General features: G+C 39.4%; 1 protein-coding gene and 1 long non-coding RNA gene across 2 annotated transcripts; one reads left to right on the forward strand and one right to left on the reverse strand.

The window, feature by feature from the left end:
* Positions 1-10,447: 10,447 nt before the first annotated feature.
* LOC309443250 lies at positions 10,448-32,585 on the forward strand. Its single transcript, XR_014184763.1, has 4 exons — positions 10,448-10,881; positions 18,568-18,660; positions 22,348-22,530; positions 31,577-32,585. It is a non-coding gene; the product is annotated as an uncharacterized lncRNA (long non-coding RNA).
* On the reverse strand, positions 26,435-242,204 carry TAFA1 (TAFA chemokine like family member 1). Its single transcript, XM_082060013.1, has 5 exons — positions 242,170-242,204; positions 239,950-240,070; positions 70,098-70,238; positions 31,286-31,410; positions 26,435-26,524 (listed from the first exon to the last, which is right to left on the reverse strand). Exons 2-5 carry the CDS (start codon positions 240,065-240,067, stop codon positions 26,507-26,509), a joined length of 402 nt encoding a protein of 133 aa, XP_081916139.1. The 5' UTR covers positions 240,068-240,070; positions 242,170-242,204; the 3' UTR covers positions 26,435-26,506.
* Positions 242,205-288,358: the final 46,154 nt, after the last annotated feature.

Consider the following 288,358-nt stretch of genomic DNA (forward strand, 5'->3'; position numbering starts at 1 on the left):
TAACTAAGGATATTTCCTTTTGAGTATCCGTGCAAGTTCCTGTCTGTTTTTCAGAACCACAATTCAGCAGAAGCAAAGGAGGGACCAAACTGGTGACAAACAAGCCAAAGTGTACGGCTCCTCATTTTATGCAGAGCTCAGAGTTTTTGGGTTTATGCCTGCAGAGTCACCATATTTTAAAAATGGTAATTTCTGAGACCAATCTAAAAGGCTAATTGTTGCTGTTACTGATCTGCTTTAAAAGCCATGATTAAAACCAAAGAGAACAGTCAGAATTCCTGCCAGCTGTGGGAAGCTTTGTGGCTGCCTTGTCCCAATTACAGGTTTTTTTGTAGTGAGCACACTGCATTAGCATAGCTGCAGCTCCTTTCTAACAACAAGCAATCACGAGAACCATTTAATGGCAGGCTTTGGAGCATGTCTTTCTTTTTCTGTATAGGCTAGGAATGAGGGTTTCTGGTGTCCCTAAAACATTTTTTTCCCCCAAGTTTAATAACAGGTTTGGAAAATGAGAGTCAAGGTTCAAGCTTATGCATTTGCTATATTTATTCCTTTTTCCAAGATGAAGTAGCTGTCCCAAGGTTTGGGTGTCAGGTTCCATTTGTGCATCACATTCTTCTTTTACAGGGAGGGCAGAAGGAGGAGAGACGAGAAATCACCTAAGAAGTTCTCAGAAAAACCCTCCAGCTCTCCATTATCCTGAGGCCACACCCAGAGACTTTAAGAGGAAGGAAACAACTGTGAGCAAATATGGTTAATAACACCCAGAGCTGACTAGATCACAGCAAAAAGGGAAACTGGACTAGAGCACGTTTTCTGTTCCCTGTCCAGCACTTTTCTTCAACAGCCAGTAACTCAAGAAACTGACTCCAAAAACCAGCCAACCAATTTCCCAGTAGCCCAGGCTTTCCATTAAAAAGCTCTTCAGTAAAAACACTGTTGTCATGGGCAAAGAAGTGTTCTAGGAACAACATGTTGCAGTAACACGGTCTAGTTCAGTAATATTCTTCCTGGGATTTGATCCAAAGCCCACTGAGGTCAATCAGAACCTCCCATTGACTTTATAATGGCTTAAGCTCTGTTTAGTTGGAGCCACTAATCCAATTTCCACAGCCAGTGCTACTGTCTGTGAAGTCCCAGTGCTGATACATAAAATCTAGCTTGCTGCCAGCATTAGCTTCATTACAATTCCTGTTGGTCTCAGCTCTCTCTGAAGCAAATATGTTCATGTGTCTGTAGCCACAGAAACTTGGACAGAAGTCTTGCAAGGTAAGCTAATTTGGGCCTTGTCCACTGTGAATGGAAGACCTCCAAGAACAGCCTGGGACATGGGTAAAATTGACCATAATAATTCAATAAAGTGGCACTCTTCTGCTCAGTGCTGTTCCAATTGCTCAGGGCAGATTCTTCCACATGGAGAGATGTCATCTCTCGGAAGGTGTAAGAAAATAAGTCGGTAGAGATGATTGAATACTTTTTCTGAAACAAGGGCCATTACTAACCCAGTTTGTCATTAATTTCTTCAGTTCTTTGAACAGAGAGAACTGCAAGGTCTTTTAGTAGTTGATAGTATAGTACTTAGCAGCCAAGTAGGGACATTGTACCAACCCATGGGCAGGTATAGTCTTTTCCCCAGAGACCTTACAGAATACGCTTACCTGTGCTGGAGGCCAAGAGTGTATGATGAGTTTCTCAAACTAATTCCTGGTTTAGATGTAGTTTTATCTTCTGGTCTGACAGAATGTATTTGAAATTTTCTCTCCCTTCTTTTGACTATGATTACTCCCAGGAACTACCCTGCCACCCAGCTGAAGGCAGAACTCTATGGCTCAATAGTGAGTGCTTTCTCACTTAAAATTCCCTTCCTGCAAGCATTTAAAGTGTGAGCTTGATTCTTTCAGTGTTCATGAAGAGTGAAAACACCTGGGGATTCAGCAGAACTGCAAATAAATTCATTTAGAGGCCTAGGCTAATACTGGATAACTGCTTGATTCAGCTGTAATGTCCAGCTAGATGTGAGATGGAGTACACCAGTATTTATTTTTTGCTCTCCAGCCCAGCAGTGCAGAACCATAGTAAAGAGTTGCCTGTAGGTAGCACTTAGTGTACTTAAGGGATCCTTGGAAACAAAAAGGTCTTTATGACTGGAAATCAATATCCTTCACAAAACAAGGGTATCACTTCCACAGCAAAATGGCCATTGAGCTTTGTAGTGTCCTTTAAGTTATTATAGAAGTTATCCGTGTTTCAAGATTTCCCAAGTTTCTTTTGTTTTCCAAGAAACTGGAGATGAAACAGCCACTATAAATCCTGTAAATCCAAAAGTGCCAGGTGTATAACAGCAAGTAGTTTATCAACTTCTGTTTATCTGGAATTTCTTAAAACTTGTCAGATACAATGATGATCAGCACTGACTTCCTACCAAACAGGTCAATAGAGGCTTCAGTCTCTGATTCAGATGCCAGATGAGTCGTCCATGAAACATCCATTAGGACACAGACCTCAGGTGCAAAAAAAGCAACAAACAATTTCAGAGACTTTCTAGAGTAAAAGTAATTTGAACCATTATCACCTGCTTGCTCAGAAATAACTGACAAAACCAGTGATATGATTTCTTGTGATGGCCTGCCTGTTTCATGTTAGGAAGATACAGCCTTGCAATGTCTTATTAAATGTTTTTAACCCTATGGCATCATACTAACAGAGAACAGTTTTAGCAAGTGTTGAGGCATCTGTTTTCAGGGTAGGAGCAAAATTCTGACCCCTCAACAGTGCTGGGAAAGATGCCATGCGGGGCATGGAAAGGAAATCTTTCTCTGGAGGAAATCTACATCTGGCGGTCCTGGGTCTTGTAAAAGGTAATGGGTGGTCCTCAAGTGTCAGGAGTTTCAGAGTAGCAGTGAGATAAGCTAATACCATAGTCTGAAACCATGTTTGTCTATAGAGTCATCTGTTATGTTGTTAAAATGTGATAATTAGAATCTATGCGTTACCAAGGAAAAAAAGTCAATAATTGAAGCCCAGACACAAATGGCAGTTAACTCTCCAAAACCATTTTGTGCAGAGGTATTTGAGGGTTTCAGCAAAGTAACTCTTTCTGTTTCCTTTTGAAAACCCCTGCTCTACAATGAATCTTTCAAACTCTTTGGAAAGTAATCTAATTATAGTTAACACTATTATGTTCTTTGGTGCTTTGAATAGAGCTGTGGGTAATATTATGATTACTCCAGAGTAAGTAGCTATGTGGTTCAATCTGACATTTCATATTGATAAAAACACAAACATTTTATTATAAACAATGGGTAAGGGAAATTATTAATTTTCTAGGTAATACAACAAAAGAGGGAGAAAAAACATTGTTTTCTCAACAACAGAAGAAATGGTTTGCTAGACTCTGCTCTATAAATACATTTAATTAAAACATTGTATTTCTCTTCTCATGCACTCTAGGAGAAAGGTGAAACCCAGCTTTCATGAAATCTTCCCATATACCTTCCAAAATAAATTAGTATCTTAAGAGTAAGACATTCTGATCACTTCAAGGCTTATAAACCAATGAAGTTGGAAATGTGTTGGCTTTGTTTCATTTCTGGTATAATTAGTCACATATTGTTGAATACTGATGTTAGATGGCACAATACCCACTATCAATCTTTCTACAGAAATTAAAATGCAATTGAAATTTGCTACTGTCCCTGAAGCTAGTTTTGTTGGCTTTGTTTTATTTTCACAGCAATCCTGTTGGTGTATTTTCTGAAACCCGGGAGGTTAAGTAACCTCATGTAAGTGTAACCCATCAATCCCATAGGCATGGCTGCACAGGCAGTTTGTCTGGTGCTTTGACTCACAAGCCAACATCTTTTGGTAGTTATGTGTCAGGGAACTGGGCTAGGGGTGCCTCAAGGGCTGGCAGCACAGAAGAATTTAGCAATCCCCTTTCCTCCCTGTGGGACAGTGCAGAGATGGTATCAAGGCGGAGGGGAAAACCCACCAGGGGCATCTCCTGCAGCCCTTGCTGGTCTGCAGGTCCACAAGTACCACAGCCACAAGACAGCAGCCTTATGTATGGCTCATGAACTGCTCATTGCAGATGTGCTCTTTCCAGGCCACATTTCTTCCCACAGCCCCTTTTTTAATTGCGATCCTGCCCACCCTCCCCTAGCAGACCAATTCCATTTGCACCAGGAGCAGCTGCAAAGGGACTGCTTGGAGGTGTTTGCACAGAGTCTGGGCTTACGCACTGTGAAACATGTAACTGAGTAAAAACAGACTTAGCTGAAATTGTGCTTGAGTGGAAGCAAGCCTGTCTGCTATCTGAGTAGATGACTGATGCATTATATCTCCCCCTGAGAAAGCAAATATTTTTTCTGTCAAAATGTCTGTAATACAATCCATTCTCACTCCTTCCTTGGTGTAGACGCAGAAGCTTCTATGATTTTAATCAGTGCTGGATTTTGTGCTCCAGCTAGTATTAGAAATCCAAGAACATACAACACTGTACTCTGGAGACAACTGCAGCTATTTTTTTTTAAGGTCACAGCAAATGCAATAATGCCAGCAGCTCATAGTGCTCTTCATTAGGCTGTGTAACTTTCCAACACATCAATCATTCAGTGGAGGGTGTTTACTTACTTTATTTAACAAGGTGACTTTTTTTTTATTGGTAACCTAGTTTAAATTCTCCTTTATGGGATAGATGTGGTGGATCCCATTGCAGTGGTGGGATTTTGCTACCCTGAGGAGGTAAAGCCAGACAGATACCCAGAGCATCGGGCATCCCCGTCCTTCCCATCACAGGGCTCAGCACTGGGATGGATGATAACTGAACAGGTGGAATTTGCACTTGAAAATGTCTTATCCTTCTTTTGTGCAGGTCAGCTCTATACTGAGCTTCAGCTGCACTCCAGGAGTCCCTGAAACTTTGGAAAGAAGGTTTTGTTCTGTTGTGAACCCTGCTATGGTATTGAGGTTAACTGTATACCTGACGCTGTAACACTGGAGTAGATAAAGCAGGCTGTGAGTTAGTGAGCTTAAATTGCTATTCACTTGGTATTTAGAACCAAAAAAATCTTTGGAACTGAAAATGCCAGGCCACATCTGCTGTTGACTCTGAAGGAAGTAGCTTAGGACCCAGGTTTGCCTCCCCACTGCTGTCTCATGCTTGGTGGACAGAAACTCCTGTGGTCTGGGTAAAACTCCTGGGGGGAGTTAGCAGAAAGTCAGTCAAACAGATGAGCAGCATCCCATTAGTTGCAGGTGAGGATGAGTGTTGGGTATTTTTGCTCCAGGCCTTGTCTTCTGAGATGTTCTGTGTTTGCTTGCCTTCTCTGGCATGCATTCCTGTGGGAACTCCTCTCCCCATTTCCTGGGCAAGAGGCAGAAGATGCTGTCACAGCCAGCTCTAGATGGAGCTTCTCAGCACAGAAACTCTGCCCACCTTCTAGGTGCCTTTGCATGCAGCAGTTTACATTAGGCACTTTAATGTTATTTAATCAGAAATTTGGGCTCAGGGGTTTGTTTTGGGTTTCTTTGCCCTTGTTTTCTTAGTATTAGTTGCTATCTTCTGGGAGCTCACTGCAGACAGCTGCACTGACAGCTCTGGGCTTTGGTGTGGTGCTGGTGCTCACCGAGACTCCCTGCTCACTCTTAATTGAAGGTTGGGGTGAGGAGAAGGTTTGGCTCACACCCCTCATGAGATCTCATGTACAGAGAGCTGTGTATGTTAAGCAGGCAAAAAGAGCAACCCCCTGCCTGAGGTTTGACTTTCTATCCCCAACCCTTCCTTGGGAAGCAGGGAAGATGTAAAGGTGTACAAGTAGAGGAAGGGGAGACCTGGCTGCTTCCCAGAGTAGGGATTATATATTAATACATCAGGCTTCAACAGCTTCTGGTTACACAAAAGCCAACATACACAGAGCAACAGAGGGGCTGGGAAAAACATCGGGTTTCAACACCTCTGTGATCCTCTGGCAGCACACACACGTCCCTGACTGCATGTGCAGGGCACTCAGAGAAGCAGCCATGGGACTGGGGGGAAAGAAGAAAGGAAACTGAAACCCTCAGCTGCATGTCGTGGCAGCGACAGCCACCATGTCACTGCAGCCAAGGAGCATCCCTTCCCACTGCAAAGCACAGTGTGATGCATGTGAATGACAGGTAGGAGCAATGCAAGTGGAAACAGCTGGAGGAATGTGCTGAGAGATGGTCTATGGCTGACCTACGCACCAGTTTGGATGGTGAAGCAGTCAAAGCGCTGTGGTTGTGCTGGACAGTCTCCCTGAGAAACAGAAACAGGAAGGTTTCTAACCTGCCCGGTAACCATTTACAAGCTGTTCTCATCTATTATCAAATGTGTGAAGTCTCAGTAGATGTGTTAAACTGGATTAGTGCCCAGTGTGAATGCACTCAGGATAAAGGTTGTCTTAATTTGGTATGGTTTGGTCACATTGGAAATGAGACAATTTATTGCAGGCAAACGGATAGTTGACAATTATATGAATACACTCAAGCAGAGACAAAGAAAATGTCATTTGATTCTATTTAGCCCTCACTGACTAGGTTAAGTTTATTAAAAGGCTAAGAGCACGCACACAAATGCTTACACTATTGGGCCAATTTTAGTGTTCACCAAGTGTGCTCACACAGAGACTTTAATGCAGCTTCACTAGCCCACTTTTCTCCTAACTTTTATTATTTTGGGCGAGTTTCTGGTAGTGGACATGGCATGGGGCTTGCACACAGGGGCCACACCACCCTTGCAGCCCCCCTGAGCACAGCCTGGTGTGTGCCCCTGCTCCAGGGATCCCCCTCCCTGACCTCTCTGCTATCTGAGAGCACCAGAAGGCAGATGGGAAGTGTTTACATACTAGTCAGAGGGAAAGAGGGCACCAGAAAGACTTTAAATGTTAAAAAGAAGTTCAGTGATGTGCTGGGGGAAGTCTCTAGCAAAGGTTGGAAACTCCTGCTCCTGGCTTACAGGATCACCTCTTCTCTTTCAGAGGTGCCTTGTGATGCTCACACATCTGCCCAGACAAGTTGTCATGGGAAAGCTGACCCTGCCTGTCTGTCCACTCTTTCATTGCTTGCGACTCCAGATTAGTGCCAATTCTCAGATATGGCACAAAATTGGTGAAATCTTTGAAGAGCCAAGCATCAGACCTTGGCCACCAATACTCCTAAATTTATGGGTGAGTAAACTACCTGGGAGACATGTTCATCCTATGCTGAAGGTGTAAGAGCTAATGCGTATGAGGGGAGAGCAGGAATTTGTTGCAGTGGATCGCGTGTGAAAGCTCTCGGTAGACCCTGCTGCCCAGAATGCAGGAGTGACTGATTAAAGGTTTGGTGCTGTTGGGTGGTGCTGGTGTTTTTTCAAGTTGTCACTTCCCTCTTCTGTGTTTTGTTTACTCACCCTCGTGCCAGCTGTCCAGTCTTTCAGTTCTACAAATGCTGATAAGGCTGAAGGCTTTCCAGTTTAAGGGATAAAACTGTTTTCCCCTCCCCTTTCAAGTTTACCAGTATGAAAGGCACTAATAAATCCAGAGGGTGGAAGGAGAATTTGGGGCTGGGGCTGCTTGGGGCTGGGAGGCATCAGTTGACCAGAGATGTTGGCACAGGAAGGATCAGCCACAGCACTTCAGTAGGTGCTGGACTCCTGTGGCTGACCATAGTTCTTCAGAAACCAGCACAGGAAAAAAACATATGTGTTTTATTTTAGCAAGATTTGGCTCAGAATATATTGAGTCATCTGAACCTGGGGGAGAACAAAGCGAAGGAGAAGGGTAAAGCAGGTGGACAATGAAATGGTTGCCATGCTTCAAAGTGCATGGGCTTCCACTTCTGAACGGCATGCAGTCGTGCTTGATGCCAGCAGTGCTCAGCACTCATCCGGCTCAAATGAGAGCAGTGTGTGCTTCTTGGGGAACAAAGAGATGGGAAAAGGTTGCTTCAGCACCATGGGCTGGTGCTTTTCCTGAGATGTCAGAAGATGCTCATATGCGCAGGTTGATAACAAAAGGAGATGTGTGTTCAGTAGATCTACTCTGTAGAGCTCTGCTAATACAACAGCACTTGTGGCTATGCGACCAGGAAGGCGACCTGCTCTGGTATCACATCTATTGTCTTACAAGTGTGGCAGGAATCTACACAGCAGCTGGGCAAGCAAAGAGAAGAGCAATTTTCTGAATGCCTTCTGCTGAGTGGATGCAGGGCTACAACACAGCACAAGCACTCCATCTACCTGAAGTGTAGACCCACTGCTGCCAATAGATTAGCCTTAATGCCCTTGGAAGTTTTAATTCAGATAGGAAACCATGTTCCTGGCTGTATATGTGAAGTATCTCTTTGTGGTGGAAATCTTTTCTGGGAGATTATGTCTGTGGATGCCAGAAGGCACTTGGCAATAAGTGCTTTCTGCATTTGGCTCCCTGCACAGTCTTCATAATCCACTCACTGCCTGGAGATGGTCTTTAGCTCCAAAATTCAGATCCTCATCTTAAAACACTTTGCTGTCCTGGAGCTCTAAATTCCAGAAGCTCAGGTTTATCTGCTCAGTGTTTCTCCACCTTGGGAATTTGGTTTGGGACTAGCTGTTAATAAATTAAATAGTTTAGCACACTTTTAAATTTTTTTTTAAATTCTTTTGCAACAAAGGCCTATCAGGGGATATGAAGATAATCAGCTTGAAGAAAATCCTAAGAAACCTGTCTACACATCTCCAAATAGGTCACCTGCCAGGCAGCATCCCTGAAAATTGTATGGGGTGCCTCTGAGATACCCTCCAGATTATTTATGGTGTTATAATTCAATTAAGTGTTGGCAGGGGATCCGTGAGGGTGGCTGTGAGATCCTCATGTGCTAGATATTTTTGGAACCTACAGAGGAAGCAGAGAGAGTATTTAGGATTGAGTAATTACAAGGGTCAGAATTTAATAGGGAATTTATACTGCAGTCTGTGGATATCAGTCTAGCTAAGTAACTTCTTATGGAGGCATAGTAATGAGAGCACTCATCAAACAGGTAGCTAGGTTGCTACCTATAAACAGTAAATGATCTATGGGAAAAGAGAGCAGATATGCTGGGATGATGTTTTATGGCTGTCTCTAAATTATGGAGATAGATGTTCTAAAATATGTGTCTGCCTTATAGGCAGCAGCCTTCTAGGTCTGTAGAGCACACAAAGGTTATGGTTTAAAACCAGTGGATTCCTTCCTGCAACAGACTGAGAGCAGATTTTCCTTGAGTCATTTAAAGAAAATGGGAAAAAAAAAACATTGCAGCTGAGAGAATAATGTGTACTTTAATGTAAATGATTGAATTGCTAGCAAGGCACTTTCCTAGGGAAAGAGCAGTAAGTCTTGGGATCAGACTGTCCTGCTGGAGGAGTAGGTGAAACATGATTGATCTGAAAAAATGAGCAATGCATTGCTTTGCTTCAGCTACAACAGCAAAATAGTGAAACACTTGTAACACTAGTGCTCTTACAAACTGGTCACGTTTACCACACCTCCTGCAGAGGCATTATTAGTTTTTCAAACTTTCAGCTCAGTGCAAGCCACTTTAGAATAAAAATAAACATTCCTCAGTTGCTGAAACCATGAGGTTTCACTAATCGGGACTTTCTGACTGGTTTGTGAGACCTCTGCCTGCATTTTTTGGTATCCCTCATAAGCTACTGAAAAACTATAGCTCATAAAGGTTACTGTCTTATCCTCACCTCTACCAGTTCCAAATGAATAGAAATCACCTCCATCTGTTAATCCAGTTGCTGAGGAGAGTGGGATAGCATGGATGGTGCTTCTGTTTTTGGCTGAGATGGGATTTCTGTATCTGGCTGCAGAGGACGCTATTACTGACCTTGTCAGATGCTCTCAAATGGAATCATGACTTTGCCAAATTCTCAAGTCATTTGGTCAGTCCCACAAAAGCGTGGTTTTAGTCTGAATTATGTGCATACAGCTGAGCAGAGCCCTCTTCCCAATGCAGTTTGGGAGGCCCTGCTATGTGCTCAGCAGCCAAGGGCATGCTGTTGCTCTGACAAGTTGGTGGTGCCTCCTTTTGCCTTCCCTGCAGAAGGTACTGGCAACATCTGTTACCTATTTAAATTCAAGGGTATTACTTTGATAAATGGTTAAATGCAATCCTGAGGGCAGGGGGATGTCTTACTGTCCTACCAGGACTCAGCAGCCATGGTATCTGTTATTATCTGTGTGAGAAATCCACAATTCTAAGCCCTGCCAGCTGTCAGTAGTGAACAGCAAATCTAATTTATCTCTTGGAAAGCCATGATCAGACATGCTTTGGAATGGAAAGTGGTATTTAGTGGTTGAGGTCCTGCACTGAAACGCAGTTAATCTAGGTTGAGTTCCTGCCTCTATCACAGATGTCCTGCAGCCAGGGCAGGGTTCAGAACCAGGTTCCAACCCCCAAGGATGGGACTGCAGAAGTGTTTAGGATACTTCACTTCACTGTGCTGCTCATGTAGGTGCCACGTAGCCATAAAGCCCACTCTTTGCCACCTCAGGTAGCAAAAAAAGGAATGGGACACCACCTGCTCACCCTCCCGCTGGGACACTGGAGACTTAAGACAGAAAATCAATGGAGTCAAGAAACGCAAATAGGCAAGATGGAGACTAACTCTTTAACCTATGGAGAAAGGGACCTCCAGGCTTTTTCTCAGCTTCAGGGAAATGTATATGTTTTTTTTCTGAAAATATACAGGGAAATTTCATCTTTAGCAGGAAGATGGAAGCCAACAGAAGGACCTCAGAAAACTGGCCATATGTTCAACCTGTTGTGGTGGACATGTTTCTTGGGGGAGAACAAACCATGTTGGAGCTACAGCATGATGCAGGTCCATCTCCTGTTCCTCAGACTAGGCAGGTAAGTGCCAGCAGCTCATCCCAGAATCACACACCCTGAGATGTGCTGAGTCTTGGGCACCTCTGAAACATGGTGATGCCAACTGGGCATCCACATTGAACATTGGTTTGTGTTTACATGATCTAGACATGTCTCAGAGGGAGAAGGGCCCCAAATCTATGACTGGGACTCTGAAAATAAGCCTTAATTCTAATGGAAGCAATAATATCCTCCAACAGTCATTTCTGAAAACCACAAACCTGATAGACAATGACAGAACTGAATGGCAATTTATAAAGAGACCTTGTGAGATAGTAAGGATCCATAAATGGAAAGTTGTGCTGTATTAGTGGTATAATAAAGCAGCTTTATTAGAAACTATCCATGAACTAGCTGTTCTCTGAACAATCAAATCATCCCACTGTCTACTCACATTGCTTTTGTCAGGCTGGAATACTTCAGCACACAAGTAAATAAGTATAATGAAAAAATAACCCTGACATGCTCATTTGTCTGTCCTGTCATCACTGATCCATATTTTTGAGGATATACTGAGATGAATGGCTGCAAGAAGACCCTGATCATGTTACAAAAAACAAAAGCTGTCCTTTTAAGCAAAGTGATAGATTTATCTGAAGGCCAAGTGTGCCTCAAATACTAATTCCTACCTGTTTTGGGGAACAATAACAGTTGTTTCTGGTTTCCTTGTGGTGTCTCTATGATAAAGAAAATATAACTAGATGTAAGCTTATCCAGCACTATTATGTATATACAGAGATGTGTGTGTATAAACACCTGAATGTCCCAGTCCCTGGTGCATTGCCACAGCATAGACAGCTATAGGTACCCTGTAAACAGCTGTAGGTTGCTGAAAGACAGCCATATCTAGCCTGTGGACAGACAAAAGTTGTCTGTGGATCAGCACATTATATCTGTTCTGCTTTTTAGAGCTTTATCTACCCACCATGTGTTGCAACAGCTCCAAGCTTGCTCTCAGCTCAGGCAAAACAAACTGCCTCAAGTCCAGGCAGCCAACACCTATTTTTTTACAGTCCTGTATTAAAAAGGCAGTGGGCCTAGAGGAGAACTGTGAAGTTGAAAACCTGAGTTTGTATTATCATGAGCAGGAAATAAAAAACAAATGTATATCTGGACCCAAGTCTCCAAAGATCCGTCATCACATCTGGATTTCTCCAGTGGCGATAATTTCTGTATCAGCAGAAGAAAAACTAGACGAACAGTTCCCCAGTATAAACTGGGAAATTTTGGTTGTTTAATACTTATTGTGGCAGGGGCATATACCTTTGCCATGCTTCCGATATGCACCAAGAAAAGTCACTCCTGTTCCTCATTTCCTCCCTCTTACTATCTCTGGTCACTATTAATCATGAGGCAATTATGTTCTTTAAGATAAATCACCACAAGTTTCTCTTCTGTAAACAGACAAACAGCTTTTCTTTGTAAAGATTGATTTAGTTGCCCTGCAATTTCCTGTTTAATTAAACAGGATCAGTCTGACAAATGCAGGTTTTTAAGCACTTTGTTTCTAGCTTTATTATCTTCTCAGAATATACCAAGGATGGACTTATTTTTCATGGCATTGAGATGGGTAGCTAGGTTAATACCAGTCACTTTGCCCTTGGGCATTGATTAATATCAGCTATGTCAAATAATTTCATATAAGGGAACTGCCAGAGTGACTCTCCACCATCCATTGTAGCCCTCAGCTGGTACAAAATGAGTGTCAGACCTTCCTGATCCAGAAGATGTGTTTTGTCCAGATACAGGACATACTTTCTTTCTGCTCAGCTGTATTGAGCCCTGCTCAAAGGGATGCAAACTTTTTTGATCCATATCACAGATCTGCATGTTGGGTAGGTGAAAAAGAGGCTCCAGGGCTGCATCTTCTCCGGGGAAGTAAAGGGTCTCCTGAGATGGGGCAGGATCTGAGAAATCTTTGGGCACAAAGCTGAGGCTCGTCCTTAGATGAGGTTTGGTCTGTTGGCTTAAAATAATTCTCTGACCCCTGAACAAAGCAGCAAATCAAGGGTCTGGGCTGGGAGACTTCAGTTTGGAGAGAAGACGGAGGGTGACATGGCCATGAGAGTGGGAGATGCAGCCCATGTGGACCTGTTCATCATGTTGTTCAAAACCAGGGGCACCTGGTGAATGAAGCTGATTTTTAAAGGGAGTTTCTTTGTGCAGGGGGCAGTGAGGTACTGGCACATGCTGCTGGGGAAGAGGCTGGGGCAGCTGGATGGACAATGCAGCAGAACCACTGGGTGTTATTAGCTGGGGGAAGTGGATGGAAGAGGAGGAGCAGGAGCACCAGGCAGGCAGCTGGAGGAGAGCATGTGCCATAACAGCAGCGCTGCTCTCCTGGTGCCACTGCTGTGCTAAAAAGGAGGTGTGCCCTTCTACATCGATTGTTGTCTTATCTCAGAACAGTCATCAAGATGAAGTTAAATGGCCTGGGAAAACAGTAGACTGTCACATTTTTATTGGCTTTCAGATAAATGTTCCCTGACACGGGAGCCATCTGCAGATTCAGTCCTGCCACTCCTTTTATTCATGCCTTTGTTTAAATGATTTCTTGAAAGGACAAATCCAAATGATCATTTATCCCCTTTCAACCTCTTCCTTTGTAGCCACCTGGGCATACCACTGATCACCCAATAGACTCATTTTTCCCAAATACTTAGTACTATTATTACACCAACAAGACAAAGGTGTCATGATCCTACTGCTTGTTCTTGAAATGGTAACAAGAGCAGGGATTTTTCTGGAAGACATTTTCTTAACTTTTCCCTTGGGGATTTAAAAATGATACTACTTAGCTGTGTGACCTAAGCTAACCCTACCCTGTGTTGAAAGCTGCTTGTCTTTCGTTATTAGCTCTGTTCCAGAGTAAACAGTTAAAGATGTCCTACTGATTCATATTAATCCCATTTCACATTTGGGCTGTGGTTGTAAGGTTTACCAGAGTAATTCCTGATGTACATGGAATTAAGGGTGTTTTAAGAGTTTAGCAGAAAATGGTGGTAAAACTTCCTGCAGAGATGTAGGCTGTGCTTTCCCAGATGCCTCTTGTCCCTTTGTCATGCAAAGGCAAAAACCAAAATGTGCGTGAATGTTCTGCAAACACATGGCCTCATGTGTGACAGGAGTGACAGCAATTGAATGAGTATCGGTGCTGACTGGCACAGCTGTGGCATTGCTGCCTTCCTGATGCAGCTCTGGTCTGCAGAACATCATAGTCCCACCAGCTTGTAGTGCCCTCTCCTCACTTTCTGCAAGGACCTCAGGTCTACCAACATATGAGTTGTGTCAGACAAGTTGTGCCAGAGAACACCAGCATATCAGGGAGGCAGATCAGCGTTGGCATGGAGGTGGCAATAACCTCCATGCATGGTAACTTCACCTCCTGGCACAGTGCAGTATGGAGGATGTCAGGCCACAGGGAAATGCTGACAAAAGTGACTCTTATCTTCCCAAGAGTTCAATCCCTCTGCAAGAAAGCAAAGGTGAAGAGGTGTAGCAGGAGCTCTTAGGCTGTGCAGGGATTTAGCAGGCTGTGGAGATCTGGCCCTCAACGCTGTGGCCGCTGGAGCTGAAAAGGAGCGTCACACGTCTCTTTGAGGTTTTCCTTGCTGCTTACCCTGCTGAAACATTTTCTCCCTCAGGCTAAGTGGTTCATGGCTCTTGGCTCATTGCTGTTACAAGACATTTATGTTTCACGGCAGATGGTCTACTGCACAACGTGTTCCTTATTTTAACCAAGGTAGATCAGCAGGCAGTGGTCCAGTCTCAGGTAGCTCTGCATTGGGATTTCAGTATTATCCCACATTTCTTTAAAGCAAAAGAAAAAGAAAAAGGGGGGGGGGTGGGGGAGAAAAATTTTCATACAAGATTTGTCAGGTTTTATAGTGTATTTGGCACATATTTTGTGAAGGCCAAATATGATGTCACGAGCACTTTCAGAGAATCATTAAAATACAAAATAATGAGTGAACACCACAATGCTTTGTGACTGAATGCATGAAAATGCACTGACTTTAAGCTAAGCTGCATGGAATTTGACCTTGGCACAAATGATGGCTTTTTGCCACCTGGTTTGTGACCTGTGCCTTTTCAGACGATTTGTAGATTTAATTTACAATGCATTTCTATATACAAAGGAAAAGTGCTACAACTTTATCTGTCCATGGAGTCCCAGCAGTCTCAGCTTGCCAGATGTTCCTTACTCATTTAAACAGTGCATTGAGCTTTGCTTAGTATGATAATTTTGAAATGCAAAGAGTATGGGGAGACATAATGAAGAGTTAGAGTTAGTGGGTATAAGGGTAAAATGTTTCAAGAAAAAGATCTATTTGTCATGTGTCCAGCTGCATTACCGTAACTGTGGGTATTAATTGTCATGCAAACACCTACAGATGACTCTGAGCATGAATTGTGTTTTGATTTCTTAAAGCCAGAAACTTGATCAATAACCTTCATTTAAAAATAGGACCATGCTGCAGACAAAATCTTTATTTTGACTCAAAGCCTTGTGATTACCCAATCGGTTTTGCTGCAGCAGTGATTGTAACTGGCTCCATGGTGAGAAGGTTTGTCACCCGTTGCACCAACCCATACCAGGGCTGGTGGGAGTCACTGCCCTGACCACCGGCATTACCTCTGAGCACAAATCTCCCAGACTTATTGTTGGGGGACAAAATTTTTCTTGCTGCAGATGAGAGAGGGTGTTAATAACAGTTTTCGCAGACATGCCTTCTGTCCTGATTTACTGTCACCTTGCCTTAAACCTTGACACCTTCCTACCTCTAGGAGTAGTAACAACTGACCTGGTTCTCCAGGGACTGACTCCTTTATGCAGCAGTCTGGTTTTTACTCTATTTGTTTTCATCTCTTGCTCCCTGTAGCAGCCCAGCCAGGGCCAGGCATCACCTTTTGAGCAGTGATATGCAATGCTACCTCCAAGAGCTTGGCAAGGGGCTCTGTTGAGTGTCGTACAATAGGGCAGGAATTTAGAGAATTGTATTACCAACAGGTTGAGGAGCAATCACTGATGAGGCTCACTCACTCACTTTCCTCATCAGAGAGGCTGGAGGTGCTCACAGTGATGTTTTCTAAACAAGTCAAAATCTAAGAAGTCACATAGTTTCATGAGTATTTTACCCTTAAAGAATATTGGATATCTTCATTGGGATTCAAATTCCTTAAAGTTTAAAATACATTCACTTCCCCCGCAATAACTTGCTGAAATAGTAAAAAATTCTCAATATTATTCAAGTTTGCAGTAAAATATTTTTCCTACTTATTTACAGGAAGGTCAATGTTTTATCCCTGAATTTTCTTGCATATAATTCTTTTGAATGAAGTGGATTCTATGTCATCTTTAATCTTCTAAATGCATCTTATGTCCAAATTATAAATCCTAGAAAGGAGTGACCTATAATGAATTCTTAGCCGCGACTTTATGGCACAACAAATACATTTCTCTAATATGCAAACTGTTAAATGTTTTCTTATCATACTAAAAGTGTGAATTAAATTATGATATGATGAAAAAGTAGCAGTTTGCAGTAATTCCAAATGTGGCAAGTCTTCAGTAGTGCATAAAATTATTCAGTGAACTGTGGAAAACATCAGAGCAATTCTAGCCTTAAAGCTTTTCCTCCAACAACCAAAAAGTGCCAAAAACAAGCAAGCATAGCTAAGCATTTCATCTTGGAAGCAGCTTATTGAATTAATAAGACAAGTCAATTAATGTAATGCTCTGTTGCTTCAGGATAAAACATGAAAAGGAAAAATATGGAGCTGTTTACTGTAGTGAGATCAAGCAACCATGAAGTCTGTAAAGCTAAAGTTGCTCATTTCTGTAAATCCTAAGGAAATGATCAGCATGGGCATTGTATAGACCCTTTATATGTAAGTAATCTGTGTGATGCAGATCTTCTGCTGTCCAGGCACTGGTTTTAATATCAATTTACTGCTATTATGAGTCTGTTTTGCTTCTATATTGCATAAACTTGGAACTGAATATCCAATATAATTCACACTGGGTTACATTTGATGGGTTCACCTGTGTTGCAGGGCATCTTGGTGCTAACTGGTGAGGAAAGTTACCACTGGAGTGTGCAGGGTATTTTGCATGGATACTGTTTTATACTCAGTTTAGGCTGTGCATTGGAGAGCAGTCAGGAAAATCGAGAGCTGCAGATAGAAACTGTCTGTATTTTGGCAGAGCAGCCTGTGTTTAAATCATGGCAAGGTTCCGATAAATTGAAAGTTAAGGTTGGTAATCTTTGCTTTCAGGTCAGTTCTTCACTTTTCATTTAACTTAATTCTAGGCTTGTATGTGCTCAGAAATCCTGATTGTAGGTGTCTGTGAAAAAGTGCATGAGAAGGCTGGAGTCAATTAGTGATGAACAACTGGTTTTCCTATGTAATAGACCAAATCTTCCCAGAAATCCTCATTATGCAAACTTTGGGTTTGATTTGAAATAATAATAATATCCCTGATCAAGAACTTTACCTGGTTTGATCTCCGATTTTTCAATTCTCGTAGCCAAATCACTGCCTTTGATTGCAAGGGACTAATTAGATCAGTTTAAATAGGGCTGCTGTGGGTTAATGGGGACTACAGCAAGAAATAGACTGTTGGTAGACATGAGTGACTCAATTATTCAGGCACAAGATGACTTTCATCCATCACAGCAATTTGTGGAGAACAACTCTCCCATAGCTGTTCTTGTCAAATTCTGTTGGGACCGTAAGGACAACAGTAGAATGGGAAACTGAAGACGGCAACACACTGACCAGGTCTACACTCCATGTGGTGTGGTTGACTTTTGGGGCTCTGCAAGTGTCAAGGCATTGAATGGTATAGCTACAGGAGGTGCTTCAAGGTGGACTTACTGTAGTGTCCAGGTAGACATACGGAGTATTTAAGGGAGGACTGTATGGACTAGAAATCAATGACAACTATGTGCTAAACCATTTTTAAAGTTTTTGTCCCCAGATCTTGAACAGCGCTGACTGTAAGAAATGCTGTCACCCTTATTTTCCTTCCCAGCTTTAAGCCATGGTGGAGAAAGGGGTGTATTGTGATTCCATTGTAAGTATTTTGTGGTAGGTTGCTGCTAGATGCATAGTAAAGATGTTATTGTTGAGGAAAAACACTGTGGCACATGTGAGAGCTTTTGATGCCTGTCTTTAACTCCAAAGTCTCATAGGTCACAGGTAACAAGCCCCAAAAGCTACAATATGAATAATTACTGGAGGGATAAAAAAAAGACATTTTTAACTCAGCAGTGGGGCTCCAAGGCAACATTGTGAACCAGCAAATACTGTAGGTCAAATCTGCTTATGAGGGAAACTGATGTATTTTGGCAGAAAACATGTGTTGACCCTTACTATTCAGTCCTCTGGGGTGAATTCAGTAATCTCAATCTGGAGAACCTTTCTAGGAGGCAGGTAAATCTATGCCAGTAGGTAACTTTCCCATTTTGCTTGTGCCTGTACTTTTCTCCTAACCCTGCTGAGTACTGGTGAACTATTTCTAGAATCTCTGTTGACATCAGTGAGTAAAAGATGGAGACTAGCATTAAACATTAAGGTATCTAACATATATTTTCATTTGTAAAATACGTGAATGCCTGGACTATCAATTTGGAGTCGTCTGTTTCTGTTTCTGTTGCCCAGGGATGATGTTGACTATAACAAGATGCTGATGGAAAGAGCATTGCAAGGTGGAAGTCGCAGGTTATATGGACTCAACCATCTCTACGGAAAATGGTAGGATTCAGCCAACCATTTTGAAATTTCCCTTCAATTCTGCTCTAATTAGAGAACTAGAAATATATTTCAAGAGCTAGAGCTGTAAAAAAATCCAAATTGTCTGACATTAAAAAGAAAGAGATGAGATATAAAAAGTGTTTTGGTTATAGGGATAGGTTGGAACACTGTTTATAATCCCACGGTGAAGCAAATGATGAGATTAGCTTTGCTGAATAAGATCAAGGAATCTTATCATCTGTCTTGTTTTGTGTGTCATGTAAAAGAATAGGCTTTTATATAAGCAGAATATAATTTTCTCTGCCTAGGACAAAGGCAGGGTGGAGATGGGCTGAAAAGGAGATAGGCTGTACAAATATTTAGAAATCAGGTGCTGAGACGGTACAAAAGCTAGCAGAGAACATTATATTCTTATAATAATCACATCTCAGCAGAGTTGGGTAGAAAAAGCCACTGTAGGCTTGTAACAGTTTTAGGGCTTTGGGTGCCAGAATTCCCTCTTGCCTTTGCCTTTCTGAGTCTTAGCTTTCTCTTATGTCATCTCAGATGAAAGCAGTGCGAGGGCATACCAACTAGGGATACTATGGTTTTTCTATGTTTTTTCCATCTAAGTCACTGTTTGTGCTGTTTTGAGCCCAATCAGTTCTTGGAAGTGAAGGTCAGAAGTAATGAAGTCAAACGAATGAAGCATTCATCTAATCTGCCCCTTTGTTGGACTAGCAGTTGCTACTTAGCTTATATGTCTTTGAGAGTCTGCTGGCCAAACAGAATGGGAGAAAATAGCCACGTTGCTTAAGGAAAAGCATCATAGCCTGATTGTTCCTTTTGGGCAGCTTTGAACATATATGCCACCCAACTCTGCTAAAAGAACAGGTAATTGTAATGAGGTTGTATGCCTTTCTCAACACGGAAGCTTTATTTGTACTGTCTTACTGTGTTGCAAAGTCATAAGTGCCACCATCAGTCAAATTCAAGCTAGACTTAGACCAGTGCAACTGTGTGAACATACAAATCTGCTGATAATGGATCCAGTGCAGCCCCTTTGGTAGTAGATGCTCAGTGCTAAATGCTGAACTTGCCATTGGCAGTGTTAAAGAAAAGTTGGAGAGTGCCTGGAGGCAGAACTGAGAGGTGGTGTTGCCTTTGTGATAGGTCTCCTTCCCTGGTTACTTTCATTACTAAGACTTAACTAGGTTTGAGGATGATCCATCAGTTATTATTCCAGAAGCAAAGCTAGTGGAAGGTTTGACTAAGGGCTTGAATTCAAGAGCCAAGCACATTTTGTCTTTTAGGATTTAGGATTAGCCGATCTTTAATATTAATTCAGTATTGAGGTTCTTTATGTTGCAGAATGCTTTGAAGGTTGAGGTTTTGTTTCACAGATACTTTCAGGGAAGGTGGTGTTTTGTTTTCTGTTTGTTTGTTTGTTTTGTTTTTGTTTTTATTGGTTTTTGTTGTTGGTGTTGTCTTCTTTTTTTTAAGCAGAGGAAAGACACAAAAACCATTTGCCTTCAGCTTGTAACATTTCCTGGCTGTTGCTCTGCTTTACATCAATGTCTGTGAGATACTAGTAGGGCCTTAGGGACTTGGTGCCAGATTCATGAAAACTCTGGACCACTTTACAAGAGATAACATGTAGGCCCTACAAGTCTAGATAGCAGAATCTTTCAGAGAAAAAAAGTGTAACTGAAAGAGCACTAGGAGAAAAACAGAGCCCAGAAAAAAACTGAACATGTCTGTGCTTGGAACTCCTATTGTGCATTTGACAGCAACTTGGCCTGTTCTTCACTCTCTGTTTCAAGTCCAAGAAAAGCCTGATTGAATCAATAGTGATAAATTTTCTTTTTGCAGGGGCATGAACTAATGGCAAGCCCTCAACAGTCAGTGAGTCAAGCTCTTGGTTCTGGTCAAGGTATATGAGACTGCAGGAGAACTAAAAAAAGAACAGGTTTAGTGAAGGTGAGGAGGTGACAATTAGCTCCGCCACTGCAAATCAAATACCAGTAGCATCTGCTCTGTACACTGTGGTACATCTGAGATGAACCCTGTGGCCCTGAGCTGGGAATTGCTGGTGTGGGCAGTGCAAACACAGGGAGCTGCTGGCACAGCACCTCCACTGAGGTCAGGATCTCACCTTCCAAAGTACACAGGAAAAAAAAAAAGAAAGAAAGATCACATAAATCACTGCTGTTGGGGGGAACAGCTCCCTGAACTGAGTCTTGACAGCACAGCTGCTTTTTTTGTAGTCTGCGGGGCAGTAGTATTGGTAAAGGACTAATAGAGATGGATGAAAATAATTAAGTGGTGTGAAAGAGAGGAGATGAGATGAAATGAAAATGAAATGAAATAGGAAATGAAGAGGAATGGCAGGTGTGAGAAAGAAATTGCATATTCCCCTGGGCAATATTTTAGGTTATGGGTAGTTTCTTTCAAATCTAGGTGGGCCTCTAGCCCTCATTTCTAACTGAATCAAGGACAGTCGTCTGATAGAGAAAGCACACGAGAAATAATGGGAAGTGGGTCAGTAACATGATGCACAAATATGTGTATTGTTTCTGGGTGTAAAAATTAGACCATATTGCCACATGGTGGCAAAACAAATCTAATCTGACAATGAATGTTTCATGAAAAAATGTCATACCCAGGCCTGTCAGGTGGGAAACACCTCTGGACATATCTGAGCTGCACTCAGAAATTAGAGGTTCTTGGCCACTTGTCAAGCAACAGCAAAAGTTTTATCAAGGATCTGCCAAGTATGCAGATTTTTTTTTTTCTTCCCCATGACTTAGTTACTCCCCTGGCAGTGGTGCTTGTGTTTTTCAGTTGAGAAGAAGTTATTTGTGCTTCTTGTTGGCTTGTTCAGGCATTTTCCTGTGTCAGGGAATGTCTGCTCTCTTGGCTCAAAGTCAACTTTTACCTGAAAATCGTTCTATCAGATGGGCAACTCCGAGAAACTGTGACCTCCAAAAGAAGGACTGTTGACTACATATATTTCTCGGCCCATCAGGGTTAAGCACAGACACTTCTCTGCCTTTTCTCATCCCTGCTCTGATGAGAAAGGCTCAAAGCAACTTTTACCTAGGAACCATGAAACCAAACTAGGGCAGGACTGTGTCACTGTGTTTCTATGGGAACAGATGCTGGAGTAGGTCTAGTGGTGGTCTTCCATGCATCAGTGGTTTGCAGATCCCAGCTGAAGGGAGTGATTGTCCACACCTGACCGCAGGCACCCTAATTCTGCTCTCTGTGACCTGAGCTAAAAGCCAAGGTCTGCTGTTGGTGAAATTTCACTGATGTGAACTGTAGATGAACCATCTGTGATGATGACCTAAAATCCAGGAGTCCTCAGTTCTATTACTGGCTTTGCTGGTGTTCTTTACCATAACCTTGGACAGGTCTCAAATCTTATTAGTCTTGGTTTCCTATCTGTTAAGAAGAGGATTCAGTTTCTTTTCCTCAGAACAGTATAGTTCTATAACATAAAAATATTTGTGAAGTGTTTTGACTCTGTGAGCATTTCAGAGAAGGAACCATAAATACATGTCAAGCCTATGATCTGAATTCAAACTGGTGAACTAGAAAAAGTGTTGACAGCCTTAAACCAACTGCCCAGTACACACAGCTCCTTCTGTCTACCTGAAAGATTATTTATGGAATGTATTTCTATTTTTCTCTGACAAAAAATAGAATACCAAGCAAAGAAGAATGAGCCGTTTCATTGTCAAGCAAGCTTTAAACGCTGCTTACTGGGATGTGACTGAGCAACTGATGAAAGAGAACCTCGTTTTAGGCCACAATATTAATCCCGCCATCGAAGAAGAAACAAAGTCTGCCACCTTCAGATGAAGTGGATGTGTTTTCCAAGCCAAGGTATGTTTATCTCTACAACTTCTCTATCATCTGTGATTATATTTGTGCCATACAGTGAAATAGAAAAGTGGCAGATGGGGAGAGTTAGGAGTACAAATAATTATTTTTAATAGGAATATATACAAGCAGTACACCACCGAATGTATCTGCAAACTCTGTTAATTGTCAATCAATAGGCCTGATAAGAGCATCACCCATCACTAACTGTATCACCTGCAGTAATTTTTCATGGGACTTTCTCTGTGTAATGCCAGGTTTGGGTGCACGTTATGCTGTTCATAATTGTTGGCCATAGCAATGGACTTTCTCCATGGGGCTTTTCTCTTCAACTGTAATGTGTAGCAATAGTCAAAGCAGTATCAGGTCATACCACACTGAGCTTTTTATTACTGGAGATTTTTGGACAGAAGCACATAATCCAGATTTTCTGAATCAATAGGCAGATGGTAGCTACTTTTTTCTTCTTCTTTTTTTTTTTTTTTCAGTATTTTTTCCAACTTGTACATTTTAGATTTACATAACTTGGTTTCACACATCTGAGGAAGAAACACTGACATAAATCTAAGTTTATCTTTGATGCATTTACAAATATATATTTCCCTGACATGACTCTGTCTAGGCTTCTGCCAGAAAGCAGGAACTGTAACTTTCTTGTCTGTTGATGCAAACAACTTTCAACACTGTGCAGAGAATGGCATGACTTTCACTTTTTCATGAGAATGTGGGACCCATTCACTCCACCACTGAAACGTACTGGGTTTGCATTGGCCAAGGTGAAAAAGCAGCTCTGACATCTTCTCACTACACACTTTACTACTACACACTGAAATACATGATCATCGTGACTCCAGGCTGGTTGAATTTTTTTTATTATTGTTTTCAATTTGGTTCACTGAGACAATGAAGGTTAGCTGCATCCAGCTCTTAATTTGACTTCACGTTTTATTAGTCATTATTTTTGCAAAGGCCTTAATTCCCCTCTAAAACATTTTAATTAAAACAGCAATTTCTCAGTGCCGCACTTCATGAACAGATTTTTGCAGCAACTTCAAAGAGACGCAGATGTTTACTGAATTTGGTGTGGTGATATTTGAGGCTGCCTACTGGCAAAGAAAAATTCATAAACATCCCTAAGAAACTTTGCTGTGGAAATGACAACATTTCCTTCTTATATTTTAGCAAGTCTAATATTTCCCAATCTCAACAGGCATAAGCATTGTTATCTACTCATAGTCTGACCCATGTCAGATACATTGCTATGGGGTATATACCTCACAATGGTGATACCTTGGGCTTTGCAAAGGGTATAAGAGGCCATGGGTTAATTTGCTGTGTGTGGGTCATCTTACAGAATCTCAGTAGACTGGGAATAAGGAAACCAAACTTCAATTTCTGCTCAATTTTCCATAGCTCTCCAATGTGATTTTGAGTGGCCATTTAGCTTTAGGTGCCTCAGTTCTCAATGGTAAATGGATGATAACATATCTTGGCTTTTAATCAACTTAGATCCTGCCCCAGGAGATATGTCTTAGTGCACCAAGGGCTACCTAGCTCTAGAAGGTCCTGGGGTTTTTTTAAGTGCTCTTCTAGAAGAATTGAGAAATGATAAGGATTTATTTTGGAGAAGTCTCTCCTTGTTTGTGGCAAGTGAGTCTGCAGCTGGTCTGATGATCTCATTTTGGGACCACATCTATCTGTGGGTGACCAGGTAGTCAGTGGTGCTCTTCAAATTGAGATGGTGGGATCAGGGACACATGGTCGTGGCAGACCATGTCTAAAACATAGACCAGAGTCCAGGTATCTTCTGTGGTTTAAGCAGGTGGCTGTGGCCAGCAAATACATGGCACATCCAGCTGGGCCACCAGTGAGGCTGGTTGCCATGTGGTAGCACCTACAGCTGGCAGTGAGGCTGGTGCTCCTACTTAGTATTTCTGTGCCCAGAAGAAAAAAAAGTTTCTTTGTTGGACACTTTCACTCTCATATCTTTTTGAAGGGGAAATAACAGAAGTACTTGGAAACAGCATATCCATTTCCACTGTGAGCATCAGGCAGGGACCAGCACAGAAAGCCTGCATGGAGTATGGCGTGACATGTCATGTAGTTGCTTTAATACACAGTGTAATTGCAGTGACAAATTTCTGCCTCGTGAAGCCTCAGGAACTGAAGTGGTTTCCCTGAAGGAGAAAGTTGGTAGGAGAATTTTGACCATCTCCTGGTCAGGAAGTGCAGCACTTCCTCTGTATTAGATTAAATGTTATCAGCATGGCCAAAGTGGTCTGGTGAGAGACAGGTAAGCAGGCTGAAAAGAAATTGCAAATATTAAAGAAATTAAGCAGGACTGGATAGAACAAGTTCTACAATTCCCTATTCCTCTTTGATTTGGTAGCATTAGGTGCACCAAAGGGTAGAGTTATGCGTGACAGCAAGATACTTTTCCACACGAATAAACCCCCCAAAATTAATTGGACTGCTCACAAAAGTGCCTGGGAATATGAACTACGCTTGCACATTTCAGCCCTCAGATTTGATCTTTCTTCAGCAATGCAGGGGCTAGGCTGCATGGTGAACAGCATCAGCTTAGCTAGAAATGTGAATTCAAACTGCTTGCAGTGAGATCTATGTCTCTGTGGACACATCCTTGCTGTAAAGCATCTCATCTCAGCAGAATTAACCTTAACAAGAAACAGATAAAAATTAAACCAAAATAAACTATTCCTGAAACAAAAGCAAGGCTCGGACACACTTTGCTTTCCACAAACTGTTGTGCATTTGTTGTGCCATGGAATTGCCCATATATATGCTTTCAGCTGGTGGCAAATGCTCTTAATGTGAGTTAGTCTGGTCTGCATCAAGGGAAGCTTAACTTCAGATGACTCCCTTGCGTGCGGGTGTGCCTGAGCATCCAAGCTGTCCAGAGAGGCATTCACTTAAGCTGAAATGCTTGTTCACAAATTGCAAACAGTCTCGTTAATAAAACCAAACTGTAACTAAAAGCCCTCTTGCATGTTGGTCTGGAAAGAAATAGCTTTGTTGTTGTTTCAAAGAATTAGTGAGCCAACAATGCAAAGCTTTGGAGTTGGTTACTGGGTTTTTACTATAGTCTCTATGAGCTATACAAAGCCTGAAGACATTGTATGTACAGTACATCTTTAATAAGAAGTCTACCAAACTCTGCCAAATCATCTTTTAATACATACTGTACTTCACTCAGTAGTTGTCCGTCTCTTCTTCACAGAATATCTAACAGCTCTAAAAATATTTTCTTGGAAGAGGATAGAATTACCATTGTTATATATCAATCAAGTATGGTTAATGAAGCAAAGCCGGCATGCTAGTATTGCACAAGGGGAAAAGCCTCCAACACAAAGTGGAACAACAAATGCCCTCAAAATTCTGCTGAAGGGAACAGGAAGCTCTGGATGCCACATTGGTAGGATTCATGTAGCTCTTAGGCATCCTTGTACCGCAGCAGGTTGGCTTTGCCTCTTCACTGCCACATTTCTCTCTGAAACGGGTAAGGATCTTCCAGACCATTACAAAAAAAATAAAGAAAGAGAAAAAAAAAATTACAGCAGCTGCAGCCAAGTGTGGTACTATTCAATTTCTTGAAGACTGAGGCTTTTATTTCAAAATATCATATATTAATATATATATATTTCTATATATATATACTTTAACTGGTATAAAGTAAATTGTAGATCCAAACTTCTATGGTTGTTTTTACTTCATAATCTCGGAAACTTTACCAAAGGAACCATTTTCTTCATTTTTATTTTCAGCTGTCAAAAACCAGGGGCACTATTTCTGCTGAATACTTTCTTTCACACAGTAAAGCCACTGTTGTTAGCTGGTCAACAGTCAAAGTGCAAATAAGAAATCCATTTGGCTTGTAAATGCTGAGATGGTTTTAAACTTTCAATACTTTGTCCTCATAAATCAGCAGGGCTTTCACTGTCTCCATGCAGACGGCGCTCTGTTAGGTCCTCGGATGGATCTGCAATAAGAGTGAGAATGAGTCAGTTTTATAAATGATGAGACAAAAGACAGTCTCAGGCTTTGTGGCACTTTGCCCTGCTCATGACATAGCTGAATTTCAATTGCAATATTCTGGGGGGTTTCTTTTCTCTTAGGACTGCAGGGATTCAAGGATGTGCAAGAGGCAGACCCTGAAGCGAGCTCCTGCCTGTGGCTTGGGAGCTCCTGGATGTGCATCCATCACCTGGGCTGGTGGTGCAGGAGGTGCCAGGACAGCTTTGGGCATGGGGCCATGCTCACCCCAGCCTTCCACCCTCCCCTTCTCAGAGTGATGCTGGTAGCTTCTGTCAGACAAGGACATGCAGATGGATCTGTCTTTCAGGTTCGTTTGGACCCCCACCAACCCACTGAGCTGAAGAGGGGCAGGATAGGAGTGACTAGTTGTATGACAGACTGGCAAGTTTGACCGACTTCATCTACTCACCTTGGGTGAGATAACACGGCCTGTAACAGACTGTAAAACCATCGCTCTTTATGACTAATACCACAATTGATCTGAGTGAACGCACTAATGGCTTGAAGAGGAAACACCACCCCCCAGAGGTTTTTTTAGGATGCTGAAACAAGAACGACTGACCAGAAACAAAACTAGCTCTCTGGAGGAGAGGCATTTGTTTCTTTCCTGCACTGATACACACAGATGAACGGCACAAGGAGTTCAACCCTTTGCTAGATTACTAGGTCAGCAATGAAATTCAAATTGAGCAGGCTTGGGCATTAAATCAGGGCTACAAATTATTAGTTAAGCACTAGGTGATATGATGAAATGCAGCAATAAGTCTTATAGTAAGAGATATTTACTATCTTGTGCTCTGCTGCTTTGAGCTGACCTCTTAATTACAGAGACTGTTATCACAAAAATAGAGGGGTTTTTTCACTGCTCTAAAGAAAAAAACTTAATCTGAAAATCATCTGATATATTAACCTAGTTGGATAGATGAAAAAAAGAAAATAAAACTCTGGGTTCATTTACCATTTCCTTCCTTACCCCCGTTCCCATTTTCTGCTCTCCTGGTTTGCCAGACAAGTGACCCTGCTAGGTTTTCTCTCCCGGGGATGAATACATCCCTTACTTGTTTGTACACTGTCTCAAGAATTTGTGTGTTTGGTGTAGGTGCAGGGAATGACATTAGGAACATGATGCCAAGGGGCCATGGGCACCTCGGGTGCTATTTCCTTCAGCATGAGACGAGCAGTGGCTGCTAAGAAATGTGGTGCTCAGGTCCCTTGGGACAATGCCCTGCATGTCCCTGATGGCAAAATGTGTGCTGGTACTCTGGAAAATGGGGGGGTGGGTGGGCTGTAACAGGGGTTGCAGGCTGTGATACCGGAGACTTGCTCCAAGGTGAGCTGCTCTGACAGTCCCCAAGTGCTCAAAGCTTTGATTTCCGTTGTTCACAGTATCAGCAGAAAAACAGCTTGTCAAAGTATTTAGAGGGCTAATACATGAATGGCAGGTGTCATTAGTGTGGATTACACAAAAAGAGCATTTTGCGATGGAGTGCACACATGAACCAGGGCAGAAAGCCCTGGGGAAGAGCCTGGCACTCCCCACAGGCCCTGCAAACTGGGGCTCAGAAAGGCCTGTGTAAACACCAATCCAAGAGCATGCGATTGACTCCCTCGCTCAGATGGGAAGTGACAAAACATGGAATACATGAGGAGCCATGTTTTCATGTTTTTTAGCAGCTCTGATTCTTGCAGGCTTTTAGGTGCCTTTGCGGGCTCTATCTCCCAGCATCCAGACTGAGACCATGCACTTGCATTTTCCCTGGTGCCAGTAGCTCTGCTGAAGTGTAGTGATGTCATTTCCAGTACAGCTCCAAGAGCCCTGTATTTTTCAGAAAATATCGAAACTTATGTTCTTAAAAAAGAAAAAAATGAGTGAATAGGAATTAAAAAAAAAGCATTGAAACTGCTCCAAAAATTGAATTACAAAATTATTTCTTTCCAGTGCTTGTCACCTGCTCTGACCATCAAGAGAGAACAAATTGATTTACAGAGGCTGTGAGCTTTATGTCTTTGGCTTTAACAACTTAATTGGTGAGCTGTGCTAGAGGACTAAACACAGGAACAAATGCATGCAAAGGAAGGGAGGATGTGCTGGCAAAGCCTTCACCGAGAACCAGCCATGAATTAATACACTACACTGTAAAATTTCATATATTGTGTACATGCATGTGTTCATATATATATATATACATATGTTTACATCTCTATATATATACACACTTGCTTATCTGATTTACTGTGGGCCTTGCAGAATATACTAATAGGTATTTTGATCCTGTGAGTAATAAATGTGAATGTTTTCCTTGACGGGACAGCAGCTGCCTAACATAAAGGTATTTAGTGCAAGGAAAAGCCTTCATTAAAACGGTTTACAGCCTATGGTGACTTGCTCTAGCTTGTTGGCTAATCACCACAGATATATCTAGGATGTTGACTGATTTGTCTTGTTTCTTCTGCTTTCTTAATTTCCTTAACTACACAAATTAGACACACATGGCCCAATCTTGCAGCCTGGACTGGGATCAGTACAGATTATAGTGTAATCTCTTTCTCTGATGCCATCTGAAATGACAAAACAAAGAAAAAAATGCCTGTTTCAGGATCTGATTGCTTCTATTATTTTATATTTATGTTGCTAGACTTGATGCAGCAGTACGGATTCAAGCAAAGTTTCATGGATTATGAAGTAGAATTTTTGCTTAGAAAATGGAAGAGACAGTTGCTAAGCACATCATGTAACGTTGCCTTTGTCAATTGGGTTCTGTAATGATATTTTAAAGCAACAAAGCAGAATTCTACTGGAAGCAGCACCATAAGGTACTCCCCTCATGAGCTAATTAAAATAACTCCTGTGGGTAAATGAAGAAATATTTTTTCAGTTATGAGCACTCACTCTGTAAGTATTTAATTTAAATGAAATACAATAATGCATACTGAATAGATTGGACCATACATCTGCATATTAATGAATCTGCTAAATTTCTAGCAATCACTTCTAGATGCAGGCTATTGCCTAAAACTAGTTTATATGATGAGGGTTGAGGGAGTTAAGAGCAGGACAATTTCACAGAAAAAAGGAAATGCAGTTTCTAAATTATATAATTTGCAGACAGACTGCAGAAGTACTGAATTATTGTAATTTAATCAAAGTATAACATTCTTTTTTCATGTTGCTTATTGCTTCTTTAATATCACTTTCTTCCATTTTAAATCCCTAATTCAGTGAGAAAAATGTTGGTTCACTGAAAAGGACATGTAGTAGCTTCATTTTTTTTGTTTTTAATTGCACTGCAAGGCACATAGAGCAGGGCACAATCTTCCAGTGGTTTTTCAGTTGTGAGCACGGAGTGGTTTGTAGCACCAACCACACTCCAGAAAGAAATCATTCCAAGGCATCACAGTTCCCTCCATGATTTCTCCTTTGGTCTGGGAGATGGCAAAGAGGTAATATTCACCTTTTTTCAGGGGCCACTTACTGCCTTATGCAAGGAAAACCTCCTATGCTAATACGTATCCTAGTAATTTAATGTGGTGGTGAGATTAGCCATGCCAGAAGGCACCATTCAAGAAACTAGAGCTGCAGCACAAATCCTGGGGTAAGTCATATGGAGGGAAAGAAAAGAATTCTGAAGGCATGAGGATCAATTGGGGTAAAATCCCGTCCTTCAACAAAAAGCCTAGAAGACATGAAAAATGACTGGAGTTAGAATTGTAGAAAAAAGAAGTCAGGAAATCATGACATTAAGCTTCATGTTCCTGTGAATTAGTAGCTCAGTATGAGTATGTAGAACTTCTAAATGAACAGGAAAAATTTTCTTGCAAATTTGCCTTTTTTTTCCCCTTTCATTTAGTAGGTTTCCAAAGTTATTTTCCACTTCACTGAAAAACAACTTTGTTCATTTATTAAAACTATTTTGACTTGACAACCACATAATTTGCTTGGAAAAAAAATCAGTTGTGGTATGAAAATAATTTAATTAAAATCGTTGAATACAGGTATAGATGGCAGTTTTAAGAAAATGGTTGTGGAACAATTGCACAGTGCAAAAGAAACCTAGAATCTATTTTTGAAAAACACTGTTTTTTCCCAAAGGTATTCTCATAGTAGAAGTTTAGCCAGCTCATTCATGCTCTTTCTCTTTGCAGCTATATCTCTGCATTTTCCTAGCAATGCATGGTCAAAGTTGTTACCCGAATCTTCAGCGTCTAAGGCCAATGTCACTAACGGGTGCATGGGGCTAGAGCTGCTCTGATGTAAGACCTGAAATGCAGATTTGGGTCCTCAGCACCATCTCATGCTACAAAGCACCTCTATAGCTGATACAGACATGGCCTGGAACAGCACAGGAATGGATATACGATGCAGCATATCCGTTCCACTTAATGTTCTTTCCTTTATCCACTAGAAAGGAATCAAGTGATATTCACTAGCTTTTCTTTTTCTGAGGTGACAATGTCTGTAAGAAAGTGACCTGGTGATTCAGCAGCTCCAAGCTGCTGGTTATCAAGCCTGGTCTCAGCTGACCAGCCTGAATCCATGCAAATTTTCCCTAAATTAAGGCCAGAAGTGTTAGTTGGCTGAGGAGGTATGCAGCGATCTGTAAGACTTTTACAGTGGACACGATGATGGAAAAGATACATGTGAGCAGTTATTGGTGACTCCCTTTCCTATTAAGGCCTCCTAGGTATAGACAGAAACACGACTTACTCTGGTGGTCTTGATTTTATTGCCAGTCGCACACATCCATCCAGAATTATCAGGTAACGTCTTACATTCCTCTCCTTCTAGGCAGGGCTCCATCTCACACCACCATTTCCCAATCACTATTGAAGCTAAAAGAGAAAAGACAATGTTCACACTATGTTATAATGAAAAAATCTAATTAAATAATATCTCCAGGCTCTACTGCTGCATTTAAGAGGCAGTGTCCCTTCTAAACCCTTCAGTTGAAATTTAGTTGCAAGGATTTCACATTTAATTACTTTGTTTGCATCCTAGATTCTCTATGACGGTGCACTGCTTGCCGTAGCCTCCTTATGCACGAGATCCATCTCCCGGTGGCTGCAGGGAATGTTGTGATGGCAGCAATACCGCTTAGACCAAGGGACCATCCACACTAACAGCCCATCTCTGTGAGTGGCCAATCTGATCTTTATGGACATACAGTACAAGGCAAGTCAAAAGAGATTTTGCCCAGTATATTATCCACATCTTCAGGACTTGTGGCTCAGGGTACTTCAGAATAAACAGTGTCTGCTTTGCTTCAATACCTGTAGCTGGCTTTTTCTTCCACAAATCTGTGCAGATTTTTTTGAAAGCACGTAGACTTTTAGGTTTCACTGTACCCCATGGCAGGGAGTGCTACAACTAGACACAGAAGGTAAGGTAACACTGAACAGCAGCAGAAGTTCAGTTTGTTGAAATGCGATTACGAATTTTATAGAAGCCATATTATCTCCAGCAGTAACTTTTTAATTTCCAAACGTTTAACATTGTAAATAGTGACAGTGTTTGGATCTTGTTGTTTGGATTTAATTGGCCCATATGTTTACAACCTTGAGTGTACCTTAATGAAGTTTCTTGTCTGGGAATTGGTATCTGTCTATAACCTTAACTGTATCTTAATGACATTTTTTGTCTGGGGGTTTTGATAAACTTTAGTTCACCTTGTAAACTGTGAGTAGTTGGTGCATGAGTAGCTCTGTCTGTGGTTTGTTTTCCCTGGCAAGAATTAATTTCATGGTTGCACTCATGAAGCCTAACTGTCAAAGCTTCTCACACACTCCAAGAGAGATGCTTAACCTTTTTTTATCTCCCCACATAGCTGCTTCAAGCCCATAACATACCTTTGAAGCAGCAGACTACCTTGTATCACACCACTGAGCTCTGGAAAATGCCCTGTTGTCCATGCATTGATTTAAGGATATTTCAGAGTTTATAATTAAAGTCTTGATTTATTTTTTTATCTAGTTGTAATCTGTTTATGCTTACAAAGTCCTAAGGAAACCCTCCAAAGATATATCTGCAGCTGTTACTAATGTCCATCCCCTTAATTCACAAATACAAAGATGAAGCTACAAATCCCTTTTTCTCTAATCTCTAACATACTGAAAAATAAATGTACCGAACCCACAGGCACTCCTAGGCTAAAAAGTGCATCGCTAGTCCGTTTATTCATGCAAGATGAGGCTATGATTGGCACACAAAGCAGGAGCCTGTACAAGAGAGAGACTAAACAAGTCACAAAATAGGGACCCCGGCATTTTCAATAGTGCTTGAACTGCAGTCTTGTTTTTGGGTTAGGGGAGGTGGGCACTAGGTGACCACGGCTTCCAAGTTATGTATCATCAGCATTATTTACACAGTGTTATCTTATAGCCATCATGTTATCTTTCCAGACCTCCTGTTAAACCCCTGCTAAGCAGTTGACTTTGTTGGTCTAATCCTAATTTACAAGGAACAGTTTCTGTTTTGTGCTTAGTTCTGAAAGGAAAAGTAACTTTTCATAGGACTGTTCCAATTTAGCATTTTGTTTTCCAGTCCATGAAAAATGAACGACTTGCCAACAAGATCAGCCCTCAGCCACTTTGTCTGGCAGCCTCACATAATTCCTTCTCCTTAACGCTCCCCTGACTTTCTGATCCAGCTTCTTTTGCTGCAGACCAACAACCACACACACACACAGATGCAGGTGTGTAGGTTTGTAATACTATGAATGTGTATTTACAAATGGGAGAGTTACGTACAAATTTACACCCAAACTAAGCCAAAAAATGTATTATTTAGCTAAGAATTTAACAGAGAGAAACAATTTAGATTGGTTAAATGAACATGAAAATATGTCATGGGCCCAGAAAAGCAGCTGGTTTTTATGTAAAACTGATAGTAAACTGGGAAAGAAAAAAAAATACAGATAGAGTGGGACACCCTGTAAAGAAAGTCAAGTATACATTTATTAAATTTATTTTTATTTCCTTTAAATTGCAATTAAGATTTCCCTTGGGCAGTTGAAATCTTTGTTCCTCAGATAAGCTGGCCAAACCAGCCTCTGCCTCTTTTTGAGGTACATGGTTGATCTGAACAGCATATGGTCAAGATATCTGGTGGGCTACGCTGAAGTGCATCCAAGTATAGCTCAACCTAGTGAAAAATAAACCTGAATGAGAAGCAATATTTCTGTTGTAGCTAATTAACTCTAATGGGAAGCTACTGCAATTCAGGGGTCCAACTTAGTATCACTGAAATAGGCCTTCACTTGGTATGTGATTATACCAGCAGACTTCCTCAATAACTGTCCCAACAGGGATATAATTTTCACTCTCTGAGTTTACCTGAAACACAGGGAGAAACACCTTGAGTTTGAAAGCTTCTTTGGTCTGGAAGAAGAGTTGAGAAATTTGGAACAAGTAAGATGTGCTAAGCTTAGACTAGAATAGAATAGTTCAGTTGGAAGGGACCCCTGATGATCATCTAGCTCTCTGTATTGTCTTTCCTATTTCTTCTCTCAGCTTATCACAGAATCTATACCTCATTTTTATAATGTAATATAGAATTTCTCCATATGTACAATACAAAAAACCCCTCATGTTTACTGATGCACTTGCAAGGCTGTTTAATGATTCTATTCACACATATTTTTCAGAAGGGTGTCATTAATACTGGTAACAGTGGAGAAAAGAAATATCCCTCTTTGCTATGCATGAAAAGGCATGTGAGGGCTGAATCTCCTCTCTAATAACAGATTGTGCAGTAGGCAAAATGAAAAACCATATCCTGCTAAATACTGGCCTTCATGGCTATTATCAGAATACTACTAGTCGTGCTGTAGCATTAAATAATCACAGAGATGGATCCTATGGTGCTAAGTACTAAACCCCACAAAACTGAATGCCCTGGCCTAGGGAGTTTGCAATGTAAAACAGAGATATGAGATGAAAACAGACTGTGAGTCAGCATGAAGAAGCAATGCTGTTCATAGAAATTAAAATGAACTAAGTACTTACTGATGTTGTTAAATACAGACCAAGTATTTGGGTATTGACCTTGAAAAATAATCAAATGCAAAGTCAGTGCTGAACCCTAATGTCAAATGATTCATCTAATAGTGTCCAGGTTTTAGTGTGTGTATATATTTATATACAAATTTGTGGTGAAAGTGCAGTTACAACCACCAGATACCCCACCCAAGGCTCCACCGGTCCCTACCCAGACAAGGCTACTTTTATAAAGGGGGAGACTAAGGCCATTTACAGATGAAAAACCTCCTATTTGTCTCTAATATGTAAGTGGGCAAAATCCTTTGTAAGTCTGAAGCACTACAAAGCTTGCTGTGGTCTAGTCCTCAGCACCGTGGTATGGCAGGGGCATCCAGAGCCCAGTGCAAATTATTTCCTTTGAGTCTTCTGTTTACAGGTTTTCTCTTCTGTTAAGAGCCTTTTAATCTTTAGGACCGGTTGTCCTTTTTGGGCACTGCTGATCCTTTGAGGTCTACTTGATTTCAAAGTTTTACACCTCCGGCTCTGTTCAAAGAGGCAGGAAAAAGCTTTAAAATTAATCACAGTTTGATGTGTTTGAGATTAGGTACACCTGTATGGGGGGGTGGAGCTTCCCCAGGGAATACAATTCAGCTTCTCCACATTTAGTTTTTGTTGTTCTGAGATGTGCTGAAGCAGTCATGTGAGAGAGAGAATTATTGAAGTTAAGATGCTTTCCCCCCTGGCTGTTTGCATTGAAAATATCCCAGATCTTGAGGAACCGGAGCTTCTCAGTGACCCAAACTGCTAATTCTGGATGAGAATTACAGAATCCTGTTAGTCACTGGGCATCACAGGCTGTGAATGCTAACATCACGCTGAATTAGATGCTTGTAATGTTTTGGAGTGGTTTTCATTGTGCTCTTCTCACAGTCTGGGGAATACACGAAGTATGGAGCTTTTTCATGCAAGGCTGATTTGACTGAGACAGATACCCTCAGCCATGGGGAAAGAGAGAGGATACGATAAAAAAGAAGCTTGACTACTCCTGCTTTGTTTGTGTTTTGGTTGTTGTGTTGTTCTTGTTCCCCAGCTCCTACTAGTGTGAATATGGGATTGCTTATATCTGAATCCTTTTCATGAAAATGCCTGTTTTAAAAGAACATTAAACTCTAAGCATAAAACTAATGGAGCTGAGGAGAAAAGCAACTTTCTTCAGAAAACTCTTGAGGTTTGTTTTTCCAGTCCAATCCACACTGCTTTTGTTTTTTAAATTTTTGTTTGCAAAGCTGTAGAAAATTTTTATCAAAATATTTAACTTTTAATTTATTTATTCTGCATGGATTAACAGACAAAGAAGCATTTGGTTGAAATGGCATTTGCTAATCATGTGTACCAACCAGAGAGTAAAACTACAGAGATCTGGTGATCAGATTGAATATAGGGAAAGAGCAAGAGACTAGCTTATGTTTGCTGGTGTTTACACAATTCAATTGAATTTTAAAATGAATTTGTTCCCAAACATAATGCCCAGAGCCTTAGGTGGCTGCAGGGAACTTCCAACTTAGACTGAATTCAGTGGGCTTCAGCCTCCAAAGTTCATAAGAACCTTTGCAGGTTGCATAAGGGCAGTGACCTCTTTTTCACTTTTCTTGTGCACCACTTGGAGCACAAAGTTTTGATGCATGAAGATACTGGGCTGGGGATGTTTTCCCCTTGTATTTCAGTGACAAATTATTCTATTACAGGATGACAGTAAAAATGCACTGAACACCTTCAGATATCTACGCTTAAACTGAAATCAAATCAACATGAAAATAATAACCTTTCCATCATCTTCCTATTGAATCAAGCCACATTTGGAAAAAAAAAAACATACAATCCATTTGATTAAAACTTCCTTACTTGTTGAAACTCCCAAACTTGTTGAGTTTCGTATTTCTCAGTTTTCAAGTCCTTGCATTAAATGGCAGCTACTCAGTTGTTCAAAGTGGTGACTAACTGTCCTCTTACAGGTGATTAACAGGACATGGGCAGAGGGTGGTGTGAGAGAAAATGTGCACACACAGCCCAGAAACTCGCAGGCACTTGCTTGTGTCATGTTAGCTGCTCCAGTGTGTATTTTAAAGGCAAAGACTTTTTTTTTCAAAAAGAATTTTCCTTTGACTTTTCTGCATATGTATTTAGGAAATTGCTTTAACAACATTACAAACTACATATGACAATAAGTATAAAGGCATTATATTTAACAATGTAACAATATGACAATACTCACAGTGTCATATATAATTTTAATTCATGTTTATGGAAGACTCTGAAATATGAAAACAGAGCAAAGTATCATCATATATTTTTCAACAGTTTAGAGGGAACTTGCTATGTATTAAAATGTTCCAAGATTGCTTCTGTGTTTACCATTATAAAGCCACAGCAGTTATCTCTTTTTTTGCCTGTGATAAACTGTACTCATTTTGTTTATATATAAATAGAATCCAAAGCAATATAGATATTAGATTGTGCTTCCTCCTGATCAGAGGTATCATGTTACTTCAAGGAATAAGAAACAGAGTTCGTTTTCAAAACCAGTATGACACTCATTGCAGGATGGGAACATTTTTACTGTAAGTATAAAGCATTCCATTTTACTCTGGTTTCCACCAGAGGAGATTGATATAAATAAAATTTAAATAGAGAACACATTTCACAGATGCCAGAAGTGAAAAAGACTTTGTCAGCTTAATGAAAAGATATCAATTTTCTCCACTTTATTCAATAAATTGTGAGTCATTTTCTAAATGGATTAGATTAAAGGAAAGTTCAAACTCCCCATGAGCGACTCTTGCTCTGATGGAAGCTTTTGGCAATGGGAATAGCACAGAGGTAGGTAAAATCTTTGAGGTCATTTTGTTTGGTTTGGTTGTTTTTTTAAAAAAACCCTAATATAAACTAGAATAGGAGAATCTGTAACCCTGTGCTCACCTATTCCTTATAAAACAAAATCTCAGAGAATTGAATGAGACATGAAGTTTCTCTTACTTTATTGGGATGTCATGGGGTACGGAATGAATTACGGGGATGGGAACACACTTTCTAGGAGGATGAGAAAACCACAGTGAAAGAACGTGTCCTGTGAAGTTTTATGTATTTCACAAACAGACTGAGATACCATTTGCTCTGGGAGTTGTAAAGTGGTAGTCTGATAAGTTAAAGAATACAAATCTGAAACAAAAGTTTTCAGGTTGAATAACGCTGTCTAGGAGAAATACCTACAGGGAGTCCATCAAACTATCTGCTTTAATTCAATCTTACTCAATTTTAGAAGCATCAATCTAAGGCTCACACAGTGTAATACTTTGCAGACATTGATAACAGACCTCTTGTAACTCTGGGAAAACTGACATTTCTCCAATTTAAAATACAAGCACAGTGCAATCAGTCTGGCAAGTGATGTTTCATATCTCCTAATTGCTTCAGATCCAGTCTTGCTGAGTTAATTTAATATTTTTTAATTGCAGTAAACATTAAAAAGAGATAATCATATTAAGTTGTTCTTTTGTTGTTTGTTTTGTTTGTTTGTTTGTTTTTAGAACTTTCTCATCTTTGCAATATTCTCCGGGTTTGTGAACAATGTTTTATTAATTCACTGGCAGAAACTGTAGAAAGAATTGAAGGTTTTTCTATTTTTTTCCATCCATAATTTTTCATTGCAATATATTCAGCAGCCAGAATAGGATATTTTTAAGAGTGTAATATGTGTCTGAACAACCCTGTGGGCTGCACTAAAATATATCCATGAAATATGAAAGGGCAGATTAGACACAAGGAATCCATGAACAACTTCTATTTAAGATCTGCACAGACTAGCAAAAAAGGTGCTAATTCAACAGCATGAGAAGACTCACTAGTGAAAAAACCACATTGCCATTTAACAACAGTTGGCATACTGTTAGGTAAATTGGAATAAATGACATAAGCACGTTGTATACTTCCTTCATTGCAATATGACTAATGGAGATGGCGTTGGCTAACGGCCCGAGAATCAGAAACTCCTGAGGCTTATTTAATCCCAGCTCTGCTTCTGACTTTATTACTACATGTAAATCATCATCTTGCTGTACCAATTTTCCATCTGTAATTTTATTTACTTAAAAGGATGAGTTATTTTTGCCTTATTTCCTTGCGTGTTCCCCACTATCTGTACTGACTTGTTGAGCTTCAACACTGTATCGCAACAATTTGGCACTGACCTTTTTTCTGCATTTGTACAACTAGAAGAATGGTGTTTTGGACTGAGATTGTGTTTCCTAGGTATTGTGATAACAAATAATAACATCAACATTATATGAAGTCTGTGTGCTGCTGGAGGTTTTTAAGCAAATGCTTGACTTCCAGCTGAATAGAGATGGTCTGTTAAAGAGCAGATTTCATACAAAATAGCTTAGAACTTGCAAAGGAATTTCCAGCCCTCAGTGCTGCTCAGCCTGGGAGGGTCGTATGCTGCAGCTTTTTCAATTTTCCATGTCCCTCTCTTTTCACCTTTGGAAACAAATGTTGCTTAGACACATGGCCGAGGGGCCTCCCTAGATGAAGTAGGATCATGATTTCTCGTGGGTGGCACCTTCATGGTGAGTGAACGTGCATCTTCACTTCCATGAGTGCATTAAAAATGACAGTACTTGAGTCCTCTGAGTACTTACACAGTGTGTATTGCTGTTCAGAGGTAAAAAATCTCTGTTTTGTTAGCTAGGTACACAGATGAAGACATACAGATTTTAAGGAGACCTGTAGGACTTGCATAATTATCTTCTGAATTAAGTAGATCTTAGAGATCTCAGCAAGCATTGAATACATGCCAATAAAAGCAATCAAAATTTTGCTTGGGTCCTATAGTGGAACATGTGAGAAAAATCTTAGATTTTAAGGTAATAAAAAAAATGGAGCCACCAGAAGCTGTTAGGTTTGGAGGCCTATGGATTGTAGCACTCCTTCCCAGAGATGTCAGCAGGTCCCAGGTCAGTCAAACTGTGCTTGGCAGCCAGCTCTCAACCCCTGTATGGTTCTCATTTGCTAATACTGTACTCAAAGACCATTTTGGCTTTTTTAATTACTCCACATTCCACTGAGTTCAGACATGACCAGTGCTTGACATTTTTTTCTCTGACCGTTTTGGATCGCAGTTGATAGTATAACTGAACCTTTGCTGAATTATCTATCTGGAAACCTGATTTCTACAATGAAAGGCATAGCAAGCCTTCACAAAACAGTTTTTTGCAGCTATCTATGGCAGAGAGAAAGGACATGAAATAATAAAATCAACCACAGATGATAAACTTGTCTCCCCAAAAGTGCTTAGTGTGTTCTATGACCTTGCAGAGCTCTAGGCCTGACGTATTTTTCTTGGAAGTTCTTGAATTCATGCCCAGCAACATGCATCTATGGCAAGTGCTGAGCTGTCCACCTTTATTTATAGTTTTATGCATGTGAGTTTATTGCTGTTTGACATAACCTCACTGCAAAGACAGTGGGTCATTTGAGAGCAACCTGCTGACAGTAATGAGTGCTAATGAGACTAATGAAAATATGAAATGTTCATATGTGGGGAGCTGAAACGAATGCAGGTGACTAAGGATCCCCCTCAAACTGTATGGGGAAAAATCGATCTTTTATAGTTTAGGGAGCCCCATTGCTGCTATTTATTACTGATGTTTGGAACTGAATATGTCCCTTGCTGCAGAGTAAAGCTGAGAGCAGGCTGATAAAATATTTGTGCAGCATAGCAGTGTTATTTACACCCTATTTGAACTGCTTCTAGACAGCCTAGTGAAAGCTTAATCTTATTGTTATATATTTAATGAAATGCCAACTGCAGCATAATTACACATTTTTGGAAAGACAATAGGAAGCTGCTTATAAATATTCACATGTTTCAGACTAGGATTGAGGACTGGTATGCCATCAAGGAAGAAAAATGTCTTCCATGCAATGTTAATTTTTCATTAGTAATATTTCATTAATAAAGTAAATGAATGAATTGAGATGTGGAAAGAGAAGATCCAGGCTGTGAGATGAGGATAAGGGAGGTACACAGAGGTTTGTAGGTGGGCTTGCGATGCTATTCCTCCAGCAACTGCAGGGATGCTAAGTTTTGTATTTTTATATATATATACATGATGACCTGCTGTGGTCCTGATGCTGTTGTGGAGACATTTGCTCACACAACCAGTATTGCCAGGAAATGTCTGTGCTGAACCAAAGATATAATTGCTATGACTTTGTCCCTCATGCCGGTGGAAGTGAGCACCCAAGAGGAACAATTGTTGCCTGCTTTTGCATTAGAAACCAATGATCCGTGTTTTGGGTCTGATGCAACAGTTATGAAGAAATAGGAAAAAAAAAATCCTCAGGTTTTGCAGGCTTTGGACCAAAGCTGGTGTTTGTAAAAGCTGCCATTTGCTCAAATATGAATCCCCTGCATCGCAGGAGGTTGGATTTAGTGAGGTGGAAGGGAAAAGCTGCAAGATGGGCTCTGAAGGGTAAAAGTCTATTAGGAAATTTTGACTGAATTAGGTGCCAGAAACACAGCTTAGCAGTAAAACACTCTAAAAAAGCACAGTAAAAAATGAATAAATTATATAATTGTAATGCATTTATAAGGCATAACAAAGCACGATAGTTATCATTTATGAAATTAAGATCTGGTGTGCTGCTTCAGTATAAACTGTGTAGTATTTGTTTCTTCTTGTTTCCAGTCCACAGAGATTCCTGTAAACAAATAAATACGGAAAATTCTTCTGTTGAATATTTAGAAATTAATAACACATAATATAATTATGTGTTATTGGTCAATAAAAAACACCTTTTAAAGTTTTGTATACGTTTTTCCAGGGGAAATTATTACTATTATTTTTTTTTCCCCCCTGTGAAGAATACTAGGTTCTCTGTGCTTTAAAAGCCTAAGTCTGAATCTCTAATTTTAGAAAATGTAGAAATATATAGTAGCGGTTCCGAGTGTTTCCCTGTAATAGTGAGGGCTGCCAGGTAACTACCTGCTGCTGAAGAAAGCATGTGAGGACAGAAGTGGCAAAAGAACTGAAAGCACAATGATCAGAGATCAGTGTGAGCAGTAAAAGGGTGATGTTTCTCCTAACATGTAGATATCAAGGAATTTTTGGAAAAAGAGACTGCTAAGACATGTGAAGTACATGAAGCCATCTGCTATTCTTCCCTTAAAAAGGATGAGAAGAGGATAATTATCAGAGCTGGAAAATTCCTGAATCAAAACACTGCATAAGTTTGAACTCATTATGAGAATCTAATGTCTTGAAAGGGTCTGAACATCACCGCTGGTCTGAGCCTCTTGCTGGGTTGAGTGGTACTGGCAGATTCAGCAATACACTGAGGTGTGGGATTAAACACGGATTTCAGCCATCACTTCAGTGAGTTAGGTTTGCAGTTTTATAGGAGAACCCTTCCTTGAGGTATCATCCTTTTGTACAGGCTGACCCCGTCATGTGAAGATGGGTTTGAGATGTGAGCAGCTGTTTGATGGCATTGTCACAGTGGCCAGACACGACTCTAGAGGGACTTTCTTGTCCTCCTCAGTCCCACCAGCACTGGGGCTGCTGGTGCAGTCATCCTTATGTCCAAAATACCCACTATCACATCTTTGATCTGTCTAGCAGCTGTAAAACTGCTTAACTGCTTCATGGCTGGTGACTAAAACACTTCTCAAGTAGTTACAGCTCTTCTGTGCTTGACCTAATGTCTCATGATACATTCTTGGTATGTCTCTTCCCTCCCACCCCAGAAATGTTCTGCCTGTTGTGTCCTGCAGCCAAATAAAATATGCACAAATCTATTATCCAATGGACACATGGAGAAGAAACGTGGCCTTCATTAGCTGCCTGTTGGCAAGTGACCGTTTGATTTTCAGACTAAACTGATGTGCGACAAAGCCCTGATGAGCACAACCCATGGATGATACGAGGTGCTCTGGGAAAGAGTGGGAGCAGCCCATTGCTCCTGTCTGTGCCCACCAGCTATTTTCAGAACACATCAACTACAGAAACATGTTTATGACAGCCTGGTTTACAGCTGGTGGAGTGTTATTTAACTGCCCCCCCCCAACCAACAAACTCACACTGCAAACTTGGGTCAGGTGCCCAGTGCTTTCGTTGCAGGGTTAATTCAATTTGAAATGACAAACTAAGGGAGGTTTTATTGTCCTAATGATGGTACTATGAACTTGCATGTGGTGTGCCATTTTATGCACAGTGGTACCAAAAGGCAGAGCTTGTGAATTTTTTAGGAGCTAGTTTAGTTAACTTGCAATTATCTCTGCTGTAAAGAGATTATATGGCCCAAATTCACTTCCATGACTTGGGGGCTACTGTGATATGAATAACACCCACAGAGCACTTAAATCTCCACAGTCCAGCTCTTAAAATTTATCTCAGAATGGCACAGTTTAAAATCTGTGTGGAGGAAGCTGTTTTCAAAGGTTAAGTTAAATGAGCCAACCTGCCACTCGACAAGGTAATTATTGATTTATTAAAAGTGTTGTATTCATTTAAATCTCTTTGTTCTGTGATGTAAGACAAGTCTAATTTTGTTTTAAAGATTAAAGGAACATTTGTTTTTTGCAAACAAATCCCTAGCTACTATTACAAATTATATCATGCATAATCTTGACATGATAGATTTGGAGATATTTCAGTGCAACAATGCCAGTGCAATCAGAACAAGAACTGCGAGACTAAACAAAAATTGATGAATTGAGCACACGATACTTTATATCTCATATCAGACTTAATTACTGCTTCAATACGCATGGAATAACAGAAGAAGTAACTCGATTATAAAAGCTTATCAGCAAAACTTAAAAAAACGTGAAATTCATTAATGAATATTAAACTGACCTTAACTGAAAAGCTTTTATTTGAAATGATGTTTTCCTTCACTGCTCATAATACTTATTTACTCTGAAACATTTTACAGAGCTGAGAAGTCCATTAATGGGCACTTGAAACCTCATGGCTGTGTTGGTATTGGCACAGCTTATGTCTTTTTGCCTCCATTCAATTTAACCTGGAGTTTTATTATTTAAAAAATGAAAATTCAAGATCCACTTACAGGTGTTTTGTTTTGTTTTTTACCTTGGAAGAGTCCCTGGATTGCACTTCTAGGTAAGTGTTTGCTACAAATAATTTATATGATGACCTTACTCTGTTGTCCTTAGAGTGAATAATCCTGAATTTATACAAGGATTATTATTTCTTAGGTTTGTAATACACAAGATGTGCTCTTGAAAAAATAATCAGATGGAAGGAGCTGTGAGTCTTTGACTCCAGATACCTGAGGAATCTCATGCATGCTCTGGTCAGATAATTCTTAGCTATCTAGCTGTAAGCTCTGTTCTCATCACTACAAAAAGGATTTTAACATTTTGTTTTTCACAAACATCTGTCCTTGTTCTACTTGATCTCATTAAGGCTCATACAAAATGAATGGAAATGGAACCTGAGCATGCCCAGAGCAAGTTCTTTTACAAATCTGAGCATGAATTGAGTAAAACGCTTTGCAGAATATGTTCACTTCTGCCAGTTGAAAAATGTAAGCAAGCAGAAGCCCTCCAAGATGAATAGCTAAACAAAGATACCGAGAATTGCTACAGTTACTAGCAAACCAAACAGGAATTTGTTTTAGATGGTATTTTATAATACTCTTCTTTCAACTTTTTAAAGCACTTTTAAACAGCACAAGGTTGAAATAGCTGGGTTTTCTTTCTAAATAGTCACCTTCACAATTACTTTAAAGCTAAAAGTAGTTCAAATAGGAAAAATAATTAGCTAGTGAATCCCCTAATTCTGGGCATTATGCTGCAGTCCTCAGACTAGCAGCATTTCTGCGTTTCTGCTTTAGCAGTGATTCCCAGTGGGAAAGAAGCAGGTGAGTGGACAAGTGTGAGGAAAACAGGAAAGGCTGGACACGTGGAGCTAATCTGAACTGTCATTCCTCAAAGAGGTGACTCTGTCTTTACAAGTGCTTTGTTTTTTTCATCCAACACGAATTCACAGTCTGAGTCTTCATGGCAGGAGCATCTCCTGGTCTGTCCTGCATGACCACGAACTGTCTTTACCAAGTTCTCAAGAAATCCACGTGTCCACCTCAAGAGACTCCTTGAACACAGGGTGGATAAGAAAGAAGGACATGGCAAAGGGGATCATCATCAGACATCTCTTTCTTCTTAACCGGTTTAATTATCCATTACCTAAATTCTGCAGAAGTACTTCTGTACTGATTGGTACCTGCAATTTTTAATGTGTAACATCCTTGACAGCCAGACATGTCCATGTGCACAGATACTGAGCCTCAAAAGATGGGAGTGTCTACAAAGTGAGTCTTCATCATATCACCATATCAACAAACATTACAAAACCAAGAACTCTGAAGCTTCAGAGAAGTTTTTGCTATTCTCCTGCTGCCATATTTTTTTTTTTTTTGGCCTGTCCTCTAATGTAAGAAATCCCTTTGCACTGTTCATGATGATCTGCCATAGAGCTGTAGGACTGATATTCTTTCCACTACCACCTACAGTATCTGACTTATTCAATCAATCTGTGCGAGTGATTTCTTGTTTCACTTGCTCCAGGCTTCACTTCAGTACCTCTCTCTCCCCTTCTGCTCATTAATTCAGTCTTCACACTTGTGATCTCAAAGTCAAGGCTGGAAACCGAGGGCTCCTCCCATAAGATACTGAGCATGGGTACATGCTCATGTACATGAGTCACATACTTGATTGTGTGGCACATTTAGTACAAACACCTTAAGACCCAAGTGTTGTTAGTTCACTTTAGACTCTAGGTACTGGGGTTTATTTTTTTGCTGCTACCTAGATAGAATGCTCTTACCCTGGGCCTCGTGATGACAGCCAGCAGAAGGGTCTTTGTTACAAAAGGCAGTTTTCAGACTTTTGTAATTTAACTTTCAACAAAGGTAGAATATGATAATTTATTACAAGTTCCTTCTGCATGGGCTTCCTCAAATATTTATAAACTCATTTAAATAATTAATACAGGAGTTTTAATAAACTGTTTATATTCACAAAAAGAATGTCATTTGCAGGTGCTAGGAAACACAGACCACATGAATTAAAAATAATAGCTTGCATCTAAAGTTTATATGACCTTTTCACAAGTTGTCTAAGATCATTTTATTGGGGTGAAAAAGTGCTTCTATTGAGCTGGTTAAGCTATGCACTGCAGAGGCTATTTTAGGGAGGAAAAAAGAATGACCTTCTATTAGTTTGGGGATTCTAAAGATCAAGGTTTATCCAAAGAAACAAAACATATTGTATTAACTAAGCAGGTTGATGGAAATTTATCTCTTTTTTTTTTTACCAATTGTAGCTGCATACTATTCTCAGGAAAGTGAAACCAATTTTTCATTTATTGGGACAGGTTTGCATTTATCACTACAGCAGGTCATTTTTTAATTAAGCATAAGCTTTTTTTTTTATTTTCTCTTTTCTCTCACCTAATCTATATAAGCACAAAAAAGCCAACCAACCAAACACCACAAACCCTTCACCACATGTAGAAAGGCAATCACAGATATTTCAATTACCAAACAAATACATGCTTTTCTTGTAACTTCTTCTGCTATCTTAAAACTCAGGGGTACTGTGTTCTGCAAACAGTGTCTCTTTGCTGTGCTGGTGTAAACCACTGGCAGTCTCCAGCTCCGCTCCTGGAGAGAGCGTTAGCAACTAAACCAAGGTGGAGAGCAGGGAAGGAAAGGAAAATATGCAAATTTCACTGGGCAAACTATGATTATTAATTCATAGTGGAACAGATCACAGTATTTCACACTTATCCCATGTAATTCAGTCACAGCAGTATTCATTTTATTATTAATTTTAATAGAATAATTACCTTTATAAGGAAGAAAGAAACTATCATTACAGGGTCAGATCCTCAGGTGGGGAAGATATGGTGATTTATGCTAGTTTGATGAATTTTCTAATCTTCCCTTTCCCTTTCTTTGAAAAGAAATTCAGTAATTGACTAGTTGCCAGACTTACAGAGATAATCTATGCTAAATGAAGCAAAATAAGAAGAAATGGTAAAGCAAAGAAACGCAAAAACTTAATGGTAAAATGTACATATCTGTATTTGAATGTTTATGTATGTCTGTGCCTGCCAGACACGCACACACATACACACAAGTGTCTAAACAGCCAGTTCCCAGTTCATTCCCAATAGTGTCTGGCGGGAGAAACAGTTCCCATAGTGACATATATTGCTGAACTTATAATGTTATGTGTCCAGATTCATCTCTGCAGAAGGGCAAGGAGTTTGGGATTCCAATAACATTATTTTTGAGTATTAGCAGAGAGAAGGGTTCAGAATATGAGCTGTATAAATGACCTACAAAGTAAGGAACAGATAGCTATACTATTATCTCAAGAGCCCAGAAAGATATGCAAACCACTTAAAAATTTTGCTCTTGGCTACCAGAAACTTTTGATAGAGACACTTCATAACCTGCAGCAGTCACAGTTCATATATTTTTGAGAATAAGCTTAGACCTTACCCTCTGCCATTTGCTGCCCTCACATCCATTCTGCCTTTTTTTCTTGTTTTCCCTGACATTTCCCCTTCCGTGTCCTTTTCCTTCATTTTCCTGTCCAGGCTCAGAGGAGCAGCTCCAGCAGATCTGCCTTCTGCCCAAGACAGTGTGGCAGAGAGGAGCTATAACAGGAGGAGGTAGAGCTGGGCAGCTTCTGCATCTGCCTCTTGTCTTTAACCAGCTTCAGCTGCTGTAATTTAGATACTTCAAGGTGTTGCATTATATTAAAACGAAATGCTTTGAGAATGACTACTGAGATTAATTGAATTGATGGCCCCATCCAGGAGTATACGCCTTCTTGTTTTGATAAAGATAACCAATTTTGTCGTTCAGCAGTGCCATCATTGAAGTTTTTTTACCTTAAAAAAAAAAAAAAAAAACAACAAAAAAACCAACACGATAATTGTTTCCTTTCTTTCTGCTAAGGTTTCATATTCAACTATTTTATTTCAGGGTTCTGTTTAAATTGAAACTACTACAGCATTACAGGCAAAGCGAAATCAATCTCAGAGGGGGGAAAAAGAAGAACTAAATATAGATTAAAAAGCTACCTCTCCAAAGATTTTGAAACATGAGAAGCCTGGCTCTGCATGTAAGATTAATGACAGCTACGTGTGTGATGAATAGTTCAGCTCAAATCAGGGGAAAGTTTCACCCTAAGTATCTGTTGTTCTGAATGTTGAAACCCCGATATCATCCAGACGTACAGCAGGCGCCCTCAGCTTCCCTGTTCTCCAGGACTGCACAATGACATGAACAACAAAGAGAAATAATATGTATGCTTATAATCAACTCACATCACTTTATGACAAAAAGGTAATTTCTCTCTCTGGTATATATATATTTTTTTTTCATTATTTTTTTATACATGGTAATACATTGGCTTTGTTCACTTCTTATTAAGAAATGTACCGGTGACAGAGACTTGTCTCACATAGCAGCTTATGAATGGAGCTATTGTTGTACTTTAAATTGTAAGTATTTTTTTGAAGAATGGACAAAATGAATATTCAGTCACTGTGCATTCAGGCACTCAGTTTGTGGCCAAGGAGCATTCAAGACTTCAATTCTGCATTGGGAGCTCATGGGGAGACCTTCCAGCTCTGCCTCACAGGGAGCACCAGTCCTGGCCAGGGAAATGCAGAACATCTTCTGCAAAGAAGTGTCTTTAGTGGCTGATGTGCTTCAAGATTTTGTATTTTAATATAAATGCAGCATTTGTTCATTAAAAAGCCAGACAGAAATAGTCAAACTAGGACAGCTTTTGACCTCCAAAGGCTTTTGTAGTAACGAGGAGGCTCATGCTGCAGCAAAGTTGAGGCATCATCCAGCCATAGCAGTTTCCTGTGTCTTTTTAACAGCTCCACTGCAAGGATCTCAACACAGTTTCCAAGCCCTTCCTTGACACAGTAAAGCCCTGCCGAGGTGGAAGGGAAAGAATATTCTTGTCCCTGGATCACTGTGGGTTGTACAAGCTGCTCTGAAGCACGTGGGCAGAAACCGTAAAAATATCCATTATCATTTGGTGGAAACACTGGGTTGTATTTGTATTCTATTAGCCAGAGAGAAAAGTTAGTGGCAGGTTCCCTTCTACTTTCTGTGGCAGTGGAATAAAAAGGCACTCATGAATTCTTTAGGAATGGACATAACATGTTATATAGCTATAAAAATCAGTTTTTTTTAATATAAAAAAGTCTGACCCAAGAGAGCTCTCAATGTACACATGTACATTTATTATTACTTTTTGGAAGGAAATTCTACAAAAGCTAACAAGTTATATAAACTTATTTTTTTTAAAGTCATTGTATTTGCTATTACTTTCAAATGAAATGAGTCTGAGAAAATTAATTATACAGTTGTTAGTTCTTGTTGATTTAAATTGCAATTTTTAATTTAGAAAGCCACTGAGGGCAAGTAATTTAAGTGCCACTAGAAGCCCTCAGTCTTTGAAAGTGAGATCTTAAATACTAGTTTGCGCTAAAGAAAGAGAGGAACAGGATAAGTCTGCAACTGGGTCTTTCTTCAGCAGCCTGAAACACCCCACCAAATCAGCACTGAGCATTATTTCAAAGAGCTTATTTTAATATATACCTGAGGAAACTATACAGGGTGAAAGGAAAAAAGATACACAACCAGACAGCTGTGAAATATATATATATATATATATATATGTTTCTGTGCCATCTTTTCTTTTTTCAGGGGACTGAAAGAGAAGGACAATAGGGACACAGCTTTGCAACATCATCTCCTTATGCAGTGATGCCTGGTTCTATAACAGTGAAGCTAAATCGCCGCAGCATGTCAGTGAGACCTTGCTAAACTCTAGTGAAGTGAAGGGGAGTCAGATCAGCTCCACGAAGACAATATAACTATGTATTTAATATCCCTAAAGGACTGTCTGTGACCAATCTCTCAGCATACCACGCTGCATTACATTTTTGTTCTGCAAGGGTAGAGTAACAAATGGGACTATCAGAAAAGGCCACAGATGCATCTTCTGTCATTTTTAAGAAAACTAGGTTTGGAAGAAGTCAGCCATACTGTATGCAAAATAGGATCTAAATGTACTGGAATAAGATTGAAGACTTGACATTTAAATTGCAAGGCTGAAATTTTAATGCATTTTTACATGCATGCTGCTATGGCTAGGTGGGCAGATGAAAGATAGGAATGAAGAAGTGAAGAAGTGTTCACCTTCTGATGACGGCTTGCAAAGGCAAAAAGAGAAATTTTTATTTAGAGGGATGTTGAGCATATCTTTATAAATGCACTTGCTTATTCAGGACAAAGACCTGGAAATCTCTGGATTTTGCTGAAACTGTTGGAAGATGTGTGCATATAAGTGATGCAGTAAAAAGAACTTTCCACTTGCAGCATGTTATACAGTTTTCTTACAGCCATAATGTTAGTTCTGATGGCCATGAAATTAATGGCAAAGTTTTCCTCAAAAGCTGAAGTTTCCCTTCAGCTTCCCTCCATCTGAAGGAGACCATCTTACACCTGCCAGTACCAACGTTTTGAGAAACTCCACCAAGGTGCCTCTGAAACTCTGTTTAGACTGAATGCTGAAACAGAATTGAAAACAATTTTCTCTACACAGTCGACATATTCCATTTGAACGGTTATGCAAATAATATATTATCTTCATCCAAAACTCACGGAACCATCTTGAAACTGTCTGGGGGCCAGGGAGGGGGATGGTGGTGTTGTTATTGTTGTTGTCATGTGGTGGTTTTTTGGGTCTTAACTAGCGTTACTGCCTTGTATAATTTCTTATATACTAGCATACAGAAAATAAGCCTGCTTTCCAATATGTCTTGTCTGACCATTTTTCAGGAAAGCGAGTTGTAAGCAGTAGATATCTTTCTAGGGATAAAAATGGTGCAAATACACTTCTGGATTTAGGGATCACAAGAAAAACCTCACGGCTCCAAGCCTGATCCTTCCACAAACACAGCAGAGTATAGAAAGAACAGCAACAATTGCAGTCCCCAGCCTAACAACGATGTGAATCATATAATACTATAGATGGACTTCTGCCAAGGCTCTAACCTATAAAACATAAAGTACTCTAAGAAAAACAAAAACTTACTGCCCTGATTCAGCTAGACAGTGATGACTGCAAACACACTTTACAACACGCATGACAAATAAGAGTAGAATTGAACAATAAATCTACCAGCATTTCATAATGCAGGACTTCTTCCTAACTAGAAATGCAATCTGTTATCTCACTAATTTTGATTCTGTCCCTTTCTATCTTCTTCATTTTAGTAGTGACTAGATCTGATTGAGAATTAGTTTGCTCCATTTAATCCTAATTCATGTGTGTCTATGACACTTCCTACCTTGCCCGCCATTCCTGGTGTGTACACCTATAATGCAATAATCTGTAGTTCATAAGGTTTTTATGACAGCAAGCCAGAGAAGGTGCTTTAACTGAGCCAAACTGTACTCGGCATCAACCTTAACATAAAAGGTGTCTTATTATCCACATCTCATTCTGAAACAGCAAATATCTGTCTCATGTAGAAGTTTGGACTGGACTAGGCTGCTGTGTGGTGCAGGCAGCTGCTTCCCTTTCGAGAGGCTCAGAAGCAGCTGGAGAAGTTTCAAGAGAGGATCAGGCACAGCACCAAACCATCATCTCAGCTGCCACTCTCTGCTGCTCCTCTGGGGAACTATGTCAGATGCTTGAAGCATCTCCTCCAGAGGCTTCTTACTAGGCAACTCAAGGGTGAAACTTTACCCCAATGCCCAGCAAATCTTTGCTTAGCAAGCAGTAAATTTGCACCTCTCCTGTATATTTGAACTGCTCCTGCAGAGTTTTGCATGGCAGTGGATGGCAGTGAAAGGCTACCATGTGAGATAGCATTCATTTGTACCACTTGATCGTGAAAGAAGAAACACATATATGTGTTAGTCTAGAAACAATACACAAGGGATATCGTAGACAGATTAATCTGGCGCCTTGGAGACAGAGTAATTCATTTGGATGAAAAGGGGATTCTCCCCAGTGACACAGAGAAAAATCTCCTTTTATCCTTTTCTTGGCAGAAGCATGAAACACAAGGAGAAGCTCTTCTCCATGGGAAAAGGGGAATGTTATTATCATTGCTGACACCACTTTGGTCAGAGATATTCAATTAGCCCCATTTCCAATTTTGTTTTTGGCCATAGGCTTCTGTGGGCACCTGGGCTTTGTGATTCAGTTCCCTAAATGTACTACAGGCACAACACCAACTTTTCTGTCTGCCTGTTCATAATATGAGGACCAGTGATGCCGTGGGCACTGGTAGAATGACCAGGACAGGATAATTTCAGCCTCTCCTGGGAGCTGGGATTGCAAGTCTTGCACAATTCATGCAAGTCGGTAACACAGACCAACAAGTTTTCCCTCTGTAAAGGTTAAGTAAGTTGGTGGTCACGGGATGTCACTGTACATGGTACAGCTTCAGCACTGTCAAACTCTGCCCTCCAAACTTCCTTTGGAAAATATATTATTGTAGGCAGAGTTAATTCCTTGTAACTGTCAAGAGGCTTTATTTTTTCTTCTCCCCTGTGATGAATTCCCTGATCACCAAAATAATCTGACAAGGAATAATTGTCAAAGAGGCAAATTCATACTCAGCTCTTTTGATGATTTGGCAGTTTTTGAATTTGCATAGATGGCAAGCAATGTTTTTTTTTTAATATACTGGACCTGAATATAATCAAATGTGCTTACAGTAAAATACCTCTTATCTGCATTTCAAGATAGAGAGAATTGTGGACAGATGTAGGTCAAGATTTCAGAGCAAGTCTCGCTGGATGTGTTGACTCTATTTTGAGGTGGGTAACTTGCCACTCCCTGAAGATATTTGGTTTTCAGAAAGAGTATAGGTCAGCTCTCTTAGAAAATGAGATTTCTATGAAGGTCTGTCCATTTGGTGCATCATTATGCACCACTTCATAAAATCTCAAGTAGACTCTTCTCTAACCGCTATTTCTGCTGTAAAGATGTGCAAAAGGGGCTATACTCATTTCTCATCAAGAACCCGAATCAACACTCCTGGAAAACTCCCATTAGCTTGAATGTGAATTGCCTTATGCCAGTATAAAGTTATAAATATGGAATAGCACCACTGGCATAGAACTGACACTACTGTAAAATATGAGGTATGATTACCTTGGCCTGTTTTATTCTGTGTGCTGCTTCAGTAATACAGATTCCAAGGCCCACCAAAGTTTGCAATAATCCCCTAATTTGCATCAGATGTCTATCCTCCATTCAATGGCTTTTTAATGTCCCTGTGATGCCGCAGGGCAGCGATACTGGGCATACAACTTTGGCAGGGGGCCACCTGAAGCATGGTGTTTCCTTTGCAGCATTTTATTAGCAAAAAGACTAGGTAATGGAAAGAATGTCCAAAGAGCTGTAAAAATAATAATAGCACTGAGATATTGATTTATAAGGAACTAGCTTTAGATTACAACAAGATAAGCAATACTTAAATTCAACAGCAAGTAAAAAAAGTATCTAAAATATTAATATAGAGGGAAATGTGAGACACAAGGAATAACAGACTGAATAGCAGGCTGGAGAACAGAACAAGGTGTATCATCAGCACAGGGAGTCCTAGAAGTGAGTACAACACATCAGCTTGATACCAGACCTTGGTGAAGGCGATTGATTATGTTAGTGTTTTGCTGGCAAGGAAAATCAGATAAGCAACTTGCCCAAACAAGAAGAACCAAGAAGAAAAGTCAAGACCAAGGCTGCAGTCTTCATTTCCACCAACTGTAATATTGCATTCATTGGAAAAGGAAATCATACTAAAAGATACTGGCTTGAGAATATTCCCCCGTAGAAAGTCTGTGTGTGCATGGCTAGAGACAGGAATACAGGCTGCAGAGATCCTGGAGGGAAGCGACATTGCTGCAACACCAGTGAAAGTGTGAAGACCAAAGGGGCAGCTAAACCAAAACACATTATGTCACTAAATCACATTTCTTTCTTGAAAGGGTGAAGATTAATCAAGACAAAACTAAAAGTGAGTCTTTGATAAAATGCTTAAGTGGCCACATCTGAACTGCAAATTATTTGCATCAACTAGCGGATGAAACAGTAGTTTTCCACTATGCTGCAGGAAATAGTGGCTTGCTAAATAACTCTTTTAACTTTTCTCTGGCACCTATTGATTATATCCAATAGAAATTAAGAGTAGAAGGCAATTAAGTTCAAAATTTAATGGTGTTCTGCTCCTGTTAATTTACTGCCTGACCTAATCAATACATTACACTGGATAACAATCTACTCCAGCAAGGCTTGGTTCCTCCAGAGTCCCTTCCACTAGAATTATAATAATGACAAACAACTAAATTTTAAGCAAAAAATACATAAAATAAAAAAATAACATATAAAATAATCAAAAATTTGATTATTCACTTTAGTGGTGAAAACAAGAGCTTAAAATTAAATTGACTTTTACAACACAGAGCTTGGACTTAGTAAAATATTGGATAAGCTACAACCTCAGCTTCACAGAACCCTCTGGAAATTGAAATCTCAAGCAAGTTTACACAAATCACATACACAGCAGTACAAAAAACCCACCCTTAATCTAGAGGGCAAAATTGAAGTGCGAAATTGAAGATCAATGGTAGTGAAACAATATTGTGCTGCAGTTGTTCTTTTTTGTACATAATAATTAAGGTCTCTAGGTGAATAAATACAGTATAGATTTATGTATAACAAGCTCTATCAAAACCTAGAAGTTCTGAGTTGATTTGCACTAGGATGCAGTTTTTTGGGGGGCTCTCCCCAAAAACTTTGGAAGCACTTTCAAAATAACTGAGACAATTTCCTAAAGAAAAGAGGGATGTGGCAGCATTTGTTACCTCTTTTTATTCTCAGAGGTGGCAGGTGAGGAGGTGCACTGACGTGGGGTGAGGAGCAGGTGAGCCTCCATCTCCCATCAACCTGCCTCACAGTTGCTCCCAGCTCCCACAGTGCCACATGACTTTGAGTGGTCTTGGGGACCACAGGGATGCTCCTTCAGCCCTGTCCTGCTGTTATAATCCCTGAAGAGAACAATCCGGGTGCAAATTGTGATGAGCAGTTTGGCAAGTGTCAAGCAATGCAGCATTTCTCTGGAGAGGTATCTCCTTCCAGGAGCAGAATCATCAAGTGAGTCTTTCTCCATGTGTGCCTATGTGCACATATGCGTGCCTATGTAACTGTCTGAATTCCATCACTTTTTTGCCAAAATTCAACATGTCAGCATAAAGTCAAAACAAAATCTGACGAGGTTTTCTGAAAATATCCTCCCCACTGATGGGCTGTATCCCTACCAGCATTCACTGCATAGCCAGCACACCATTAATCACTGTGAAATATTTTCATTTATTTTGACATTGAAGAGAAATTGGAAGGAAGAGTATGTTGGGATGGGAATGGAAAGCAGGCTGTAGGAATATGCCTTTTTACCTTAGGGTTTCCCCAGACTGAATGTAGAAGAGGACCCTGTGGGTCTTCCCCCTCTCTGCCCCCCATGCTACTTGTTTTTACCTCATCCTTCACAGATTCACTAACAGTGCTCTGAACAGTATACATCTTTAGTCTATCTAGTTACTGCACACTCTTTCAGGTTTCTAAGAAATAACAAAATTCCAAATGTCTGACGTTATTTAGTATCCAGTAATAACTAACACAGAAAGCCTGCTCCCACTCTGCAGTGTAACCTCTCTTCATTCTTGTGTTTCCCATAGCCCAGTTTTTCTTTTATTCACTACACAAAGCCTGTGCTCCTGCCCTTGCTGGATGCCTGCCTTGCTTTGCAGCACAGACTAGTAGACTGCGGTTCCTTGCTAGACTTCGGAGTGCAAGTGCAGCCCCCTTGGTCTCTGCAAAATTCCTGGCAAGAACCTCTCAACATCTGTGGTGCTGTTTTCTTAGTGAAAAAACAAACATGAATAATTATGTAACAAATCCAGGCACCTGTCATTTTTACCTGAAAAATGTGGTAGGAAATAGCAGGCTCTACATTCTTTAATGTATCCTAATGTGCCATGAAATGAGCAAATACAAGGGTAGACATAACCAAAAGATGTTGTGCAAGCAGGACACTACACTAACGTAGCTGATTCGTATTCTACAGAAAGCTACATTTAGGAAGACCTAATATTTCAGGAAAAGCTAGCAGAACAAATGCACGATCCATACGCTAAGCACAGGGATACTGCAGTAAGGCCTGCCCATAATTCTGCTCAAAACCTGTGGACTCAGCAGAGCCAGGTAGGGCTCTGACTGGCCCTTTTGCTTATTCTAAGATCTACCAGCACTGCTAATGTTCCTGGCTACACATTTCCTCCAGGTCCATGACTACTAGATAGTCTTATTTAGGAAGGGAAATAAAAAAGTAAGAACATCAGAATAAAAATGCAGCAAAATTCAGCAAAATGCAATTAGTACTTCCTATAATGGCATAAGTATCCACCAAAAAACCCAGAGCTGGCACTCACAATGATGGTGAAGATGCAGTGTAACAGGTCATTAGGATCCAGGTGGTCCTTACAGGATTTCTACTAATAATGCAGTGTCGAAATTGAAAGAGTGTATTCACCGCTTTGCATTTTTAGTAGCAGTCAGTAATAAAGACCTGTGTGTTATATTTGCGTCTTATTGCACACTACGTAAAGCAGAGCCTAGCAAATACTTTATGGCTAGCAATTTATTTGATTTAGGAATGTATTTTGTGTCCATGAAAAATCTGCTAGCGTAGTGTGCTGATTACATTTTGGTTATTTTAGAACTATTTGGTGAAAAAAATTAAAAAGGAGACAGTTTGTTTTCTGGCTACTGTGCTAACGTGTCAGGCATTCACTACTGAGAACTTATTAGCTAGGTTGAAATCCTTCAGGTTTATTTCTGTAACACTACGTCCTCACAGGTCATCATCTGTACAGATTAGACCTGAGACCTGGAGGTTGTTTAAAAACATTAATTTCTATTGTTATTTCTATTGGTTTGATAGTAATCCAATAATAAATGATTCTAATCCCCTTTTCAAATGCCAGACTATTTTTCTTTACAAATATAGACAGGAAAAAGACCCTAATTAAAGAAAGTTAAATCAGCAGGACAGAAGTTACTTACAGGTTTTAATATATAAAAGCATTCATGGGCAGTTTTTTTTTCCTACACTAAAAATGTTTATTTTAACAGTTAGGTGGTGATATTTTTGGCATTTCTGCCCCAGACTACCATATTGCATCATGTTCAGAGTCAGGGTAGCCTTTTCACGCTGCCTCTACTGACCTTTATACGGGACTGGCTTCTACGCCTCTGAAGACCAGGAAAAAGAAAATAATGTTTGGTTCAGGCTGCTCCTGGTACAAGTGGCAGAACAGCCTCATGATCTTCCTTGTGACTACCCAGAATCTGCTCAGTCAAAACAGGCTGAAGATGCAAATTGCCCACAGCTGCTCCCCACTGGCAGCTGTGGACCAGTCACCTCTAATGACAAGGTCCCAGCAAACCAGAGCTGGAGGTTCTCTCTCCTGTGGGACTCATGCCTAATCAGAACTACTGATTTTGGAAACTAGTTCAGAGCAGTGGGAAGCTGCCAACACTAACTTCCTAAAGGTTAATACTTACAACTACATTTTGGCTGATATTTTCAAACCTGCCTAGGGGGAATGGATGCCCAGTCTCCATTAATTTTAATGGGAACTGGGCAGGCACAGTTCTTATGAGGCTCTGACTATTTCAGCCTATTACTGCTGGTGACATAAGGTTTGATATTGCAGGAGGTTGATTACCTGCTGGGAGCACTGAAACTAGTGCAGCTCCTATATTTTGGCTTGAAAATTGAATATGCAAAATGTATGAAGAGTGTGGCTATGCTTACCATAAATAATTAGTTTTAAATTAAAGTGGTTCACATGGAGAGGGTCTAACCCAAAGCTCTTTACAAATGAGTATTCCAGATTATTTCAGAAATACACCAATTCAATACAATGCTTACTTGCAGGAGTTTTCACTAAAGGTCTTTGCATAAGGGTTGCCATATTTGAAGTGTAAGCTTCTAAGCTGGTTTGTCAATTTATTCCTTTTATTAGAAAATTGCATCAGTTTTTTGAAAGGTTTTCAGTGCCAGTAAACAGTAAAACACATATCTGGGTGGTATACAATTACATTTGAATTTTAGGAATTTCAAAACCTCCCCCATTCATTTTATATATCAAACCTGGCTATACACAATACTTTTAGACCACATCCATTGCAATCACAGATCACCTCTGATCACAGATTCCATCCTGCTGTGTGTTAATCAGCAAACTCAGCTGGGAAATCTTCAAACTCGAACTGATAAGTTTTGCTAGAATCCTCACTTGTGGGACACCAGCGGTCATTTTAACAATGCAAGCCAGGAAGAAACACTATAATTTACTTAATTTATGTTTGCAAATGCTGATTTCATAATGACCACGCAGAACTTAAAAGTACCGTTTCAGAAGAGTAGTAGAAATGTACTCTTCAATACTCCCTCAATTGTTGCTCATCCAGGGAAGTCCAGCACTGCCATCCCCAACAAATAGAATAGATTAAAAAAAATCTAAATCAATACTTACAATGGTGAATTAACTGGTTCCACTTCTAAAACTGATTTATCAGTGTTTTATTGCAAATAAATGGATAAAAAAAATATATCAATATTGGCCAACCGAACAATGAAAATTATTATATCAAATAAAGTCAAACTGTAACTAAAGACTTCAAAATGGATGAAACTTTTCGGTATACCTGCATGGCAATTTTTTCCTTCCTTTTTTAATTAAAAAATTCACAACATTGACAAAATATTTTTGTTTTCAAAAACGGCATTTAAAAAATCATCATACAGCCCCCCAGATTTCACCCTTTAGTTGGTAGGAAATGCAGCTGCCTGAAAACTAATGTGGTTTGTTTGTTATAAGTTTGGTGTGGGGTGGGTTTTTTGTTTGGTTGGTTGTTTTTTGGGGTGAGAAGGGGTGGTCAGATTGAATAAATTCTTGCTATATTAAAGACAAAGCATATATGCAGTTGGTTGTGTCTCTAACACACGAATAAATTCTTATGAGTCTCCTCTGCTGCTCTTTTTCTTGACTTTTTCAGTCTGCGGTACCTCTATTGTTCACCAGTATGCTGCAGTGTTATTTTCTCAAATAATACTAATTTCTTTGCCTTTTGGTATGGCAAAAGACATTGGAAGTCTACAAAACTAGCTGGCATCCCTACTGTGAAACTGTTGCCGACCTCCTCTAACAGTTAGTACTATTCTTCTAATTCCAACCTACATTTAATGATGGGGACTTTATATTGATTAAATCCTCCACTGTTCTCTTAGCCACTTTTTGTATTCCTGGTGCGTGCACACTGATGTGACACCAGATTCATGCTCCTTCAGCCTTCCCTTTGCTGCCCTGCAAGTCTTTCCTCTCAATAGAGGCTGCCTGCTGTCCTCAGCAGCCAAAGCCTTTCTCCACACCTGGGCCCCCAAGTTAATTCACCTCCTTTTTTGAAGCCGAGTGGCCAGAACTGCACATCCATCCCGGGAAAGGACCCATCACTGCGATATAGAGAAGCATTACACTTCTCCAGCTCTGCCGCAAATTCCTTGCCTGATTTCCCACCTGACATTCGAATGAACAAAATTCATCACAGCACACAAACATGAGGAATGAATAGCACCAATGCAACCATGAGGCTGGGCCTTTGCTACTGAGCTGAACCCCAGAGAAAACACAACCTGTCAAAAACTGTACAGATTTTCTCCTTTATTGCTTCATTCCTGTGGTCTGTGTTTCAAAGCAGTGATCACCCTCCTTTCCCCCATCCTGCTCAGAGCAAGAGGTATTTGTGTCCTGGGATAATGATCTCACTAATAGGATACAAGTGTTCATTACACTAATAAGCTTTTTCTATATTTTTCCTTTTTTTTTTTTTCCAGATTTATTTAACAGGTGCTCTCGTTTTAAAATGTGTTCATCTACTTAGCAATTTTCAAGAGGAGGAGATTTCCAAAGGAAATAGAGTTCATTTGATATTTGCATAACTATATTACATACAGCTGCATTTCATGGTATTTCATAGAGGGGTCTGAAGAAAAAGGAGAGGGCTTTTTGTAGTATTAAAACCAATAGAGAGATATGTTTTCTACTCTCATTTGAGTTAATGAGAGATTTGCCATTGTCCTCAGTTAGGACAGTGTCATCTGCTTCTCAATTTCATTTCTGAGTGATGGCTTACGCTGATGTTTCACCTTGCTGTTTGTGAGTTCTGGGCACATTAGGAAGATAAAAAAAATGTACTGACCATGTACACATCTTGAAAACTGTTGTATGCTTGCTGCCTAGGAACGGTAATCAAAAAGAAATGATTACACAAGACCACATATTAAAAACAATCCATCTCCCTGCAGAACAGGTTTTATGTACTAATGACACAGGGCAGAATATTTAAATTGTAAAGCACAGCTCTTTTCCACATTGCTGTCTTTTGCATGATAGCTTCAAAAGAGAAAGGCAGCACTTTTTGAATATTATTGAATTTTGCCATACTACATCAGCATTTGTGCTTGTTTAACCTTGAGCAGTTATTGTGGTAAACCGAATGGTCTATGGAAACACTTAACTCCCAAAGAGGAATAATGCTTTCTTTGAGATACTGGATTAGTAAACTCCTTTCTGACACCTACATATAGAGACCTGTTCCAAAATCTGCAGGCAATGTACAATGCTGAATGGCACACTTCCTCGGCACAAAGTCTAAGATTTGAAATAAATCCCTTGCTTGCAATGTACTTACTTGATTCCTAAATGTAAGGCAATTCTGCAATGTTAATGCGTGAAAATCACCCAGAACGGACTGTGGGCTGACAAACTGCTGAGGGCCTTGGGCCCTACAGTTACCGGGCTGTATTCTGAGAGGAGGAACTGGAAACATGTCTGTGATCAATTTTATGGATAATCAATTCTCTGAAATCAATTGAACACTTGTTGACTTGTCCGCCTCTAGTTGCAGTTGACAGATTAATTCATGTAGTTCAACACAACAGACAATCCTAGTGCTAAATTAATGACTCTTATTTGAACTGACTGCACCAATAAAAGGATTAACGAAGTGTATTCTTACAAAGATTTGGTTGTTGTTTCTTTAAAATTTCAGTGTGTAATAACTTCAGGTTCTCAACACTTAATTTAAAGAGAGCACACTATGTAGCAGCATTTTCCATTTTTACTTAATCATCCACTTCTTTTGTGTTCAAATCCTAATCCTACAAACCACATTCAAGCCTTGTGAACTAGCTCCATGTTTATAGATAGAAGGTAGCTTTGAAAGAAAAGAAAAAAAGACTTACAGCTCTGCAATACTCTGATCACGTATTTTCTATACTATATTAGAGACACCTGTAGACAAGCAGCATTTCACAGCCCTGCTGCACTGAAAATACAGCATCGGATGCAGAAAAGATGTGTGTCATGACTTTAGGTAGAATTAGCTATTTAGTAATCTGGTCCTTCCTGGCAGAGATAGATTATCATCTGAATTACTGCAAAGATTTGTGTAAGGGGATACAACACAGATGCTAACCTGACCTCAACGTTTCGCTAAGCTCCCCCTGGCCACTGATTAGATAAATGCTAGTCCTATATATTCCCTAAAGACTGTCACAAGCAAGGATTAATAGGTAGTTTACACTCTGCTTATTTTCCTAAACTCAACAAACTATATCCTCATTTGGCACAAACTAGCAGGTCTCTCTGGATTTCAAGAGCCAGTTTATGCCAGCTGAAAATCTGTCTCTGGATGTCAAACTGCTTTCTGAATGCGTTTGGAATATTGTACTTAGACTGTGCACTTGTGCTTTGTTGCAGATGACACAGATAAACCCAGTCTTTTGTTTAAAGACATGGTTCAAAGGTTTAAACCCTTTTATTCCTGAGACATCTCACATTCTGTATCACCTGGTGATATCACTCCATGCACATGTAGTAAATGGTAACAAGGCTCTTGCTGCTGCAACGCAGGGCAGCTACAGAACAGACTCCATACATTGCAGTAGCTGTGATGGATACAAATACATCAAAGACCTTACACACAAGATCCTTCTAGATATCCAGATTTTACTCTTCCGAGCTACTTCTATGTTTCCCACCAAGCAACATGACATGGTACTGCTCACCCCAGCTTTGTGATCTCCTCTTGGACACGCTTTTCCCATCTAGTTCCTAACATTTGGAAATCTCTCCCTCAGCACTGTTGGATGCCCACTTGTGAGAGGAGCCTCCCTCAGCATTGCTGAAGTTCCCCCCATTTGCCACCTCTAGATTTGCAGATAGGTCCCAGGAGGCTGCTGCCCCTCTTCTGGGGTAATCTGGGCTCACCGTGGTAGATTTACAAGAGGTCTTTGCGAAGAGCCTTTCTCCTGGCTGTTTTCTGTGCTTGACCAGGCAGCATGCCTTATCCTTATGTTACCTGAACTCACAGGGCTCACCTGTATGGTCCTGCTTGTGGCTTCACCCCTGTGAGGGAATTTACTTTAGGCTCTTTTTTCTCACCCAGTTTGAGTCTCTTTTTCCCTGCAGTGCCTGGCACACCGGTGTGGCCGGCTGCCCTCAGTGCCTGTGCTCCCTGCCTCCAAAACCCCTTACCAGGCTCTTTCCAGTCCTATGATTGACACTTAATGTTACCTATAAGAGGAGAAAATTCCTACTGTTTTTCCATTTAGCCTCTGGCGGGCTTATTGCAAGTATTTTAGAGAAAGGTTACTTTCCTCTGTATGGAGGTGAAGTAATTATATGTTCCTGTGTGTCTTTACACTGCTATGCGGCCGTGCCATTCTGTAATTTCACCATAAGGCTGCTGCTTGTGCACCTCGGTTGGCTGCAAGGGCTCTGCTCCCTCTGTGTCAGCACTGAAACCTGTCAGCTGGAGCTGGGAAAAATGACCACCCCTCACACAGATGGAGATAGTGACATGACTTATGGCTTTTTTCTCCTCTTAAGTAGAAAAAGAAAATGTTTTTTTCTGTGTAAATTGGGATTTAAGTGAGCCCTCTGCACTTCATCAGGGGTGGATTAGTCAGCTGTTTTATGGGCTTGATATTAAAAAGGGTGGGAGCTTTGCTACACAGGAAATCTCAATATCAATTGGAAAAGAAAGAAATATAAGGCATAGGTAGGGAGATAAATTATAGCTGAGATGAAGATGTACTCACATAAACCCACAGTCAGACGATCTCATTAGCTGCACCATCTTCACACCAGAAAGACATCATCATCTGTCTGCTTCTCCCTAATGCCTGGTGGATGTTTGCACGCGGCACAAACGATGCAGCCCTTGCTGAGAGATGGGGAAGCGCCTAACTCGGCAGCCCTTACTGTGGACTTTGGCTCAGGTTGGCTGCAAATTTGACCCTTGAATAACCTCCCCTGTTTCCTTAATCACTGGAAACATGGGTACACATCTGATCATCACCAGCTCCTTTGATGTACCGTCCATAGCAGGATGGCTCTACAGTATGTGCACAGATATTCGTGTATGCATACACACAAATATATACGTTTGTACATATATTTTCGCAGGAAGAAGCGTGGCCTCTCTGCTCTCTGCAGGCTGCTCACTGATGGGTTGGGTTTGGGAACTGTGCTCTGACACAAAAGTTCACCCACCAGCGGCAGGGTCAGGCACATCCCTCCCCTCTGCTCCATTCAGCCTCTGCCCTGCAGATTAGAAGGCAAACTGGTAATGAGAGCTCCTGTGCCCTGGTAAATGAACTAATTATTCTGCGTCATCACTGCCAGTTTTGCTTTTGCTCCTCCTGAAGTCAGCACCTCTCAGGATCTGAGCGCAATTTCAGGGTGGCCACAAGGACGTTTCAAGAAGATGTGTTTCTGGACAAATGCAAAGTCAGAAAATATTTCAGTACACAGTTAGGCTTCTCTCTCTCTCCCCTTTTTTAATAGTGTACATGATATGCTGTGAGTATTTTTTGAGCTTACTAAATGGGTGTTAGTGTGGAATGGATACATTTTTTTCCTCCTTAGAAATGAAGTAATCTGAATTCACCTAATCAAAAAAATACAAGTCTCTTGCTCAGTTCCCATGGTGCTACAGAAGGACAGGGCTATAGATTTTCCCAGGAGTGTGGAATAATTCACCAAGCCTGCTCGTTATTCATATAGACAGTGCATTAATAATATGGGACCCTGAGATCTCTTCTTATCTAGGCCGAAGCACAGCTAGAGGGATGAGAAGCTGACTCCTTGGATTTCAAAAACATTTTTCCCCCCTTTCTTCAAGAAATAAGAATTGATTGAAAGTATTTTCACAGGGTAGAAAAAAAAAAGGCTTTCTGGTGATACCACCTAAAGTACATATTAGATAAATAGAAAACTATTGGCTTTGTCACTGTGAACTGTTTTCTCTTGATGTAAGTGCTGATAGATACAGGATTCTATCTAACAAAGCATTTACTAAGCACCTGACCTCAAGTCAATAGGAGTCTTTCATTTCGTTCTACAGGGCTCCAATCCTGCACTCACTCTGAGGAGAGCCAGGAAGTTTCTGTATTTCCTGTGTATTTTTCGGTGTGTTTCTCTTAGCCAGTGCGAGCTGGGGTAGCACAGGTGCTGTGGGAGGATGCATGGGCTGAGCACCAGCTCAGGGACCCGCGAGGGGATGTGCTGCACCTCTGACTGCAGGAACACAGTGCTCCTGAATTATGAATGCTTACTCTACAGTGGGCGTCTTATCCATAATTTAAAAAAATAAAACAAATTACCTCATGCTAATAGCGTAGCTGCATTTACTGTCTGCCCAAGGAGTGACATAGCAGGTATGAGCTTTTCATTTGCAGGTCCTATGTGAGAGAAAGAAGGGCAAGCGCCAGCAAAGGGAACAAGTGCTAATTAATGCTGCCATCTTTCTGCTCCCACCGTTGCACATGGCAAAATAAGGATGTGCTGTACTAACCACCCAGCAGCATGACTGGAGAGTTGTGAGGTGCAGGGCCAGAGAGGCATTAACAATCACAGTGGTCTCAATGGTCATCAAGACTTGTGTTTAATTTGTTAATGCTGTCCTGATGAAGTCTGATGTAAATTCACAAGGCCACATGGTGGCTAGTGCTGGCTAATCCTCAAACTAATAGAAATCTGATGTATGCACATGCATGTTAATATTTCATATATCACGGAATTAATTGAAACTGGATGTGATCCAAAGCTAATCTGGGAGAAAGGGAAATACTGGATTAATTTAATTTTATTTTTCTCTATCATTGAGTGATTTCCCTTTTCCCTGATGCATGACTGGTATAAACTGGACAACAGCAGCCCATGGAGAGTTAAAACACTAGTCCTGCTGCCTGAGAGCTAATGCTTCAAATACTGTGTTGCAGACAACATGGAATTGGATCATCTCGGATCCCTGCAGAGGCCTTTCTTAAAGGAATAATTTAGAAGAAGAGGTACTGGACAGCATTTTAGTAGCACCTTCCTTTTTCTACATTGGTTCTGACCAGTGTTAAAACCAGCTCTTTTCCTAAAAGCACTGGCAACATGCACAACCTGCATGAAAGTCCCTTTGTGACTGATTTCAAAAGCCAGTGCAGGTGGTTTTCTGTTATTCCATACTCTGTGGTCTAACAAATTTCACAGATAATTGTGCAAGAAATATTGAGGTTGCCTCTGAAAGAATTTTAAAAAGACTGGAAGATTGAAGAGAAGGCAACACAAAAATTCAAGCATTAAAAAATGTGTGTCTGTGAGCATCATTAACCATAACACAGTAAACTTCAGTATAGATGAACAAATTATGTATTATTCAAAGGCCTTGAAAAACACAGAGACATAACCACCTACTGACTGTACAGAATGGTTCAATACCACTGTAAATGATATGGTACAAAGCACATTATTCACAGCATAAAAGTGACAGAATTAAAATTATAAGTATCTTTTATTCCTATTACATTTTTATAGCAATCATATGAAGTATTAGAACTGAGAGAATATTATCAGAGCTTTTCTGTTAATATTTACTCAGTAACCTCATGGGCTCACGTGGCCTCTGTTCCTACCTGCTTCACACAGGCTATTTGTGATGTATTTACTGATATTCTGAAAGGAACATGAGCAGCTGCTGCAAAGTGCAGTAGAAAGCAAAAGTGTGCATCCTTACAGGGAATGGGAAACTTCCAAATAGGAACGCAAGAGGCATTGCTCTAAAGGACATCACTGGGAACATCTCTCTTGGATAACCACAGTACCAGAAGAAGAATTCAGTTTATAAAGACAACGAAATGAAACCTCAACCCTCAGGAGAGATTGTACTGGCCATGTGTCAGCTAGCAAGGGGGCAAATCCCAGCTATTTGTGCTGACAGCTGAGTGCCCTCATAGGCCTACAGAGCCTATTGCAGGAGGAGGAAAATTCACGGGCTTCTGACACAAGGAAGACAAGCTGTTTGTGAGCATAGTGGAGAGGAAGGGTGTGAATCAGAAGCATGGCTAAGAAACCCTTGCAGAAATAGCCAGCACGTCGCACAACACATGCCTGCAGTAACACAAAAACAAGAGAGAGTAGGCCCATCAAAGTGTGAAGCTAGGGGGGTCTGCATGCCTGTCTGAGCTGCAAACTCAAGCCCTGTGCTGACCCTGGCCATCTCTGAAGTGTGTGGGCAGGATGGTAGGTCAGGGGCTTGCTCTGGTACCTTCAGATGGTGGATATACCTGGTGGGCATTGCTGCAGCATAGGGTAGGAACACTCAAAGCTGCACGGATCTCCTGGAGGCAGAGGGCTGGGGACTCCCCGGCCATGCTCGACACTTCTTTGCTCAAAATAAAGGGGCATTCTCAAGCTGCTGTAACACAAATGAAGTAAATCCATTTAGGACTTGCTCTGGAGAGGTATGAGGGGAAATGGAGAAAATAATAACAACCATGACAGAGAGCTGAACAGACTGCTGCCTGTGGTATGTGCTATGGCCAAGTGACATGCAAGATAAATTGTACAGAGTGAAGGGAGCATTGAAACCATCCTTCAAAAAAAGAAAAAAAGACCTTGAATCATGAAAGTAAATGTGCAACAGAAGAGGCAAAGAAACAGAAACTGGCATCTCTGTTTCATGACAAGATTTGGCTTTTGTTTTGCTCTCACTGTTGCTACTACATAATTCATTGGTGATTGAGGCAGGTTTTAGGACAGTGTCTGTTGAATAAGCAGCAAGGAATAACTTATAACTTCAGAAGCTGTCACAGCCTGGCCTCACCATACTTTTTTTAAGATGAGGCCCCAAAGAAAAAGTTTGCTGGAGTCGACAGGAAGCGATGCTTGGGAATACATGGCAACATCCTGCCCTTCACAGCACAAAACCCCCACATTCTCAGTCTGAATTTCAGCTCATTCAGGAGGAGGATTGCATAGGAGCATCCTATGTACAATGATGGTGTGCTGCCTATGATGAGAGCTCAGAGCAAGAGGACAAAAGGACTATTTATCACCCTGGATACTTATTAAAAAGGTTAAGATAACTCCTACGTATAATTGTATTCTCTCTTAAACAGAAAATAAATCTACCTCTCCATGCAGCCCAGTTGTGTCCTGGAGCAATGGCTGGTAGGAGTGGAAGGCAATGCAATCTCTCCTCTGTAACATGAACTCAAATTGTCAAAGCATCAGCCTTGATGAGGTGTTTTCTGATGAAACTGGACTGAGAAACACCAAAAGCTTGATTACAATCCCATTAACGCACAGTTTGGCCAATAGTATAAACAGAGCAGAGCTGAAGTTCAGCTTGTTTTATATGCACTACTAAACAGCCATCAGGTGGAGCTGGCTCGAGGCAATCATCAACCACAGATGGGAGTCAAACTGCTAATGTGGCATCTCCCAGCCCTTGTCACCTTTCAAAGGTGATCAGTCTGTTTGGCTGTGAGTATACTGCTGTACCTGAACATCCATGGACTTTTAAGTAATGGTTCCAAGCAAGCTTTCTTAATGATAGATTATGGCTCGAAATTGTATGCAGTATAAAACCCAGTGTGAGATTAAATGGTCTTAATTGTTTCAGTATGGTAGGTAAAGAAGGCAAAAAGTTGCAGATGACCTATTGAAATGTCCTCATGTACAAAAGAAATAACAAATCCCAAATCTTTGTGTGAACTAAGGTATTGACATTAATGGGACTCCTATGGGAAGTTTGGGAGTTTGCCTTAGCAAGAACAGAACCACTAAATAGGTCAAAGTTTTGACTTAAAACAGGTCAGTGTATCAAAAGTCACAAAGCAAATCTGGTATAAAACAAAGGCCATAAAAAATGCCCCTTCTGTTAATTTTTATGAGGAGTCACAAAGCAAAGTCTGGGATAAAAAAAAGGCCAAAGAAAATGTCCCTTCTGTTAATTTTTACGAGGAGCATATTGGGCTTTTGAACCATTCACCAGCCATCTACAAAAGAAGCTATGGGCTGACTACAACAACTAAACTTGAAAAGGGAAGACATTTCTTTGTAGTTCACATCTGCTGGCTTTGAAGTCACTGTGAGTCTTACCAGTGACTTCAATGGGACTAACTTTGCACTTTTATATTGGCCATTGTTTTATCCTTACTCCTTTCAAAATTCCAGACAATAACATTTCTTTTTATTGTAATCCTGACAGAGCAATTAGGCTCCAGTCCACACCTGCACCCAACTTTTTTTTCTTAGCACATCATTCTTTGAGCTCCTCTTCTCTGAAGAGAATTATAAGATCTGAATTAATGGTGTCTCTCTACACAATGTCTCTGTTTTTCATGACCTACTGAAGAATATTAAATTCTTTAAGGCTTCTACAGCCGATCTTTGGTTAAGACCATCTGTAGGTTTCACCTACAGCTTTATGAGTGTGCTTAACAGAAAATAAAGGCTAATTTTTTTCAGGATAATTAAGCAATAACGGAATGACAGAATGTGGATTAAAGCATAATCACTCACAGGTGCATTCATAGCTTGTTTTTAGTCATCAGTTCAGAAGCTGAATCGCATTCCCACTGTAACAAGCTATGAACTACTGCCTCATAATGTAAAAATTTGAAAGCATAATAATAAAACATTTTTCTTCTATCTTTAATAAATGAACCTGATACATACGCAGCACAAACACTTGCTGAGGAAACATGAGGTTCTCCTCCTCCAAGGCAAACCCAATCTCTCATCTTTTTATTGCAGAATGTGCAAGCCTTTGAGCTTTGTCTACATAATCCACAACACCCACAAGTACTCTGGCTACAACTGGACTGGCCCCTGCTCCTTTGCCAGTGCCTTTGCAGCATGCCATTGAGGAAAGTTGCCCAGAAGAATAAATTTTTCCCAGTGTTTGCTTGTACATCTTCCCCCTCTCACTTGCTCACAGGGAAGCTGAATGCCAAACAACAGACTCAAAGAGGAAACATTGGGTGCTTCCAAGAAATGCCACCACCCCTGGACATCCAGCCACAGTAAGGATGAGGAGAGCCCAGGACAGAACCCACCTCAACTCCAACCAAATAACCTCTGGCTCTTTGAAGGGTGGGGTGGTAGAAAATATGGCACAAGACATTTACCACAAAAAGCAGTGGGGAACTTTTATGAGATATTCTGTTTCACAAGGCTGCTGCACAGAGGAATTTTATAATATGGAGTGGCTTGTTTGGGAAGGGTAACTAACGGGATCAGTGCCACTTCCCATCTTCTTATGAGATTCACATTTTGCTAAGGACTTCCAAGCCATGGCTTCCTTCCCAATTACTGTGTAGTTTCACCCTGAAGTGCTGGCAGGGGAGCCCCAGAGAGAAACACACCCTGTGGAACTAGACCTGATAGGAAACCCAGACACAAATAACATGGTGGTTTTCCTTCATCAAATAAATGCCCATGACAAGAAACAATACCAGTGATTTCAAGAGACAAAGATGCATCTTTTAATCTTTTTATCAGGATTCATTTACTTGTATTTTTTTTTGCCACTGACTTTTGAAATGGCTAATCAAATCAAAATGAATCACCACTGTCCTTTGAAATATTTATGAATTAAAACTAATGTGGCAAATGGGGGACCCTGTGAAGTGACTCAAAGAAAATGTTGTCCTGTTATTTATTAAGAGCTTGATATTACCACAGAATCTGTTATACTTATCCTGTACTGAATGCTGTACTCTCATTTTTGTGAGTAAATCTGAATGTGACCCACGTGCAAAGATTAATGCACTAAAGTACCAGGCAACACGGTGTAAATGCATTCTTCTGGTTATAGACTTTTCTGTTTTGTTAAACAGAGAATACAACAAAGTTCCTACGCATAATCTATAGATTTAAAGCTATTTACTGGATGATACACAATCAGAGACATGTATACAGGAGGAGCTACTTGCCATCAACACAAGAAGGTCTGTTTCTTGTAGTCCCAGCCACTTTCCCAGGTAGACAGGAACATTTTACTGTTTGTGATCTTTCTTCAATTCGATTCTTATTACAGCATCTGTGTGCTGCTATAACTTCACACGTTCCTCCTTCTGGCAAAAAAAAAAAAAAAAAAGAAGAAAGAAAAAAAATGAAAAAGAGAACATTGACACTCTGATTAGGAAGAGCAGCAGTAGCTAGTCAAAGCACCCAGGCATGCTCCTGTCAGTACGTCTGTACAGGTGGGATTACAGCATCATTTCTCCCATTGCGTGTGCTCCTGACTAAGCCAGGTGCTGCTCTACTTCAGTTTTAATAGGAAATGCAAATAAAAGTCCCTGTACAGTAGATATAGTGTGCCCATCTTATATTAGAAGCTTCTCTGATGTCAGCAGAATTTTTAGCCTGAAAAATGACTGTGTCATGATCTGGCCCTGAAGAAATGTAGGTAACACACTGCAGCAAATGCGCAACAACTGTTGGCTGATTTTATTCTTGTAATATTGGAGACCTCTTCCTCCAAATATTCTCTTGCACAAGGGCGAGGACTAAGGGAATCCATCTAGAAATAAGCTTTTTCTCCAAATCTTTGATTCTATGCTAGTATTCAGCCCTTAGGGAGTGACAATCAGCCTCTTCAAATTACAGGGTGGTCCAGCAGCACTTACCTTTGCTAACCCACTCACTAAATTGGCAGTTTTAAGGGCAGGAATCCTTCCCTTTGTGTGCAAGACCACGAGGCTTAATTAGTCTTCTCCCTAATTTTCTTTATGAACACTTGCAATAGGTTGATTAGGTGGAGAACACAAAGGAGTGATCGACAGACAGACAGTGGCTTAGGGTTTATGAATACTTGGTGTTTGTGGCATATGTTATGTACAGAAACGAAGCATCAAGTGTATTATTCACCTTCACCTCAGCAATGCAGTGCAAGGAGATGAGACACCACAGTGGGCTAATGCAGTGCCCAAGTAATTTCTCACTTCCTCAGTTCAGATTCTATTTAGCTCATAATCACCGAGTATTTAACAGCACCAGTCTGTTCCCCACAGATATTTGGCTACTTTATGAAATTGCAGCATAAATTTGGCAGGATTTGCTTAAACTTAGTTCAAAACATTGTGTACAGCCTACTAAAGAGCAGGATGTGTAAGAAGGCTTGCTATTATAGAAAAGCATTATTACTTTATGCCACTATGAAATGCTAACTGTACATTGCTTTTATTATAGCATAAAAAGCACTATTCTTATCTTTGGTTTTCAGGCTTTTTGAAACAACTTTGGGAGCTTTTGAACACTATAGTAACCCTGCAGCCAGGTAGGAGAATAAGCAGTTTGGAGATGTTGATCCATGTCTGTCTGTGAACAGAGGGATTTTGGAAGAGGTTGGTCAGTCCAGTAGCATCTCCCTGCTCAGGAGTAAGTCCTCTTACCTGGTAATTCTACAAATGTGGTGTTTCTGTAGCCAAGCACTGGGGTAGATGGTCAGGGAGGAATCTCCCTTGAACATATATAGTTACGGTCATACGGTGGTGTGCTATCAGGTGTACTCACAGTATTAAGTGGTACCACAACTATCAATGAACAGGGATGCCACAAAGTGTGGTAATGTTTTATAATATTAAATTTTAAAACCATTGACCTTCCAGGGTGAGTCAGTGGATGAAAGCCTGTGAATGTCCATTAGGATAAATGGGCTTAGGTTGCCTGGTCATGGGATTAAGCATTGATGAGTTTGCAAGCATGAAACAAGACTAACACTGCAGTAAATATTTAACTCATCAGGAGAAAAATTCTGCTAGATGTATTAGTTATTAGGTGCATTTGGCCTGCTGACACAAGCTTTTTGAAAGCCAATAGGTGCCATGGAAGAGCAAAAATTCAGAAACCCATCATCTGACAAATGGTCTTTTAAGTGTCTCTTAGAAGTAAGAGGAATTGTGACAATCAACTCAGCCCCAAATACTTGTATTTTTCTATGAAGTAATTCTTCAGGTAAACTCCATGTTGTCCCATCAAAATCATATTGAAAGCAATGAAAAGATTCTCATTGGTTTAATTCATCTTATGGGTATACCCTAAGAGAAGAAAGATTTGTGATTTTATTGATTGCAACCGCAACAGTAAAGATAATGTACACAGTATTAAGCATTTCTAAATTTAGACTACGTAGACTGTGTGGTAAGTATCTGTGAATAAGCTAAATGCTTAATTTTCTCTATTAATTTGCTGTATGAGTACTAATAACCACATGACATAGTCTTGCTTAGTTATCTATTCAAAATAATGGGTTGTGGTGTATGAGCTTTATGACACCTTTAATTGTTATGTGGAAGCTCAAGTTGCTGCAGTAATAACAATTTTAACTCAAAGTGTATAGTTATTTAGGAATGGCAAAACATAAGGAAACACTAACAGCAATGAAAAAACACTTTTTTTTTACCACTAGACAGTTAAGTATATTAATTGGAACTTTTATCTGCATGGACTATAACTGTAATGTGACTAATAAGAATAATAACAATAAAAGACCCTTCCCAGTTCTGACACAGAAGAAAAAATCTATCTCACATGGAGAAAGTTATGCATGTTACACACCCAGTACATATTTTAGCAACCATGCATATACATGTTAGACTTTTTAAAAGCCATATATGAAATGGGAATAGACAGTGGAACTCTGACAAATACAAATAGCCACAGTGATCGTAGGAAAGCACATAAATGAAAAAACACACTCCTCATTACTTTAGTCAGAGAAATACATATACCACAAATATATTGGGCAGGGATACACATTCAACTTAAATCTCTATCTCAGCTGTACAAATGAAGAAGTTAGAGCAGGTAGAGGAACATGAACCAGTCTTCAGTTTCCACTGAAAACATTTTAACATGTTCAGATGTGTGCGTGAAGTATCTCTTCATTCTGCATTTTTTTTCCAACTTTCTCTTTTTTGGGGGAGAGAGGGAGCAGGAGAGGGCACAAAGAAATGCCGTAATACCAAAATCAGAAGACTTCTGCTCCTGAATCAGTGATTTTTTCTCAGTGGTGCTTCTAGATTACAGGAAGACTTGGCGAAATGTTACAGTGCTGGGAGTCCTGAAAAAATGTGAATTATTGACCCAGTAGGCTCTGAGTGTAGCAAAAGTTTAAATCCTTGTCACAAAGAACAGATGTGTCTTTTTTGGGGGAAGTTTATGGTCTATTGAGCTAAGGCAGCTTCTGGCTTTGTTTCCACAATAACAACCTCATCCAATTCTTTCAAGTCAATAGGGGAATTGCCATTGGTCTTAAAAGGAGAGGGAAGAGTCTTAAAATCCTCTAAGTAAGCGTCTTCTGAATCTTTTGTTGACAGTTACATTTCATGAAGTGGCTGTTTTATCCATCTGGTAAGAAAAATACCGCCTTTTTGTTTGTTTGTTTGTTTTAAATTCTCTCCTGCCCCAAGAAAATAGGAAAAAAAAAAAGATTAAAAATGAAATGTGAACTTGTAAATTAGGAATAGCTTTGCTGTTTCTTCAAAAAGCTTCTGAGGTAAACGAAAATGTCCTAACATGACTTATATCCTCTTCACAGCAGACATTAGCAGGACGTGACAGTAAGAACAGCTGATGAACTTTGCATGAAGGAAATGGGATGCCTATCGAAGCAAGGGGGACAGAACTGGCTGCTGGGAAGGACTCTGAGTTGTTGAAGATGGCAACTATCTGTAGCGTTACAATTCTGCTCATATTTCCTAGCCTTTCGGGAGTCTTTGCTCTGGATAGGCTTAAAATACGAAACTGTAGAAATTATCTATCATTCTTACTGTAAAACAGGGACAACTGTTTGTAACTCCTGCAAATGGTTTAATTCTAATTGGAGGACACTGAGCTCCTGAAACTATTTTCATGTTTATTTCTGTTATAAAGCCACCTTAAGTTTACACACCGCAGAGTAAAATATTTTATGATAAGTAAGAACCTACTCTGGGTGGCTGTGATTTAAAATATCTAATAATCTATAGGGTCTGAGTGCATGCCTGGCAGAAGCCAAAAAGCCATCTTCTAGTCATCTCTGTTTTTTATATCTCTAGCTGAGATGTAATAATAAAAGCATATTTTGCACTTCAAAATTATAACTCACCTCTGTATTCTAGCCAAGCCTGAATTTATCAGTAAACAAACATATAAAAGGCAAACAGTAGTGCTGATTTGCGTTATACATTGTGGAAGTCATTAACTAGGACTCAGGTAGCAAAACTTATATGTTCTCTCTTTGACAGTGATGACAATTTAATAGTATTTGACTCTGCTGAGTTACATGGAACATCCTGCAGCAATGAGAGATGTTGTTTATCAAAATGATAAACATGTTTTCATTTCCTCCTTGGCTGCATGTATGTGATCAGAAGTCTAAGGCCATCAAGAATTCACTTATTCTGGCCACCAGGCAGACATTAAGCTATTCAGGACCATCTGTGCTTGAAATGAGTTCCACTTAATGGACTTTCCTAGGGCAGGTCAGTCATAATGAATGCAAGTGTGCATGAATGCATGAGCAAAGCACCGCTTAGGTGAGACTTCTTGGGTTTTTTGGCGGAGGCACAGACGGTTGATAGATAAGATACGCCTTTCTTTTGGGGGTCATACACCCAGTGATTTTAGAATTCAGATCCTCTATTACATTTGATTCTATCTCATCATCAATGCACCAGACAACCTAATCCAGTTGAAGGTTGTTGTAAGTACTTGCTCATGTTACTCACAAAAAATAGTGATAACCAAACAACTTTATAGGCTTTGCTGGTCAAATTCTGTCTTCTGTTGCACCATAAGCAACCCACCTTGGGAATATGAGCAAAGGAAATCATACGGACCAATTCTATCAACATTTCCAGAGAGTTCATTAGAAATACTATTGTTTTTCCTAGCTCTGTTTATTTATACAGTCTCAGCTAGACAGACTCTGTTCCAGTGTTGTCATTCTGTTTGGGGTCATAAACCCAGTGATGTTATTGTGATAAAGGCTTAAGTATATGCTGATGATGCTTAGACCTGGGAGACCACAGAAAACTTTAAACAGAATTGAAATTCTTTAGACTTCAAGAAAGTGTTTAATGACATGACAGTAAAAAAATTCATCAGACACATGAAGACTTTCTGAAAAAGTACCTACATGAACTAATTGGTAAAAAAATGTGCACCCTTGCCACCTCATGCCTTTATTCAAACATCCTAGAGAAAGAAAACACAATCCTGTGATAGCTATTTTTACATTTGCTAAGAAGAATTCAGATTTGGGGGCTGCAGTTTGAATAAGCTTTGGAAACTTCCCAGGTGTAATTAATACATTCATAAGCTTTAATCAAAATGTTTATGCCAGCTAATGTGCCAGAACTACAGACTACACTGTGCTCAGGGGAAAATACTATACTTTACTTTAAGAAATAATAAGCTACTTCTATGTTACTTACAAAATAACATTTTTGCTTCTGACAGAAATATGTAACAGATGGAAAAACAAAGTCCCATGCTACTCCACGAGCCACTTCACAAGTGAACAAATAAAAGACTCCTCATAGCCACAGCACAATTACACTCAAATTTTTGGTTTACATATAATCCACTGACACTCTGTATCTCCTCCAGAAGGAAAAGGATCAAGCCTACAGGATGCATTTGTGCACACAGAGGAGTGTGCATTTCTGTGCAGGGAGAGTGACAATGCTGCAGAGAATTCAGATGGGGCTTAGCGTTTTTACTCATTTTTATAAGGCCAAGACTAACTGCACCTCAGCTGCCAGAGTGCCATCAGTCACAATGAATTTACAAAATAGCTGAATTTGCCCATGAACTTTAAGTGGCACAAAGGTACCATCAAAAAAATGGACCCAAGTATAAAAAGTTAGCATTAAGCCATAGTTAATTCTTTACCATTATGATAACTGATACAAACAGATTCACGGTTTACTCATTATATATGGAGTAACAATAACCACCATGGGAATTTGTAACACACTGCACATGCTCCACAAGCCTCCTGGTTATATACTGGATTTCTTTTGCCCAGTGTACCAGAACAGACTGCAGTGGTCTGTTCCCTAAACTTATATTTATATGTTCATTAATATTCAGTATTTTCATTGCAACTGCAGCAACATAAGCAACTCCTGCAGTGGGTCATTAAGTTTAAGGTTGGGATACTACTTTCTCAAATCTTGTTGCTATGGTAGGGTTCTGGAGACACAGGGAACCTCCTCTAAATAATGTTTACAAAAGACCAGAACAACTAGTTCCATGAGGAGTTTAGCTAGCAAAACTTGGGTTTCCTGTAGATTTACACCTTGTGGTTTATTTTGAACTCCTACTGAGCTTCTTTTGATGTTTGGGTCACTTAAAAGAGAACTTGTGGAGCTCCAGCTCAGCTGAGAGCCCATGGGACTCTTTCCTGGTGGGTGGTGCAATAACCCAGTCCAGTGGACGCTCCTATTCCTGTGTCACCAATACAAAGACCCTGTTTCCAGTAAGACCAGGAATGTTACTGTCTTGGTTTGAGTTGGAGAAGAAAATTTCATTTCCATGAAATCAAACTTTTTTACAGAAATACATAATAAAAGAATTTCTAGAGGAAAATAATATCTTTAAAATATTTTGTTCATCCGAATGTTAATATTTCATTTGAATACCAATTCTTTCATTTTTTTCATTTGTATTTTATTTCCCATTCAGTATAATAGGGGAATCAGGGATATGGAAAGCTCTAATTAGCACATGGATCTGTAGTCTTTTACAATTTTCTACCAATGCTCTCTGCCATCAGCCACAGGAGGTTTTTATCTGAGAGATTTACAGATTCTTATACTTATACCCAGAATAGACTCTGATTCTCAAAAACTGGTTTATTCACAGAAAGTAAAAATAAGTATTTTTTGTAAAGAAGAAATGGCACAGATTCTGGTCTTGAATTCACACAGAAAACCCAGAGCGCACCACTATATGAGATGTGGGTGGATCTAGGGCAGGCTTATATATTTCCATATCAAACCAATATACACACTAGAGAATAGGTCTTTCTACTAAAGAGCCTTGCAAATTGATCTCCTGAGAAATTTGCACAGGACCTTATTCTTATGCATATTTAAAAAAAAAAATTCTTAAAGATGAATCAAAGGAAAAATGGTATCCAGAAAAACAAGGCAGTATTCTAAGCAGCTACTGCCTCTGGCACATTGCATCTCAAATGGCAGTGCAATAACCAGTGTCGGCTGGAGTATTCAAGAGGACAACAGGGCAAAAGGGGCTGGAGAGGAATGCTGATGAGGAATTTGCTTCTAGCGATTAGGGAAGAAGAGCTATGGGTAGTTTTAATTATGATTTTGTATGCACACATACACTATACATATACACAAAAAATGACAGTTTATGAGAAAATCCCACCTATTGTGTGTGTATGCTGTCCCTGATAAACAGCAGAGTGAAAGCAATCAGGCAGAGCTGCCTGCAGAGGACCATACACATACCCCATACGTTTGATTGCTTTTTTGTCACAGGGAGTATTGAAAGTGAATTGTAATAAGTAGTATTAGCATTCTTGTATTGATGAACTACAAAAAGCAGATATGTAACTCACGAGGCAGCCAAGAATCCAATGTTCTCATAGTGGGGATCTTCAGTCTTTTAATGAGATTTTTTTACTTTAAAGAGAGATCAACTTACAGCCACTTTGAGAAATGAAGGTTAGAAATTAGAAGTTTTGGTGGGATTTACAGCTCTAGAATGCCATTAAGAGATCATAGGATCATAGAATAGTTTTGGTTGGAAAAGACCTTTAAGATCATCAAGTCCAACCATTAACAGCACACTGTCAAGTCCACCACTAAACCGTGTCCCAAAGCACCACATCTGCACATCTTTAAAATAAATCCAGGGATGGTGACTCAACAGCTTTCCTGGGCAACCTGTTCCAGTGCTTGACAACCCTTCTCGGGAAGAAAATTTTCCTAATATCCAATCTAAATCTCTCCTGGCGCAACTTGAGGCCATTTCCTCTCATCCTATCACTTGCTGCTTGGGAGAACAGACCAACACCCTCCATGCTACAACCTCCTTTCAGGTAGTTGTAGACCATGAGAAGGTCTCCCCTCAACCTCCTTTTATCCAGACTAAACAACCCCAGCTACCTCAGCCGCTTCTCATAAGATGTGTTCTCCAGACCCTTCACCAGCTTTGCTGCCCTTCTCTGAACTCGCTCCAGCACCTCAAGGTCTTTCCTGTAGCAAAGGGCCCAAAACTGAACACAGAGTTCGAGGTGCAGCCTCAGCAGTGATGAGTACGAGCAGATGATCACTGCCCTGGTCCTGCCAGCCACACTATTGCTGATCAAGCCAGGATGCTGTTGGCTCTCTTGGCCACCTGGGCACACTGCTGGCGTATATTCAGCTGCTTTTGACACCTCCAGGTTCTTTTCCACTGGGCAACTTTCCAGCCACTCTTCCACAAACCTGTAGCATTGCATGGGGTTGTTGTGACACAAGTGCAGGACCTGGCACTTGGCCTTTTTGAACTTTTTACAATTGGCCTCAACCCATCGATCCAGCTGGTCTAGATTCCTCTGTAGAGCCTTCCTACCCTCAAGCAGATCAGCAGTCCCACCCAACTTGGTGTTGTCGGGAAACTTACTGAGGGTGCACTCAATCCCCTTGTTCAGATTGTTGATAAAGGTATTAAACAGAACTGGCCCCAATACTGAGCCCTGGGGAGCACCACTTGTGACTGGCCACCAACTAGATTTGACTCCATTCACCACAACTCTTTTGGCCTGGACATTCAGCCAGTTCTTTACCCAGTGAAGAGTATGCCCATCCAACCCATAAGCAGCCATTTTCTCTAGAAAAACGCTGTGGCAAACGGTGTCAAAGGCTTTACTTAAGTCTAGGTACACAATATCCACAGCCTTTCCTTCATCCACTGAGTGGGTTGCCTTGTCATAGAAGGAGATCAGGTCAGTCAAGCAGGACCTGCCTTTCATAAACCCATGCTGACTGGTCCTGATCACCTGGTTGCCCTGTATGTGAAATGTGATGGCACTCAAGACAATCCGTTACATGACCTTCCCTGGCACCAAGGTCAGACTGACAACCCAGTAGTTCCCCAGATCCTCCTTACGGACCTTCCTAGATGGGCATCACATTTGCCAACCTCCAATCAACAAGGACCTTCCCAGTTAGCCAGGACTGCTGACAAATGATTGAAAGTGCTTTAGTGAGCACACCCACCAGCTCTCTAAGAACCTTTGAGTGGATGCATATGAAGAGAAAAGACTTTGAAAATGCAGAAATAGAAGAATGTTATTTCTGAGAAATAACTTAAGCTCCATATCAAAAAGTAATAGGCATTATGAACCTAAGTTTCATTGATTTTCAGTGAGTTATGACTCTCCTAAAGGTCTATATCACTTGTAAATGGGACTCCTTGCTCTAAATGATGTAGGCCTAGTAAGGCTGAGCATAAAATCTAGAAGAAACTTTTAAAAAATCTTGCCCTTAGTCACTTGGGTGGTTTGGAACATTTAATATTTAATTTGTCAGAGAGGATAAAATAAAACAGTTTGGGCAAAATAGATGTAATATACCTGCCTTGAAGCAGTGCTTCTTCTATAACTTAAACTACAGGCAGTGAGATAAAACCAGAGATTAAAAAGACCTACTGTGGTATTCTGATCATTGCTTTGCAGCTGCACAATTCTTTCCAAGAACAAATTCTCTAGGTAACAAAGCTGTGGAGAAATGAACATTTCTGCTGCTAAACAGAAACAAACATTTTCAATATTGGCATCTCCGGTTTCTAGCCAGACCACAGCAAAAATACCAATTGCAATTAGGCCTGAAAATATCCTAAGTACAAAATTTGGGCGAACCACAGAATATTGTTCTTGGGGCCTCAAAATGTTGTTCTTCTAACTTCTGCCAGCAAAAGGCATCCAAAGAATGGTTAAGTTAGTATGAGTCTTAGAAAAGGCACACAATGGAAGAAAGATAACTCTGTTTTCAGGTGAAATAATCAGACTGATAAGAAATATATGATTTAGCCATAGCTGCTGATGAGAAATGAATATAGAAGTGTGCATGAGAAGTAGTTACTAAGAAAGGATTTAGAAATTATTCTATGTCAACCATGCGAGCGCTGTTTCGTCCTGACAGAGTCTTGCTCTTGCCCAACAGGCTTTGCCTGAGCACCTTGATGTTTCCAGATCTCTAAAACTACCTAATCCTTTTATTAAATGCCTTTATCTTCAATCTGCTCTCCAAATTGGAAAACTATATTACCTTTCCCATCAACCTCTAAAGAGACCCAAAGTTGCTTATTACACTCATAACATATCCTTTATTGTTTCATATGATACATGAAAACCTCACATGTTTAGGATTTCTGTTAAATGTTAATTAAATAAATCCACTGATAACAAAGAAGATCAGCAATAACCAATTTTAAAACCCAGGCTTTCAGTTGAGACAAAATGATGCAGGGATCTTAAACTCTTGTGGAAAAGCAGAACAATGCTGTTCTATACAGTTTATCTTTTGATTTGATTGCTGCAGATAAATTTTCCCCCAGATATCTTTATCCACTAGGGTGATCAGCCTATGGAGAGTCTATGATGTGTTTACTGAATAGAGTAACATAGTTCATGGTAATGCTCTTGTCATGTTTTATAGATGTGTGAGGTGGTTTTTATGAAGTAGTTAGATAAGGGATGGTGAAAGTAATGTGATCCATAAAGAATGTGCAGTGATGAAGAGCTAGGATTGCAGAGATAATATAGACAGACTGATATTGAGAATTATACCCAGTGCAGAAGTTGCATTAATCTTTCAAAGAATGGCAATAAACAAAATAACAAGGAGGAACAGAACTAAAAGAATTTGGCCAATATATAAAACAGATATGTTAGGGTGGGATCAAAGTGAAGATGTTTTGAATGGAAGCTCTTACAGATGGGCTGTCTTGCTATGGTGGCAGTAACATTTTCCTCAATGGGTTTGACCATGTGTTACAAAATCCACAAAAAGGAAAACAAAGGACCGTGAGTTACAGCGTATGTAATGAAAATGTCACTGTACAGGTGCTGTGTGCCATGAGCAGCAGCAGTAAATTCTGTGCTCTGCTACAGCCAAGCAATGTTAAGAAATCATTTCTCAGTCATTTTTCAGTGAACAAGCGTGCACGTTATCCCACCCCATATATTCCTGGAGTCATTCACACTGTGACCATCAGCATCTGGTCCTATATTTGAGCAGAAAATTATACCTTTGCCAGGAACTGACTGCACAATAGTATAGAAGGACAGAGGATGGAATCAAAGGAACAGAAGCAATCAGTTGTTTTTGCATGGGAAGCATTTTACACTGCATACATTATCCATAGCAGAAGAACCTGAGCCTAAGGAATTCATAGAAGACTCATTACTGAACCTTATTTAGCTTCAAGCACTGTCAAACACTTCAGTAAATGTTACAGACTGGATGTAAGAACAGCAATATTTTAATTTTCAGACTGCTATACTGTGGTTACAAATTAACGGATTAAAAAATTATCTCTCAAAATAATCTATTTCATCCAGACCTAGGAATGATTAAGCTGTTTTAGTACTGGTCAGAACCAAACTACATCTGAGGAAGAGAGAGGGAAATAGAGGATGACATGTGATTCAGACATTACTCTTCTCAAAATTTAACTCTTCATTGTGGCCACTTCCATGGGAAGCCTTAGTGGAAGGATGGTTACCAACTGCTCACCAAAATTTTAAGGGAGAGGACAGTGGCAATATTTTATTTCATGAACTTTTGGTTCCTCTTATTTTCTTGTGTTTTACTTCCATGGCATTCATCTCAAAAAAGTCTGACTGATTTTCTCTTTCTCCAAATTACATCAAACATTCCCTAAACCTCCTTTCCCCTACATTTTCCCATAGTCGCTATCCTGAGTTGCATTTTTTTTGCATGAGTCTCCATGTTTTGATGTCTCTCTCCTCCCTGTTTCTGTTGATGAGCAACATTTTATTTCCTGTCACCTTGATTTGCTTGGTCTTTCCGCTCCAGCTCTCAGTGTACAATTCTAACCATGATTTATTCTGGTTCCCCTCTCTCTCTATTTTTACCTTTTTTGTAACTGTATTGAATGTTTCTCTCTTTGACAATTTCTTTCTCGTCTCTCTCAGCTCTTGGTGAACTACACAATGCAGTACTACCTCCTAATAACTGATCATCTGGCTCCTGCTCAGATTTGTGCTGCTTCTCTGAATACACGTGCAATTCAGTTCACTCTGTTCCCTTATAATACAAATAAAAAGGGCTGCATACTTGACTGAAATTACATGAAGTCTAGTGAGCAAATAATTTCCTACTTCAAAAGCAATGCGTGGTACATTACAGCATTAGCTTGAAATTAATATTAATTTATTTTTATTAGTTAAACAGTAGCAGTGTGAGGGAGTTCTGTAGTTAGCAGAACCAAAGAAGCCCAACGGAAAATGCATTTCTTTTTCTCTCTCCTGTTTACCCTTGGTAACGATCAGTATTCATCCAAACACTATCTCTGAGAATTTGGAGTAGGCTTTTTGTAATTAAAATTGCTTTTTAAACAGATTTTTTTCTTTTTAATTAAAATGTCAAACATCAATAAATTTCAATTCAAGAAAAAAATCTTTGTCTCAGGGAGATTATAATTCATGTAACTCAACTACTTTTACCTAATAATTTCTAATTTCTTTCCTATACAGTGCTACAGCCAAGAAATGTTATGATGTACTCATATCCTCATCAAAAATGGGAAAGTATCTTGAAATCTGAAGCTCAGACACAAAAGAAAATTGGAAATTACTTGAACTGTATTTCTTATGATCACGAAGCTGCCATTTTACTTTAAAAAAAAAAGAAAATAAAATCAACTTTTAGCCCAAAATAAGAATATAAGAACATATTTCAAGGCAATCATGAAAAAAAAAAAAAGAAAAAGAAAAAAGAAAATATTTGCATCTGTCATTATGCATGTTCTGCAACTTCCCAAGGAAAAGCAGCTGCAGATGCTGTTCCAATTGCTGCACCATACACAAATGATTGTCCTTCCCTCAATTCTTCTTAGAGTTGTCCTGATGCACGCCCGGCTTTGTCTGCTTGTGAGCTAGTTGGGAAAACATCATGCAATTCAACTCCAAATGTTTTGTTTCAGATAGCTCAGGTTTAACTGCTATCTCATGGGGTTCATGTGCAACCAGAGTGTGCAGCTCCTGGTGAGCCCCAACAGAGAAACTACCCTAAGGCTCTGAACCCTCAGTTCAGCTACCTAAATTTCCTATCTTGGAAGTTTTTATAATTTTGGAGATATATAGATATATACATTTTTTTTTTTTTATTAAATTTAATTTTATTAAGGAAATTCCTGCAAACCAGATATAGGGCATCTCTGCTAACTCTTTCTAATAGTGTGTTGGAAATTAGAAGCAGAAGAGGTCATCTTGCCCAGTCCTTTCCCAGTATCAAAATGTTTCCCTCTGCACACTCATGAGCATCTTGGTCAATTTATTTTCACATTATTTAAGCAATTTGGCTTCTCCTGGTACAACAGGGGATCCTTTGAAGATACTATTTTAGCATTTAATGTGATCTACCATTGGGCTGAACAGCAAAAAAATGTTCTGTGTTTTCTTTTGCTCAGTTTTCCTCATTAATGCTAATTGTAATGCTATGACCAACTGAACACAACTATTCCCTGTTCTATGTCTACAGATGTCAGAAACGTTTCAGATGGTCACCACATCCCCCATCATCATTATCACCACTAAGCCAAGCTGTGCATTTGCTGCTTCTCTTCATCTTTCTTCATAAGCCTGCCTCCATCACCTTAATTATGCCTATAGCTCTTCTCTGCATCACTGACATCACTGGTACAGATGTTTTTAAGATTCCACTATATAACAATAACATTTTCACTAACAGTGATAAACATTCTGCATTCTGAAGTTGATATGTATTATTATTTCCATTTAAGAGGGGAAATCTGCTCTTTTTTCCCAACCCAGCATTTATCTCCAGCCTACTCTTCAGCAGAGTTAACTAAAACCTGGACAACCAACATGAGTTAATAAAATATCAAAAATATTTGTGCATCAGTGTATAAACTACCAGATACACAAGCAGTTATCTACTACTGCTTAGGCACAAAGGCACTATGGAGATAGACAAGGAATTAAAAACAAGGGATAGATAGAAACAGAGACAGATGCTATGTAATAGAAAATCTAGCCAACAGTCTGAGAGTGGAAAAGGAATGCCGTATCTAATTGAAATGGGGCTCTGTGCTTTCCAGCAGTGTTCTCAACAAGGAAAGAGACTATTACCTCCTGCTTTTTGAGAAAATGCCATCACTTTCTTATTTTTTTCATCCCTACTGTAGCAGCTAGCAATTTTCCAGCATTAATACTTGAATACTTCTTTTCCCCAGATATATTAGTTCACAATTTTCTAGTTTCACTCACATTATTTCCTGGGCCTTCAAATGTTTCTGATCCTTTTTATTATGAGTCTTGGACTTCAGTGACATCTGTTATAACACATATTTTAGTATTACTGGTAAATATGTAGAAGCTCTGTTTATTATGAGCCACAACCTGGATAGAGCAGACACCAAATATTTATTTTAAAACAAGAATGTGACGATGAAATTGATTTTTGCTTGGGAAAAAACTAAACTAACACTTTCAATGCCTCTGTGGCCTAAAATGGAATAAGGGGAACAGATTTTTAAGCCCATCCTGCCTATCCAGCACTGCAAAGATGGGGGTTTTCCTCTTTTTCCAAAGGGAATATTCTCCTTACCACTATCAAGCTGCACACTAACAAAGAGGGAATTCAGCCCTGCAGCCAGTGAAACAACTGCCTTTCCACTGAGCAAACAAAAATGTAATATCAGAAATACCTTTAAGGCAGGCTTGGTTGACAAACAGGTGTTCTCTCTGTAAGACAGTTTTCTTATTGATCTGTGCTAACATCTTGCAGAAGTGAACAATCTCATTGCCATGTCAAAGGCTAACCATCTGTGAACAAGTAATGCAGCCAGAAAATCCATGTTGCTACAATAATAGCTTTAGGACGTGGGTCTTATTTCAATCACCAGAAAAAACATCCACAGAAAACAGCTAAAAAATATTTTTTCTGAGAAATTTGCGTATCTAGAAAAATACTTTTGCTTACACAAATTTCATCTAAATAAATTACAATAATTTACACACTCTATCAAGCAAGTAAGCTACTGAAATAATCAGAAAGTTCATTCCATCTCCTTCTTTGATATTGTGATCACCACCTCACTGTCTCATACATAGTAGCCCTTCTTTTATTTAGAAAGCATAATTCTCTCTGTGAGACAAATCACCTCTTCAATATCTGAATATAGATGTTAATACTTTCAGGATCAGATACCTCTTTTTGCATCAATAAGTAATATTCAGCCACACAGGGACTGGAATTTTAAGGGACTGTTCTGCAGGCACAGGATGATACTGAGAAGCAGACCAGTGAACTAATGGTTCTGGAACAGAAATCTAATACCAGGACTTTCTCAGACCAGGAGTTGGTCTTTTGAGAAATTTTCTAGCTTGGTGCAATAGCACCAGGTCCTAAATAACTGTTATGTCAGAAGATGCTGAGGCTGCTGGGCACAGGTTTTGAGTAATCTGACTGCTCTCTTAAAAACATGAACCAGAAGCTTCCTTATATCAAGGTAATGAATTATTATAATCTGCCTTTGAGCAGTTCCTGGACATTGTCCAGTTCATACCTAAGCATTATATGTATAGTTTTATCATTGAAAAAATATAAGGTGTTGGCTAGGTCTGAAAGGCTTAAACTTTGTCCTGCTGCTTGCTGCTTATGCTCAGAGAACAGCCTCACAGAGTACCACCAGTGGGACATCCACGAACAGCTGTGGTTCCCATCCTCCTAATGATGACTTGCAAGGAGGAAAAATGAGCACATGGTCTCTTCCACTCAGACAAGATGGGTGAGAGCACCTGGGTGTAGATGTTTCACTGGCACAGTTGAATACTAAGGTGTCTAGCACAACTACCAAGCAACGCAGTGCAAATCTCTGTACCTAACTGTTTATATCTAAGATAATGGTGTCAGAGTAGAGAACATGGAGCAGAAAGTGCATGGGCTTGTAACATTTGAGCCCCTGAGCTCCTGGTCTTGAGCTGCAGCAGATGCAGAGTCAGGGAGGGAACCCTTAATCTCACAATGTTTCAGCTCAGTGCACAACAGAAGAGAAACCTGGGCTGGGAAAAAGCACAATGGGACACAGCTGCCCCAAATTTTCTATTCTACTTCTCTGCTTTGTTCATTTATGTTTTCATTGCAGCAATCAAAAGCCTATCATCCCCAGCCAATGTAGACAAGCTATTTGTGAGATCTGTTGAGTTTGTGCATAAATATTCCACTGCTTGCTGCTTTCCAAAAAGATCAAATCTCCTGGGCACTTGTGGTCTCCTCCCCATTATCAATACTTTGTTGACTTGTTTCGGCGGAAAATTTGCACGATCCTGAAACATCGATGCAAATTCTTTTTAAAGTAGGTTGAACAAAGAAAGTATTGTAGAGACTGACAATAGAAAAAACTGCTGCAGAGAGCTACAATAGAAAATAGAAAATACAGCACTGTCAGTAATTCAGCAAACTCATGGTTCCCTCCTCTTGGGCTCTTTCAACCCAAAACCTCAAAATCAACCAATTGGCACTTCCTTATATATATTTGCATACTTGTTTACTTTTCAAAGTAATTAGCTTTTAAAGTATTACCAGGGAGCTGAATAAATGTACCATATAGTTCTAGAAACAACACAAGAGAAACTGTTTGCATTTGAATGAATTTACTTTGCTGGTACCATGCATGTATCAGCCCAGTGAACACTTAATGTTGAACATTAATTATACAAACAAAAGAAATGGCACAAAGCTGTTGTCTCTGTTAGTTCCCTTCCAAGATTAATCCTTGTTTATGTTAGAGGTTTTGTGTCCTAAATAAATTACTAACTGTGACTGCTTCAAAAGGGATGATATTTAAGATGATTGAAAATATGCCCTGATCAATGCCCTAAATAAACAAGCTCTCAGCTGTTGATGCTCACTCACTGACCCTCACTTGGTCAGAAATTTTTTTAATCATGCTGTGAATTTCATCAGGTGGTCACCAGCATGACGGACTGATGATAGCTCTGCTCCCTTCTGGCCAGTTATCTAACATACAGGCTTTCCAGTCAACTGCTCTTGGTTTTATGGCTTTATTTCTGATCCGAGAAAGTAAGCACTTGGGCATCAGAACAAAGCAAAAAGGAAAAGTGTAAAACTGCACTGAAATTCCTTGAAGAAATACAGGCTTAGTTAAAGTGAATGTTTAAGCTAAACACTCCAGATACTTTTAGTTGTTGACCAAAAAAAACAAACAAAAAACAAACAAACAAACAAAAAAAAACCAAAACAAATGAACAAAAGAAAACTCACGCAAAAAAAAAAAAAAAAGACAAAAAAAACACCAAAAAACAAGAGAAAAGTCACTTGGCAAAAGCTGACGGCAATCATCTTTTCAAAAGGTAAAAGATTACAAATGTCAATGGCAAGGGACGAAATAAAATCTCCAGCATCAGCCAAATTCCTTTGGGTAGGAATGGAATAGTGTCCTAAGAAAACTCCATTCACTTCACAAAGTAGCAGATGCCATCTCATTAAGATTATTTGCTGAGAAGTATCATCCACTGCTCTTTGTATCAGTCCCATAAGATAGCAAGGTCTACTTACTGGCTGCCACAGCAGATTTTTGGAAGCCCTCTATTAGGCTTCATTAACCTGGTTATCAAGCCATGATGTCCATCATAGCCTCACTTACTGCTTCGTGGTAGAAGGTGGCTTTGGTGTGAGTGCAACCAGAAACACAAGCTTAATAATAAAATAATAAATAAACATTTGTTAACAAAACTCAGTAAATAATAATGCAAAGTGAATAAAAGAGGACAAAAAGTTAACTGCAACTCATTGACACAATCCCCAAAGCTCCATGTGAGAAGATTAGGTTTGACCAACTGTAAAAAGTAAACTAGTGGTGACTAATATTAGTTATGAACAAAATTCAAATGTTTCTAACCAAAATAAGAGTGACTTTCTGGAAAAGACAATTATTAGGGGTTATGAACAAGAGGAGTGGTTTGAAATTATGTGTAATCGGGGTAATGCTAAATGTCAGGGAAATACGAATTTTCTCTGTGCCTTCTAGTACCAAATCCAGGAGTTATGACAGAATATGCAGTTGAAGGTTCAGACAAATAACAGAGACTTTCTCAGACAAGGCACATGAACTGAAAGTTTTCCATGAGTTCATGAAGTGGTTAGACAAGCAAATGGGAGAAAACTCATTTAGGGATTGTGTTTAGTAAACATTGAGTCACAAACTATTGAAAACTGGGAAGGTCGAGGGGGAAACTCTCCATATTTATCACTCCTGTACCGTGCCTTAGTATGTGCTGTGATTTCTACTGGAGACAAGATACTGGATTCCTTGCCTGACCCAGTAAGGTTGTTTTTGTATTCCCAGAGATGGTCTCGATGTCCCAGAGGTCATTCTTCTAGTCTACTGAAAATAGCAACCCACTACAAAGTGTTATCAAGTTTATTTAGGACATGTGTTCCTAACATAAATCACATATTGGGAATTTCATATCCCTTCAGGTCTTGCGTTTCCATCATTTCTGTTCTTATTCAGGGCCAATCTCCTTCACACTTCCATCTCCTGTATTCTCTTTGTACTCAAACTATATCAGTTTTGATGTGCTCTCTCAAAAGAAGACCTGTGCTATGAAATGCCATCAGAATTACACACTCAAAGTTTTATTTATTTCATTCATCATCTGACAGCCTGCAATGTGGAGCCTTGTCCACAGTCACTGCTAGAGGACAGAACAAGGAAGGAAATGTCAAAGTTGTCATGCACGTTCCCCTAAAATCTCCCCCAATTCTTTGATTTCTGTTGCTAGCCACTCCCCTCTCCAAAACTTCTTTGTGCTTGGGCTTCAAGCTAAAGATGAATCTCACATGCACCTGAGAAATCCTCAGTGTCCCAGATTCACTGCTAAATGGGCCTTAAAGGTGTACAAACCTGGAACATAAATACTGCCAAACTAGATCAGAACAGTTGTCCATCACCTGTTCTGTACTCATTATGACAGATCCAACACAAAGGGGCTTCAAAGAAATATTAAAGAAGCCCCAAAATGGGACAACTACAATATAGCTTGCTTACACACTCATATCCTGTGAAATAAGAGCTCCTATTCCTTTGGAAGTTTTCATCCTATGCAAAGTCATGATGTTCAAATGATCCAGTAAAATATCCATATTATTTTATGTCCCTGGTACTACTGGTACACCACAGACCCCACATATTTTACGTATTTAATCCTGATTCCTTGCATCAGTTCCTTAAATTTCTTGAGTGTCTGCACTCATTCATTAAGACAGATGCAAACAGTAACTTATTCTGCAATTCTGTTTCATGCTTCTTCATGAGTTTTTCTCTAGTGTGTGTGGTCACTGACACCTCAACTTTTGCTCATATATAGCTATTTCCTTGTCTTTCAAACCTATTATGTAGTTTCTCTTTTAGTTTTCACTGGTGCTTTGGATTTGATGATAGAAGGGGTGATGTGAATCCACCAGAAGACACATTTTAAATTCTCATAATGACATTCAAGAATTCAATATTCAATTCAGTATTTTCCCTCCCATATTTATCCTAGTGTGCTGGAGCAAGAATTTCAGCAGTCACCAGTTTGGGCACACCTAATTCACTTTGACACAGTTTTTTCAAATAACCAATGTTTTCATAACAAATCATCCTCTGCAGTGAGGATTCCCTCCCTCACCACCACAAGAGCAGTAGGTGGCCCCCAATGACTCACCCCTGGGACTGCTTTAGCTCTGCTTTCTAAGTGTTCTTGGCCTCTTTCTTTATTTTCTTCCTGTCCTCTTGGGTTGAACTCCTGTTAGGCTATTCTCTTCACCACACATTCCCCTGGGTGCTCTTGTCTCTCTGCAGTTCACATCTTGACAACATCACCTTCCCTAGTTCTTCACTTACATGATCCTTCACAGATCAATTACTTATTTCTGGAGCACAATGCTGCTAACCAGGTCACATGCTGGACCATGTTAATTCTAGTGCACAGTGAGCAGATGTTCTGCTCAGGAGATGAAACAAGTCTTTGAATTGAGTAGTCAGGAATTAATTAGAGTCCAATACTGTGAGGGACAGACACAAGGACTAGCTTTAGCCCAGAGATGATTAAGTGGCACTTCAAATGCCCATCTCCCTCCACTGAATATAAAGGCACAATAATGCCCCAAGGCTAAAATTAGCCTTTGTGATTTTCCTCCGGTGTACACATTTTTTGTTTTATTTTTTCCTGCTTTTATCAACACTGAAAATCATCTACCCTTTTAACAGCCATTCATCTAGTTTTCTTAGTCCTTGGGGAGCTCTTTGCCATGTTTACATACTTTTCCAAACTTACCAGATCATTGCCCAAACATTTAGGAAATCTAATTCATGGTAAACACATCTCTTAGTGCTAATTAATTAACATTTAAAATAATATATAACTATAAAAATATTTCTGTGTATCTCTGGATATACTTGAAAGCAGTGTTAGAACATTAAAGGCATTACTGAAGAGAATTTCATTATTTGCACATACACACCCACCCATGTACACACACTGTTATATGAGCATTATTTATCTTTATATTGTCTTGGCTACCCAGACATAAGGAGGTCTTAATTTTAAGACCAATCTGCATGCAGTGTGAAGAAATTTCATATTCCAGCAGGGACCCCAAGCCACACACACTTTTTAGTTGTGGTTGTGCATGTCAGCCTGTAAAAACTCCGGATGTGTATGCACGGGGTGGGCAACTGGGCACATCAGCATCCATCCAGGTCAGTGCTGAGCATGCTTGATTCTGGTCTGTGTGCAGATATAAAGAGTTTTCCATGTTATACCCACTGAGCCTATTACAGAAAATCTGTGTTCATTAGGGATGAGCAGTACATTTTTCTATATTTTTTTTGAGCATTAAAATACGTTTCACAATCTATTTTTAGCTCAGTTCATTAAATACATGCACAAACATGCTCATATATCTGTGATTTCACTAGGTTAATCTTACAGTATTGCTAAGCCATATTAAACACTGTGTACTGCACATTTTGTGTTTTACTATTACTGCCTTGAGCTCCACAAACTTAATTGCCAGAGTGACAATATTTCAGACAGAGTTGTGAATTGAGACCATTGTTGGAAGGCTAAGTATTACATCTGAAGTGGTGGAGGGCAGGTATTTGATGTCACGGAGGTTGTGTGGAAGTGTTAGAATTTTATTAATGGAAAGCAAATTCTGGTGCATACCATACTACAAGGTATTGTATGTCACTAAGTGATATGTCAAGATCTTTCTGCCACTTTGCTTGATTCTTGATGCCAATCATCAAAAAGCAATTGGAGAAAAAGCAAACTGCTATCACCCTTGTAGACGGTTTTTAAAACATACTTTAGACTGTGAATAAGAGATGTTGATTCCCTTTTCCAAATATAGTAACAGGTTAGTGCCCTTATGCTTGGGCCTTTTCTCAAACTAGCTCCTGTTCACTTTGATTTTTCCCTTGGTTGCGGAAGGTCACATACACATCAGCTTAACTGAACAGCAACACCGGCAAATATCTGTAGTGTTCAACTTGGTTTCAACTTCTCAGTTTCAAGCTAGATGTTGCATATGGAGTGAGAAGGTATTTTTTCATTCCTGTACCTACTATAGTCACAGAACCACAGAATGGTTGGGGTTGGAAGGGACCTCTGGATATCATCCAGTCCAACCCACTTGCTAAAGCAGGTTCACCAGAGCAGATCACACAGGAATGTATCCTGTGGGTTTTGAATGTCTCCAGAGAAGGAGACTCCACAGCCACTCCGGGCAGCCTATTCCAGGGCTCTGGCACCCTCAAAGTAAAATGTAGGAAGTAGGAATCAGGAGATAACCAGGCAGCAATCAGGTCAGTTGTCAATGAGGTACATGTTCCCGTAAAAGGTGCTATAGGTGTTCAGTTGACTAATTAATATGCTTTGATGTTTGTTATCTAGTCCTCCAGCTTTACTATATAACAGCTTAATCATTACAGGCAATTACATACAAAACACTGTCTAAGGGTGTTCTAACTGCATCCATACAGCATCCAAACTCTTTCACAGCTTCCTCCAACAGCTCTTACGAAACTACTCAAAAGTATAGGGGAAAATAACAAACACTTTGTATATATCATAACATTTGCTTTTTCCACTCTGCTGAAAATATTGCAGAAAATTTATACACTTCCAAACAGAACAGGGATTTCCTAAGAAAATTCATAGGCATCAGGGATAAAATGTTGAAAGCATTTTGTCCTGCATGACATACTTATGTATTTGGATAAAATTATACAACCATAATTCCCAAAGCTTTTTGAATAACATATCAAGAATAACAAGGAAACTCTCATTAGACCTCTAACTTTCAGTTTTGACACTGTAGTTTCATACTCATCCCTACATGAAGAGCACCATCACATCTCTAATGGCTACAAGTGGTGACCACTGCCAGGGGAGGGCATTTTTAACAGTGCATATCCCACACTAACCCAGCAGTAACTGCTTTATGAACAACTATATCACCTCCTCCCAGTGATCCACTGTGACCATCATAGCACCAAGTAACTCCCTGCTATATGCTTAAATTTATTATATTTTCTTAAAGGAGAGGTTGCCTGGCTGGCTGGAGACAGTTTTTTACCTAGATGAGTTAATAAAGTAACGGTGCACCAATTTATTTGAGAAAGGTTATTGCCATAGCAAGAATGACTGGAAGTTACTTGGCAGCTTGTTTTATTTTGAAAAAAAAAAGAGCCAGACTCTCAAAAGGTCTTGATTCTTGGATTCCTGCACTTAGCTCGTATGGCTGAGATTTTAACGTTTTTACTAAAAGAGTTGGGCAGTAATGCAAATGTTTAAAAAGTGAATGTTTTTTCAGTTGGTTTCACGATTTTCCAGCTCAAGCAAATGACTATTAAAGCTCCTTTAGAATACGTGCAAAATTTATTATAATATTAAAATAAAGTAATAATTAGATCTTGACCTTAATAATGGATTCTATTGGGCTTGCATCATTTATTAAGTTCAGATAAAAAGACCCATCTCATTAATGGTGACTGATGCACTGCATCACCTGGAAGGTTTCCTGCAAACTTGAAACCTCCCTGCAGAATCTCCTCCTGCCTGTGCTGGGACCCTCTTTAGCTCTCAGTGTTTCCCAGCATGGGTGAGCTGATTCCCTAATCCCACAGTTCCTTATGAGTATCTTCTAAAATGGTCCAGGAAGGCAAGAGATGTTGCCTCTTCCCCAAAATATAAAGATGTTTAATGGTAACATGCATGCAACTAATACAATCCCATCCCCAGGATCTTTGTGAGATTATTCTGTAACTTTATTAATTAGATATTCTAGATTCATGAACATAATTTGCACAGTGTCTGTCACTATAGAGCCTATTCACCAATTCAAATGAGGATGCGCCCTCTTGTTTGTGTCTGTTTTCTTTTTTTTTCCAGATGGAGTACAACGTTTAGTCACCATTCTTCCCATCACAGGTGGCAATGCCATTTTCTTAGTGACTTTGCCTCTTATTATTTATCTGCTGCTTTCTTGCTGTTCCTCTAATTCTTTTTTAATCTTTGCACTGTCCTACAGTTGTTCCTGAATACTGATGTCTCCTAGAGTCTTTGTCCCTTGAAAAGCTAGATAATGCAGCAAGCGGCTGCTATAAATGCAAAATAAAATGCTTAACCACATTATTACAATTTTCATGCAATAGTACACCACATTATATTTGTTCAAAAGACTAAGTAATAGAAGATAATAAAAGGATCATCAATTAATGATAAATGATATTATTTATTTTCACCTATAAAATCAGAGATTCAGCGTAACTTCTCTCCTACAATCTTCTTTGAAAAATGCAAATAAAGGAAACTGAGAGAAATGTGTTGACTTTGAAGCAGGGCATATTCTGTCCTTAAGTGGAGATGATAATGCCATTTAAGAATGTATTTGCACACACTCATAGTGAATATCTCTAAAATCTGTGTACATGTATATAAACACATACTCATTTTTAAACATACATATGCATAGAGGTTCAGCTAGCTTGGAATTTAAAATTCAGTTGTATTTTCCTCAGGAGTCCCTGACTATCTTGAAAGATGCGTGCAGTTAGCAGATAGCTTAAGGTACATTTGAACAACTGCTCCACCTTTACCTGCTGTTATTACCAGAAAACAAGAGGAAATTGAGTGATGTCTTCTACTCTCCATCTAAAAACACCACAGGCACTAGTAAGTGTTTTAGAACAGCTTTGCTTGAATAACTGCCTTAATGTCATCTGGCATGTTCTGACACTTACCAGCTATTTGCAAGTTAGGTAAAAAATTGAACATACAGATCATTTTCTACAATAAAATGTCACATTTTGGTGATAACCCTGGTTCACTCAATGAATACTAAACTTCACATACATCCAGATAGTAGAAGTGATGATCTATTTATGTTAATTAACTTTATCAGACTTAATAACACACTGGATTAATTTTCTGTTCTCTAATGTTTGAAAAATACCAAAATCAGAATCCTGAAATGGATCCATTACTAACATGGATCATCATAACTATTATTCCTTGATAAGACTACTTGATACAGTTTCAGTGATTTAAAATTTGGTCCACAAAGCTAACATGAACTAGATGTAGCATCTCCCACAAAATGATTCCCTTTTCTAACACAATTTGGTGTTTCTCATCTTCATTGGTACCCCTTAGGTCATTGGTTTAGCATGTCAATATATATAAAACTTATGCAGCTTATTTGGTTGCCATGTATTATCTACATGACATTATCATTGTCAAGCATCTGCTGCTTGCCAGTAGCATTTTGCACATTAGATCATGCAAAGCTTTTGACTGCAAGGGGATCTTTGAGCTCAGGTGTAAACATTTGCATTGTAACCATTCAAACCAACATGAAATGAATCCCCCTTACTGTCTCATAAACGGGGAAGGGAACACATTTTTTGTGCAACTGATTAGCATCTAGCTTGAACTCTTCTCATTCTCCTGGTTTGGACTACTATGGAAAATTCAGACTAAGCACACATTCAAGCTCTCATTCTTTGGCACAGGTTGTGATTTCTCATTTTTCAGTCTGTTCCACAGTTCTGAGTCATGATTCCTTATACTTGGTCTTCAATTCCCTTGTTTCTTTCCTTGATCAAGGCCCAACTGTGTCATCTACAAATTAGATGTGACAATCATACACAACAAATAACGTTTTTCAAAGATATTTTGGATACAGAAAGCAACACGTTAGCAACGAAAAGACTTTGTCTACTACAATATTTCAGTCTAATCTTTGATCTTGCTGCTCCGTGTATATACCATTATACAATTATCAACCACATGTCCCTGAATTATCATGTATTTATTCTAGTCCTCACTCTTTCACTTATTTGCACAAGTTTCTTCTGTAGATGCAGTAACTGCTTTGTGCAAGTGCAGTGAGCAATCTTCCCTACCATCTCATTTTATGTTTAGAAATGATCGATAGCAGAGAAATTGTATCCATCTCCTGCCTGCATGTCTGTGGCAAATGCACAGACACACACACCTCATAGCTTTACAGACCTCACTACGCATAATTACAAAGCATATTTCCTTGTATTATAATAAATATAGAAAGCAATCCATATTCATGTTGTTATGGTATGAAGCAGGATGGATAAAATCCTGTAGCCCCACTGAGGTGATAAAGTCAATGCGATTTCTACTCTGTAAGAACTGAAAAAAAGGCATCAGGAATTTGTCTAATAGCATTAATCAGTCCTTTCTGTATTACAAGTAAGGTGCATTACATTACCCACTGTTTTCAATTGCAGAATATGTTACAGTTTGTCATATTACACTGCATGCTGTTTAGAAGTTCTTATCTAGCAGTTTTTACCACTTTCAGATGGAAGCAATTGGACTCGGATCACGTGAAAGTCTTTGAGCTGTTATTAAGGAGATAAAGAATTTGAGGGGTTATTAGAAAATAATGAACTTGATGTCTTTGCTTTCCACATAGGCAAATGGTTATTTTTATTCTGTTTCCAGAGGCAGAGCTCAAAAAATGTACGAACTACTTAGGAGTAAGCTATTACTTATCACCGCCTTTGCATATATTAGAACAGAAAAATCAGAGTGGCGCCAAAGAAAGTCATTTCATGTCCATGTGTAGAGGTACGTAGATGCACACACGTAGAGGCATACTACTACTGGAACTCCTCAGTTAGCTGGAAAATTCATCCTTCAGTCCTAAATCACCCCTGAAATTTGGATACATCAGATTTCAGATGAATATTTTATATTACCTCTTAAAGGCTCTACACTACAAGAAGTAAAGTAATTGTTATTAAATTCTTGGCAGATTACAAGGTATCTCTAGAACAGAGTGCAAAGGAGAGATTGGGCCCTTGTGGTGCGCAACTTACTGAGCACTGGGGAAGTGGATTTTGCTTTTTGAAGGATATTTGCCTCCAGCATAATTCCAATAATGGAAATAATATCAGATCATATAAAGCTGAAGCTTTTATTCTCTGCAGAACTAAGAAGTGATGAGAGAAGTACTCTGGGAATTTTACCCTTTAGATTAAATATTTGAGTCGTGAATGTCTGAGACAATCAGTTTCAGTTCTGAAATTACCTTGCTATCTCAAGCACAGAAAGAATAAAAGACACTTTCTGTGTTACAATTAAGACATGGAAAAACTTATTTTCAACAAGATTTTATGCTTAATACAAGAGAAGAATTTTTTTTAAATAGTGCTCAGCCTTGACGTCAGCTTTTCCAGCACTAGCTGAACTTCAGCCTGTTCGTTCAAGGAATAATCTAGTCCTTGCCTTGCCCACTGCAGCCAGTTCAATAGAGAAACACACCATTTCCTTGGGAAGCCATTCAGAAAACCTGCTCGGGATCGCTGCTCGCAGCACATCAGCAGCCTTTGCAGCACGGCTTCACTTCATCAGCAGCAATATTGCTCCTTTATATCAACACCACACCTGCTCACTGTGGCAACTCTCCCTTTTTCCAGGATAAGCCACCACAGTGGACATGTAGCAGGGGGGCAGTTCCAACCTTTGGTGTACGTTGTATAGCACAATATACACATTGTGCTATAGTGTAACATGGTATAACAATATGCTTGAGAAATGCACGGTACCTATTTATTTATGGACAAAACAGCTTATAAGCTTTTCAGTTACCTGAACCTGTAATGAAAATTTCCCAAGTATTAGAGCTACTGAAAATTTGAGTTTTCTCAGTAGTTTCTACAGACATATGTTCAGGGTTTAAATTTCCTCCTTTTTTTTTTTCCTTTTTTCTCCTTTTTTTTTTTTTTTTTTTCCGAAGATTCTCCATGCACAACCAATACATCGAGCAGTGTAGCTGATACAGTGCATTTTTTTGAAATTATCTATCATCCCTTCTGCATCAGAACCTAATAAAGCTCCTTTCCATGCTTTTCTGTAGCAACTTGCATGCACAGTACTGATCACAGGACAGTCATATTTGAGTTTCTGCTTTGTTTGATTACAGAAAAAGCCCTTCACCTAACACCACTCAAACCCCAGACGGGCACCTGACAACCCACAACCATCTCCCTGGCTGGGATGGGCTGGGAAGGACTCCACCTGGGCAGCTCTGGAAGCCAGCAGGCAAGTGGAGGATGGGTGTCCATCCATGGTACCTGGGCAACCACAGTGACACTTTCAGGAGTGTTTAGCAGTTTTCAGGTCACAGGTTTAGCAATAAGCAGAGCACCTTTGAAAAGGGACACTTTTTCTTTCTTTTTTTTTTTTTTTTTTTCCTACTAAACATAACTATAAAGTAAAATCTTTTTCTTCGTATTTTACTGCAGAGTTTCAGGCTACTGGACAGATGAGCTGCAGATGACCTAAACAGTTTACCAAAGGTTCATTCTCACAAAATTAGGCAAATAAGCACAGGTCATACACAATTTTTCCTTTGTTTTAGCAGTGTTACTTCTATAAGTTAGAATTTTGTCCTCCTTGTAAATTTGATCTATAAAGCTTTTATGAAGTTTCTGAAGAGTTTCCACTGTCTAAAACAAATGGATTAGAGATATAGGGATGATCAGGACAGAGAGACTACAAATGTTTGCAAAACTAATACTATTTATTTTCAGGAACACTTAATCAAGTACGGAAACTAGCATGAGATTAGTGTGTGTGCGCACACGTGTATTCAGAAGAGTACATCATATGCATTTCCTTCACTAGAAAGAATGTTAGATGCTAGTTCTAAAGAAATGACATAATCTCTATGTATGTAGATATTTTATTTCTACAAAAGGACTGGCATTTTTAATAAAAATGGAATAGGACAGAAGAGATCTGCCAGGCTGAGAGGAGAAAACTCTGTTCATTTCTCCAGTTCATTGACTTCTGCCTCAGTAAATATGCTTATTCAATGGAGTTTATGAGGCTCAGCACTAAAACAGCTGGATGAAATCCTGTGACCTATATTGCACCAGAGAATGGAATACCTAATTCTAGTGACACCTTCTGACCTTAAAAATCTTCGAGTCAATGGAATAACTCTGTAAAAAAAAAAGTCTCACACATCTTTGAAATGCTGAGTCTGTGAACATTGAAAGGATTAATTACATGTATTTCCTTTGCTTTTTTCCATTATTCAGATGTTAAAGACATTCATATACATAGGAGAAAAAGTCTCAAATTTTATGTAATTACATCTCTGCCTAATTCACTGGGGTCAATAGGTCCATACATAATACAAGAAAAAACTTCAAAATATCATAAATTGCGCTCACTAAAATGATAAAGCAGATTTATTATGAAAAAGGGGAAAGTGTAAGAAATTTTTGGAAACTGGAATAAAACTTATTTTCCATAGTCATGCCTGAGTTACATGCATGAAAAGCTGGTGTGGACACATACTAGTGCTGAAAGGAGACAGTTTCATAGCTCAGTTCCAAGTACAATGGACCTAAAACAGACCAACAAAGATACTCCGGTGGTCTTCAGAGCTACAAGGGGATGAAAGGCTTGTGAGATGGGAGGCACACTACACATGGAGCTACCGAAGCTGCTTTCTGCAGATTCACAAGGGAAAATCCAATAAATTGGACCAACCCTAGTACAGCTAGAGGAAATAAAATAAGCTTTCTGATTTTAAGGTTAGCATTTTTTTTTAATCAGAAAGCAAACTGCAGGTAACAATTTTACTGCTACTAAGTTTCAGTCTATGCTTAAATTATTTTTTCAGAAGTGGAGTAGGGTCTAAGTTGGATTTTGGGTAATTAGTTGTGTATCAAGGGAATAGCTGTAAAACTTGATCCAGATCTGTCGTGTTAGGTGCTGCCAGAAGTTTTAAGAGTTCTCTGATTTGGAGTTCTGCCATTTTGCTAATAACAGCTAATTAGCAATAACCATACTGCTTTCACTGCTGGTGAGAAATGCATACGTAAAGGTTCAAAAATTTTGTACGAGGAATGACATTATTTCTAGAACAGGCAAGTACTGGTGATTACAAGTTAATCAAAATTTAAGTTTTGTAATGTTGTTGAAAGTTATGGATATTGAATTAGTCTCACTGGGGGCAATTCTTGCTTATGCTGGTTTAAACATCAATTAGTTCTATGACAGTGGGAAGTGCTGCATCTCACAGGCAAATAGAGTACAGTGTATATGCATAATATATGAGACAGCAGAAATTCCACATCTCATTTTGCATGTGAACAGTTTAACTCAAATCTTCAATACAAATGGAAAACAAACAAACAGAAAAACAACAAAACCCCATGAGCAATGCCTGTTAGATCTGATCTCCCACCTACCAGATGAAGGGAAACACTGTGGGCAAGCATTATCTAAAATAGCCCCATGACAGGTCCTTGACCAGCCCTAGAACACTGTCAGTTCTCCACTCACAGGAGCAGCACAGCTGTGCTGAAGAGATCCACTTCTCTGTGAAAAGCTATCAAGTTTTGGAAGCAAAGATCAAACAGTCTGGCTTCATAAAATAACGTCAACCACATTAGCAGCCCTTGATTTATCTAAGTGGGGAAAGCTCTGTAAAATTAAGATATACTGTATGTTAACGTGTAATGACATTCGAGTCTGATATATGTTTGATGACTGTTTGAATAGCTATCTTTTTGTCTGGATAGAGATAATTGTAGCTTAATGTTGAGCTGATTATTCCCAAAGACACCAGGGGACTCACTTAACAACTAGTTGGCTTCCAAGTTTTCAAGTGCAAGATGCATTTCAACTGTTTGTCTACAAATATTCTGCAATTATACAGATATGAAGACATCCAATAACACTCAGTAGTCATGGCAACATGCTTTTGCTTTAATTGAGATTGAGATTCAAAGAGCTATATGACTGGAGTAAAGTATGCCATTTTTTATTCTTTATTGATTTAGGAACAAGATTTTAAGCTTTTGTCCTATGTTGTGAACATGCCATTATGAATTTATATCCCCACTGCACTGTTGCCTACTTTTCTATTTTTGATTCTCTTTCTGTTTATATAAGTCATTCACATTTTTACTACTGTAGAAGTTTTCCTTCAGATCTGATGGAAATGTACTAATGAACTGGGCCCATCCACCTGCCAGTCCTTAGTTTTCCCTCCACGTACCCACACTTGTTCTCTCCCTTTTTTCTTCATCCACGTACAATGAATCACATTAAACTTTTAGATGTAAAGAACATAGCAACTGACAGCTCTGTGCTGTTCATTTGAAATTATGTTCTTGTTTCCAGCTATAACAAAATGCAGCTAATTTCAAGCTGCTTTATAGTGCTTTTTATTTCAAAGTCACAGAGACAATGTAGACACAGCATCTTGGTGCAGATAACACCTCCTTGGCAGCCAAGGCAGCTGTAAATAGGTACCACATCAGCCAGACCAGGAAGATGAGGAAGGTACCAGCTACAACAATCTTACATGCTAGCCCACTATATAAACCATTTTAACCATACAGGTTGACACACCAAACTCTGGTAAAAATCAGTGCTAATCCACAATACAGGTGCTTGACTTTAACCTTTCATCTACCCATTTTATACCCTAACATTTCCTCCACATATTTGCAAATTGGAACCCAGCCTTTGGGGACAAACGGATATGCACACATGAATCTGACAGCAACCATTAAAGATATAATATTATAACAAATGGGTGTTGCGAAAAACACAGCCTGCTTTAAGTGTGGTTGGAACAAACATTGGTTTGGAATTACTCTGAACCCTGAGAATCCTTGGTCAATATTGTTTTGGCATTTCCAGGCTTGAAACCACTCATCTCAGATAAACCTGGTCATACTTATTTTGGTTTCTCTCTATAAAGCAAACAACTGCCTAGATAAAATCTGAGAGTTTTCTTCTGTCTTGCTCTGAAGGATCAGTGGAAGGACGCAGCTGCTGAAGTGGGGCTGCTGTGGGCTAATGAAGGAGGTGGCACAGAGAACACACATTTCCAGACTCTGCCTGTCGTGCTTTCCTCACTCACCAGCTTTGAAGTTGGGAATGATTTTTCTTTATTTTCCTCTGTGTCAGGTCTGCAGGGCTTGCAGGATGGTTGTGCCTTTCTTTTTAGGAGAAATGAGGTTTTCTTGCTGGGATCATCCAGGTACCTCCCATTTCAGAAGGTGCCTGGGCTCCCAGCTCTGTCCCGTCCTCTGCCCACCATGCACTGTTAGTGTCCTGAACGCTTTGCAGTCTTGGTGTGGAATATTTAGACAAAACTAAAAGCACAGCGTCTAAGAGCAGTCAAAGCAGAGGAAACAGTCATTTCTTGTACCCTAACATTCCCTGACACTACCCAGCTACAAAGGTGCATATGGGTCAATAGTGACTTTTCTGCACACAAGAAGAATTGAAACTATGAAGTAGTAGTTGCATAAACTTGCAAGGCAATAAGCCAGATAATTTTGCTAAGATCATTTCCAGGCAATGTTCCATTCCCAATGGAGGTTTCTATTGATCAGTAGTTATTTTTGCTTGCAACCAGCCACAGACTCCCACCTCTCTTTAACAGAGCATCATCATAAAGGGCAACAAAGTTAAAGGGGATCTTTTGATTACAGTGTACATCCACTTGGTATTTTCTTCCCTCTATCTGCCTTCTGTTTGATTTTTACTAGTTTTTGGTTGTTGTTGTTTTTGTTTTTTTTTTTTTTTTTCCCATTGCTTAGAATCAATAACAGCTCTGACACAGTCAAACACCTGATTTTTTATATTTATGGCAGCCAGAAGATGCAGGAGTTGCCACAGATTAGAGCGCATCAATCCCACACTATGCTGCAGAGCGGGACCTCCACCAATGGATACTGCTGTGGATGAGTGTTTAGACAACTGGGTTTTCAGCTGACTTTGCACTGAAATAACACTTTGAATAACTGTCTTCTGACATGTTTCGAGCAGCCTGGGAGTCTGTATCCTGTTAGCAAGGCAGAGTTTATTTGGTAGGAAACTCCACACCTAACTAATGTATGCATCCACAGGTCTTTTTTTGCTGTTGCGTTCTGTTACCAGAATATGTGAAAACAAATATGTATTTGACTTCAACCACCGCTAAATGTAGATCTTTATGAATGCAGGTTACTATAGTTACATTGGCATTGTGGGTAATTCCTTCATTATAACTGCTGCATGTTTGTATATAAACAGCTGAGCTGCGTTTTTTTCCACTTTAATCTAAGAAGCCACAGGAAATGCTTTGATTTAAAATTTGCTGATCAAGCCTGCGACATTAAAAATGTGAGATCGGGGTGAAATCAGCATAATTCACTGCATTATTATTTTAAAACTTAAGGAAAACTGTGCTTCAGAAAGCTGAAAAAAATGTTAGAGCGTTATACATAAGTGGGTCTACAATCCATTATGATTAAACATGTGCTTAACCATTTCACAGATTCAGATTTTAATGCCAAATGATAGGCTTCTGTTAAGCAGACCATGAATACAAAGGCTTGCTGTATGCCAGTGCTTCTGTGATCATCCAGATCTATTAAAAAGGAAATTTTACTGCTCAGATCCAAATTTTCAGGGTTCTTTTTTATTTTGCTTTGGATTTGATAAGAAGAAAAGCCCAAGATAACATCCTGCACTTCTTGCAAATGTCTTAGGAGCATCTCTGCTTTATCTGACCTGGAGTCATAACCACAAAGCAGGGGTTGAACAGCTTTGAGCTTCCAGAAAACACTGCACAGAAGAAGAGACAACTTGAAAAAGAAGATAAAGAGCATTGTTGTCTCCAGCTGGCATCTTGTGCAGCAAGGAGGCTGAGAGGAAGCCACAGCCTGGAAAGGGGATGGCTCCAAGATCAGCTAAAGGAAATGGGCGGGTTTACTGAGCTCCTTTGAGTGCACCTCGCTCAAGGACTCCTAACAAATCAGAGAAGCAACAACACAAATACCAGAGCCATTTGATATGGCCACTTTACCCTGTGCATTTTCAGCCAACACAGAGAGAAATGCAATAAACAGTTTCTTATGAAGGCAGACTGAGACCAGTCTATCATCAGCACATCCATCTCCAAATAGCATGACCCCAATTTCATAGTGTTCCCCTTCAAAATTCAGCATGAAGTGCAGTAGAGAGCATGAAAGTTGAAACCAGCTTTCCCTTGGGAACAAGCTGAATGTTTCAGGAACCAGACGGACATGCCTAAGTCCAAGCCAGCCCACTGCACACGTGTTTTACAAAACCCTTGTATTAAAAGCAAGGTAAGATAATGAGGGTTGTAATATTTCTTGTAGTATTAACTGTAAATGAACATATTGACTCCAAACCAAAGTGAAGTTCACTAAATAGGGAGAAATGGCTCATTGTCCTTATGCTCATCCTTTTGGGTAATCAAGAATTAAAGCACTGTGGTTTTGTACCTGAGGTTCCAGCACCTCCGTGATTGATATCAAGAAATGGAGTTAAATGTATAACAAATGCAATCTGAAGCTCCATCCTCAAGCAATCCAGCACAGCTCCTACCTACCTGGTCTATGATTTCAGCAAAAGGAGCAGGTCTGCTAATGTCAAGATCCAGAAAGAGTCTAAGGTACCTTTTGGACTGCAGTGATCAATAGAAGAGGAGAAACCATGCTCTTTATGATCCATGCCTACTTTTGCTGAATACATATTAACTAGTTTACACTCTCAAGTATTTTCTGGGATTTTTGTCTAAATCAACTCGCCAGCCACTCAAGACCCACCCATTCAGAAATCCACGTTGCTTCTGAAGAGCCGCCAAACTCACTGAGAGCAAGTATGCTTAAACTGACATCTCGAAAACAAAGGACCTGGGATAAAAAATAGACAAGAATTTTGGAGGGTTTCACCCCTACCTTCCAGCAATAGCTGCTCCTACTACTTCTGTTCCTTGCATCTTACACATTGTAATTCATATCTCAAAAATCTCCCTTTTCTCTTAATGTGGCTCTTTTACTCTCAGTTCTGTCTTTTGCATTTAATGCCTCTGACTTTATTCATGCCAGGTAAGATTGCTTATTTAAAATAACATTTTAAATATATGCATTAATGCTGTTTTAGGAACAGAATAGTCTCTACTTGGTCAAATTAGTGTATCTCTCATTTAATTACAACTCAAAAGGTTAGGAAGTTTCATCATGCACACATATTCTCTGGGAATTATCTGACTCTAAAATATAATTAATCATTCTCTGTCATGCTTTTATTATACCCACTGCTCTCTGGAGTCATTCCTTTATTTCTTCTTCATTCATATTCCTCTGACCTTCCTCTTCACTCTGTTACCACAGACCTCAGGTGAATTTTAGCCGACTGCTCAGAAATGAGTGGATATTGTTAAACCCATTTGTCAACCACATTATCAACTCACAAACATGAGATCTCTGCATATGTTTAGCATTTTCCATATATAGCAGTCCAAGTATTAACATGGATGGCATCTGTCAATGTTGACTAAAATTAAATTTCAGAACTACTGTAAATAATAAAGCAGTCATATAAAGATTATTTCTCTGGAGCATAAGCTACCAGTAAACATGATTTGCATATTGTGCTTACAGCTGTTTCAACATGAACTGTTTGCTGTGGTTCATTAAAGTGATTTGATTTGTCAGATTCCAGGATAGTCGCAAGTCTACGTATACCAGCTTGGATGAATGTGGTGACAATTCAGGTTTTCAGAACTGTGCATGCGTGTACTGGATTAGTGAGCTAAATTGAATAATAAAGGTTAAAAAGAAATCATTAATCACATGTTTCTGACGAGAGAAATGAAAGAGAGAGTACCTCTGAGAGACATTCCTAAGAAACACAGAACACAAATAGCAAAGCAATGTCCCCTGTGAAAAGAAAACCTCTTTTATAGACCCACATCTCACTTCCATTCAACACATTGCAATCTTTTCTATTGACTTACTGGAAGCTAAACTGGGACTTAGGCATGTAACTTGAATGATACTTCCATATAATATTCTTGATCCAGATAATAATACATCTAGGAAATGTTTTATTCTAAGTTATTGTAAATTGGCACAAATAATTTTTTCTCTCATGAACATCTTCTCTATTTCTTTCTCACATAACATCACAAGAGGCTAGATTTTCTCTTCTCTGTTTTCCCCCCTATACATGTAATCACAGCAGAGCAGCACAGAGCAGGCAGAAATTTGATTTCAGCTGTGGAGCTGTCGCTTCCCAAACAGAAAAACTGTAAGATGGTGCAAAGGCTGAAATAAAAGGAATCCTGTGCTGTGAAGACAGGTGAACACATAGATAAGACTCACCAAAGAACCACAGCACTCGTCTATATGATTAGGGCTGTATTTTAGAGTTCATCTATTCCAGAAAACAGCAACACTGAGAGAACCCTTGACATCACTTCGACATTTGGGGCTCATTTATGTTTATGCGAGACCCTCTGGGTGCGAGCCTGAGCCTGGTGGGGCTGGCTGTGAGCTTCATGCTGGACCCCAGGTGACCCCAGCTTCCCTGCATCACATTCCCCAGTACATAGAGTCCCAGTTCATACAGGAAACTTAAAAAGCAAGTGTGAGTAACTAGGATGACAAGAGCTGCTCTGTGTTTGGTTGTCCAGCCTTCCTTTTCACCACCTTGCTATCCCTTCCTGCTCTCAGCCATCATAAGAGGAAGATCTTAAGAGTGGCCCCAGATTTGCACTGTTTTTTCTCCATTTGCAGAGTGCACATGTTATAGAGAGCAGCACAAAGGACAGGTACTGCCTGGCTTCTTGCTCTATTGCAGACAAAGCAATAGATGTGACACCCACTTGAACAGCTGCGTCCTGAACAAAAACATTCCGTTTTTGTCTTCTCTGCTTCTGCACCTCCTTGCTCTTCACAATCCTGAGGTAATTTTCAACATTATTGAAAGATATAAGATACCAAAGTCAGAAATAAGGATACCATAGTGTGGCACTAAACTTTTATAGCATTCGGACATCACAGCTTTTAGAGTTGTATTTTCCAGCCAGGAGCCACTTCACTGGATTAGAAATGGGTGTGATTTCAGGGCCTCTGCAATAATCCTGGTTAACCAGTGCTAACCTGTGAACTTTTGTGGTTAGCAAACACATGTCATTTGACTCCTAAATCTGCAGTCCAAAGAAAATGGAGATGTTTCACTGCTCACCGAATACTACAGGAATTCAAATCCTACATTTGCCATAGTAATCAAAGCTTTAACAAAAATACATATGGAATAACTGTACATTGAGTGCACGTCCAAGGAAAGCTCTCCACAGAGTATTCTGCAGCAAGAGTCTGTCACAGAAAGAACAAACATGCAAAATACTTCAGCAGAAGAAATTCTCTTGCTAGTCACAGACAGATAGATTTGCTTCCAGGAAAGCTTGTCCACTCTCGAATAGTCTGCTAAAGAAATGTAATGCTTCAAGAATGATGGAATAGGGAGAAGGAGAGAGAAAAAAATAGATTCTTCTGTTTCCCAGCCAATTCTGAGATTGAGAAGGAAATTGGTTTAGGTCAAAACATATATGCTTTTGCAACAACAAGAAAGCCTCCGCATTTAGAATAAGCACAATGTAAAATGCTTCATTTAACCTAAAATAAAGTATTTTATTATGTTTTTGGTTTATTTAACTCCTCAACAAAATATTGTTTCCTTTTTTAGTATGTAGAGGGTTTTTTTTTTTAAACTGAAAAATGCTGATTTGAAGCAAAAAGCTAAGAAGTTGGATCATTAAAGCACTTGAAATGAAATGGTTTGGCATTTCCCATGAAATGGTTTTGAATTCTCTCCTGTTCCTATATTTTTCATCAGGAGCTATTTATAGGATTTGACCCAAATTCCTTTCTCCTCAGCTAGCTCCTATTTTTCAACTAATTTATCAGTTGTCCAGTCAAGCAGTCCCCAGATCCAAAGGTAGCATCAGTTTAGTTGCCTAAAGAAAGCAGTAAGAAAAAGACTCTCAAAAACTCATACAGGGATAAGAATGGGAAGAGAAACCCTTCCTTACTGTACTTCTATTTTTCAAAACATTTCCTAAGAAGGAGCCTTCACAATAGACCAACTGTGTTTGAAATGCAGCTTCTCTTACTTGATGACATGTTCCTTACTCCATGTCAGCCTGCAGGTACAGTTTTTATGCCTCACCCATATGCTGAAGCCCAAGTATTTGTTATGAAATCACACTAGAGCTCATGCTCTGCATCCTCTAGGCCCCAACAGTGGGATCTACACCTGTGCGTCCTCCTTTGAATACATGCAACTAATTCCCATGAATTTCTGTGCATTTAAACAGTGACTGGGTGAAGACTTGGGCAGGAACAATCATATTTCTATGGCAAATGAAACAGGCTTTTGGAGTATGAGAGCCACCAGGTTTTCTCCTAGCAGATATGTCAATTGAACCAGATATTCCAAGTGTAATCTGGATTTTGCCGAGAAGCTGCATTAAGAGCTGTAGAATAGCTACCAAGGTATGCTCGCTCCATTATTTTTTTTTACTGTTTTTTATCCTTACCATTTTTCCATACTTGTGTTCTGTTATGCTTTTCAATTTAAAGCAATTTGTTGGAGCCAAATTCTTGCCCAGATGCTGACAGCAGTCTAGAAGTCACCACAGAAACCACTTGTGGGTAACTGATAAACTGGCAGAAACAGCTTCTTTTATTTTAGCGAGCAGAAAGGTTTTGACATAGTTCAAATGATATAACCACATTTTCTTCTAGACGTAGAAAGACAGACCTGATTGAAGTCAAAATCAAAACACTCATTTACTTAAGAGGACCAGAAAGTTAAAAACCTGAAACCTCTGTAGCTTAAAAAAGAGAATCATAAGAGAGCCAGCTATCCCATTAGTTTACTGGATCTATCTGAAGAGTCTGGTCTGAGTAGCCTTTTTTAACACCCAATTTTTTTAGAAAATTGAAGGAAAGAAATGACCTGCAAAGAGAAAAAGCAAATGGATGATTTTTTTTTTTTTTTTTTAATAATTCTGGGGAGTGGAGGGGAAGGGGAAGTTATATTAGTTTTAGTTGCAAGTTACAAAAAATCATTGTAATTTCTACTAACTCAGTCCTTACCCTTTCATTAGCAAAGGCTGCTGTCTGCAGCAGATAACTAATAATGGCTTTGTGATGGCTGCAGCACACCCAAAGCCACCAAATGTCACACTGAGACCGTTTTTAGAATCACACAATGCACCTATTACCTTGTACTGTAACTGCAGTTCTGATTAAATAATGCAAACTGCCTCCAGAACAGTCTTTTTGAAAGCATTTGTTTATATACTGAAGTCATCAATGCTATATGAAATAACAAAAATTTAAAAGACAGGAAAGTATGAGCATTGGAAAATTCATAGACATTCACATTGTCAGTCAAGTCAATTATGGCAAGTAAGGAGAATAAGGAACTGTATATTACTCTACTGCAGGACAATATGCATAGGACCTTGATAGAGCACTAAATGCTGCAGATGGACAGCAACAAATCTTAGATATCTGAAACTGTCACAAAAGAGCCTGCTAACAGCACATGAGCAGGCTTGCAATGACCTCAGCACCATCACACACACTCTTATCTGCTAAATTGCTTTGTGGTAACCTTACCTCATGTCCTTGACCATCCTTTTAAAAGTATTTGTCTCTTGATTTCCAAAGAACTGACCGTCCTTTGGGGTTTCTGAATATCAGAAGGATATGTGGTTCTTTATTTATCTATTTCTTTATTAATTTTTACATTTATTAACTATTTCTGCTTTTTTCATTGTGGACACAGTCCATTCCTCCTTACTACTTACACAACTGAAGAGCCAAACCAACTTTGGCATACAATGTTCATTTATCTCATTAAAAGTCACAGCTTTAATTAGCCAATTGGTAGTTGGCAAACAAAAGAATTACCTGTGGCAGCACATGAAATGGGACAGTTTCAAAGGATGCTGTAGGAAAGCATCCTTTGAAAAAGAAAAAAAACACCAGTTTTTCAAAAAGCGAGGATTTGAAAAACAGTAGAAAACCTCAACACAAACCAGTCTTTTGTATGTAGGTACTTTACAATAACTACAGGACAGATGTTGATTTTTTAAATACACACTCAATATTCCTGCATGAAATAAATAGGATATCCTGGGTTTGGTGTACACCACTTCATGGTGGATGCTATTCACTGCCCCCCTGAATGCTCTTGTTTCTACTGGAAGGAAAATGGGCAAGTAAGCGTGGCCACACCAGAGGCCAGAGACAGTGAGCCCAGCCTGGAGCAGGGTGGCAAAAACACACCTCACATCTCCTGCCCTTAGGGAGTCCCCTCAAACCAGGCTGGTGCTGGTGGTAAGTCACCCACATTGGAGCCCCAGCTGTGCAGCAAATGGGGAAAAGGGCTCACACCAGGTAACTCAAGCTTGTAAAGTATTACTCAGGGGGGAAAGAGGCCTAAGGAATGTCTTTAAGACATACTTGCAAATCCGTGGAGAATATCCACTGTCCAAATGCACAACATGACTTTGGTCATTCTCACTCCTTCCTCTCCTTTCTATTATAAGTCTCCCTTCTGGTCTCTCTGCAGGTTTCTGTGATGGAAGTAACTGACTGTGATATTTGTCTCCATTTAGGCCTTTCCCCCCCTTTTTTTGCATGTTCTACCACCTCCTGCCTTTTGTATTTATACAGCAAACTTTTGGAAGCAGACACTTTCTCCTTTTTTGTCTGTACTGTCTTAAACCACGGTGACCCATCAGTGTTTGGTCTGTTGGCACAACAGTAATAGACTTGATAATTATTATTGGTCCATGCTATTAAAGTTACATCAGTGACATGAATGTGCAAAAACGTCAAGCTGCTGGAAGAATATCTGCAAATATCTTAGCAGATGTCATGTGTGTGAGAAGCTTAGGTAAGGAGCTAAACAGGTACAAATCTATTTAGAAAATGATGAAAATTCTCAGAATGGATGGAGTCAGTTGGCACAGCACAAAACGGAGGTATCGTGGTGCTAGATACTTACTTCACCTATCCTTGTTTTACATCAGGGGTCATACTCCATTACCTTTTGCTCCAAGCTCCAAGTCAAATTTGATTAGGGACTAATCTGATTCCACATAATGAGAATACTATTTAGGACGCATGCTTTAAATGTGGCTTTTAGTCCACAGTTTGTTAGGTTAATGAATTTAACAATTGAGATGATTTGTACGTTCCATGGATGATTTGGCATGGAAGGCATTTGTAAAATGTGCAAAATGTGTTAAAAATGGCATTTCAAGCAAAACAAGGAAATAATTAAGGCTGATGCCACCACTTGCATTTGTCCTTCACTGATACATGGTAGCTAACATTTTTCAGATGTTTCTAAAAGTACAGTTAGAAAACATGAAACAAGGAAGAATTTCTTGGACAGATAAAATGCAAGAAGAATATTTAAATGTTTAAATTTTTGAGCATATGTATTGAAGGACTTTGGTGCTATAACTTCTACACTTGCACAGTGCCACCAAATGAATATGAAACATCCCATGCTTGGAGTTCAGAGCATCTAAAACCATCACTCCCGCTTAGCTAGCCATCAGCAGATGTGGGTCAGATGCAGGACTTAAGCCCCACTCATTAAATGTCCTACTCCCAGCTCATTTCTGTGGGAAAGTCCCACCCAGGACCCTCTCTGAAAACATCCATCCACAGCCTTTCTTCCAAAACAGGGGCTCTGATCAGTCCTTTAGCTTCTAAAATGAAGTTGATGGTGCTGGAGCTTTTGTTTTCATTGCACAGAAGTTCTGTAGCTAAAGAACTCAACCAGCAAAGCAGAGACACAGATGTGCCCATCAGCCACCTCTGCTGGGCAGCCTGGTCATTGAGTGACAGCCAGAGTAACCCCATGCTGCTGAGAAGTAGAGATAACAAGAAAGCAGATAACTACCTTTGGAAAGGTAGAAGACCTGGATCCTGACCCCTGCTTCCAGAAGCATTGGCACATTTTATTCAGTCACTTGAGGCATGCTGTTAAACCAAAGCATTTAGGTATCGCCAGAAGTGGGTAGCTGGATGAGCTTTCAGAGTTGCAATTTCAGACACAGGAGTCTGAATTTTGCCCAAACCTTACAGTGATGCTCAAATCCTGTATTGGATTTGTCTTGCTCATTCCTGCTCCAGGACCTGAGAGCCAATTGCTTGTCAGAAGCACTGAAGCAGAGTGGTGGGAGGGCAGAGAAACTGTAATAGCACTACAAATCAGTAATGACTTTCCTTATATTACAAGTTTGTTGCAGCACAAAGCTCTGCAATAAGATGCTGCACATATTGTTCTTTTTTTATAATTTGGAGGCATGGGGACTCTCTTAGTGAAAAGAGCACTGGGAGATTTCATGCCAAGCCAAATATTCTAGGGGAAAGGAAGTTGGTATTTCCAAGGGCACCACCAGGGTTTTCTTGAAAGCAGCAGCAACAAGGCTATTTGAACAATGTCCTTACAACAAACAAACAAAAATCCACAAAACCAAAACATCTACCATGGTTACACTGCATGTCAAGGCTCACTCTGCTGTGTTTCTTTAGAGCTCTACTGCAAAGATCATCTCTCTGCTGGCATGACACAAATTCCCATGCTCCCCATGGTAACTTCAGGGAATGTGAAGTTCACTTTCCCTCTCCTTACTGAGTCGAAACCGAAACCAACATCTACAGGCAGAAGCGGTGGTGCTTCCAGAGAGAAAGGGTGACAAGTTCAAAAACACCTGTAAGGGGGAACCTCTTAATGAAGAGATGCCAATCAAAGCCTGGAAGGAGCTGCAAAAGGCAATGAGACTCCTTCTCTCTGGTTTTCACTCACAACGTGGCATATGCCACCCATGGTAACCTGCCTTCATTGAAACCCATTGCTTTTGCAGTAGTTTAAATTTAATTCACAATTACAGAAGATGTCAGATCAGCCCTCTGTGAGTTTTTGTGCTGCTATGAGTGCAAGTCAGCCCTACTCTACAAGGTGAAGAGGAGCAGCCCCCTGGCCATCACTTCTGGGTGCACCACAGGTTTGTTGGGTCCAAGTGGAAACACAGATACATGACTTCAAAGAGCTTTCAGTTCCAACACACAAAACCCAGAAAAGCTCAAAAGTATGCTGTTCTGAACCACTGCTGTGTCATTCTGTTTAAGGCAGAAGTATTACCTCTCACTTTGCTCTCCCGCTCAAGCCATATCTCTGTTAAGTGCGCAGGGTGTATCACAGCATTTGCCTTAGGGCAGAGACAGTAGTGACTACATTTCCCAGCTAATGAGCATCTGAGAAAAGGTTGTACAAGGAAGAGAAAAGGAAATAGCAGTAATGCTTTTAGTTAAATATCACTCATTTGATCAGTCTTATTCCAGCTTGATGTGAACATAAAAACATTAAGGTCCATGCTGTAACTTACTGAAGTTTGAGAAACAGACATGATCTGGGATGGATCATGCCATTCCCACTAGCAAAGCAGGATCTGTGACTTCTGAACAACCAACTCAAGCACCTGACAACTTAACAGACATTTTATAAAAGTACATTTATAATGGGGTACATCTTAACTGACACGACTTTACTCAGCTGATTTTCGCCAGCTGGGAATCTTGCCTTGGAATGATGACAGCAGGGCAGGCTCGAGGAACATAATCAGAAATAAACAGTTGGTGTAAGTTCTGCTCTTCTCTTGAAGTGCCTCACTTGAGTTTAATGGTGATTCTTTACAGCACAAAGTGCAATGCCACTCATAAAGTGGGAAAGCAAGCGAGCAGATGACAGAGGGAGAAAGAGTATGTTACAGAAACTACACTATTAATTCTCCCAACTTCTTTCCTTTGAGATACCTCCTTATGTTGATCTGATGATACCAGGATGCTATATAGTCCAGCATTTATAGAAATAAGCTGGCAGGACTACACTAATATTATCATTTAGGAGAATTTATCTGGTTGAGTTAGCTTTGGACACATGTGCATTCTGTTGAAAAAGTGCACAAGGGGATCTTCAACAAGAAATAATCATCACAACGCCGAAAGCAAGCCCTGTTGATTGCTGTATGCTGATCCCAACAACTATGTGCTTTGTGTGGATATTTAAACATATCTATTCCTCATATCTTCTTCACGGTTTGCTTAACACTGACCTTCTGATTTCAGCTACTCATAATAACCAGAAGTAATTTGCCAAAGGTAGCAACAGTAACAAGTAACAACTGTACTTAGGCTTAGCTCCCATATTGCCACAGTAATATAACCATATTAGCATCTGATGGCAGGGAAGATTTCAAGTCCCAACACAGCGAGATAAATGTTACTAAACGTTAGACTACTGTGAAAGATTCAACAAAACATAATTACTATGATTACAGGCTATAAATGTAACATTACAAAAAAGCTCACTTAATACAAAGGAGAGGAGGAACAAAAAATAGATTTCTGTCTAGAGGTCCCTTTTACCCTATTACAGAACATTTCAGCAGTCGATACAAAAAGCCAGACTGTTGTATCCAGAAAAGCAGAAAGAATTGGATTTTTCATTAAATCAGTGGGATCTCCTCACTTGCCTTCCTCCACCTGGTTCTGCTGGTTTTATTCTGTTAAGAGTTATTTTGACAGGCTGTGACCAACTTGTCACCCCACAAAGGCATTAAGACAACCTATCTTTCACTTGAGGAGTTTCACATGACCCACAGTGGCATACAGAAGGAACAGGACTTTAAAAGGGTCCAAAGCAAACATAGAAGTACTGCAACAACCACATGAATATAAACTTCATGAATATAAAATTTCTGTCACGTACTATATAGAAATATTCCTTTTTTTGGGAGATGCAGAGATGACTTTTATTAGATTTTCTGTAACCAGACCACTGGGCTGGCCCCACACTTACATCGCATACAGTGTGCTGTACATAATAATAGTGTGCATGCCTATATTCAGTGCCACTTTGGGATAGGATTCATCCCAGAATATACATATCTAATTCTGTTACTTGAGTGAGTATCCACTCTTCCTCTCTACAGTATCATCTATGTCAAGTTTATATTGCAGTTTTTAGCTCAATCATGAAAGAATTTTGGGGACATTTTGCCGTTTTGCATGAATCAGTGTTTACCAAAATCTCAAAAATGGCCAGCTATTCTTCTCCTGTTACTTTTTGCTGACATTTTCACTCTCTTTCCAATGGAAAAGGTATAAAAAGGCATAAAAAGGTATTTCTTACCAGCTGAGCAGCTTGTTAAAAATATTTTAATGAGTTGCAGTCAGCTCAGACTCCACTTTGGCCAGAATTAGAGGCATTACCCAGAAATTCCTTTCAAAGAAAAAATGATTGCCAGCATAATTTAAAGTTTTAACTAATGATTCTCTTGAATAACTTGCACACAGGTCACCATATTCTTGTTCTGGGTAACCTGTTATTTTTCTGCTCCAGGGAGGCTTTTCCTAGCTAGATCAATAATGTTCTGCCCTGCCATTTTGAGACACTGAAGCATGAAAAAAAAAGTTTTGAAAAACATTTTGAGTCCTTTTTAGTGCTTCAGAGAACTCGAATCTCTGTGTGTACTGTCAGAACATAGATCTGTTGTGCCATTCACTGACTGAACGCAAGCGGTTTGAATTTAGTCGTGATACATTAAAAGAGTGCATGTAAAGAATGTGGTATTACTGAAGAGAGAAGATTCATATAAACAATTGAGTCTGTTTTCTGTATCATGAAAGACAGAGGAGAATGATGGAATGGTTTTGAAGTCAGAGGCAATCTCAGGTACACTTAGGACAGGATGTGAGTTCATTTGAAACTCTGCTCTTGCTGGAGCCTTGATGGGAGCGAGGCACAGAGTGATGCTCTCAGAAGTGCTCACCTGCATATTTAGCTTTCTAAATAATGTAGGTAGTCTTAATTACCAGCATCAAAACAAAACACTGTATTTACATGCACTGAAGGCAAAATTTCTATTAAATTTCTGCCAGGTATTGAACAAAAGAGAAAAGCAGAAATGAAACCAGCATTTACTGTCTTTGCCTATAGTATGTTCTCCGAGGGTTATTTACACAGCATGAGGAATGTCCCAAAAAACAGCCTCATTAGTGGTCTCCCACCTCCTCTGGCTGCAATTTAAGAAAAGACTTCAATCGTGACATGATCACAAAGTGCTGGAGAACATAAAGCCAGAAGTTGTTCAGAAACTCACAGTATATTCATTAATGGCCCTGGGAGAGATGTGCATTCCTCCAGCAGCTTCTCAGGCAGATGTGTGTATTGATCTCTGCAAGCTGCCTCCTTCAGAGAGGCTGCACAGCAGTCCTGGTCACATCTTCCGGACGTCTCTTCTGGGAATAACTGCACTCCTAAGAGCAGGACATCTTGCTTTTACTCTCTTCCACTTTCAAACCCCTCCAGAATTCACTTTTTATGTCTGTGCTGAAAAACTAGTTACACCAGCTTCCATATCACCTTCCCACTCTTCTTTCCAAACTGGCAAGCCAGCGGAACCTCTATTTTTTCCCTAAATTATAGCCACTAACAGGAAAAGCAGACAGATGGCAATGGGTGTTGGACAGGGGGCCAGTTTTGTTGGGTTTTGGGGTAGCTGAATTCAGCAGTGCCATCACCTACTCCTTGGTTAATGAGGCACAAATATAATCTTGCTGGGCTTGTAGACTAGAAACTACTGCAGACAGGATTGTGTTGCCTCCACTGCTGTTCAGGTGATGGGCCTGTCTGCATCGTGGCTCTGCAGCCTTTGTTTTAGGCTTAATTATTTATCATTTTGCAACTCGGCCACAAGCACTGGGATGTAGCACAGTAGGAATCTTTTATATGTATGGAAGCATTTGAATTTCAGTTTTGCTTAGGATCACTTTACATGATTTGCCAGTCACTTAACATGACTAATGATCAAATGGGAGGTAAAAGTTTTCTGGTGAAAGTGATAAAAATCAAGGAAAGAAGCCTTCATAGTAATTCCAATTATTTTCCAAATTTGGTTCATAGGTGACAAATTAATGCTTAAGCATATTGGGGGAGTATGTGCCCTTTATTTAAACAGCAATAAAGATATCAATTAAAGGACAAATTAGTTATACCTTTTGACTTATGTGCAAAGAAGAAAATTGCTACAGTATTAAAGAGTTTTTAACTATTGGATAGTATGGTAATTAGGGAGCTGTCAGAGCTTGTTATGTTATCTTTCAGCAGTTGGTGTTCAAAATACTTCTTGCCACTCATGATCCGAGTGGGATGTTGTTAATATGCAGCTACAGTCTACAAGAGTTCAAAGGGTAGAATTTAATTACGATACTGTAAATTCTTAATTTTCAATTACTATGACACTAGGGAACTGCCCTTGAGAAAGGGCAGATAAAAGACATTTTGGCATTTACAAATGTATGAATAAATAAGAAGGCAAAGAGAAATAATATTTGCAGGATTGTTACATTTACAAGTTCTGTGGTTGCTTTTTTAATTTATTTTTGCTGTACTAGATTGCAAAACACTTTTCCCCTGTCAAGAGTTACAATGCATCATTTGCAGATGTTATTTCATGCCAAGCAGCAGTTTCAAGGCCATCAAAAATATTACTTTGATCTGCAGTGTATTGTAAGCCCATTCACAGCTGATGGCCACAAGAGTTACATACAGAAAATAGCTACCTACTCAAGGAAAAACCCTTATTTGGAATTAAATACCCAGGCACCTTGCAAGTCTCCTTTATTGTTGAATTCACATGATCACTTAGACCAGTGATACGCAAATATTTGGGAGGAGGCCTTTCTCTGCCTTCCAGTTTTATCACTGATCATCACTAACCTCACCACTAAATGCAGTAGTATAGAAATGATCTGGCTTCACCACCAGGCGAATTCCACCTGGAGGCTGCAAACCAAACTGGAAATGATGAATCAAAGTATCCTCCTTCCTTGCCAAAGCTCCATTACTAACTGCAGTTGACTGAATAAACCTAATCCTGACACACAAGAATACTTTTGTATGAAAGACCATATATTCATTAGATGGCACACAAGGGGGTCTCTGGAAGTCAGTATTAATAAGGAAAGCTGAGAAGTAGAGGAAGAAAGGTTGCCTAGATAAAATAGTATGTTAAACAGATGAGTAACTTTGGCCCCATGGGTACTTGAGTCCTGTTTAGGATGAAGAACACTAAACATTGGCCCCACGTAGCCACTTTCACAGGAGAGCTTTGTTCTCGTGCTACCCTTAGCAGCACAGCCTGTTATGTATCACCTACAAGTACACCAAGTGCATTTTGTCAACCTGGTTTTCTCTCTGCCATTTCCAGAAGTGCCAGAACAACTGTTGACCCCAGGGCAGCACAGCTCGACACAGGAACTCACGTACAGAACACTCCCTTGTGCCTGCGGCGAGGCGAGAAACGATGCTTCTCGCCCTCATCCGCATGCAGAGCTGCGCACAGCAAAGGGCTCGCTCACCACCTTTGCCTGCAGCAGCATGGTTTTCAGCTTCTCTTGTCCTAGGACTTATCAGACACAGTTCTGAAACAATTCTTAGCAGAAGGATAGCAAGCAAATCCTTCACATAAAAGGAAAATAGGAAACACTCCATGACCTCAGGACATGTCTTTTATCATTGAGAAGAACCAGTGACTTGCATTTTAGACTTACAGGCAAGTTACCGCAGCTTAACAAGTTACATCAGGCTAGCAGAGCCACACTGCCCATCTGGGTGCATGGTCTTTGCCTGCGGCGACTGCAAGCTAATGCAGCTTCTCTGACACCTTAGGGAAACGGCTCTTAGGAGAAGCTGCATTACCTTGTGTTCACCACAACAACTTCAGACCATTACAGAGGCTCAGCTGATCAGGCATGTTGTTACTACAACCTACTAATTTACAGGGGAGCATTCAGCAGATGCACCAGCCGCTGAACTTTTGTTTCAGTGGGAAAACTACACATCACCCACAGAACCCAACCTCCCAGATCTGCACTCCTGATATTTGTCAGTTCTGAATACCACAGCTACTAGTTTCACAGCTCCCAGTAAAACTGAGCAAGATCAAACTCACAGAAAACTCCGTGTTCCTCTCTGAAACTGCAGTGATTTTATTTTATGATGGTCTTCACGCCAAGTTTCACAAACAACCACTCTCTGAGGGACTGCAGCAGAAAACATATTTGTAGGTGTTTCCTACCAAACCTAGAAAATAAAAATGAATGCTCCAAGACCAAATATCTAAAGAAACCTTTCATTCGAGCTGAATAAATAGCTATAATTGAATCCCGTGACACAGACTGATGGTGGGGGAAGGGATAAATAGCCATAATCAAAAGTTTACGTAGCGTGAGACTCCACAGTGGGAAACTGTGCTATTAAAGTATATTTTCTGATGTATTTTAAAAACATTTATAATTTATATAAAAACACCAGGTGGTACCTTTAAAGTTATTTAGCATGAAAGTCCAATAAAAAGCTCCTTAGGTTTTAACAGCGTGATACAATAGCTCTCACAGTATGTACAGTTAGCCAACTCACATTCAGTAGTATAGGGAACAAAAGCAGAATACTTAGTGCTATCTGTCAAACCAAGAAAAAGTCACTTCACCACTTACCGTGATTTACATGCACAGCAAGTCAGTCCAAAATGTAGGTGCCTTATCCAAGAAGGGAGAGGAAGCTCAAAAGGTCAGAAACACCATCACAAGCACTACATATAAAACAGTTTCAGCAGGTTTTCCTGGATACAAGATGCTGAAGGAAATCCCAACTGAAGCATGTCCTTCAAGTAACACACATGTAGCACTATCCTAATTTGCTCAGTTATTCAGCAGTGAAGAACGTGTCAGCTTGTCAATAAGGCAATCAGCATGAGACCCCAACAAAAAGGAGGAGGAAAACAACCTGTTTTCAAGTTGTAGGTGCACAGGAATAATTTATTTGGGGTCTTCAGTTTCCGATTCTGAGCTCCAAACCTCTAGCCTCAGGTCCCACTATATAATCTCTCACTACAAGTCTGTGGGAGTCTATACAGCCAAGGGCAGATTTCACCTCTGTGCCTGTGATTAACGATTTGAGGAGGTAAGAGCAGCAAAGAAAATAGAAACAAAAGCTTATTTTTATGTAGGACAGCTGTTTTTTTTTGCTCTGGGCCACTCCGCACCACGGCTCTAATGGTGACATGGACCAGCTTTGAAAAGGCATACAGCAAAAATAGATCATTATTACATTGGTATCCATGGTGCAGGCAAATCTACTTTTCATCAGTTGGTCTATTATCAGTCAAAACTGTTAGCAATAGCATTGACATGATCTAAGCCATTTTTCCACACTACAGCTTCCAAGAGCTGTATGTGGTGGAAGACCTGCATCTCCCAGAACTTGAGGAGGGGACATACTGTAACATTTTGCAATGACAAACCTGCAGGACTGTTGAAAACAGGTGGAAGAATAGCATCATACCAATGGAAAGGGTGTGCAGGATGTATGAACAAAGACCCTGGCGGTGCCACACATGCACAAACTCGTTTCACAGCCAGCCTGTCAGCCAGTGGCATCACAATACTAATTTGGTTTGTTTGATTTGTTCAGTATACAGAAACCAACTATAGTTGATAGGTTGAGAGGGGAGAATTTGTTTTTGCAAACTGAGAGCAATTTTCTTCTAGACTGACCCTCATTAACATAATCTAGAAGTGTTTCAAGGTGGTCTTTCAATAACGAAGTCTTAATAGATTATATTGTAGATCCCGCACTAATTCAGATAGGCATCATGCCTAGGCTGAGCAGAAACCTAACAGTTGCTGATAAACAACTGAGGCATGACCATCAGTTCATTCAGCTCAATTAATGGTGAGAGCTTGAGAGAGAGAGTAAATATAGCTTCATCTTGATAGGAAATTAACTACCACTATATATACTCAAAATGAAAAAAAAAAAATCGAAACAGAATAAACTTTTAAGCTGCAATAACACAACTCTGCTGTGATAATGGGAGAAATAAAGGCTGAACAATCTCATCTGCTCCCAGATCCAGAGCTGGGTTGGCCCACAATACAATCAAGCAACTTCAGTCATCTTCAAAAACCAAACTCCAGCCCTGGTGCCTGTATCACAGACTGAGTGGTGGCAGAAAACCAGCTGTTTGCCAGGCGCTACCACTGGGCAGATCCATTGAGAGCCCTTTGCCCAGCTGCAGATTGAACTTGCTCAAAGCAAAGTTCACTGGTCCTTGGTTTGCCTCAAGATCTCCCTGCTGAAGGACAGCAATCTGGAGAGCAGGCTTCACAGCTCACCCATGTGAATAATCCTCCAAAAGCAAGTGAGCAAAGCACAGAGTATACAAGGGAACTGGTGTCAGGTGAACAGCGTTTTGCCAGGACTGCATTTCTAATGTTTGGGCATTTGTGCTGACTGAGTCACTATGAAAAAGGCAAGTAATAACTTTGTAAGTTAATGTGTTCAAAGAGCAAATAGGTTTTTTTCATTTTCAATCCCAATATTGTACCCCTACTTCACTTCAGAGGTAGTACCAGAGGAGATAAGTGCATGATATTGTAAATGCACCAAAATGGAAATGTTTCTCTGTAATGGAATAGCTCATCACCTAGGCCAGCTTCCCCATTGATTTACATTCCATCCAGCCTCGGGAACACTGTAAGGGCTGTAAATCAGCGAAGAATAACATGCTTTGAGTCTAAATCTCCCCAGCCATACAGAAGTCATGTTAATATGTCGCTACAGCTGTACTGTACACGAAGCGACTGTCAGCTGGAGCTGTTACAATCAATGGTATTGAAAGAGAGAGCTGCAGTTAGCTACCGTATCGATCATGTTAAGGAGTGATAAACAATTACAACTATCAGCCCAGTATCATTGCACAGGACACTAAACGAAAGATTCCCATGTCTTACAGGTTGCATTTTTCATAGTTGATTATATCTTTGTTCAAATTACTGAGTTTTATAAAATCTATTTTTCAACTCTCCCTAAATGATAAAAGCACCAAGATCTGGAGTGCAAACATCCTTTAACCCAGTAAGGTGAAGCTGCACTCAGAGAAGTGGCTGTAAAAAATGCCTTGTCAAGTTAAAAATTTTCCCCATCTTTGAGCTAGATGCTGAGTTGTTATTTTCTTTAACCAATACCACGGTAGGCTTGACACTCATGCAAGCTCACACCTGGGGAAGTCTGGTAATAGAGGGGCAGAAACACAGTTCTAGGCACTTGGGAAACTACAGCCTGAGTTAATTTGACAAAGCCAGGACTGGAGGTGAAATGAGCTCACTTCCATGGACACACTTGGTACACAGCACTCCCAGAATAAAGCATGTTTCAAAGTTTTTTCCAAGTGATTTAATAAAGTTTCAAGTACCTCTAGGAAATGGACCCACTAAAAACATGTGCTTCATCTTCTCACAAACACACTCTCCATGCTAATTTACACCCTTCACCATTTAGGAATTTCCACATCTTATCAAAAGGCAGATGAAATCCGCTTCACTATAAAGATGAAAAATTCAACGTAGACTTGTGCTATTACAGGCTATATACCAATATATTTGAGGAGAGGAGAGATTTTCACCTGCTGCTTCCTTTAAGCTGCATGCTGTTTTGGCATTTCACATTATAAATGATAGCTCTGCAAATTCAGCTTGCCCAGTCCTGATATAAGAGACCACCAGTATCTTAACTGGTTAAGAAGATTGCTGTACAGGACCTGCTCTTTCTGATTTTCTGTACTGATGTTCAGTTCCTTATTCTGGATATATCTTTCAGACACTCCAGCTATGAGATACATTTTCCATTACATCTTTTGAGCCAGAACAATTACAGTAAAAATGGCTTTCTCCAGTTGATGCAAAACAGCCAAATCATCTTTTTTCAATGTAAAATTATCAGCTTCAGTAGCAAAGCAAGCAAGGGGACTGGTAAAGCACTGAAGGTGACAAATGTAGAAATAAAAATGGGTGCCACTGCCCCTCAAATTAGTTCTCCCACTACCAGCAGCCATTTATGGGTGTGCTCAAATCCTGTCCCTGGTTTAGTTTCATCTGCAAGGCTATGCAGTAAAATACTTTAAATTCACAAGATCTCTTCCCTTTTTGAGCCAAGCCCAGGGCAGCCAGGACCCTGACCCTTTTAATACTTTGCTTCATGAATGAAGTCAACTACCAGCATGTAGTGAATTTGCTTTCTAACCAAATCTCCAATCAGACCAAGAGCAAAACAAAGAAAACTCTGACCTGCAATGGCTGCCTGTTACTTTAATGATCTTTGTGAGGTCTCCTGTGCAAAAGCATGTCTGTGTTTCCTGAGAAGTTCTAAAGTAAGTACTTCTCCATCAGTAATTCCTTGCATGTGATTCATTAGAGCTACTGCTGCCAGGTGGGGGAAGATTGGGGTTTTTCAAAATGTAAGATCCCTTTCTTCCATAGTCATAATGGTATTGCTGGCTGCATAAAGGAATAGGAATCAGGCTTCTGAGGCTCTCGCATTTAAAAGTAGCCACGTAGCATGCATATTTGCCCATCAGGGGGTAGGCACTGTGTGGGAGCCTTGAGCACAAATCTTATTAAATAACCTGTGGGATGCATGTCAAAAGCCTGTGCACCTCTTTAAATAAACTAGCATGAACATTTATTTATCATTTTCTGTGTCAATCAGCTTGGGCATGGGAGGGACAACAATTAAATTGTTGGTTTCCACAATGCCTCACAGTACAGGAACACTTAACTAATAGGTCATTGTCTCCAGCACCTTTCTAGGCAGTTTTGGACAAAATTTGTTAGCCTTTTTACACTATTTTAAGGGTCTATCCACACAGGAATCAAATGCAAAGGTTAAAAAAGTCCAAAATCCCACTATACCACGGTGTAGAAACCAAAAAATAGGCAGCACTAACCCAAACAGAAACTGTTCCTGAAACACACTGGAAGGCAGGCTGATTTTCATGAACTCATTAAAAAAATTCCCAATCAGGTGTAAAATAGAAGATCCAAGGTTCAAATTATAAAGAAAGAAAAAGATTCTCCATCCTCACAGTTGATGGATGTTGTGATTTCCAGAGCTTTGAAAAAATAAAACTCCACACCCTTCCTCGCTCCCATTTTAAAATATTGCTTCTCAAGCAATCAAGAATACCTTCTGGAAGAGCCAAATCAAACTATATCTTGTCCTTGAGGATATTAGCTGAGAAACCATTTTTTCAAGCTACATTGTAAAGCACACATTGATCTGATGACAGCTTTTGAATCTTTAGATATAGAGTTGAACTTTGACCTTTTTTTCATAATGCCAGCACGCCTGTCTCTGTGAAAGCCCTCAGAGTCGTAATTCTTTTTGCCAAACAGAGAAATAAATCTATGAATAATTCTTTTGCCATTTCATCTCGCTACTCCCATTTCTCATGCAAGTTTGTAGGTCTGCTCCTGATTTTTTTCCTGCCATCCTAGAAGCTAGCACATGATTTTAAAGAAAGAGATAAAAGTAATTAGGCTTATGTTTTTTTTCAAGTTGCTGGATTTTTAATTTGTTTTTTAAGGGAAATTAAAACCTTCTTCTCCTTCTCTAATGTTTTCTTATCTTAGGACAATTGCCAGCATTTTCCTCACGCTTCAGTGTGGGCACATGGACTGATTCAATATTGCATGCAGAAATGAGGAAATTGAGAATGTATTGTCTAATAAAAACCTTACTTTAACTTACAAGATAGCAAGGGGTGGGATACTTAGGAAAAGAAAACAAAATTATTTGAGGATTGAACAAAGAAATTTCTTGTCCTGTACCCACCTGTGAGAACAAAGTCTGCTGTGAGCAACCCCACTTGCCAGGTCCATACAGATTCTGTCCTGCAAGTGAGGACTTCTCTATAGCTCCCTTACAGCTCTCAGCAGCTTTAACTAGCTGAGGTTTTGGTATCTAATGAAATCCAACAAGATCTTAAAAATAATAATTCACTACTGGGAAAACAGTTTGATGCCAGAGAGAAAGAGAAGATAAAATAACTCTTAAATATGTAGATAATTACCAAGGAATAGGAAACTCCATTGCTCAGTCCCTCCCATCAAAGTCTCCTGAAGTCAATGAGAAGACTTCAGGAGAAGTGTTTCCTCAGTCTTGCACCTCACAGGTAGATTCCACAGGACCTTACCAGTGAAATCCAGAAGAACTTCTCTGGAATCCGCACAGCATTGAGCAGTGTAAGTAAAAGAATATCTATGGCACAATTTCTCTTCAATACATCTCACATCTGTCAAATGTGCACTGCAATCAATACTTTTATGACTGTAGCTGCAAGTTGCTAAAGAAACACAGCAGCTATCTTTTAAACCGATATCAGCTAGATGTAATGGGATATCGGAATTAACGTTAGCTCAGTCAAGCATGACAGCTTGGCGTAATGACTAAGTGTCAGCTACTTTGAAAGTTTACATCTCTTTTAATTACCACGATTACCCAACTGACTGCTTTTCTGTTCCTGTGCCTCCTGGAGGCTACAAACGAGCAACAAACTGTAAGACATACATACATCAGCAAAGTTTTCCGCTGAATTGTAAGGATCAGATGTTGATCCTTATCAAAGTGCTGCCCCCTGCTAAGAGGCACATTGCAGAAAACCTTACCACTGCTTGGGAGGAGGAGATATATCCTATTCTTTTCTCTCAATATAACATTTTTTTGTAGGCAGTGGTAGTTGTGGAAACTTGGTAGATCAAGGAGTTTTCTTACTGCAAGGCCTCTTCTGTATCCCACCAAGTTCAGGGTAGTTGAAAGCCTGCTTGTTTTATTTTAATTAAGGATTCCCTGTTTTGTCTCCAGGCTAATACAGCTCTTCAAATCAAATCCTGTGGGTTGCATATTACGCACAAAAAATATTTTTTCCCCTGTGTCCATGCAGAGGCTGGAACCAAACCTAACTTCTAATGAGTTCTGTTTTCAGCTGAAACATCTTTCACTTTGTCAGCTCAAAACTACCAAAAGCAGAAAATCTGTATGAGGGAGTATCAGGTAAGCACATACTTACACAAAACACATTGATCAATCCTATAGCAGACCTGTACAAGACAAACAGGGACCACTGGGACTCACCGAGTGCTGTTTCCAGGGACGACTATGGGAAATCTCTGACTTGCGAGTGCTGAATTAGACCTTTTCTGAGACACAGCAGTTTGAAGTAGCTTTCAGTCAGGTAGGGATGTCTCTTCATCACCTCTCCTGTTCATAAATGAACTTTCGCTTTTCTAGCCTTCACCCTCTACTTCTCTGGATTGTCTCCCAAGGGTACTCCCCCTTAATACACTTTTGAAGCAAGCATTGCAAGAGCTATGAGGAGATGTTTGCATAATAAGAGTAATTATCATTGCATTTTAATGTATTGCAACACAGAGCCATGGTTCACTAGCTTTACTTTTGAGCAAGTGTTAAAATAGAGAGCTTTAGATCTATCATGAAATACATCTGTAACTAACCTTTGGTGCTGCGTGCCAGGATTTTCTCATACTAAACACTAATGAGGTGTGCTCTGGCCTGCCTGCTACAAGTGGATGAGGCTCTTCTAATGAGTCTATAGCTACAAAAAAAAAAGAAAATAACTATCAGGTCACTTTGGCCTCTTTTTATATACAGTGCCATCTAATAACTCTAATTGTGGCAGAACATTGCCTCCTAGAGATTGATACCAATACATTAAAAGAAAAAAATCAAATCAGAGTGTAGCAAAGGACAGGGGAGCTCAGAGAAAAAATAAGATTAGCCATAGATACAACCAACTATCAGAACCATAATGGTGTTTTAAATCCCATTACTTTCAATATATCTGACATAGTATACACAGATAGAAAGCAGTAAAATACCACATACAGGTTCATTATTTTTCTTGGTATACACCACTTGTATAGCTTTGCAAGAAAGGAAGGAAAGGGGATGCTTAGGGGATGGTGAAGGAACACGCACCCAACTTTTTTCTATGAGAAAAATCCCTATTGTGGACATGCACAGGAAGCCTCTCACAGAAGACGTGAAGCCACCAATAGCAACCCTCAGGTACTGCTGGCAGCTGTTCCAAAGCCTCTGAGCTTAGCCAAGCCCTGAAAACCATCTTCAGCCTTTCAAGGCCCAGAAAAGGCAGCTGAGCCTTGTTGTTAAATTGGCCAGGCAGAATATGTAAACTTCTGTTATCCCAAAAAGCCAGTTAAGAGGACTTAGAAGGCAAGTCTGGCTGGTCAGTAATAGAAAAGAGATTGGGAGCCTTGGCTTAGGAGGTAGGAGCAAGGTAGCTGGGATAATTACCAAGGTTGTGTGAGTACATGATGCTCTTTGGGTCTCAGTTAGGACCAGACAGGCAGGCAAGAGACGACACAGCAGGAGACTCTGGATGCAATGCTGTTAATTGGAGGCTGCAAATAAACCAAAGACTGAGCAGAGTTCTCCTCTACATTGCCTGGGCCCAGTGTGAACCGTGTTGCTTCTGCTGTGCTGGCTCGACCCCTCCAGCAATCCTGCTATTAGAAAGCAGAAACATTAGACACATCACTGTGACTCCTGCCTATGTCTGTGCTTTTGTTGAGAAACACCTTTTATGCATAAATAAGTAAGTGCACGGAATCTGGGATGGAAGTCTCCACGAGTGAGATGAAACTTTAAAACGAATCCTGTGAAAAACCCAAACTGGAAGCAGTTTAACTACTGGCATCAGAGTTGGCAGGGGCAGCTAATGGAGCAAGAGGGAGAAAATAAAGCACAATGCATAAATTGTGAGGCCTGGAGTCGGTCAGAGGAGAATGGGTAAGAAATCTCCTTTATTCTCACTCCCAGCAGTTGTGATTTCCCCTGCAGAAAGAAAGAGCTTTTCAAGTGAAGAAGCCATCAACGCAAGCCAGATTTTATGTTGGCTACAAAACAACTCTCCTATTAACCCTTCCTCCAAGAATCACCATCAGGTTCTTCCTGCACGATGCAACATCTCTCCCATTCCAGAAAGTCCCTTTATGAAAATTGCACTGTTGTTCAGTGGCATTTTCCAAGGCATGAGCCTGGCAGCTTCCATCGTTTCCCACAGGAGCCTCAATCTCACCCAGTCATTAATTTTCCTAAGAAAGCCTTCCTACTTCTTCATATCTCAAGGCAGCAGTGACTGCATGGCTACAACAAACCCTTAAAGAAAGGGGCTATACAACTCAGAAATGTTAAGTATTAGTAATGTATTAGAGAGCTAACGTGGTAGCTGTTCTTGCTGTTAAACACTTTCATTATACACTAATCTCACCATTCACATAATTCCTAGCATTTCCCCAAAGAAGCTGAGAATATTGCATCAGCCATATAAAGGGAATTGTTGCTTTTCCATTCTGATTCAACCCACAACTTCTAGCACTGCCTTATTAAAATAACTTATCCCGACTTTCACAGTATTCTGAAGGTGACAACATTTTTAGGCATAACATCCTTCTCCAACAGAGACTACAGTTACAGGAGCCTTTTAATGGCTTTTGCAAAGCAATAACTCTGCAACTTGAGGAAAAAAGAAAAAGAGAATGCTGCCTTTATTAAGGTCTTCTTTTTCATTAATGTTTGTAGTTTAGGCCCAGACAACATTCTGTGGATATTGATGGTAGAGAACTGGGTATTATGGCACTGAAACCATCCTCCCCTGGTGATTTATTTTACTGTAAATATCCTTCATTTACTTTCTGGAAGAATGAAAATAAAAAAAAAAAAAAAAAAGGAAAAAAAACCCACACATTTTGATGTATGATTTTTCTTTTCCACACTTAGGTGTAAGATGTCTCTGGCAAGGATAATCCATCAGTATTTAGAGACAGAATAAACTCTATCAGAAACCTAGATGTTTTTGCTTCAATGGGGAAATTCTACCAAGAGACACTTTGGAGCCCCATCCAAAAGAAAACTTCTAGAGATCAGAAAGAGATGTTTGTCTGAAAGTTCCAGTAGCAAAGCTACTCTTTTTGCAAACTGCAGGGACAATCACCATCATTCCCACCAGAGCTCACAAAGTTCCCCAGTGACCTCCCTTCACCTTCCTCAAGTGTTCCCACTATGATTTTATGTCGTTAAACTAGATCAAAGTTTTGAATCTCCTCACAAGTCATAAAAACATAAACACATTCACAATAAAAGCACTCACCAGCTACCTCAGAAATGGTCAATATCCAGCTCAAGGAGTTATTTTTCTCACATCCATAAAACTCTCTTCTTTGGTAGCCTGGGAGTATAATTTACAAAAAATTTCTGATTCAATTCCCTTTAACTTCAAGGTTTGTCCTTGACTTCCAGCAGGTAGATTTTCTTACAGTAATTTTCATACAATTTCAAATCACCAGCACACCTTCCAGAGCTGCTCAAGTACAACCCTTCTTTTGGCAAGAACCCTTCACAGGTGAGTTTAAATGTCTCAGGTGTCAACAAACAAGCTACAAAAGGGCATCCTACAGCCACTTAAGCAAGGACTCTTCATTTGTTTGTCTGTTTTTCAAATTAATATGGTATTTGCAGATACCAGCTGTATTCAGAACTGCTCCATGGATATTTTTATGAGCATTTGTTCAATAAATGCATTTTCCCCCAGTCCCAAGATGGGACTCAGCTCAAATATGTTTTTGGCAAAAATAGTTATAGCTGAACTTATGCTTTTAACAGAAAAGTACCAAGAATGTCGACACATCAAAGATCTCAATTTGAATTCAGGGAAGCTACCACTTTTTTCTCTGCTTTTTATGAAATAATTCCTTTGGAAATATATCCTAAGGAAACTTTTGTAGTATTGTGACTAAATTTTCTTACCATTAGTAATTACCTCATTGTAAGCAGGGAGTCTGGGGAGAGCAGTATCCACTTACCTTACATAAAGGCTGTTGGGGAATAACAGACATTGATGGGAGAAGACAGACATAACAGTGAAGCAGGATTATACTAAAAGGGACACATTATCTTCCCACTCATCCCAGCCACTGACAGAGCACATCCAGAGTACAGCCCCAGCTGCAGAAACACTCATCTGTCACAGACCCAGTCACCATGTGTATAATGGGTAGAAATCTCCATTTGCTCAGTTCTCAGCTGAGAGTGTCTGAGACCACAGAACAACTGGGGGCAGCTTGGAGCTGCCCTTTCAGATGCTATAATCAAAATCAAGGCTGGAGCAGAAGGGGTTTGTGAGTCTGAGACCCATAATCTGCTCCCTGCTACCCCTCCTCTGCACTGAGCTGATCTTGAATCCGGGCCAATATACACTGCGCTTAGAAGGGTGCTTGAAGTCGCTTAATTAGGGAGATACATTACAAAAGCTGCTCTCCTACAAAATAAATCATTTACTAGTATAAAGTACAGAAATAATTCAATCGGTTTTTACATTTCCATGTCCAACGCACTCTGTAGAGCTAAGGAGTACACTTATAGCTTCTTAAGAAGGAATAACAATGGAAATTATGAAAAAGGAGCCTGAGACACCAAAAATCCAGCAATTAAAAGTGCCTAATATCATATTCATGCTTTCATGTATCAGATGCTCCCAAACTGTTCTTGCCGCATGCCTGAATTCATTACAATGTGTAAAACTGTGAGTGATAGTCATGGTCTGAAGTTAAATTATCCCACATCAAAAATCAGTCTCTGCACTTCTACCTCAATCTCGTCATGCTGCTTGGCTCCAAAGTTGGCCAGTTCCCTTAATATAATCCTTATCTTTAATGCTTCCCTCCCTTCCCCCTCCCTCCACTTAAAAAAACGCTTTGTACTGCAAAATGTTGTAGCAAAGGATTTTAGGAGGAAGAGAAAACCCTTACTGCAGTAATCTGTCCTCATATCCAAGTGCCAATTTACAAACTCAAGGTGTCAAAAATCTCCCAAGTAGCATTTTCCTCCCATATGTTTTCAAATGTTCTCTCCCCAAAGGTGACCCTTCTGAGATGCCACATCCCTGGCATAAACATACCAGTATCAGACCCAGCTGCTCTGACACGACACTTTAATTAGCGGGGAGGTGAGGGAAGAGCAGGGCTGATTGCACAGTGGGATACGGTGCCAAAGTCTGTGCTCAAGAGGGACCCGGGATCTTTCTCATTTCAACTGATGCAAACAGAAAGCACCAGGATTCCCCTCAGACACTCTGGGAATGCCAACTGGCAGAAAGAGCTCATCTAGGCTAATTACTGAAAGAGCAGGACAAGGAAATGAGTCACAGCAACGGAAATTGCGGCAAACGATGGTTGTCCTTTCACCACATTAAAATCTGGCATTTCCTTTGGGAAAAAATGAAAACATTTTCCCTCCTTTACCATTAATAAAAATCGTGTCAGAAACACCAACACAGGCTTACAGAAATGTCACTAAGTTTTAGATATGTCGCTTTTATGGAAAGCTATTCGAACATACTAAATAATCTTTAATAAATGGGATGCTTTGCACTTGTTTTGTGTATGTGTGTGAATTGTTTAAAGATGAGAGGCTTTTAAAGCAACTTCTAGGTTCATTCCAGTCCTGTGATACCTCTTGAAAGTTCAGAGCAATGGCTTTGCATTCAAGTGCTGCATTACTGAGGAATGTGCATCAGCTGGAATATCAAAATGTTATCATATAGACATACGGACATTATCTGGAAATGAAGATCAAGTAAAAAAACTTCAACAAGTACGATAAATATTAGAGGAGAATATTGTTGTAAATGAACTGTCGAGTCAAACAGCATTATCACAGTGGAAAAAAAGGGTAGTTATTACTATTCCAAGAAAGAATAGGTGGAATTTCAAGGTATTTGGTGGGCTGAGATCCTTCCCATTGAATTCAATGGCAGACTTCAAGAGGAGCAAGCTTAGACCAACAAAATTATTACTTTGAAAAGCAGCAGATTTCCTGCCTTGAGAGTTAAAATATCAGAAGCTCCAAGGTATCGCTTTTCTGTGGAAATCCTTGAAAATGCAACTGCAGGATTGTGCTTTACCCTGCACATGTAAGGAATCTGCATCAATAAAAACAAGAGACCATTTCTGTGCCAAAATTAAGTTGTGAGATTTACCTATTTGCCAATGTCTGCTCCTGGAGGAAAGATGGGCTATGCAGTTTTAAAGTCCACTTCAAAATTGTGGCCCTTTGTAGAGAACACATAATTTAAGCACTTTGTTTGGGGACCCGAATGAATCATGAGTTTCCCCTCATGGTGGAAAGATATTAGCACCTCCTGAAGATGGTTCTGCTCATCAGAGATTGGGCTCAGCTCAGGTTCCTAACTCAAGGCGTTCAAACTGGAGGCCTCAAGTTTTGCATGGAAGTGTCTTATTCACAGGATATTTGACTGCGCTGACAAGGTGTGCTGACCAGTATTTAAAACAAAAAAAAAGAGAAAAAAAAAAAAAGAGAAAAAAAAAAAAAGGGGAGTTTTCACCAGGGGCAGGTAGTGCCCAGGAAAGTATTTTGATACATTTATAGCTGCAGGAAAAGGACAAGCTAAGAACCTAATAGGTGTCGTATGATTATACAGAGCAGATCAAGAGTCTATCATCTATCAGGTTGACTAATTGTTCCTCTATATGAGATAAATTTCTACTTGGATTAAAAAAGTAAAGTTTTTCAACAGAACTGTAGTAAGCCATTAAACCCCATAGTGTGTGAAGGTTTGAAATGTACCTAACACACAATATCAAGGGTATTTCAGGTCTCACTTCATGTCACATCAAGCCATTATTTTTTTTTTTATTGATGCATTAAATTCCTGAGTCGGGATGGCAGAAATTGCAGGGAGGTCTCCGAGGTGTATGTCTGGGTAAAACAGAGGTCCATGTCATGAGATATATATCAAGTGATAATGTGAATGACTGAAAAAGAGATGAGGTGGGGACCAAGGCTTCTCCGGTTGGGAAGTTATCGAACAGTTGGAGCCTAGAAGCAGATAGCTCAGTGGCAGCTGGCTGTCCCTAAATCCCTAAAAAATTAATCACTGCAGATAAATGCATAAAAAGACAATACCTCAATCTGTTTCCTACTGAAGCTGGTGGTAAAATTCCCATGTCTCGTTCCTACCCACCATCCAGTCTATGCTGTGAGGCCCAGATGTGCTCACAGCAGTCCTGAAGTCACCTTAGAATAAGCGTGCTGGCACTAGCGGATTTTCCCAGCAGTGCCTGTAGGGTAAAGCCACAGGACCCATGTCCCACTCTCCCCTCATTCCCTTTGCACCATGCAGAATGAGGTCCCGCTGTGTGAGCCTTTGCAATGTCAAACTTCCAGGTTTAGCCGGTCCCGTGGTGCAACCGAATGTGAGCACGAGCTGCTCACCTTGAGGAATTTGCTTCTATCCTTCCAGATAGAAAACCTGATTTATAGGGTGTACATCAAAGATGATGGAGTTGTAACTTCATAAAGAACATTCAGCCTTTCCTGGCATTCAACAAATTACATTTTCAGCCCTAAAACTCTGTTAATATGAACAAAATTACTTGTCTAAGCTGCTACTGTTTTCAGTAGGCGTTTTTAAGAAGAATTTCTTACAAACAATAAAAGAGTACTCCATGCTTTCAGAGCAGGTACATGTGTGAGCATCAAGAGTAGCCCTTGCAAATATGCCTTGGTTTAGAAACAGTAATTTATGAATATTTTTATAAATAAAACCATATTGTAAAAATGTTCATAAAAAATTAGCACCAGCAGGAAGCAGAATAGCCAAAAAAAAATCAGTTTACAAGTGTGATGGCATGACTATTCCCAGGAGACACTGAGCAATAGAACTAACTCTAGTTACAATAGCTCTCTCTGTGTTTTCAATGTCAGTATTGCACTCAGAAGAAAATTTCTACCTCCAGCACAACAGCAGATGCAAAAAGGGCTGATAATGAAGTGCAATTAGAAATCTTTATGCACGGGTAAAAGCATGTCTTGCAATCATGACATAAATATCGATCCTGCATGGAACTCTGGCAAATTCCCACTCTAGGCCTCATGTTTGCATCACAAAACTGATCTAAGTACCTTTACAGTCTAAATAGGACAATGCTATTTATTTTATGAAAAAAAACATTTAGCAACATGCAGGTATATGATTGTGTGCTGCCAGCAGCTGATACACCTCATGTGCAGGCATTCCTATGGTGTAGACTTCACACTTACTGTACCAGCTTTTTGGTTTTAAAGAAAGATTGTTGTAAAGACAAGACCTGACAACAGCACGGGCATCCACAGGACACAGCTCTGGGGCAAACTGGGATGGGATGATATAGCTGGTAGGGATATGCTGGAGGTTTTCCCAGCACCTGCTCCCCTACAATTTGCCCTAATCTCTCCATAAACCCACCATTTCCATTCTTCCCTGTCCCATTACATCAAAAAAAAAAATACATTGAGGAGAAAGAAGGTGTTCTGGATGTGCAGACAGGCTGGAAAGGAGGGAGCTGCCCAATAGTAGCAACATGCAGTTTGGAGGAATAAGTTATTTGGATACTTTTTCTCAAAGAAGAGTATTGTTAAGGAGATGAAAGTTTTTTTTTTTTTGTGCTGATAGGAGTGAAATGGGTTGAATTAAGTAAGTTTGAAAATAGCCACGATATTTACCAGATGAAAACCTGATTTCAGTATGGACAATTTTTCCTTGTACATGTAGCTGTGGTACCCAGAGCCTAATGATGTAAGGGAGGCTTTGCCACTGACTCAGCAGACCAGGGTTTCCCTCTGTGTATACAGCAGACCATAAACATTTCATAAATGATTGCAATCAAATCCAAATAAATATATTTAACAAACCAATCTTCTCAAGACTGATTCTGAAGAAGCTCTATAAAACGATACATGTGCGTATATATAAAATGTTACATTCATGTATACATTCATGTTTTAAATTACTGAATTCCCCAGATTGGTGCCTTCGATTTTAACCTAAGAGGCTGAATTTGTAGATTTCCTACAGATAGATGAATATTCGTCATCTGTCCCACTAACTTTTTTCTAATACATTGTTTCTCCTTTTGGCAAAGCTGCTAAGATTGGCATGTAATTTTTTTCTCCTGTTGTAAAACCAAATTTGTTTTGAATGACAAATAATTCATTACAGAATTCGTTTTTTACCTTTCCATGCCTGAGCCATCTTTTAAATGTTTTCAGGGCATTGTTCTAGCCAAAGTATCAAATCCACTCTTCTATTTATTCCACCATGCAGTTTTGTGTTTTGCTCTGGCAAGCTTCCAGCTGAATTAATTTGACATTCACTGATCAATCAAACTGTCTCATTACTACCTTCTGCCCGCCTTGTCATCATGGTCCACTGTTGACAAGAGTAAGAAATGAACATCCACAAGGTCACCTTCTGAAAATCATTTATTTAACTGTCGTAGACCTACTGCTAAGCCCTGGGGTTATCTGCAATTTCTCTGTATGTCTCTCCCTTTCTTTTTACATGTGTAGTGAATTATTTTACGTAGGTTCATGCAGTTCACAGATGGAGTGACTCCAGCAGAGTTATTTAAACAGTAGCCTCAGTAATTACACTAAGTGTTCATATAAGCAGGATTGTTTTATTTCAAAAACCACATGAATGACAGGCCAAGTGGATCATTCAGACAAAAGTATTCAGAAAGGGGTAGGGAGGAAAATTGACAAAACCTTCAGTGTGGTATTATTGATATTCATTACGCAAGTGTTCACAAGAAAGCCACTTTCCTCGTTAAAGAGTTAATTATTCTAATTAATTGCTACTTATAATTGCCAATTGATATGGTGAAATTTGCCAAAAAGACAGTAGCATTCCTCACCAGAACAGGTGCTCTGCCAGAGGATTTCCAACTTCTCTTTACATTTAACTGAAGCGAACTGACACCTGTAGCAATTGTTATGAAATTCTTACAGAATTAAAATCTATGTGTCCTATGCCAAAGTTAGAGCATTTAGGAGGAGATATCTGCTCTTCTGAAATTTTTTTGAGTTGACCCATAAGAAGAATGTAAGTTCTTTCTACACACTCCATGGTATTTCATCATGGAGCCATTCTAGTTCACAATTTACATTAATTATTAGTGCATTGGTATACATTACTAGAACGGAAACTGAAGTACTTAATATTCTCCCAAGACAAATATAGCTCAGTTTTGGTTATCTTTGGTTAACATATTCACAGATTAGAAACATTCTAACATTTGTTACCATCTAGGATCACAAATGATCCTTAGACACTATCAGGCTTCCAAGGCAGCACAATTAAACAAAAAATGCATCTGATATTCCAGACTCATTGTGTCTGAGAAACATATAGTATTTCTCAGGTTTTTTAGAAGATTTTGGCTGCTGTGGTGGAATAACAAGTATGATCCGATAGATAGGATTCATTTATTTCAGTGCATTGCCTCTTATGATAAAAGTTTATTTTATTTTTCTTAGACTTTTTAAAAAGTGAAACATCTAACAAATAACACACAGTAATGTCTATGTTGCCTATAATATCTTTTCCATTAATAAAACTTTTGTCTGTGTTACATATACATGTTGATTGGAACTTCACTCATAGCACAAAACACAATATTGCAGATGTGCAGATAATTAATCAATAATGACATGATCATGAGCAGAACACGGAAGCTCCATCACTGCCACAAACTCGGTAAAGATACTCTTATATACAAGAAATGGGGTGGTTGTTTCAACAAGTCAAAGTCGTAATACACCTTGGGACCAATTTATTACGTACTTAGAAACCAAAGGGTATCATTATCTTTAAGAGGAAAGCTCACTTTGCAATAAAACACAAACCATCAAACTGGAGATGGGAGAGTTAAAGGAGTTATTAAAAGGATAAGAAGTCGTTTGGCAGCAAGCCTTTTGGTGCCCTTCCTGAATGCCAAGGGGAATTAAGGGTTTACCACTTCAGTCCCAGAGGAAAAGGTGCTGACTTACAAGAATTTGTAGAAGCATATGGTTAGGTCTACATAAGGTGTATCTGAAGCAGAACTAATAATCTGCAAAACTATGAGACCAACAAAGACAAAGGTGAAAGAACAAGAAAAATCAGGTAGAAAAAGGGTAATTCTGTTAAGATTTACAATGCTGATAAGCATGTTATTAAGTCCTGAATAAATGCATTGAGGTACACACCTCTCTTGTTGCATGCAGGTGGGAATTTATTGTTTTCTTTGGCATTCAGTCTAATGCACATTGCAATACATATTTTCTGTGCTCCTGGATCTAAAAAGGGGTTAAAAAGTGTTATTTTAGAGAAAAAAGACTGTCTAACTTGAAATTAGCAATATATTTATTTGTTTAGTTTTCCACCTGATCACACAATCAAATGCAACCTGTCTTCCATGATCTATGTTTGCAAGTTTATAACAATTTCATAGTATCTGGCCCAAAATCAGCTGCTGAACTCATCATACTGCAGTGAGTCCATAGGACAAATCTATCAAAAGCAATATTAATGTCACAGGCTAAGCAAGGGCCACCTGTTAATTCCTTTCCACCACACTCACTCCCACACCACAACCGTCTAACTACTGTGTGCAACTACCAGGCAACAGGGGCGCTTCTGGGAAACAGAACTAACACAGTGAGGAAAAAAACCCCAGATCTCTAGACCCCATTTCTAATAACATTTAATGCCATTTTTAATCATAGTTTATGGTTTATGCAAGTTCGGAGGCTTGCAGCTTTTCTCCGCACAGATTCCTTGGGTTGTTGCCAGAATAGGAAAAGCTTGTGAGGACATGAGTCCCCCATGGGACATGGAAATAAACTTATGAATCACTTGCTAAAAATCAAAGAAAAGGGGTCATGGAATACTTAAAATAGGCTTACACATGAAAGAAAAGAGGGCTTGAGCATCTTAACAGTGCGTTGCATTATTTTCATGGTACCGTTCTCATTTTGGTTTTAAAATGCTATTAGTTTGGCTGGGCTTGGTTGTCATATCTTCTGATTTCGAGCAATGGGATAGGCACTTATTTACTTTGAAATATTGATCCAGGACCTTGCTCTGACTCCATGTACAACTCTACAGAAAGCTGCAGAAGACTCCTCCTAGCTTTGATACCCTGAAAAGACACCCCATTTCTAAATAAGTAGTCCTGGTGTTATGGAGGAGAAAATACTGATTTGCTCCAAGCAAGCTTTAATCAATGGTGCAAAGTGCTGTTAATAACACCATGGTGCACTTCCATGCAACATTACAATTTGCAGCCCTCCATTTCATAATTTTTGTTATGTATTCTCAGAGCTGCTGCCACTCGGGGCAGGTGATGCTGTTCAGGCAGCCAAAGGTGTTTCAAAGGCATGTTTGCCCTCCGTGAGGAAAAGTCTCTCCAGCCCTGGATTATAGGTTACAATCCTCTGGCTCTCAGCCTTGCACCCTGTGCACTAAGCGCAAACTCATTAATTCAAGCAGAAGTGCAAGAGTACAATCATGTTTCCACTCGGTGCCAAGAGAGATATTTGTTGTCATCAAGGGAATGCTTGAATTTTGTTTCCTACAGTTAAAGCTATAATAAACTGAGAATCCTTTTATTTTCCTTCTTATTTACAGTAGAGAGTAGCAAGACAGATGGTAAGAACCCATATAGTATAAAGAAAAGGGTAGCTTTAATTGGCATTTCTGTTAAAAGGATTACTGTTTGATAAGGGTTTGTATTTACCCCTGCTAAAGGAACAAAATTAGATCTTTGATGGAGGTTTAGAATTGTGACTGAAAAAAGTAAATATTTCATCCTTGAGATGGATTGTTTATTTACAGCTGGCTGTGTCGCATTAGTTTATCAATTACCTCTCAAAATGTGATTTACCTATCTGCAGAAAAAAAGCATTGTTTTTACTGTCTCTAATGATTATTTCTCACTGTTGTGCTTATTCCCAGCTGCAATAAAATAGTTCCAGTGACAGAAGTTTCAACGTGTTCTGCAAAAGTTTTACTGCTGTCAGCTGCAGTACACATCTCTCCATCTTCCATTTTGTGTGGTATTTCTTTTAGATTGCACTTGTCAGCATAATGATAAGAGAAGAAATGAATTTTTTTTTTCAACAGATCAATCTATATGTCTTTAAAAATTTATATATTTATATTAAAAAGTAAACAAGTAAGAAACTGCCAAGACCACTGAATTTGTCTTTCTGAGATTGAAGACAACCTGTCATCCAAGGCCCATGTAAGAAAATCTACAAAACATGCATTAGACATGCAGTAGGGTGCAAAACAGACCCCAAACTGTTTCTATCACTGAAATCTTTAAGGATACAGCAATCTCACAGCAGCAACTGATCTTGCACAAATCTCTTATTTTACCCAAAATCTTTCCTTCATGTGATTCTAGGAGGATCAAATCTGACCCCGATTTACCGTATTTCCTTCCATTTGCTCTCTAGAGCCCTAAACCACCATGCCACAGTTTTAACATCATCTCAATAAGCAACCAGACATACTGAAGGACACATTTTCTCACCTACCTATGTTAAGATAAAATATATTTTATGGCATTTCCTCCATTCTCCTTGATTGCTGACAACCCCATCCCCAAGAAGGCAAAGGCTGACTTTCACCCTTTCTGCTGTGTTGACAGCAGGTTGTAATTTAATTTGTTTGCCTGTTGAGCTATAGGGAAAGAGCTGAGATATGTCTATTCTAAATGAGCTCAAGAATATTAGGAATCAATGTACTAATGCAACAAGAGTGACAGCTTTCTATAAAGGGAAGAGTGAGCAAGATCTGGCTCTTATCAGTGCTTCTGAAAAAGCCAAATGGAGCCAAATTTTTCACTGCGTGGCTCCTGGATGGAGTAAGCTTTTGCCTTTACCTAGTTTACCTGTTCTATCTGTTTCTGCAGGAAATAACAACTTGGCATAAAGTCAAATGCCAATAAGATTTCTGAAAGTGTGACTATTTCTGTAACTTTTCAAGTGCAGTGCTTTCTATATGGGAAGAATCTTTTGCAGTCTTCCTTATCTTCTTTTGCTGCATACTGTTCGAGTGTTGGTAAATTAAGTCCTTGATACGGCAAAGATTGTAAGCATGTGATTAACACTAAAATGGCCTGTCAGCAGTCTCAAAGTGGATTTCATCATGGGACTACTGAGCTACTTAATGTTCAGCATGAATTAAATGGTCTGCCAATTAGAAGGTCTGTTTGCCATGTTGTGCCTACATTACCACTGTAAGTGAAACTACCAGAGTCTATAAAACACCTTGTAGTCCATTTCTTCTGAATGAAAGGAGCTATGCAGAGTAAATTGCAGTTTCTGAAACGCAAACACCCACCTGAGATGATTACCAAAAAAATTATAGGAAAATGGTTGTAGATTTATTTCTGTTTCACTTCGGTATTGCAAAATTCAATGTATTGTCCTTGTATCAGACAATTCCATCATGATAATTTTCACGTTTCACAATCACCATTTACAAGCAAAATGTCAAAATAACAGGAAGCATCAGAGGTATCATTTGTCTATCGGTAAGTTGCATCTATTAATAACGAAATCTAAAATACAGCTCCAATATTTTGTGTCAGAAATCAAAGTAAGAAAACTTTCAAATACGTATATTCCTACTTTGTGAGAAACCTGCTTCAGATTAATTTTAGAACATATTAGCTGTGCATTAGAAGAAAGAGATGCAATAAATATGCGTATGCTAATATGGTCTTCAATACCACATTTCAAGGAGCAAAAAAAAAGTGTGTCAAACTCTTCCATCTTTTTTGGCTGGCCTACAAGGAAATAACATTAGTAAGTGGCATAAAATCATTCCATTTTGAGCAGTAACCTGACCCCTTGTTTTCAATTGTGTCAGAACTGAGAGCTCAAAGGGACTATGGGAAAAGATGGCACCCTAGAGACAGACAGATCACACATTTTTTCTATCAATCAAACAGTCTGTGCTCAGGTGGACTGAACTGAAGTACGTGGCTTGAATTAGAATTGCTGACATAAATTTGCCTTTACTGTTTGATATACCAACTACACTTTCATGCAAGAATTAAGAATTTTTCACTGATGTGGTGAATGTGATACCTTGTTCTTTGTATCACCCAAAATGCCTTTGAATTAAGCAGAAAAATCTTACTCATAACTTGCAGACTGGTTACTGATGTGCTCTAAGGTATTCTGAGGTGGCACTGACCACCATATACAACCCATAGTGTATTGTAACCTTGCTAAGAAATAAATGCAGGTGGAGTTGTTCATGTGCATTAAGATCCTGGGCAGTCCAGACTAACGTGCCACAATTAGATAGTCCAATCGCAAAATCAACACTTCAAATGCGGCTGCAGATGGAGAGAGAAATTGAGGGTTATGGGCAAGTGGAAGAAGATATTTATGGCTAATAGTTGAAAATAGAGTTATTGCAGTAGAGATACACAAACAGGTCTTCCAGATGTTTAGGGCTGCAAAGAGGGGGAAATTCAAACAGCAGCAGCTGTGGGTTTGTATGGGAACTGAGATGAAGTTTCTGGTAAAATAAAAGGATGAGTCCATGACAGAGGTATGCAAACCTTAATTTGCTGGAAAGTTTCCAAGACAGCTACTTGATATTCAGTGTTTTGGGCTGTAATGTTTGATCCATTTCCCTGAGCATTAAATTGGATATAGATAAAATGAGATTATATTTGTGCAGTGGCATGACTGATGATAAATAGGTGGGAATTTTTCATTAATTTCTCCTTTTGATTATGTATAATCAAGAATATATTTGTGTAAGATAAAGATAGATAAATACTTAAAAATCTTTGCACCTGGTCCGTGGGAGCATTGCAAACTGGTAAATATCATTTAGTGATATTTAACAAACCAGCCAGATTTTGACAAAAATAAACAGCGATAGTGTGAAAGAAAGCAAGCATTTTCATTAAACAACATCTTCTGAAATAAGTTATATTTAACTTCCTTAAAATGGCAAAAAACTCCAGTACCTTGGCACACAAACGGTGGTGTTTTGCTTGACACACTATATAGATTGTGTCTCATGCAAGGAAGAAAACTTTGGTTCTTCATTTAAGAATTATAAACGATTTAGCGTGATTTTTTAAAAATATATAAATACATGTATAACAGACATGTTTATATCTATTTGTGATTGTATAAATATATATTTAAAAGCTTCAATACACACATTTCAAATGTGCATATATATATATATGGATAAGCTTGACTTTCAGGCCTATTCCCTAGCTACCACAGAAGAGGAATCCTGCTACGTTTTCAAAGTTGGTCCTCTCATCACAAGCTTTTTCCCTTGAAGTCTTGTAAAAAGTGAGAAAAGAAGTTTCAAAATAGTGGGACTAGGTTTTCAATATTTAGGTGGGGAAAATCAGCATATAACTGTGCTTGCTACAATATATAATGTCACAAACAGTTTGGTCAATGTATTTAAAGCCTTAAAAAACCAGCTTGACTACATGCCAATTCACACAAGCTGAAATTCAAGGTTCACTAAAGTTGAAGACTACATACCTATTGACTTGAACAGGGTTTTGCTGTCATCCAGTGTTGCTTTTACTGCCTTAGTGTTGCTGGCTTAGCTAGTGGCAAAACAATGTATATAACACATGCTGTAATATTAATTCTGAACGTCCTGATAATATTAACAGGTTGTATGAATGGTCTCCTATTTTTTTTCCATAAAACACATATAACAAAGAAGTAAGTTTCAGCAGTGATTGACAGCTGTCAAGTAACACACAGGGCAATTCAGCTACCCAGAATTGCTGCTGTTTATCTGGGCACCATAAAAATGTGTCGCAAAAGCTGATGTTTGAGAAAGGGTCTCCTGAAGCAAGATCCTAACAACTATTTTTTCATTTCACTTGCTTTTCTCTAGTTTCCACAGAGATGCTAACGTTAGAAAGGCAGTGCTGTTCTGATCTGAAATTTAAGTAAAGAAAATCTAATACTGGTGTAGAGTACTGGCTGGTTTTCTTAAGCTGAATCTTCATGCTAAGCAATCATTACCAGAGTTTTATGCACAAACACTAACTATGCTATGCAATGTTCTCACGACTCTTTCCTGAAATATTTAATAAGTTTGGACACAGTTCTATAAATATCTGACAATAATCAGCATTTCCCTAGCAAATCATTTCACAGTGGTAAATAATTTGTCATAAATAAAGCATCACATTTTTCTTCTTTGTGAATTACCCACAAGCAGGCTATCATTTAAGCAAGTATATTTGTTGTGCACAGTTATTTACCATATAATTTCTGTAAATAATTAGTGCTCTTCAGTTTATTTGTAAGTGATCATCTACAAGTTTACAGTGTCAGAAATTGAAGTGGAGTATGGTTAGCAGATGCTCAGCAGGGGTTAGATAATCCTCATGTCAGGGTTGTATGAATTCTGCTTTTTCACTGTTGCAAATTAAATATTTTTCTTTTCCCAAAATCCTGCCATCGTCCAACACACTTTGCTGTTTCCAGAAATGCTCTGTCTCTTTCTTGGAAAAAGTCCTCATCTGTGATCTTGGGCAAGTCCACCAGGAAATCACTTGCATATTTAGGTTCCTAAACACATTTAAACACTTGAGGCTTAGGGCAAGTCTGTACTATAGATAATATCCAACGCATTGATCCCTGAGCTGAGGCCAACCAGCAGAATTAACTCTGCTCTCAGCACCTGCTGACATGGCCAGGCTGCTCCTGGGACTGAGCCAGCTCACCGTGATGGGCCAGGAACACAGAGAGCTGTGCTGCTCCCTGACGGTCCCCGAAAGGCAGAGGGGACAGGGTTTCCTCCGGCACAAGGCAGCGGGCTGGAGCCCAGCAGAGGGGCGCTCAGACTGCGGGCTAATGGAAATCAAAGCATCACAAATTCCACTACATTCTATTATTTAACAAATGGTTCTATTAAGCTATTATAGTTATTTAATTTGACTATAAAATAAATAAAATATGTAAATATGTAAACCAAAGCAATATTTCAGCACAAAAGAGATTGTTTATGTTTAAGAGCCCCCTCAATTAACACTTTGAAACATCCATTTCAATATAATCTTTTCTTAAACAGATCAGGATTTCAACTAACCAAAACAAATATGACACTACCATGGTCAGTGCAGGAATGCAGATTTACTCCACTTGACTTCTTCCTAATAATTTGGAGCTGTCGAACATGACACTCTCACACTCTCCACTTGTCAAAACTCTTACCTAGAGAACATTTTGAGGACAAAAAAAGCAAAGAGAGGACTTCCAGCCATGCCAAAACAAGTAGTAGTGTTGTGCAGCTGGGAAGACTGTGCTTAAAAGATTTCGCATTTGTTAGTCACATGTCAGACTTTCTAAGAAATGAGTAGTATAAAGTTATTTTGAGCAAATTGATTCTAATGATGCCACATGAAGTTGGTACCACAGTCTCAGACACAAAATTTTAAATGAACTAGAAGAAAAACATGTCATTACATATTTTTACACCCTCAAAATAACAAGATTAGTTGTCACTTCAGGTTTTTACAAGACCTTTCTTTTCTGCTTTATCATAACAGAGCAGCTAACAAAGGCAGCATGCTAAAATATCATTTTTGCATTTCCTACTTAACAAAAGCTCCTACTGCAATTTAGCCATAGGAAGTCATCCAAACTCCCTCAGTTCTCTGTTCTTGAGAAAGATGCCAAGGTCATAAGGTGCCAAAAGATACATTTACAAAATGCCTACAGAGGTTGTGCTCCTAGGGAATTGGATGCCTGGCTTAATTACTGGTCTTGAAAATCGCTATCTCTATCTCAAGATGCTTTTATAACCTTGAAAATTTGGCCTAAAACTACTCCTGAAAATGTGATTTAGAAACCTAATATACTGTTGGCATTTTATCTGGAATCTCACTACCAAAGAATGGGCACCTATTATTGAATAATTAAGGAAAAACATGAATTATTCAGGAGAGCTGTGTTTTCCTTCCCAAAGGAAGCTGTTCCGTCCCAAATCTGAGCCTGCAGACAAACAAGCCTGTGTCCTGCTGAGTTACAGCCACCCCAAGCTGTACGAGAGCAATTGCTGTAACTGTTCCACCTCCCTCTTGGCATCCAGCAACACATTCGCAGAGGCTGCTGCTCCCAAAGGGGCAGCTCAGGGACTTCTTGTAAGCAAGAGATGGGGTTTATATTCAGTTAAGCCCCCCCACTGGATGGACCTTTTTCTCCTCATTCTCCAGAGAGCCTACAGGGATTTGCAATCCTCTACCTGGCATTAAGTCAGCCCTGTAACAACCCAGCCTCTGCTGGAGAGCCTACCACCAACCCCTGCCTAGGATAGTATTTAACATCCATTCCAGCTGCAGCCCTTCTGCCTTGATATGCATTTAGTTTCTAAAAAATCAATCCAGCTGATGAGCAGATAAGCCTGGGCATGGACATTAGCCTCCTTGAGGTGACAGAAGCCACGTGAACTCCTACATAATGGACACTGTAGGAAAGTCACAAGTCATGCCCTCCTGCTGCTCGCATTGTCCTAACCTGAGCCGTGCCAGTTCTTGATCTAACAGCAAGAGAAACCACTTTCCCCACTCACCTCCTCTGGCAAAGGCAAACAAGAAGGTCCTAAAGCAGGCCTCGAAATAGGAGGGTTTTTTTCCTATTCTCACCTGCAAGCTTGATGAGTTGTGCTGATATCTAATTAATTAATTAAGGTTAGTTGAGGTCGGGGCCTGGAACCTGAGCAATTAAACTGTTTGGTCCCCTGCTAAAACAAACCATGTGCATGAGGCGAGCTGCCAAGTTCAGGATTTGTGAAATTTGACTCAGGAAAGGAGCTGCCATGCACCTACCACTCATGGGTGAGCTGCCAAGAACTGGCTCCAGCTGTGGGGCTGCACCGTGGCCAGAGATCGCTTGGAAGAGGAAGAAAAAGTCCTGCTAACTTTTGTTTTAAGGATGACTTTTCCTGTCCTTATCGTGAACTTGACTATCTGGTACTTTAATTTGAAAACCCTGCTCTTGAAATCGTGTGATTAGATACAATATCTCGCCTTTGACAAGAAAGCCTTTGTGGGTTCAAAGATGAGCTTGAAAATGAAAGCTGATTAAAGCCTGAAGGGTCAAAGCCAAGGATGGAAATAAAAGTTACCTGACACAGACTTCTTTTTAAAGATCACACACATTTAATCCTCTTGCACGATTTTTTTACTTACATAATTCAGCAGTGCAGAAGCAGAACATGTAGGTCACAGAAGGAGAAAAGTGACCTGGGCTGGGTGAGGCGAGGGAGCGAGGACTCTGCCATGGAGCTGCCTGCTGAAGCAAGCTGACCCCCCTCAGCCCTTGAGGCATTAATCACTACCTGGCCTGTTATAAATAAATAAACAGACATATCACTTCTGCTGTAAATAGCATAGAGCTACCAGCTGTGAAGACTGTACTCATCAGTTTAAAAATTCACAACATTCTATTGTGAGCAAGGTTTTGCAAAACTTCCTCATCCTATGCAGGCAAACGAAGATGAGCTGGAGAACGTTCTAAATACTGCTATAAACAGAAGATGCACATGCACTTCTCAGACATCATATGGTCACAGTGTTTCAAAGCCCGAAGCACTTGCATCTGGATAGGTCATGCTTATCATTGCTTGGATTTTCTGTTATTCCCACAAATCTCTGTACTTTGTACTTGTTGTTAATTAATCCAAACTTGTTGTTAAGTGATCTAGAAAGCTTTTAGAAATCAAAAAGAGAAAATATCTCAAAAGGTCTGTCCACCCCCACTTCCCAAAGCACTGGAGAATTGCTGAAGATAATCATGTAAGTGGCTAGAAAGGTTGTGCTCACAGGATTTCATTCCTATTGCTGTATTTCAGACTTTCTAAGATATAATAGGTTGGATGTACTTTAAGTAATTATAGTTGATATTTAATTAAAAATAGACTTAACAGAACATCCTCAGACACACAAATTTTAAATAAACTTTTTCAAATAAAAAACCAAGTTGTTGGCTCTAAAAGTTTGATGTGGCCCACTAACGTCTGCAGTGTCATACATTTTAACCAATGAATTATGCTCTTTATTGATCAGAAAAATAAAACCCAAACAAACAACATACCAACTAACCACAACAAACAAACCCAAATGAACATCAGGAAAAAATCCATGGGATTTTCATAAATAAAACAATTATTTAGAAAATGGTTCTGACCATTTTACAATGAGAAGATGGAGAGACTCAGTGAACCTGCAGCACCGAGGCCTGGCCACAGGGTCCCACCTTCTGGTGGGTCCCACCTTTGAGAAACATTTTTAGAAACAGAGACTTAATGCCTGCTATTTCACAGGCCTCCTTCACCTCCACCCTGGAACTGCTCTGTTAGGCAATGGTGCAGTCTGCCTTACTCCAGAACAGTCTGCATCAGGCAGAACGGAGGCAGAAAAAGCCTCCTGAAGACACAGGAGACACAGGGTTCTTCTGAAAGACCTTGTGAGGGCAGTTTTAAAGACAGAGGAAAGGAAATGTATTTATTTCTTGCTTAATTTGACAAACAATGAAAGCAATCTGATCATCAGGAAGCATTTTTTGAAGTAAAATCTGCTTTTGCATGAAATTCAGCTCTTGCGTCCCTGAAGACCATATCTAAGGTTCACATACTTTCTTCTGCAATGCAATTTCTTCAGGCCCATATCCTTCCTAATTTGACTTCCATTCCCCAGCTATTGATATACAGGGTATAACATGGAGACATAACAAGGTCATGGCCAGGTCTCTACATAAATACTGCTGGTGAGCTGCCTCCGTTGCTCGCTCAGGGAGCTCACAATGGATATGCAGTAAGCTGCGACTATAAAAACCTGCTGATCATCCTTCCTCTAGGTGAAATGATTCTAACAACTTTAAGTCAAGACAAAGAAGCCTATATAGAAAATCCATTAAACAGTCATACATACAGCTCCTTTTTGTATTCAAGCCCACTCAAGTTTTTACCCCTTGAGTACTGCACGATCTGTATGAGAGAGATGTAGAATCATAGAATGTCCTGAGTTGGAAGGGACCCACAAGGATCATTAAGCCCAACTCCTGCCCCTGCATATGACAAACCCAAATGTAGGTGAGAGCTTGAATGTTTTTTACCCTACAGTGCCTCTTGGGTCTCGCATAGCAGGAACTCACGTCCCTAATCCCTTCTTTACTCATCCTCTATACAGAAGAAGAGAGGCCTTGACACCAGAAAACACTTGAGAGGTTGTTTGATTTACTTAGGCACATGCTTGTAATCCCAAGTGAATAGCTGAGCAGAGCTAGGCTTAAGAATATATTTAAGTATGGGACCGGAATGAGTAAGAATGCAGCTGTAGCAAAACATGGTGAAAACATAGCTAAATCTATACGGCAGATACATGTTAGCAAAATAGTAAAGCAGGATGGTCAAGCTGTCATCTATACAGATGGTTTTCCTCAGCCAGAATTTTGCTGTATTCTGACACATAAAAAGTTAAAACACCTTGCTAAAGAATCCTCTGGTTTACAAGCCAAGCTATTGTGGAGAAGAATATAAATGTGTTGGCTGCTTCATTGACAGTCTATGCTTCAGATTTATTTTTTTTAAGTTATAACGTCTAAAGCCATATTTCCCTAGTGATAAAAATCCCGTTAGTAATCCTGACAAAATCCTAAAGGGCTAAAAAGCAATGAAGAGGATTTCTAATGGTAAGTTATAAATCCTTTTAGAGAATATCTTGGTATAAAATAATTCAGAGGAGGAAAAAAAAAAAAAATCTTAGGAATGAGGTAGTTCTACTTAAAAATCCTTAGACGAGATCAAGGGCACTTAGGAGGGCTGCCAGTTTCTGAAGGAAGGAGATGACACTGAGCAGAAGCTTTTGCTGGTCACTAGGCCAGTGAGGCACCAGGTACCTGAGACAGGATAAGGGAGAGATCATTTGTTCAGTGCTGTCTGTAATCCCAGCTTCCAGAAAATATATTGAGTCCTCCCCATTAGGTCAATAAGAAAATAAGTCGAGATCATGAGAATAAGTGATGTATGCAGCTGCGGTAAATGGGGTCGTCAGAGCAAACAGTGATGTTGAAATGGAAGCAAATAGCAGAGTGCAGTGCATTTGGCTGATTTCTCCTGTAACACGGGCAAGGCTTCCTTAAACCAATTTGTCTTGTACCATGGATGACTTCCACTTACTGCCCTACACAATATTCAAGACCTGATTTTCAGGCTTGATTTTTTTTCACACAGCTATTTGTGCCACATAAATGTCTGATTTGTAATTTTAATGATTGTTTTAGAATACTTATAATTTTTATCCATAATTTGGAAGCGAATGAATGCACATCTTCACAGTCAATGGTAGCATGCACATAGTGAAACTCGTAATTATGGAATACATTAATTTCTGCTGAAAAACAGAAGATGTGTAAGTTAAAACAAACAACACCAAATCTGAAATAACTTCAGTAAGCCTCAAACACTGCAAATATGTAGTTCATTATACAAATTATATGAACTAACAGCATATCTAATATTATTCCTCTGCTAGATTTATAATAGAACTGATTTTGTTGTGGAAACTGCTCATTGAACAAAATAAAGGACGGGGAGAATTAATTGGGGTCTTTGCACCTTGGGTCACCAAAGGAAGGACAAGAACCATGATTAATCATTTACTACATTTAACTACTAATATATCAAAAATGCTACATTCTTTAGTCACCTGGGTTTTAGCAGGGATGAAATCAATTGGATTTCACAGGAATCAATAAACCCGCTACATTTAAATAAATAACTACACATCTCCTGGAGATTTTTAAGCCTGTTTATAGCCTTCTAGAAAAGCAGTGCAACACTGCAACACTTGTTAAATTCTGCAGGCTGCAAAAAAATTATTACCATTCTTTATCAGCAACGATGGTACTGCTTTTTACACTGTGAGCAATTAGAAAGGAGAGCCCACCGCTGAAACACACATGACAAGAGGCTGGGAGATGTGGGGAAGTCTCCAGCGACAGGCTCAGAAAAATGACCTTGAAATATTGGAGAAATGGATTGAATTCAAGAAAATGAAACTCACCCAAGACAGGGGCAAAGTACTATGGTACAGAAGGCAAATCAGATGTGCTAACACAAGCTGGGCCACAGCTGACATTGGAGGTTCAGTGCCATGCAAACTGAAAACAAGGGGAGATTGTGGCAGGGTTTAGGGAGTTCTGCATGAGGGCAGGACCTGTGCGGACATTGCCAACCAGCGTGGGCTGCTCTGTGGATTGAGGTCCAAGGGCTGCTCTCCTCCTCCTGCTGCGTTCTGCCCTCCTTTACATGCAGAAGTTTTCCTTGTGTGCTGATAGCCCAAGCCCCCAGTTTGATTTAGCCTGCAATATTTTATTCAGTAGATTTGATTTTAACCTCTCAGCAAGGAGTTTTGGGATAGCTCCAACCTCTGTATGCGAATAACTTAATCCCTGAAAAACGTTTGCCTAACCCTAAATCTAATCTTAACCTGAAACATTCACTGTGCAAGCCGTAGAGCCCTTTCAAGGTGTAAAGCCACAGGCAAGACGTGTTACAGGCAGCAGTACGAAACTATACACATTGTGTGGCAAAGTGGTAGGTAAGAGGAGACCTCTGAGTGACCTTGCTATAGGACTCAGCCCAAGAGAAATTAAATCAAATGATCAAGGGGCTACTGCAATACTTCTCTGGGCCACCTGGTCAGTATCTACACAGCATGTTCACACTCCGCTCTACAGTGTCACAGATGGAGAAATATATGTAAAGAAGGGATTTTGATCTAAAAGCAAACCTCCATTTATCTTCTTTATAACTGCAGTAAGTCCTTATCAGGACATTCCTCATACAGCAATATCTGTCACAATGTTTTTTTTAGAAATGGTTTAGTCATACCTTTGTTAATTCAAAATGAGACTGTAATGGTATGGGAAATTAATACTGTTTCTCTGCTGTGTCACATAAAACTTGTTCCATATTCATGTAACAGCTTATTACTGAAATAATAAAATATGGACATGGAAAAGCCATTTGCTTCAGAAGTGCTGCGAACATTAAACCTTACAATAACTATACTGACTAGTAAAATATTGAGCAGCACTTATAAAAATCTTGTATGGGGCATCACAATCAGTTGCTGAAAAGGTTGCGTATTAAACAGAAACAATGTCTGGCAAAAGAAAAGTGCTTTGTGATGATGTGGAAAGACTTCTTAAGTGCTTATAAATAAAAGGTATTGCAGAAAACTAATTAATCACAGCAGGCACGTACTTAAGAAGTGGTTCAGGAATCACATATCTCAGAAGACATCTTAAGCAGGTAAAATCATTTATGTATGTCAGCCTTTTCTACCTCATCTGGGGAAGCTGGTCCTGCCAGAAGCCCTACCCAGGAGCAGTCACTCTGCCCAAAAAGCGATGACTTCAAGGGACTGTGAAGAGCAGCTCATAAGGCATCTCTGTCACTTTATTTGGCTTTGGATTAGGCCAGACTTTGGATCTTAACCACACATGATCCAGACACAGCTTTCCTCTTAATTTCTAGTTTACTCTTATCTGAAGATAAAGTTAATGAATCGGTAGTACACGAGGATAACTGCAGATTCATTGATTTGAACACACAGCAGAGAGGAACATGTGGAACAATTGGAATAAATTCGATTCTGAAAATCAAAACTTGGTTCACAGAAAATTGACAAAGGTCTCAATGCGTCTGAAAATGCTATCAGGCTGGGCCTATGAGGCTATTGAGATCTAACTTATAACACAGTGGAAACAGATGCATATTTATCACACAGACATATTTATAACCCAGACAGATCTAGTACACTCATCCAGCTATTATATGTAATCAAAAAAAGGGATTGCTTCAACCTGTACTTGAAATCTGACCTTAAATCATACATCTTATTATTCAGCTAGAATTTTACTAGAGTATCTATCTGTAAAGCATAGCTTCTTGTGAGATATGAAAATACTTTACAGGCAACAAGAAAATCTATTTGCAGGAGTTTGTATTGGAAGATGAGGGAGACTTGTGGTTGTTAGTTAATAAAGACTCAGGGGAAAACCATTCATAAATACATAGACTATTTCAAAGGATCCCATAACGAAGAGTCTGAGACATTTTAGCAAACCTCCAAACTACATTTTAAACTCTAAAGTTATGAAACAAATTGCTCCACATTGAGTCACTACTGAGAGGAAACTACCTTTAATGCCAGCGAAAGAGAAGTGTATTACGGAAATTCCTCACATCTGCAAAGTACCTTACTTAAATGATAATTATATTCTATAAAGTGCTTTTACTCTTAGTCACTATTTGCTTTATCTATTCTGACTCATATTAAGCTTACTGTCTCAGCTGCAGAGAATTTCATTATACCATTTGTTAAAGCATCTTTAATAGGCCAATTTCAGTATCTGTCTACTATATCCTACTAAATGGTTTTTATTTGCTAAACGATACAGTTTAGATGAAACACACTTCAACAAGAAACATGGTTGTACTACTACAGATGTCACACTAACAGCCAGGAGACTTTCTCTGAGATCACTGTGCCTACCAGAGAAGTGACAGCCTGCAACCAGTGAGCTCAATTTTGTATTCTTGTGCTGGTAAAATTTCTATTAAACTGCTTGGAACTAAACCCAAAATTTGACATTAAAACACAGTTTGTGGTTTATCCAGAAGAAATAAAAGTATTTATTTGATGTTTTAATTTGTAAACTCCAATCTACACACATAGATTAAAAAGTCAAATAAATACTTCAAGGACTTTATTGGCTATTCAGTTTCAGCCATGCTATTTGCAGAAATACATTGTACAGGAGTGAGACATTCAAACAAAAGAAATTTACCTTGCATTGTAAATAAAACAAGGAGTACAGCAAGTCTTGTCAATGCTGTTACCTGTTCTAATTCTCAGTAAGTCTATCCATCTACTTTTCAGTAATCAAGCCATCTGTATTCTCAAAATTACCTACTTTAGGCATCCTTGTAGAGAGCCAATCTAGTCCAATTCATGTATATCTGTAGATAACCAATACAATAGTATAAGTAAAAGCCCAAGCTTCAGCCCCCTTTTTTTTTCTTAATAGTATTTCTTCAATCTTGTATCCTGGCTTAGCCTGGACTAGACAGGTCTGCTACAGGCAGGCTCCAACCCTCCATGAACTGATCTTTATGTTCTATTTTGTTGATTCTCTAATGCTTTTGGTTCCTGCATCTATCTTCCTCTTCCTTCCTAAATACCTGATACTTTCACACAACTAAATCCAGGAATTTAGGGCCCTTTCAGTCTCTATTAGGTGAGAGAAAGAGAAATACCACTTCAGCTGACACCACTCAAGTGATGCTATCAGTTACGTTAACGTCTAGAAAGGGTATCTCCACTCAGAGCGGCCAACAAGGAAACACGCCTTGAATTCAGCAGTAACTTTCAAGCACTCACTACAGATAATTTGGGCAACCTGGTTGTTGATAATTTAATTCCCTAATTTGGCAGTACCCACTCCCTTGTATCCAAACAGACATCTCTCTCTCCACCTACAGGAGTCTTCACACAGGTCCAAAGCAGGAAATATGCTGGTGCATGAGCTGGTGAATGTTATTTCCTTACTTCTTTGAATTATTCTAACTTTTAGACATCCCAGATGGAGTCCTATGTCCTGATCACCATTACACATCACAGAAGTTTCCAACAATCAATATGTAAACACTGTAAATACAGAGCAGAATTTGGGGTTAAAAATCCATAGATTTTTCCTGAAAATCAGAGAAAAGCCTACAAAGCAATCTACATTTGCATGCTCTTCCATCTCTTGAATGACATTTGCTCAAGGTGAAAACCCTCAACAGCAGAAGACAACAGTTGCAGATAGAGTCAAAATATACATATTGCTGCTACAGCTTTTTGTGAGTGCACCTGAGAAGATCTGATAACCAGAGGTTAAGATTAAACACCCAGAGTGTCCCTCCAGCCTTTTCACCCCTCTGAGGGGAAAAGCAAGAAGTCCCTGAAGGTCTCTCTAAATAGGACTGAAGTGAAATCAGTGAAAGAAGCAGCTGGAGGAGCAGAGACACAATGAAACCCTGTAGCAGAGAAGCCCAGAAGCCTTGTGTCCATTAATGGGGATGGAAGTTCTGTAGGATTGCAGCTAATGCAAAAGGAAAGGTGGCTGCTCCCTGATAATCACCTGCCCCGGATTAATCACTGGAAAGCCAGCTCAGGTGAATGCCACACAGGGCTACAAGCACCTTGAATTTTATGCAGGTCTGCACAACCACCTCACAGGGTGAGGTCAGCAGCAGTTAACGACGGCAGCCCTGGATAGAAACAGCCAAAGCAGCAGGTGATCTGGAAAGCAGATACCTGCAATTAACTTCCCAGTGGACTTTGGTTTTGTGGTGGTTTTTTTTTTCCTCATTAATTAATTCCCTTAGGTAGCTAAAAGGACTATGAACTATGTGCCCAGTTTTAAGAAGTCAGGAAAAGCTTATTTTTTCTCCCCCCTAATGTTGCAGTGCATCACAGCATGTTTTGTAGTTGTTGGCCAAGGAATGACAGTGGCTTTTCATGAAGCACAGTGATTTCCTGACTTTTGATACTGAACTAAATTATTAGCCCTAATGATATCTTTGTACTGTTTCCTTCTGTATGCATTTTCTCTTTAATTAAAGTTGTTGGAGGTCATCACACAATGTTCAAATCTCTGCTGGGAAAACAGTCTTTCTCTGTTTTGGTGCAGATTGGGTCTATGAATCCCTATTCTCAGTGGATTAATGTTTTGTCAAAGGGCGGAACTATGAAATGGAGTTACGTTGCAAATGAGTACAGTTTTTCTCAGGTATCTTTGCAAAAATAACATACCCTCTTCATCGTTCAACCCAGCCAAACACTTAAGCACATGCTTATCTTTAATAGCTCCACTGAAATCAATGAAACAACTCACATGACAGCAAGATACTGATCAGGGGTTTACTCCAATGGCTGCTTTATGTCTTGCGATTAAAAATATTTTCTACTTGGGAGCTAGGAAGGCATTTGTTCAAGCCTGCTGTTTACTGGTTTCTTCTATGAATGTCCTCTTGATTACAACAGCATAAGCACCACAATCTCCATATGAAATATTTGGAAGATACATATTTTCTACGTATCCAAGCAGTGCTTTGCTTTTAAATTGAATGTGAATGCCAAGGCAACTTTATGCTCTTTTTATACTCAAACGCTCTGCCGCCACATGTCTATAATGTTCTCTGGCAGGTCTCACGAGTGCCAGCAGTACAAAGTACACCCGCTGTGGCCGTCTCAGAGTTTTCTTTTCAGTTTTTGTTGTGGTTGGAACACATTTTTCTGATTACTGCCTAGCATCCTACTGAACTGATCTCCTGGATTTTTAACTGCATCCACAGCTCTTATGCTAGCAACATAATCTCAGCAACATTTATTGTTCTCTTTATTTAGCTTCCGACTCCACCTCTTCATCAGATGTGTTCTTCCATTGTTAGGTCTGTTTTTCAGATAACAAGCTGCAAAAAAATAACACAACTAGGTTTTTGGTGTACATACAAAGGAAAAGGTCTCAGATTACAAAGGCTGTGCTAAAGAATGCTGGTTTTCCGCAACAATCTCTGCTGTCTCCATTATCACGAGCAGGAAGACAGAGAGCTGGAGCTCTGCCCTTCCCTGGCACTCTTGGGAACAAACCTGCTGGGCTTAACTTGGGCACCAGGTCAAGCTCAGGCTGCGCCGCTCCTTTGGCAGAGCTCCTCGGGGCTGAACTGCGTGACAGATGAGTCTGAAGTGACTAATTTTAACTACATGTTTTTATAATTCCAGCTAGTTTTCTATATTTTTATTACAAACTTGTCACTGAATTTCCCAGACAGGTTTAAGCCACCTGCAGGCTGCAAAACTGAAGAATAGCTTCTGTTTAGAAAATTACAATAAGAAAATCCAAGTATAAAGATTGGCTTCGTAGTAAGACTTTTGGATGTTATTTTGCTGCTCCGGAGTGAGGTAATCTGTCAAAACTCCTCCAGTAATCAAAAAGGAGGTTTGCTGTCTGTAACAAGAACATGCAAAACCTGATTCTATTCTTTGGTAGTGCTAGAGCAGGAGCCCAGCTTGAGTTTGGTGTGAATTCAGTTAGTCTTACGACACTGTAATATGCAACTCAAAAGAACTCATCAGCTTGATCTAATCTAAGCTTCTCTGCAGAAAACTCAAATAAGCTTGAATTCTTGGATTAGTCAATGTTTGCAGCCACTTGAATTACATTTCATATATACATAAAGTGAGCACATGAATCTCAGCAGTTAAGTGCTCTGCTGTCAATTTCCATTTTTTCTCCTTAAGAAAAGAAGACGACATTTAAAATCATCACTCCGAGAAGTAGTATCTGGCTGTGATCAGATACAATCAACTGAAAAAAAAAATACCCATATTTGCATCCATAATCTTTTTTATCTTGACACTGAAGGCTAATTGTCATATCAGTAAATGCAAAATGAAATATAGTATATGTGCCTGAAAGTACTGCATTTGCAAAACTGCTTAACAGCAGCTACTACTTGCTGTTTTGACAAAGATATACTCTTGTTGTCTGATAGCACATTTCTGTAGGAGATAATTTTGAGTAGTCCCTGTCAAATAAAGTTAGATTTAATGCAGCCACAATGCTAGTAATAAAGGGAAAGCATTGACATTTTCTTCTTTATAATTAGATGTTGCTACTGATACCCAGAGTGAAGATGCTGTTGTCCTGAATTGTGATTGTTGCTGGAATGCTCGTTGCATTTCTTGAAATGTGTTGTCCCTGCGGGTATGGAGCACAAGAGCACAAGTGTTGTACTTCTGATTGAACTGTCATAAATCTATCAGAATATGATGGAACTCCACCAGATGAACCCTACCTGAGCATACAGCAAATATATCCCTCGCTGCCACTGGTTATTTGTATTATATTTCACATTTCAGGAACAACAGTAATGTGTTATGCTTTAGGAAAGTGTATTTTAACAGCCTAAAAATTTACAGGGGCTGAGATTTGCTCTCATACAACACATATGCTCGGGTTTTGTTTTGTTTTTTACATATAATCATTTATCTGAATCAAATTATCAGCTGATGCAATGAAAAACAGACACATCATTACAGGTGTACCATGACAGCCAGGGTCTCTCTGTGTAATGGGCTGCAAGAACATAGCAAAAGGAAGGGTTGCTACCCAGCAACGCTCACTACTGGATTTAATTCAGAACAGAACCTGGAAAGAAGAAAAATAGGCACAGTTTACAGGTAGCGATAGCAGAAATCTGCGTTGCCCACCATCCCTAAGCATCTGACCATATCAAATTCTGCGGATACCAAAGAGGTGTGCCCTCGCTCCAGCCCGGCTCCCAGGAGACATGGGCATTCTCAGAGAGATGAAGGCTACTTGGACATTGCTGGGTCCAAAGTGTCTCCCAGAGAGGTCATTTAGCCCCAGGGACTCTTCTCATAAATTGAAAATAAGGAATAAGGATAGATACACAGCTGTTCTTGAGTGAAACCCTTGGAGCCTTTCCTGAGGCAGATACAACCTACAGGTTGGTTGATTGAAACAATTTGCAGTGTTACATTCAGCTTACGTGAATCCTATGTAAATAAAGCGAACGAGAGATGGAAACAAAGAGAGACGGAAACAGAGAATATAAAATGCAGCTATAAATATTATAAATCCTGCAGCAACCCAGAAGCCTCATTTTATGTCAAAAGCTAGAGAGATGGAACTGATTAGTTCTCGCTGAGGAAAGGATATTGATGTTTAATACTCTTTTGAGGCTGTTGAACTCAGTTACTGGATTCAAAGCAGGATACCTGATGGTACAGACCGGAGCATATAACTAAGTTTCCTTTCCTAACAACTGCGAGTCCACAAGAAAATGACCAGTTTCAGCTCAGAAATGAAGGTGCTCTTTTGCTGACTGAAAATCATTTATTTATGAAACAATTTTAAATTATCTGCTATTTGCAACACCAGGAAAAATCAGCACATTTCTTAAGCCAAACTACAGTTATCTCTCTCTGCAGTGATGTTTAGAGTGGCCCTACTGTTTGTCATCTTTTGGGTTGAATTTGTTTTGGTTTTGCAAATGACAACACATACTGTTAAGCAAGATTTAGCCCAAATAGATAACATTGCAAGTAAAGATGGTTGGGGTTTTGCCTGGAAAAAAATAAAAATCTCTGAAGGTGAAAAGAAAAAAAAAAATAATGAAAAATGAATGACCCCAAAAAAATGAAAAATTGAAAAGTGGATAGTTTATACAGAAAACAGCCTTTCTGGAGTGAAGTCCATACAGATTTTTGGTCAAAAGAGTTGTTTATTTTTGAACATTTGAATTTAACATTTGATATATTGAAAATGAAACTCTTTGATTTTTTTTTAATGTTGTTTCAAATTAAAATCTGGTTTAGTGATTCTAAAATAAATGGCAGATTTTTAATTTTTTTTTTTTTAAGTAGATTAAACACCTTAGAAACACAAAACATAATTTTCATTCAAACAAAATGCTTTAGGTAACCTAAACTTACACTTATTTCTTTTACTAGAAAACAATATTTTGCTCCAGAATGACTAAAATAAATAAATAAAAAACCCAAACCAAATGCCAAAACCCAAACAAAACACCAAACTTGAGCTAGTAAACAGACCTATCAATTATTTACACGCCCCTGTGCAGAGCTGTTTGCAAGCTCTCTACCACACTTTTTATTTACAGAATATGGTTTCTAGCAACCAGAAATCATATCTGTGTCTTGTTTTAAATAAGAGGACAAAGTGATTATAGAAATGACAACTGCTAAAGAATTGGCAAAATGCACCTGACATACAATGTTAAACTTTGGGAAACAGAAATGTAAACACTCGTAGTTACCAACAAAATGTTCTATTTCAGTATATTTGGGTTCTGCAATGCCCTACTAACTTCACCAGTATCTTACATGTATTTTTGCTAAAAGGTAGTGTATAAGCAGACTGTTTGACATAGGAAATAGTAGTACAAATATTTTCTGCTCATGGTTTTCAATCCTCCAAAGGGAAACTGACAATAATATAGCCTAATTACAACCCTGAATAAACCAGTTTTATTACCAAATGATCTACTTCAATTCTTTGTTTGCTCTTAAATGAAATTTAATACATGGTAAATTAACGCCATAACATTTGGAGTGACGGATTCTTATTCAGTCTGATTTGCCGTACCTGCAGGTACAGTTTCTCTCCCAGCATCGCAGGCAATGAAAAAGAACAGAGAATAGTAATGACAGACATTATATAGCACTGGGCTTGCCTTACAGCATAATCAGTTAGAAGCCTTCATACTTCAAAATGGGCTTTAAATACTTTTCAAAACTGAAATTTGACTGTATGAGTATGCACCAAGATCTATACCTCACTGGAGACAAAGAGGAGAACTGTAACAAGTCACCAAGTGCTACAGTGCCTGCTAACTCATGGTTTCTAGTTCATTATATCCTTATATTATGACACTGCTCTCCAGTACCAGGGCATAATTAGGCACGCGAGGTGCTATATTACCACATAATGAAGTCTAATTAAGATTCATTAACCTCTGACCTCCTTCACATATTTCATGGACAGTGAGCATCTCAGGGAGAAAGTTAAAAGGTGAGCTTAAATGAGCTCAGTTCAATGGTTGACATTTTGAGGAGTTAAAGATACCTTAGATGATAATTTACATCTGATGCATCAAAGCATGTTGACATACAGATTGATAAATGGAAACATTATATGAGATGGGTCATGCCAGCTGAACATTTAGAGTGATTTATGCTGAAACATTTGCTTTTTATATGTGTACCATTATTTTATGTTAACAATAAAGTGTTGTAAATGCTACATTAGTAATAAAATATGCACTAGATATGTGTTTTATCGGCTTTATTTGTGTATGAATAAATACCACCATATCCATGCAAAAATGATATGGAAATAATATACATAGACTAGGCATAATGACAACCTGTAACTATTTTAAGGTGAAATTAATGTTGAAATCCATGTATGGAAATCTGTACAAACTAAGATTCATGTAGGGTGATACCTCTCACTGGAGAAATGTGGTTTGTTTGTTTGTTTTTAAATGTGACAGTTATTAGGAAAGCAGAAGAGAGGATTACGTGTAAGGGACAACACTGAACTGATATATGCCAGTGCTTGGATATAGTTTAAACTTTTGATGGTCCATTGAGATTAATACAACCATCACTCTATGTGAGACACAGTGGCATAGCAATCACAGAAATGTTAGATAATTCCCAAGTACAATGATGCATTTATAGAAAACTCCAGAGCAGAGGTAATTTTCCTTTGTGATTATAGACTTTTTCCCCACACTGTGCAGCCACAAGCCATATGCTCCTAGCAAGTTTTCCTGGAAGATAAAGTATCCTGCTCTGCGACTATCACCCTCTGCATGTCTTGCACATGGACAGATGCCCCTGGGGAACATCACCGCTAATGCGCCTGTACAACAAAGATGCTCAGTGCACATGCAGTAGATCCAACACTTTCATACACAACTGAGTCTCCAGACATGCAAAGTAAATCCAAACATTCCATGAAGTCCAAGACTTGCTTTATGGGTTACTGATAAATACACAGTGCATGTATCGTATTGTCAAGATATAAAGGGTTATTTTGCCTTACTGCATACCTGCAGTGCCCTTGACACATGTCAGTAAGACACACAGGAGTTCTGGATAGAAAGACTACTATGTACCTATAAAAAATGTTTAGTATACAAGAAAATATTTACTTAGAAAAATTTACAGGATTGAAAAGGAAAACAAAGAGACAAAACTTCAGATACTTGGTACCTTGAAGTTTGACTTATGATGCATACAGGAGACAGGGTAGATAGTAGAATTTAGAAATTCATAGTATCAGCAGTTCCAAGTTAGCAGTGAGTTGCTGCTTACAGTGAGCAGCCTTACCTCACAATTAGCTGGCTCAGACATAGCCCAATGCTAATAATTTTTTCTAAGCTAGATAAGGAATCAGGATACATGGAATAAAGAAAAGCAGTGCAAGAGTGGAATTGTTGTGCAATTACCGCAGCACATTATGCTCTCGATATACTGAGTGCAAAGCTTCAGCTCTGATACAGGTTGTCAACAGTGCGTATCATCACAGCATCAAACATCCAGGGAGATATTGTGCTGTCTTGAAATTCAGCTGACTTTCTCCAGGATAATAATGCCCTGATGCTGTAGGGAAGCTCTATTTTGCTGATGAAAATAACGACCTTTGGAGGTGACAGAAGAGACACAGTTCTTCACCCTGTGCCAAGCAGAGCAGCATTCTCACATCAGTGGGTTTCCTAAGGCTCTGTCCACCCCCTCAGTGTAACCTTCACCATTACTTTCCTGTGCAAATTACAGTTACAGAAGGCAGCAGAAACAGCACGTACCTTTTATAATCAAAGATCTCAATAGTTAAAGAAAACTGTGTAAAAAACATTTCTTCAGTTCAGCAAGGACTAAGAGCCAATAAGGGAGAGGATGAAGCAGGGACAATGGCAATTAAAAGCAAAAGGGATTAAAGATATCCCCAAATGCCTCAAAAGTAGCAGAAAGAGAAGACCACTCGATTCTTAGTTAGTATTAGCCTCTTTACATGAAAACTAAGTCTAGACATATAAATGGTAGTATCCAGTATTTCTTTGTTATTCACAGCACACATGGTGATGTAAATTCGTGGAGGGAAGGGGATCATACACCACTTAGCAGATAACAATTACCCCACATATACATAGGCACACACACATTTATCTCAGACACACACAAACAAGCCTGCTGGCACATATAATGTACTCCACAAACCTAATTTGTTTTCACTTCATTATTTTTGAATACATAGGGAGAGTTCTGGGAATGCGTGATGTTGCTATGCCAAATCCTGCAGAAATACAAATCCTTTTGGTACTAAACAGGAGCCTTTATACCATTTTCATTCTAATTTTTCTACTATAGCACTGCCAAACACCATTTAGCTTTACTCAGAAAGTTGAAGCTTTTGTAGGCAAAGCCCCAGAATCACTTCTTTTATTTCTTTACTCCTGTGAGCAGCCACATAAATCCCAGATGTTCTCGATTCTGCATGAAGTAAATATTGAAATTGTACTAGAAGAAATTCAAATAGAATCGACAGAGATGTGAGCCCGAGATCCAGACTGTACTAAACTTGAAACAGTTCTATCAGTAATTGCCCACTCTGACAGTGCTGCATATCCTCTGTCTGCAGTCAGTATAGAGCGCCATACATCTTCCTAATCACCTTTCTTTCCAGTGACAAATATGAGCAAGTTAAAGCTAAGGTCAAATGAAAGTACTAAACACCTCCAATACATCAAGAAAGTTACCCTCACTCAAAATACAAAGCTCAATATTTGGCAAGCTTGAGTGATGCAAAGCATTTTGGGTAGGAGGTCTGTCAAAATACCAGTATGTGAACAGCCAGATGCGAATTGCCCTGGAAGCTTTGAAGCCTTGTTGGAAGCTGGAGAAGACACTGAAGTATCATCTGTGAAAGCAGCTATTAACACATCAGACTCAAACATGATATGAGACATTTGTTGCCATTACCATATAAAATTGGTCTTTTAAAAGGAAAGAGAAGCGCTGTCCCATAGTCCAGAGGGACTCTTCTTCCAACTAAACCCAGCAGAGAGGATCTCTCATGGCTTCGCGACTGCAAAGACGGCATGAAGGGTAATGTCCTACCTTGGGGCATCTGCCAGGACTCAGAGGCTTTCAAACCTGACACACCTGTAGATGTTCTCCACCTTCATCTGTTTATCCCCACCCCTCTCTCACTTATGCGCCAAGAGATCTGCAATTCCTGAAGAAAGCTGTAAAAAGCAGTGGTAGAGCACACCTCAGTCTTTTGGTTGTGATTCACAATGGAGCACAAGGGAGTTAAATGCTCATGTGCTGATGACCTGTGTGAGGTGGCTAACTCCTTTCTTTTGAAAGGACAAGGTTTAGAAACTTTCCCCAGGAAAAGATGACAAAGAAAGGAAGAGGGGGAAAAACAAATGAAACCAACCAAACAAAAAAACCTCACACCACATACACACATCATCAAAATAGTCCCAAACTTAATTCCATCTGTGCATCTCAACCAGATGACAGAATCACTTTAACTAGAAGAAAATAGGGTGGATGTAGAAAATACAACTTTTACCACGTACAGCAAGCACGAACAGGCACAGAGGTATCTGAACGAAAGTTCAAATCCAAACTTCTTGTGCTAGGCAGTGTGAGTAGTCAGTAATTATTTATAGCTACAGGCCAGTGCCTTCTGAGCATAGGAGAAGCACTAAGCAAGGTACCTTTCACCATGAAAGAGGCTCTGGGAATATTTCAGGAGGTTTGGGGAAGAATATCTGTTGAGGGGTCAGGGCTCAGGGCAGGAGGCTGCCTGGTAAAGTATGAATTATATTATTTTATTCTGCAACCCCAGAATGTTCCATTTCATCTGTCAGAGAGGCTGTCAGTCAGCTCTTTAAATACAGCCTGTATCTAGGTGCATTTGTATTATTGTACGAAGGAGAAATGCCTTTTCCTTTCCCCAAATGAACCTCTAAACTTACTGAATCCACAACATAGACTCTAAATTCTCACAGACACAAGGAAACTTTATCCAAAAGCAAGGGAAGAGCAGCTGCAAACCCAACAAAGCATTACAAAGACCAGAGCCACATTCTTGTTCCGAGCAGCTCTCGTGAGTGCTTGGGTTGGGGTTTTTGTGTGTGCTCTGACACTCCTCATCCTTCTCGTGGCCCATTGCCCCTTCAGGGGCTTTTCAGAGCAGTTTCAGATTTATAGCGCTCCATGACAGGAAAACTAAACTCTTGTTCCTGCAAGCCTCATGTCAGTCTAAACTGGCAGTCACCTCATATATTCATGGTTTCGATTTGTGTCAGTAGCACTTTTTTCCATACAGCTTCACCCAAAGATACTAGTCAAGAACAGAAGATTTTCCCCTTCTTATCCTGTTCCCCTCACCTAAGAAAAAAATTCCAATTAGTTCATTTGCTAAATCACCAACTACAAATCTTCCCATGGGAGTGTGTATGCCGCATAGTGTCAACTAATAGAAATTCCGCCTGCTCTGTGTGCTCCATTGTCCAACACATGGACCATTCACTAGGATATTCCTGACTGAACAGAAAATTGGTTTGCTTCCCAATGCTTCCCCATAATGTGAGGTTCAGCATACAAATTGGGTACCTGTGTCTGGGGGCTGTACCTCTGGTACAGTGCCAGGCTACCCCATCCTCCCATCAGGTCACTTGTCACAGTTCAAGTGGCAGCGCAGCCCTGGCACATCCCACACATGGCCACCCCATCGAATTGCCCCTCTCCCACATGTGCATCAACCAAGATACCACTCGATGGGGATCAGATCGAAATTATTTCAACCAAAAGTCACATTTCCATTATGTTTCCAGCTTAGACATGTTTCTAAATGCTTTCTAGGAAAGCAGCGTGTCTGCGTGGTATCCTGCCACTGAGAATAAGGCAGTTGCAACACGCTGCTGGGACTGCCAGGCAAGCCAGGCTCCAACGCTCAATGTCACACTGCAATGTGCTGTGAATACTTGCCACAGTGCTTGGCACGATGAAAGATACATCCAAACAAACAAATGTGAGGATTTAGAAAGTAGCTCTGCCCCTGGGCTGCTCAGGCACCTGGCTTCCAGCCCCACGTGCATTGGTCGGTCTCACTGTCAGCAGGACCCTCTGCAGGTCTCAGCTGGGTGGCCCCATCAACGCACTGCAGTGCAGACGGCGAGGAGCAAACCAAATGCCCACATGCAGGTGCAGGTTTTGTCAATGAAAGATCCTTTTCCTCAGATGTAAAGAAGGCCAAAAGTACCCTATTGTGTTACAGGAAAGTATAAATGTTGTTTTTGGACTTCGATGCTTCAGTGCTCCTTTTCCAATTATATAAGGCTCAATTGTTCATACAAGGATTCCTTGTTGACTAATTGGCAAAAACATATACACAGCTAAGTAGCACACTGTGTCCTACTTTGATGAAATGTGCTGCCATTTCATCCTAATTAGAAATACCCATTTGGTCTTTTAATTGCATACCTTTGCATATTTACAGCAATTAATACATTGTGGAAGTGGAACATACTAAGTCAGTCTAATATTTGCATTTCTGCTAGTTAAGTTCGGTAAGGCATCACTTTCACATTAGACTTTAATTATGTGAGGAATGCAGAACACCTGATGCCATGCTGGAGCCCAGAATCATTTTCTTTGGACTCCTCTGCCTGGTCAGTGACCAAAACTGTATTTGCCCCATAAAAATTGGCTGAAGATCAACTTCCCAAGGAATTAATGCTATAATCACATGCGTTTTTCTAACTAGGTATTATGCCCCTGAAATACCAATACAATCTTAATTACAGAAGTATGAACAATACTATTATCATGAATTACTTTCTCTTTTATGCCTATTATTCAACTAACAAACCACATTCAGTAAAAATAACACCTTTTAGCAGTACTCTTCTGTTCTATATTTTTAGCGAGTTTGAGAGCTGCTTTTTTTTTTTCCTTGCCTGAAAATATCCTGCCATAATAAATATATTAACAGTAAAATGGATAAATGGTTTATTTCTGAAACTTGTTTATTGAACAGGCTGAATTCTCAGTTGATTCTTATCTGAACTACTCTTTTGATTTAATTGAGACTATACCAGTTTACATCAGCCGGGATCTGGATCACCTGATAATATTACTGAGCATATTTGATCCAGAAATTCACGAGGGTCCTTTTCTCCCTTAAGAATTTATTAACCAGCCAATGGAGATAATTCATATATTTTAAGGTGTTCAGTGTACATATACACACGCATATGTAGATGAAAAACATACACTCTATTTTAAACTGCAATTTGTGTAGCAAACCAGATTGGATCAGGGAGGTTTTATATTAAACAAGCTCAACACAAGAAATAAAACAATTTATATATATATATACCTCCGTACACATACACTGCTTTCCAAAATCTTACTCAATCCACTCATGACACTCTTATGAGATGGTAACCTCAAGATTACTCACAGTCCCGATTTCAGAAAACAAAAAGGCTGCTTTTCCCCATCACTGAAACCTCTGGCTTTCCACCTTGCTCTGGATTAGGGTTTTATCTGGTGGCATTTTATGTGGCTGCACCAGCGCCAGTGCAGCTCATCTGCCTGAGCCAACGGGAAAGCCCTTTCCTTGCTACAGCCTTTATTCTTTCTGGACTCGGAAAAAAACAGTCCTTAATAGAACAGGTCCAGCTTACAGGATTTTTGGATGCTGTTGATACCCTTAGGAAAAAAAAAAAGAGCACGGTTGGAGAACAAACATGGTAGTACTGGCAGCAAGTTACTGAAACTGTGTTTCATACAGACTCTACCAGCCTGCAGGTAATGGATGCTCCATGGCAGTGGCAGAGTGGACAAGCAAAATGTAACCTGACTGTTCATAGATTTCTAAGAATTTTGAACGGGAAGGTTATGCCGGAGCAGTCTCTGCCATAGGGCTGGGCAAGGCACTGGCCAAGCCGAAACCAAAGCTGCATTGTGAGTGAGCTGGGGCACACAGGCAGGGCTGGGCTGGCTGGACATGACTGAGGGATGATGGCTCCATCCCATGGCAGCGTGCAGAGTCAACCTTTCCAACATTTCATAACACATGTTAGGCTGTTAGGTCAGTGGCTTCAGAAACTGCATATAAGTCTATTTTCTATTTATCTCATGGTAGAAAGCCAAGTACGAGTTTCCAATGTCTTAAATCAAAATCACTGTCATTCTCTAAAAGCTATTTCTCACCCACTTCTCTACATTTCACATTGCCATAAACATTTTAGCCATAGTAACATCTTTAGTACTTTGGTAGAGAGGAGGATTTGATTAGCAAATTCTTCAGCTGTTGTGTTTTGCAGATAACATCCAAAATATCACACTTAGATGGGGCAGAAGCAAATCTTACATCATTCCCTCTTCCTGGAGAGTGACAACCTCAACTCTGTCTTTTCAGATGCCTTTATGGCACCATATTTAAGTATGCAGTCATGCTTTCAAGAATTCATTCATTAAGCCTGACATTCGTAAAAAAAACCATACAGCTGGTGAATGAAAGAGCTGTTGTATTCTTCATAAGTAGAAATTCCAGAATTTAATCTGATCATTTTTTTCTTCTTTCACTGTAGGGAGAATTTTTAAAAAGGGGATTTACAATTTCAAATTATACAAGTGAATTATGTTTGCACTGCAACTTTCTTCTTTACCATTTTCAGATGTTTTCAGAGAAAGAGGGGAGGAGAAGGCTACACAAAGATGAAAGGGAAATTTACCCAAATGGTAAGCTTTCAAAAGCTGAGAGTACAAAGAAAACCTGATCAAAAACTTGCTACCAGAACCCGGAATGTCTGTGTGTTTGGGGCAGGGAGAAATGCAATATTCACAAGCAAGAAAATTTCAAGTACAATAGAAAATGGTGCTGGGAGACAGAATGATTTTCTCCAAGCTCCACTGGGAGCTGGAATGATTTTCTCTGAGCTCATGGGAAATTACTGTATGGATATCTGAAAGATGGGTCTTATCTTGTGTTGAAACCACACAGACATTTTCTGAGCTACATTCACATATGGGAAGGGTTTTCTTTGTAAATAAACTTCAGCAAATTAAATGACAGACTTGCTGGTACAGACCCAATCTTAAACCAGAGGCAAACCCCACCAACATGACTATGCAAGTATCTGTGTTGTTTCTGATGTGAAATAGTTTGGAAGTGTAAGGCCTATTCAAAAGCAAAATTTAATTTAAAATGATGCCCTACAGGAAAACATATATTAAGCATTTGATCCTCTTGCTGTCTAATAAATTGCTACACTTTTTTTAAAATAGTATTTTTATTCTCCAACAGCACAAAATGGATTTATGCTGCTAGATCCCAACATTTTTAAGTGAGCCCATTAAGATCAGAACTGCATAGCCAGAAAGGCAAGGCCAGGAATGGTCTAAGAGGCTACTGAGGGACAACCTAGCACAAGCTTGAACACTTAATTTAGTTCACAAGAAATCAAGCTGGTTTCTGAGCACACACACTCCCAGCCATACACATGCAGTGAGCAAATGGCTCCTTAGGTCACCTATACCAGCATGGAACTGGCGAGGTGGTGTCGGTGATACAGAAGGAAAGTTTGCAGGACAGGGTAAATTTGTTCATCTAAATAAATCCCCTCCTCTGCCAAGAAAACCTCCGATTTTCCTGTGACGGTTCTCTCATCTTCTGCAAAGCTCCCAGAGGTGACATCAGACAAACCTTGTGAGCATTTCTGCAGGCAGATGTTGTCTGCAGAGCATGCAGAAAATGCCTAGGACTGAAGACAGTAGATGTGTGCAAATGATGGTGGCACGTCTCCTGCAGGTGGGACATCTCTCCTTTCATGGCAGATCTAAGAACTCAGTCTCTATGAGCACAGTTAAGAAAACATAATTAGAAAAATCCCCTCTGTGCTAACAATATGGCTACAGACACAGTTTTGCAAATTTGGTCAAAATGTCTCTTTCATAATATGTGATTGCCTATTGATAAATCATAACTGGAAAATCCTTTCACACATTGAACAACAAGGCTATGATTGACTGTCTGCACAGAAATGAGTTATAATGGGATTTGGCACCCCTGAGCTGGGAGGACACGGGGAGGCCAGCCATTGTTTGCATTTCTGGAAGGGTTATCCAACTTCAGAAGTGTTCAGCAGCGTGTTTCAATCAACAGCAGGAAAGTACAGCTATCTCCACTCTGAAGATGTTTAATCTATGGCTACGATCCAAAAAGACCAAGTGTCCTCTGAATTCAAAGGCATCCAATCTTCATAGACTTGAAAAGAGATTATCTAGAGATTATCCTGGTAATTAACTAAGGAAATGGAAAGTTGGTCTAAACCCTGTGGATCTGTCTCAAAGTGACATTGCTCTTTTCTTTCCATAAAGGATGTGCGTTGGAGGCTGTGGACACACTTTGAAGAGAAGGCTGATGCAACACAGGTAAAGCAACCACAGGAATCTGAATATAGGTGTCTTTTTTAGCTAACTATCTTTGAATTGTAGAGGACAAGTGGGTGGTTGACAAAAGTTAATTTCCTTCATTAAATTAAAACTAGCAATTACCCATCAATACCCAAGAATCATCATATCAATGTTATCAAGTGTAACTGTCATTAGTAGCATTTATTCTAACTAGTCTTTATTAGACCACTAGTTTACTGCAATTACTCCTAATTAGACAGAGACTGTGAGCACCAGCTTTTATACCCAGCAAAGCCCTTGTCACTTCTCAGATGAGCTGAAGGACCCCTCTGCTGCAACCCTGTTAAATAGACTTCATTTTCTATTACTCTAGAGAGTTTCTCCAGACAAACATTTCATTTTTATAACGTCATATTTCTTTTTTCCTTTTCTTTGCACGGCAGTGCTTCACAGCTCTCCTAATTCTTCAATTACTTAGTAACTATTTTTCTTTCTCAGCTGAAAGCAGCATGGAGTGTAACAAAAGAGTGCTGCACAGTTATAGACATGAAGCAGACCTGCTGTTTAGCATTTAGCTGGTGCAACTGAAATACGGCCAATGTACCAGATAGGTGGAGGAGAGGTGGACATGACCAGCAACAGTTGGATGGACAAAATGGCCCCTCATTTCTTTCACTGTGGTCCTTGCCAAAAACATTATGCCATTCCAGGCAGACAGAGGAAACATGCCTGCTTGCCACAGGTCTGCATTCCACTCTACAGACATTTTCAAGCTTCAAGTCATCACTGTTTTGCAGTGAAGGGCAGCTTGAAATGGCTACAACAGAGCAACAGAGCCCCATGCACCAGGCAAATCTCCCATTGCAGATCAAGTGCATAAAATAGACACAGACATTGACATCCCACAATTCATCCTCACGTAATCCCAAACATTTACCAAATCTCAAGTTTGCCCACCACAAGTTTAGCCTCTTAGCCCAGGATATTATTAATGGATGTCTGGGAAGTTGTGGAGTCAGTGCTCCATTTTAAACAATCCTTTCACTCTTTCCCACATGAATTATTGTTATTTGCATTATTGAATGCACTCTATGCCAAATTTCCCACAGGCCTCTTTTCAACCGTGTGAGGCTTTTCGTGCACATGAAGTATATGAAAGGATACCCAAAGTACCATCAAATCACATAGGTGCTTATCCATTTCTTAACATATTGCATACACTCATTGGCCATTTCAGGTAGAACCAGAGTCATTATGAACAGCGGAATAACACCTGAGCAACACACACACACATAGTCACACATTCCCGGACATTGTTCTCCAGTCATCAGATTCAAGAGAATCTGCCACATAATAAGAGAAAGCTCTGAACTTGAGGCATCCTTCATTTGTTAACAAAAAGGTGGTGTTTTTCCATTATTTGCTCCTTAACAACAAAACATTTAAGGTCTTTACTGCCTACTGCAGAGCATTAATTTTTAATGGGAGAAGCTACACGCTGCTTGATTTCTTTAGTGCATGAAGCAGCCAACCAATCGTGCATCACCTATAACTCCAGAACAGCAGTTTCAGCAAGGAGTCTTTACAGCTCAGAGCATCCTTGAGGGCTAAAGATGTCAAGCAGTTTAAATGCCAATGAAATCAAGACAACACCAGGATCAGATGTGTTAGGTAGAAAAGACAGGAAAATGGAGACCTCTGCTGAGAACAAAAACCTCTGCTCTGCATTAAGAAATAAGGCTTACTTAAGACAACTGTAAAGCACTTGCCTGGAGAAATTGGGAGAGGAATATGCAGCACAAATGACGAAGTATATAGCATATTTTATCATGAAAAATGACTGTAAAATGGGCCAGCAGGCAGGTGAGGGAGTCCATCTCTCCCTCTGCCCTAAGGAAGAATCAACTGTACCTGAGATATTACTGACACATGCCTAGCCTAGGCTGTCCAGTTTGAGGTCCGATGATGGAGACCCTACGATGATCCCAAGTAACTTGTTCCAAGACTTAAAACTTAGAGAGTTTTTCCAGTAATTTTCCAGCGCACTCAAACTCAGTGCATCTGTGCCCATTGCCTGTATTATAAAACTCTCAGGCATTCGTGTAATACAGGACTTCCCACTCCTCAATGTTAAATCTCACTTGTTAAAATTATTAGTTCACAATGCTTTCAGGACTGCCTGTGCTTGGGCATCCTCCCTGTCTATATGGCCATTCCTTCACAGGGCCTGGGTCCTCCTAAGAAGGAGCATGTGGCCCCAGCCCCTACAACAAGTACCGTGCAGAGGTACCTGCATCTCAGCAGCTCTCTCTGAAACTAGACAACCCTCTGTGTACCAGATCATATTCAGGAGATCGAGATTTCAGTGGATAATTCAAGCTACAATGCTGCAAAGGTTTTGCTTTTGTTTTGGGTTTTTTAGCAGTAATTTTTAGCAATTTTTTCAACTTTCCAATGTTCTGTGCAGCGGGATTGAAAGTTAATATTCATTTAAGCTATTGCTAGAATAGGGATATTTCCACTTCTCTATCTTTAAATATAGCTTCTGGAATGAAACCACAGATGCCAAGTTTCAAGGTTGAGTGAATTTCTATAGGAAAATTATAAATCCCTGAAAATTTAGGACAAAATGGAGAGTGTTTAATAAGCCTTAACTGAAACATTGCTATCAGATGGCCCTTTAATAATTTTGATTGAAATATATCTTCCTCAAGATTGTCCTATCTGTGAGCACAGCATTCAGCAGTGGTGTCATTCTCCTGATGGTTGGTATTTAAAAGTAAAGTATTTGAAATACACTGGAGGGTTCATAAGACCTAGCAATAGCGCAGTGGCTCTCCTGCAGGCAGAAATATGATAAAACACAAGCAGGGCTGGCAAATTTTCCACTAGTCCACTTCCATGCCACTGTGGTTGCTGTGAATTCAGTGCTGCCTTGGGGGACTAATATTTTCATATTGTTAACTAGGTGTTGGGTGGTCTAGACAAACACACATGGACTGGGCTCCCACAGCCCCAGTGCTCCAGCTCAGCCCTGCAGAGCAGTGCTGGTGGTGTCCCCACCCAGTGAGCATCTCTCTAGTCCTACCACATAGACACCACAATAACCAAGTTGATGTTACAGTGAGAGAAGAGGGCACTAACACTTGTATTAAGCAGGTAAGCTTTTAGTAGCACCCCGGGAGGAGAAGGGGAGTTTATCCTTGTCATGTGCAGTTTAATCTATTTCAAATGACAGTCTTGCCTGGAGGAAATGGTTAGTGTCAACTGCGATGTGCCAATAAGAAATAAGAAAAAATAAGTTTTGTAATTTCATATGCTGATTTCAGAAGTATTTATGGTTAGATTCAGTCCATTTTTACCCCAGAATTTACAGTGATTTAAGTTAATTTTGTAATGATATCATCACGCTGGTGGACTCATGTGCATTCCTGCACTTCAAAGGCAAGCAGCAACAAAACATGCCTTGATGATCAGAAGTAATGAAAAAGGACAGCAGCATGGGTACCAATAACAGGCTGTAGCTCAAGTCAGCTCTTGGGGAAAGACATAATTTGGTAGCTAAACAACTGCAGCAATACTTTTGCTCCTAAATGGCAGGTGGCTCTTTGCTGCTACAGATATTTCAAACACTGGTTGTTCTTCAAGATGCCCAGGAATACCATCAGATGCTACTCAAGCACTACCGAACAGAGCTGTAGTCTGCTATCTCTATAACGGACTAAGAAACCTTCCCTACCAGGGGGTCTTATTTTTTTTTTTTCTTTCTTCCTTTTTTATTTTTTTTTTCTTTTTCCTTGGCACTTCTGCTCATTTTTTCTACACTAGGTCAAACTATACTTTGTTCCACTGTTTTGGTTTAGCTGAGCATGTGTACATACACCCTTTTTTCCGTGTTCTCTCTTTTCTCAAGCCATCTTCAGATCAGTCCTTCCCAATACTATGGAGAGGATGTGTTTTGATCTCTCCCCATTTTTAGCTTCAGGCCATAAGCAAACAAAAGCATATACTGACAGCAGCATAATATGCAAGACAGAACAACTTCAGCCAAGGCTCCTTAATGGAAATGGCAACTGCTATTGATTTCCTAAACGTGGAGGTTGTGCCCTTCACCTCTATGACAAATCAGTTAGTAAAGACTTGGAACTCAAGGGAAACCCCTTGGTATGTAAACATGAACTCATAGTTTACTGCTAACACAATATACTCTACAACTTCTTGTATGGTGAAGTCTGAAAATACAGGAGGAGTCTGCAGGTGACAAACAAACCAATTCATAGTACAACTAAATGACAAATATAAATGGGATTGAATTCAACAAGCCAAAGAAACAGCAGGCACATAAGAATACAAAGACACTGTGGTTGGCCTTTGAATTATCATTAAATTTATAATCAAAATGAAAAAAAAAAAATCAGATTACTTCATAGTTGTACTACAAGATATACAGTGATAAAGAAAAATATCCAATATTTATCATCTGATAACAGTAAATTGCACTTAATGCAATTAAAATTAGTGTAAGAGCTCAGTTTGACAAGGAAAAATGTCTTTATCATTAATGGCTGTCATGACAGAGGAGACAAATAATATTTTTCCAAACAATAAAATGAGGTTAAGAAGCTCCTCACTGTTTGATAATATATTTTATGTGTTGAATACAAGGAATACCCCATTTAGTAGCAGACCAACTTACCCCTGAAGCGTAGTTCCTTCATAACCAATGTTTTCACAAGCATTATCAAGGATGGGGAACACAGACATGACTGGAGATGTTTGTGGCTTCGCTTCTCTCAATATTAACAGTAAAAGCAGCATAAATAAAACCACTCATTGGTCTGGCTGTGCCAGCGGGAAGATCAGACAGACAGGTTAGATGAATAACAGTGAGAACAGAATAACTTATTTTGTCCTTGAAACAAAAGCAACTTCCTTACACCCCTTAAGTTAATAACGCTTTATTTTGTCCCCAGCTGTTAAGTTTATAGAAATTAAAAGTCATGACTATTTGTCTTTTGCCAGCATGAATTTAAAAGTGCCTTTAAAAAAATCTCATTATCATTGTGTTGTTTTTTTTTTCCAAGCAGATTCAATACAAAACAGATTACATCCTGCCTGCACTAGTAAAGTGCACATAAATTTTTCACAAACCAATTTATCTTAAAAATTTGTCTTTCCTCATTTTGATTCTGGACACAGTGCACAGCAGAAAGGCATTTCAAGTATTTTTTTGATAACACAATTCTAGAGATGGTGATGCATTAGTGTTTCTGGGGTCTTTCTGGTTTATGACATTATTTCCAGACCATCAGAAGGCACCTTTTATGAAGTGTAATGATTTCATATGTAACAATCATATTATCATGAAATTTTAGTCTCATGTTCAACCTGAATTTTAAGATTAGAACTACAGGATTAATTCACAGGTAACAGTGTAAGACAGTAGAAGTAATTTCCTTGGGTAAAGAAACTTGGGTACATCAAAAAATTGTCTGTGAGGGGGTTGCACAGATTCCCTGCACAACTGTTTGGGAAATCAGCAGTCCTGCAACAGCACAGCTACGGGACCACCACTGGTTTCCCACATAGGCACAAGTGACACACAACAGCACAGCCACTCCATCAACCATCAGATCATTTTAGAGGGGCAGGGCATACTCTTTGAGACACAAATAGACAGAGGTGACCATAATTCTCACCAAGAGTCTTTAAGAGTAGTGGCAAGAGAGACCAGATTTCCAGCTCTTGGGGAAGTGTTCACCTGGAGAACAGCCCTTCCTCTGCAGAGATATCACTTAATGGTGCTTGAGGATGGCCAGGATATACTGGTTGAACAATCACTTCCAGTGAAAAATTATGCTATACTTGGAGCTGGGAGAGATATTTATAGTCAGTATTCTTTGAATCGCCATAATAGCTGAGTTACGACTTGTATGCTACCAGATGGCTCCTAAAAAAAAAAAAAAAAAAAAAAAAAAAAAAAAAAAATCAAGGCAAGGACACTTGTGGAGCAGGAAAACTTGCACTGCCACTTTTCATGCAGCATTTCTCTCTCTCTGGCACTGATGACAGCCTTTCACAAGCACCAGAGCCACTTTACAGAGAGAACAAGATGTGAGTATCTGTCATGACATGATCACACAAAAGACTGGAATAAAAGGTACCTTATATGAGTCTGAGTCAGTGTTAAGACATATCGAAACCGTGAATCTCTCCTATGCTTTCATTTGCTTTCACTCCTGTTTAAGGAAGTTTTTTGAGTAGACTTTCATTTTAGTTAATAAAGCCTTTACTAGTAACATATTTACAAGTAATAGTATTATTGTTACCTTTGAGCAAGACAAGCACCGACTGTCTAGGAACAGTTAGTGAATAATTGGGCCCAGTAGAGGAGAAAAAAGAAATTTCTTGGATATTTAGGTGCATTCTAAATGTGTCATTTTATTCCTGCATAGTCTTGGAGCAGAAGTGATCAGAAACAAGATTATGTCGTTGTCATTTTTAAGAATCTTAGAAATAGTTGTCTCAAGAAACAATCCTAATCAGAAAACAGCTCACAGTTCTTCACCCACAGCAGGCTCCTGCTGCAATACCACAACACGGCATTTCTGCTCATGTTCGGACATTTGCTCCCATACCAGAAAAAACTATTTGGAAACCTGGGGGTACCAGAATAACCAATAACACATGCAGAACAAAGCTGTTGTCAAGACTTTTCTATTTTGGCCAAGGTGCTTAGGTGGCCAGAAAGTAGAGATTCCTTACACTTTAAACTATAAAGAAAAATAACTCCCTGTGCTCCCCAGTCAGTTTCCAGAAAAAGATAAAAACCCCATCTAAGCACAGCTGAAATTGCTGCCCTGGGGAAAAATTCTTGCACATTCCTTTCCCTCCAGCAGACAGGCAGTGACAGCAACATTCTGGTCCTTCAGGAGAGCCTTCAGGGATACAGAGAAAACTTCCAATTTTCTTTTCCATATTAATTTGCATTAAGCTGACATTTTTCATTATGAGCATTTTCAGGTTTGGGAAAAAGATGTTTTCCTTTAGAAAGTTCTACTACCTAAACTATTTCAAATTCCCCCTTAATCTTTAGTAGTGCTGCCTTTTGAAATGCAGGCATGAGAAGACACTTATGACATCTCTGCAGACACAGTCTTCACTATGATTACACTCCTATGCATCGTAATACATGAGAAAGCAAACAGTTGGAAAAAGTGGATGCAAAATTTCAACTTCAGGATATTAAACGTTTGTGACTGAATGGTTGATAGGACACAGGTTAGAAGGAACCAAAAGACAAAGCAATTCCTTATATGTACTTCTCAAACTGGATGCAATTAGCCCCCTCCAGCAATGTTTTGGTGAGCATTGACTCTTCTGCATTGCTGCAGGCTAAACCCGGAGCAAACATCCCACGATGAGCCCTGGGAGGCCACCTGACTCAGAGACGATGCCTGAATCACAGTCACCTACTCACCTACTCCCCGTGGGAGGGAAAGTGTAGTGATTTACCACTGGCCTATAGCAGAACTAAATTATTACCTCACCACAGGCAGGTGCTGGCTCAGCTATTTTGACCCAGTGAGTGGGAGGAGTGAGCCAAGGTGTTACCTAGCCCTTGGAGCTACCCACCATCTCCTGCTCTGCTCACTGGGACTAGAGGTCTAAGTGAGCTGCAGAATGGAGATTAGTTTATGCACTCTCTTCCTACCTTCTCTTAACAGATAAAGCCACAAATCAAACTACAAACTATCCCACGCTTCTTTTCAAATTAAAGCTGTGTTTAATACACAGCCTTTGTGTGCTTCATATCATGAGTTCTGCTCTGGAAGCCTTTCAGAAATCATCAATGGGTAAGAAGCTGAAAGTTAGCAAAAGGCATGTCCTGTAGCATCCTGAAATTGCCAATATTGTTAAAAAAGAGGAAATCATTCCATTTTTGTATCCCTTGGCCCTCTATTGATGAAAAAATAATAATAGTTCTGTCCTTATTCAAAACAAACCAAGTTTAGGATAACTATCCTTGATACCTGTTGTAGGAAACCAAACACTGAATTACACATACTATGTATCAAGCAATTCTGTGGTCTGGATAAGCCTATATCACCGAAGTCTTTGAGTGGAGCTCTGCAATAAAAGACCTGAGATATAAGAGTAAATGTTCAACATCGCAAGAATCAATTATAGAAACAAGCATTAATGTTATAAACTGAAGTTCATTAGTTCAGTGTGCTTAGAAACCAACAGCAAAAAAAGCAAATTATAATGCTATGTAGCAAGAGCAATCATGACCATAAAACCAGAAGTGTCTACAATGGTAGCAAATTCCAGAAATATGTACCTTTTTCTGAGCGAAGAAAATTCAATTTCCACTTGGCACAAAAGAATCAATTACATACAGCACTTACTGGTCAACTGAGAGTTGGATACACCTCTCTTCTAAGACTTCAGACTATATACAAATTAATGATCAAGTAAACACAATCATGCAAATTTATGAGTTTGTCATAAAGACATTAATTTCTGAAGTTTGTTGCTCTGTATAGAAGTTTCTTATAAAAACATATATAGCTGCTGTCATAACTAGTGTCCATTGCTTGACAGAGGGAAAAGGAGCTGAAAATCAATAGGTTTGCAAACTCCAAACTAATCAAACCATTCCCCAACACTACATGACTTGCAGCAAGACAAGGAACCATTTAATGACTTTACCTCTAATCTATGTACCTGTGTGGCTTGGAAGAGCATCTCATTTAAAGACAACTTCAAATGATGTGTATAGGCAAAGATAAGGGCTAAATCTTGTTCCCTTGCACAGTGAAATGGATAGTAGTGCAAATAACTTCTCCAAAAGCCAGCAAAAGCCCAGGTTTGGAGGAGATTTCATCTGAGTCTATGGAAGAAAATGATGGTAACAGAAACCGGCTTAAGTGCAAGGCCTGAAAGATGAACCAACTTGTGGGATTTGGGCACCTCATTATCCTTGCAAATCCTGGTATTACGCACAAAAAGCATATTAAAATGAATGAATCAACACATTAATTTAATGGAACTATGCTTCATCTATTCTACCGTTCCTTGGAAAAAACAGCTTGAATAAAGTGATTTCAAAATGTAGCCTACTGTTAACATTTTTTTCTGCATTTCAGTTGTTCTTTAATACTTCATTTCAATATAGTCAGTAGAACAGAATCATAAAACAGCCAAGTTGCCATATTAACTCACATTTCTGAACAGTATTCCCTTAGTGAATAATACCATCCCTAATCTGATGTACAATAAATTCCCATCCACCTTTCCTCATCTCTCCGTCCTCTCCCCAACAATGGCAGTTCCTTTTTCTTTTTTTTTTTTTCTTTATTTTTTCCTTCAGTTGTCTGCAATGTCCTTAATGAGAATAACAAAGAAACAGAAAAAACATGAAATTAACTTTTTCATCTGTTTTTAGGCTCTAGCATAAGAAGAACATGAGTACTTTGATTGTTCCTGTGCAAATGTTCCTACCCGTGGACACTCCAACACTTGCACAGATGTCAGGACAGACACAATCAGATTATTCATTCCAGCAACTCCTGTGTTTTTTGGAAGTTATTTACAACATTAATCCTTAATTCCTTCTAATTGAAGGCATCTGTTCTGATATCTGCCTCTTCCATCTGAGGAGCCTGTGTCCCCTTATGCAAGTCTTGCTACTGAGATTCCAATTAATCTTCTTGCTTGACTTTTTCATAACTGGAAACTATATCTGTAAAGCACCTCTAGAAAGAGAGGTGTGATGCTTGGTAGTACTTAATATACTAGATCGATTGAAGAATATTTAGCCTGCTCTTACAATAACCATCACTGCACAGTTAAATGGTGCCAAGCCACAAAGTACATCATCTAAGCAATGGGATTGGTTCATTCTGGGACAAATATTGCAACTGTAAAAGCATCTAGCACAGAATCGCTTGATAAGGTCAGAAGACATTTCTTAGCATAATAGCATCATACTCAGATCACTGAATTAACACCCCTTCCCCTAACCTGCAACAAAAATTTGACACACCCTTGAAAATGTCAAGATGTATAGAAAGAATTCACTGTATTTTTGCCCCAGGACCCACATTACAGGGCAGAGGACCAACTTTATGTGAGGCAGAAACTCTATTCTAATAGGTGAAAGTGGGAAAACTTGCCTGACAAAAAATTGTTTACTGAAAACGGAATATACAAGTAAGTACTGTTTCCAGGGAAGATTCTCAACCAACCAATATGTCATTCAAGGAAAAGAGGCTTTTTCTCAAGAAATACCTTTCATTCAGGGATGGGAACTACAACACTTGTAACTTATAGTAAGCAACTCTACATCTTTCTCAGACTCAGTAATTTTATTCTGTTTAGCTACTATGCTATTTAACTGTAGTGATGTAGCTTCTTTCCTATGTGTAACAGTGTGATTGACTGGGGGCAATCCTTTGAGGTAGGGTAGATGGAAAAAGGAACACAAACTCTCTTCAAGGAGGAAGTAGTGACGGTAAGAAGGCACCCAACTGTCGTACTTCGTCAGAGACAAGAGGCAGCTAATAAAGAGAGCAGGAACAGGCAGAGACCAACACTGTGAGCAGATCAGAGTATTCTCCTGTGCTGATGGAAAGGTTTGAGTTTCCCCTAAGCAGCTTGCAGATAATAGGCTCATCACTCTTCTCCATGCACTCCCATACAGACAGCAGCCACAGAGCAGTGTTCCCAGGGATGCAGACAGTAACTGAAGCTCTCTGTGTCGCCTTCTTTTCCATCTTTACCCTGTGCAGCCAAGTTATGATGATTCCCTAAGGATCCAGAGTTTGCACCAGACCTGCTGAAGCCAGAGGCTTGTGCCGTAACACTTCTTGATTTTTTTTTTTTTAATCCCCCCCAAAAATAGGCAAAATGATACATGCTGAAATATTGGAAAAAAGGAAATCCGGGGTATGAACTATATGATCTGATACTCAGAGCTCTACCTGAACATTCTGCTAAATACACTGACCTGAGGACTGGTTATATGGCTAATAAAACTACTTGGTTATTGTTTTAATCCAAATTACAGGAAGATCAGAAGCAGAAGAAAGAGGCTGTGTATCTTAAAAACACACATTTGTGCAAAATATGTCTGTTTTAAAAGTGTGTTTCCAAATCCGAAAATAACTTCTCCAACAGACTGGACTGGAAGATGAAAGATAAAGGTACTGTATTTGAGCAGAGCTGAACAACATCCATCACCACTCAAGCATGGAAATACAGAGCAAGGGCTTCAGCAGCTCAAATCCCTGGAATCAGTTATCTAATGATTCATCTTTGCCACAATAACTGTTACAAAAATCAATTCTACATCTTTCCTCCAGTCTTGGGCTTGCATAGAAAAGCAATCATTTAAATTAATTATTTAGTGAGTACTTTCATGAAGTTAAAATACAGCAGCTAGCTATGTTGTCTGCTTATTTCAGAATCATTAATTTTTTTTTCATATCAGCATCTCAGATACACAGATATGTGATTAAAACCAGTTGTAAGAAATGTCAATATAAATAACAGACAACAAAATACAGCTTTTCAGTTCATTAATATCTGTGTCTTAGGTGACTGCAGGTGCACGTTAATGAATTACATGACTAGTAAAATACAATTATATGCAGCTGCATATGTTTACAAAACTGCAGAACCAAATTACAGGTATCAGTAGTGCCCATAATTCATCCATAATTGACAATTTTCATATTACCGGAATAAGGAATCAAGTCATGCAGATGATTACTGCATTTGCCTTTGAGCACTAGAGACTTAGGCTCATTTCCTATGCAGCACCACAAATGAAACAAATTACATGCTTTCAGGTTAGGATAGACCTGAAAGCAAAAGCACCCCTGAATGACAGCCAAAAACCCAAGTCATTCAGGTTGTATTCTAACTGTCAATAAAACTTCATGAATGGCTGACAGCTGACATAACTTAAGTATGTTGTTAATAAAATATTCTTCTTCACAGAAGAATCCTCTTGTCTCTGCTGCAGAACCAGGTTCTGACCCGAGCTACCCAGTGAGCAGATTTTCTGGTTTCAAGGATATGACAAGGACAAAACAGAGAGCAGAATTTGTGCTAAAGATTTTGGTTTTCTTCTGTCTATTTCACACATAGCATAGCAATGGGTTTTTTTTGGGTTTTTTTGGTTTTTTTTTGGCAGGACCTTTTTTATTGCAGTAACTCCTGTCTGCATTTAATTTTAATTTCACCCATAGACCTTGTTAGAACCTCATGTAGCATGGGTTGTTCCGACCTTGGCCAGAGAAGATCCTGAGAAGCCTGCTCTACATGCTGTGAGCAGGAGTTCAGACTAGATGATGCCCAGAGGTGCCTTCCAATTGACAAGAGCCCATAGTTTGATTTCATTTTTCTCTCATTATTTATAGCACCCACTATAGCAGTATATTACCAGGGCTACATGTTGCCCACTCAACAGCACACTGGATATGGTCAAGAGGGACAGCTGGATTCCAGTATTGATCACTTTGGCTGCATGAATAGTTACTGATGAGAAAATACATTTGTGTGCATGCTGGCATTTGAGTGTTCAATATAGAACAGTTTTCAGTTTTGGAGCCCAACACAGAACTCCTGCAACCCTCTGGGGTTTGCACCCCACCTGGCTGCAAATCTCTTCTGGTCAAAGAACCAGGCAAGCACAGACACCAAGGAACCTCTGCAAGGCAGGATTTTGGATGACCTTATCAAGAAAGTGCTCAGGAACTCAAAAGTCTTCATAAAAAGATTTCCCAAAAGCATGGACCAGGAAGCCTGACCTGACTTTTCACAAGGTTGTGTGTTTCTAGAGCTGCAAGGTATTGCAAAGACACTACAAAGCCCCCTCACCTCATGTGGGGGGCAGCAGGGCAGAGAACTAGAAACAAGAAGAAAATCTGTTAAATTAATAAATCTGCTGTGTCTCAGCTTAGCATAATCCTACCATGTGTATACATAGGACAAACCCTCCTGACAAATGTTTGCTGAAGAAAAAAAGTCTAGTTAAACGGACACCACTGATCCTGAAGTAAAACCAATTACAGTTTCTTCTCTTTTTTAATAATACACATCCATTGTGGGTAATACTTTTGATATGTTAAAAAAATAATTAAATGCAGTAGTCTTTGTTGCTGGTTTCATTTTGCTTTAAAATGGATAATAGTGAGTTCACATTTTTAAAAGCAAAAAATAATATTTTCTGGAAATCAAAAAGGGAAAATAATTAATTTCAAATATTTCTTGATGGTGCACTAGCTGATCTTTTTATTATACTGAGTAGTGTTATTCAAATCTTCCAAAGTATTTCAGCACTGAGTCCCAACAGATTTTGGCAAGAAGCAGGTGCCTAAAATAGACTAGAGGTTGGTGACAGGATCTGAGGCTTCTGAGTCTGTCTTCTTTCAGTATTATTCAGAGGTGTTTTTCAGGGTGTTGGGTTAAGGGCAAAGTTGTTTCCTACTCCACACAGTGATGACTGCATTCCCTGGACCAGTAACACAGGAGTGCTTTAGGTAGGGATTGTGGTGCACAGATAAAGCCTCATGGAGAAGCAGCGTGGTGCCTGCATAACTTCACACACAGACCCTTCTCATTGCTGCCTGCCTTCCTCCTGACAGCACTCACCTGGGCCAGCTCTGCAGGGCATCCAGCTGAAAATCCACCTGCAGAAATCAGAGCATGGCCCTAAAGGGCAGGCTCAGCAACCCTTTCTTATGCCCTCTACTCTGCAGTGGTGTCCTGGGACTTTTTGAAGAAGGGAGAAGAAAACTTGAGTGGAGATCTTGCTCAGGTGCCATACATGCAGTCACCGCTGCCATCAATACAGCTATTCTGGGTGTACTAATTTAAGCCTTCATAGAGCTGGGGACCAAATGCTCAGAGGGATGAAAGAAAGGAGGAAGGATAAAGGAAAGAATGAAAGGTGACAAATTAAGAAAAGGAGTAATAACACACACGATACTAATAACCTACTGCATGTAGGTTACCTCTTCCAATTAGGGGCTTAACTGACTACCAATTTATCCTTCAGAAAATACATGACTTCACAAAAAAGAGTAGTTCATTTTATGACTCTGTTGGTATTTATCTTACCAACTAGAAAATTTTAGCCGGCTGCACCATGTACAGGAACACCCCCCAAAATACCACATTATGATTTCCCTCTGCAAAGTTATCATGCATGAGATGTAGTAAGTCTAAATTTCCAAAGACAAAGATAAAAAACAACTTCCTGCAATTATCTGTTTGAAAGTCTCTTTGCTGGATTTAAAGTATAAGTTATGAGTAGGATTTTATTTTAAAAGAACGGAAGGACAATTTTGCAAATTTATACTGACAAGTAGGTGTTTGTTATCACTTCAATTTTATAAAATGCCATAGTTTTATTTTTGGTTGTTTTATGAGTTCTATTGCTGAAAGAAGTCATGGCCACTTCTCTACATAACCAAATGGATGATCTCTTTTGTAGGTGGGGAGCTTGAGATCATGAAATGCCTGCTCCCATAAAGGTGTTCAACTTCTCTAATTCTGTTCTTGTCAGAATTTGAGATGTGGAATGAGTTGATACTTTGAGAACTTTCGTACTGTTAAATCCTATTGTGTTCATTCAGTATCTGAGTACACTCCACTGATTCTGAACATAGAAAAAGGGCATTGCAGTGTTCTCAGCAGCAAAAATTGTTTCTCAGTCTAAAAATCACATTTCTTTAATCTTTGTGGAGACATGAAAAGCATATCTTTCCAGACAAATGCATCCCCAAATACCTTCACCTGGACAGCCACAGATGTGGAGACTGAGGATTTCCATTCTTGGCTCAGTAAAACTTTCTGCAATGTTTTTGCCAAAACATCTATTTGTATTAACAGCTCACTGCACAGAAATGCTGTGTGACGCTGCATGCCATAAACAACCCTGTCTTGCATACTCATGGCTGAAAAACTGTCCCTGGTGTGGCCAGCTTTTCCTGCTTGGTGTAATGGTTTCAAGTCCTAGCAGTGTTCAAATGATGTACATGGTCACCACAGTTGCTTGCTAACAACAGTGTTCATCAAAGCTTGTTGTCCTCTGGGAAATCCCAAAGCACCGATTAAGAACATTTTAAAGATTAGGAGAAGGAAAAAATTATAACTGGGCAGGAAGAAGCCCACCATGACCCAAAATACCACAATCCACTATCTTCAAGTCAATGTAACCTTGAGGAGACATTGTCCTTTCTGCAGACTCACTCAACTAGAGGAGATATGTGCCACATGAGAGCCTGGCATATACCACCCACACATACTTCCTCTGAGGTTAGATTTAGTGTCCCCCTTGACCTCTGTGGATCAGTCTGATTTGCTAGTGACTCACAGTGAGCAAGAAGAGTCCATATTTATCCCACATGAGGACACAGAGGAAGAAGCTTCATGTGGACGTTGCCCCACAAGATCCACACCAGCATCTCAAGACTCAGTGAAGACACGATTGAAAGTTATTGTGAGCCTCTATCCACACAATCCTCCCACTCCTCTGCCCCCCAAAGAAAGACAGAATCATAATGCATCCCGGCCTTAGCAAGAGCTACTTATATCCTGTAGTAGGAGGCTTTACCAGCTTCGCTTAGTTTCTAAGTGATATAACACAAATCTGTCACCACAGATGGTCTAGCTGATAGCATCTGTGGCTGAAGTGCCAAGAAAGGAAGCCATACTTCTTACCACTGTGTATAAAAAGAAAACTCTCCTGCAGTAATATTTCACCACTGACAGCATAGCATCTTGGTTAAAAAAAGAAACACTCATGTATCCTAATATTCTGCCTTCCTAAATAATAAAATCAATCTCTATGCTAGCAGCCTGTCCAGTCAATATTTCCCCTATAAAGCTAACTTATACTCCATTTGTATGTCCGGGATAATGTTTAATGGGAGGATAATCAACACATTACAGAGTCCTGATTTTCTATATGATACAAAGATTCCTCTATCTTCATTAACTAAAAAGGAGGCAGCTTGCAAGACTATTTTTCAACTCTGACTCCACAGCATACACTATTCCTTTTGCTATTATTTTGTAAAGGTTTAACTTGCATGCACAGACACATGTGGAATTCTCCTCATAGATTTCTCCTCCATATTTGTAATCACAGCCATGTAATTTAGCCCACATCCACAACTAGCCTGCCTCTCTGTTAATATATTTCTCTGAGATTTATTTCAACAAACCAACATAAAGGTATACCTTCCCCAGCATGTCAAAATGGTCACTTTTAGGAAGGAAAGAAGTCCCTAAATTTATCAAAATGATGGGTTTTGATTTTCACTAAATGTGGAATGCTTCCTCACCAATTAATTATACCTGAGTCACAGGAGTACCTAAGCATTGCTCTTGGACAGTAAAAGCTTTCTAGAAGTATAAATATCTCAGTGTAAAAGTCCATTATCCCACATCCTTTCAAAGATGTAAGCAAAGGCTCTTTCCCTCAAAAAAGATTGCACAAGTGTAAATTCAACATGACCTGGAACTCCAGCCCAGCAAGTAAAATTTGATAGTTATTACATATGCATTTAGAGCTCAAAAGCATGAGCCTGCAAGATGAATGTCATGACTACTTTTGCATTCTAATAGGCACTTGAAAATTAGGATCAGTTTTAACTGCCTAGTACATGACAGAATTACATTTACATGCTACGTATATCTGGGCATAGGACATAAATAGCAAAGCATATGTAGACAGCAGGCCTTGCAGTTACATTGTGATGGAGATTAAATAAACATACCTTGAGAAAAACCTTAAGCTGTAATCTACTCAGGCACCTTCCATAGCCAGAAATGTAATTTGACAAGATCACGTGTTAGGTTTACCACATTTAACAGGTATTTTTAAGTTTAGAGGACAGTAACACATACAAAGCCCTGTTTTCACTTTTTTCCCCTTAAAAACTCAAAATTGTAAGCTGGACTCCTGATAAATTAGTTTTTCCCATCTAGTCTAGTGCCCTTGTGTCATTAATTTGTAATAACAGCTAGGATGCTCTGAACTGAGGAGACACCTGATACTTGGTTTGCTAGATGTTAATTGTGACAGCAAGATGACATTGTACAAAAAGGGTTTCAGCCACCTTGTTTATGATATCACTTGCTAGTAGAACAACTGACAGAGACACACTTAGTATATTGTCTTAAATAATATTACCTTTCAAGTAGCTGGTTTTTTTTTCAAATATGGGGAATTTAAGGGGAATTAAAGGAAAACTAACCTTCAGAAACCTAAAGAACAGGTAGAACAAGGTAGATATGACTACCTTTCCTCCATCCATGGAAGTTATGCCTTGTTTGCCTCCTCCTTGACTCCTGGCTTGTGATTTGACACACAATCATTTCTTCATCATTTGAATATCCAGATCCTGGGGTCAGCCGAAATCAGGAAGTATAATTCCCATAATACGGGGGGCGGGAGGGGGAAAATGATTCAGTTTGGGTGGAAAAGGTTTTGACTGGAAGGATTTATGCCCAGAAATTTGCCAGAAGGTCTGTAAAAGGTATTCTTTCATAAACAATAATGACACAAAATGACTGAGAAAAATGTTAAAGTTGCAAAGTCAAGTCTTTAGAAAGCAGGACCCGATCTGCTGTCAGGTTTAATCCTACACCACCATTAATCCTGTGCACAAGTGGTAAATAACTCCATGCCCCCTGCTCCTTGGGACCCTGCCCGAATCAGTATGTAGCTCAGCCAGCGATGCAGACCGTGCAGCATTTATTCTTCCCTTCAGCATTCAATGTGCAGTCCCTCTGCTTCACTCTTTGCTCAAAATCCAAATCCAGCAATAAATGAAACAATAAACTTGCTGAATTCCCCACCAAAGAATACTTCATTCACTATCCTACTTACACAAGCAAAGAGATGGGTGTCCTGGGGAAAATACAAGCACTGAAGGAACCTCAGGGAGAGGAGCGAGCTCAGGAGACCCATGGAGTAGATGTCACTTTGTCTAAAATCTGCATGGGATGGACGAACAGGATAAATGGATGTTTTAAGACTTGGATGTAATAAAAAACAACAGCATCCATCATTTTATCGCTGCTACAAAGCAGTTTCTTTTCTTTGCCATGCAGGGAAACTGATCATGACTGAAATGCATTGTCCATGGACATTTTGTACCCTAAGCAATAGCGTTTGTGGATCACAGTGAGGATCCCACCTGCCTCCCAGCTTTCTCTCGGGTGGTCCACAAGACACCAGTCAGCATTTGACTTCGGTCCATGGAACAACATTAAGCCACAAAATATAGAGGTTAGGTGTTATGGTTTGTTGTTTTGGTTTCTGTTTTGGTTTTTTTTCGGGGGGAGGGTTGATTGTTGTTGTTTGGTGTTTTTTTTTCCATTATTATTAAAAGTTTAGTAGTAAGGGTAACATCGCAGAGAACCCTCTGTAATTTCCAGTTTGTCGGTCAAAAAACAGGTACAATTGGCTATGAATGGTAGCAAATCGCATCCATTTTTGCCTGTTAACTATACAAACCAATCCACTAATCAGAAAGTACTTGAAGAATTTGGATACTTCTCAGTTAAATAGAATATCAAGAGTTGTGATAAATATAAACTATTGTTTATTTTTATTCTTCCTGTAGAGGGATATCTATCATTTTCAGCAGGAAGCAAGGGCTGGTTTTTATTTTCAAAAGTAGCTCTTTGGAATTAATTACTTTGGTGTCAGACTAAGTGACAAAACAGGTAGTGCAGAACTGAGGGTAACAAGAAATTTCGTCTCACAGCTTTTGAGAGTCAAATTATTCTCCCAAATTGACTGATGACATACCATTTAATCACTATTACAGCCAAAACATATTTAACAAAATCCTATACTTTTCACTGCTAGTTATGTTTAATTCATTCTTTAAGTGTTAGCTTAATTTTTGAATGCCAACAAAAGACAATCAAATTGGTGTTGTAACTGCTCAAACCAAATATATGTAAATGAAAACTTGAAAAATGCATTGTATTTATGATTCAGTTAGAGTTTCTTCCATCTGATAGCACCATATCAAACATGGCAGCTGCTCTTCAGTGCCTGATGTCCAGCCCACCTGAGGCACTGCTGCTACATCTACTGAGTTTTTGAGTTGTTTCGGTGATAATCGTAATTGGCAGACAGTTAAAATCTCCACTGTAATGTTAATTATTAAGTTGTTTCCCAAGATGTCAGAGCTAAGATGGCATTTGCAACATTTGGACTGAAAAATACTTGTTTAGTTTTATTAACCACTCTCTCTACTTGCATTGTCAGAAAACAGCAAAAGGCAATGCTTTATAGTGTACCAGCAAACTTGTGGATGCTGCCCAATGAGCCCTCTTTCTGACACTGAGAGCTGCAAAGAAAAGAAGAAAACTGAGCAAACTGAGCAGCACCTGCTGACATGCATCAGTACTGTGGCTCAGGGTACAGTAATAAATCAGGTTAAATGAGAAATGTGGTTTATGACATTCTCATCCTCCAGCAAACTCTTCCCACCTTCTGCCACGGTTTGTTGCCACCTTAGTTCTGCAGATAAAACTCTTTATTGGGTCATAATATAGACTGGTTCGTTAAAAGCGATGTGCATCGCAGGGAGGTTGAGAGCAACATATAACCAGAAAGGTGAGCAGCTACAGAAGGAAAGACTCAGTGCCAGTATCAGCCATCCTGGATTTGATAAAAAACAGCTAAAAATCATCAGCATTTGAGGACCCTTACAAGAAAGAACAGTGATTTTAAAATTAGACATAACCTGCAAAAACTTTCAGAGGCAACTTTAAAAATGGCCAAATGGTTCTCACATGGGATGTAGTCCTGCTGTAACCAATTAGATAACATATTTTGTATGCCACAGTACATGGGTTTTCAGGTGAAAAAAAAAATAATGTGGCCTTATATATCAGTTTTTAAAAGCCACATGTGAAAACCTGCCAGCAAAACCATCAGTCTGCAGCATTTCAAAAATCATGTCACTGGGACAGGTGAACTTATCTGCCAGTTTCCATATTCATGTGTTTAGCAGAAAGTAGAAGGTCCCACTTCACCCTATTAGCCTTTAAAATGTGGCACAGCATAAGGAACTGAACAAAAACCACCAGCACACAACAATAAGCCAATATTTGAAAAAGAATCAAGGAACAAGACTTTCCAAATGGAGGTATTATTTCAAAAGATAGTGACCTCCAACAACAGAAAACGATAAAGGCAATGTCTTACCAAAGCCTTGCTCTTGGAGTTTTGTTAGAAAGCAGTTGCTATACTGAAAAGAAAACAGAAAATTAAGTCTAAAATAGTTGGATGTTTTTCCTGACTATTGTATTGCTGACAACAGATTTGTTTTCTAGTCTCTGGCCAAAGAAAAAAAAGAAAAAGAAAAGGCCCTTTTTTTAGCTACATGTGGAGGCATCATCAATAATCCAGGAGATGAGTCCAATACAAAAGAGAATATCCAGCCACAGAATATTTTGCTCCCTTTACTTTTTAGTAAGAGGGTGCAAACCAAAGCAAGCATCTAACAGACCCTGACCTTCAGCTGAGACAGCTGACAAGAACACGACTGCGAGGACAGGTGAAGTAGAACAATTAATTGCCAGCCTGAAAACGGACTGTGGCTGAAATAAAGAGGGAAGAAGAAAGTTCGTGTTAAGGAACTGTTGGGGTGGATGTGGGATGTTTGATCAAGTCAGCAACATAATGTCTCAGAGGCTCAGGAAGGGGACATGGAAAGACGAGGTAGTGATTTTATTTTTAACTGCATATGCTTTCTTTTTCTTTCCCCCCTCTCCTGGAACAAAGAAAGGGTGGGGATGCAAATGGAAGAAAGCTCATCTTCGGCCAAAACCTGTACACTTCTGGTGTCTGATTCTTTTCTTGTCTCTCTTTTTCAGGTGAAAAAAAATTAAAACGTACACCCTAATATGTCCTTTTTTAAAAATAGGTGAAGATACAAGACTCATTTGAAGCAGTTGCCATGGAGAAGCTGTTCAACTGGAGAATAATTACTAGGGCAAAATCACATACAATATGGGGATTGATCCTTCAGCTTTTACCCATGCAAAACTCCCACTGAAGTCAACTTGTTATCACACATTTTTAGCAAGCTGGGAAAAGAAAAAGAACTCGTACTTCACTCCTACTAAAAGAAAAAAAAAATTGCTTGCGTAACAGAGCAGAGAGGATAGGCTTTTTCAGCAAAAGTCTTTTTTCTAAAGAAGACTCCGCAAGCCACCTTGTAGTGCAGGTGGGATGTTTTCTCTCTTAGGATCAAAGCAGCTAATTAATGAGCAGTAATTTTTAAGTGCATAGTATGCTCTTTCCCAACAGAAATATTGCAGATTGTGTAGTTAAAACAAAATGAGGTCCCGCTTTTTTATTTAATCAAAATAATAATTGCAAATCCAAAGAGAAGCATTTTTAGGCAGGCTCCAGCTGGCTATTGATGCTGACTTGCAGAAAGAAGCAACATTTCTTTGTTCTGAACACACATAACTCCAGAATTAGAGTTTTGTGTCTTCGAACAATAGTGGTTACACAAAGAGTCCTAATGCTTTTAACTGTACCTTGCACAGAAACTCCAGCAAATTAATTCCCCCCTCACCTGCATTGCTTCCTTTGCTCTTAACTTGCTCAGCCTCAAAGCAAAGCCTTAAGCCAGGGTGGATTCTCCTCCCAGCCTCGAAGGCAACACTTACTGAGCATGCTGCTTTTACATTTCTTGAAAGACTCCATGCTATAATATCACCTCGCTTAAAGTCCATGTTATTCCATCTCTTTTCAGAATCTGTGGTACCAAAAGAGACGCATCCCTGCCAGACAGTTCCTTTCTACTGTTCTGCAGAATAGCAGGATAACAGCTACCACAGAGCTGTCTGAAGCACAGCTCATGGACAAAATAATCCCAGTGGGCCCTGCAACACAGCCTTTCTAATTTTACCATGGTGCTGGGACATAAACCCACCTGGCTCTGGGTTTGGCAGATGATGGGATGACCCTTTGTGAGACCTGGCACAACCTGAGCTCCAGCACTCTGGTAAAGGTGATTGCATCTGCCAGAGTTTGCTCCTTTTCACCCAAAGCATGTCACAGTGCAAGCATGATAAACAATAACAAAGTAACTCTTATCCTGGAAAACATGGTGTATTCATGCTGGTACAATTAGAGCTGTATAATTATACTGGTGTAATTACAGCAGTAAATTTCTCCACGTGGAAAAGCCCTTAAGCCCCTTGACTCCAGTCACTGCCAAATATCCAGAAACTCTCAATGGTCTGTTCCCAAGGCAGCAATTACCATTTCTGACACATCTCTGGAAAATAAGGACAAAACTTAGATAATGATCTTAAAACAATCCAAATGGATCTTTCTGCAGCATTTTCTTCTATTAGACTATACAGGGATTGGGTTGTGGTTTACACCCTATGATCATAACACACCCAATGGGCCCGTTTATCTTCTCCAATATCCGTTTCAGAAGAAGAATAAAGTCATTACAAATTGGGATCTGGCTTAAATGACCCATGATCCTGATCCTGCAAACTAATCCAAAAAGGAATGTGGGGTATATGGGTTCCCAGCAGTGGTATGAAATCCAACACTACCAACTGTGGGGCTGTTCAGAAGTCAGGCTTGACCCAACGGCCACATCACCCAGGACTCTCAGCATCTTTCCTGTGTTGTGTATGGCAGACACTTTCCCACAGTCTTAAGCAATTAAATGTTATGGGTATAACATTGAGGGAAACCTTAAATAAACAAAATCTACAACCCAGTAATAAAAACAAGATTATTTTTTTCTTTAATTACTCAAATTAAAGCACTAGTTATTACCTTGTACAGCAGCAAAGAGAGAGCACAATTAGAAAATTTAATTAATTAAGCTGAAGGCAATGATACTAATTTAAAAACCCTCAGTGCAGTTAGACCAGTAGACCAGCTCAGTGAAGCAGTAAATACTTAGTGCCAAAGGAGGCATCAAGCCCATTCATTGGACTCTGCAAGTGAATGGCTGGCTGGAGTAATCCATCCCTCTGCAAAAGAGTAAGTGTCCTACAGGTGTCTTCTGTATTCTTCTCACAACCAGAGCTATAGACAAAACAACAGTTGCCCTCTATGTCAAAGTGAGTGATGTGAGAAATAACCATCATTGGATTGAGCTACACAAGGCAAAGCTGAGGGTGAGGGCACAAATGTATATTTTATCATTAAAAATGAAGACGCAGCATTTCATCGACAGCATTAAAAATCAGGTAAATCAGACAGATTTATACAACAGTAGCGTGTTAAAGGCCTGGCTGCTGTCAGAGATGAGCCCTCAGCAGCACCCAGAAACTCAGTAAGACACTATTACAGCTGCAGTGGGCCATTCAGGTTAAAGAAAATCTGCGGTATGATAGTGTCTACGCAGAAAACTAGTAGATAATAAGAGACAAAAAAATTAAATACAGTCTTAATGAGCTACGCTTAAAATAAAGAAAGTCAAACCACAGTGAGGAGAAACTAAAAGCATTATTTGCTACTATTTTTATGAAATGTTGTAATGTTCGCACAGATGCTGAGGAAGCCATCCCAGGTCAAGCACACAAATCGAGGTGGAAAAGATGGGGCAGGAGAGACGCTGAGGAGGGTGACTCAGAGGCGGCCGCTCTGCCGATTCCACGCTCTTGCTAAAAGAAGGAAATTGCGAGGAAAACAACATGAAAATCCATCACGATATTTACAATTTCTGTCCACTAAGAGGAGGAAGGTCCAGATGGTGCAAACTCCATTTAGAGATAGAAGAGAAAAAGTGTGGCACAACCAAGGCAGATGGCTGAGTCGGAAGGGAAATGCCTCTTTCAACTGAAAACAAACTGGTGGAAGAAGCAGCAGGTAACAGGGGGGCTGTGAACTGATGCATGGCCCTCCCACATCTGGTTATCCAAAAGCCACCAGAGAACAGCCAGAAAAACACCTTAGGTGGTTTCTTCTGCATTTAAACCAGGTTCTTTTCTGTGCTGCTTCCACCATGGTAGACTACAAGAGCAGTTTTGATGTAAACTGAAATAAGCTGCTATGAATGGGAATAGCTGCACACTCATTTCATCTAGTTTGGGTAAAGTGGTGTAAATCTGTTTGTCAGACACCGCCCTGAAAAGAAAGTAGAGTGCCAGGAAAAAAGGAGGAGAGGAGGAGGGTGAGGAAGGATGATGGTTATCACTGGGAGAGCAACCATCGGGGGAGAGGGAGAGCCAGAGTAGGTGAAACACGAGGCTTTGCCTTTGAAAGGCAAGTAAGGGATGGCAACAAGGAAAGGGAGAAGGTGACAAGAGAAACAACAGTGAGATGTCTAGAAGAGAAAGACAAAAATTTTTGATGAGTATGAGAAATATTAATAAGAGAGACAACAGACAGACAAGAAGAAAAGCAGTGAGGGAAAGACTGTGGCTGAAGCATCACCTGCTCTCCTACTGGGAAGTGATTTTGGAGGTATCACCAGAGAAGAAAAGGCAATTTTATCTGCATGGCAGGTGTTCATCAACAGCGGGGATGGGCTCAAAAGGGGCAGAGGACATGTGAAGCTCTCATGGGAGTTCTGGATGAATCCAGGGTAAAAAAAAGTCCGATGCAGGAAATAAGCAGGGAGCAGCAGCCTACAAGTTATTTTTTTGAACGAGCAGTACTAAATACTCTTGTTGGCATAACTGAGAGTGCCAGAGACATGACACTACACTGCTACCAAGACAACATTTGGGAATGCATGTTTCTATTTCTAAAGTAGCTTTCAAATAAATAAATACAGAAAAAAAAAAATTATACATGCATTTAGTGTTGTGGAAATAAGATTGAGAAATACGCATGGAAATGAACTGGTATGTTATACACAATTAAAGATTTCCCAGTTTTCATTCTCCCTTGATTTTCTCCTGATAAGTCTATAAAACCCATAGACAAACTTGAAATAGAGCCTATGAATCTGTAGAAGCCCAAAGAGCACATTTCTCAGAGCTGATATCTAGCTAATAGAGGCAGAGAGAAAAGCAATTAAATAAAAAAATATAAAAGCAAACTCATTCCTCAAATGACTCATTTCTCACTTAAAAGAAGGATCTTCCCTTTGCCTCCACTGCCCTTTAATAGCTTCTTTGCACCAACATCACTTCAGATCACTAAAGCATAACAGGCTCTACTTCTTTTCAAGATCAGTTCTTGCCTGTTATCCCATGTGGAGAGCTTGGTGTCGCCTTTTGCTGTACAAAGCTGACTCCTCCTTCAACCTGAGCTTTTGATTTCTCCCCCCTCCCCAGGGACTATTTTAGACATCTTTTATCAAGGATTTCTTGTGTCAGAGAGCACTCGTTGATGCTCCAGTACATCAGCTATTCCATTAGAGCACAGAGCCTTCTCAGGCCACTCATTTTTTGGGGAAGTCAAGGTACCCAAGGCTTAGCAGTAGGCTGGCATCTCTCTTCAGTGCTATCTGTGCTGAAAACATTACTTCTGTATGTCCTGTGTCTAATGCACTTCACACAATTTGCTTTTGTGCTTCTACATCACCAAGAAACTTTAATGCTCAGAGATAACTAACCTATGGACCTTTTGACATTATTTGCAGCAGAAATACATAAAACACATAGGCCCTATGAGCATAATAGCTGAGAGATGGCTCATTCTTGTAGCTGTTGAATTTATGAAATTAACTTTCTATGACTGCTTCCACTTCTCACTTACAGTGAAGAGCCAAGTCTCCAGCAATTAGCGTTTAAGGTTTTTGTTTCATCTCCTAGTTGGAAACATATATCAAAGTCCCACTATTATTGGATAAAGGAACATTATATTGGTCCTGAACACACTGGATTTTTCTTTGTAACTCTGGAAATAGAGGAAGCTGGGTACCAAGAATGTTCCTGGAAGGATAAAAAAAAAAAAAACCCAAACAACATGGAAAACAGACACTTAAGTGTTCCTATTTAGATGAAACATTTCCATCATTACTAGTTATGTCTTATGTTCCAGTTACAGGGCAGAAAGAGGAAAAGATTGTAAAATACTCATTTTACTGTCGTGCCAGATAACACAATAGGAAAAGTAACAATTTAGATGTCAATCTTTGCTCTTTCTCTTTTTATTTCGGGACTATTACTAAGAAAGGGCACAAGCAAGTAATTTAGTGCTTAATAAGTTCTTAAGAGAATTAGGATCCTAATGAATACAACTGAACTACTCAACAGCCCCTAAAAATCAATGAAAGAATGGGAACAGACTGAAAGAGAAGCTGAATTATGTGCTTCAAAACTCTTCCCATCTCTTTCCTTTTAAATTGGGTTTAAAAGCTTGCTTTGTTAATTACTTGTACATACATGCTTTTGAAAAATCAAATTGGATTAAACCCTTGCCTTGCTGCCAAGCATGGAATTTTGGGTGTTAGATTTTGTTTAATAGCCAATATAACAAATTATGTAACAGTTTTGGGGGGTTTATTATTGTTGTTTTGGGGTGGGTTTTCTTTAGCTTTTCAGCACTGAATAACTGTCCCTCACTTATCTTCCTGCTTAGGTATCAGAATGGCATAACGGATGCTACAGCTGAGGACAAGTAGCACTCTTTAGTCATGTATCAATACATATTCCTCAGATTGCAATAGGATCTGCTAATTGCAGTACCTTTTTTCAAAGAGTTTATCAAATAGTTAAACGTTACTATTATCAACATATATTTCACAAAGACAATCACAATTATCTGTTTTTCTGAAACTCCCTTCCCCACTCCACCCCCACGGTCTTTAAATAATTTATGCAAGGAGTCATGAAGTTAGAGACTTAATCTTGAATAGTCTTTCGAAACACAGTATTATAGCCTGCAGCACTATGAATAGAATTATGCATATACATAAAGTCAATTTCATACTTGGTCTCCATGTCAATCTAGTTCTACAAAAATGCACAAATATGACTATTATGGGTAACATGCTTAAAAAATAGTATCTTGGAACTCACATGTGCGTAAATTTATTTCAGAAATATTTTGTCCTCAATTTATCAAGATTTTATAGAATCAAGCTGCATTGGATATTAAGGAGAATTCTTGAGTTTTTACTAGATAGAGCAAGGTCCAGCTTCAGCTACCGGATCCATGAAAAAAATGCCCAAGGCCACTTGAAACTACAAATGCATCTTGGTTATACGACATGATTGAACTAATGGAAGATACAAAACCACATGGCATTAATCTGGTTCAGAAAAATAAACTAGAGTAATTATTTAATAGATAAGTAATGAGTACACAAAATGCAAATGAAACTAGAGAAAGGCTTCCCAGAGCCCTGTTACCCCACAGGTCTCTGATTTCTGTCCGGGGCTATTTTGAGGAGTGGGACCAGAGTGAAAATCATCTCCTGGATCCTAAATTCCTAAGGAAACAAGGTTTACAGTGTGAGACACAGGAATGCAGCATGTTGCATGTTGGGAAGCATTTTAAATGACTCTAGGAACAAATGTATGAGAAAACCCATGGACTATTCCAACCAGTACACCCTGAAAGAGAAGTCTTAGAGGTGGATTCTGATCCTCACTTCATGTAATATTGGGTTTTAAATAATTTGGGACTTATTCAGGTGAGAGATGTGATAATGCTCATTTTTTTATTAGGGAGGAGAGGAGAATGATAAGAAGGTTCTAGAACTTCCCAAAGGACCAGAAAGGATTCAAACACAGGAGTTTCTAGCACTTGCTTTTCTGGGTTTTGATGCCAAAAAGCACACAGTTGCCTGTTCCTTGTGCTCCTACACAGACTTTCTGAAATTAAGGAGAAAGCAGTTTAAAACCTTCAGTCCAAGAAAGTGGACTCGCTGGCATTTGATGGGAAAACTTTACTGCATTTTCAAAAGAAAAAGAAAAAAAGATGAAACAAAATTTCCGAGATCTAAAGGCCAGGGCACAGTAACAATCTATCAGGAAGGTTATAGCTGCATATTCCAAAGATCCAACCAGTAAGTGCTGCTTAAATTAAATATACAGCCAGACTCTCACAGCTATCAAAAGCTGCTTATTAAATTAAATAAACAAAAGCTGATTAATAAGACACTTGGTGTTAAATGGTTAGCCTCCTGCTTGCTCTGCAATGTTCATTCTACAGCAATAAATGAAAAATCATCATGCCTAAGCATGTCTAAATCTGGGCTATAAGGATTCTTAATATATTCCTGCAGTGAGGCAGACTAAACAAAGAATAACTGACATGAAAGAATGATACAGCATATACTAACAGAAAATTTGAAGCACTGTCACAATTAACATGAGGTCTATTCAACTGTCAGTATGGAAATAATTAAATTTGTTAGAAGTTTTCCCTTATGGCCAAGATGAAATAGGTCCTACGGTAGACAAGAGTTTCACAGTGGTCATAAGCTTGAAGTAACCCAAGGTTACAAGTGTCTGCACACACAAAGGTTGCTCCTTGTCCCCTCCAATGGTGCAGATGGGGACTCTAGTCCCAGCCTGATACTACCTAGTCAGGTGTGCACCTGGTGCAAATGTCCTAGACAGAAAGAACTAGTCAGAGAAATTCCATCCAGGACAAAAAGCTGCAACAATCCCTTTAGCTTCCATTCTAAATAAATCAGGTTAGTCTTCTGTTTTCTACACCAATATCCCCAGAAACATTCAAGTCTGTCTTGGACAGCCCATATCCCAAACAACAACCTACATTAGTATGTAAAGCCATGGCACTCGGTGCCCACCAAATAATTAGACTAGAACTGAAATACCTGTATCAGCATGGTACTAAAGTAGCTTCTCCAAATAGCCAGGATAATTTAAGTGCCTCTGTGACATGGCCGTGATGCTTGGAGAGCCCAGCCAGCAGGCACCAGCATGGACAGCTCTGCTCTCTCCTGACACAACTGAGATCAGCAACAGCTTCATTGTTCCTGCATCACACACATGGTGGGTGTAGATTGAAAACCATGATTCAAGACTTCTTTGTGAGGGAAAAAGTGCTGTAAGGAGGATTAGGCTCACATGCATGGGATGCTGAGCTTTCCAGTTGAAACAGGAATTACAAATCTTTCAACATTTTGTTCAACTCGAGTGTTCTTGAAAACAAACTCAGAAAAATGCAGATTGAATAAGCCAACAGAACAAAAACACCTGGGCACACTGTGCCTCACACTTCCCTTTCCAAGGAACAGATGAGAAGAAAAATACATACTATGCTGCTTAATACACTCAGGTGCACTTGTGGATGGGTGGCTACAAAACTGGATGCAACCAACACTGAGGATCAGGTCTTTGCTTATTGGATAGTCAAATAAGGTTTCCAAGACCTTCAGCTCAAAAATAATTGTTTTAGGGCTTGTCCTCGCAGAAAAATTACTGAAAAGCTAACTATAAACATAGCCTGCCCTTGCTACTCTGTAACAAGTCTGTGAGGACATCCAGGGCACAGAAAGCATAGGGCAGAATATTAAACTAGCTTACACTGTGAAAACAAAAGCAGAAAATCAACTGGTATGAGGGTTCCAGACAGAACAGCAACAATGCACAGGAAGAACACTGAGATTCTGCAATGCAAAACACTCCTGTTAGTGTTAAATAATGAGGTCGTGGTAGATAAATAACTAAGTTATTAGAATGAAAGTTTATTTAAATAGCCAGGTAGTTGTTTACTAATGATTTCTGGAAAAAAAAAAAAGGAAAAAGTATAAGGCAAAAGCCAAGCATTATTTTTTTTTTTTTCCTTTCAAAAGCAGTGCTCTACAATTCAAATTGATGCTTGTCATGACCAATGAAAAAGGGGGGTTCTAAATGCTGGTTTTGTATAAGCCATTATACAGCTGGTTAATAAGAGAAAAAAAAATAAAAGAAAAACACAAAAAACACATAACAGCACAATCTGATTTCTAAGAAAGAATAACAATTACCCATGAGTTACTTGACAAACTTTATATGCTGATTACAACTGGTGGGTGGAAAGATTGCTTTGCCCGTGCTGTAACAGTATAGTATGGAAGGTGGTATCTCCTGTAAGCTTGCAGCTTGGCACTGGAGAAAAGCTAACCAAAAACATTATCCACACAAAACCACTTTAGTAGAGGAGCTGCACAGGAATAAGTCACAAACATGGATCTGTTTACCAGTGAGGTGGTTCCTGGACCTTCACACTGTACTAACAAGGCAGATAATGAGTGTATGCAGAGGTGTAATGTGCATTACAGCCTATATGTAAAAAATCTGGGTGTGATTGAAGAGGAAAATAATTGAAGGCCAGGCATTCACATGTTCTTCACATGCAGTGGACAGAGGAAATTCAAGAGAGGTCTAGTTTTCCCTTAGCATAAATACAGCAAAATACTCCTGAGCTGAGATGGAAGCTGTCTGTATAAAATACTGATACCAGCATAAACAGAACTGAGCCCTGTGTGAGATGCGACATGTAGCCTATATACTCTATACACTATGCTTCAGCCATGAATCTAGCAGTCAGGAAATACATCTTCTTGGTTATGGCTGCATGCCCTGGAGCACGTTATTGCTTATATAAAACCGCTTTTTCATTTTTTCCCATAAAATATAACACCAAAAGTGGTATCCTTCCATCATTAAATGTAGTTCACATCCAATTAAACATTGGTCCTCCAAGGGAGTTTCAAGTCAGGGTTTGGACTTGATTTGATATCCCAGGCACTATATCAAGAGACTGAAGAACAACGCGTTCTCATTCTGTGTGAGTCACATCCTCTCAGCATCCATGCACTCAGGAATTCCTCTACAAAGGAAAAAACCCTATGCTAATTTCCAGGCATATGATCCTCCTCTTTTTTTTTTTTTTCCTCTGTTTAAGATTAAGCTCTCAGAGTTATAACGGATATTGCATCATCAGGCTAGCTTTAATATGTAAAAGAAAGGCTAATTATATGCTGTTCAGTGGTGGAGGCAAAAATACAAAAATCAAAGCTGTTTATTTTTCTTTTGAATCCTCACAGCTCAGGGAAAGCAGAGAGTTGACAGCCTTGGGCTACAAAGAAACACAGGGTGAAATTGGCCCCATGCAGACTACAGACACTGGGCTTGTGCACAAATTTCTCAGGATTGCTACGCTATTGCAAGTTTAATTTTTGTCTCCTGGAAGCAGACAGAGGGTGCGGGGACAACACAGCCCAGCCTTCCTTGTCTGGGAGATCAGTTCAGCCCATCCAACACCACTTTCCTTGAAAGTGCCTGTAAAATGCAGAATGGTGGTCAGTGATGTTGGAAAAGTTTGCAAACACCACTTGCCCTGGGGCAGGGGCTGGGGCAGAGGGCTGTGCCCTGGCCACCATTCTCCAGTGTGTGCGAAGCAAGTCTGGATGACACAAGGCCTGGGGTCTGCTCAGCAGAAGGCGACATCTCCTGCATCTTCAGAGCCTGGTTCTGGTAGAGCCATCATGAAGGTCTGGACTGCAACACCTCCTGCAACCCAAGAGGCTTTGTCACACCATCCAGAACGGGAAATTATTTTATTTTTAAGAGTTTGTACCAATTGACTAAAGGCTAATACCCATTATTTCCCATTATTTTTCATCTTTTCCTGAGTTTCAAAGAAATTTCAAGAATCTGCCAGCGTCCTGGGGATTTTATTTAGAGTGCTAAGGAATCAAACTGGGCTGACTGTGGGAATTCGGCACTGTGGGAGAAACTCCTCTCATCTCAATGCCAATGTTTTCTAAACTAGAGCCAAACGCAGAGCACTTAGCTGTACATCCAACAAATATCACAGTTTCTCTGAATTGTAATTTTTATCCTCTAGTTAATCACTAACAAAATAGATTCAGACAACTCTATTTCTGATGTAGTTGTTGTAACCAGGTAAACCATCCTGGCAGCGGGATTGTAACTCCATCCAACACTGTGTCCAGCTATTCAGAATTCAGCTCCTCAAAGTATTCTCCCTACATCCTAAATATCCATATAAATGTACCATACAGTGTATATACTGCACAAACTGGTATCTACTTTTAAGAAATAGCTAGGTGGAAAAAATAACGTGGATACATCATACACCAAAATATATGCATAAACTCACACTTGAGTAGCTTCAGCATTTTTTCCTACATTTGATTTGATGGATAAAGCAATAGATGTAGGAAGAACAAAGTGAACAATGCAAAAAGTAAATCTTCCTTAGATAAGGAACACAAACATGCATTGTTTTGGCAGAGGTCTCTCTAAATTTAGTTTGGGTTAGTTTTGTGTATTGATTTTGCGGTTCTCCTACAATTCCCTATCCTAAGGTAGACAGCAAGTTAATTTATTTAAATCCCTCTCAAAAAGTAACAGAGTTGCTGGGGAAAAAGAGATATCATGCAGCTCAACAGCCAGCAAAGACAGGCTAAGGTAGATCAGCAGCTTTTGGTGTGCCATAAAATAAAGAGTACAGACAAACCTCAGAGCTGAACTGAACTACCCCCACAAAAAATGACTCCAGCCTCCCAGGGGAACAAGACATAACCACACAAAGCATCCTAAGTGCCTATTCGTGTAAAGGGTTGACACACCGGTGCTGTGTAAATTCTGCTTGCTGCTCATTTACCAAGTGATTTACTGTAGCAAATTGCAGTGTGACTACCTGCTCTCTTTGAAATCATGGGTGTTTAATACCCCTATGCCAGGCCTGGGTCATCTTTATCACTCACATCGGGCACCCAGGCTAATTCAAGTGCATCACACATCCCCCCCAAGGCACTCATTTGCCTCCTTTCAACCATGTCAATGCTTTATGCACCACAATCTAATTATTCTGCTGTGTATCTGCCTCTCCCTAGCCCTCTAAAACACACAAAAATGCAAAGAGAGGACGAACTCCCTTCAAAGCTCCGACAAATGAAAGTTATCTAGTTTTGAGCTTCCATATCACCAGTCAGTGATTCTCAAGCATGAACAGCCTGAGAAACCTCCCAAATACATACCCCTCAAATTCAACTTCTGCCCAAGCGCTTGGCTTCTCTCACAGCACCAGTATTAAATTGATTGCCCTTCCTAATATCCATGTAATCCTGCCCACTCCCAGTCTATTTGGAGTGATTAGATTGCAGAAGCATTTCTGCCCCATTCCTGGTGGATGTATAGAAAAAGACACGTCTGACTTTGAGCTGCATAAACTTATTTTGCAACCATCTTCAGTAGAGGTGACCTAGAATACAAGCCAGGAGTAGAGCTGCTGAAGGAAGCGTCACTTTTCCACAGCAACTTTTCCCAAAAACTATTTCTTTTATTGAAACAAAGCTTCCAGAAGCTTGTAACCCCAGAAGCTTAAGTTTTTTTGAACTAAATTTCTGAAGTTCTACAAGTAGCAAATTTAACGGCTACTTTTTCGTAACAGATTATTCAAGAAGTTGTATTGTCAACATACATACACCTAGTCAGAAGGCATTTGTGTAGTGTTTGCTCTGTGTAGGGAGAACAAGTAGATGTTAACTTATGCTGTCAGTTACTAGGAAAAAGAATTTAGCTAAATGCATCATTTGACTGACTAGAAGCAAATTAGTAGGAGGTTAAGATGCCAGCTTTTGATATTATCTTCTAGTAAGAAAAGAACTCATGGAAGGCAGGTTTCCCAACCAAAGACTTCAAACATTGATTTCAAAAGCTGACATATTTCTAAACAGCACTGTCAGGAGGAGGTTTTTCAATGTAACTGCACATAATTTGTATTATTCTCAAAGAACTGAGTGATTAATTGCACAGGAGTGAAATTCATTCAGATTTAGTGTGCCTGGCTCTTACAGAGAGCCCTCTTCTCCGGAGGTGTATTTCTGCTCCCAGGGCAGAGCAGAACTTTCCCCGCCGATAGCCAGTGACACAGGTCAGCAATAAATACACATAACCAGAAGCAGAGAGGGCAGCACTGAAATTTATGTTACACCATCCCCACGTCAGCAAGGCTAAAGCTGGAAATTGCATCTTTCCTGGGGCCTGTGACGTACCTTCAGACACACAGGCAGAGTTCCTTCACACTGATATTTTTGTCTGTCCCTAGGGAGAGATACTGCTGGGAAAGGGAGTGTGTGTGCCTTGTGCGTGGCAAGGCTGTGAAGGCATCTAGAAGCTGGCCCTTTTGAAAGGCTCTATTTAAAAGAACAAAGAAAAAAAAGTTTAAATTCACCTGTTACACACAACACATCTTCAATTTGGAAAGAATCCTGCCCCACTCCCAGGTCTTGAGACTCTGAGTGACCACACGCTTGTGGTGTGGAGAAATCTCGGGGCAGGACTAAACCACAGTCAAAATAGATGAGACCTGTATAACCACAACTTACTCATCACTAGGCTGGATGTGATCTCTCCATTGGCCAGAATACATGACAGGAAATCGCTAAAATCTTGAATCGCTGCTTAACAAGATGTGTGAATTGAGTTTATCCAACCCAAATAAAGTTCACGTAGTAACATGATGCACACTTACTAGCACACTTTAATTTTTGCCACTAGTCACATTTATTCATCACTTATTGCCACTAAATACTGTCAACATGCAGGATAACCCAACATTTTGAAGTGAATGTAGAGTGAGACAAATCCTACAAGAGTAACATACTTTATATTCAACACACTTGTGCCAATTACAGTGAGTACATCTGATGTTTGCTCAAAAATTTCCAAAGTGTTTAGTTTTGACAAGAGACATTTTAAAGAGAAATCGCGTTTTATTAAGCAGCACCTTTTAAGTACAGGAATCACTGCAACTTAAAAGAGACATCATTTCCACTACAAGCATTGGACTGTAAATTGTATTTAACTCTAAATCCAAAGTGAGAAGAAACTATGTAAGGACACATCACTAGCTTTAAAGTAACTTTTTCCACCTTGTATTATTTCTGTTTTAACATGACTGGAGAAACGATGCTGTTACCTAAATTCATGTCCTACACACTGACACAATATGTAAATTAATACCCTCAGTTTACCATCAATTAGCAGATATCTTAATTAACCCAACAATCTTTGAAGGTCTTCTGAATGGCACCTCTTCTGTTGCAATGATGCTTGGCCAGATTCCTATACAAGGTTTGTACAAGGGATTGCTATTCTCAGCTGGGGCTTTTGGGCCCAATTATTTAAGAATAACAATACATGCCATATGTGTACACAGTGCTCACAACTAAAAATTTAGTATTTCCTCCAATAGTATGAGTTATCATTTGTTTGTGCATTTGCCTGAATTAGCAAATAACTATATGAGAATGCAGCATCTGTAAACAAATTCTGAAATGTTAATGGTGACCATAGTATCTGTGCAATATTATGTTGTGATATAAATATTTAATTGGCAGTCACTGGGGATGTCTCCATTGCAGATAGTAAACTCCCAAGGAACTTATGAAGGTCATCCTAAAGAAATGTGTGTGAACTCCTTAGAGGACCTTAATCCATACTACTACAAGCAATCTATTTGAGCATGAAAAAAATATTAAAATGTTTAAAGGCAACTATGGTAATTTTCTCTTTTGCTCCAACTAAATACTTTGTCTAATTTAGTATCAATTGTACATTTACATCTTCCTGAAAGACTTCAGAACATTATTTTGCACTAAACTTCCCATACACCAGTAGTTTATTTGAGGGTAGGTAACATACACCTCTGAGGCCTGATGTAACGACTTCTGTTCCCACCTGCTAATCCAACTGGACCACTGGAGGCTGCACCTCAGCCCCTCAATAGATCCAAGAGTGAATCCAGAAGCAATCGATCTCACACCTCTGTTCAGACTGATTCCACCCACTGTTTCACACTGACAGAGAGACCAAAGAGCTTTTCCAGAGTACCTTGATTTAAATACAGCAACTCACGTAAAAGAGGCTGAGGAGATCCAGCATTATTCCATAACAAACAAGTTTGTGAGGAGTCTGTGGAGAACTTGACTAAAGATGCACCATGTATTACTTTTTTTTTTTGCAAATTATGCAGGAGTATTACTTTATATACACAACTAATACCCACAGAAGTAATTCTGCCTCAGATAAAGAAGTAGATCTACCTATTAAATTTACATATACATAAATTTTGGTTTATATCCATACCCAGCTATCATATTATCAACACGTTGCTATAATTGAAACAAGGATTAGAATTGCCAAGTAATATAAATGAAAATAAGTCTTTAAACAAATGCTTAGGAGAGCTCTAGCAATCTTCACAGTTTCATTCTGACTAATGACTTCAAAGTCAGACAATGGTGGTTCTGTACCTAACAAGCACAAAGGGGATAGTTGCTAGATTTCTAGCACCTAAAAGGATAAAGGCACTAAGCGACCACAATTGGAAAACAAGTAAAAGCTTTTGTGAGATTTTAAATTCCAGATAGTAGCCATTAAAAGCTGATGCCATTAACCATTTATCATTATTAAAGGCCTCCTCATCCCTGAATGAAGAAGTGACACCAAGAGTTACACATATCTGTCAAATGAGAAGAAGCCCATCAATCCTGAAAGGCTTCAAAGAAGAAAATAAACAACCAACCAACCAAAAAACAAAACAAAAAAAAAAAAAACACACAACAAACACAACCCACCACAAAAAACACGCAATCAAAAAACCACAACTGGCAGGAAATGATCCTACTACTAAAAACTATTGTTTTAAAATATCCAAAATCTTCTAAAGAGAGAATGTAACTCAAAAATTCAACTCAAAACACTACCGCAACACCAGAATACTTTAGGCAGGGCTTGGAAAGGCTTATGAAGAAGCCACAATTCAAGAGCTAGATTTGCAACAGTAAAACATTTAGTAAAAGAGAGACATCTCCAGGGAGATTTTTGGTAGCATCTATACCTGCATACGTGTCTGCAGCTGTGGCCCTGTTTCCAGTCTCCACAGAAGACCAATTGAAACAGGTGCTGCAGAACTGATAGTATCATCTTAGTGTCAGGATTTTTAGCCCCTCCCTGTGGGTCTTTACCCCTAAAATTAATCCAAATATACTCATATCACCTTTAGAGCCAGTCCTCTACAGCACTGAACATAACATGTGAGATGGTCAGTATTTTCAGCTCCCAGGGGAAAACTAAGGTAAGCACCCCTTCATTAAAAAGTATCTTGCATCTTGCAGAGTATGGTTCTTCATCAGTTAACGGATAACCGCATTGTGAGAAACTAAAGTCAGCAGGATGGTCCTTTTGACCTGCTCTTCCCTGTAGAGTAGATTTAAGAATGTATAATAGACCAGCCAAGATATGTTTTTACTGTTCTCACAAAACGTGTTGCCAAGCATTTGTCCCTCTCCTGATACAGCAAATCCAAACAAAAGGACAATCCCTCTGGAAATGGACAGAATTAAGAATTTTATCCAGCCTCAAACTAAAGGATCAGCTTTTTTTGAACAAAATGGGGTTGTTTTCAAGAGTTCATTTTGCATCTTGTGATTCAGACTTTGTGTAATTCTGATTCAAGCCTTGTATGAGAACAGGTATCCAATAGTAACTAAGCAGCGCCGTCTGCACAATACATAAATATTTCATACGGTTCTTAAAGCTACAAGTGCCAAACCAGAAAAATGTGTGCAAGCATCAGAGAATCCCACCTCTAAAAGAGTAAATGCAGCCCTGGGATTTAGGGGGTATCTTGTCAAGGAGACCCTTCTCATTCTGCAGACTGCAGATAAAATTCATGACAAACCTACAAGCTGAATAGTGTTCAATCATGTTAAATTTAACCTCCATGTTTCTGATCAGATTGTAAAAGCTGTTGTTTCTATGTTATTTAAAATAAAAAGCTCTAAAAGGTAGCAGAAATTTCTCCTCTACCAACTGTTAATGCCTCCATTGTACACTCTTCTCACATTGGGGGTGATATAGTTTCTATATTAATTGGGGTTTTTTGTTGGTGGTGCTTTTTGTTTGGTTGTGTTTTGTTTGCTTGGTGTGTGTGTGTGTGTGTGTGTGTGTGTGTGTTTTGCCTTTTTCCCCCCCTATCAGAATTGAACTGAGAGATGAAAATAATATGGAAATACCAGTCATACACTTAGAGATTCCTGAGGACCTGAAGTGAAAGCTGCCACTGTCACCATCAGCCCTCCAGAGATCAATTCAACAGCATCACTTCTGTCCTTCTTACAGCTCCAAAAGACAAATGTTCAAAAACCCTAATGGAAAAGCTGGAAATCAGGCTGAAAGATCAATACAAATTGAGTTGAAAAGACTGGCTTGGATACAAAACGTATGTTGGTAAATATAATTCAGTATTTGTTTATGAATAGGTTTAATACATTATGTATGCATTTTCCATGATAGTATTACACCCTAAAAAGCTGCATAACTTGCAAAAATCTTGGACATAGGATACTGTGAGGAACTGCAAACAGAAGATGAATCTTTTATATTAGATAATCTGAGATTAAGTGGCTCTGGAAGTAAACTGAGCACATTGCAAAATAATTTCAAAAGTAGTCATCCATATCATTGAAATTTCATTTAGTTCTTCAACAGCAGCAACCTGGCTCCTGCTGATGACCAGAGCTGTGTCTGTGTGGTGTTAGCAAGGGAATAAATGAAAGGTGGGGGAAAACTGGGACTGGGAGCTTTTTTCCTTCCACATTATCCTTACAATGGCACTTTCCTAGGACTTGAGAAAACAACCAAATCACCTTCTCTCTCAGCTCAAATTCATATCCTCTCCTTTCCCAGTATATATGGAAAAGGCAGAAAAATAAGGAAAGACTGTGGACTTTTTCAACATGACATAGGAATTGCCTGTGGGTCAGTGCTCCCTCTCCCAGAGCAGCAATAAGGTGCTGTTACAGACCACGAGAGGCTTCACCACTTGGTGCCATCCCATCCCCTTGTCCTTCCCCAGCACATACAGCCCCACCCTGGGGGCAAGCATCCTTTTAAAATAATTCTTCTTCTTATTCACTGGGTGTCCATGGCTCTAATTTTGAAGGACATGGTGAACAGTGACATGTTGGCTCGCTCTTCTGCCTTTGTGATTTGGTGAGGCATGTCCATGTCTCCCCCCAACCTTCTTCCCTCCAAACTGAGGGGTCCCAGCCCAGACAATCAATTTGGTGCTGTGTCTGGAGGCACAGTAATTACGAAAATAGATTTGTCATCTTCAATCCATTATTATCAATCTTAAAAATATGCACATTAATAATTCATCTGATCTATTTAGGTTAACATCTACCACCCACTTCTCTAGTATATAAAGACTTGATTGTGTCTTGGGTTTCATATCATCATGAAAGGGCTTTAGGAAAGAGTAGTTCTTCCATCCCCCTATCCCTCAATAGAAGTTGATTGAGAAAGAGCTAGCAAGAATAAAAAGTGTGTTTAGCACCAATCTTCTGGAGTTTGGGTAAGGACCTGAGTGCCATGAAAGGCCTTTTCCCCCTTACGATTTATTGTTTGCTTGTAGGGTCTCAGATCCAAGTGCTGGTTTTTATTCAACAAAATAAATTTTTACAACAAATTCTATTGACTTCAATACAAACTTCAACAAAGATAACGTGGAATATAATGTATTCCAATTACGTATTTTTTTTAATGAAATTCAGGGGGTTTTAAGAGGACTATTAAAATAACTTGATATATTTGACAAATTACATGGTGGTTCTTATTCTCACATTTTCCAACATGATGGCAGCAACATCCTGCACTACTTTACTGTCGACATGCCTTAGCGTATGACTTTTGTACAAGTGTCAAACCTACCCTTCACTGCATCTCAAAGCAGACACTTTGCTCTAGATAAAGGGTACAGTGATTTGATCAATGTAAGGCAAGAACAATTTTCAAAACAACATGAAAGAATATACGACATGAAAGATCAGTTGAAATATTGAACTCCCTTGCACATATTGCAGAATTAATAAATAGACTATAAACCCCAGGAAAACTAAAGCTATTGCAAATAAAAAATAAAATAAAAAAAATCCACATTTTAATCAGTGCTAAAAGATCGACCAGTGTCATCTCGGCTGTTCACAACACTCAGTGCAACCAATTGTAGCTACCCTAGATAAAATAAAAGGCAAACCAACAGTGTAGCCTATTCCAAAGGCACTGGCAGTTCTGAAAAGAGTTGTGTAGCAGTAAAGGAAATTTTGCCCATTCCCTCTTCTGCTGTAATAATGCACCATTCGCAAGCATTGCCGAGAGGATCGCGGGAGGTCATCAGACTGCAACTTGTTACAAATGCTGCAAATGGAACAACACCAAACACATTGTAACAGCAAAAATAAGTGAAGAAGAAGGTTTCACTTGCCGATAAGGTAAAATGAGCCATTTATCTAGAGCTTGCAGTGCGACCTGCACTTTGCTTTCACAAACCGGAAAATACAACTGAATACTCATTTTGGTTCTCCCCCCTCTAGCTAGATACTGTAGAGGAACAGAAAGAAAAATGAAAGGAGAATAAATTTTAAAATATATTACCTACGCTGTAGAAAATGTAATATCAATAATTATTGAGCTATTGATAAACAGAAGTCACCCCAATGATGAAAAATTAGATGAAGCCTTGCATGCTGCACACATTTTGTCAAATAGGAGTACTCAGAGTCTGACGATACTAAGGGAATAAGGAAAGAGATGGGACAAATGAGTTTCCTGCCCATGTGCCCTGCACTGCTGCTATGGGGTAGAAGGTAGAAGAGCTCCCACGGGCTCCAGAGGAGATACAGACAGTGTCTGACCAGGAGCAGGGAAACAGAGGTAAAGTTATCTAGCTCACCCCGCTAGGGCACCTGGCAACAAAACGCATCCAGGAAATAGCAGTGGGGCTGATTATACATTTACAAGGTTCAGGGCCTTGTCTGAAAAAGTTAATTAACACCTCCTAATCTAATCAGGATTTGTGGCTTGAAATTATTTTCAGATCTTTTTGCTGGCCTATAAACATCATATTGCTTAAAAACATTAAAACATGACTACTGCCAGAGAACCAATAATATCTCTTCTTGAGGATTATGCAATACTAATATGCCAAAAAAAAAAATCCACCAACAACCAAACAAAAAAAACACAAACACCACCACCACACCAAACGCCACCCTTTACAAAATAGACACTTGCAAAAGCAAATTAGTCCTGTCCTACCAGAAGCAGAACATGAACTGGACTCCTTTGTTCTTATAAGGACAACCTTCTGGTTAGAAGGTTACCTAGTGCATTTAATATATTAACTGAAACATTAAGGCATACTTAAAATTCCTGTTTTTAGCCCACAATACTACAGCATTGTTCTTACTTGCATGTGGCCCTGAACTGCATTGTAAATTATGGTCATCCCTTCTCTCTGCTACCAAAATTAATTATCTGGTAAATAGAGTTAATACACATAGCTGCTCTGCAAAAATCTGTTCAATGGAATTTGTATTTGGGGCACCACAGACAGTCCTGCCAAGACACAGATACTATAAACATTTTGATTGTATGACTGGATGACTCACTGTGAAGCAATCCCTCTGCGTTCATTACGAGCTGAAGGGTTCTCCAACACTCACGCTGGGCCTATGGACGGACAACGTCACGTCTCCAAACCAAGCAGCGAACTGATAGTTCAGCTATAAACGTAAATACCAACTCCAGTTGTCAAAATATTGCCTTCCAACATCAATATAGCTAAACATGTCAGAAAGAAATGTACAGGTGCATTACTGCACAGCCACTTTCACTTGGTAGTGGTCTGGCACACAGGCAGCTGCTTCCCTGAGCTCCAGATGCTTTGGATGGGAGAAAACAGAAAGAAGAGTTAGTCTAACAAGCTGGAAAAAGGGGTGCTTTTTCCCCACTAAACTAGCATATGAGGAAAAAGCAACATCAATCAATAAGAGAGGCAGTAACGCAAAATAAAGTGTCTGAACTACCTTGAGTTTCATCAGGATCTCAAATTATGCCAAATAATTAATGCTGAAAACATCCTCTGGTGGGTTCTTCCCATTTCAAAAACAAAACAAGAAGCAAAAAGGTGAAGTAAGTAACAGAGTTCAATGCTAGAGACAGACCAAATTCAAGTACTACTGCCTCTGTTCTCAGCAAGACAAAACCATCTCATGACAAATTCACTGCCAACAAAAAAGACACTTTCTCTCCCTCAGTTTAACCTTTCCTGTGACTGTGACGGTCTGTGCATGAGTTTAAGTGGAAAAAACAGAACCACCTTTTGATTGCCAGTTCATGCATCCAGACCCCAAACAATAAATCCACAGCTTGTTCCTTCACCACAGCCAGGAAAAGGAGCTGAGCCCCGTCTCAAAAACATCCCAAATTTTTATCCATTTAAATGCTGCTTCCACTTTGCTCTTCCCCTGAACAATACCCCCACTCATTACAACATGAAGTCATTCTTTGGGAAGCTGAAAATGCAAACACAGCCCCAAAAGCAGCAAACCCAAGCAGAAGAATTAGTGAAAATGCCATCCAAGCACTAACCACGCTGCCTGCTCTGAAGTCCAGGCACACAGCAGCAGCATCTGACGACGACTGACGCTTGACAGCCGGACAGATGCCTTATCTGCAAGGAGGAAATGAACAGTGCCCTCAATAACTTGAGGTGTCTCTTTCAGTGGATGACAGTGGTAGTTTAGTAGTTTGTTATGGCAAATCTAGCAGCACTTAATTGCATTTAGACAGGCAAATTGGAAGAGCTGTTCCTTCCATGCTGCACTGACCAACATTTCTTAAGGAACACAGTTAATGACTTGCTGTTTAGTTGCAAAGAGCTTTTGTTTCAAACAACTTGAAAGAACTAAAGCCTTTTCTGAAGCAGTTAGGGCTGTGGTTTTACCTGCAGATCTAATGGAGCTACGAGATAACAAAATGCAGAAACAAGAGATTGTTGTTCATTATGTAACAGAAAAAATTGTGTCAAGATGTTCAATCCCTCAAATAAAAAAAAAAAAAGTAACCTAAATGACTCAGAGTCTGATTCAAAATAATCACATAAGCCAAGAGTTTATTATTCATTATTCATTCCAGTCAGTAGGCCAAGTTACAGTCACCTTTCAGAAGTCTGAAGAAGCTGAAGGATACAAGTGTGAGAAAGATCTACATTTGAAGTATGCAGGACCACTGGAAATACAAAAATGGCTCTTCAAAACAGAAGCCTGACTGACATCTCTGCCACCTCCAGATCCACGGGCGATGAGCAATATCTCTTGCATCTCACACTTTTGACCTTCTGTCAAAGATCAAAAACATTCAAGATGTTTTCTTTATGTAACATAAGCATTGATAAATGTGGATTTATCCAAAATGTAGCATCTGAATAGGGAATACTATAGGCCTTTGGAACATCAGCAGCATCAACATGCTCCTGCATCCAGGGCAGCCTGGAGCTCAGAAAGATGGTCCATTCCAGTGGTATCCTGCTGCAGGTGCCACTTAGGAAACACTAAAACAGCATTTAAATCTGCAAATCATGAAGCTTCAGAGACAGTTGCAAATTCAAGATCCCATGAAAACCTCAATATTTCAAGGAAAAAAAATTCAACAGGATTCTCCTGGAGAAACAGCAGCAAAACTGTACTTTTACAGTAGACTGAAGGATTCTCCAGACCGAAAATAGTTTCTTTAATAGTTGGAGAGAACATGACACAGCACTATATTTTGAATTAAAAACAAGTCTCATATTGGAAAACCTCTATTTCTTATGCAATTGGGGGGCTGGGGGGAAATTATGCACATTGTGGTTTTGAGAACACTGAAAGGCCACATACAGTTTAAGCGACTGACATTAAATTGTGTGTTATTACTTTTCTCCTCCAGCTATATGATAGAGGGCAAATGCCATGATGCCACCTGCAAAATGTGGACATATCTAACATGTCACAATGAATCAAAAGCCTTAAAGGAAGACCATTTTCAGGGTCAAATGCGTTTGAGTATCTAATGGAGAACAAAAGAATGTAAACAGGCATGAACTCCTGGATTTCTGAAGGGCTTTTCAGTCAGTTCTCTTAGCATTGTGGGCATCAATGCCAGAACACTGAAAATAACTAGAACAAAAGAATAGTGAAATATGAAAGAAAGCTTCAAAGGAATGGTATGTTTCACACTCAGCTGTAAGATATATCACTGCTGGCAGATCAATATTACCAATTCCTATCTGTACTCTCATCTCTGGGCAAAGGAAACTTTAACAGTTACCCTTACAAGAAATTCAAATATACAACTCTGCTAACATCCAGATCATTGCAATATTAAAGCAGTAATGGTTAATAACACAACAGCTTACACTCAGAACTCGCTAAGACCTCTCCCAAGAAGGCAGTGGAAAAAATGATTGCACAAGGATTCTCAGCATTTCATTATCTATTTGATAGTTGAGATGATATGCTCTATAATGCCACCCTTCAGATACAAACCTAGTCATTCCCTTTTTGTCAAAGGCCCCCAATATACTTGCGCTGTGTTTTTCATTTGATGAGGGAGAAAATAGATTTCCCAATCCAATTAATCACAATTCCACACAATCACAGTTCTGAGAAAAGTATTCTTAATTTGAAAAAGCTTGTGCATGTTGAACTGTTAAGATAGATATTCATAACCTCAAAACTGATAACATATAGACCCAAATACCTTTACTGATCTGGGTTGAATTAAAAATGTTATGGGCAATTTATAATTAGAAAGGTATTTGAGTAATTATAAAATGATAGCCATAAAGCTCCAACCTTAGACACTCAGCTTACGAATTGGAGATGAGTTGTCTGAACATCATGAAACAAATTTTTCAGACACGCATTTCTGCATCTGAGAGTAGTGCCAAGCAGCCATGTGCAACAAAATTGAGTTACGAGCTCTTTCCAAGAAAAGCACACACAACTAGAGTACAAAAGCAAACACAAAATGTCGGAGTTCAACTGGTGCTCAAGAAATACCAGGCCTCTGTCCCTGAACAGCATATCTGCTGTGTCCCCTTCCTTTTTGGGAGCTCATAGGGAAATACCGTATGTCAAGCAGGATTTATTACAGAATCTCTATACGTGATTATTTCCTTCTCAGCTTCAGGCAAGGCAAAATTAATTTGACTTTAAAACAAAGCAAATGTTAGTCTAATATCTGCATGTTTTCTGCTCTTTCCTTAGAGAGTAGATCCTGTATTTTGCAAGCAGTTGAGATTCCTTCTGAAACGAATAGTCATTTTGACTGATTAATCACCAAGGATTTATTGCTTAGTGAACAAATGATGATACATTATCTAAAAGAAATTCAGCAAGTGGTGTCCATAGAGATGTGTCTGATGACCCTACAAAGAAAAGACTTACATACCTGCAAAAGAATATCTAGTGCGTGAAGTGGCACTATTTGCATAGAAATGTAAGCAGAAGAAAATAATCTGTTTACAGTTGAACTTTTTTTTTTTTTAAGAGTAACCAAGCTTACTGTTTCAGCCCAAGGAGACACATCTGGATTCAAATTTTCTGTAAACAGTGCTCAGAAATAGAAATGCTTGAAAAAACATGGCAAGAATGGCCAGTACTTAATCACTTTGAACTCAAGGCACTAGTTCATTGAATTTTTCTGCTGTATTGATCATGTAACCCTAATTATAACCTTGATTTAAAACTTCAGTTTCTTGGTTATATGAGTTAGCAGTTAATTATTATTTAAGTGTTATTTATCCTTAGCCTATATAAATTTACTGAAGGTTTTCAGGCTCTTTTCCTGTGGATATAAATAAAGTGTTTTCTCCTCAAGAGTAAGCCATATCTACTTTGCCATCCATTTAAGAAGAGAAACTCTAAGTGGGTGCTCAGACCCCCATATCCTGCAGAGAATGACCCATCTCCCCAGGAAAGGTGAGGACAAGCATTAGGGTCCTGCTGAGGGTGCTGGACACCTGAACCCACTGTGGCAGTGAGAAGTACAAGGATGTTTTGCAGCATTAAAATGAGGAAAACATGAAATGCAGAGCAAATACAGTAACAGCAGCATAGGACCCAAGCTGGTGTCTCTGCATGGCGCTGTGCTCTGTGCTGATACCAGCCTGCTCAGAGCAAACCTGCAGAGCTGCTCCTAATGCTGCATTGCACAGAATGGATGTTACCCTTCGGTAATATCACATTGCAAATCATCAATAACAGAAGAACAGCTCATGGCTTTTGCATTTGTTTCTTGTTTGAAGCTGGCTGTTTGAATTCCAGTGGGCTTCTACAGGAAAATTCCAACTACTTCGAACCCTAATTAACCCACAGTTGATCATGTCAGGACATACACTCATTTATTTTCAAATAGACCTGAAAATAACTTATTGAAACACCTGCAGTTGTCCTTATTACAGTAATTTTTATAATAACAAAATTTTAATTACAAAAATTATAAAATAGTCTTAACAGGAACAGAACACTTTTCAGGTATAAAACTATAAGGGAATGATAACAGCATTAATAGGCTTTCTTGGACACGTTATGTTTCAATAAAATATTAATTCTTGATCATTTCTCATGTGTTAATTAGCAGAATAAGCTGTAGGAAGTCTAGATTACCATGCAAATGTTAATGAGGTCATAATTTATGTTAAGCATTTCTAAGTATAGGAGCACCAGAACCTCATTTAGCAGCAGCTGAACTTCAGAAAAAATTCGCATTTGCAACAGCTATATTCCTACTTAAATTTGATAGTTTCTATATTTTAATAAATACCAAAGAATCTATATTTAGTTGTCCAAAGTGTCTTCTCCCCTTCATACCCAGAGTCACACCTCAGCTAAAAGTTTGTCTGTGGCCAAGCATGATAAAAAGTTGGGAGCAGATGGTGAGGTAACTTTCCAATGCAACAACTCACAGGTACCATAGGAGGCCTGGGGGAGAGTTAGTGCCTTTAGTTTATATCAGAGCCAAAATACACAGCCCTGCACTGCAAAGGCAGGGAAGCTGGCTCATTGGAGCAGTGTTGGAGCTCACCCCACATACAGTCAGTAGCAGCAGCAACACTCCTAGAGTCACCTCTTGTTTTTAAAAGAGGTGACTCACTATGGCACTTTCACAGTGAGAAGGAGAAGGCAGCTGGGAAACAGGGAAACCCTTTTAAGCCTGTGTCCCACTGCTACCCTCAGGAATGGGAAAAACAAACAAAAACCCCAACCAAACAAAAAACCCCAACCAAACAAAAAACCCCAACCAAACAAAAAACCCCAACCAAACAAAAAACCCCAACCAAACAAAAAACCCCAACCAAACAAAAAACCCCAACCAAACAAAAAACCCCAACCAAACAAAAAAACCACACAGGGTGCTGTTTTCCAAATCTGAGAGGTAAGAGCATCCTCCAACATCAAGCTCCTCCTCTGAGGGTTTCACATTTTTTGCTGTTTACAGGCAGAGATCCTGGAAGTGTTTTTTGTCAACTGAAGAAGCAGAACCCGCATCCAGCCCAATGCACTGCAGGCAGCATTTGGGTCTGGTTTCCCTTACTGGCCCATTACCTGAAAACACCCATATACTGCAGCCAGCCTGAGGAAGTGGAGAAGCTGGCTCTGCCTGGGAATTTTATGTGGAACAACTACTGAAATAAGCAGCTGCAATGACACACTGTAGTGGGATGAAGATAAATTTATTTTGCTATTTCCACACTCCCACAACTTTTACACCTCCCCACACAAATCTGTCCAAGCTGCTTCCACTTTGTTGGTATTATCAAAGGAAGAAAAATAGCACTGGGTCTCTGGAGGGAATACCAGCACTAACTCCCCCTGCTTCACTTTGAAAGCCAACATTAATTGTTATTTTCATTTGTTGAACTACGTTTAAATTGATCTGTTTTCTTTTTTTTTTTTAAGGGGAAAAAATCCATTAAATTATAAGAGAGTTAACAAAACAGATGCAATTCCACTTGAAGTCATATCAGTCAGCTGTACCTTTTTCTCAGATGTTTCTAAAGTAAACAATTTCAGGTTGGAAAAAAAAATAGTTCAGCGATAATGTCAGACAATATGTGAGCTAGGAAAATAACAGCTTAAAAAAATTAGTAGAGAAGGAATACAATTAAATCATAATAATTAAAAGGGTAAAACTTAAGATCCCCACCCTAAAACAGGCAGAGTGTGAAAACCAGGAGAGAGACACCAGCAAAAGGATGGAAGGGAATAAAGGGTGCTAAACAGATATAAACACTTAATTTCCAGCAGGAACAAAAAAAGGGGAGGGACACAGGAAAGCATAAAATATAGGAGATGACACTGAAAGACCAAGCAGCTATTTACTATTCTTCATAATGCAAAACCAGGGAAAAGTATTAAAAGACATCACATACCAAATTGATTTAGGTGGGTAATTTCTACAGTGGTGTAATTACTACATGACACACTTACTAGTGTTTTACTCCAATAAATCTATGTAATTTGTGCACAGTAATTACTTAGTTCTAGGTCACTACACAAGCTTAAGCTATGCTATGGAGAGGTGTAGAAAAGCTAGAGAAGAAAGCAGGACCCAGTATCCCAGGAAATAATTCATTGTGTGGCCTCTGAATCTGCCACCATGTCCCTGACCCATCATGCTGGCTGGCAGCAAGGTCTGGAACCTGTCCGCCCTGCACCGTCACTCGCTCTGCTCGGCGAGCTGAACGCTCCAACTATAAACCAGTGGCTGAAGTACAGAAGTAGTGAGCACCCATGAACATCTTTAAATGTTAGCTTCTCCTGTTCAGCAAGTTGTATTAAATAAGTGTTACTGATGGTATTATGTGTACTACTGACCGGAGCAATTTAAAACAACTCTGAGGGAATTCCCTGTTCCACATTTATTTCCTTAAAAACAGAACCCATTTATTAATAACTATTATTTCAGTGGGGGTGAGCTACAGTATCTTGCGCCCTTTTTGGAATAACACATTTAAAACACTATGTATCCTATGATAGTGTTGATCTCACAGCACCTCAATCCAAACTGCCTTTCTTTCACACTGCCTATACATTTTTTAGGACAGAGATGCAATCAATACAGGCAAAAGAGGCTGAGAAACCCAAGAGGAACAAGAATAGGTTTTGTGGAATTGATGTTGCCATGCATCCATTAGCCCCACTCAGTAATTAGGAAATTAAAAGTGTCTGATTGCTCCCCTCTACTGAAGGTCACCCTTGAGGGCTTAACATTGGGTTTAGATGCTAATTAAGTGTTTGCTGACTGCTGCCAGGGCTCAGGCTACAAACGCCAGCAAAAATCCTATTCTGTATCTCTGACTTATTAAAAACATGCACATACTTCTCTATATGGGATATTTTCGAGAGTACCTAAGCCTCAGGTTTATCACCACAGTTTGTAAAGCAATAGCCTAGCTATTCACATATACTTGACTTAAATAACATCTTGGTTCTTTCAGAGCAGCACAGTTTGGTTCAGATTAATAAACCAGGTACACTCCACATTATACATACTTTAATGCATAAGTGATTCAATTAGTATTAAATTTTAACTACATGTTTTAATAATTGTTATTTTCTTAACAAAATCTGAGAAACAGCATAAACGTGTGTAATTAAGATAATATTTGATAAACTTTAAAATATTGAATTTTGGTCTTATAGGCTCCTAAACTGATATAATAGCTTAAAACTAGTCTACACTGAGCAACCAAGTGCAGAAGGTAGATTTACAATCAACACATGCATGATTCTCGAGCAACACAGAAACTAGCCCAGCTAGGGGTGCAGGTTACCAAATGAACACAGCAATCAGTTTGAGCTCATCCATCCTGATGCACCTGTATTGACTCTAGAGCAAGTACAGGCTTCACCTCCATTTTCCTTTGCATTGTGTAGATATGCCTAGATTTCTTTTTTTTCTTTTAATAAGAGGGGAATATTCAGAGGACTAAGACCATTGAAAGAAAACCCTTATGCAACTGATCTTTTAAACTAGATTCCTGAAAATCACAGTAAGTACAAACCTACATTTGGGTAGCTAAACTAGTATGTGCCAGGAGGTGTCTTTGTAGATCAGACGTGGTTGCTTGAGTTTAAGAATAATTTATCTGTTATTTTAAGTACAGATATCTGTAGGCAGACTATCTAAATAAAGTCTTTCTTTCCATAGTAATAGAAAAGTTATTATAGAAAATCAGACCATTTGCTACATCTAATCCAATATCCCAACACCACCTAACACTCAAGTGGCTTAATGCTTTGAAAGAGTACACAAAGTACTGTGAATGAACAATGAAAAAGCTGCATAATGCGAGATACACGTGAAGAATGTACAACACAATACACAGGAAATAAATCAGCTGAGAATAGACCAAAAAGGCTATTAGGAAAAAAAATAAATCAGAACAAGTAGTTTACAACTTATGCAATAGCAAGGGGACACCAGGACAGAGATAAGATGATGTCCAGGCTAAGGACAGTCTTTATCCATCATTTCATATAGACACTACTACAAGTATAACAAAATTGATGAAGAACAGACAAATGAATGTAGAAATAATCAGTGTATGAGACAACATCCTTGACAAGACTTCTAGTTGCAGAAATAAATTTGAACGATTACATCTTAGATGGGTCATGCAGCATGATTCAGAGGTGACCAGGATGGCACAAGCTGAGGAGCTGAAGATGACACCCATGTTACAGGCACGACAGACTTATTCACAGTGGACAAAACTGAAAACTGAGATTTGGCACAATTTTGAGTCCTGTCTAATTATGAGTCCATGATAAGAGAGGAATTTTGTTCTAGCTATATTGCACCAGACTTAAAAGCCAGATGTCATGGACATCTGGAAGAGAGCAGAAGATTTTAACGCAGGCATGACTAGGATTTGCACTAGAGACTTGAAGTTTGGTGAATAACAAGCTTGTACTGATAAAATTAGGGTTATAAGCTAAAAACTGTTAATCATCTATTAATAGAAGATTAATCATTTAGGTCTGTAATGTGTTTTTTGATTATCAAGTATATTGTTGATTTGTGATTAAAACACCACATTGCAAAATGGTACTTCAGCTTTGACCTCCCATTATTTAAGAAGACTCATGCTTCTTTCTTCCCCTTTGACTACCCAAACACTTCTTTGTCACCTGCAGACCTAGATCCATCCCAGTTACTCTTATGGACCTGAACAACAGTTGTCATCATAAGTTTCTTACCTCAGTGGAAGAGATTAATTTTGCACTGGTTAAGATCAAATGCTTTGATTAACCATCTATTCTTTTCTGTGATGGATCACACAGCTCATCTGAAAACCCTCATGTAAACCATCAATGAAACTAGTTTTATAAGATCGAAAGGTGCTTTTACATATAACCCTAGAAAATGGTTCTTTACTGCCCCAAATCATTTGGGTAATGCTTGTAAAATGCCATTGAAATGGTGTGGTCTTAGTCTGTGCCTACGTTCTACTGATGGAGTAACACTATGATGAAAATGCAACTGACAGCCAACTGCGTATTTTGGAAAGAATTCCTCCTTCTCTACAAGAGTAGCAACTTCTTCCATCACCTTTTTCTTGCCAGTTTTGGAGTCTGAGTTCCAATGTTTGCACCACCTCATCATTTACCAAGCTTTTGGAAATGCTGCCACCCTCATAGTTTAGCTTGCTCTCCCGCACAACTTTCCTGCAGCCAGTCTCAGCTGACTGAATCTGTGTTGTTCTGTGTGGCCACACTAGGAGAGCCTGGGCTGAACCAACATCACTGCCAGGTGTGAAAAGCATCCTCAGCATATCCCAATGTCTGGTATGTGTTGTATTTTCATATTTAAGGTAAAGGCTCCAAGTCCTACAACTTCAATAAACTGAAAGAAATCTCCAAGAAACACCCATGCCTATGCTAAGAAGTACAGAAAAAATTATGCAAAGGATGGTCAAACCCACTCATGTTGGTGTCAAGATCAAGAAGTCTGAAGGTGACAATATTTTACTTCAGAAATTTCAGGTAAACTGAAATAATCTGAATAACTGGGGTTTTCAATTTGAACTTCCCATAAGCATTTCCAGGTAAGAATTTTCCTCAAATGGAAGTCTGACAAGAACAATCAGTCACAAGCAAATATGAACTGATTTTAAAAGATGTGGTCCTGTTAGCAGATGGTTTACTACAGCAGAAAGTGTGTTAGATCTAGCAGTAAAAGCAAATTAATTGAAGCAGAAATACTTTAGGAAGAAGAAATCTGAGTTATCAGGCTTTAGTAATCAAAAAAGATTAATCTAGTGGTATTTGTGACCTCTACCCATAAATAACCATCAAAAAGGCTTTTCTCTTTGGAACTCATGGGAGTCTCAGAAATTGTAATTAGTATTAATTTAGCTGATTGTACACTTAGATAAGCTATACATAAAATGGTTTCAGACTTTAGGGGAAACAGACAGCTATAAACACCAATTACCAAGTTTTTAAAAGACCTGGAGATAAGTAATTAATTAGAAGAACCCAGACAATAAAGGGATTCCAGCTAAAGAAGTCAGTGGCTCTCCAGACAGCAGCCAAGCAATCACTTGAAAAGAGACACAGGACAAACCCTCTCCTCTGCAACACCATGCTTGCCAGCTCCACAAGCAGCAGGGATCAGCTCAGCTTAATTGAATTAAGCACAGTGACTATAGCTAATTGGGACTTATTTTTGAGGAAATCTGTTTGTAACCTGACAGCATGTATTCTGTACAGCTGAAACATTCTGAGGATGAGAGCCACTTGGCAGTAATTCTGATGGGAAAACATTGTTCAGGAACAAGGCAGGTTTTGGCCAAAGGAGCCTTGTCAGGGCGCTTTCGTAGACCATGAGCAGCAAACAAGAATCTTGGAGCCCATAAAATAGGCCAGGACATAACTGTGCATTTCCCATGTTCAACTTCACTGCACCACCACCCCCCAACCGAGAGGCCCTTCAGCAAGAAATGGAACTTTATTTTGTTCCATTTTCCATCAAAACCTCTGAAAGATGTGTTTCATCTTGCTTTGAAGTGGATTTTTTAATGAACTGTTTACCAGTCAAGTCTAATTGTGAATGGTAACTACTGCAACTTGAAAAATCACTCAGAACTGCTATATGGATGGGAAATGACCGCAAGCCAAAAGTTTTAAGCATGAGCAAATAAAAGATTTTTAAAAGGGCCCATAAAGTCAGTGAAACTGTAATTCCTCCTTCTTTATAATGTATGTCCTTGTTCATTATGAATTTGCTTAGCATTTACCAGTCAAAACCAGTTTAGCTTTCTATTCAAATTGCCAAAGACCTGTCTAGGCTGCAATTATGAACTGGTGTCATAATGACACGAAAGTCTAATGTTACAGTTGTAACAAAAGCAAATCTAAGGGATGGCAGGATTTTAATATTTCAATAAGGTTAAAGCAGGAGCACTAAATTATTTAAGTTCTGGAATAAAATATAAGCACTAGAGCAATATTGCATCCATACTCATGTATCTTTTCATGTGTAGAGGTGATATCTATGTGATAAATCGCAGGAGTGTGAGGTAAATTAATTTATTATGCACTTTGATCACAATACCCTCTCCTGGCCTACTAATCCATTTCCCAGAAGACTTGCTCTAATATCCCAAATCACAGAACACTTTCATTGCTGCCATTAAGAACAACATTTCATAGTCTACCTCTTTTTTTTTCTCATAGGCATGGAAGCTTCCTTCCTTGAAAAGATAATAAATATAAATTAAGTTATAGAAAAGCATACTGATTAAACCTTTATATCCTCCACTCCTCTATATTATATAACTGTATAAGAGACTTAAAAAGAGAAAACATCTTAAAATAGTGACAGCTGGGTGAGATGCTGTGATGTCTACATGTTTCTAGTGGCAGGGAAAAATGAATAAAGAACAGATGTATAGCTCTCCAACTATGATGATTTAATATTGCCAATAAAGAAATAGTACATATCTATATATAAATTCCTGGAAAAGCACTAATAGTTAAACCTAATCTACAAATGTGCTCACAATTTGACATTTTCAGTCTATAGACTATTATGCTATAAAAATGCTAATTAATATATCTATCACTGCCAGAAGTGCGATGAAACCAAAATGTTTGGCAAGCTTATTGTAAAGAAAACCTGTTACTACCTCAGATACTCTCTGCTACCTACCAGATCTTTACAGCCTATTTCAAAAGGCAGCTGGTGCACAGTGCAGGAGAGGGGAGGCACCGGTCCCTCCGCAGGCAGGTCACAGGTGTCCCCTGGCCACTGGGCTCCCAGCGGGACACCCGGGTGCTGCCAGGCTGGAAGCTCCTGGAGGGGAGGACATCTACCTCCCCCCGCACCAGGCTGTAAATCCAAATTATCATCTACCACAAAGCTGAACAAGCTATAAACTCTCAGAGTGCTCTTTACCAGAAGATCACCAAGCAGATTGATTTTGTGGATTTGAAGCTTTTGAATCTTACCACACATACAGGAGCTTATAGTGCTTGAAACCCCTGTGAAAAAAATCCATACGTATGTGGGGAATGTAAAGGGGAAATGAGCTGGCTTACAGTAAAGGTATGGATGTGAATACATACAAGCACTACATTTCAACAATTTAGCATGGGCTTATTTACAGCACAAATTGCATTTACCCGAACATTAAATATTGACGGAAAATCATGGCAAATTTAATGACACTTTGGGCACTTTCTCTTTTTAAGTCAATATATTAATATATACTTTGGAATTTGTTACAGGAATCGTAATTCAAAATGTAATAAGAAAAACATTTATAGTAAAGAAAAGAAGAATAATTGATATTATTCCCAGGTTTCATTCATTTATCCTTTATGATTTTAAGTACTTCATTTAGAAATCCTTGTGAGCCTTGTCTGCCTAACTGTGGCCACCAGGGCATAGAAAGTGAAAAAAAATTTAGAAGAGTGTACCTACTTTCTTTGAGGTGGAGGCAGGCAGATAATAAAACACATAATAAAAGAAGCGGGGAGTTTGACAAATATTTCCAATAAATGGAGTGATATTTCTAAAGGTTTTTCACTGTCAAGAAATTAAAAAAAAAAAAAAAATAGGCAGATTACAAGTGTGTATAAACTAAAGATGAAAGAAGCCCTGTGCCTCTGATGTCACCTTTTCTTTCCCCAGGTCTGCTGGGGCTTTGCTTTGCGGTGACAGGAGACACGTAGAATGTCCCCTCCACCAGGACCCCAGCTCACCAGCACTGCTTCAAGCCTGACAGTGCTGTGCCCCTAGTAACAGCAAAACTCAAAACATCTCATTCTTCATCAAGAACCAGCAGAAATACAGCCACACCCCAACCCCTTGCTACTATTTGAATAACTGACTGAAAGACCTGGTCAGTTGGTAGAAAACATTTAGCACTTAGTTGTCCGTGAGAGTGACTAAACCTTGCTGCTTTGAGCATCCTCATCATAGACCATTTTGAGAAGATGAGAAATAAGAGAAGAGCAAAGGACAGTGTTCTGTGAGGAAAAGGAGTGCAGAATCCAGCTCTGTACACTAAAATTGTGTCTCTGCACTACAGGATGAGGTAGCATACAGAGGCTTGTATGTGAATATGCCTGCACCTCTGAGAACAAAAAGGTTGGACATGTCTGGCCATATGCATATCCACACATTCTCATTTTGGAAGATGATACATTGCCACCTTCCTCCATCCTCCTCCAGGAGTAATGAAAGGAAATATATAAAATAATAGCAGTCATAAATAAGGAGGCTTTGCAGCAGAACAAGATTAAGCCTCCTTTTCTTATAGCATCTTTCAAAAACTTCCCATTACAGAAGAAGATGCTTCAGACAAAAGAGGGTTTCCAAAACTGGGTGAATTATTTACTGAGAAAAAGTTATATGACTTACGTCAAAGTATTTGGAGCACCAGAGCAAGATAAAAAATCTTCATCCTTTTCTTGTTAAAAGAGGTAGATTTTTGTTTTGTTGACATTTAGATAACATGGTAACAAACAATGAGACGAGACATAGGTAGACAATGATGTAACCCAGCATAAAACTTCATGGGTTTATATTAAAAATGTTTGAAGAATGAAAAAAGGCACCTTTGCCTCATGGCTTAGTGGCCTGGAAGTGTTAAGCAGCTTTTTTATGGGATGGCACCATTACCTCCTACAGATACAATTCATAGGACATTTCTCAAAACTACACCAAAAATAGAGTACTTGTTTATTCACAGCATCTGGTAGCTGCCTCCATAATTTATGGGTACCACCCTATGTAAATCATTGCAAAAAATGACAGATCTCAGGGGCTGTTTGTTGTTTAATCTGAGTTTGTCATAACTCAAAAAGAATGATGTGAAAATACAAGCAAAGTCATCCATAATGGTAAAAAAAGATTCTTAGAAAACAGCTAAGAATGTCTAAGAAACATAAATAATCAGCTCTTCGTCAGCTATGAAATGAATCTACATGTTCTATTCCGCATGAAGGGTCGTCAAAACCACTCCTAAAGCGTTTTACACCCCATTCTATTTCTGCTGGCAGAAAGTTGGGGCTCTGCAAGATTTGACAGCTACAGATTGTCCACCAATCTGAGGAACAATATGAAAAGACAACGCACAGAACTAGGCTGGTACTTTTACAAAAGTCACAAGGCCTTGGAAAGAAGTTTGTGCTTGGCACTGCTGAAAAACAATCCCTGGTCTTTATTCTGTGCGGCTGCCAGGCCGTGCCATCAGCTCCCTGTGTGCTGAATGAGCGGCTTGTTGGTTGAATCACATTTTCTCCCCAGGAAAGGAAAAATTCAGACAAACTCAACCACCCAGTGAAAGGCTGAGACTCATGTCCTTCATCTTAATCTGCTTCCGGGGAAATGCTTAAACCACCACACCACTGGTCATGTTGTTGAAAAGATCTCAACCTCTCATTCTGCTTTACCAAAATTTCAATTGTACCAAAACTGCTAAATATGTTCCAGAGATTTTTTTAGTTTACAAGTTTGTGTATTTCACTAAAGGTCTCTAGCACATAATCTCCAACTACTTTGCTGTAATTACTCTCACTTAAAATCCAATATAGTCACTTATAAATCCCACCACACTCCCTCCTACCCTCCAAGAACTTGTCATGAAAAAGGCACAAGTAGATACAATTTAAATAACTGTATTCAGTGATTAATATTAGAGCACACAGACAGAGCTTCACTGCTGATAGATGATATTTTCTCCAGAAGAGAACAGTGGCGCTTTGCAAAGCAGAGCTGAGTTTACATAAAAATGACAAAAGCAGATACTATCACTTAGATAAAGAAACACATTTCTAATACTAAGCTTCAGTTTAAAAAAAACTGCAATAATCTCTCAAAATAAAGTGATAATCCAGTCCGTGTTCCTTCAAGGACAGCAAAATCACTGCTACGGATGTATATTGAAGGAGAAAGAGTATTGGCCTCTGACATTGATAACTGTCACCTTGATGAGTGAAATTGGCTCATTAAATTAGCAAAGATCTTGAAATAACTGAGAGTCAGCAAAACACCTCAACAGCACCCCAAACAAACATCAGTTTGTCAAAGCTTTGTCATCCCTCCCTGGGGTTCCTGCTGCTTTCTGAAAGGATGAGCAGAGACCAGGAATAGTGCTCTGGTGTGGCTGGGTGCAGCCTTGGCCTCCTCCAAAATGCAAGCAGATAGAGAAGCTGCAGTTCAAGCCCTAAGTTCAAAAAGTAGCAGAAGAATGGCAGAAAATCTGTGCCTACAGCACCACACTGAGAGTTAGCAGGCGGTGGTTCAGCTTGCTACTGAAAGAAAGAAAAGCAGAACCATCCAAAGAATGGCCTTCCAGGAGGTTAAACTTCGCAACAAGCTATTTTTAAAATATCCATCCTCTGCTTGCTAAAAACCTTCTTTTCACGTGCATTTAATTCTCCAGGACTAGTGTTGCCACCACCACCTGAGAGCCTCCACTGGCACCCAGTTTCAGCGGCAGAGTTTAGTGCTGCCTCCTCCAGCCCTTCACTTTTTGGCAGGGGTAGGGTCTGTCTCAAAGCCCATCCAGCCCTACATAAAGAACTACATTAGCCTTTGGGCTGTAAAACGGACTGGCTTTTTAAAGCCCTTTCATAGCAAGTGAGAGAAAAATCCTGATGTCCCATCTTCGCTCTCCTGATTACCCAATTACTTATTCCAAGTGGAAAACTCAAGCGGTACTGGAATTTACTCTCCCTACAAGCAATATCTTAACACCACAGCTCTACTTTGGGAAGAAAGAAGATGAAGTGTCAGCCCCAACAGCAGAACACAGCTTTTGTTTAGAGATACTCTGATTTAAATCCATTTAAGAAAAGAAGCATTACCTTCTCTAGACTTTTTTGTTTTAATTTATCTGGTCTTTTCCTTGCTTTTCAGTGTTCGGAAATAAGAAACTGCTTCAGGTTTTGTTTTCTATTTTTTTTTTTTCCTGTTAGTAAGAAAAACAATCACATTCTCCTAAACTAATTTAAAAATGTAAATACTGCACCAACCCAACTCTTGATATCTTGCTTTGGCTGTCAAATTAAAAAAAATTCAATTCTTTCCACTGCTTTAGTCACACAACAAAAGAAATACTGCTTTGCAAAATGCAGAGTGTTGCCCTGTGTTCCTTCAGCCTACAAAAACAATTGTAAAATTTGCTATAAATCCTCAAACATATAAAAGCTTATAACCACAAGAGGTCAAAATTAGCAATTTTGATGGAAATTCAGCAATATAGAAGTCCCGGTTTGATTCTCAAAGCCTGACAAGAGCCCCTAGGCACCCCCTGCATGCCAGGCAGTGGACATGAGCAGAAGCTCAGTCACCTTTTCATTGCATGAGAGGAAAAGGATCCTGTGGAAGAAGATCTCTTGCCAGGACTCCCCACTCCAAGCAGGTGGCCCTGATATGAGCCGGGACACAGAATTCCTGCTGTGCCTCTATGATGGCATGAAATCCTGCCAGGAAACACAACAATACTGGTAAATAGCTACACAACCTTTCAGCTTCTTTGTTGCCAAAACAGAGGTAAGTAACATAGAAGACCTTTCTCCAGCCTGGAGCTTTTCTAGGTTCCAGCAAGTGAGAAACAGCTGCAGCTGGCTCAAAACTCAACAGCAGGGGCCAAAAAAGGGCCATTATTGAGGAAGGACATGATAGGGCCAGGATTCTGTAAGTATCCTTCAAGTCCCCACCACACCTTTGGCTGGACCAAATAAGAAATCGTTCACATGTGATTTTCCAGATAGAACCCCCCCAGAGCACCACCCTCTTCTGGGAATGATCTTCTACCTCTTTCCCCCAGAGCAATCAGGAAATTAAGATTTTTCCAATGGTAACAAATTAAAGTCTGAATTTTTTTTCCCCATTAAGAAAAAAAATTACTTGATTTATCTTGCTATACGTTTCTATGCTGCAGGAGCTGGCCTGCAAACATATTGAGATAACAGTGTGCAGTTAACAAGATTTACAAGTCAGACACATTACAAAAAATACACTACAAGTTATGCAGAATCAGTTATGCTGCCTGTGAAAGATTGGAAGCATCACACAAAACTCTGGTGGGAAGCATAGCCTTTAAGTGAGAAACATGCTTGAAGTGGGAGTCTTTTTGTTGAAATATAAGCCCAACCTTCTCATCTCTTAAAGGAAGCAATTAAGTAAAAAATGGGAAGTTCCACGTTTGAAGCAAATGCCGCACTGCCTGTCTGTGTGTGCTAAGCCTGTGGTTCAGCTGAGAGCATGGACACGGGAAAAAAATTCACTACAACAGTACAACTTGTTTGTCAATTGAGTAACAGTAAGTGAACGTGACGGCTCTTTACACCTCACAGCTGGGGCAGTCTGATAGATTATAGCTTAACCACCATGAAAGTTTAAGCCAGCGTGAAGTTGGCTTACACTAAAGCACTTGATTTCATGAAAAGAGGGAGCTAAGAGCCCCCGTGATCCATCACCCAGCTCACAGCAACACTTGTACTGGCACACCAAGCCATGCCAAGGATGGAGCACTAGGGATGGGATGTCTGCTCTGGGTACCAGCCTCACTGAAAGAGGCTATATGAGAAACAGAATACCAAAACCTCACTGATTTGTCTCACAATTGAGATCTCCGTTTCCTCAAATCATCCATTCCACTGCTGCATGCTGTGTACAGACTGCACAGGGGGATCAATTTGCCCCTGGCTGGGCACAAAGAGAAAGAAGAAAGCCAAACAGAAAGGCAGGTGTTGGCTGGGTGTCCTGTAAAACTATGCTCTCTTTATAGCACATACAGATCTCAGAACATCAATATTTGCTATCAGAATGCAAAATCTCTTCTGACAGAGGCATATTTGAATTTTGTTTGTATCTTTGCTTGGTTCCTCTGTGAAATCTGGACATTAAAACACTTCAAAAGCAGACAGGCCACAGCTTACAGTAGGGCCTCTGAAACTTCAGGTACTAGTTAAAGCAATGCATATGTATTATACAGAGAAAATGATTTTGCTATAGTTAACATCAGAAAGCAACTTTGCATTTTTAACTCAATATTAATTTCCCTCAACAGACTTTGATTCATAATTCTGTCAGGACTAAGGCATAATCTCACCCGTTACAAAGCAACAGCCCCTCAGATGCAGGGAATAGCATACTGAAGACAGACAAGCCCCACCAGCACAACTTCACTATAAATGTGATACCCTTTTGTAATTAATTTCCACCTCTAGACACCACAGATTGCAACTTTTCCTTTGATAGATTAGAAAAATAAAATAAGAACTTAAGTAAATAATTCAATTTATATAAGAACATGGTTTAGGGGGGACTTGCATAGCCTGAACCTCAGAAGGGTACAACTGGTACAAAAGAACCACTTGATACCACATTGCTCATAGAAGGTAAATTATCACAAAACACAGAACAGCAACATGCAGCTCAAAGCAAATTCAAACCCCATTTAAAAGGTCAAAGAACTGTTCTACCAGGGGAAGCCATCAAGCAATTCCCACTGAAAGCAGAAACTCCACTCCCTTTAATTTGCAGCTATTTTTAATCACCAGCATTTGTTCATTTTCAGAACTGATCCTGCTCAGTCAAGAGTTTGCTTTCCAGTGCCCACATCACCTGGGCTGGTCAACATATTTGTGTCTGTGGTACCATCACAACTTCAACAAGGTGTCTTGACTACACTACAGCATCAAAACAAGGAGAAACTTCAAAGGTGTTCAACTGGTGGTTCCAGTACAAATACACAAAAATCAAAGCATAGAGGTGGAGAGGGGAAACAAACAAACCAATAAAAAACCCAACCAGACCAACCAGAAATTACCCTAATAGTATATTGCCTTGCATACAGTCTACTGCAGAGACAGGCACAAAGTACACAAGAGATTTTTCCCACTGGAAAATTCTGATCAACAGAAACACTTTTTCCTATGGGTGAAAAAGTTTATAAATTATGTTTTCTGCAGTTTTTGTTAGTAAACACAAAATATGGTGTCAATATCAGAAAGTGGAAAACTATTTTAGCATTTCAAATTTTCTGATCAATTGGCTCCATGTTGATTGTTTCCAAATGGCAATGTTCTGAAGTATTTATTTCATAAAAAAACATGGGTGGTATTCTAACTGGGATGAAATCAAGAGGCAGTTGTTTGCTCAAACACCACATCAAGGTGCATTGACTGTAAGAGAAGAAACTTTCAGAAAAGGCTCTGTGAACTAAGAGCTATAAGAGCTTACATAAAGATTTAAAAGAAAACAAAGAAAACTGATTTATAGGAAACATTTAGAAATAAAATAAACAGTGCGGAAAAAAAATAAAGATTGAAATGGAGTGAAAACAGCAGGTAATCTGGCTACATTGTGGTCTTTCCACTAAATCACAGTCTGTGTGTCTGGTGCTCTCCCAAGGGTGATTTGGGCACAATGCGCATGTGTGCAGGATGCTCGTTGTCCACAGCTTGCTCCCAGTCAGGGTATCTCAGAATTCCCTGAGTTCACTAGTGGTGTGGCCTTGTTAATTTTCGCCTCCAAAGCCAGCATTCAGACACTCGCTGGCTTTTTGCTGTTGCTGTCATCAAGGCATTTGCATGCACTAATCCATGACAAATGGTTTCATTTGACGCACATCTGATTTCCTTGCCTGCCAACTAGAAGAAGATAATAGAAAAACCAAGAGAAGCTAAATTAGAACTAAAGGAGTCATCTATTTGTCGGAGTAACTCAAAACAAGGTTAAGATAAACACCACCCAGGCTGCAGGCTTAATGGAGAAAGCACTGAGGTTTCAGCCATGGAAAGACAGTTTCTAATTGCCAGAGGGGAAAAAAAAAAATTAAGAAAAAACCACAACACACAACAAAACAAAAACACCATAACACAAAAAAACAAACACACAACAACACCACAAACCCTGTATTTAAAAGCCTCACAAAAATATGATATTACTACAGATGTGGGAGCTGGCTCAGACACAATCATTCTCTGTTGGATCCTTCCCTGGCACACCAAAACCAATTACGAACTCTGAAGCCTCCATTATCTTCAACTCATCTCTTGACTTCTTATTTTACTGAACAATAGTGACTTCTGGCTGATTGACCACCCAAATTCAAAAGCATCCCATGCAAGTAATCAAGAAGAACTTCATGAGTTAATGACATCCACAGCAAACAGTGTTAGGGTAGCCTTGATATCTAAAAATATTGCTTGAATCCGTAAGCTAAGGGAAACATCTTTTAATAAAACAGCAGATAAATCTGATTTGGGCTGGGGGGAACGGCAACTTCTGGAGACACTAGACCTCCTTTAAGTTCAGTGCTGCTGCAAAACCAAAACAAAAGCTGCTACCAGCTACAACACATAAGACATTCTTCGTGTTTGCATTGGTATTGGATTTGTAGTCTGCTAAGTTCGATTCCTTTTGGGAAAGAGGCAGCTACTGGCATATCTGAATATATGCTTCCAGGCAGGATTTATTAATTTATCAGAATGATGACTGGTTTTAGATAGATGCTGGGATAGCACAAACCTTATGCAGATACATTTTTTTCTTTTCAATGAGAAATCTCAAGACAGAAACGAGTAATGCACAAAGATAAGCTATTTTTTACCTTAATTACAGTCTCAACTTAGGAAACTGACAGTGTGTGTGTCCCCCCCCAAAAAAAACAAACCAACCACAAACCACAACATTAGGCCTCAGAATCCTCCATTCAGTTCTGATTTTAGCATTGAAACATGGAATAGGCTAGGGTTCAAAAGCTTCTGAACGGTAAAATAAGCTGGTTTTGAAATGCATGATAGAAAATACAGAAATTATCATAGAAATACAATATAAATATTATATTAATATATTTATAGAAAATATTTATCTAGTCATTTTTAGTGTATTTTACTACACTCTCCCTATCCAAAGCACCTTTAGCCAGTGCACTGCACTGAACACCGCCTTAATGTCAGTTTGTGTTACTTGATCTCATTCGTGCTTGATTTTACATTTATATTAAATTCATAATGATCCAAGATGTAAACATCTACTTCTTAATGGGTTTGTATAGGCAAACATATATAATACAGATACTTTTCCACTCTTCAATCTGTTCAAAGTCTCAACTGTGTTATTGATGATTCCTGGGAAGCATGTAGGGCAAAAGGTGCTAAGCAATAGGTTCCCTTCATTTATTCATGTTCTTTTAAAAAATAAACACATAAATCAATGAAACCGATTTTCCAAGTAAACTATCCTTGCCTGCTCCCAACCACTTAATTAAACACAATTAACTCTAGTTTGTTTTGGCAACCAATTAATGTCATGATCAAATATAAATAGACTCTGCAAGAAAAGATTATAATTAATAAATCCCTAACAATACAGTAAAATTACACTGAAGCTTTGCTTGCCAGAAATATTCAACAGCATTTTTGAAGAGCATTAATGAGGACACTAAAAAAAGATAAAGTTTTATCAGAGAGCTCTTGCCTGTACTCAGGCTGATCTGTAGAGCCTGTTGGCTGTTGATGTTATTTACAATATGGGAAATTATGGTACCAAGTTCCCAACCTTCCAATAAACTGATGCATACATTCAAGGAATTTTCCAGTTAAGTTCTCCAACAATTTAACTGTCACTTGCACACAAGTTAACTACAGAAGTGATTTTTTTTGTGTTCAGTAGATCCACAATGAAAGATCTCAATTCAGATTTGTCATCTGCAGAAAACAAAACTAATCCAATAGGAGTTTTGAATCATGCATGAGGATGGATTAAACGTATATTTTGATATGAACCAGTAGCTCTCCTAATAATCAAGAGACAAGGAACTCCATTTAGGCTGATTTTTAGTTGCCTGTTCATTTAGTGAGAGGTAAGGGGCACGATATATACATAAAATTGCAGGGCTCGTAGAATAAACATTTATGCACAATTTTAAAAAGCATCCAGCACATGTGACTGTTCATGGAACCTGCTAGTGGAGAGCAGACTACTCCTTGATTACTTGTAGCTCAAAGAGAAGGCATCACAATGAGAGTAGCCTGGCAGAAGTAAATTCAGTCATCTCAGAGAAGAGATTGTCCAGATATCGCACTTCACTTGGCAATTCTCAAGGAATCACTTTCGCTCACCCAAAAACTAGTAAGGTCCTCCATTCCTGCCATCAATTCAGTTCCCAGGCAAAGCTGTTCTCTCAAAATAAAATAAGGATTACAATGGAATACTGCAACACAATTTTTGATTAGCATACAATAGTGATAATGATCCTGCACCTGCTGTCACTGAAGTGACCTTTCAAGAAGGGCAGGACTGGTTTCTTCAACCACTGCAAAGGCCAAAACCGTTCTAAAAGGAATACAGAAGGCAAGGGAGAGATGTCAGATAGCAATCTTCTAAATAGAGCCTAGAAATATGAGTCACAGATACATACATGCGGCTTTGTAACTTCATTCAGCTTAATTTACACTCCCAATTCCCCATTGTGCATCATTGACTGAGCCTCATAAATTTAGAGTCCAACTGTGCTGCAGTCCTCACGGTCCCTGCCTGCAGCACAATGAAAAGAAACCTCCAGCACTGCTCACATGCAAAAAAATAAGTTTAGCTGGGGAGAACTGTTCTATGCAGAGCATCTGGAAATAGCAAAAATGCTGAATCCCATCAGGAAAATAAATCTTGCTCACAGCAAAGGCTGATTTCACAGCAGAGTGGAAAAGAAAACATTCAAAGGGAAATACAAAGATTATAGGCAGGATAGGATAAAACAATATGAAACTTAATGAGAGAAAACACATTTATCTTGTAAGGAAATGCACTTGGATATTGTCTTTTAAAATATAAATGAGCCTTGGACTAAAGTAGGCTAATCATTAAAGGCAGGTTTCTGATGTTATCAGCAGAAATACTCCAGCGCAGATCAACGTAGTTCGCCCTTGGGGCTTATATTTGTAGGTGTCAAATTTTCCTTGGGACTTAACCACGTAGTATGAATTCTCACAGTCTCTAATACCATGACAGCAAGCTACAAATAGCACAATGCACCAAGGCCCCAAGGCTGCGCTTGGAGAAGGAGGGTCAGCACACAGGTGTGGGAGGAGAAGACACTGGCTGGGGCCATCACAGCAGGGCATGCTTCATGGTTCCTCTTTTCCCAGAGTAGCTTCTGTCACACAAAGACAGACGCACTTTGCTCCTGCTTGTGTGGTTGTCTGCAGAGAGGCCTGAGGGAGAGCCAAAGTGGCACAGGATGGGGACAAGAGCACAACCAGAAGGAAGGACAGAGCAGGGGGGACCAAGCCAGAGCGCAGACACCACCAGCACAAACCACCATGCTTGATACACATCCTTTCTCTTTAAATACCACTGTTAGCATTTTGACATTGCCCTTTTGCAAAAAGGGTGTTGTGAGGGTGACCACAGGGAAGGTGGTCATACTGTCAGCAGCTCTCAGAGCCACGCTGGGCATAGCAGTCTGCTCAGCGCCCCACTGCACACCTTGGTGCGCTGCTCTTCACAGTCCATCGAGCTGCAACACCTGCTCCCCCTCAGGTTGCTTCATCTCTCTGGATCAGAAGTAACAAGGCGTCACATTCAGCAGCGTGACTGGTGACAGCTTTCCTCCCCCTGCAACCAAGCCCTGAGCCTCATAGCCATGCACTCTTCCGCAGTGAAGAGATGTCCTCTTGCCTCTGACCCTCCAAGTATTGGCTGCTCCTTGGCAATGCCTACCTACCCTTTCCCCTTAACCTGAGAGGCTGGAGCCCACTAAAGTAACAGCTTATGGACTCCAGAAAAAAAACAAAACCAAACATAGTTATCTCTCTGGCTGCAAACACACCCTATAACTGTGTTGTTTCTCTTTTGGAGGTCTGATTTTTCAGAAAACATAACCAGTAAAAATCACAAGGTACAGTACTTCTGATAAAGTCTGCTGCTGTCAACAAGTACATCCCATAAGCACAGGACACAATTCATCACTATCATGCTGCTAGTAATCCTACCTCATCCTTAAGTGTTGATTTTGTTATATTGGTTCTCTGCCTACACAAAATACATATGGATATACTTGTCCATATACATCCCAATCTGTTTTGTACATGACCAGGAACACAGGAGGTACCTTCAACCTGGATTTCTTTACTTAGCAGTTGGCAGTTTCACATTTTCAACAACAGGCTGCAAAGGCCAGAGGTATCACAGAAAGGTATCAAGAGAGAGATGATGTTGTGAGCAGGTTTTTCTGATTGTGAACAAACCAGGGTACATATGGTGCTTCCTGTGCATTTACTGGTGTAAATGAAATCTGAATCAGGCCTTAGAGCTTATAAATTTGCTCATTTTAATTAACACAGCAAGAAACACCAGTTGTCAGCTTTCATACCCATGACATGATCTCCTAGATACTGGCTAAATTGTTGCACAGCAATTTGGACACTGTCTACTGAAGGCAACAGTTTTCATTCACACTGTATGATAAATGGAATACAATTCCTTCTGTACACATTTATATATTTACTACTTAGCCCTACACTTGCTTCTATCAATACCAAGAGCAAAAATCCTGGTGGATTCATCTTCCAAATCTCAGTTTTTCTGCAAAGTAAAGACATGTGTTTTATTTACACTTTCCTGAGGAATTAGATTCAGACCAACATTCTTCCCACTGTGTTTTGCACTAAATAGCCACATATACAGGTCATATGAAAAGAGTAGATCTCTTGAATTGTGAAAATAGGCAGTTTTCCCCACAGCTATAAAAATCAGTGGGAAGGCCAGGATCAGAACTAAGAAATTTTTCTCGCTCACAGCCACAGACTCAAGTTTCTGCAAAAGGCTGTCTACTGAGAAATATGCTCAGAGCACCTTTAGGTTGATGTTGCTTGTTAGTTCACATAGAATTACTTTGAGACTGATCTTACCCATCGTAATATGAGGTATAGACAATCACTTCTTGAGATGATTTTTACTGGGCACATCATTAACTACTCTCACAATAAGATATATACTAGATGTACGATTCCAGCCTTGATTCAGACCATGATTTCTTTCTCTGAACAGGCCCATGTTTAATTAACATATTTGCAAAAGTCAGCATTGCTACAGTAGGTACACATTTCTGCTTGTGTCTGCCTCGCATCTTTACATTGTATGCAAGACTAACCTAGCATCCTTAATATATACCTAATTATTGTGCACAAGCTTGCAGGTGAATCCAATGTACCTTCCTGTATTTTTAAGCAACACATGGCCAACATTGTCCACTGCAATTCACTACCAGCTGATGGTCCTCACCAGGAGCTAAACATCCATCATTTATGGAATGAAATCAGTAAATTTACAAAGAATTGCATGATTGAGGGAGAGTGTTTATTTTTTATATTTTAAACTTGAACCTTTTGCTTCGTTAGTATCTTGCCAAATGCCAGCATCTACTTCCTACCTCTGGGCAGGGTCAATCAGGCGATCAACAGACTATCACGGGCACTCAGCTAACTCAGCAAATCACAACCTGTCCACTCTAATCCTCAAGCTAATTCAACAGCTCTACAACCACATATATCTTACAGCCTAAAACATCCAATGTGGAATTCTTCTCATTACCACTGTTTCTTATTAAATCACATAGAAGTGACATCCTTGAAAAGAATGGAGATTTGTTTCCACATAAAGTTATTTCCTCTGAATGCTTTCATACATCCTTTGCCTAACATAATTTTCAGGAAAATGAAATATAGTAATAAAAAAACCTGCAGAAAGCCATGTGTATTACTCAAGGGGAATTATACTGCAATGGTGTTCAGCTAGCTTACCCCAAAGGTCTCCTTCGCATCCCAGAGAAGAAGCCTGAAAATTCGCACTGCCCACCCTCCCCATCAGAGGCAGAAGGAACAGCCATCAATATTCAAGGGTGCTTAAGAACAGTATTCAAACTTTTCATTGTGTTAATGAGACAAGACAGAAGAAAATAACAAGGCTAGATAGAGTAACCTACAAATACTGTCTGGTAAAGCAGTTTATCACATTTGTTTTCAGGTTCTTACCTTCTGCTAAATCGTCTAACTGAATAAAGAACAACTGAATTACAAAACTGAAAGATTACACTACATTGAAAGGAAGCTTTTAAGTTTTTGTGATTGTACATAGTGTGTAGAAATCTATTGCAACCCATCCAGGTGCTTGTTTAAGAAAGTTTCAGAAAACAAAACAAAACAGATTGGAGATCTCTGACAATAACCTTTTAATATACTGCCCTTGGTTTCCAGTGTTTCAAAAACTGGATTAACCAGAGTAGTAGAGATGGTTATGTTCACTGTGTTAATCCACTGAGTTCAGTTCAAATTTATTATGCTAAATACACTCCATGAGGATCTTATATTTTACCTGCACTTCCACGTGCTTAGTGAGACTCTGCTATTCATAGAGAAAGAGAAGCATAAGACAGGGTGGAACCTGACCTTTTTAATTATCTTGTAACAAAGTAGCCCCACGGTGAGTTGAGCAGCTCAAAATCTCTTATTTTAGAGCATCTCATTACCTATGGAAGACTATGAACTGAAGGAAAAGGTATGCTGAGCATGCTGTTTATTGAATCATTATAAATATAGCTGTAATAAGGTGAAATTTCGTATACCAAATATTAAATTACTGAAATTATGCACTGGCTCATCTGCATCCATTTTTTATTCACTTTTATTTGGCTGAACATTTTAATCTTACTTACACAGTGACTAACTAAAAGTAAATGACGCATTCCTAATATTATAAATATGAAAAATAGGGTGTGCTCAGGGACTGCAGTTGAATACATTAAAATCATTGAGTTTTCTAGTTAACATATTTCCATCCCTTTTATGTACAACCTTTCACATTCAGTTGGCAGACTGTAAATTCATGGCCTTATAAAAAAACCCCACCGTCTTGATTTTCTGTTGTGACAGCAGAAATTGTCCAAAAATCTCTAACAGTTTCCCTAAAGGACGCTCACTAGCTGGTACTTCCCAGGTGCAGCACAATCTGAATCCGAGGTGAACATCATGTCAAATTCCGCTCATCTGTCAACGTAGTGGATTATTTCTTGAGAGACTGAAATTGGCTGCCTGGGATCAGAACACCATCAATCTTATTCATGTAGGGTGCAGAGAAGCTGCCTGAGAAAGGCTCACAGGAGGGAAAGCTTGGCTGTTTCTAAGTAGGTGATGAGGCAGCTGTAAAACCTTCACTCTATCTGTATCACATCTCCGAGTGAAAGATTTTGTCATTTTTCACATTTCCCCAACACTTGGTATGCATTCAGTGTCTTGCTGTTCTTGCTTCATAAAAAAGGTGATTTTTCAAGTTTAGGCAAATGTTGCAGAGCTCTGAATCTGCCCAGCTCTCATTTTTCCTCATAATGTCACTTGTTTCAACCGATTTTACAAAGTGAGATTATGTTTTCCCCTTACCTTTCTGTTTAGCTGGGCTTTTTGCCCCCGTATTTCCTTCACTGGAGGACAGACTCAAACAACCAGCCCAATTAATTATTACAATGCAGTTATAAGTATTTTGTTCATTTCTCTGCAAGACCCAAATAAGAACCTTACCACTCAAACTTCAAGTACTCTAAAATTTCCAGTGCCAGCGACTAAATACAACACCATTAGTTAATCCGATGTTCTAACATAGCTGCAAAGAGCTGGTCTGTCAAAGACTTAGGTTTATTCCTTCATACTATTCATATTTTATTACAAGAAAGCAAGACGATGCCAATACTTGTGACTTTTAGACAAGGAAAGTTCGGAAAACTTTGAGTCACTAAGGTTGCTAAACACCTGTGGTTCAAAGACCATCTGTCCTTGAAGCTATGCCATTAAAAACATTAAATTATTATTGGCCCCATTATTAAATGGTTCATCACCGAGTTAATATTTTCCATTTTTCACTTCTAAAGCTCTCAGAACCTCTCCCACCTTTTTTGGATCCAAATTCATGAAGCAACATCCTTGACCCATCTAATTTTAATTAGATGATGATGTTGTGCTAGAATACACCAACTCCTCAATTTTTAACATGGCACATTTTTTAACAATTAACAGTTGAAAAAGTAACATGAGCCGTTTCTACTAATAAAAACATAATAAAACCACTGACATGGATCACAAAAAAGTGAGCTGCATTCTCCATTGCTAACCTATGGAATTTATTCTGACTTCTGAGGCATTTGAATTCGTTGGAAGACAGTCCCAAATTCTCCTCTAGGCTGCATGTTTGCAACCCCATCAATTCTGAGAGGTGAACTTGTGAACCTTAGAATAACTGTCTCTCATTTATGGCAAGGTAAACACCCAACCTCCAGTAAGCACTAGTGACCATGAGATTTGGTGCCAGTATTTTAAGTAACAGACCCGTGTCCAGTTTGGGTCAGATAACTGCAAAGTTATCCAAACCCCTGCGGTTACAAACTCTTTCCAAGTTATACACCCACTCCAGAACCACACAAAATGGGCAGTAGGTGAGATAGAAATAAGGACAGAGAAAGACAGAGAAACTAAACAGTTATCCAGAATGGGATTCCCGTGTTGGGAAGCTGTTAGAAGACAATGTTACATAATGCATATTCCAACATCAGATTGGAAAAGCACAACAAATGTTAGACTGATCAAAAAAAGGTGCTGTGCAATATAAAGGCAAGCAGCTCTTAAAAGTTACAATGGATTTTATGATTATCATTCAGTCATTTATCAAGACAGACATAAGCACAGGCAGAGAGTCTGCAATCTTACAGCATCCCACAGGTGATCTCAGTCCTACCTGGTCTGTGCAGGTGATGCTGCTGGAAAGTGTGATGGAGGGACCCCTGACAGAGCAGCATTGCACAGGCACTTATCCACAAATACAGGACCCAGGACATTGCAGAGACCACTGCCATTCTCTAAACAAAATATTAGACAGACGTTATTATCCATTGCCTTACAGCACACAGAATAGTCAGCTTCCATTACAACAGTATTTTGTAGTTTTTAAATTTTTTCTACTAATTTTGCTAAAGGTATTTTGTCTCCCCCCTGCAGGATGCAACTGTTATATGACAAAGGTCAAGTCCAAAAGGACAGTTGAGGTAACAAGATGTCAACATATGAGCCTGGATAACTTTAGTAATTCAAGGGTAAAAAACAAACCTGCAGCAACCTGAGGACTAAAAACCAAAGCCAATGTAAACAGAGGGCTGAAAATATTCCCACACTGGCCCATAGTCAAACTTCCAAGGGACTTAAATAATAAATAAAATTAAATATATATATATATATAAAACCACACTGCCAGCTAGAAAAAAAAAAAAACACGATGTCCAGACAGTATCAGAACTACTTTGAACACACTACTACAGTTAGGCAAACAAGGTCCTCAGATATCTGAGATGCATTTAAAAAATTCTCCAGCCCCAAGACTGAAAGGCTAATCCTGACCCAAAAGCTAACAGTTTATTGTTTTTTACTTTTGCAAGCATAATTTTTTAATCATGATGCTGTCTGCCAAACAAAGGAATTGTTTCTTAGAATTATGTTCTAAAGCCTGGATGAAATCATCATCTTTTTGTTCAACCTGCGCATGTAAAGGGACTGGACTGTGGCCAGACCGAATTTCATACGTACTCTATAGAAGATTCGATCTTTTCACAAAGCAGATTGTGTCAAAATTTTAAAAAGATTCCTGTTGCAGAGGGAAAGAGCAGTTTCTTTGTCTCCTAGTGCTGGCATACTTGACCATTCAATACAGACAACTGTGGGTTTTCATACTTGTATTCATTATTGTAAGAACTGGCTAAATTTCCCCCTGACTTTTTAACTTCAATAGCTCTTTCTCAATGCCTGCAAGGACCGGGAGGTTTGCAAGGCTCAGCTACGCTACACATCGTCCAGTTCCCTTAACAGCACCTTCTGCTGCGTTTCAGATTGCCAAATTAATCAAACTTCATACACTCTCCTTATTCAGCCAATGACATGATGCCATTTTCTATCTAATAATCCAATCAGCTGAACATCATTTTCACAGAGCAAGAAAGACTCTGAAAGATTAAATCTCTAACATTAAAAAAAGTCATGTCCTTAAATGAAAATTAAAAATTAAAAAGTCCTTCTGTGATATACCAGGGGGATTACTGCAGTAGAAAATTAACAATAGTAAAATAATAGTGAAATATGGTGGTAATAAAATATATGCACTTTTTTTTTTCCCCCTGATTTTAAGGAAGCAGACAGTCTTTGGGAGGCTTTTTAAGTCTAATAGGCTGAAAAGTACCACATAAACTGATAATTAATATAAAATACCAAAACATTATTTCAATCAGCATGAGCATTGAGTATTTGATGCATTGCTTAGCATATAATTAATTTCATTTCCAACTGTTTACTTTGCAGTATTACAGTGTACTTTCTCTTTTTAGAGTTATTTACCTTGCAAAATAGATTCAATCTCTTAAATCAGGGAGCTCCCGGTAGGCTTCCCATGTCTTTGGGAATTAATGCCTTCTTGTCATATTTGGTACTCCCATGTTTTTTACACAATAAGGTAAAAAGGAAATGTGACTCTCACATAACATTAATACCTGAAATATCCTTATTTAAACTGTTCTTTAAAATTCTAGCCAAAAAGCAAAGCCAAGCCAAACTTTTACAGCCTGCTAAATGCTCCTGTGCATTTCATCGGGCATCATATTCTTAACCACATGGATAGCAGACTGACTTAACCCACTCAGACTTAATAATTAAGTCTGCTTTTTTCCCCTCCTTTCTCCTTTTTGTTTTAATAAATAAAAAGCTTTCTCAAACTATACTATTTCAAACTACCTTTCCTCAAAATTTGTAATTTCTTCATGCACTTGTTTGTCAGCAAACTGCTGTCATATACACACTTTTACACACAGATCATCTTATCATTAGTAAGAAACACAGTAGTGAGTATTCCTCCATTTATTATCTGATGCGTTCCAGATCTGCTTTCTGAATCTTAAATCCTAAAGAAGCTCCTTACCTGAATAATCCAACCAAGAGCAGAGCACTCTATTAGTGTTCATTGGAAAGATTTAACACTTTTTTAAATCCATCTGTATCACAATAAGGGATTTTTAATAGCTTCCCAATAATCTTCTTTATCAGGATTAAAAGAAGAAGAAGAAGAAGAAAAAAAAAAAATCTCTCTTTCGTTACAAATCCTGTTCCCAGAGTAAAGAAGACATCTGAGCTCTCAGACTCTGCCGTCAGAAAAGTGGCCAAGGTTTGAGGGGTGGAAACCTTCTCATTTTCACCTTTAAATCATCTCCTAGCATCACCTTCTGCTTGATGAGACCTTTCAAGTGATCTTGAGATAATTTGCAGCTTCCCGGATACTTCAGGACGAGGAGCAGTTTATGTTTAACGACAGAGCAGCCTCACTCCAGCGCGGGCAGTGCAGAGTAAGGCAGCTGTACATACACTGCTATAGGATGCTGTAAGTACCGTAGCCTATTTTAATACATCCCTGCTCGGGAAAGTATCACATGCCTTAAAGGGACACAGCCCTCAGTTGCAAGCCCGAGCCGAGCACTGCGTTAGTCACCGGGGCTTAGCAACTGGAGCTGCGTTTAAATACCGAGACTCAGACTTTGCACAGAGCAGAAGAGCAGCTGGTTCCGTCTGCGAGGAGCAGGTATGAATGGGCAGGAGGGCGGAGGAGGCTGGTGGGAAGGCAAAGGACTCGCAACACCCCAGGAGCGATCTGGGAGATGCGTTAATTCTGCCGGCAGAGGCTTTATTCCCCGGGCGTTGCTCTTGCACTTATTCGCAAGAGGCGAGTGAGACTTAAGGGAGTCTCATCCATTTCACGGGAGAGCAGCACAGGCATGTGAACAGGGAGGGGTGGTGCAGGGAGAGGGGAACAAAACGCACGGGAGAGACGGGGAGGGCAGGAGGTTCCTACACACGCCCATGGGCTTTCCAACACCTTGCCACGACTCAGAGAAATCTTCCCTTCCAACTCCATTTCCAAAGCATCTCAGCAGACAATGAAGAAAGAGCTCTGATTTACTCCTCCTAAGTGCTAAAGCTCAGACACAGTAGTTTATTTATTACAGTTATTTATTTACTGTCCACATCTTAAGTGGCCATTTACAGGAATGGAGTGGTTTACTCTTCCCCTCTACAACATGTAACTATTTTTTTATAGAGCCATTGTATAGACTTAATACATACCATTCACTTAGCATTATAGCTCTCACATCTGCCTACAAAAGAAAGAACGCTTGGAGACAAAACAGAAATTTCCATTTTAAGAGCCCAGAGTGTATACTATAACAAAACATAGGATTTCTTTTTTCCTTTATAACCTGTGGTAGAAGAGCATACTACCTTCACTGCTTACCAGCTTCTGACACCAAACAATAGTAAATAATAACAGTAACAAGTACCCTTACTCTCAAGCACCTCCTCAGCACCCAAGGACACACATCTCAGTGAAGACTCTCACCAGGAGGTACAATGAGCTTACTTGACAGACCATACGCTCCTTTGGAGCAACTGTATTTTATTGGGTGGTGCATATCAGGAAACTGGCCCTGCACACTGACAGAAGCATTATGCTGGTCTCTGTATTGCAGCCTTGAATCAATAAAGTAATCGGCGGCGGGGGGTGACAAAGTGACACACGAGAGCACTGTTGAGTGGACCCCCACCATGCCACTGCAGCACAGCTCCCATCAGGTCCCTGATTAGTCCTGCAGAGAAGAGGATGAGTAAGGATAAGCTTTGTGGTGACCAGAAATACATTCAAGAGGTCAACATTTTTTTCAGGTGTTTTGTATGAAAACACATGGCACAAGTATGGTTGGCAACATATGTTCTGTTTAACAAATGTTTTTGGTTTTCCCCAAGAATTTCCTCAGCCATTGGAACAAGGCAAAGAACTAAGGCTGTTGCTGCTGCTTTCTGGCCTCGGAGGGATCTAGGAGTGTCCAAGAAAGCTGATAAGAGGCAACCAAGTTCCATGAAGTACTGATAAGCACAGAACCAGGACTTGGGACCAGGTGCAGTCCACAGCAGAAGGTGATGGGTGGAGGGCTGCTGTGGTTTGCTGCTAAAGCCACAGGGAGGGTCAAAAACTTCCTGCTTTCCATGGGAATAAGGGGAGCTTTCTGCAGCACCTGAGAGGGGCAGGAGATGGGAATTTATTTTAAAATGGCACCTGTTTAACAGGATATGTTCCCTCTAGGGCTTAAGGTGAAACAAGGACAGAAAGGGATCTGAGTGGGGAAGTGTGAAGAAAGAGGAAGGAGAGGGGCCTCAAGAAGCAAATAAAATCTTCTAGGAAATTGAAAGACCTAATGGACAGCGGAAGGTATCAGACAAATTGTGACCACACACCTTGGCAGAGTAGGCAGAGACAGATTTATGCAAGATACAGATTTATGTAAGGTACAGCAGAACTGTCACTCTGCCAAGCACTGCTAACTCCCAGCTCCATGAGGCTAATGCCACCATAACCCCTGACAGATGCTGCTATTGTTCCGGACAAGCTCTGCAGAAACATGGGACATGTTGCTTCTGCAGGGTGGAGGGGAGATCAGATGGACAGAAGAGAATATTAAACAGGCTGTGCTTGCAGTCTCTTCCCTGCCCTGGCTTCCAGCATCAGACAGGAACAGAAGGGTCCTTGGCAAACCTTGCAGAAGCATCTTCACACCTGCTTTGATGTCTTTGCTGCCAATTTTAACTTCCAGTGGACAAATAAGACATGAAACAGCTCCTCTTAGCCTGCTTTGAGCTAGGCACAGCATCATCTTCACCTGATGCTTTGGGGCTTCACTTTAGCCTCCTCACTTCAGGACTCACTGGCTTTGACAGGAAGGAGATGATGCCTTCCATGTGCCCACGGGCCCTTATGTTGAATATGGGGCTACTAACACTGACACATTGGAAAGAGAAAATAGGAGGGAAAAATAAGACACCAGTGAACAGTTCACACATTTAAAAAACCTTCCTCATGAAAAGGAAAGGCTGAAAGAGCCTCTAGAAAGAAAGGGAATGGGACAAAAGGGTGTGTCAACCATCCTGTGCAATGGCAGCTCCTGCCAGTGCTGGGGCAGGATGGATCCAGGATCTGCAGAGGGGCAGAAAATTCTTTCAGTTACATGGTCTATGCCCGGCTGCTGGGAAATGAAATGTCACAAGGAAGTCTGATATCTGATAGCAAACAGAAGAAAGGATGGAGACCAGGACCTGAGTTGTCCCAGTCAGAGAGCACAGAAAGCTGCCTATCCACAGCTTTGACAGAAAGACTCCACGGGGTTGTTGTCAGGGTTGCCAAAAGCAGACCATTACACCAGCATGATATTTCCAAGGTGAAAGTAGGTTGCAAGGTCTCAGCAGGCATCAAACTGCCTTTGAGTCAGGCTGCCGCACACACAGACTGTATTCACAAGGAGAACAGCCTTTTCCTCCTGGTTCCACCATTCATCTAGAGATGCCAAGTGAATGACAAAAATAGGCAAACAAAAATAAATGCTCTTCACTGACTCAACCTCTATTTATCACAATTTTCTGTGCACACAGAAAATGAGAGCATATGCAACTCAGGCAGACTCATGCAGACAGCAGATTGGTACTTGCACCCAAATAGGGGCCTCTGGCCTCTACTTTCTGCATGCTGACTCCTCTGCCTCCATCTCCTCCTCCCACACACACGCCTTTTTCCCATGTAGAGATTTAACGGGACAAATCCCAGGCGTGTATGTTACAGGGTCTGAAGAGGGCTCACCACCTTTGAAATGCAAAGCTCATTAGTTCTAGTGCTCCTGGGACAATGAAGCTTTGCTTTTCACAGATTGTGTTCTCCATCCCTCCCAGCTGCTTCCACCCACCATACAAAGCTCTTTCCTATAGATTCTAACTCAGTCTTGGCTGCTGCCTGGGCAACAGGCAGTGCACATTGCAGCTCCTCAGTACCTACGTGTTCATACCACAGGTGAGCCCAGTGTAGTCTAACACCAAGTTTTACTTTATATCCACTGAAAACCAAACTACCGACTCTCTTATGTCCACAGCATTTACAGAAATATTTTTGATTTTTATTATTTTTTGTTTATTTTTTGTTGTTTGTTTGGGTTTTTTTAATCTGATGGAGTTTGAGTTTTGCTTGGCCTCCTAGCCTCCCCATGCACCTTGTCTTCCATTGAAAACCAGCAGCTGAGCCTGTGAAGATTGATCTGCCTGCATATGATAGCCTGAACAGCAACTATGAAACCCATAGCAAAACCAGCCAAGGAGAAATCCCCATCCAGGGCCCTAAGCCTCCCTGTGTGTTTCTAAATCCTTGTATCTTTCCAGCAAGATGGCATAGGCCAAGCCATCAGGAAAACAAACAAACACAAACCACAAGTGGACCATAAGCAGCTCCTACTAGAAAACAATGAAGATTTAGATAACAAGTCTGCATATTGACAAAAGCAGGGACAAGTGAGAGCAGAGCACAAAATGAAAGTTTTTCACAGGTATGTTTCCTAGCCTACCTTAAAGGTGTTTCTATTTCTTGTTAAAGGGATGTCTAGTTTTCACATTTACTGTGCTTGGGAGAAAAAGATTTTGCTACTCACACGGCTAAGAGAGGACAGGAAAAAAAAGGAACACACTTATATTTGTCAAGGAAATTTATATCAAAAAGTTTGTGTCCTAGTTATTTTTAAAGTATGTAGGACAACACGTACAAAAAAAAAAACCAACCCTCTCAACCCTTATCTGTAACTTGCCATTAGCCAACAAGATCAGTACTTGCTAAGGATTAACAAGACAAATTATCCATGCAGTGCACTATCATCATGCAACACAATTTCAATTGCACTCGATATATTCAAAATATAACTGTAAAAACATGAGTGTGCTTGGGATACCATGGCAGGTAAACATAACTTTCATATCATGGAGACAGGTCTTTTATTTAGCTTCCAGAGATAACAAAAAGCAAAGAAGTTAAAACAGCCTTAGAGTGATGCCAGTCACAGTGTTCTGTTCTTGTCAACCAGCAACACCGTTATCCTTTATCAGTTATACATTAGCTAGAGAGATCATCCCAACCTGAAAATCCAGAATATCCTCTTCTCATTGATTCTCAAGTTATACATAGCACAAACCCAAGAGCCTTCAGACCAGACATTCTTACAGCAGTCAAGTTAGACCCATTACATAAAATGTTATTGAAATATTCCTAGTTTCAGAACAAATTGTTACTGTTGTCAGTTTTGATTGCCCTTCCAGACCAACTAAAACCACATTACAAGGGAGACCCATCTACAGCAGGCTAATCGAAAGCCAGAGTGCATGAACTGAAAATTATTATATTTATAGCCAGAAAGGACACTTGGTATTTGACTTATGAGTTACAGAATGTCAAATATCAGTCCTCAAGCACGGGTTTAGTGTCTACTTTTATTGCTGAAAAGTCAATTTTTACATGAAGTACAAGTGTTTTCAATATTCACAACATAAATAAAATCAATCCAACAGAAGCAAAACAATTGAGACACACAGGGAGGCCAATTCACTGTGGTGAGTTCAGACTTGGCCACCATTTCCACTCCCTGTATGTTTGCTGTGTTCCTACTTTTCAGTTAAACTTAACAAACAATAGGTCTCCATTATCTCCAGGTAATGGAAAACAGGAAACTTCAACAGCAGCTCAAGTAAGCCTCTTCCATCAAAGTTTACATATTTCATATATCAGCACAGAAGTGGGGCCCACCTAGTAAACAAATATCTCCCTGTAGCATTGCAGCAAGGCACCCCCAGCTCAATGCCCCATGTCCTTCCCAGCTGTGCTGTGAGAAAGTCTCCTCTGGTCCCACCAGCCACCTCCCACCTTCTCCTGGCATATGGAAACCAGTAAGAAATGCAGCCAAGACCCACAGCAGAAAGGTTCTCACACAGACCCAAGCTCGAAAACACATCAACCCTTTCCTAGCTGCTCACTCCTCTAAGCAACGCTGGGATGAAAAAGCACTTTTCCAACACATCATGAAAACCCAAACCAGGAACCCCCTCCAGCCCCAGAAGTCTAGTTCCCAAATACCAACCTCAAAAAAAAAGGTTTGAGCTCACAGGCAGGCTTAGCTCTTCTTTTCCATCCCTCTCCTAACTCAAAAACTTTTCTATACATTTTTAGCTGCTGGCTCACTCCTGAAGGAGAGAGCGCTATCACCCCCCCACACTATTCTCACTTCCTTCTACAGGCTGGTAATTTTGATAAACTCAAACCACCTGAGCCCTTAAAGGGTCCACAACCTGACACAGAGATGAGCTGGTTTAAAAGCTCAGAAACTATCAGGTGCAAAATATTTTTTGGTTAGAGTAAATCCCAGTGGCAAGGCACAACTAGGCTGATTTGGGAAATATGTCAGGATGTTTAGAAGCATCTTCTTTTGGAAGAATAGTTTTGGCTGGCTCCTGTGCAAAAGGAAAATGCAAGAAGCCAATTCAGCTGTGCAGTGCTGCACTTCTGGTCTTTGTAACTCCAGGTGCTACCCTGAAAACAGCACTTTAAAGTCTACTAATTCTGCATCAGCCCCAGCTGCAGAGGAAATCTCAGCTCTGATACTACACTAGGGGATCGACCAAATAGCTTATTTGCAAACCTGTGTATTTGCTTCCACTTTATCACAAAGCAAGCCAGTGGAGGAAAAGCATTAACAAATTGAGAGGTTTCTTTGCTACTTGCCCCTGCAGCGTGAATTCTTATAATGGACTCAGTATGTGATCTTAAACTATATTTCAGTTTATTACTTCTAAAATGCCCTGGATTGTGCAGGGGCACAGTGCAGCTTTCACACACCTATTTTAGCATGCTTGGAGATCCTCAGATTAGAGGTGCTATGTAAGGCAATTTTGATTATGGATTAAATCTACTAAGTAGAGATGGACAATTTCTGACTTCAGTTATGTTTATGAACAAAACAACAAAACACCAACAAACCCACCAACAACAATGAAATTGGAAAGCAACACAAAACACTCCCTTAAAGAGGTGGAAACAAGGAATGGGGGAAAGTTCTCCCACTGGAACAGAAAAAAAAAAAAATGAGAATCAGCATGAATATGTAATATACAGCAGCCAATACTTCCACTTTAACAAACAGAAACAGAAAAATTCCTTGTCACAGCTATGGGCTTTGTCATTATTTCAGAAAAACACTCCGAGCGCTCTCTTCCACACCTCATCTACTACAGTTTGCAGGGCTGGGCAGAGATCTGCAGCCAGAGCCCTGTGTGCTGTGCTAGGGCTGGAAGCTGTGAGTCCCCGGGTAAGGAATTAGTGCATGAAATGAACATGGAAAAAAAAATCATATACTGTTCTGCCTTTGCTTCAAAATAGGTTGGCTGATTGACAGCGAACCCTATATAATAGTTCCTTCCAGGCAGATGGCAAGATCACGATTTGATCTTCAGTTGCAATTTTCTGCTGCCTCTCACAAGCAACCAAGCTACATGAGCTACCAATAAGAAGGTGTGGGCTGTTATATATGAGTTTTACAACACTCACATCAAAACATATGGATTAATATTGTGACTAGTTCTTGTATTCCGTTTTGTAAAAAATTGTCTTGAATTTGCCTCCAACATCTCATAGATGATCATATGTAGATAATAGCTTCAGAAATCCACACAAAAGCAACTTGTAAATTCCTACACCACCCCTGACAGACAATACTCTTTTGAACGTTTGCGTAGGTGTTGAAAATCTTGCCATACATCTCGAGCTCTCTCAGCACATATTGTTTTTAGGCTGCCATCTGCTAACACACAGTTCCACCCTAAGAGAGATGCAGGACTGCTCCAGTCTGTTCTGTTTTCAAATTTACTCTTTTATTCCTTCCCATTCCCACCACTCGGATTCTGTCATTCTGAACCCTGACTGTAGTTACAAAGTTCAAGAGACCCATTCACACCACTGCTAATTTTCAGCGATAAAGAACATTTATTGAATGTGTATCCAGGCATTCGCTTTAATGAACCAAAGCAATGCTTCATGCAGTGGTGTCCCTGGAAGCAGATTCATTTGCTTCCATGTCACCTGGTATCCACGTAGAGAGGTGCTGGGCCCATCGGGAACTTTTGAAGCCCTCATTTGCAATGTATGTATAGTAAAAACAGGAGTATTAAGTCTGTGGCAAGGGAAGAAGACAATTCCCAAAGAAATAATGTGGGTAACATCTTGAACAAAGCAAGCCATGCACATCACAGTGCAGAATGTCAGGATCTAATTAACGTAGTAAACAAGGAATGATGAACATTATACTTGACTGGTTTTCTTCTTCACTGAAATTGTCTGCAGTACTCTTTGTCTTATTGTTGATTCTTCTTCACTACCAAGCACGTTAGCAAAATTTATATGATGATATTTAATTATATATTATTTTTTTTTTTAGAAAGCAAGTTTGTAAGTGATAATTTAGGTTAAGTTTGCTATGTGGGATCCAACACTAAAATTTATTGGAAACTACAAATTTAACTTTAGGAGACTGAGGAGTATGTTAGCACATGCCAGCTGAAATTTATCTGCTTTGGTCCTTTTTTAATATTCCTCTTCTCCCACACAGCCCTTTTACTACTCCACCTTCTTCTCAGGTTTTCAAAGGTTTTGTTGTCATTTACTTCTGAATAACATACTAGATATTTTGGCATTGTAGGCTCTATACATCAAATCGTTGTTCATGTGCACCAAGCAGAGAAGTCAGAATGAGTGAGCGTACACAATGACACAGAAATCTTTCCCATATTGCTTGCAAAGCATGAAAGTGAATAAAAGAGGACCAAGAAAAGAAAATACAGAATGGAAAATGAAAATATAAAGGGGTGTATGTTTAAAGGAGGCACAGCTAGTAGTTTTGCTTTTTTTGCCAGCTTGTAGGGCAACACTCTGTCATTCCCTAAATTGTACAAAAATGTTTTGTTAGACTAATTTATATGTTTTCCTTGATTTTAGTAATCACGGTAAGCTGCAACAATCTTTTCCATTGAAAAAATGTTTCTTTTAAAATCTAAGCAGTAGTAGCAGGTTTTGCTTCTTCTATCTACGCTTCAGCAAAAGATTGCAAGTGCCTTTGTATAAGCTTTTACTTGCTAGAGAGATAAACTCTCTCTCCAAAGTATGACAGATGAATTCTCACGCAATGAAATATAATACCTTTCAAAGAGTCTGAAAGCAAGTAATAGATTTGCAGGAAAATACTGAAAATTGGCTTAATGTTGCATAAATAAAGGTATTTATGCAACCTGGAATTAAATTCTACCACAAACAGAAGGCTAGGTCCTACTCATGATATCAAGGCCTTCTTTTGACAGTTTGCGTGGGTGTTGAATGTACATGTGGTCATTTGCTGACCTTCTGAATCTCACCTGATACAGTCATCATAGCTAAATTTTAAACATCATTTTCCAGGCAGCATAATATCCACTTGGCTCCTCCTTCCATTTCCCCACAGAAGGTTGAAAAATGTTAAACTGTTCTCTTCACAATTAAATTCATGAAACACTTAAATTCTATGGCAGCCAGACACCAAGGAACAGGAAACTCATTTCATCTCATAATGTTTTAGAGCCCCTAGGCAAATGTAAACAGAGTATGCTGTGATAGAGGAAGGATTTATTGCTGCTGCTGAACAGAGGATCTGCTGACTTATTTTTAATTCTGGTAGACTTTTGAGAGTAATTTATTTATTGCAGAATTTTGGTGGAATTATTATTTAGGAGGTTTGAACACACCAGACCCATTTGTGTGGAAATGCATTTTAAACAAAAAGATACAGAACCAAATCAGTCTGTACTGAACTTACACTGGCTTGTAATAGGGAATCATTATTGCACTCTCTCCTGACAGAGCATAAAAGGGGGTTTGAGCTCGCTCTCATATCACAGCTTCTGGAGTCCAAGTAACATTTAATAGGCACTGGAGGTGCTGCTGAAGCAAGCTTAAGCTTAGGCATAGAAGTGTCTAAGTCACTTTTATATTCTTGCAAATATTTTACCCAAGACTAGTTTCATTGATTTTCCTGAGAAAAATATCACTAAACTCTGCACCAAGTGCTGTTTTAACCATTCATTTATATATGACTCAGAATGACAAAGGTTACTATTTTGAGTCAGTACATCACTGTTAGTATATCAAATTCATAGAAACATTAGTAAAAATATGACTTTATGTCATGCCACTTACTTTTACAGCAAGCATTTAGCTTTACTGGAGTGCACTCCTCTGATTCAGCTGTACTCAACAGCCTTGGGAACTCTTTGGAAAATGAAAGAAGTGTAAAAAATTCACTTTTATGGCAGAGGGTGAATGGCAAGTCTTCAACACCAGTGAGCAGTGGGTGTGTGCATGCAGGGACAGCCATCCACACGCCAGACGTTCATCTCTGTGGTTATCCGAGCTCCAGCAATGGTCTATCATCTTGTGTCCTCCTACCTTTTTGTCCCGTCTGACTCCTGTTGAACTCCGTGGGTAAAAACTTTGAGCGGAAACCACCTCCTTTATATCTATGTGTATGAGATCCAGCACCAGTCTGCTGAGCTGTGACTGGAGCCTGTGACCACAGCACAGCTAAAGAGCTGAAATCTGATCATTACCATATTTGACAATTCATCACCAATGTCTCCATTAAAAGGTACCTACACTTTATGCAAGTAATTAAAAATCTTTTTTGTCCTCTTCTTACCCTCCATGTTTATTTAGTAAGGCTGACAGTAAATGGGAGACTTGTTTAAAAAAATACATAATTTCTGAATTTCTCTTCAAAGATGACACAGAAAACACTCCAGAGTGACTGCCAAGCTGGCATTCCTCTGAGACTGCTTTAGCTCTTTTCTCTGGCTAACTTGAAGCAAGAACTTGAACCATATCTCAGATAACTGCTGTAGAGAATCAATTTTCAATTTCCTGCTGAACTTCAGATATATATTTAAATACTCAGTACTTCTGGCATCTGGAAGGAAACCAACAATAAAATCAAATGGTCGAACTACTCACTTGATAAGAGAAAAATCTGCAGTGAATCAAGCAAACAGGAGCCTCAGACACAGGCCTGAAGGGTAAATTTTCTCAGCACCACTGTAAAATTAGTGCCATGATCTTACTGTCTTTCTGATGAAAAATATCTGGCTAATAGCAATTTTGTCTAAACCAGAATATTTCTGTAGAATTCATGGTTCATTTTTAAAAAGTGTAGGGTTTTTTTTTTTGCTGGAAGGGAAAAATAGATGTAGTTTATAATCGGGTTGAAATCAGAAAAAAAGTGTTGATAGTGAGTTCCTTAGAAATAAGGTTCAGTCAAAGAAAGAAACCCTCCATTTTTACAAGAGAGACAGTGGAGAAATGCTGATCTTCCTGAAGACACTGAGAGTTTTGTCCTTGTTCATGGCCAGGTTTTTATCCTAACAAACAACAGTTACTACACCTCACTGTATGTTGTTATTAGGATACGAGTGTCTCAGCTCAGCAGTCTGCAGGTTTGCCTACTTGCCTTTATTTTTCTCTATCTGCAATGTCCTTAATAATAAACAAATAAATATAACAGCCCCTGAAGAAAATTCATGTTTAAAACAAGGCCATTGGAAAGATTTGTGTGAAAAGAGTTACAGCAGTTTTGGTTGAGGTGTTATTTGAACAAAATTTTTAAAAATACATCAGTGTTCCCCAAGAACATTAAAATGTTACTAAGTGAGAAACAATGCATTCTGGCTCAGCCTCTAAACAGACCAGCAAATGCATCTTACTGCTTTCAGAAGGCAAAATATTAATTATGCCCATGGAAAATCACAGCTGTGAGGATATATTAAACTGTAATACACAAGGTAGGGAGGATAATAGCAAAAAAATAATGGTATATACGATTGTCCTGCAGTCTTGCAAGGTAGGTGCTGCTTTAAGGGAATCAGAACAATAAAACACCTCCTTCTTTCCCAACTGTTGTAAGGCAGTTTCTGGCAGTAGCTGATGGGAAGAATGAACAAATACTTTTCTCTACAATGCTCTAAATGTAGGAACTTGTAAAACACTTCTTTGAAGTCAGAGTGATTGCAAACTGAAGAGGGAAAGCCATGCAAACAGTATTAGGTACGTGTCTCTGGGAGGCTTTATTGCCAACTAACCTGCTCCTGCAGTTTGTCCAGACAACTGACATGCCAGGAGACTTCCGCAATTTGCAATGAGCCATCAGCATCTTGCAAACAGAAAACAAAGAGAAATGACAACAAGGTATCAAATACAAACTCATCTTGATGCGACTATTCAGGAGGGAAGCAGCAGACAAAATAATAGGCAGACTGATGACAACTTCAGAATTTTTTTGTTTTCAGAGGTGTGAGAGTAGAATTGGAAAAATTTAATTGGGTTCCAGTTTTATCCTCACCCTGCGAAAATGCATGAGCAACTATAGGCAAAAACGCCAATAGTACTAATAGTAATTGTAATAATAAATATGACAGGAGCTGCCTGAAGAATATTAATTTGAAAAGTTAGAGCTTTTCGAAATTCCTGACCGAGGGACCTTTGGAGGCTGTTTCTTGCAGAATGACAGAACATCCTCTTTAGTAGGACTGAGACACATCCTCCTGTGTGGTACCCCTGCAAGGCAGCCCAGCAAGGCTCCACACTTCTGTGGATCTGAGGGAAAGGATCAGCTGCATCCAAGGAAAAACATTGCCTGTGCCATAGTGCCCTCCCCTCCATCTCTGGGCACCCTGTCCATTGCCTTCGCAGGGTTTTCAGATCAGACAGTGCCAGTGCAAATGCAAGGAAAGGAGGGATTCTCCATGGCCAAAGATGAGATAACAACAAGCTTGGCTTAGCTTAGCCTAGATTTTAAAATACATTCTACATTTTTTTGCACAGAAGAGGCTTGGAAAGCTGTACTCTACTCTCATGGATATCACTTGTGGAGATCCATTGTTTCAGAAGAGCTAGATCTATCTATATCAGTGCTCTGCAAAACCCTACACAGCTGTTGCAATGCCTTCACCTGCCTTGAAAACAGTAAGTCATACAAGTAAGTTGAAAATAGGATAGCATTGACATTGGAGAAGATTCTTTCACGGCCACCAAATGAACATCAGTGTGGGCAGACTCAGCCATCTCTTCATTTTATATGAAGTTTGTGTAGAGTAGCAAGAGCTATTGAAGGGGCTTTATGTGTGACATCCACCTCAGTCTGGAAATGGGTGTCAGAATGTGGCCCCAGCAGAGAGGATGTTTTTGCGTATTAGTGCCACAGATACCAGTGGTGCATGGGGCATTGATGTAGTTAAGAAAAGAATTCTCATTCAAAGTCATTTGGCTCTAAGGATAATTTAACCATCCTGGTATTGCTGAGTGATATGTATATTTGAAAGAGAGAAAAGCAAATACCCAAAGGCCGCCTGTTTACAGGGTTGTCATTTCAGAAAGTTGCTATATGGCAGAACAGGGTGCTGATAACACATGAGATAATCCAGCATGATAGCGTTATCAGCACCTGAGGAGTAATAACTGATCTACTTCATATTTATCAAACCTACCAAGCACTTTGTATTATGTTTACCTAATGATTAAAAGAGGCAGCAAATGGAATGACTTTCTTTTAATCAGCATGTCAGCTTGAGCAGCATAATGAAATTAGTCAGGGGTGAACACAGGCTTCTGAGCCAAAAGGGGCATTTCATTGCAACTCACTTCTAAAATCCGCAACATTGCCGTTTCCATGGCAGACCATTGCGTGATGCTGGGTTCCTTATTCAAATATAGTATATCCAAAATTAAAACAAATGCCCTGTTTCTGTATGTTATTGTATCTACTCTCCTAGCTTGCAAGCTCTCCGAAGTCTCAGCCAAGGATTCTTTTTCTTTAAGACACATTTATTAATCATTTGTTCATGTCTACCTAGTTACACATGGATGATATCTGACAGTTTATCCCAGTTATCATTAATAACTATTAATGACCCTGTTGTTACAATCAAGCTGCATCAACTCATAGCCTCATTTGCATGCATCTAATTTTTCATTTAATTACGCAAGTCAGAATGCTGCTTTTACAGGCAAGCTTGCTTATTTAAAAGGGCAGGGGTCTGTCCATTTGATTGCTTTTAGGAATGTGGTAGATTACACCATTTAGCTATACTTATTAAGATGTGGAATATATAATGCATTTCCTTAATCCTCAAATATAAGTTATTATCACTCCCATGGAAGCTACAGCATATGAAAGTTTTAGATGCAAACAAATCCAAATTGAAAAAGTCATGTTTTCTCAATGCTGACAAGGTTTAACAAATTCATGTAGACACTAATGAGTATTACTAGCCTTATGTAGGGTCATGGAAAACTAGACTGGCTTTTTAAGTCATTACTACTGATTTTCTCATTGTTACATGCTAAACTCTCTACTATTAATACAGCTTACTTCTGCTTTTGGCAACTGGACAATGTTTGAGGTTCAATGGCATGGCTCTAATATTTTTTGTTTCTTTGATAACCACATATTTTTCCCAACTTTAGGGGCTTGGCAAGATTGCATTTCTAGCTTTAATTTACTGACTTCTTCCAGAAATTTGTTTTGTAGCTATTCTGCAAAGAAAATTATCATCCAGCACAGAGTGCTCATTTACCTCATTTTCCAATCAGTACTTGATGGAATGGTGTATATCACCACTGCTGCAAAAACATCTATAATAAGAAAAATATCAGTTTCTTAAAGATACAATGTGAAGTTCTGGCCTGATTAAGTACCACTGGAGTCAGCAGTTATCAGAGTATAAACAGCAGCACAATTTGGCAGTCTATATGTAGATTTAGCATACATAATACATGTCTTTCATTCATACAGTATATTATCCTGTGTTTCAACACTGTATAATGAATCTTCCACTAACCACAACTTGAATGAGCTCAAAAGTGAGGAGCTGAGCCATGGACACATTTCACCCAATGCAGCTTCTTGACATTAGAGGGCTCCATAATCCACGGAGTATGGCAAAAGTCAGTCTCATTTTGAGGTCAATAGAGATGACACTGGAAGGAGAATTATGGACTCCTCTTGGAGCTCTGGTTTCATGGTACTGTAAATTCAGCTTCTGAAGTCCTAGTATTAAGTCAAAAGCTTCACAGCTGAAAATGTAAAGAGCTGGTCTGGCATAAAATCATTCTACTAGTTCATACTGCTTTAGAAGCTTTGAGTGGGGCTCGATTTTACGAAGAGTAGATCACATATAATGGATTTCTCTCTCTTATATTATGATGGATCTGATGTTATATTGGTATAATTTGTCTTCCCAAGACTCAGAAAACCTGGCATAAATGTCAAGAGATCTTGTTAATGAGACACAAATGGAGGGAGTGTCCATGCCTGATACAGATTAAATCTACATCTAAACTTGGCTATAAAAATTGCAGAGACACAGCTGCATGTCACACTGCTCGTCCATCACTTTCAGAGCTGTAGAAGGAGTTGTCAGCACAGCAGTGTGACACCGGGCAGCAGAGCAGGAACATGCAGCCTGGGAATAGTGCATGTTCTGAAGGGAAATTCAGGAAGGCTTTGGAGACAATAAAGAAAAAATCTGAGGTCAGGGCAATGGACTTGCAAGCCACTATTTGATCACTCTCTGGATGACAGGGTAGAGTGTGTCTTCCAGTATCCCACTCTACATCCATAAAGATTCTTGAACTCATGCTAGAATCTGGGTTAAATATTCCTGGGTTATTTTTCTGCATAACTGACAAACTATCATGCCTCTTCTGTCTATTGCTATTAGCATGGGTTACATATAAGAAGGAATGTGGACCTGCCAAGGTCCATGCTTAGTGTCTATAGGACACACCTCTAGACTGAGATGGCACAGACACACCTAGAAGAGTAGGGTACAGCTCACATGCCATAGAGTATGGTAGGGTACAACAGGTTACTGGTCCTTATCTTGCACAAATCATCATAGTTTCATTGTATTATTTTGTCCTACCATGCTCAGGAAGAAATTTCTGTGACCATCACAGAATGACAGAGAGCAGAGTTTGATGGGCCTTCAAGAAGCCTTTGCATAGAGCTGAGTATAACTATAAAGCATCGCTGGCAGAAAACTTGCATCAGAGCTTTTCCTTGACATAGATAACGTAGTAAGGTAATCATTGCAGAACAAGAACAAATATTTGAATGCCATTACCTCATCTTTATGGCTCAATTTATTAATAACAATACTCTTAAAATATTTAAATGGCCAAACTTTGGAAAGACCTTTTACATGTAATGTCATAGCCTTTAGAAAGTGCAGCTTGCCTCTGTTGCACTTCAAAAAGCCTAATCCTAAACATATCTTCCTATGGAATAAATACGCTCATGAGTTGAACTAACCTCATTCTATGGAAGATAAAAGAGCTTTCTCAAGTAGTGCTTGCAGAATTCCCAGCCTGAAAAATTGAACTGGCTCTTTATTGAGGTAGCCGTTGACAGAGGTGCTTCATTCCAGCAATGTGTCCATACACACACTCTGCCCCATCAGCTCTTCCTTCCTGCACCACCTGCATTCTGAATAAATGGTTGCTGCAGGGCTAAGCAGGTTGATTGACTTCTCAGAGGCTACAAAAGAAATTAATATCTCGGAGAGAACGAAAACTCTCCCCCTTTCCTGTGCTCAGACGTGGTTTCTATAATTAATGACTGATATATTGGTGTAGCTTTCCTGGCAAATATTGAAACAGGGTTGGATCATTTTGGCAGGGAGGGCCAGGTTATTACAAACACTGATTTCCTAAAAGAAAATCGAGCATAGCTGGCTAAAGAAAATCTCATGCTGTGAATTTTTTGCCTCATTCTGATATATGGACTATGTTTTTCTCAAATGCTGCGGGCATAATTTGGACACATATTTCTGAAAAAAAGTCCGTACAAATAATAATTTTACTAGCCAACAACACAAAGAGTAAAAAAGGAGGAGAAAAGTACTGTTCAGAGTATGGCCACCAGTAAAGCATGGGAAATCTCAGTATCTTTTTCAATGTTATAGAGCACTTGTGAATTGTGTATACCCAAGATAGCAGGAAAATTCCCACCTTGAAAGGCAGCAGCTGATTTTGAAGCAAATGTGTGAAGATCCACTGAAGATCTGGTACTTGCTGCTGAATTTATTGAGCTTGAATCAAATCCCACTATAACCAATGGGGAGAAAAAGAAAGAAAGGAAAAAAAAACAAAAGAAACCCCTTCACTTCATTGTCCTACAGACTTGCTGTGTGTGGACCCCCTTGGGCCACACGACACAGATAGCAGCAGCTTTCAAACCATGACCATCTGATTAATACAAGGATATAGACTCATTCTTGGTTTACTGAAAATTCCCATAAGTAATATACATAGCATATGTTTGGTTAAAAAACTGCTATGAAAAGCTTACAGGTTTATATATCTGAAATGAAGTACTCTTAACAATTTGGGGGTGAGCGGGAGTAAACTGTTTCTCTCACACCTGTGTTGACAGGGTATCGAGCCTGGTACCCAAATCAATAATATTCTGGCAAGATGATTCCTCATTGTGCTTTATTTTGAGCTACATTAATGTAACATGGAGAGGCAGCTGCAGCAGGAGAACTAATGAAACCTCAGTATTTCCTTGTGGCAGCTGAAATTTTTGCTAAATTTCTAATTTTGTGTCTGTATTTGATGGGTCACTGATTTGAATAAATTAAAGATATAAATCACATAAAAACTGTAAGTGAGGGATTATTTTTTCAGTTGATGCTTATAAAGAATATTTATTTCACAGTGTTTTATTGCCTCAGCTGTTGTTATACTGAGATAGTTTCTTCCTTGGGATTTGTCTACGCCTGGTTCCCAGAATCATAAGGTACCCGTTTCAATAGATTAGGGGATTCTTGCTGGCTGGGATCTAGCTGACTTTCCTGCCCAAATTCCACCATACAACAATATGCGCTGAAATACCTCCACCCGACAAGAAATGCCCTTTGTCTCATGACCCAGACATCCCAGAGGTTGCAAACTCCCACTGATCTGATTTTGGCAGCCAGTCTTATCAAGGGCTTTACCAGAGCACAGCTGGGACTGTAACCAAAGTCATGCAGCACTAAGGGATGCTACAGTACCATGCTAAACACTGGGAAAAATGCAATCATCAGGAAGGTTTTCAGGGAGTATCTGTGGCTGGATAAGTGAGTTTACCCAATGTTCTCCAAGAAGACAGGGAGGTACTGGAGGTTCTAGGAGCTAGAGATGGGTGCTGAGTGCTTGCACAGCTCTGAGCGTGAGGCAGAATTCCAGATCTGCTCCATAGCCCCAGCCCCTTCGCCCTGGCCCCAACAGCCAACCGAGGAGCGCCAGACTGGCTGAGAAAAGGCACAGAAATAAATATTCTAAAAATGCAGATGTGACTAACATCCTCTAGCTTGCCATGCAGCCCAGTGAAGAAAGCAAACTGGCAACGACACATCTGCTCACACTTCTCCATTTATTAAATTTGAAACAAAATTTTGACAGCAATAAACCAGAAGGAGCAGTTGTGTGTTTGTATTAAAACATCGTTTAGATAAGCAATAACCAGTGATTGGTGTAAAGGAACATCTGTGATATTATCCTGCTATTTTTGTCTGAGTCATGTCACACCGAGAAAGGCAAAGAAAAAAATAAACGGAATTATCACATGTGATGCTTCAAATTCAGCTTTGTTAAAGACACACTCCTTTTTATTTTCCAGTGCAATTCCCACAAAGTTAAGCTAAAGACATCTGTCTTTTCTATGGAATTAAATAAATATTCTGGTATTTTGGTTTGGCTATGAATCATGCTCCTAAAACATTTTTAGTGATTAATTTTTAATCCCAAATTGATCAATTCCTGCTCACACAATAATGTTAACATTAAGATCCAAGCCTCTGTGAGCCCTTAATCTGAATCTCCCTTGTTACTACTAATGGCGTTTATTTTGTCTATGAGAAAAATAATTAAATATAGCAGAAAACAAGGCTGAGATGAAAAGGGCAATAGGAAAGATATGTTTTTTAAAGATAAAACATGTTAGCCTATTGTTAGGCAATAACAAAGCCACTTTGGTTATTAGAGTACACTACAGAAAGACTGAGGAAATTTATTCTAGCCACAGAAAAAGCACTTCCACTGTTGTATGAAAGCAAATATTTTCTTCATGTGTACTGAGGAGGGGGAGGGAGGAAGCGCTTAAAAGCATTTGTAGGACTTTCAGCTCATCATAGTTTATGTCAGACAAGAACGTGATAAAAGATGTTGATTTTATTAATAATTTATATAGAAACAGTATTTATAGCCCGCTCAGTGCGTGGTAAATTGAAGGTCCACAGTAATAAACAACTCATTAGAAACACTAAGCGTTGGAATTTTTTATAATGTACAGAAAACTGTTCACAACTACATGCAGATAATTAAGTCCCTTTGAAGGAATATATATACATTTACAAACGTATTTCTTCCTCCTAGAAAGAACACCCATTACATCCATTTCCCTTAGACCTCTCAGGGCCTGCTGCCTGCTCCATTATTTCTGTTGCTGAAGGGTGTATGCACCTGGCAGCAATGGTCTCACAGTTCACTGTCCTCTTGTTACTCCAGGTGTTTCTTTTAAAAATTCAGTTCTTTACAATTAATCTGAGAAAGCATGTATTTACCACCCCTGGTTGAGGTTAATAAGGAGGGAGTATCGGGTCTAAACTTAGTCCAGTGGTTAAAAGAAAACAACCCTTCTCTTAACGAAAACTTAGCTCTTAGCAATATTCCTCAGCAGAATTTTGTATGGTTAATTAAAGAAAAAAGTTCTTAGATATAGATCCAGGCTTCCTATTAAGCGTAGCTAATCTCTGCATCCCAATGGCAGTTTATGAGTGATGCTTCTGTAATACATGATAAACTTTTTGTCAAATGTTTTGCATGGAGCTTTTTCAATGCTTTCCCTGGGGATGTTTGAGCTACTAAATCACTATCATGGGGGCTGGAAACTAGGGCCAGGATTTAGTTCAGTCCCCAACTTCCACTGGAAAATTGTTCAGACCACTTACTTCATTTTATGTCTCCAGCAAATTTTCTTAGCTGACAGTGATTTATGACAATAACATTTCCTACATGATAAAATTCTGAGCAGAGCAGATATTGAAGTGATGTCAAAGTTACCTAAAGTGTAAGCTGAAACAATTAATTTAAGGCCTAATGCTGTAGCACTTGCATTGATCAAATTTCTACTACTGCTTACATTAAAGAGCTCCTTGATTTTGTGCATAGGTGATTATTATTAAAAGACTGCCTTTACAAAACCTTCTCTGTACATATTAGATCAATAAACTGTCCAAGAAGCAAGAACCTGTGGAAATGAGTTATAGAGGGAGCCATGAAGATGAATTATGGGCAATAATTAAATAAAAAACACCGTGTGTTATTGACAGGGAGAGGACATTTATGTGAATATCTAGTCAACATTTTAATGCTTATTTTTCATTCTTAAAAGGTCCTGAAAAATTAAAGTTAGTCCTTTGCATTACTGTGTTTTTGGCACTTTTCTTAATTACATCTAGTCTCAAGGGAAGGTCTTATTTATGAAGCTATGCTGTATGCAGGACAGCTTAGAGAAGACTAGAAAACACATCAGCAAAGATGGGACATTGCACTCTCCTGGTGCAAAAGAAGCAGATAAGAAGTGCCAAGAACTTATGAAGAAGTTGTTGCAGATGGCATAGTCCAGAGAAGAAGAAAAGTGGGTCAAGAGATGAAGATAGATGGCTGAAGCCAAATTCTCTAAACAGCCACAGGTTTGGTCCCACCACCCAGAGGCCCCAGGCATAGGGAGCTGGACCTGACGTCTGACTGCGGCCACCTTAATAATCCAACGTGACAACTCTTCAAGTTATTGATATGATGGAAAACGGAAAAAATATGCATTTTTAAATGTCAAATTATCCTGTCAATTTGAAATGCCAACGTTCTATAATAAGTTTTGTTTAGAAGATATTTTAGAATGCTAAAGAAGTGCTTCTAGAAGTGCAGGATGGTATGGCTGTAATTGTATTATTTTACTACTTAATGGCCTAGAACTGAGGATACAGTGCATGTTTCAGTTTACTTTCTTAAAATGGTAATAGACTATATAAGTTAACATGGTATATGCTTCATTTATGGGAAGCCAAAAGTGAAGAAGTCACACAATCTGAGTTTCATAGGCAGAACATTCATATTTAGTTATTTTGCTCTATTTACAATGGATTTTTAAAAACTGTAATTCACATGAGTGCCATCATATTAGGATACAAGAAATTGTTCAGATTGTTTCCTGTTTCCAGCTTCTGTACTGGGGAATAAAATGCTGTGTTACAAATGCATAGTGTGAATAATGTGTGTGGTCATCCATATTTCCAATTATTTTTATTGTACAAATGAATTTATTATAGGGCAATGGAAAATGCAATAATTTGACATATTTGGTATTTAAATATGCATGCTTTGTATCTAGTATATGTTTATAGACAATATGTTTGTACAAGTGTATCTAGCATGTTAGATGGGTTTATTAATCTTGGAATTACTGTGTAGTAAAAGCATTATTTCTTTAGTCTCTCTATTGTTTAATGGAAATGACAAGTAGATCAGACATTTGGAGATGAATGAAGCAGCACCAAGAACAGCTCCCCTGGAAAAAAAAAACTCAATAAACATCTACAGTTGTAAATCTAACCACTTTTCTTGGCAAAACAACATTGAAGAACTGTTACAGAATTATAAAATGTTGCAAAGCAGCCTTTTTTAGGATTGAACAAGAATTTTTCCCTGCTCTGTGAAAGAAAGACGGCTGATCACAAACTAGTTTCTCCTTTGTATTTCCACCTTAATCCTCAGGAGGGAAGTGCTTGTAGCACTGGCTACTTCTACCACTAAACATTAATTTTATTGTAAATCACGTGACATTTTAGCCAGAGCCTGATAAACCCACTAAGAACTGGCTGCAGTAGAGTAAGGTCCTGCATTTAAAAATGCAGTTAGTTGGGATTACTCATAGGAAATCAAGCTGAGTAGAAAGGTATTGTAGACTTGTATTAGGGGGTGTATTATTTCCAGAAGATAAGGGACACTATACGTGCTCCTAATACAGTCTTCCATCAGTGCCCAGTCTGCTAAAACGGTGAATGGAAGTGACTGATCTACAATTTGCATTCTCTTTTCAGTCCATCAACAGAACATTATTAAAACCATTGAGCCAAAACCCATTAGAACAGCACTCACGTATGAAACAATGCACAGGTCTGCTTGTTCCCATTTTTATGCACTGCTATAAGACTATAAATATTCATCGTAATGTAACTGAAAATTATTGAAGTGAGAAAAAAGAGAAACAGGGAAGCCATTTGCTTCAATTCATAAACAGCATCTGTTGGGAAGTTATTCATAGATTGCTTCAGGGCCTGCTGAGCAGTAAGCCCATGGAAAAGGATGCCATTGCAAGCAAATTGGACAAAACTGCAATGGAGATGCTATTAAACATGATTCACTGACAGCCAGGGAGAATGATCAGGCACTGGGTCGTTTTATGTCTTCTTTTATCACTGGGACACAGAAGTAGCCTCCAGCCAAAGTCTCACACAGTTCAAATTAGAAGAGCAACCTTCTAAGTATATTAGGCCCTAACTAGTGGCAAGAGAAAGTTGCGTGAAGTGATATTATAGTGAGCACAGTTGTTTATTTGTTCCTACCTGAGGCACATGTAAAATCCCCTTGCAAATCAGGGTGGCTACAACCTTTCTTACTGTATATTTTTGGCCAAAAGTTGTTCAAATTTCTTATTGTAAAAAGGCAGAAATGCAGCAACTGATTTACAGAGCAGAGCTACAGTAAGGCAAAACTATTCAGCCCTTCTGAATTCCATGCAAATAGTGCTGAGTTTTCAGCTAATGATCTGGTCCAAATTTTGTTACCACCTGTGGGATTTATCACATCATGAGGAATTTGACGAATGCACTTCCAATCAATATGTGGACAAAATTTTTCTCAGCCCCATGTGTTCTCTTGTTGTAAGTTATTTATACTTTTAATTAACTGCAGCAATTCACTGACTCTAGGTAACTGAAATTGAGCCCCCTTCATAACCAGGATGCTCCATAGGCCCACAGCTCACAAAGTGGAGTGGTTTTGTATGTATTTGATCTATTTTCCTGTGTTGTAACTGAGACAAACAGGAAGAGATATGGAGCTATTCAAATGAGATTTGTTTGTCTGTAGCTGTTTTTTTGTACTACTTTTAAATACCTCCGTAAGCTGTTTTCTCTTTTCACAAATACATGGGAAATACCTGTTCTTCAGCTGCTTGACCTGCATGAGGTGGGAGACTTTCAGGTTACTGGTAGGCTTTAAATCAAGCCCATAAAATGCCTGAATTTACAAGCAAACAACGGTATTTTCTCCTAAGCAAACATTAATAATTTGTCATTTGGTGTTTACTTTTTTGTTGCTGAAGTACAAACTTGCCTGTGACTCAAGTGAGTGAAGGTCTTTTGCACATACCAAATACAAATTTGTTTGCATGCATTTTTCGAGGGATATTTGTGACTACTAAATGCATTTCCACAAATTAAGACTGTTTCACGCTAGGGGGAAAAAAGTTAATTTATTCACCAAGTACCCTGGAATGTGATATCTGGTGGGCATTAGTTACACCTATTAATTAGTGTACTTCTCAGGAAAGTTAAGTTAGCTTTAAATTATTCATTTAAAGGTTGACATGCTCTCCAGGAACAGTAGGGGATGTGGTGGGTGTGATACATTTACGAGGTAACAAATGCTCAAGCACAAAGAAACCTCCACTCAACCTTTAAGTGGAAGAAAAAACATTTTAAGAAGTTTCATCCAAATTCTCTTTATATTACTTTTTGACACAATATGCCCCTTTGGTATTCATTTGCATGAAACTGTTTGCTAGAACAATTGAGATTTTACCAGTTAGAAAAGTTACTGAGGAAATATTTGTTGTCAATGAATTACATATCTGAACACCTACGAGATGTGATGCACAGCTTCAGCACTGTCCTACTCCATATAAAGAACTATACCACATGATTAAGGACATATACAACATACCCTGAAAGTTCCAGATCAGGCAAAACTATTCAAATGTGTGATATTATCAAATCTTTCTAAGGCTAAATGACAAAATCAATGTTTGACAAGCAAACATAGATCTTAACTTCATAGATTACTTATTCATTGCATACAACTTGCTTGCCCTTTCATCTCTCCACACCCAAATTGTGTAATCCTATTAATTTCTTGGACACCCTAATTTTAAACATGTGAGGATGTGATCTGGCAGCACCATCTGGAGTGTAAGTGTGAGTTTTCTAGTTCAGGGGCATTGTGGCCTGGGAGCCACTTTGGGACTGACAGGTATTCTGCCAGAAGAGCCTTCAGCCCGGTCCTGCCACACTGAGTGAATCCTGTTACTGTCCCTTCTCTGTCAAGTCAAGTAATAAAATAAAGGGCTCAAGTTCTTGAAGATTTAGGTTCCATATTCTCCAAGGAACTGCATTTTGGGCTGTATTTATGCCTTTCCTCTTACACTTCCAACACAAAACAGCAGGAGGCAGTTGAACAGAACACTTGCAAAGATCTCCCTATTCATAACTTCCCTACTTCCCAAGTGACTTCATGGACAGTTCAACTGGAATTGGCATAAATTTAGACAAATTAAAGCCATTTTAAGCATGATCAAAAAAAACCCATTCTTGTTTACAGAGGAAGATAATTAGTTTTTCAAAAGTGTTACTGCATATATTAGAGCTGTTAGGAATGGCTCTAGTTTGTGCTGAGACCACTCATGGAGATTTCCATTCCTTTATTTATTCCTTTATTAAATAAGGGAGATGCCATAGCAACCCCTATCACACAGTTCCATTCATTTATTGATTCTGCATTATTCAATCTATGTAGGTTTTATTGTGGTCATTGTCTCACATTATTCTGTAGACTCTCCAAATCAAAACCATTAATTGTAATACTCCTGCGTTTTGGGGCTCTGAATAACCTGGACAGGAAAACAACCACCCTCAGGAGCTGACTTGGGTCTAGAATGACTTTGTGTATGAAGACTTTCCCCAAATCTTTTAATCTCAATTCCCACTTTATGTCATCTCCACCTAAAATACCAACCAGCCCAAAGCCCAGCCATTAATCTGAATGAACCAAATTTATAGTGAGAGGAAAACCAAACCAATAAGCCAGTCAGCTTTGAAACAGTCTTGCTTAGGCACATTTCCAGCAAAATTCTATGTTCCTCATAGGAGGCTAGTATTCTAAGCACAAATTATTTTATGAAAGCTATGTTTCTCAGTATAATTGCAATGTTTTATTATTATAAATGTTTTCAGCCATTCACCAAAATGGATTTAGTTCCTTACGTGATAAAGCTCATACCCTAAAATGATAAAACCTGGACTATCTCAGCTGGAGATGAGAGTTTACTCCTATGTATGCCAAGTCATTCCAGATGCCCTGTGACCACGTTAGCCCAGCTCCAAGCCTGTCTTAGGAAAAGCAAAGTAAATTAGTTCAGACTTGGGCATGCATGAGTGTAATCCCAGGACTGTGAGTCAGAGAAGATACCTCCCTGAGCTGGGAATATGGGCACAGCCAACTCTCAGGTAGACAGACCCTTGAAAGGCACACAACTGTTCAGCACTGAGAAACTCTAGAAGATGCCTGGGAAATCCTTCGAGTGACTTACCTCCCCTAGGAACTAACACATTTTTTGCCTGTTAAGGCTTTGATGCAAAAGAGAAGAGCTGTTCATCCACAATGTGAGAGAAAGTTGGATAACCAGTTTTAATGGCATATGGCACGTCCATCTGTTAAGGACATGGCACATCACACATCTGTTTTCTGGCACTGGCCTGGGAGCAAAGCTGCTCCGAGCTGCTACCAGCACTATGAACTCCCTTCCTAATTTAAAAGCAATGGCTTTCCCAGGAAGGAAGCATTGAGTAGCAAGCTCAAATCAGCATCCTGAGCCACACCAGTATGAATCATACCAGTGCTTGTGTCTCGTGAGCTGATATTTGACGGGGTATCAGCAAACTGCAATGAGATTAGATCTAGCCCACATGGATGTGCGCTCCCTATAAATGTGGGAAATAGAAGAAAAGAGAATAAAAGGAAAAGAGAACAATTCTGTTCTAAAATCATTGTTTACATCAAACTTTCTTGATGAGCCTGACCCAGTCTCTTCTCATCAAACAAACAGTCAGTCAAAGCAGTGGTGACATTGTCCATACTGTTTTGGTTTTCTGGTCATGCTCTGAATCTTAACAGATCTGAATCTTAAAATTCCAGACCTGAGTCTGCACTGTGAGGGGCCTGAGCAAGCAACTGTATCCATAGAATCAAAACCTAAAGGTTCCTTCCCTTAATATTCACTGTCCTTCCAGGAGAGAGACTCAAAAGGCACAGGATCAGGCAGTGATTAATTCTTAGGAGAAACCCATTGAAGCAATACCCAAATTTAACTGATCTCATTGGTTTTCTCCTTTGGGGGCTGGTCTTTCTCATGTATCATGTCAGCTGGAGGAAAACTATGGAACCAGAAGTCTTCCCACCAAAAATTGCATGACCACATTTAGAGGCTCCTTAGGCTAATAATTTTGCTCATTTAATGATATTTGTAGTCCAAACAATTATTTAAATAGGAATAAAAGTGAGATTTTCATGTAGGCTGTTTGAAATACTGTGATTGATATCTCTGAGGTAGTTCAGCGAGTGAACATATAAAATATGAGAACAGAGTGTGTTAGCAGGGACACAAAAAAAAACAGAACAAATGACATGGCTTCAGCATGTAACCCAGGAAACAAAAATACCTCATTCAGCTGGCATTTATCAAAGTGATAGATGTCAATACTGTTGTTCCCTTGTAGGTTAACTAAATCTATCAAAAATGGATACAGCTAGGACTCAGTAAAACAGTCTCTTTTTTACAGCTTGTTTTCTTGTGGAAGTTCAATTTCTATTATAGGAGGCCAGCAGTTAAAGAGAGCCACGTATCTCTAGCATACTATCTCTGCTTGCGTGTGATTTTTATAAATTTGTACCACAGTATAATCAGAGCTTTCAGCACTGAAAACATGCAGTCCCTTTTGTTAACACTTTAAAATTTGAAAACTCAGTAGCAGGAGATTAAATCGAAAATTGCTTGGCCTTATTCTCTCATTCAGTGGAGGAAAAAATAATAATAAAAAGAAGCTTTGTGTTAGTCAGAGAAAGCAAGCTCTTTATGCACCATTAACAGAACTAGTACAAGGGATTTTTAAACAATGGGCTAACAATTGCTGATCCTGAAAGGTGAAAAACGGCATGAGTCTCAACAAAAAGGATTCAACTGCTTGTTCATTTCTGCTTGCAAAGAGAATACAGAGCATCATACAGCTTTCTAGCACTCTTATAATACATAAACATGAAACAGAACATCATATGCCTTTCTATGTCTATTATTATGCATAGCTCAATCAGGACACACAGCACAAGATAGTGACTGTACAGAGGATAGGGGTGAAGGGTTTCCTAAGGCACATGGATGACAATGTTCCCACTCCTGCATGTGGAAATCTCTGTGTTTGTAGAAAGATTATCCATACAGTCTAAAAGGCTATATGAAAGACTATTCACACAGTCCATCCATGTGACAGGCGAGGAACAGTACACTGTACATTAATAGTGCTCTATATTCTGCAATTCTATGAGTCCTCATGATCTAAGTGAGAAAAGGATATTTTGAATATTAAGTAATAGCTACAATACAATGAACTCAACACTGTATCTGTCTCAACAAATTTCCTCTTTCACTTAACTACAACTCAAGGATACTCAACTTTTTTGTGGTGGGATAAACTACCTTATAGACTGCTTGGACTCTTTCCTTATTTGATGTTGTGCCGATTCACTGTCATTGCTTTGTCCTCTAAGAATATTAAGTGCAGTTTGTAGCTCCACCGAGCATCTTGTATAACAAAAGTAACTTAAAACAAACAAACAAACAACAACACCAAACAAAAACAAAACCAGAACCAGTAGAGGAAAGAGATTGTGAAGGACAGAGCGGTACTACCTTTTACAGCTGAGAGCAGCTGCAGTTGCCCAGCTCTCTGGCACCCCCAACTCCAACACCCACCAAGTGCCTGGGTAAGACTCCAGGCAAAAAGCTGCCACAGCATTGTGCTGTCATGCTAACAAATCCAAGGCTTGTTAGTTTAATGACGCCTTTGGTGTGTCTCCATAACATTCTCAGCAGCAACTGCAGTGTAGATTTACCCAGGGAGAGGCCAACAGATGTGGTGAGTTGTGCTCACAGCTAGAAGTGCAAAGTGTTTGATCAGCTGTATGTAGATAATTAGTTCTATAATTTAAAAAAGTTTCTGTTATTTCTTAACATCCTCACTAAGCTGCAACTAGAGAAATGCTTCTCTAAACACCAACTGTCAGAGGAAATTTCCATTAATGGGAACTTTACTGTTAATTCACGGAGAACTGAAAACAAAAGAAATTTATAAGAACATTCAGAAGACTCACAAGCCAATCTTACTATATTTCTGTAAACTTCAATATGTAAAATACAGGAGACTGATTCCCAAATGTTGTTCAAATGATCCAGTAAGAAGTGACAAACATTAAGCAAGGTGATCTTCCAAAACAAGTATGTACATCTTTTTGTTGGAAAATTATTTAGACCACAACTCTAAAGATAAGTCCAACTGTTAACCTAACTCTGGCACTAAACCATGTCCCCAAGAAACTCATCTACGTATCTTTTAAACAACTGCAGGGATGGTAACTCCACCACTTCCCTGGGCAGCCTGTTCCAATGCTTGACAAACCTTTCTGTAAAGAAATTTTTCCTAAGGACCAATCTGAACCACCCCTGGGGCAACTTGAGGCCATTTACTCTTATCCTGTCCCTTGTGACTTGGGAGAAGAGACCAACACCCTGTTCACTACAACCTCCTTTCAGGTAGTTGTAGACAGCGATAAGGTCTCCCCTCAGCCTCCTGTTCTCCAGGCTGAACCTCCTCAGGTACCTCAGCTGCTCCTCATCAGACTTGTGCTCTAGCACCTTCACCAGCTTCATTGCCCTTCTCTGAACTTGCTCCAGCACCTCAAGGTCTTTCTTACAGTGAGGGGCCCAAAACTGAACAGAGGATTGGAGGTGCATCCTCATCAGTGCCCAATACAGAGGTTTTATATTGGATTCTAGAGTGACAAACACAAAACTTTATAAATATCATATTTATGGCCATTCACTGGAGCAGAACAGCAATGTTAAAAGCTTACATTTCTGATAATATATTTTTCTAAGCCCTCCATAGCTTTGCTTTACAAAAGCTTGAAAATATTTGAAAGAGGCTTCTGGTGTTTCTCCACATTCTATTGATGAGAGCACTACTGTCCTTTTTTTTCAGAGCTTTTAATTCAAAGTATGAATCTCTTCTTGGAACATATAGAAAGAACTGATTAAAGCACTGCCCAGTGTAGTGTATCTGACATTTAATCAACATTTGCCCATTGTACTGGATCTCAAAACCAATAGGAAGATAAGGACTTTTGCTGTTTTCAATTCATGCATATCTATGCATGACTTTAAAAAGAAGCACTACTGAATTTCTTCTGAATGGCACAGTTTCGTGTCCAGCATAAAGCATGGTGATATGAATCTGCTACTGCTATGCATTTATGTGGAAGAGTTAACTTTTAAAAAGCCAGATTATCAGCATGTTTATGCAAATGAGAATGTTGTTATTCAAGACAACAGCAACCAAGTATTATATAGCAGAGTTCAGACTATAGATGAGAAATCGCAAGGAAGGAATCCTGGGTTATATGCTTACACTCCCTCCCTCTTTCTAGTTTTATGAATGCACCTGGTCACTGCCAAAAGGATGAAAAATCTCGGTCATGTAAAATAATGTCCAGGTTTGCTCAAATAGAAAGGGGTCAGATTTGATCAATCATCATTTCTGCTATGGTTTTATTCATTATTCTTACTTTAGATAAGCCAAAGGAACTATAACACTTCTTTGATGTCAATACTTGTTACCACAGGAAAGTCCATTGTTTTTGATCCAGCTTATGGTATGGACTGGACTACGGATACTAATGGGACAGTAGCAGTATCCTTCAGTTTTGGAGAGAGTGGTGGCTGTAGATACGTAAAGATGTTGAGTCTCTTGTAAAAATAATTTTGGAAATCAAGGGGAGAAAGAAAAAGGAATGATTTCCTCTCAGCCAGGGAAATGATGCTCTGTGGAGCACGTGAGTGCGTTGTGCTGCCAAGTAACCCACAGACACACTTAAGAAGCAGGGGGATTAAGTGTGTTGTTTGTTTTACACTTTCTGACAGATCACCTATTTAAGGACCTTGAGATTTAGATTTTGAATGCTTAGTTTAAAAGTTTCCTTTGTATATACAGTGTCCTATATGTATAGAGCAAAAAATACATTCAACCTCTATACCCTTGTTTAATAATGTAGAATGTTCCTGTTAGTTCTGTATCAGTTTCTTGTAATTAAGACATTAGATGTCTTTGCTATAGAAATATAATAAATGAACTTCTGCCTTCAAACTACCTTTATATAGTGCAGCTTTTTGCTGTAAGGGCGATGCACTGAAGTGGCTGCTGTGTCAGCAATGCTCCTTTATGATGCTGTGCCCACCAAAGAGAAGTATGACCACACGGATTTCTTTCCCATTCTTCCATAAAGTACTACTATGAGGGGAGGAAAAGTCCAAAATAACCCCAGGAAAATTACTTCCAGAGCAAATCCACTTTCTTTCTTTCTTTCTTTCTTTCTTTCTTTCTTTCTGAATATTTAGGCAGGAAATTAGAAATAGTGAATCCTTTTCTTACCACCTTTTTTGAACTGCGCTCTGGCAACTTTCTATCTATGACACCTGGCAATAGGGATGAGGCTTCAGCAGCTGGTACGCAGCTAAATTATCTTCTTTGCATCTGTAGAATCCATATGAAAGTTTAATAAACATACCAGATGACAGAGTTTTTAAGGCCTTAATCTGGCTGCCAACAGTAGTTCTCTCAGCTAATGGTCATGAGTGCTTAGAAAGACTATTGTTTTTAAAACATTAATGACATCCCAAGGCTACTGCAGCAGCCACCCTATATATTAATGTAAATGTTTCAAGGAACCTAAGCACAGTCAAGCCCTCTTAAAAGAAACAGATTGACTTCATTTGAACTTAAACATATGCTTAGAGCTATGCATACATTTAAGTGTTCTGCTGAATGGCATTTTTCTTCAAAGAACAGCCCTGTTAACTTCAATAAGACTATTTATATTATCATGTTCTACCAGTCTTAAAGTATAAATTTATAATCCATTAATCGCAAGCCCAAACCCATGAAATACTGTTATAATGAACATATTTAATAAAGTTCACCTTTGCTCAGTTCTAAGCCTTATAACGTATCTGTAAAGAATCTCAAGAACATAGGATTGCATTACTAAAGGGCACTGAATATGGAATTTTAGAATCTGTATCCATAAATTTGGTTTTATACTCTTTTATTTGCTAGGGTATTTAAAGGAGGTCTTGGTGTCATTTCAAATATGGTTTCGCATCCAAACAAAGGTACTTTAGAGCAATATATCACTGTTTGCTGCTACCAAAACAATGGAAGAAAAGTGTCTAAAAACGCAGAAGCTCTACTTAGCCTTTTTATGAAATACGTAAGGCAAGTTGTGCATCAAAGCTCTCTCTGAATTATGCTTAAAAATCAATTTTATGCACATTAAGCAGGCCATACAACACCTTTACGTCTTTTGCTTAAATGCAGGTTTTCAGTATTCCTGTGAATGAAAAAATCTGTTTACTCTCAGTCTGTGCAATAAGATCCTTTGAAAGGGCATTGCCATTGTCAGGTGGCCATTTGGGAAGGGAAACATTGCTCCTGATCAAGAGAGCAACTAAACCAAACCAGAAGGAGGTTTTGGGGAATACAACATAGGGAGCAGGAAGGAGCTGTGCACAGCAGGGCACCAGGAGCCTGTGGCGTGCACAGAGACCAAAATCGCTGGGAGCAGCCAGCCCAGTCTCAGGAGCTACAGCAGCGGCTTGTGAGGGACCAGAAGGCAAGAGGCAGCATCTGCTGCAGCTCAAAAAGTCACTTGGTTTGCCTGGATGCAGAGACTTACCAAAGATATAGCAGAAGCAGAAGGGAGTTTTCATTAACAGTTTGTCAAGTGTCGTCACCTTCAGATTTGTTTAGGTATCAAGCTAAGACATCTCCTGAAATGAAACAGCAAAAAACATGTATGTCAAGTTTCAGCTCAGAGCTTATACGACATATATTGTACAAAAGCCTAAGGGATGCATATTGGAGTGGGAGAGAAAAGGGAAGGTACACAGAGACTCTCGTCCCTGGGGATCCCTGTGAATCCACTGGAGAAGGTGTTGGTTCCCCTGCAGCATAACTCAGAGCAGACCTGAAATGTGACATACATTCACCATGCTGGGTTTTTTTGTTTTATAAAAAAATAAGGCAACTACAAGGTGAAGCTATTGAGAAATCCACCTTTCCTCTTGGAGTTTGGGCTGAAAAAGCTACATTTCATCCTTTCTACTTAGAAAAGGAAAAATATTTTTTATTCCCTTTCAGTGAAAGAATTCCTCATTTCCTATTTTGTGACCCAGCCTTCCGTCGCTATTGCTAATAGCAATGAGATTTGGACAGACAGCTGGAAGACTTGGAGGATACCATCTGACTCAGGAAAACTAAAGGGAAAGCAAGAGGGAGAGGAGACAGATGGGTGTGGGATGGGGCCACAACCTCTTCAAGCAGCACAGATGCTCCAGAAGAGAATGTGCGTCTGCAGCCCTACACCCAGTTCTGGGGAGTCAGAAGAGGCATGAACCAATAACATTTGTAACAGGGGTGGAAGGAGTAATCATGGATGTGGGCATCTGAGTCTCTTAAATCCTTTCAGCAGTCCTTTGCTAAATTCTGTTCTCACTGTGCGGGGTTACCTTGCAGAGTAATTCTGGATTTACAGTGAGGTAACAGACTCAAAACAATTTGTCTGTTGAGAAGGCATTGCCTGTGAATGATTTGAGATTTTCAGAGGGATTTGTGCACTTAATTTATTTGAAAATCTAGGTACTGGCACCTTAGGAAGTTCAACCATTGATTTCCAGGGAGCAAAGATTTCATCTACGTCTTCACAACTATTGTTGTAACACAGAATTGCTCTTCTGCATCTAGGAAAACCACTTTATTATGGGACTATATCTAAATAATAGCAATACCTGTTAAACTCATTGTTAAGAATCTTAATTGTTAAGATGTTAAGACTTTTAGAATAATATATTATTTACCCTTGAATGTAACCTCTAGTGAAATTAAAAGAAATAAAGACATGATGGTTATTACCTAGAACATAAGCAGATTTTCATATACCTTTCTCCTACTAAAAGCAACATTGCTACTCATCCTCTCAAGTTTTAACAAGTTAAAAGGTAGAATGGAGCAAAGAGGGGAAGTTGTTGGGTCAAAACATTACATAAAATAGCTAAGCACAGGAGAGAAAAAGCAATCTCTTAAGAAATGCCAGAACAAGGAACAAAAGGCTAATAATTTACAAGCCAGCTTCTAAGGACAGCGCAAAGTGGTTTCATTGCACTTTAGGCAACATTCCCTACTTCTCATTGAAAATGAGGAAAAGAATAGTTTGTTATTGCATCTATCAGCAGCGCTTGCAATATTCATCTATGTGACCTGGCACCGGGAGAGAAAGAAATGAATTAAAGTACTCATGGAAAAGGAGGGGTAGGAATATCTGAGTGGGTATTGCACTTTGCTAGAAGTGGTGAGCTGTTCATATTGCATTTTGGTTTTGTAGACTGAAATAATTGGCAGGGTGCTCAGAGCAGGTGGATGGTTATTTCTAGTCTGGTCTAGATCAAAACTAATAAATAAAGTAGAAAACATACTCAGCCTCTGGGTCCTTAGATTGGCTTTGGTTTTATTACTTATGTACTACCTGCAGCCCCAACTATTTGCTTAGTTTTGGTGTGTAATGAATAGCTATTTGCATTTATGGCTGTAAGTATGACAGAAATCATTACATCATGCCTTATAAGAAGAAACTTTTTTTAATTTCACCCTGCTTCAGTGACTATATTCAGACTATTATGCCGCATAATCATCTCTTATTGCTATACGTTGCACTTCTGAACTGGCAAAGCAAAAGTGCCCTTTAAATGGGAATCAAGTTCTTTCCAAACTGTTTTCAGCATCTGAGGCAAGCCTGTTTTTTGTCCAATTTCATTTTTCAAGACCTGCCCCTCTTACTACGAGTACCGCTCAGTTGAACAGCTCTATCATTAGGCTTTACAGAAAGGCGTGCAAGAGCATCTGGGCAGGACTTAGCACCGTGTGCCTCTGAGACATGGAGTGAAAAATGTCACCGGCTGGATCGCAGGCTGCTGACAAAGCAGGCGGCGGCTGGGGGAGGCAAACAGAAGCAATTCAGTAAATGATACGCAGTCCCTGAAGTGATGTATTCTGAAGCTAAAAAGAAAGGAAAAAGCAATCAGGAAATGCCTTTGCCATGGTTGCTAACACTGTTCCAACTCATCACAAAAAAGGAAAACCTCTCATTTAGTACATAGCAGTGAAAAGTGTCAACCCCGTTTGCCTGTCAGAAAAAGTCTATTAATATTACTTTCTACTAAACAGCTTATCTAAATTGCTCTAGCTACTTTTTAAAGGTGATATTATTAGCTCCATTAAAAGGACTGCCAAACTGAGGTCCAGTGGTGCAGCCTTTCTAAGGCTGCATTTCATGGTTCCTGAACAATCAGCTTCACATCAAAGGTGATTCTGCTGTGTCAGTGCTGCAAGATGAATTCAGGGTTTAGGGGTGGATTTGGGTAAACTCATCCATGGCATTGTTATGCTTTTTGGCAGAGGTAAGTTGACAGAGGTAAGTTGAAGATGTCTCTATTCATCTCAGGAAGATACGGATTTAAAATCTGAAGGAGTCTGGACTTGAGCTCAGGGTTGCTCCTTCCAGACAGACCACAGGAATGAACAAATGCTCAGATCCCCTCCAGGTCTGTCTCTCTCTAGAGAGCTCCACACATGGACACAAAAAAATATTCCATCAAGAGGCAGAAAAAAAGCCCTTTTCATTAGAATCATCCCATATAAAACACACCTGTTCTTTAAAGCGACAGAATTTCTTGGGCAGAAGAAAGACTGACCAGGAAAGCTGACATTTCCATTAGATGGAGAAATAGCACATTATAGTGCTCTCGTCTAGTCTGCAGGTCCTGAATTTTCTCTCTCTAAATGGCCATATAAATCTAGTGACAGAAGCAGGCAGTTTGTCAATGAATGAATAACCACCAGAGCAGTGCACCATGTCACCATCCTTCGGCAGCTATCACACCTGAGAAGTATTTTTTTGGAAGAAACTGGAAAATATAGGCTGAAGCTTTCAAAAGAAACGAAGGGAAGCTTCACCCCTTCATTTCTACATTAACAAACTAATGTTCTGACACAGCTTTTTCAAAGGTTAAAGATTTTCCATTAAAAATTTCTGTATATTGTACCTCTGTATTAAATCATGCATGCCAAAAAGTTGCTCTGAATTCCTAGTACACACTGTTACTTCTCACTCACCAAGAACCTCTGAAAGTGTAATATGTACAAGCCCAGCCCAACCAGCACAATATTGTAGTCTCCTTACATGATCCAAAAATCATTGCTACATGACTACTCTGAAGTAAGTTTTCTTGCCATTTAAAATGCTAAAATCTAAAAAAGAAAAATTTAAAAAAACCCACAAACAAACAAAACACTTTCATTTTAAGCATTAAGCATTTAAGCTTTCCTTTTAAGCATTTCACACCTTCGCAAACCACATGAGAGAAGACAACCTTTCCAATCACAGAACGACATGGTCTCATCTCTGGAACACAAAACCAAACCAAACCAACTAACCAACCAGCCAAACAAGAGTCCAGAAAACTTCTTAGTTTCCAAATCAGCTTGAATCACAGACTTATCTTTCAAGCCACAGCTCTACTTTACTCAAGTTTGAATTCCAGGTAACCTAGTAGGAAAAAAATAAAATCAACTTCTTTTTTTTTTAAGTTTGGCCCCTTCTGGGTCATAAATTTAAAATATACTTCAGAGATTAAGCACTAAAAAACATTTTTGAAAGGTAGAAGATTTGGCAGGAGCCAAACATGCAATGTCTTCCTCTGGAAGACATAGAGAGTTAAGAGGTTTTTAACCCACTCAACATCAGGTATCCAACTTCAATGTCATGAATGAACTGGAAGAGATTCATTTTTTCTTCACTAACTATAGATGAAGGTTGGACTTCCAAAACCGAGGGCTTTAGCAGCATTTGGCTGAGATGCACAAAGCAGCCTCAGGAGTGGTGTGAATGACCCTTCCCTACAGAGCACAGAAGCAGCATTTTGCACTGGAACTGAGGGAACTCTTGGCACATATATGCAGACTCTTCCCTCCTATATTTACAAATGTGACCTCGCACTACATTGTTAAAGATAATTTACAATATGGCAGTTGACACCAAGGAGGCTGGGTATTGGATACAGTACTCTTTAACACTTGGCACTTCAGAAAAATGACAGATATTTGGAAACAATATCAGCTTAATTTCCCTTTCTGTCCCATGCAAAAAAGCTGTAAAGTGTTAGACCTTTTTCCTGTAATTCACTTAATTGCTTAATTTGATTGATGTAGATGACTGAAGAAAGGGTAAGACAATGAAAACCAGGCCATTATCTTTATTTGTCAGCATAATTTTATTTTGCTTAAATATTTGGGTTTGATTTTATTCAGGTTCTTACACCAGAGAACATTTTTCAAAAGCAAACAAATTTTACTAACAAAAGACTTGTCATCAGAAATTTCATTCCTCAAATGTAAAGGGGAAGTGACTTAACCACCTAAATATTACAGGAATCTGAGTGAAATCATAAGCAAGAGACTGACTGCAAAATGTGTTAGAGAGAGCTGCTCTTCCTGCCCTCAGCAGCTGAGAGACCACTGCTCCCATTTGAGTTTGACACTTTTTCCAGCTTGTCAAATAGCAAATTCATACTTTATTTGTTGAGCTGATCCTCAGTGGCTAAATTTTACCGAACTACAAGATTCACTCTGTAAAGCAGTTGTTCTTTTGCTAATGGTGCTGTGTTTCATTTAGGAAAACAATATAGAGCACAGTGAATTATGCCTATGGTGATAATGGGCATTTGGCTCTCAGATTTTGATTGTGCTATTAAAAAATGTGGAAGATCATTACTCAGAAATAAGGTCTTGATAAGCATTGTGCTAGAAGAGTTAGAAGCTGTGTGGGGAAAAGGACATTCATATGAATTTGATTAATTATTGATTGAAGAAAAATGCTTTTGTCCTATCAGTATCATAGGATGACAGTTCTAAAGTAAACGCATGTTCTTTCCTGTTCACTGTGGCATTGCTTTAATTTCACAACTCAGTAGCCCAGGCATCACCTGAGTTCCTAAAGAATTGAATAATTGATCCATAATTAATGGATGCACAGAGCAGGAAAATAGTAACAGGATAATAGTTAATACAAGAGTCAACTATGGGGAATGAGGCTGTGTAGTTGTCTAACTTTATGAAATAGTTTTATTAACTTTTATTAGATCTAGAGGGTCACATGGTGAAAGACACTTTTAAGAGCAAAAGTCATTTGAGAAAACGTTGTGTGACTGCCAAACTACTTTGAAGAATAACCTAAGAAGTCTGGTAAATGCCCACACAGTTGTGTGCATGATGATTCGAATTCACTCCACGGCTGCAGTAATCATGAGCTTTTCTTTGTACAGATGGAATGGACTGAACAGGTGACACTTTCACATTGAATTGACTACAAAATATATCAAAGTTCTTGTGAAAAAGAAAATTTCAGCATAGAGGCTTCTACCCTGCCCTCCTCTTATCCCCAAAGTTTGATTTACACTGTCAAAAGAGAAGAGCCCTTGTTACTTGGCCTCTGGGCATGTTGTGGAGGAGAGACCTCCTTGTTGCCAACCAGACCACCGTGGCAGGAAAGATCCATTCAAAGGCTTCCCATATTTTGTATCTTCCCTGTCACTATCCTCATGCCAGCATTATGCACCCACATGCATATGTGCTCCATGAGTATGGGCCTGTACTCCACAATTAGCTCAAGTTTAAAAGACTCAGGTTACCATAACACCCAGCTCTCAGATATGAACAGATGGCATTTATAAATGCACAGGAACTAGAAGGTAATTCTCTAAAGCAAGTTTATTTCTGTAAACCTTTCAGAGTCATATGAATATGATAGACAGTATTAATCCATTGATCTGCTGAACAAGAGAAGCAGAGCAATCTGGTTTGTCCAAGGATCTTTGGCTCTTAATGTGAATTTTAGCAAATGAAGATGTGTATAGAAACCTATACAGTTAGGTTATCAGTTCAGTCTACAGTACTTGTTTTGCAACACTGGCTGCTGACCTGATGGCTACTATTCAGTCTCAACCTGCTCCCACCTCTTATTTCTCTGAGCATGACAGAAATGTTTCCAAGAAGAGGAACCTCAGAGAGCTGCATGGGAATCTCCCCAAACTGCAAGGCATCAGACATCTCCTGCATAACTGATATATACTTTGGAAATCAGACAGCAATGTGCCATTGAAGAACACAAATGAATTAAGGACAGGCATGCACTTTAGAGAACAGACTGAAAACATGGGTCGTGTCCAGCTTTAAGCACTGTGAATCTCTGAAAATCTCAAGCTGACAGCAGTTTGCAGAACTGGATTCTAAAATAAAAATTCAGTTCCCCATGTACAGCAGATGGATCTAAATGAGAACATGGATAAATATAGAGGATTAAAAAATAAAATATTTATTTGAAGCAAATAAATCACCATGCTCATAACCATCCAAGGAAAGGTACTTACCCACCAGAAGGGGCTGAGCAGCATTAGCAAGCTCCACCTGAGTTCATTCTGTGTCCCCTCAGAAAAACACAGGCAAGTTGTCAGGCACTTCCCAAGCACCCACGTAAAGAATAGTCTGAAGGCACCTGGTCTGTGGTGATGAGGATTAGGATGGCACACATGAAGAGCAGAGAACTTCAGACAGGCAGTTCTTCTGTTCCCGGACTGCTGATAAAGTTGGATCACGTGTATATGTAAGGGGAGCTATTTTGAAATAAGTTGGTGAGCATGTCAACTAGAAGATGTTAGGACTAATGTTACTGCACTTGCCCGGGATTTACAGTGATGGGGTTCCTAACGCATCTGATGATTCAGTGAAGAAAAGTACCTGCACAGCAAGAAAAGGCACTTTGCCTTTTCCTAGTAAAAGTCTACATCAAATTTCATTTCCAGGCTTCTGGGATAAGGTTGGATTATTTTTTTTTTCTTTATGGTCTTTGTTGATGCTAAAATTCAACACTGGACAGAATCTAAACACAGCCTACCTTCAGAATGGATCTGCCTTATTTAAAAGAATATGCCAGAACTTGTCCATTCAACTCAAGCATAAAGATGCAAAGTAATTCACATAAACACAAGTATCATCTACATTATGGAGACGGATTCCTGTCAGGTGGGTGTACACTGTTTCAATGTGGATAGCCAGATGCTCTAGTCATTCTTTGAAAGGACCTAGAACATTTTTAATGATTAATCACATTTCTAAAGCAGTAATGTATGCTACCATCTGTTTAATTAAATCTCATATTTCCAGACATACGCCAGTCAGCTCACAGGGGTCAAACATTAATTCCCCCCTTTTTACATCAGGGAACAATTGGCTTACACCATTATACTTTTTATTCAGTCCTTCTGGTTTTAGGTACCAACAAGTGATAGAGATATGACTGACAGCACAACAGGAGACAAAACTATTTTAAAATTTAGAGATCTGACCTCAGACATTGTTTTCCCTATAATTACTCCACAGTTTTTAAGTACACATCACTTTGTACCTGAGACAGCTGTGGGTTTCCTACTCTAATGTGAACTAAATAACAAACTCAACAGGTAATGAAAAAAACTAAACTGCTCTAGAAACATTTGCTCACTTCTTCATATGGTCGAGTTCGCATGCCCAGAGGCTTCTGTTTCATTCAGTGTAAAAAAGGATTTTGACAGGGTTGTATGTATCATCTGATCCTGTTCATTGCATGACATTTGTCACTATGAGTTTTGGGTTGTCTTATATATGCCTAAAGCCTTTTTCACCCATTTCCTTGTACTGATTAAGCTTTTGGTTAAAAATGCTCAAAAAAAGTAGCCTTAGGGATTTTGAAGATTATCATCTCCTACTTTCATTTTGTAGAGATACTAAAGTGTCTCGACTTGAAGTATTACATTTAATGTAAGCTACTGAAGCATGCTTTATATTTCAGACTGAACTTTAAATACTACTACTCATACAGATTTGCACTTTATTAGCATTGCAACTGTGGGGGTTTTTCTTTCTTTGTTTTAATAGAGGACTCGCTGAACTGACAAAATCTTTCATGATGAAGTATCTCAGGAGCGTTCCTGCCCTCCAAACTGTACAAGATGTTTGAGTCCTGTCTGCTGCCTTTCCTGAGGACTGTGCTAACCCTCTTGTCCACCCAAAAAGAATGATCACTTTACTTGCACTGATTCTTCTCCAAACAGACAGATTGTTCTAAAACACGACCATTTCTCCCAATAATGTTTGATCTTAGAGTACACCAGGTTTCTAACACAGAGTAGCAGCTGAAACTGCTTTATACAGAAGAAGAGAAACTATTTCAATACTGCAGACTTGTTATCAAGATACATCCATTTCTTACCCAGCCAACAGCACTCTCACAAATTGGCCTAGTTGCCTGAAGGAAAATTACTGTGTTTTCTTGCATGTATGAACACAACAGCGGGATTATGTTAGAGTGAAATTAAGCACATTTATTACCTCTTTATGCTTGAGTCAAATCTTCATACTATTTACTCCTAGGCAATTCTGTTAACACTTTCTTGAATCTAAATCTTAAATTCAAACTGTTTATTGAAGCAGAATGACAACATATGAAAACTTCTAGTGAGGTGCTTACTGGCAAATATTTTGCTTATCTTCATCAGATGTGGGAGCCTATTTCTTTTCTTGCATCTTTTCAATTCCTACTGGGTCATGTCAGTATTTAGGAGAACAGGCTTTCCTATAGCAGGTCTGATCCTTCTGTCCAACAATGGTCAGATTCAGAAGACAAGGTAACAAAACACTTCTGGGAAGAGTCTCGGAATAATCTGAGCCCTAACCTTTTCACTGGCTGTCAGTGAACCTCCAGAGATGCACAGAGAGGACAGCAGTCCTTATTTGATGCAAGTATCACCATTACCACAGTTTCATTCTTTTCCATCATTTGAAATTTAACATTGTGACAAACTCTGCCGCCTTGGCAAGGAAACAGATTCAGCTAATCCTGTCAGAGGAGAGGATTCTTCGTGGCAGAAGAAATCTCATATGTGCTTTGGACACGGAATGAGTAGAATAGTTTAGAAGCTATCAGATTATATACATTAATGAATCTGAACACCAGAAGAGGATCCTGTCAAAATTTAGTTGGATTTGGTCCCCTCTGCAGTTTCTAGTTTGGTTTCATTGTTTCCAAAGGGGACATCCTGTCCTGTTGGATATTTTTACAGAAACAAACAGCTTGCATGTACATCTCATCATCATTGCTTCCTCTGCAATCTGTTTGGCAAATATCCCTTTACATAATGGGACCTCTTTAAATAATTTCCATTATAAATATTTTAATAATAGAAACAGTTATTGCAGGAAAACAAAATCTATGGTTAATTTTTCAAATAGGTCAGCACCCACTCAGCAGTCATTAGATGAAACAAGCATGCACAATTAATTGTTTAGTCACAACACTTGGAATTCTTTACGGAGAGAGTGATCAGGCATTGGAATGGCTGCCCAGGGAGGTGGTGGACTCACCGTCCCTGGAGGTTTTTAAACTGAGATTGGACATGGCACTTAGTGCCATGATCTAGTCAATGGACTGAAGTTGGACCAAGGGTTGGACTTGATGATCTCTGAGGTCTTTTCCAACCCAGTCAATTCTGTGATTCTGTGATTCTGTGACTTGAAAACTGCATGTGCCAAGGTGTAAGACCTTACGCTGAGCATAATCCCACCTCTGATAGATTGTCTCAGCCAAGGGCAAAACAGAAACATCGCTCTTACTGAAGCATCAAATGGTAATGATTACTACAGCTGAAACGCAGGACTAGACCAAAAGCAACTTGATCTGCTAAGGCAATGCCTGTTCTGAACTGAAGTGTTTTATTAAGCAGGCCCCAAATAAGCAGGTAATTTTTAGAGCTAACTTCAGAAACACTGCAAACTGAAGTTAGAAAAAAAACCTGCCTTCAGCGTCCCTGAAGCCAATCTTTCACCCAAGTATGCAGTCAGCCTGGAGCTTCCCACATATGACTCTTACAGTTGGGCTTTTGGACTATAAACAATAACTACTACAGACATATATTAAATGAAACCAAGCAGATTTATCATAATATGAAATTTTGGACCAAATATGTCTTTAATTTCTCTGACACATCTGAGCTGGCACCTTAGTCTGTTTCTTTTTGAACAGATGGTGACATTATAGTCACCACAAACAGTGAAGAAAAATTGCAAGAAAAAATAAATACTTATACACACAAAATTTAGAGTTTGTGTGATTAAAAACATTGCTGATGCAGTCTAACACTCCATTTTGAAGACTGCACATATTTGAAACCTAAATCCCAAGCAGAGTACACAGCTTCAAAGCCTAATAATCCAAGTATCAATGAAGGATTGGAAGCAGCTGAAAATAAAAATCCCTAAAAAGTTATGCTCATAGAATTAAGTTTTCATCATCTCCTTTCCTAATATTTAGTGATTTTTAGAGTCCTCCTATAAAGAGTGACTAAAATAGCATCTGGATGAGACTAAAGCCAGATCACCTTATAGTCCTGAAGTTTCTGTTGGAACATGCACTGAAGAAAACCTCTCCATAATCTCATGTAGATCCACAGAGATAAAATTCTTTACAAGGAAACTGATCATAACTCACGATCTGAAAAAGATTCCTTCTGGATTATAAACTTGGAAGTTTGTCTACATGGATGCTCAGTCCCCTAAACTGTCAATGTAAACCATGGGACTGTGCCCCACTTGACAGGACGGGTTGTGTTCTGTCTGACCAAGAGGTCACTGCACTCAGCTTTTCAGCTATCACAAGGATAGCAGATGTCACCATTGTGGGGACAACTGGATGGCTTGTGAGGAAACATCATACTCAGTACTTTTCTGTTTGGTGTATTAGATAACCTGAGACTGGTTCACTTATGCACTGACTTGGAAATGGAATAGTTTTAGGAGTCTTTCATAAGATGTTCTGGTATCTCTGCAAATAGAATGAAAACATGTGTCAGCCACGGTCAGGCAGAGAGCTGGAAGGTCTAGGTGCACTTGCCATCCAATTTTAATCTGCCAGATGTCTATTGAAGCCTCTACTGACTGTTTTAGACTCATACACATACAAACCTGCAGCTGCCTGGCTTGCCCCATCCAGCGAGAAAACCCTCAGACTGGCACCTACAGCTTAGCTGAGCCCTGAAGCTGAACACATATTTGCTTTTGGTTTTCCCAACAGACAGTCCAATTGGATTTAGCTGTCAGAGTTGATGTAGCTATGCCTTGGCTGGGCAGGTGGACTTGGTTAGCTGTTACAACTGGAATACAGTCAGTTACGGGCCCACAGCCAAACATTTTTACAGCTGTTAGTTTTGAATGCTCTATAGTACAGGTCAAGGGAAAGGATTTAATATATAAAGCCCACTACTATACAAAATAGCAGTCCTGCTCTGTATCCAGTCAAGGCTGAATCTCATGTGGGGAAAATGATTGCAGTATTTTTCAGATCAAGAACCATTCAAAACAATAGACATCATCGTAATGGGAAATACATAATAGAGAAGAATTAGGGAATGTAAGTAAATGGAATAAAATGCCTCTGGGTTGAAAAACAATAACAGGAAAACTGAGGTAAACCATTACAGCATTGGACTAAAACACACAGCTGATCAGGTGATGGCCAGAAAAAAAAAAAAAGCTGTGTAAGAAAAAAACCTATTTATTACTGTTTGACAGCTAACACAGTGTTTTCAACCCCAAATAACAGCCTAAAACAACTGCTAGCAGAGTTCTCTGCAGCTGGAAGGATTATCTGACTCGTACACAATTCCTGTTACTCAGGTTCATTTCTGAGAGATGTGGCTCATAAACTTAAAGTGATTGGTAGTGTTTTTGGGATTGCTTTAATGTAAAATTCACTGCTAACATGATTACATTCTGATCATCTGCTAAAGGAAAGTCAGAGTTACCCAACAAAAGTACAGTGTGCTTATGGTTCAGGGCTCTGAGGGAGGTTGTCATAGCTATTGGACCTGGAGGGAATTAGATGCATTTACCAGCTTTGGAAAGTTTCCAGGCTTTATCACTGAAGGCTGTTGGAAACACTCCTAAGAGCATCTGGAACTTATAACAATATTTTCCAAAGGTTTGACGTAGTTCATAATCCTTGGGCAATTTCCAAAGAACCTGGGCAATTTTACAGTTATTAGAAAGCAACGCAAAAGCCAGTGGCTGAAATTCATTTCCCTTAAATTGCAGGATTAAGCATCTCAAGAAACAGTCAAGGGAGTATGAACTTGGCATACAACAACATGGAGAGGTCCACCTGTGAAGCACCCAGAAATTTATACAGATACAAAATCTAAATGCATCTAAATATATGCTTCCTCCCTTAAATCTATGGTTCTGATATTTCCCTATGTGGGCAAGACTGAGAATTTCTCTCTTATCCCATCTGAAGGATGTCTACATGTGATAAAAATAGTTCTCCAGATTAACATCTTCAATACCTCACTCACACTGCCCCTTCCTTTCTTAAAAAAAAAAAAGCAAGCTTAGAACTGAAAGAAACACTGCCCTCCTCCTACAATTAGGAAAGAAGGCTCTCTGATCCTTTGTAAGCTGCAGGGACTGCATTATACTGTTACTTATCTAGGAGAATGGACTAAACAAGGAGATAAGGTCTTTGAAGCATGATTAGTTTACAGAGGCCTTCCCACTACAACGTAAACTGTTATCCAGAAAGATAAGCACAAATCTTGATTTATTTTTGATACAGGAATGACTGCAGCAGTGGGAATGGTAGTTATTTGAGCTACTATATCTGTATCAGTCTTCCCAAGTGGAAAGGTTATAACACTGTACCTCTTCAAACCATTCTGTCTGTAATAGAGCACTTTTTGCAGTACCAGACAATTTTGACCATGTCAGTTCCCTTGCACAAAGAGATCAGGACGTGAAACATTTGCATCTCAGTTGCCTGGACTCTGTTCAAATACAGCTCACACGATGTCCTCCCTTTCTGCATTCAGTCCTAACACCCCAACCTGTCATAATCTTGTCTTCTATTTTTCTTCACTGTCCTTGTGAGCTATAGTTGACAACTTGCTTATTCAAGCCTTGAGTAATATGGAAAAGCAATGAATTCAGTAGAAATGATATACTTTTTTTGGTCTACAATATCTGTCTCAAATATCTGGTTGGTAGATTTGCAAAAAATCTGCTTAACAATTCCCCTCCCTGCACTGCAGTTCCAGATGGATTTTAGAAATATTGTACTAAAGCATCCAATTTCTACTCTGTCTTACCTGCCACATCTCCAGTCTACAGAAAACACTGAAGATGTTGCTGCTGTAGAACTTCACTTTTCAGAGGTATCTTTCTGTTAGATCTCTGATAGCTGTCAGAATGCATTACTTTCTTGCCTGACATTTGCATGGGTCTTCCATCGAATATTGCCTTTCACAGCAATCTAGCTGTCCAGATAAGTGAAATTCTCCTTTTTTCAGCTCTTTTCCTGCAAACATTACTCTTCTGTCTTTCTATATTCCTCACACCTTCAGCAGCTTTGATTTCGAACTACATACACAGTCTTTATACAGAAATACAAAGATGCCATAGAAAAAACAGAAGAAATCTAGGTGTCACTCAAAGCAGAATCACTCAGAGTTATACTAGGA

This window comes from Streptopelia decaocto (genome assembly GCF_964273445.1).
Source record: "Streptopelia decaocto genome assembly, chromosome: 8".
Taxonomy (NCBI): Eukaryota; Metazoa; Chordata; class Aves; order Columbiformes; family Columbidae; genus Streptopelia; species Streptopelia decaocto.

What these genes read in the sequence shown, in the direction of transcription:
- TAFA1 (XM_082060013.1), bottom strand. Translation starts at nt 240,067, where the DNA reads ATGGCAGTGGTCTCTGCAATGTCCTGGGTCCTGTATTTGTGGATAAGT. An exon ending in GCATCACCTGCACAGACCAG is followed by an intron (nt 70,239 to 239,949) that starts GTAGGACTGAGA and finishes TTTTTTTGCCAG; the next exon opens with AAGGAGGAACGTGTGAAGTT. An exon ending in CAGACCTTCTTGTGTTGATG is followed by an intron (nt 31,411 to 70,097) that starts GCAAGTAGCTCC and finishes TTTCTCTTTTAG; the next exon opens with CTTCAATAGTGATTGGGAAA.